This window comes from Oncorhynchus masou, chromosome 17, assembly GCF_036934945.1.
Source record: "Oncorhynchus masou masou isolate Uvic2021 chromosome 17, UVic_Omas_1.1, whole genome shotgun sequence".
Classification (NCBI taxonomy): Eukaryota; Metazoa; Chordata; class Actinopteri; order Salmoniformes; family Salmonidae; genus Oncorhynchus; species Oncorhynchus masou.
Window position 1 is genome coordinate 41293797 of NC_088228.1, and position 280000 is coordinate 41573796.

Consider the following 280000-nt stretch of genomic DNA (forward strand, 5'->3'; position numbering starts at 1 on the left):
CAAACCTGGTCAAGAACTACAGGATCTCTGTAATTGCAAAAAAAGGTTACTGTACCAAATATTAAGTTCTGCTTTTCTGATGTTCAAATACTAATGTCATGCAATAAAATGCAAATGAATTACTTAAAAATCATAAAATGTGATTTTCTGGATTTTTGTTTTAGATTCTGTCTCTCACCTTTGAAGTATGTACCTACAGTGCCTTGCGAAAGAATTCGGCCCCCTTGAACTTTGCGACCTTTTGCCTCATTTCAGGCTTCAAACATAAAGATATAAAATTGTATTTTTTTGTATAGAATCAACAACAAGTGGGACACAATCATGAAGTGGAATGACATTTATTGGATATTTCAAACTTTTTTAACAAATCAAAAACTGAAAAATTGGGCGTGCAAAATTATTCAGCCCCCTTAAGTTAATACTTTGTAGCTCCACCTTTTGTTGCGATTACAGCTGTAAGTCGCTTGGGGTATGTCTATCAGTTTTGCACATCGAGAGACTGAAATTTTTTCCCATTCCTCCTTGCAAAACAGCTCGAGCTCAGTGAGGTTGGATGGAGAGCATTTGTGAACAGCAGTTTTCAGTTCTTTCCACAGATTCTCAATTGGATTCAGGTCTGGACTTTGACTTGGCCATTCTAACACCTGGATATGTTTATTTTTGAACCATTCCATTGTAGATTTTGCTTTATGTTTTGGATCATTGTCTTGTTGGAAGACAAATCTCCGTCCCAGTCTCAGGTCTTTTGCAGACTCCATCAGGTTTTCTTCCAGAATGGTCCTGTATTTGGCTCCATCCATCTTCCCATCAATTTGAACCATCTTCCCTGTCCCTGCTGAAGAAAAGCAGGCCCAAACCATGATGCTGCCACCACCATGTTTGACAGTGGAGATGTTGTGTTCAGTGTGATGAGCTGTGTTGCTTTTACGCCAAACATAACGTTTTGCATTGTTGCCAAAAAGTTCAATTTTGGTTTCATCTGACCAGAGCACCTTCTTCCACATGTTTGGTGTGTCTCCCAGGTGGCTTGTGGCAAACTTTAAACGACACTTTTTATGGATATCTTTAAGAAATGGCTTTCTTCTTGCCACTCTTCCATAAAGGCCAGATTTGTGCAATATACGACTGATTGTTGTCCTATGGACAGAGTCTCACACCTCAGCTGTAGATCTCTGCAGTTCATCCAGAGTGATCATGGGCCTCTTGGCTGCATCTCTGATCAGTCTTCTCCTTGTATGAGCTGAAAGTTTAGAGGGACGGCCAGGTCTTGGTAGATTTGCAGTGGTCTGGTACTCCTTCCATTTCAATATTATCGCTTGCACAGTGCTCCTTGGGATGTTTAAAGCTTGGGAAATCTTTTTGTATCCAAATCCAGCTTTAAACTTCTTCACAACCTTGTTCTTCATGATGCTCCCTGCGCTTTTAACGGACCTCTGAGACTATCACAGTGCAGGTGCATTTATACAGAGACTTGATTACACACAGGTGGATTGTATTTATTATCATTAGTCATTTAGGTCAACATTGGATCATTCAGAGATCCTCACTGAACTTCTGGAGAGAGTTTGCTGCACTGAAAGTAAAGGGGCTGAATCATTTTGCAAGCCCAATTTTTCAGTTTTTGATTTGTTAAAAAAGTTTGAAATATCCAATAAATGTCGTTCCACTTCATGATTGTGTCCCACTTGTTGTTGATTCTTCACAAAAAAATACAGTTTTATATCTTTATGTTGCCTGAAATGTGGCAAAAGGTCGCAAAGTTCAAGGGGGCCGAATACTTTCGCAAGGCACTGTATGTACCTATGATAAAAAATACAGACCTCTAAAATCGTCAGTGTATCAAATACTTGTTCTTCCCACTGTAAATATGTGTGTGTGTATATATATATATATGTGTGTGTTTTTTATATATGTATATGTGTGTGAGTGTGTGTATATATATGTATGTGTGTATATATGTGTACATATGTACACTATATGCAGTTGAAGTCGGAAGTTAACATGCACCTTAGCCAAATACATTTGAACTCAGTTTTTCACAATTCCTGACATTTAATCCTCGTAAACATTGCCTGTTTTAGGTCAGTTAAAATCACAACTTTATTTTAAGAATGTGAAATGTCAGAATAATAGTAGAGAGAATTATTTATATCAGCTTTTACTTCTTTCATCACATCCCCAGTGGGTCAGAAGTTTACATACACTCAATTAGTATTTGGTAGCTTTACCTTCAAATTGTTTAACTTGGGTCAAACATTTCGGTTAGCCTTCCACAAGCTTCCCACAATAAACTGGTGTAACTGAGTCAGGTTTGTAGGCCTCCTTGCTCGCACACGCTTTTTCACTTCTGCCCACAAATTTTCAATAGGATTGAAGTCAGGGCTTTGTGATGGCCACTCCAATACTTTGTTGTCCTCAACACAATTTGCCACAACTTTGGAAGTATGCTTGGGGTCATTGTGCATGTGGAAGACCCATTCGCAACCAAGCTTTAACTTCCTGACTGATGTCTTGAGATCTTGCTTCAATATATCCACATAATTTTCCTGCCTCATGATGCCATCTATTTGGTGAAGTGCACCAGTCCCTCCTGAAGCAAAGCACCCCCACAACATGATGCTGCCACCCCCTTGCTCCACGGTTTGGATGGTGTTCTTCAGCTTGCAAGCCTCCCCCTTTGTCCTCCAAACATAACGATGGTCATTATGGCCAAAAACCAGAGGACATTTCTCCAAAAAAAGTATGATCTTTGTCCCCATGTGCAGTTGCAAACCGTAGTCTGGATTTTTATGGCGGTTTTGGGGCAGTGGCTTCTTCCTTACAAAGCGGCCTTTCAGATTTTGTTGATTATAGGACTCGTTTCACTGTGGATATAGATAATTTTGTACCTGTTTCCTCCAACATCTTCACAAGGTCCTTTGCTGTTGTTCTGGGATTGATTTGCACTTTTCACACCAAAGTGACAGAATGTGACAGAAAGTGACAGAACCTGTCTCCTTCCTGAGCAGTATGGTGGCTGCCTGGTCCCATGGTGTTTCTACTTGCATACTATTGTTTGTACAGATGAACATGGTACATTCAGGCGTTTGAAAATTGCTCCCAAGGATGAACCAGACTTGTGGAGGTCTACAAAAAAAATTATTTTGATATTCCCTTGATTTCAAGATAGGCCTTGAAATACATCCACAGGTACACCTCCAATTGACTCAAATGATGTCAATCAGCCTATCAGAAGCTTCTAAAGCCATGACATCATTTTCTGGAATTTTCCAAGCTGTTTAAATGCACAGCCAACTTAGTGTATGTAAACTTCTGACCCACTAGAATTGTGATACCGTGAATTATAAGTGAAATAATCTGTCTGTAAACAATTGTTGGAAAAATGACTTGTGTCATGCACAAAGTAGATGTCTTAACCGACTTGCCAAAACTATAGTTTGTTAACAAGAAATTTGTGGAGTGGTTGAAATGCGAGTTTTAATGACTCCAACCTAAGTGTATGTAAACTTCTGACTTCAAATGTATATTCTTACACACAGTAGATGACTTAAACGACTTTCCAAAACGATTGTTTGTTAACAAGACATTTGTGGAGTGGTTGAAAAACGAGTTTTAATGACTCCAACCTGAGCATATGTAAACTTCCGACTTCAACTCAACATTAGAACACCTACTCATTCAAGGACACCTACTCATTCATTTTCTTTATTTTTTACTATTTTCTACATTGTAGATTAATAGTGAAGACGGCAAAACTATAAATAACACACATGGAATCATGTAGTTAACCAAAATGTGTTGAACCAATCAAAAATATATTGTGTTAAACCAATCAAAATAGCCACCTTTTGACTTGATGACAACTTTGCACACTCTTGGCATTCTCTCATCACCTGGAATGCATTTCAATTAACAGGTGTGAATTCTTAAGTTAATTTGCGGAATTTCTTTTCTTCTTATTGTGTTTGAGCCAATCAGTTGTGTTGTGACAAGGTGGGAGGGGGGGGGGGGAGGTTTATACAAAAGCGCTATTTGGTAAATGACCAAGTCCATATTATGGCAAGAACAGCCCAAATAAGCAAAGAGAAACGACAGTCCATCGATACTTTAAGACATGAAGATCAGTCATTACAGAAAATGTCGAGAACTTTGAAAGTTTCTTCAAGTGCAGTTGCAAAAACCATCAAGCGCTATGATGAAACTGGCTCTCATGAGGACCACCACAGGAATGGAAGACCCAGAGATACCTCTGCTGCAGAGAATAAGTTCATAAGAGTTACCAGCCTCAGAAATTACAGCCCAAATAAATGCTTCACAGAGTTCAAGTAAGAGACACATCTCAAAATCAACTGTTCAGAAGAGACTACAGGAAGCAGGCCTCCGTGGTCAAATTGCTTCAGGGAAACCACTACTAAAGGACACCAGTAGGAAGAAGAGACTTGCTTGGGCCAAGAAACACAAGCAGTGGACATTAGACTGGTGGAAATTTGTCCTTTGGTCTGGAGTCCAAATTGGAGATTTCTGGTTCCAACCGCGGTGTCTTTGTGAGGTGATTAACGGATGATCTCCGCATGAGTATTTCCCACCATGAAGCATGGAAGAAGAGGTATTATGGTGTGGGGTTGCTTTGCTGGTGACACTGTCAGTGATTTATTTTGAATTCAAGGCACACTTTCCCAGCATGGCTACCACAGCATTCTGCAGCAATACGCCAAACCATCTGGATTTTCCTTAGTGGGACGATCATTTATTTTTCAACAGGACAATGACCCAACACACCTCCAGGTTTTTTAAGGGATATTTAAGCAAGAAGGAGAGTGATGAAGGGCCGCATCAGATGCCCTGGCCTCCACAATCACCCGACCTCAACCAAATTGAGATGGTTTAGGATGAGTTGGACCGCAGAGTGAAGGAAAAGCAGCCAACAAGTGCTCAGCATACGTGGAAACTCCTTCAAGACTGTTGGAAAAGCAAGTGAGGCCAAATGCTCGCTGGCTTCTCTTGCATTCAATGTTACGGGCGGCAACAATGTCAGCCTCATGCGAATTGAAGGAAAATATAAAACACAAAGAGAGAATCCGGGCCTCCCTTGGCATCCATGAATGCATGCCACTAAGCTAATGTCTAATTACAAAGCACTAGCTACTGTCATCTTGGTAAACTAGTCTTGCTAAACGGGCTAACACAGCATAATGAAGCAATTGCTAAGCTGTGGCTAATGCACCTCTAACCAGCACAGTGACTTAATGACTAATTATATGGAAGTTCTAGTGAGTGCTTGGTAAGTGTAAAAAAGTGTATTTTGTTCTTCAGGCTAGAGACTGTAGAGGAAGAGAGGAAGGGATGAAGGGAAGAGAGAGAGAGAGACTGCACTGCTATCAAGCATGTCAGTTGTATCAGAAGCAGCAGTCACATTTTGCTTGCAGAAGAGGTTGATGGGTTTCACAGTAAACATGGAAAATGGTCTCATTATACTTCATAATAGGACAAGTTTTGTTCAAATGTCATTTTACATTGAGGATGTAGAACACACACACACACACTCAGATCGTGTTAATTTATGCAGGTCTGAAAGGCAGTATAGTAGTGTAAGAACACACACACACTCAGATCGTGTTAATTTATGCAGGTCTGAAAGGCAGTATAGTAGTGTAAGAAGACACACGCACAACACACACACCTAGAGGTGCTAGTGTATGTGTGAAAGTTGGTGTGTGTTAGCGGGTGGGATTGGGTGTATAAAGTGTGTGTCACTGCTACTGTCATTTTGAAAAGGAATTCAGTAATTAAAACAAACCACTTCTCCCTTCCCCCTGCTGAGAGACAGCACCAAGAAAGAGCGAGCGAGAGAAAAGAGGGAGGGCGAGTTATTTTTTATCAAAAAGAAAGGAAGGGGTTTAAATTTAGCTGTGTGTGTCGGGTTGCCATGAGGGGAGAATGTGCTAGCTAATACCGGAGATGCTAACTGGTTAGACAGCGAGGGAGCGCACACGCAAACCGTGGCTTCCTCCACAGCACATGCAGCCCGCTGTTGTGGCCTCGAGGCAGCAAGTCCAAATGGACTTCACATAGAAATGAACACAGAGGATCGCCACAGCTTTTCATCCCTGACCCAAAAGCTTTTAACGTTTCATTTAAACCTACAAAAAAACATAAACCTTAACCTGGACCTTTGGTTTTTCTGGGGGAATTATTTATTATAGCTAAAAGCCAGTGGGTCTTCTAACGCTCCATTTTGGGGACACAGACTGGTTCCTCATGTCATCCCACAGTTATACACTTCCTAAAAAAAATGTTAATCTGTATTCTACTGTACAGTAGGTGATGTATGGAGGTAATTTTGTCAGACAATGGCAACAATGCATCACCCAAGAGTGTGCAGAGAATAGGATGAAATATATCAACAGTGGAAACTGCAGTGAGATTAAAGATGTGGTACATAAACACAATCTCATGTATTACTGAGTCAGATCCTTGTCATTACTCAAGTATTTCCCTTCTGTTTCCTCTGTCAACATTGCAGCAGTCAGCTAAACGGATAAAATGACCACATCGACGGAGAGTGAACATTTCTGAACTTTCTGCTGCGTGCTGTTTTTGTTTGGAGAGGTGTCGCATCGTGACCTAGATATGCTACTTTGGATGCTTCGAAACTTTCGTCTCCATGGTAACTCCCAATGTGAGAGCGAGTGAGCGGTACGATGTGCTGCGTGCTGAATGCTGGAGGTTGTCTGCTGAGCCATCTGAGGTATACAGACAAGCACAACGAGCTAACTAACCCCCCTGCCACTTACTGCTGCCTGCCATGGAACACCCTATGTAAAAGACGAGTCATATGCTAGAAATGCACAGTCCACTCCTGTTAAATGCAGTGGCTTGGGGCTGTCATGAGAGCACTTATCATGCAAATATCCGAAGTAAGCAAAGTGAAAAGCGAAAATAATTTTGGGGATAATTGGAACTGGTGAACTGCATTGCCGTTTTGAAGAGATTGCAGAAGTCCACTGTACTCAGTAAGATGATTCTATTCTGATTCTATACTGAGAACACCTTCCTGATATTGAGTTGCACCCCCTTTAGCCCTCAGAACAGCCTCAGTTCGTCGGGCATGTACTCAACAAGGTGCTGAAAGCGTTCCACAGGGATGCTGGCCCATGTTGACTCCAATGCTTCCTACAGTTGTGTCAAGTTGCCTGGATGTCCTTTAGGTGGTGTACCATTTGTGATACACACAGGAAACTGTTGAGCGTGAAAAACCCACCACCATTGCAGTTCTTGTCACACTCAAACCAGTGTGCCTGGCACCTATTACCATACCTCGTTCAAAGGCACTTAAATATTTTGTTTGCCCATTCAACCTTTGAATGCCACAAATACACAATCCATGTTTCAGTTGTCTCAAGACTTAAAAATCCTTCTTTAACCCGTCTCCTCCCCTTCATCTACACTGATTGAAGTGGATTTAATAGGTGCGACATCAATAAGGGATCATAGCTTTCACCTGGGTTTGCCTGATCTGTCCATGTAATGCTAAGATGTGTTGTACACTCAGTGCATATATTGTATGTTTTTACTGCTTCTGCTATAGCTAGCCTATCCCTTTCCTCTACCTGACCAAAGGGACAGATACACACATTTATAAACACCCACCCTATATCTTTGTCGAATGCATAATAATGTAGACCCACACCTGGTGCTTGGGAGGCACACATGGAAGAGAGGAGAAAGGAGCCGTCTGCAATATATCATTCAGGTGTGTGGCTGGTGGCCAGAGAAAGGGATGAGTGGGGGGTGTTGGTAGCCCCCCTCGAAACACACGCACAAACACACACTGCCCTGGGCCCTTTATCTCTTTCTCACACTCCCTGTGAGATGGGCAGGGTGTACTGTGGCCAGGTTGAGGACTGGGGAATGTAGGACAAATAGTAACGGGTGGGCAAGGCTGCTAACAACTACTGTAGGTATTTCTGTACCGGCTTCCAAACAAGCCAATTAGACTGTACAGTAGGTGTGTTGTCATTATTGTTATGTTGTTATCAGCCTGCACACAAACACAAAGGGCCCAGACCTTTCAGGGTGCAGGTGCTCAAAATTTTAAAAACAGGTCACCCCCTCTCCCCGCTTGAAAAAAAATGATGCTTTCATAATTCATATCTCAGAATTCATAACATACCAAATGCCTCTGTAGGGAAAATTGAGCGTAGGCCCATTTATTTCTACAACACACTCACTCATCATCACAAATTGTAAGCAAGCTAGTTACAGTGCCTCCTAAAGACATGATGGGAAAAGAGGACTATCAGCTGATCAGTGTTGATGATAGTGTTTTGATGATAGATGTACAGTACTCGTCAACAGTTTTTCTTTTCATTTGACTATGTTCTACATTGTAGAATGATAGTGAAGACATCAAAACTATGAAATAACACATATGGAATCATGTAGTAATCAATTTTTTAAAAACAAATCTAAATATATTTTACTATATTTTACTACGAGTGGCACAGCGGTCTATGGCATTACTACAGCCTGTGGTTCGATCCCAGGCTGTGTCATTACCGGCTGTGACCGGGAGTCCCATAGGGCAGCGCACAATTGGCCCAGCGTCGTCTGGGTTAGGTTGAGGGTTTGGCCGGGGGGAATTACCTGGTTCATTGCACTTTATTGACTCCTTGTGGCGGGCCAGGCACTTGCAGGCTGACCTCGGTTGTCAGTTGGACGCTGTTTCCTCTGACATTGGTGCAGCTTCCAGATTAAGCCAGTGGGCGTCAAGAAGCGTAGTTTTGCGGGTCATGATTCAGAGGATGCATGACTCCACCTTCACCTCTCGGGAGATGCAGTGATCATGAAATTGAGAAGAAAAAGGGGGTAACAATTATGGAGAGAAGATATGATCCAAATAACATTTTACAACATCCTTCTCCTATTACTCTATGCCCCAGTGTTTATATATATGTGTGTGTGTGTGTGTGTGTGTGTGTGTGTGTGTGTGTGTGTGTGTGTGTGTGTGTGTGTGTGTGTGTGTGTGTGTGTGTGTGTGTGTGTGTGTGTGTGTGCATTCGGAAAGTATTCAGACCCCTTCCCTTTTTCCACATTTTGTTATGTTACAGCCTTATTCTAAAATTGACAACAGTTTCCCTCATCAATCTACACACAATATCCCATAATGATGAAGCGAAAACAGGTTTTTAGAAATGTTTGCAAACGTATATATTTTTTAGATACAGAAATAACTTATTTACATAAGTATTCAGACACTTTGCTATGAGAATGAAAATTGAGCTCAGGTGCATCCTGTTTCCATTGATCATGCTTGAGATGTTTCTACAACTTGATAGGAGTCCACCTGTGGAAAATCAAATTGATTGGACATGATTTGGAAAGGCACACACTTGTGTTTATAAGGTCCCACAGTTGACAGTGCATGTCAGAGCAAAAACCAATTCATGAGATCGAAGGAATTGACCGTAGAGCTCCGAGACAGGATTGTGTCGAGGCACAGATCTGGGGAAGAGTACCAAAAAATGTCTGCAGCATTGAAGGTCCCAAAGAACACAGTGGCCTCCATCATTCTTCAGTGGAAGAATTTGGAATCACCAAGACTCTTCCTAGAGATGGCTGCCCGGCCAAACTGAGTAATCGGGGGAGAAAACCTGCTACAGAGCGCTCAGGACCTCAGACTGGGCTCAGACAAGGCAATGACCCTAAGCACACAGACAACGCAGGAGTGGCTTCGGGACAAGTACGCAGCCTGTTGTCAAAAATTGATGGGGTTGGGATTTGGGCTAAATCAACTGATGCTGATGTAATTGTGTTTTCTGAAACCTGGCTCAGCAAGTCTGTTTTTGATAAGGATATTTGTATAAGTGGTTACAATGTTTATCGCACTGATCGGGTTAATAAAGGTGTGGGTGTGGCTATATATGTAAAAACTAAATTCCCTGTAAGTGTGGCAAAGTCTGAAACTATTTGTAAACAGTTGGAGTTTCTTGCTTCGAATATTGAGGTTTCAAAGGGTCTCTCTATAACTGTGATTGGCGGTTGTAGACCCTCCTCTGCTCTCGGGTGATGCATTTTCTTATTTGAAACACCTTATGTCTAAACTTCTGTACAGTGAAATGATCTTGATTGGTGATCTCAACTGGTGTTGGCTAAAGCCGGTGTCTGATGACTTAAAATGTTTTGTAACTCTATGAATCTTACCCAGTTGATTAACTCACCCACTCGCCCAAATCTTAAATGCCCAGATGAATCTACCCTGAATGATTTGATATTGACAAATGTTCCACCTAAATATTCTGTGGTTGGTGTTTTTTGTACTGATTTAAGTGACCATTGTGCTGTTGTTGCTGTTAGAAACACTAAGGTTCCTAAAACAACCCCACGTTTTATTTGTAAGACATTTTAAGTGTTTTAATGAGCAGGCTTTCTTTCGTGATTTGTTTTATTTTGACTGGTGCAAGAATGAGCTTATCCCTGATGTGGAAACTGCCTGGATATTCTATCGTGATAGTTTTTTCCAAATAGTAAACAAACATGCCCGCAGGTTCAGGGTTATTAAAGGGCGGGATAATCCATGGTTTTCTTCTGAGCTGTCTTGTATTATTCACAACTGTAATCTAGTCTGGGCTAAAGCAAGGAAATCATGTTCTGATGCTGATTGGCTTATTTTTAGGCAATTACGAAACAAGTGTTCTTTTCTTCTCAGGAAGGCCAAGTCTGAATATTTACTGTCTGTTACCACTGATAACCTGAATGACCCTAGAAAGTTTTGGAAGGCTATTAAATCTGTCTGGTAACAGTAATGTTAATGAATTACCGTCATGTGTTTTGAAGGACTCTGTTGCTGTATATGACAAAACCGAAATGCTGAATTATTTCAATGAGCACTTTGTATCATCTGGTAGGCTCTTTGATTCAGTGTCCACTGTCTCTGTACAACCCTGTGTGGATGATCCAGTGAGAGCTGGTCAAACTTTTAGCTTTTTGCCAATCTCAGTGCAGGTGGTACATAAAGCCCTGAAATCCTTAGATCAGAGAAAGCCTGCAGGTCCTGATGTTTTGGATCCCTGCTTTTTAAATCTGGCAGCTGATTTCATAGCTGAACCACTTACATATCTGTTCAATCTAACCCTGGAATGTAATGAAATTCCGAAAATCTGGAAATCAGCATTTGTCCTACCACTTTTAAAAGGGGGAGATCCAACTCTTTTAAATAATTATAGGCCAATCTCAAAGCTGTCACCCCTGGTGAAAATACTTGAATGCTTGCAATTGCATGGTTTGCTAACTATCTGTCTGATAGAACTCAGTGCACTCAATTTGACGGGCTTATGTCTGTTAAATTGTCTGTCTTTAATGGTGTGCCCCAAGGCTCTGTACTTGGTCCTCTCTTATTCACTATTTATATAAATGATTTAGACGAAAATGTCCAAAATGCGCAACTTCATTTTTATGGTGATGGTACTGTTATTTACTGTTGTGCCTCGTCTCTTACAAAAGCTTTCCAGAACCTCCAGTAACCATGAGCACAACCGTTCTTTGATTGGCGGCTTTATTCTGTAGATTTAGTCAGAATTATCACCTTCCGTGAGAACTATAAAGTAAATGAAAATACAGTTAAGCACACTGTTACAACCCTCTTGTCTTATGAGTGACTTATTAGCTTGGTATAACTCTGAAGTGCTTGCATACATAAACAGATTAGCCGGAGCTATACCAGTATCAGATTAAACACATTAATAAAGGAAGAATACCAAAGTGGCTGCTTATTACAGAAGGGAGGAAATCAAACTTCACACTTATTATTCCTGGCATGAATTCAGGCTTCCTCCTTAATTATTATAACGTTACCATCCTAACATACACACTTCAACCTTTACGAACTACACCCGATGACATGAAAACTTAGCTAACACAGCGCGGGATTGCCTTCACTCCAAAAGTGTGTTGCTACAATAAGGATCCCCGTTACAACAGTTATAAGCTACGTAGTTCCGCCTGTCTTATCATTACCCCCGCACAGAGAACATGTCAACAATTCAAACAAAAAACAACAACATAGACTTACTGTCACGGGTTACTAGGAGTGGAAGGTAGGAGTCAGGCACAGAGAGCAGAGGGTTCAATGATTCGTAATAATTTAATTCTACGGAGAAAACGGTCACGCCAAACACAGGGAGCATACACACTGACCAACCCAAAACACAGAGCAAACGATCCAAGGAACAAAACCACATCCACAGTCGACAGAGAACACAAAATAATCCCGCACAAACCTAGGCGGGCCTAACAGGCTTAAATCGCCCAAAAATCAAGAAACACAGAAAAGGATAAAGGAATCGGTGGCGGCTAGTAGACCGGCGACGACCACCACCGAGCACCGCCTGAACAGGCAGTAGAAAGGGATCAGTGGTGGCTAGTAGACCGGCGACGACCACCACCGAGCACCACCAGAACAGGCAGGGAAAAGGGATCGGTGGCGGCTAGTAGACCGGCGACGACCACCACTGAGCACCACACGAACAGGCAGTAGAAAGGGATCAATGGTGGCTAGTAGACCGGCGACGACCACCACCGAGCACCGCCCGAACAGGCAGTAGAAAGGGATCAATGGTGGCTAGTAGACCGGCGACGACCACCACCGAGCACCGCCCGAACAGGCAGTAGAAAGGGATCAATGGTGGCTAGTAGACCGGCGACGACCACCACCGAGCACCGCCCGAACAGGCAGTAGAAAGGGATCAATGGTGGCTAGTAGACCGGCGACGATGACTGCCGAGCACCGCCCGAACAGGCAGGGAAAAGGGATCGGTGGTGGCTAGTAGACTGGCGACGACCACCACCGAGCACCGCCTGAACAGGCAGGGAAAAGGGATCGGTGGTGGCTAGTAGACCGGCGACGATGACGGCCGAGCACCGCCCGAACAGGCAGGGAAAAGGGATCGGTGGTGGCTAGTAGACCGGCGACGACCACCACCGAGCACCGCCCGAACAGGCAGGGAAAAGGGATCGGTGGTGGCTAGTAGACCGGCGACGACCACCACCGAGCACCGCCCGAACAGGCAGGGAAAAGGGATCGGTGGTGGCTAGTAGACCGGCGACGACCACCACCGAGCACCGCCCGAACAGGCAGGGAAAAGGGATCGGTGGTGGCTAGTAGACCGGCGACGACCACCACCGAGCACCACCAGAACAGGCAGGGGAGCCACCTTCGGTGGGAGTCGTGACACTTACAGGTTAACTGTCAGTTACAGAACTTGCAAACTGCTTTTTATACTGTTTAACGAACCTTGTGTCAATTGAAGCTTATACTCAATACTGACAACTAAACTAATGGTGTTTTCTAAAGCAAGAAATAGACCTCTGAACCATTCACCTATTGCTACCTGTCAGGGCAAGGAGATTGAGGTTGTAACCTCATATAAATGTCTTGGAATTTTAATTGATGACGTCCTCTCTTTTAAATTGCATATTCAACAATTTACAAAACAATTGAAGCTGAAATTGGGATTTTATTTTAAGAATAAGGCCTGTTTTTCTTTTGAAAACAGAAGGAGGATAGTATCAGCTACATTTATGCCTTTACTAGACTATGGGGATATTTTATATATGAATGCTTCTGCTCAGTGTTTGAGATTAATTGACACCCTTTACCATGGCACTTTGAGATTTATTTTAAACTGCAAAACCCTTACGCACCACTGCCCTTTGTATACCAGGGTTGGCTGGCCTTCTCTAGTCACTCGTAGGCTCAGTCACTGCTATACTTTTATTTGTAAAGCCACTTGGGGTTTACTACCTTTTTATTTGGGCATTTTTATTGTTCAGAAATGTGGTGGGTCGTCTTTTCGTTCGCTGGACTTTATCCTGCTAACTGTCCCAAATGTCCGTACTGAATTTGGTAAAAGGGCTTTTATGTACTCTGCGCCATCGTCTTGGAACGCCTTACAAAATACTTTTAAACTGGAAGATCTTGTCCCGATTGGTATTTTTAAATCACTGATGAATGATCTTGAGACAGATTCCCTGACCTGTCAATGGTTTTAATTTGCTGTTTTTAATTTTGTTATACTCGTGTGAATTATATGGTTATTACTAGATTACTTTTTTTATGTTGTTGGTCTGTAATTTTTGTAATGACTTGGTCTCTGAATGTCCTTGAGTGGCCCAGCCAGAACCCGGACTTGAACCCGAACTAGCATCTCTGGAGAGACCTGAAAATAGCTGTGCAGCGATGCTCCCCATCCAAAATGACAGAGCTTGAGAGGATCTGCAGAGAACAATGGGAGAAACTCCCCAAATGCAGGTGTGCCAGGCTTGTACCGTCATACCCAAGAAGACTCGAGGCTGTAATCACTGAAAAGGTGCTTCAACAAAGATCTGAGTAAAGGATCTGAAAACTTACGTAGATTTGATATTTACGGTTTTATTTTTAATACATTTGTGGAAAATTTGTTAAACCTGTTTTCGCTTTGTTATTAAGGGGTATTGTGTGTAGATTGTTTAGGAAACAAAGCAATTTAATACATTTAATATATGGCTGCAATGTAACGAAATATGGACACACATGTGTGGGTGTGTGTACATGCATGTGTGCTTCTGTGCATGTTTACATCTGTGTGTGTGTGCTGTGTGTGTGTGTGTCTGTGTGTAAACCAGCCCCCTGAAGCAGACCGTGAGCTGTGGTCCGTCCGAGCCTGTTTTCCAGAGATAGCTTTGGGCTGTTTTGTTGCTACCTACCAATCAGCCCCGCGCTCACACCGAGAGGAGGGAGAGACCTGGCACAGCCCCCCGCCTACATGCACACACACACTCTCTCTGTTAGATACACACACTCACGCACACACACACACACACTCCTCCATCTTCTGCTCACTAAATCCTACACACACTACAGCTCCTCCATTAGTTTAGAACAGAATACACATGGATTTCAGGGTTAATCTCAATACGGTGGTAGAAAGTGGCTTCCTCTCCTTTTCTCCTTCATCTGATCTCAGCCGAAGGAAAGATAGAGGAATTCCTGGTGGCCATCCAACATATTGGTTTACCTGTCCTGAATGATCAATGTGTCAAAGGTGAGAGAGAGATCCACATCCACTCTTCCCTCCAGAGAGACATCAGGGACTGTAACATACTCTGTTTCATGGAATCATGGCTCTCTCCAGATATTCTGTCATCGTCCATACAGTCAGCTGGGTTCGCAGTACATCGTGCAGATAGGAATAAAGAACTCTACTGGAAGAAGAAAGGCGGCTGTGTATGTTTCATGATTAACGGTGGTGTGAATGTGGTAACGTCCAGAAACTCAAGTATTTTTGTTCACCAGACCTAGAATACCTCACAATCAAATGCCGACCGTATTACCTCCCAAGATAATTCTCTTCAGTTATGGTGATAGCCGTCTATATTGCCACTCAAGCCGATACCACGACGGCCGTCAAGGAACTACACTGGACTTTGTGCAAACTGGAAACCATATATCCTGAGGCTGCATTTAATATAGCAGGGGATTTGAACAAAGCAAATTTGAGGAAAATGCAACACATTACCCATAGTTCTCGCGCTGCCAAAATTCTCAACCATTGTTACTCCCCGTTCCGGGATGGCTACAAGGCCACCCCCCACCCTCCCTTTGGCAAATCAATTCACAACTCCATTTTGCTCCTCCCTTCCTATAGGCAGAAACTCAAACAGGATGTACCTGTGCTAAGGTCTATTCAATGCTGGTCTGACCAATTGGAATCCATGCTTCAAGATTATGTTGATCCCGCGGACTGGGATATGTTCCGGGTAGCCTCTGAGAATAACATTGACGTATACACGGACACAGTGACTGACTTCATCAGGAAGTGTATAGGGGATGTTGTTCCAACTATGACTATTGAAACCTACCCAATATAAAAACCGTGGATAGATGGCAGCATTTGAGCAAAACTTCCCTCTGTAAGGAAATCAAATAGGCAAAACGCCAGTACAGAGACAAAGTGGAGTCGCAATTCAATGGCTCAGACACGAGACATATGTGGCAGGGTCTACAGACAATCATGGATTATAAAGGGAAAACCAGTCACGTCTTGCTCCCAAACAAGCTAAACACCTTCTTCACCCGCTTTGACGATAAAACAGTGACACCGACACGGCCTGCTCCCAAGGACTGGATGGTTCTCCGTGTCCAACGTGAGTAAGACATTTAAGCGAGTCAACCCTCGCAAGGCTGCCCAACTCACGCCCTGACCAACCTAAAACAGAGACATAAAAAAGGAACTAAGGTCAGGATGTGACAGCATTGTTGTGAATTTTTAGATATGAATTCACTGTTGGGGCTAGGAACACAAGTATTTAGCTGTACCCTCAATAACATCTGCTAAGTATGTGTATGTATCAGGACTGAGGGTAAGACCCAGATGCAGACAGTTCGAATCATAGATTTTTATTTACAAAACAGGGTGCAGGTAAATGACAAGTCAAGGGCAAGCAGAGGTCAGTAATCCAGGGCAGTGTCAGTGAGGTACAGAACGGCAGGCAGGCTCAGGGTCAGGGCAGGCAGAATGGTCAAAACAAAACAAAAAACTAGAGCCCAGGAAACACAGGATCACGCTGGTAAGACTTGACGGGACAAGATGAACTGCCAACAGACAAACAGAGAACGCAGGTATAAATACACAGGCTCTCTTCCAGGTCCGGTGACAGCAGCATACGAACATCTGGGCTGAGGGTATGCTGACTTCTTCCTCTTGCTCAGAGAAGAACAGGGGCTGATATCCCATGGAACACACGAAAGGTAAGAGACCAGTGGCTGAGCAGGGAAGGGTGTTGCCGGAGTATTCCACCCACATGAGTTGCTAGCTCCAGGTGGTGTGGTTGGTGGAGACGAGGCAACAAAGAGTCGTCTCCAGGTCCTGATTGGCTCGCTCCGACTGGCCATTGGACTGGGGTTGGAATCCGGGGGACAAGCTGGCAGACAACCCACGAGGGTGCAGAATGCCTTCCAGAGCCGGGACGAGAACTGAGGACCATGATCGGAGACCATTTCCACCGGAAGTCCATGGTTTCGGAAGACGAGAGCTAGGCCGTCTCATTGGCTGAGGGTAACATGGGAAGTGGAATAAAATGGACGGCTTTGGAAAACATGTCCACCACTAAGGATAGTGGTGTTTCCATCTGATGGCGGTAGACCGGTAACAAAGTCCAGGGATATATGAGACCAGGGGCGGTGAGGCCAGCCGGAGCTTGCCGCAGAGTATTATTCTGAGCAAACACAGTGCAGGCGGTAACAAATTCGGAGATGTCAGGACCCATGGTGGGCCACCAAAAGCATTGTCGTACAAAGGGTCTGACTGGATGGCAGGTGTCCTAACCTACTTGCCAAAACTATAGTTCATTAATTAACAAGAAATTTGTGGAGTGGTTGAAAAACGAGTTTTATTGACTCTAACCTACGTGTATGTAAACTACTGACTTCAACTGTAAGTGTATTTTTTTTGTACCTTTATTTAACTAGGCACGTCAGTTAATTAAGAACACATTTTTATTTACAATGATGGCCTACCCCGGCCAACCCTAACCCGGACGAAGCTGGGCCAGTTGTGCGCCGCCTTATGGGACTCCCGATCACAGACGGTTGTGATACAGCCCGGGATCAATCCAGGTTCTGTAGTGACTCCTCTAGCACTGCGATGCAGTGTATTAGACCGCTGCTCCACTCGGGACACCGTAAGTAATCCATACCCAACCCTCCAGTAAGTTGTACCGAACTAACTTACAAAACTCAGTTTAGGATGAGACTGACTTTATGACCAAAATCATCCATTTTTTGTGTGCCAATTTTGACTATAAAATGACTGTTTTTGACTCAAATCTATTCCACTGTTTAAAGCCAGACAAAGGGGCAGTTGACCTTTAATATATTTTCTGCAAAGTAGAGAGGAAATGGGCAGGTTATGTGCAGGTAATGGGGAGACTGAATTTAAACTGTCCCATTATGGTGTGACAGCTGGAGTAACTAAAGCCACTGAATTATTAAGAGGTAGAAAAGCCATCACCTGAACCCGGGGGTGGGGGGACGACGACATTGCCTGAGCCAGGGGGGGAATCAAAGAAACAAGGGAGGTAGGTTGAAAGAGAGATGTGGTGGAACAGGGGGGATCAAATGAGTTGGTTTCCTAGTTAACACTTTGCTCCAGCTAGTTGCCCTGTAGATACCTCATCTAGGTACCCCTGTAGATACCTCATCTAGGATCTGGTTACTATCCTCAAATCCTAACCTTTTACTGGGGAAGTAATATTGATCTTGAATCTGTTTATAAGGGCAACTTCATCCTATACTGACTAGAACAGGTTGGGTGTGGAGGACTAATTCCCAAGGCCTAATGAGTCTAAACCAGAAGCATCGGTTTAATTTGTGTCCCAAATGGCATCCTATTCCCTATTACTTTTAACCAAAGCCCTGGTCAAAAATAGTGCCGTTTGGGATGGAGGCTTAGATAATGGTTCAAATGTATATTCTGTGAATGGGGTTACCCCTGTTAGTCTGTGATTTAACCTCTGTGTGTGTTAAGTACGTAGGCCCAGTTATTTGACCCAGATTCAGAGGAAAACGCTCTGGCAAGCTTGTTTCATTGTTAATTTGAAATGAGTAACTATTCCTTGTATTTCAAAGCAACAAGTGGGTGAAAACAGTTGACACAGTGAGTCTCTCCTCCAGGATCAGATCACTATATCACAAGAGTTTTGTTCCTGTCTATGATCTCAGCCTAGCGGGGTGGGGGCGGAGGCAGCAAGTAGCAAAGCAGGTAGAGCGTTGGGCAAGTAACCAAAAGGTCTCAGGGGAGTTGGGATATGCAACAACAACACAAAAATCACACATTTAGTCCATATTCTCTCATGTTCACAGCCATGTTTAACTGTCAGTATCTATGCATGGAATTATGTTTGATCCGTTTTGTTTTTAGACCACCATGATAAAACATTGAAGGAATGTTTGAAGGAAACATTGGAGTGCATTTTTACAAATAGCTTGAGGAAGAAAAAAAACACCGGTCTTCCTCGCTTCCTTCCCCCCTCTCTCTCTCTCTTGCAGTGCATGCTGGGAGTTTTTTGGAGTTTGAGTGTTTGGTGTGGAGGGCTCTGTCCTACCTTATTTTCTTGATTATCTCCTTGGTCTTTTCTTTCTGTTTTTCTTTTCTATGGTAGAGGGTTAATGCACTGTTTGTTTTAACAGTGTCTCCTCTAGCTCGGAGGAGACGCTGTCGTTACAGCATGGATTCTGGTGTATTTCTGAGAATGGAGTTAAGGTGGAGGAGGTTCTGCTCGCGGTCAGTGATCAGTGAACTTAAATTTATACATTCTGCTTTCAGAATGAACAAAGCTGGTGTTGTGTTCATGAAAAGAGCAAATTTGGTGGGTAGGTTCATTGCTATTGGAATATTTGTAAGGGGTGTGTTGGTGCCAATTTCTCCTCTTTCTACACCTTCGACCAGGGTGGTAGTTGCAAATTTGCCTCAATTTATTACTGATGATCAAATCAGGAAAGATCTGAGTCATTTTGGTAAGTTTGCTAGAGGGTTTCATGTACTGTCGGCAGGTTTTCAGGCAGATGTCGTTGTTTCGTTCCGGAGGCAATGAGACACAGGCAGCAGAGGCTGGGCCTAGTCATTCCAGGGTTGGTGGTGTAGATGAGGCTGGGCCTAGTCATTCCAGGGTTGGTGGTGTAGATGAGGCAGGGCCTAGTCATGCTACGGAGGGTGGTGTAGATGAGACTGGGTCTAGTCAGGCTACAGATGGTGGTGTAGATGAGGCTAAGCCTAGTCAGGCTACAGATGGTGGTCTAGATGAGGCTAGGCCTAGTCAGGCTACAGATGGTGGTGTAAATGAGCCTAGTCAGGTTATGTTAACTGGATGAGGAGAGTGTAGTGGGGAAGTAGGGGGAGGAGGACGGTGTCTAGTAGAAGAGGAAAAAGGGGGGAAGAACGGAGTTGGGAAAGGAGAGGCTGGGGTGGACAAAGCCACCAAGGAACCTTTGCCTGGTGTTGGGGTGAGAGGCCCTGACCAGAGAGGAATGGCAGGTGGTCAGGATGGGAGATGGAGAAGTAAGGTGAGTCTGAGGAAGAGGATGTAGAGGCCTTTTTTTCAGACTCCTCCTCAATGGGTCAAGAGCTGACAGCCAGTCAAGCAGAAGGGTCAAAGTACAAGGTGAGGGAACTGACAAGGTTCCTGAATGAGACCAACAGGAAAAAAGTGAATCTTGAGGCTTTTTTTCTGATCCGAGAAAGTTTGTAAGATCAGTACAACATGCAATGAAAAATTAGGGGCATGGTGTCCTCTCACCCAGGAAATGGTTGAGGAAGTGGGTCACAACTGTTCGTAAGGGTCTACCTTCAGACGCTGTTTAGATTAGTAGTTTTTCTCTGGCACTGGGGCTTTTCGAGCTTTGTTATTGGTCTCTTTGTTGGCTTTTCTCCCACTTCCTTTGGAGACTCTTCGCTCGCTAATATAAATGATGCCAGTTGCGGGAAAGAGGAGTGTGTTGGGTGAACATGTAAAACAAAAAAAAGTACAGGTGTTGTTTCTGCAGGAGACACATAGTGATGTGGTGAATGAAGACGATTGGGGGCTCTGGTGGAAAGGGGCAAGTGTATTGAGCCATGGGACAAATGTTAGTGCAACGGTGGAAATCCTTTTCTTACCGGGTCTGTCTGTAAAAATGTTCTCCTCAAAGGAGGTGTGTAGGCTGCTTGAAGTTAAAACAGAAATTAACAACATGGGTTTTGTCTTTATAAATGTGTATGCGCCTAACACAGGGAGAGAGGGGGGTTCTTTTTGGGTGTCTAAGACAGGAACTCTCACCTGAGGAGACGCTGGTGGTCAGCGGGGACTGGAACTGTACAATGGATTTGACGAAAGACAAATGGGGAAGAGCCTCATGCAGGGTCAGTGGGAGTGTTTATTTATTTATTATTCTTTTCACCGGTTGGGTTTTTCGGCTCACCACTTTACCATGGCTCCGCTGTCTACTTCACCAGGGCATTGGCATGCATACTATGGGAAGTTTAATGTAACGCTCTTACAAGATGCCACTTTTTGCTCAGGTTTCAATTTTTGGGGGGAAAAGGTGGGGGCAGCAAAGTGAGGGGTATGAGTCTCTGAGTCAATAGTGGGATGTGGGAAAGTCCAAATGCGTCTTTTCTGTCAACAGTATACAGTTCTCTCATCCTCAGAGGATAGGAGGGTATTGGGGGAACTCGAGCGTAGGATTAGTGAGATGGAGGTAGAGATGGTGGGGCAAAGGGGCAGTTTTTTCCAGGATAAAGCAAAGGGAGCACTTGTAAGAGCTCGGTTCTCCATGCTCAAGGAGATTGGCCCTGCCAGCTCCTCCTCCTATGGTTTGGAAAGACAGTGGTGAAGACAAGGGTATGTCTACGGCTTTCTGATGGGAGGGTGGGGGAGATGCGGGAGCGGACTGTGGAGTTTTATACTGAGTAGTATAGGGCAGAATTGTTTGATCCTATGTGTGCTCAGGTCTTGTTTGCAGAACTCCCTCAGCTCTCTCTGGCACAGAGGGATGAAATGGACGTTCCTCTGTTTTCCCATGAACTGGAAAAGGCCATAACCCAGATGTCCCCTGGCCGTGCACCCGGGGTCCATGTACACCCAGTGGAGATTTATAAAAGATTCTGGGGAATGATTAGACTGGACTTCCTTTCCTTTTAGTGTGAACGCGTCGGGGTAGGAGAGTTTGCGATGAGCTGCCATCGGGCGGTTCTGACTCCCCTGCCCAAAAAAGGGGACTTACGAACTGGAGGCCTGTGGCATTGCTTTGTGCAGACTACAAGATATTTGCCAAGATCCTCTAACAGACTGAAGTCTCATCTGGACTCTATAATACACAAGTACCAGACATTCCGGGATGCTCAATCATGGACAACTTGTTCTTAATCTAGGAACATGTTGGACTTGTTGAGAGGTTCTAATGTGAAGTTTGGACTGGTCAGTCTGATAGCCTTGAGCTAACAGTCTGATAGCCTTGAGATAGAAGCTGTTTTCCAGTCTCTCGGCCCCAGCTTTGAATCACCTGTACTGAACTCACCTTCTGGATGATAGCGGCGTGAACATGCAGTGGCTCGGGTGGTTGTTGACCTTGATGATCTTGTTGGCCTTCCTGTGAGTCAGGAAGAACTGAGAGGGGCTGCCACAGGCAGTGGTGTCAAGAATGGCCAGGTGGGGGTAGCTTCTGGCCCAAGTGTCGTATAGAGGGAGGGTGCTGATAATCAACAGCCTTGTGGCATCTTCCCTGTGGCATAAACTGGCTGTCCTCAACAATACCCCCCCCAGTCTGTTCGCTGACCTGCAACGCAAGCCTGTGGACTTTTTCTGGTCGGCCATCACTGGCTGAGGGCGGCAGTGTTGTACATGTCCGTCCACGAAGGAGGACAGGGCCTGATGGAACTGGAGAGCAGGGTGGCTGCTTTCCAACTAAAGGTGGTGCAGACACCTCTGTACCAAACTGATGTCGGCTGGAGGGAACCAGCATGCGCACTGCTGAGGAGAGCTGGCGGATTAGGTTTGGACCTGCAGCTGTTCCTCGTGAACCTGGAGAGGCTGAGTACAGCAGGTCTCTCAGAGTTTTACTCTGCGGTGCTGAGGGCCTGGCAGCTGCTAAGACCCACACGAGAAGGGGGTGTGGAGCCTGGGCAGTGGGTGTGGGAGGAGCCTATCTTCCACAACCCAGCCATCCCTTTGAGATCGGTTCAGTCAGCCACCCTGCAGAGGCAACTGATGGCAGGGGGTTTACTAAGGCTGGGTGACCTGAGACTGTTGGGAGAGGAGGGGTGGAAAACCCTGGAGAGATTGCTGGAGAAATTCCTGGAGGAGGTCCAAGAGGCACTGTCTGAGCCGGTAAGGGGTTGTTTGAGTGGCCAAGGGGGGAGGGGCCACCAATGTTTCCGCCACTGCTGGTGACTGCAGAGACTTGGAGACTGGCAAGGGGGTCTGGAGGACTTGGTAGATTTTAACACTCTGAGCCTGGGGAAGTTTGAGGGGGTGGGAGGTAAAGCCCTCTACAACCTCTGCATTAAGGTGAGGAACATTAGGAGCCTAACAGGAGTGAAGGCACATCAGTGGTATGGAGGGGGATCTACAAACTCCCAGTACCAAAGAGGTCAGGGGACCTCCAGTGAAGGGTTCTACATGGAGCCTTGGCCACTAACAGCTGGTTGGCATGGGTTGAACCGGGAGTCGGACAGGGGTGTCCTTTCTGTGTTATGAGTGAAACTGTGACTCTGTGTGCGCCAGGTTAATGCCATTAATGTCTCTGTTGGAATGTCTGTGTGAGAGTTTGGGGGTGGAGTTTACTGTTGGGATGTTTATAATGGGGTGTTAATGCCATTGATGTCTCTGTTGGAATGTCTGTGTGAGAGTTTGGGGTGGAGTTTACTGTTGGGATGTTCATAATGGGGTGTTAATGCCTTTAATGTCTCTGTTGGAATGTCTGTGTGAGAGTTTGGGGGTGGAGTTTACTGTTGGGATGTTTATAATGGGGTACAGATATTCAAATAAGAAGGCCTTACTATTATTTAATGGAATGGTCTCTGCGTGCCTTAGGGTGGAATTTGAGTTCTTTAAAATTATAAAAAGTGTGGCGATGTTTTAGGAGATGGAGTGTTGGGCGGGCTGTCTGTACAGCTGGGGGAGATGGGTTGGATATACGGTTGTAGAAGTGGTGAGGTTTTGGTTATTGCGGTGTTTTTGTATCGTGGTGTAGAGAGCAAGGTGAGTATGGTACATGCATGCAGTACTGCAGTAGGGTAGATTATTTGGTGTTTTGTTTTAAGGGGTGAGGTGGTGAGGTTTAAATGAAATGAGAATGTTTCATGAAAGAAAGTCAACGTCTCTCTAGATAGATAGATAAATGTGCACAGAGTGTTAATAATTCATGTGTATCCTGGTGGAAATGGATCATGTGAGAATCATGTGTATCCTGGTGGAAATGGATCATGTGAGAATCATGTGTATCCTGGTGGAAATGGATCATGTGAGAATCATGTGTGTCCTGGTGGAAATGGATCATGTGAGAATCATGTGTATCCTGGTGGAAATGGATCATGTGAGAATCATGTGTATCCTGGTGGAAATGGATCATGTGAGAATCATGTGTATCCTGGTGGAAATGGATCATGTGAGAATCATGTGTATCCTGGTGGAAATGGATCATGTGAGAATCATTTCCTCTATTCTTCTCTCCTCTCATCGTCTTTTCTCACCTTTACTGTTGTTTTCTTCACTTCTTCTCCTCTTCTTCCCCAGTGACCTGCTCTCTGCACAGATGTACCTGTGTACCTATTGTTAATTTCATGTTTTAAGTAGCCCCATACTTCTGTATTTACAGTCCCCCCTGATATAGGTGCGCATGAGTAGAAGTTACCGTCGAACTGGGCCTGAGTGTGATGGCCGCAATCTACTCTGCTAATACTTTAAAGTAAACGTTGTTAACTGGAGCCTGGTCATTGTTCCATTTGCCAGAAATGTCTTATCATTAGTAGCAGAGGATGCAATGTCCCGCCTCGCTTCAACGAGAAGGACAAGAAAAAGCAAGCATGTATGGGGGGGGGGGCATTAGAGCGAAAGATACAGCACTGGAAATATCCATGGAGGATTTGAACCAGGATGACGGTATGGGTACTTTGGACTATGTGTTTCTAAAAGAAGAGAAATGCCTACCAGGCATATTCAAACTTTGACAGTACTACGAGAAACATTTTGGAGTGGCAGATGACATCATCGATTTCGAACAGAGGTACAATCGGATGCAGTGCCAGCTATCAAGACGCTAGATACTGTCTGTATGGATGGAAGGGAGAAACAGTTGGCTTTGGCTGCTTGTACTGTGCTGACTTTTGTGTCGGTGAAGAAGGCACTACAAAAGACAGCTGTCATGCTAATAACAGATCTACTATTGTACATCCCAATAACAGACATACCAGACATACCAATAGAATACTACACTTTGCAAAGAAGAGGCAGCAACAAGTCACGTTTTCAAGACAACCAGACGAGGGTGCCTGGCACAAATCCACTGGACCTGTATGGAAGGAGTTCAAAATGTGCTATATGTCAAAGAACTTACCATTGGGTTAAAGACTGCCCTTTGCTTAGATTTCCATCTTAGTTTTTGTAGAGAGATGGAACAGTGTAACATTAATTTGCTTCTGGTACTGAGATCTTAATAGTTGAATCCTTAGGATCTCCTGTGATTGATATTGCATGTACACGCACGGTATGGTGCAAAAGGGTTTGATAACTACAGTATGTCAGTAAACAAAATCTGAAATATGTACAAAATATGAGGGTCACACCAAAGCAACCAAGCTTTTACATTTGGAGATCGGAGAGTCGTTCACTCTACCAAGAGATTCAAGATGCTAGCAAAGGCTGGTCAGACTAAGTGTCACATTGAAGCAGAGGATGTCCCCTTACCATTGTGCAAGGATTCCCTCAAGAAGGCAGGGGCTGTACTGGACATAAAAAATGACAAGGCAGAGATGTTTAAACAACCAGTGACCCTTAACTTACTACTTCAGGCCGCTATTGTGTAAACATTTTAGACAAAGACATCACATAGAGTCCATGTAAAAAAAAATATTCTGACAGTCCCAGAGAACATGACTAGAGAGTAAAAACACATTCTTCACAAACCGTTTGGACATACTATAGTTGACAAACTTCAGAAATGACTGAGCAGTTCTAGGAATAATGATGATGAGAAGTACTAGACTACCAATTAGTTGACTCAGTGTCTAGAGTGGAAAGGACTCGGAGTCGTCATTGGCCAAGATGGTGTGGTGATATTTGTGAGGCACAGAATCACCATTGTCCGGGTACATCACTCAAGATTGAGCAAAGTAAATTATCAACAAGCGGAGAATCAGCCTCCTACTGAAAAGGACAGTGAAACAGACACAAACCTTCCAGATGTCTCATCCACTGTTGTATATACACACACACTGAAACTGACAGGATGGCTGCCGGTTTATTGGCTCCTAACCAACTGTGCCATTTAGTTTGTTTTTTCACATTGTTTGTAACTTATTTTGTACATAATGTTGCTGCCACCGTCTCTTATGACTGAAAAGAGCATCAGCGATTGTCATTGGACAAATAATTATTCTTTAATGAGTCGGACAAGAGGGATTTACTTCAGACAGCCCCTCATCCCCAGGAGAAAGAGACTGAGATTTTGCAGAAGGCGATCGGGGTGCCTTGTGAGGATCAGGCGATGAGTGGTTAATCTGCCTTTGCCATCTGTAAAGGCAACATCTGTACATCCACACTAAGCTCGGGATCGAACCCAGAATCTCTGGTGGCACAACGAGCACTGAGATGCAGTGCCTAAGACCCCTGCGCCACCCGGGAGGCCCTATTAGACAACAAAGGGAAGCACAGCCGAGAGCTGCCCAGTGACACGAGCCTACCAGAAGAGATACATAACTTCTATGCTCGCTTCGAGGCAATATGCATGAGAGCATCAGCTATTCCGGACGACTGTATGATCACGTTCTCTGCAGCCGATTTAAGTAAGACCTTTTTAAACAGGTAAACAGTCACAAGGCCGCAGGGCCAGACGGATTACCAGGACGTGTACTGCAAGCATGCGCTGACCAACTGGCAAGTGTCTTCACTGACATTTTCAACCTCTCCCTGTCTGAGTCTGTAATACCAACATGTTTCAGGCAGACCACCATAGTCCTTCTGCCCAAGAACATTAAGGTAACCTGCCTAAATGACTACCGACCCATAGCACTCACGTCTGAGCCATGAAGTGATTTGAAACGCTGGTCATGGCTCACATCAACACCATTATCCCAGAAATCCTAGACCCACTCCAATTTGCATACCACCCAAACAGATCCACAGATGATGCAATCTCTATTGCACTCCACACTGCCCTTTCCCACCTGGACAAAAGGAACACCTATGTGAGAATGCTATTCACTGACTACAGCTCAGTGTTCAACACCATAGTGCCCTCAAAGCTCATCTCTAAACTAAGGACCCTGGGACTAAACACCTCCCTCTGCAGCTGGATCCTGGACTTCCTGATGGGCAACTCCCAGGTGGTAAGGGTAGGGACTTCACTCAACTCTATGTAAACTGGAAACTATATACCCAGAGGCTGCATTTATCGGAGCTGAGGATTTTAACAACGCAAATATGAGATCAATGCTACCTAAATTTTATCAGCATATTGATTGCACAACACGTAGGCCTAATACTCTCGACCACTGCTACTCTAACTTCCGCGATGCATACAAAGCCCTCCCCCGCCCTCCCTTCGGCAAATCTGACCACGACGCCATCTTGCTCGTGCCGGCTTATAGGCAGAAACTCAAACAGGATGTTCCAGTGATGAGAACCATTCATTGCGGGACTCACCAATCAGAAGCCACGCTGCAAGGTTGTTTTCATCACGCGGACTGCAACAAACACTCTAAATGGACAGTATAATCTCAATCTCTTCATTAAGACTCAAACACTCCTACTGACAGTTGTGGCTGCTTTGCGTGATGTATGGTTGTCTCTACCTTCTTGCCCTTTGTGCTGTTGTCTGTGCCAAATCATGTTTGTACCATGTTTTGTGCTGCTGTGTGCGTATGGTCTAGCAGATGCATCACTCTACTGGTAAAACAAAGTCAAGGCAACAATGCTGAGTACAGGAGGAAAAATGTCAAGTGGATCCTGCCGTCTTCTACTGATCAAGACTGAAATGTGGCTGGATTACTATGATTTCACACCTTAAAGGCGTTCCGTACTTGATGCTGTCAAGTCAACCAAGTCTGTCATCTTGAGATTAACAGCATCAAGGAATTTGAGGCTCAAAAAATTCTGCGGATTCTGTGGTCAGCTACAAAGGAACAGTTGGTTGGCTATCTGACTAAAAAGGAAGGTCCTCTGTTGCACTCCTAAAAAACTTTGTCACGTGACATATGGGGCGGCAGGTAGCCTAGTGGTTAGAGCGTTGGGCCAGTAACCGAAAGGTTGCTGGATTGAATCCCCCAGCCGACAAGGTACAAATCTGCAGTTCTGCCCCAGAACAAGGCAGTTAACCCACTGTTCCCCGATAGGCCATCATTGTAAATAAGAATGTGTTCTTAACTGACTTGCCTAGTAAATAAAAGTTACATGTAAAAAAAAATGTAAATGGTGGACTTAAATTATTCTTCGACATTTGATTTAATTCTGCGTTGATGTTGTCCTTGGATATTTCATTGTTTTACTTTCTGTGGGAGATCGTTAAGTTCAAGTATTAAGTAGTCCTATACTCTGATATTAGTGCATCTGCTCAGAGGTTAGTCACTGTTGGACCAGGCCTGGGTGTGATGGATGCTATGTACCGGGCTGATACTGCAAAGTATATGTTGTTCAACTGGAACTGTAGTCATTGTGTAATTTTGGAGTTAACACCTATCAATTACCTTCTTGCAGGTGAGCTCTCTGGAGGCTCCTCTGATCTTCAAGCCCTGCCATACCATAACCTACACTACACCGTGTTGCATTGTCATGTTTTATCTTCGCACATGAGCAAAGCTGGAGCTTGTGTGGTCCCTAGAGCCCTGTCACTGAACTGCTTTGCCATCCCATACGGACATGACACTAAAATGTATGTATTTATACTGTAAGTTGCATCCACACACATGAGCACAGCGTAGGGTCATGAATAGGGCGAAATAGCATCTGCTAGGACTGTACATCACCCATTCTGCACAATGTATTCAATTCTCTACTGACGTTTGGATTACCTTTTCTCCCTTAACCTTGGATAACCTTGTTCCCTATTGTCCCACTGTATACAGTGTAGACTGAACTTCACACAAACACTTCAATGTGTTTGTGCACATGCTCACGTGTGTGTGTGTGTGTTCTTGCATTTTTGCGTTGGTGTTTAATGCGTGTGCATTTGTGTCATGCGTGCACGCATATGCACTTCTGTTTGTGTGTATGTGTAATGGTGCTAAAGGCTCCATGTTCTACAACAGGCCACAAGTGACTTAACTCTCACTTTCTTACATTATGCCTTCAAGACTGTTTTTATCCACAGTGGCTTTGAACCAATCGTTATATTGGGATTAATTTTGTATGGTTTCCTAATTTATTGTATTTTTTTAGGTGAAAAAACCTTTGATTAAAATGACTTAAAGGCTGGTCATTTTGGCATCATTGATGCTCCATCAAGTCGTCGTCATTGTATTGTTTACCTAATCATCCACCATTGTAATATTAGACCCCACACTATAAGCTTCTCTGAGCAGTCTGTACAACTCCATTAACACGACACCCAGTACCCAGCACCCCTCCCTGTGGTACAGTTTTCATCTCTCATGTCTCCTTTCGGCTGGAGACAAAAATTAGATGCACTTTTAAGACAAGCAAGATATGCACATACACTATACTATACTGTATATCAAAAGAAGTTTGTGGACACCCCTTCAAATGAGTGGATTTGGCTATTTCAGCCACACCTGATGCTGACACGTGTATAGAATCGAGCACACCACCATGCAATCTCCATAGACCAAAATTGGCAGTAGAACGGCCTCACTGAAGAACTTTCAACGTGGCATTGTCATAGGATGCCAACTTTCCAACAAGTCAGTTTGTGACATTATTACCCTGCTAGAGCGGTCAACTGTAAGTGCTGTTATTGTGAAGTGGACACGATTAGGAGCAACAGCAGTTCACCCGTGAAGTGTTAGGCCACACAAACTCACAGAACGGGACCTCTGAGTGCTGAAGCGTGTAGCACGTAAAAAGAGTCTGTAGTCAGCTGCAACGCTCACTACCGATTTCCAAATTACCTCTAGAAGCAACGTCAGCTCAAGAACTGTTCGTCGGGAGCTTCATGAAATGAGTTTCCATGGCCGAGCAGCCGCACACAAGCCTAAGAGCACTATGCGCAATGCCAAGCGATGGCTGGAGTGGTGTAAAGCTCACTACCTTTGGACTCTGGAGCAGTGGAGTTGCGTTCTCTGGAGTGCTGAATCACGCTTCACCATCTGGCAGTCCGACGGACGAATCTGGGTATGGCGGATGCCAGAAGAACGCCACCTGCCCGAATGCATGGTGCCAACTGTAAAGTTTGGTGGAGGAGGAATAATGGTCTGGGTCTGTTTTTCATGGTTAAGTTCCAGTGAAGGGAAATCTTAACGCCTTTCATACAATGACATTCTAGACGATTACGTGCTTCCAACTTTGTGGCAACAGTCTGGGAAAGGCCCTTTCCTGTTTCAGCCCCCGTGCACAAAACGAGTTCCCTACAGAAATGGTTTGTCAAGATCAGTGTGGAAGAAGTTGACTGGCCTGCACAGAGCCCTGATCTAAGCCTCATCGAACACCTTTAGGATGAATTGGAGAGCCGCCTGCATGCTGAATGTGCTACACATCACTATTGCTCTTGTAGCTGAATGGAAACAAGACCCCGCAGCATGTTCCAACAGCGAGTGGAAAATCTTCCCAGAAGAGTTGAGCAGCAAAGGGGGGACCAACTCCATATTGATGCCCATGATTTTGGAGTAAGTTGTTTGGCGAGCAGGTATCCACATACTTTGTCATGTACTGTACTTTTACTCTCTCTCTGACAAAGACACAGATTCTAACACACACACACACACAGCCAACTCTATCAGCTAGCGTCCCAGGCCTTCAAACCTCTGATATTTGAAACATCATATCTGATGAAGCTATGAGTTTCTGCTGCAGCTTAAATATAGAACACAGAGCCATGCAGGGATATAGGGAGCGACGGCTGACTGGGGGCCCCATTAATAAAGTAGAAATCATTTATTTTTAATTCTCTGCTAAAATGTAATTACCGTCTATTTTTAATACCTGAAAAAAGGTCAATAATTTCTCAGCAGACAGGCTCCTGTGTGTGGGGCCGAATTATAACGATTTGGTTTAAAAAAAAAATATTTATGGAAGTGTTAGAATGCAATGTAAAAAAAAAGACAAATTGCAATTTACTGTAGTGTGGAAGTTTTGATAATTGGTTGAAGTAATATCACAGAAGGTTAGGCAGGCAAATAATGTTGATGGCAGATACAGTACCTATTGGGTGTACCCCTACTATTGTTGTGCAGCTAGGATCTACCTTAATGCATTAGCAGGATGTTGTGCCTCAACACTCAATACTGCTCAATAGTGTTAGTGTACAAAGCACTCAGTAGACCTCATTGTGAAAGACACATTTGAACCCTCTGGAGTCTAAGCCTTGGTGGGGGGAGGGGGGGGGGTTCTACTAGGGTGGTCATACCAAAGATCATTTAGCTATTTGATTTTAGGTATAACAAAAAATATATATATTTGAAGAAACATTTGGCCTTACTGCTATTAGCCAATTGAAATGCATTAAATAACAGATTCATACATACAGTAGTCAGAAAATAAATCAAAAGGAAGTTGGTTTTGAAGTGTCTGTCCAATATCTGAGAGAGATAAGAAAGATCAGGATTTATTTGTTTTTATCCATATTTAACACCTTTTTGGCACTTAAATACTTCCATATACGGTGCCTTTGAAAAATATTCAGACCCCTTGACATTGTTAGGTTACAGCCTTATTCTAAAATTGATTAAATTGTTTTTTTCTTCATCAATCTACTCACAATATTGCATAATGACAAAGAAAAAACAGAAATCACAATTACATAACAATTCAGACCCTTTACTCAGTAATTTCTTGAAGCACCTTTGGCAGCGATTACGGCTTTGAATCTTCTTGAGTATGACACTACAAGCTTGGCACACCTGTATTTGGGGACTTTTCCCATTCTCTGCAGATCCTCTCAAGCTCTGTCAGGATGGATGGGGAGTATTGCTGTACAGCTATGTTCAGGTCTCTCCAGAGATGTTTGATCAGGTTCAAGTCTGGGCTCTGGCTGGGCCCCTCAAGGACATTCAGAGACTTGTCCCGAAGCCACTCCTGTATTGTCTTGGCTGTGTGCTTAGGTTCGTTGTCCTGTTGGAAGGCGAACCTTCGCCCCAGTCTGAGGTCCTGAGCGCTTTTGGAGCAGGTTTTCATCAAGGATCTACCTGTAATTTGCTCTGTGCATCTTTGTCTCTATCCTGACTAGTCTCCCAGTCCCTGCCGCTGAAAAAACATCCCCACAGCATGATGCTGCCACCACCATGCTTCACCGTAGGGATGGTGCCAGGTTTCCTCCAGACGTGATGCATGGCATTCAGGCCAAAGAGTTCAATCTTGTTTTCATCAGACCAGACAATCTTGTTTCTCATGGTCAGTCTTTAGGTGCCTTTTGGCAAACTCCAAGCGGGCTGTCACGTGCCTTTTACTGAGGAGTGGCTTCCGTCTGGTCACTCTACCATAAAAGCCTGATTAGTGGAGTGCTGCAAAAATGATTGTCCTTCTGGAAGGTTCTCCCATCTCCACAGAGGAACACTAGAGCTCTGTCAGAGTGAGCAAGGTCCTTCTCCCCCAAATGCTCAGTTTGGCAGGGTGGACAGCTCTAGGAAGAGTCTTGGGGGTTCCAAACGTCTTCCATTTAAGAATGATGGAGACTACTGTGTTCTTTGGGACATTCAATGCTGCAGACCTTTTTTTGTAACCTTACCCAGATCTGTGCCTCAACACAATCCTGTCTCAAAGCTCTACGGACAATTCCTTCCACCTCATGGATTGTTTTTTGCTCTGACTCTGTGGGACCTTATATAGACAGGTGTGTGCCTTTCCAAATCATGTCCAATCAATGGAATTTACCACAGGTGGACTCCAATCAAGTTGTAGAAACATCTCAAGCATGATCAATGGAAACGGGATGCACCTGAGCACAATTTCGAGTCTGGTAGCAAAGGGTTTGAATACTTATGTAAATAAGGGATTTCTGTTTTATGTTTTAATACGTTTGCAAAAAAAAATTATTTTTTTTGTCATTATGGGGTATTGTGTGTAGATTGCTGAGCATTTTAATTTATTTAATCAATTTTAGAATAAGGCTGTAAAATAACCAAATGTGGAAAAAGTCGAGGTCTGGATACTTTCCGAATGCACTGTACACTGTACATACATACATTTTTTAAACTGGTATCGTGTTGTGTGACTTGTGGGCTTCCTAGAGCAAAGCTGGTATGTTTGTGAGAGTCTTACATAGATGTGTCATATTAGTGTTTAGTCCAAACAGTTGGGATGCTGCAGACAGAAGTTGGCAGGCAGGCGAAACCAACTTTAGTTATATTAGCCAAACCGTTCATACACTACAGAAGTTTGCTTGAGAAGACTGATCTCCTGGTCTGACAAAAACCATTTGTAGCTCTGCGACCTTCCACCACAGATGTGGAAGGCAGATATCAGCGGATGTAGTGTATTGAGATGCAGCAAAAAACCCTCTAAAATAGACCGATTTTGATGGGGATTTGTTTTATTATGCTAATTTGATTCCCGCTGAGTCGATGATTTCCATGGAGTCAATGTCCGGGGCACGGACATCGACTCCAGGGTGTTTTAACAACCTTTCAGTGCCAATACACAAAGTGTACACACACACACACTCGAAAACTCGATGTATCAGACAGATGTATGTAGTTTTACCCCCCACTCTGTTTGGCTGGTCTGGGTGTTATTGGGTTTCCAGGGTGATGGAGCGGGGAGGTAAGCTGCAGCGTTGTGAACAGGATAGTTCAAGAGACTGGCACCCAGCTGGTTATGCAACTGTAAGTGGCAGGGGGTTCAATATTGATAACGGATGCTTTAGCCTTGGCTGGGTACCAGGCTATCAGCAAGGCTGCAGGGAGGAGGAGGATCATGGGATAGTGTGTGTGGGGGGGTGTAGTGTGTTTTGTAAAAATAAATAATACAAAAACGGAGATATATTGTATGCAAACAAATAAGAATTATATTTTTTACTAGTACAATTGCTCAGTGAAATACATTTGGTCTAATAAGTTGTTTTTTATATATAATCTAAAGATAGGGGTCCAAATGAATGGCATCCCTGTTTTGAATATTCTGGCACCCTCCCCTTACGACCATAATGGCACTGAGCCTTTTTCTAAAATGTTTTATGAGATTGGAGAACACATTGGGAGGGATTTCAGACCTAATTATTTTAGACCATTCCAGATCCCTGATATCCTTCGTCTGCGCTATTGGACTGCCCTCTTCAATTCAAACCACAGGTTTTCAGTGGGGTTCAAGTCCACTGACTGACGTTGATTTTTGTGGTCCATTAACCATTGATTTTGGGATTTTGATGTGTGCTTGTGGTTATGGTCTTGCTGGAACATCCACTTGCGGCCAAGTTTCAGCCTTTTTGAAATCTGACATGTTGCTGGATTCACAACGAGTGTATTTTTAATTTGGTATCATACATGTGTGAATCAATGAAAGTTTGAATTTTATAGTATTTTATTTGAATCTGGCGCTCTGCATTTTCCCTGGCAATTGGCCAAGTGGGACATTTGCGTCCCCCCCTATCCCAGAGAGGTTTTAACAAAGGCCCCAGAACCAGAGGAAGCAAAATAGCCACATAACATCAAAGATATTTTACAGTAAGTATTAAGTACTTTTCTGCATCGTTCTTTTGACTCCAAACCCACCACTGGTGTGCGAGGCCAAAGAGCTCTATGTCCTCCAACCTTAGCACCGGTTCTAAACCAAACCTTTCCTGCAGTTAAATGACCTAGTGGCCTCATTGCTGGAATAGTATTCATATTTTTAATAATTTAATAAATAATAAACATTATTTCAAAAACCTGCCAAAAATCCAATGTTTCTATGTCAAAAGTGTTGTTATATTTCAGACTTCTATGATGTGTGTGTATGTACTGTAAAGTGCAATATAGGGATGCAAACTGCAAATTGAATACATTTCAACTCTGTCTGACATGGTACAGCCCACAATCATGTTTGTAAGGTGTATACCTTTATTTGAAAATAGATTTGCTTAAGACTACCAAGAAGCACAGTGTGACCCTGATTTAGCCCACTGCAGTCAAATTAAGCAAACTCCAGGTATTCACATTTGTTGCATGACATGAAAATAATACACTTTTGACCATGCACACCAGTGGTGGGTTATAATAATTTTGGAGGTGACAGTACGCATGTGTCGGGACTTGACTTTCATTCATGTGAATGTTATTTATCTGATCAACCTAAATATGTTTAATTGTTACCCGATTTTAAATTAATCATGTAACAATTAACTCATTAGGATCTGGGGCACCACGAGAGCGGTTCTTTACAGAGTTATCATCTCCCTAATTAAACTCTAAACGTCTTTCCCTATTCAACTTATTAATCATAACCTCGTATCATATCATTCTGAAAAGTCGTAACCTCCTTGGATCTGCAAAATCCAGAGCCTTACTTTTGATTCAGTACTGCACAAATAGGTTTAATAATTTATTTACTAGCTAACTAAATGGTGACCCAGGATAAACATACACACTTAATACATTATAAACAGGTCCCTAGAGGACTGACAACAATATGGCTGCTTGTTACAAAAGACATGGAGGGCGAGTTAGAGATTGGGACAGAGACACTTAGTGTTGGTACATTTAGAAACACTCTCGGTTCTAGCACTCCTATACTTTACAAACAAACTGCCACCCGCTTGGAGTAAGAAATCATGAATGTATTTATGTGAAAATCCTTGGTTTCCCTCGGTAGACATGGCCTTCTTGGAAAGGGGGTTGGGCCTTTTCGCAGAATGCTTGTAAGGCTCTGTTTGTCCAAAAGGGGTTTCTCTGTTGCTCCCCTAACCAGTCATCCAGTATCCGGTGACTTCAGTCTGGAAGATGCTTCTTTGAAGATAGGCTAGCCAGCCGTGTCGATGGTTCCCCAGTGGGGTGATGAGAGTAGCGTTCTATAGTGGTTTGAGAAGAGTAGTAGAATGGTTCCACTTTAATTCACTTTTCTAGATACTTTACTTGGGACAGCTAATCAGCCGTACCAGTGATTGTCCAGGAGGTGACTTTATCTTCTCTACCTCGTGCTGCGATTCACTTTAAACGTGAGCTGCAGCTCTACGTCTCTGGTGTAATATGTTAATCCTGAACCAATAATTGGATACAGTTCATTCAAAAGGAGTGGTTCCGTCAGGCTGGCACTCTCTGACCTCACTGAAGGGGGAGGTGACGACTTACTGTGGACAGTTATAGAAACAATTTCATCCTATAGTTTCTAAAATCACACCTCTCTCTTAACAAAAATACTTTCATAGTTGTTCATGTAGCATGCAAACGCAGAGGATGGACATTTCATACATGTAGTGTGTGTGCTTTTCAAGTCACAGTATTTCCTTTAACGTGTTTAATATGTCACCAAATAACTGTCCAAACGACATTAGTCTTCTTTAAGGTCGCATCTGACCATTCCCCATGTTCTATGGTAGAAATATTTTTCCAGTAGTTGCTTTTGAAAGTGTTAGTTTCGGCAGACTGGATCAACAACATTGTAGTTACTCTAATACTCTATAATACTAACCTAATTGACAGAGTGAAAAGCAGGAAGAATCTACAGAATAAAACAGAATAAAACATATTCCAAAACATGCATCCTGCATGGCACTAAAGCAATACTGCAAAAAAATGTGGCAAAGCAATTCACTTTTTTGTCTTGAATACAAAGTGTTATGTTTGTGGCAAATCCAATACAACACATTACCATTCTCCATATTTTCATTCTTATTTGTGTCACACCCTGATCTGTTTCACTTGTCTTTGTGCTTGTCTCCACCCCCCTCCAGGTGTGGCCCATGTTCCCCATTATTCCCAGTGTATTTATACCTGTTTTCTCGATTTCTGTTGCCAGTTTTTCTTTCATCAAGCCTCCCAGCGTTTTTTTCCCTTGCTCCTGTCAATCTCTTGTTCCTGTTTCTAGTTTTCCCGGTTTTGACCATTCAGCCTGCCCTGACCCTGAGCCTGCTTGCCGTTCTGTACCTTTCAGACTCTGATCTGGACTACTGAACTCTGCCTGCCCTTGACTTGTCGTTTGCCTGCCCCCTGTTTTTGTAATAAACTTTTGTTACTTCAAAACAGACTGCATCTGGGTCTTCTCCTGAGCCTTGATAGTACGAACTTGCAATGAAGGACCCAGCAGACTCAGACCAGCTCCGAAAAGCCGTCTCCTCCCAAGGCGCCACGAGCAGTTGCTTCGTAGTCTTATGGAAGGGTTCCAGACCTTGGCCGAACACCATGACTGCGCGTTGAACACATTGCTGGAGCAATTCCCTGGGTTGTCTGTCAGGCAGCCTACCACAACAGTAACCTCCCAGCAACCTGGCTGTTAGCAGCGCTGCCTCCCCGGTTTACCGAGAAACCTACTTATCTCCTCCTGAATGCTTTGCTGGAGAGTCGTGCACCTGTTGTGCGTTTCTCATGCAGTATTCTCTCGTCAACGAGTTGCAGCCCTCCTCCTTCGAAAGATAGCTTACCTCATCACATTGATATCCGGGAGGGCTCTCGCCTGGGCTGAGGCCATGTGGGAACAACAGTCAGCCGTATAATTCAGTCTGGAGGAGAGGCTGCCTGGAAGTTGCTTCGGCAAGACTCCTGCAGTGTGGCAGACTGAACGATGGATTTCTGCACGTTGGCAGGTGAGAGTGCCTGGAACCCGGAATTGCTGTTCGACACATACCTGCACAGATTTTCGAAGGAAGTTAAGGATGAGCTAGCAGCCCGGGAACTACCAACGGATGTCGACTCGCTCATTGCCTTGACAATCTGGATCGACGGGCGGCTACGGAAATGTAGGAAGGAGAGGAAGTCCGATTCCAATCGCCCGCCAAAGGATTCCATCTCGCCTCCGAGGCTTCCCGGAAGTCCCCGACGACTCCATAGCCGAGAGGACCCAAGACTACCAGAGTTCCCCCAAGTGTCTCCAAAGTCTGACAATTCACCACTTCCCGAGCCAATGCAACTTGGCCGAGCTAGGCTGTCCCTATCTGAACATCTACACTGGCTTCACACGAAAAGTTGCATGTGTTGTGGGACTACTGGTAATTTCATGTCCTCCTGTTCACTAAAAGACTAGTTTCACCGGTAGGGGCGAGTACTCTTTTGGGCCATACGGAGAACGTTTCCTCTCCCATTAGTCGCACCCCTTTCCATGCCATCCTGCTGTGGGGGAACCAGTAGAAATCTCTCCGGGTACTCATTGACTCTGCGGCCTATTTAGAGATTTATGGACACTACCCTGGCGTCCGAGCTGGGCATCGCCACTCAGCCCCTTTCCATTTCCATGGATGTTAGTGCACTGGACGTGCACTCTATAGGCCAGGTCACCCACAATACCACTTCCATCAACCTACGAGTGTCAGGGAACCACAGCGAGGCAATCCATGCTAATTAAGTCTCCTCAGGCTATGTGGTATTGCGATTCTCTTGGCCCGTTCTGCCACACCCATTACTTGAAGTCAGCGCAGCCTGCCCTGGGATGTCATCCTGTGGGCTCGGATGTTGCCCCGGACCTCTCCGCCATTCCCGTGGAGTACCAGGACCTCCGGGAGGTTGTAAATAAGGCCCGGGCCACTTCACTTCCGCTGCACCCACCCAATGACTGCGGGATTGACATTCCCCCAGGCACCACATTGCCCCGGGGATGACTGTACTCCCTGTCGGGTCTGGAGACCAAGGCTATGGAAAACTACATAGAGGACTCCCTAGCTGCAGGGCATATCCGTCCTTCTGCCTCCCACCCGGTGCAGGGTTCTTCTTTGTGGAGAAAACCATGCACCTGTGCATCAACTACCGGGGCCTCAATGACATCATGGTGAAGAACCGCTACCTACTACCACTCATCGTCTCAGCCTTCAAGCCGCTCCAGGGGGCCACTGTTTTCTCCAAATTGGACCTGCGGAAGGACTACCACCTGGGGCGGATACGAGAAGGGGACGAGTGGAAGACGGCCAGCGGTCACTACAAATATCATGTAATTTGGCCTTACCAACACCCCAGCTGTGTTCCAGGCCCTGGTTAATGACGTTCTTGGTGACATGTTGAACTGGTTCATTTTCGTCTACCTCGACGACTTCCTCGTTTTCTCCCACTAAGACCAAGGACTCGTGCTCCATGTCCGATAGGTCCTCCAGCGCCTCCTGGAGAACCAGCGTTTTGTGAAAGCGGAGAAATGCAAATCCCGGGAAGGTGAGAGTGGTGGTGGACTGGTCCCATCCTACGTCCAGAGTGCGCAGGCAATGTTTCCTGGGATTTGCCAACTTTTATCTGGGGTTACAGCACCATGGCTTCCCCCCTGTCTGCACTCGCCTCTCTCAAGGTCCCGTTCATGTGGTCCCCAACTGCTGACCAGGCGTTCTGGGACCTCAAGCATCGCCTCACCATAGCTCCCATATTGGTCCGTCCTGACCCGTCCTGTCAGTTTGGGGTGGAGGCCGATGCTTCGAATGTCAGAGTGGGGGTTGTCCCAGCTTTCTGCCCTGGACCTCAAGTTACATCCCTGCGTCGCCTTAACGCCACAGAGAGGAATTACGATGTGGGGAATCGTGAGCTTCTCACTGTGAAGATGGCGTTGGAGGAGTGGAGGCACTGGCTGGAGGGAACGGAACATCCGTTCATTGTGTGGGCCGAACACAAGAACATGGAATATCAATTCCAGGCAATTTAGGTGGGACCTGCTTTTCACCCAGTTCAACTTTTCCCTCTCATACCGCACGGGATCCACACTGCCATCCTGACAGTAGTGGACCGGTTTTCCAAAGCCGCACACTTCATTCCTCTTCCCAAACTACCCTCTGCCAAGAGACGGCCCAGCTCATGATGCAGCAGGTCTTCCGGATCCATGGACTCCCAGTGGACATGGTCTCTGACCGGGTCCTCAGTTCTCTCCCCAGTTCAGTCGGAGCGAGCCAGCCAAGACCTGGAGATGACTCTTCACTGCCTGGTCTCCACCAACCCCACCAGCAACTAGTGTGGGTCGAATATGCCCGCAACACCCTTCCTTGCTCTGCCACGCATCTCTCACTCTTTGAGTGTTCCCTAGGTTATCAGCCCCCTCTCTTCCCTGAGCAAGAGGAAGAGGTCAACTTACCTTCGGCCCAGATGTTTGTCCGCTGCTGTCGTTGTACCTGGAAGAAAGCCCGGTCTGTCCTTCTCAAGACCACCTCCAGGTTTCAACAACAAACGGAACGCCACCCGACCCTGGCTCCCTGGTGTCGTCTCGGGCAGAAGGTATGGCTGTGAACTTGGGATCTACCCCTCCAGGTGTAGCCCTGCAAACTCCCCCCCCCCCCGGTTTATCAGCCCTTTTCCCATCTCCAAGATCATTAGCCCCTCTGCTGTTCATCTTCTGTTGCCCCGTACCCTCCGTATACATCCCACTTTTCATGTGTCTAAATCAATCAAACCTATGTCCCACAGCCCTTTATCTACTCTTTCCTGTTGACCATTCTGCCTGCCCTGATCCTGAGCCTGCCAGCCGTTCTGTACCTTTTGGATTCTCATATTTTGGAATCCCGACCGCTGCCTGCCCTTGAATTGTCATTTTGCCTGCCCCCTGTTCTAGTAATATACTTTTGTTACTTCGACACTGTCTGCTGCTGGGTCTTCTCTAAAACGTGATAATAACAATGGGGTTGAATATTGACTTTTATTCATTTGTAAATATTTCAAAAAACATTATTCCACTGACATTATGGGGTATTGTGTGTAGGCCAGTGACACAAGATCTCTATTTGATCAAATTTAAATTGAGGCTGTAACAAAATGTGGAACAGGTCATGGGGTGTGAGTAGGCACTGTATGTACAGTACATATAACTAGGAAAAAAGTGACAGATTTGTATTTGTTTTTCCTGGGGTCCAGCAAAATCAAGGCAGTTTTTTAATACAATTTCTTAAAACATTACAAAACATTCACAGATTTCACAACACACTGTGTGACCTCAGGCCCCTACTCCACCACTACCACATATCTACAGTACAAAATCCATGTGTACGAGTATCGTGTTTATGTTATTGTGTGTGTGTGTGTATGCATGTGTCTGTGCCTATATTTGTGTTGCTTCACAGTCCCCGCTGTTCAATGAAGTATATTTTTTACCTGTATCTTAAACCTAATTTTACTGCTTGCATCAGTTACTTGATGTGGAATATGTGATAATGTCAATCTCTCCTTCACCTCGAGTCAGGAGAGATTGACGTTAATATTATGAATGTTAGCTTTGTGTACATCCAAGGACCAGCCATGCTGCCCTTTTCTGAGCCAATTGCAATTTCCCTTTTTGTGGCACCTGACCACACAACTGAAGAGTAGTCCAGGTGTGACAAAACTAGGGCCTGTAGGACCTGCCTTGTGCTGTTAAGAAGGTAGAGCAACACTTTATTATAGACAGACTTCTCCCCATCTTAGCTACTGTTGTATCAATATGTTTTAACCATTACAGTTTTACAATCCAGGGTTACTCCAAGCAGTTTAGTCATCTCAACTTGCTCAATTTCCACATTATTTATTACAAGATTTATTTGAGGTTTAGGGTTAAGTGAATGATTTGTCCCAAATACAATGCTTTCACTTTTAGAAATATTTAGGACTAATATTTAGGACTAATTTATTCCACCCACTCTAAAACTAACGGCAGCTCTTTGTTAAGTTTTGCAGTCATTTCAGTCACTGTAGTAGCAGACATGTATAGTGCTGAGTCATCCTCATAAATACTTTACTCAAAGCCAGTGTCATTACATACCTTAAGGGAACATTTCGACAATCACCGTATAGTTAGTGAGAAAGTCCCTATTGGAACTGTACGGTCCCTTACTAGACGTCCGAAAACATTTTAGAAATTCGGGGACGGCGTCGGGCCGAGCGGTAGGGCCAGACCTACCGGGAAGTCATCAAATGAACTTTGTCGGACATTCGGTTTTCGTTTAATAAAATAAACAAATTTTAGCCCATTTTTGCGCAATGCCGAAATATCCCACAAGAGGGCATAAGCAATCATATTGCTATTGGACAAAACATCACGAATCACGACGTGCCATATCTCGGAAACCGAAAATATTTCGAAGCCGAAACTTGGTGAGCGTAGGTTTGGCATTATGGGAAGATGGCCCCGAACAAGATGGCGTCTAGGCCTCAACGGTTTTTGAGTTATGGCCATATTTCTGGGATTAAAGGTCCAAAATGAAAATAGAGAAAAGATTTTTTCACTTCACGTCAAAGTCAAGGAGCCTCCGGTGTCAATAAAAAAAAAATCGGCCATTTATCTATCGTCATTTACGAGAAATCGTACGTTGACCAGATCGTGATGTTCAGATATAGGTGTTTTTTTTTCAACGGTTACAGATCCAGTTGCAGGGTGTTCATACGAGTATTTTTAAAATGTGCTGCGGAGCTCTGCGACATTTCTGTGATTTTCTATGATTTTCTGAAATAACACACACTCACTAAACCCTCCGTAAATAACTCAGTTCTTAACGTAAAGACTTAAAACTCAGGATTCTGTAAAGGCATACCCCAATGAGGATATGAGTTTATTTATAGCTTCCTGTGCCAACCGGAAGTGCCATAATTGGTGTCTCAGGGGCTGTTTGGAAGGGTTAAAAAAATCAGATCTGTCCAAAACTTCATATGTGTGATTAGACAACCCCCATGAACTGTAAATCAGTCATTTTTCCCAACAGATGTCAAAGAAAAGCTCTCACACACACACACACAGCAAGGATGGAGTGACAAAGCGTGGTGTTTAAAGACACAGAGAGCAGGCAATGGCATAAACATAATCCCAAGGCAGGGCCGAGTCCAACGAGGTGCCCCGCTTGACCGTAGCTCACTCGGTCTGAGCGCAGCGACCATGAGAAAAATAGGCCCACAATGAAGCCTGCACCACAATGTCATTTGATTTTGGGTGACAGCGGCGGAACCGTTAGGTTTAGAAGGACAATTCAAACACAGGACTGTTCCTAAGGTCCTCCCGATCTGTGCAAGCCTAACCTTGACTGTGTGGCATTAACCTTTCACAGTTAAAAGAAGGTGTTTACAAAAAAACTGTGTGCATTGACTTCTCTCCCCATAGGAATACATTGCCTGCTCCCCTAAATACAACCTGGGGTCTTTATGGGTTATGAATGCTGTATGAACCTGTCTTCTATGACATTCCATCAGACCACTATGAGGTCTACCTGTGTCGATTCTAAGCTTCCTGGAGCAACCGGAAGTGGTTAAATTGACCCAAAAGGTATTTGGATGTACATCACCTCGAAAGGTGCCGAGGCCTCTGCATTATTCAACCCTGTGTAGATCAGTCAATTCTCAACTTAAAGACTTAAAACTCAGGATTCCCTAGGTTTCTATGTCAGTCAAGACATGTGTGTATTTATAGCTTCCTGTGCCAACCGGAAGTGCCATAATTGGTGACTCAGGGGCTGTTTGGAAGGGTTAAAAAAATCAGATCTGTCCAAAACTTCATATGTGTGATTAGACAACCCCCATGAACTGTAAATCAGTCATTTTTCCCAACAGATGTCAAAGAAAAGCTCTCACACACACACACAGCAAGGATGGAGTGACAAAGCGTGGTGTTTAAAGACACAGAGAGCAGGCAATGGCATAAACATAATCCCAAGGCCGTGCCGAGTCCAACGAGGTGCCCCTCTTGACCGTAGCTCGTTCGGTCTGAGCGCAGCGACCATGAGAAAAATAGGCCCACAATGATGCCTGCACCACAATGTCATTGGATTTTGGGTGACAGCGGCGGAACCGTTAGGTTTAGAAGGACAATTCAAACACAGGACTGTTCCTAAGGTCCTCCCGATCTGTGCAAGCCTAACCTTGACTGTGTGGCATTAACCTTTCACAGTTAAAAGAAGGTGTTTACAAAAAAACAGTGTGCATTGACTTCTCTCCCCATAGGAATACATTGCCTGCTCCCCTAAATACAACCTGGGGTCTTTATGGGTTATGAATGCTGTATGAACCTGTCTTCTATGACATTCCATCAGACCACTATGAGGTCTACCTGTGTCGATTCTAAGCTTCCTGGAGCAACCGGAAGTGGTTAAATTGACCCAAAAGGTATTTGGATGTACATCACCTCGAAAGGTGCCGAGGCCTCTGCATTATTCAACCCTGTGTAGATCAGTCAATTCTCAACTTAAAGGCTTAAAACTCAGGATTCCCTAGGTTTCTATGTCAGTCAAGACATGTGTGTATTTATAGCTTCCTGTGCCAACCGGAAGTGCCATAATTGGTGACTCAGGGGCTGTTTGGAAGGGTTAAAAAAATCAGATCTGTCCAAAACTTCATCTGTGTGATTAGACAACCCCCATGAACTGTAAATCAGTCATTTTTCCCAACAGATGTCAAAGAAAAGCTCTCACACACACACACAGCAAGGATGGAGTGACAAAGCGTGGTGTTTAAAGACACAGAGAGCAGGCAATGGCATAAACATAATCCCAAGGCCGTGCCGAGTCCAATGAGGTGCCCCGCTTGACCGTAGCTCGCTCGGTCTGAGCGCAGCGACCATGAGAAAAATAGGCCCACAATGAAGCCTGCACCACAATGTTATTTGATTTTGGGTGACAGCGGCGGAACCGTTAGGTTTAGAAGGACAATTCAAACACAGGACTGTTCCTAAGGTCCTCCCGATCTGTGCAAGCCTAACCTTGACTGTGTGGCATTAACCTTTCACAGTTAAAAGAAGGTGTTTACAAAAAAACAGTGTGCATTGACTTCTCTCCCCATAGGAATACATTGCCTTCTCCCCTAAATACAACCTGGGGTCTTTATGGGTTATGAATGCTGTATGAACCTGTCTTCTATGACATTCCATCAGACCACTATGAGGTCTACCTGTGTCGATTCTAAGCTTCCTGGAGCAACCGGAAGTGGTTAAATTGACCCAAAAGGTATTTGGATGTACATCACCTCGAAAGGTGCCAAGGCCTCTGCATTATTCAACCCTGTGTAGATCAGTCAATTCTCAACTTAAAGACTTAAAACTCAGGATTCCCTAGGTTTCTATGTCAGTCAAGACATGTGTGTATTTATAGCTTCCTGTGCCAACCGGAAGTGCCATAATTGGTGACTCAGGGGCTGTTTGGAAGGGTTAAAAAAATCAGATCTGTCCAAAACTTCATATGTGTGATTAGACAACCCCCATGAACTGTAAATCAGTCATTTTTCCCATAAAAATTCAAAGGAAAAATAAATCACACAGATACACAACTTGGATGGAGGGACGTATTGGGGTGTGTAGAGACTGACAGTGCCTCCAATAGTTAGCTTTGTTCGAGCTAAAAAAGAACCGTCAGACCTAGAGTTCCGAAACTTTAGAATCCTGTTCTAGACCTCAGGTAGATAGTGCGTGGTGAGTTACGGCGCTCTAGGATGTTCTCGGACCGAGAAACAGCGTCGAACATTTGCAATGACTTCAATTCATTTTGACCATTACGAAAATGGCGACATTTAGAAATGTCCCAGAGACACAAGACTAGGTGCATTGTGACCGTCTCGGCCCATAGAGACAGAACCCAACATCTCGGTCCGATAGCTCATTCAAGGACCCCGTAGCAAGGCATTGAAAAAAGTGGATTTTCAGCACCAATTAGGCTTTTACTCGGACACCAAATGACCTATCGGGCCGAAACTCGGGATTCGGGGTCGCCTCACATAGGACTACACATAATGTCCGAACTGGCCCCGCAGCTAGAAAGTAACTATGTGTTTTATGGTTTTTTAATGTTTTGTACCGAAGGCCTTGTGAATTTTGGGCCAGCTCTGAAGTATGTTATACTTGGCTCCTAAATGAGTTGGGAAAAGTGGGTTTGGTGTCAGTTTGTATCAGTTTGGTGTCAGAATGATATCAAATTGACTGATGGACGGTGACTTGCAGGTGACTCTTGTCCATTAGCAATATGTTTAAGCGGTGAGGTACCATCACCAAAAGCGACATTTTGAAATCAACCCAAACGAGCGATGGAGAGGTACCAGTATCACTGCCCAGACATCCCTATGTCATCGGGCCAGTCAATTTGGCATTCCTGCATGATTTTTATGGCATGACAAATTGGTGATGGTGACTGCCCAGTTAACCATATGGCAAATGCACAGTGACTTTGCAAAAGTGAGAAAACATGACCAAATGGACATTCTGAAATCAACCCTAACGAGTGATGGAGAGGTACCAGAATCACTGCCAAGCCATCCCGAGTTCATCGGGCCAGTCAATTTGGCATTCCTGCAAAAATTTTCAGTGACTTTGCAAAAGTAAGGAACATTTGCAATATGTTTTAACAGTGAGGTACCATCACCAAAAGCGACATTCTGAAATCAACCCAAACGAGCCATGGAGAGGTACCAGTATCACTGCCCAGCCATCCCGAGGTCATCGGGCCAGTCAATTTGGCATTCCTGCAAAAATTTTCAGTGACTTTGCAAAAGTAAGGAACATTTGCAATATGTTTTAACAGTGAGGTACCATCACCAAAAGCGACATTCTGAAATCAACCCAAACGAGCCATGGAGAGGTACCAGTATCACTGCCCAGACATCCCTATGTCATCGGGCCAGTCAATTTGGCATTCCTGCATGATTTTTATAGCATGACAAATTGGTGATGGTGACTGCCCAGTTAACCATATGGCAAATGCACAGTGACTTTGAAAGAGTGAGAAAAATCACCAAATGGACATTCTGAAATCAGCCCAAACGAGCGATGGAGAGGTACCAGTATCACTGCCCAGCCATCCCGAGGTCATCGGGCCAGTCAATTTGGCATTCCTGCAAGAATTTTTGTGACTTTGCAAAAGTAAGGAACATTTGCAATATGTTTAAGCGGTGAGTTACCATCACCAAAAGCGACATTCTGAAATCAACCCAAACGAGCCATGGAGAGGTACCAGTATCACTGCCCAGCCATCCCGAGGTCATCGGGCCAGTCAATTTGGCATTCCTGCAAAAATTTTCAGTGACTTTGCAAAAGTAAGGAACATTTGCAATATGTTTTAACAGTGAGGTACCATCACCAAAAGCGACATTCTGAAATCAACCCAAACGAGCGATGGAGAGGTACCAAAATCACTGCCCAGCCATCCTGAGGTCATCGGGCCAGTCAATTTGGCATTCCTGCATGATTTTTATGGCATGACAAATTGGTGATGGTGACTGCCCAGTTAACCATATGGCAAATGCACAGTGACTTTGCAAAAGTGAGAAAACATGACCAAATGGACATTCTGAAATCAACACAAACAATGGCATGACCATAGTGTCCAGACTATGCCGAGTCCAACGAGGTGCCCCGCTTGACCGTAGCTCGCTCGGTCTGAGCGCGGCGACCATGAGAAAAATAGGCCCAATATGAAGCCTTCACCAGTACGTCATTTGATTTTGGGTGACAGCGGCGGAACCGTTAGGTTTAGAAAGACAATTCAACCACAGGACTGTTCCTAAGGTCCTCCTGATCTGTCCAAGCCTATCCTTGACCGTGTGACATTAACCCTTCACAGTCAAAAGAAGGTGTTTACATAAAAACAGTGTTCATTGACTTCTCTCCCCATAGGAATATATTGGCTGCTCCACTAAATACAACCTGGAGTCTATATGGGTTATGAATGTTGTATGAACCTGTCTTTGGTACCAGTCCATCAGACCACTATAAGGTCTACCTGTGTCGATTCTAAGCTTCCTGGACCAACCGGAAGTGGTTCAAATCGCCCTAAAAGTGTATACCCATACACTGCCTGCAATTTGATGGACATAGTGCATTGAACCCTGTGTAAATCAGTCAGTTTTCATGGTAAAGACTTAAAACTCAGGATTCTCTAATGGAATAGCCCAATGAGGATGTATGTTGAGTTACAGCTTCCTGTGCCAACCGGAAGTGCCATAATTGGTGTCTCATGGGCTGTTTGGAGGGGTTAAAAATATCAGATCTGTCCAAAACTTCATATGTGTGATTAGACAACCCCCATGAACTGTAAGTCAGTCATTTTTCCCAACAGATGTCAAAGAAAAGCTCTCACACACACACACAGCAAGGATGGAGTGACAAAGCGTGGTGTTTAAAGACACAGAGAGCAGGCAATGGCATAAACATAATCCCAAGGCCGTGCCGAGTCCAACGAGGTGCCCCTCTTGACCGTAGCTCGCTCGGTCTGAGCGCAGCGACCATGAGAAAAATAGGCCCACAATGATGCCTGCACCACAATGTCATTGGATTTTGGGTGACAGCGGCGGAACCGTTAGGTTTAGAAGGACAATTCAAACACAGGACTGTTCCTAAGGTCCTCCCGATCTGTGCAAGCCTAACCTTGACTGTGTGGCATTAACCTTTCACAGTTAAAAGAAGGTGTTTACAAAAAAACAGTGTGCATTGACTTCTCTCCCCATAGGAATACATTGCCTGCTCCCCTAAATACAACCTGGGGTCTTTATGGGTTATGAATGCTGTATGAACCTGTCTTCTATGACATTCCATCAGACCACTATGAGGTCTACCTGTGTCGATTCTAAGCTTCCTGGAGCAACCGGAAGTGGTTAGATTGACCCAAAAGGTATTTGGATGTACATCACCTCGAAAGGTGCCGAGGCCTCTGCATTATTCAACCCTGTGTAGATCAGTCAATTCTCAACTTAAAGACTTAAAACTCAGGATTCCCTAGGTTTCTATGTCAGTCAAGACATGTGTGTATTTATAGCTTCCTGTGCCAACCGGAAGTGCCATAATTGGTGACTCAGGGGCTGTTTGGAAGGGTTAAAAAAATCAGATCTGTCCAAAACTTCATATGTGTGATTAGACAACCCCCATGAACTGTAAATCAGTCATTTTTCCCAACAGATGTCAAAGAAAAGCTCTCACACACACACACAGCAAGGATGGAGTGACAAAGCGTGGTGTTTAAAGACACAGAGAGCAGGCAATGGCATAAACATAATCCCAAGGCCGTGCCGAGTCCAACGAGGTGCCCCGCTTGACCGTAGCTCGCTCGGTCTGAGCGCAGCGACCATGAGAAAAATAGGCCCACAATGAAGCCTGCACCACAATGTTATTTGATTTTGGGTGACAGCGGCGGAACCGTTAGGTTTAGAAGGACAATTCAAACACAGGACTGTTCCTAAGGTCCTCCCGATCTGTGCAAGCCTAACCTTGACTGTGTGGCATTAACCTTTCACAGTTAAAAGAAGGTGTTTACAAAAAAACAGTGTGCATTGACTTCTCTCCCCATAGGAATACATTGCCTGCTCCCCTAAATACAACCTGGGGTCTTTATGGGTTATGAATGCTGTATGAACCTGTCTTCTATGACATTCCATCAGACCACTATGAGGTCTACCTGTGTCGATTCTAAGCTTCCTGGAGCAACCGGAAGTGGTTAGATTGACCCAAAAGGTATTTGGATGTACATCACCTCGAAAGGTGCCGAGGCCTCTGCATTATTCAACCCTGTGTAGATCAGTCAATTCTCAACTTAAAGACTTAAAACTCAGGATTCCCTAGGTTTCTATGTCAGTCAAGACATGTGTGTATTTATAGCTTCCTGTGCCAACCGGAAGTGCCATAATTGGTGACTCAGGGGCTGTTTGGAAGGGTTAAAAAAATCAGATCTGTCCAAAACTTCATATGTGTGATTAGACAACCCCCATGAACTGTAAATCAGTCATTTTTCCCAACAGATGTCAAAGAAAAGCTCTCACACACACACACAGCAAGGATGGAGTGACAAAGCGTGGTGTTTAAAGACACAGAGAGCAGGCAATGGCATAAACATAATCCCAAGGCCGTGCCGAGTCCAACGAGGTGCCCCGCTTGACCGTAGCTCGCTCGGTCTGAGCGCAGCGACCATGAGAAAAATAGGCCCACAATGAAGCCTGCACCACAATGTTATTTGATTTTGGGTGACAGCGGCGGAACCGTTAGGTTTAGAAGGACAATTCAAACACAGGACTGTTCCTAAGGTCCTCCCGATCTGTGCAAGCCTAACCTTGACTGTGTGGCATTAACCTTTCACAGTTAAAAGAAGGTGTTTACAAAAAAACAGTGTGCATTGACTTCTTTCCCCATAGGAATACATTGCCTGCTCCCCTAAATACAACCTGGGGTCTTTATGGGTTATGAATGCTGTATGAACCTGTCTTCTATGACATTCCATCAGACCACTATGAGGTCTACCTGTGTCGATTCTAAGCTTCCTGGAGCAACCGGAAGTGGTTAAATTGACCCAAAAGGTATTTGGATGTACATCACCTCGAAAGGTGCCGAGGCCTCTGCATTTTTCAACCCTGTGTAGATCAGTCAATTCTCAACTTAAAGACTTAAAACTCAGGATTCCCTAGGTTTCTATGTCAGTCAAGACATGTGTGTATTTATAGCTTCCTGTGCCAACCGGAAGTGCCATAATTGGTGACTCAGGGGCTGTTTGGAAGGGTTAAAAAAATCAGATCTGTCCAAAACTTCATATGTGTGATTAGACAACCCCCATGAACTGTAAATCAGTCATTTTTCCCATAAAAATTCAAAGGAAAAATAAATCACACAGATACACAACTTGGATGGAGGGACGTATTGGGGTGTGTAGAGACTGACAGTGCCTCCAATAGTTAGCTTTGTTCGAGCTAAAAAAGAACCGTCAGACCTAGAGTTCCGAAACTTTAGAATCCTGTTCTAGACCTCAGGTAGATAGTGCGTGGTGAGTTACGGCGCTCTAGAATGTTCTCGGACCGAGAAACAGCGTCGAACATTTGCAATGACTTCAATTCATTTTGACCATTACGAAAATGGCGACATTTAGAAATGTCCCAGAGACACAAGACTAGGTGCATTGTGACCGTCTCGGCCCATAGAGACAGAACCCAACATCTCGGTCCGATAGCTCATTCAAGGACCCCGTAGCAAGGCATTGAAAAAAGTGGATTTTCAGCACCAATTAGGCTTTTACTCGGACACCAAATGACCTATCGGGCCGAAACTCGGGATTCGGGGTCGCCTCACATAGGACTACACATAATGTCCGAACTGGCCCCGCAGCTAGAAAGTAACTATGTGTTTTATGGTTTTTTAATGTTTTGTACCGAAGGCCTTGTGAATTTTGGGCCAGCTCTGAAGTATGTTATACTTGGCTCCTAAATGAGTTGGGAAAAGTGGGTGGTGTCAGTTTGTATCCGTTTGGTGTCAGAATGATATCAAATTGACTGATGGACGGTGACTTGCAGGTGACTCTTGTCCATTAGCAATATGTTTAAGCGGTGAGGTACCATCACCAAAAGCGACATTCTGAAATCAACCCAAACGAGCGATGGAGAGGTACCAGTATCACTGCCCAGACATCCCTATGTCATCGGGCCAGTCAATTTGGCATTCCTGCATGATTTTTATGGCATGACAAATTGGTAATGGTGACTGCCCAGTTAACCATATGGCAAATGCACAGTGACTTTGAAAGAGTGAGAAAAATCACCAAATGGACATTCTGGAATCAACCCTAACGAGTGATGGAGAGGTACCAGAATCACTGCCAAGCCATCCCGAGTTCATCGGGCCAGTCAATTTGGCATTCCTGCAAGAATTTTTAGTGACTTTGCAAAAGTAAGGAACATTTGCAATATGTTTAAGCGGTGAGGTACCATCACCAAAAGCGACATTCTGAAATCAACCCAAACGAGCGATGGAGAGGTACCAGTATCACTGCCCAGACATCCCTATGTCATCGGGCCAGTCAATTTGGCATTCCTGCATGATTTTTATGGCATGACAAATTGGTGATGGTGACTGCCCAGTTAACCATATGGCAAATGCACAGTGACTTTGCAAAAGTGAGAAAACATGACCAAATGGACATTCTGAAATCAACCCTAACGAGTGATGGAGAGGTACCAGAATCACTGCCAAGCCATCCCGAGTTCATCGGGCCAGTCAATTTGGCATTCCTGCAAAAATTTTCAGTGACTTTGCAAAAGTAAGGAACATTTGCAATATGTTTTAACAGTGAGGTACCATCACCAAAAGCGACATTCTGAAATCAACCCAAACGAGCCATGGAGAGGTACCAGTATCACTGCCCAGCCATCCCGAGGTCATCGGGCCAGTCAATTTGGCATTCCTGCAAGAATTTTTGTGACTTTGCAAAAGTAAGGAACATTTGCAATATGTTTAAGCGGTGAGGTACCATCACCAAAAGCGACATTCTGAAATCAGCCCAAACGAGCCATGAAGAGGTACCAGTATCACTGCCCAGCCATCCCGAGGTCATCGGGCCAGTCAATTTGGCATTCCTGCATGATTTTTATAGCATGACAAATTGGTGATGGTGACTGCCCAGTTAACCATATGGCAAATGCACAGTGACTTTGAAAGAGTGAGAAAAATCACCAAATGGACATTCTGAAATCAGCCCAAACGAGCGATGGAGAGGTACCAGTATCACTGCCCAGCCATCCCGAGTTCATCGGGCCAGTCAATTTGGCATTCCTGCACAAATTTTCAGTGACTTTGCAAAAGTAAGGAACATTTGCAATATGTTTTAACAGTGAGGTACCATCACCAAAAGCGACATTCTGAAATCAACCCAAACGAGCGATGGAGAGGTACCAGTATCACTGCCCAGACATCCCTATGTCATCGGGCCAGTCAATTTGGCATTCCTGCATGATTTTTATGGCATGACAAATTGGTGATGGTGACTGCCCAGTTAACCATATGGCAAATGCACAGTGACTTTGCAAAAGTGAGAAAACATGACCAAATGGACATTCTGAAATCAACCCAAACGAGTGATGGAGAGGTACCAGAATCACTGCCAAGCCATCCCGAGGTCATCGGGCCAGTCAATTTGGCATTCCTGCAAAAATTTTCAGTGACTTTGCAAAAGTAAGGAACATTTGCAATATGTTTTAACAGTGAGGTACCATCACCAAAAGCGACATTCTGAAATCAACCCAAACGAGCCATGGAGAGGTACCAGTATCACTGCCCAGCCATCCCGAGTTCATCGGGCCAGTCAATTTGGCATTCCTGCACAAATTTTCAGTGACTTTGCAAAAGTAAGGAACATTTGCAATATGTTTTAACAGTGAGGTACCATCACCAAAAGCGACATTCTGAAATCAACCCAAACGAGCGATGGAGAGGTACCAGTATCACTGCCCAGACATCCCTATGTCATCGGGCCAGTCAATTTGGCATTCCTGCATGATTTTTATGGCATGACAAATTGGTGATGGTGACTGCCCAGTTAACCATATGGCAAATGCACAGTGACTTTGCAAAAGTGAGAAAACATGACCAAATGGACATTCTGAAATCAACCCAAACGAGTGATGGAGAGGTACCAGAATCACTGCCAAGCCATCCCGAGGTCATCGGGCCAGTCAATTTGGCATTCCTGCAAAAATTTTCAGTGACTTTGCAAAAGTAAGGAACATTTGCAATATGTTTTAACAGTGAGGTACCATCACCAAAAGCGACATTCTGAAATCAACCCAAACGAGCCATGGAGAGGTACCAGTATCACTGCCCAGCCATCCCGAGGTCATCGGGCCAGTCAATTTGGCATTCCTGCAAAAATTTTCAGTGACTTTGAAAAAGTAAGGAACATTTGCAATATGTTTTAACAGTGAGGTACCATCACCAAAAGCGACATTCTGAAATCAACCCAAACGAGCCATGGAGAGGTACCAGTATCACTGCCCAGCCATCCCGAGGTCATCGGGCCAGTCAATTTGGCATTCCTGCAAAAATTTTCAGTGACTTTGCAAAAGTAAGGAACATTTGCAATATGTTTTAACAGTGAGGTACCATCACCAAAAGCGACATTCTGAAATCAACCCAAACGAGCCATGGAGAGGTACCAGTATCACTGCCCAGACATCCCTATGTCATCGGGCCAGTCAATTTGGCATTCCTGCATGATTTTTATGGCATGACAAATTGGTGATGGTGACTGCCCAGTTAACCATATGGCAAATGCACAGTGACTTTGCAAAAGTGAGAAAACATGACCAAATGGACATTCTGAAATCAACCCTAACGAGTGATGGAGAGGTACCAGAATCACTGCCAAGCCATCCCGAGTTCATCGGGCCAGTCAATTTGGCATTCCTGCACAAATTTTCAGTGACTTTGCAAAAGTAAGGAACATTTGCAATATGTTTTAACAGTGAGGTACCATCACCAAATGCGACATTCTGAAATCAACCCAAACGAGCGATGGAGAGGTACCAGTATCACTGCCCAGCCATCCTGAGGTCATCGGGCCAGTCAATTTGGCATTCCTGCATGATTTTTATGGCATGACAAATTGGTGATGGTGAATGCCCAGTTAACCATATGGCAAATGCACAGTGACTTTGAAAGAGTGAGAAAAATCACCAAATGGACATTCTGGAATCGACCATAACGAGTGATGGAGAGGTACCAGAATCACTGCCAAGCCATCCCGAGGTCATCGGGCCAGTCAATTTGGCATTCCTGCAAAAATTTTCAGTGACTTTGCAAAAGTAAGGAACATTTGCAATATGTTTTAACAGTGAGGTACCATCACCAAAAGCGACATTCTGAAATCAACCCAAACGAGCCATGGAGAGGTACCAGTATCACTGCCCAGACATCCCTATGTCATCGGGCCAGTCAATTTGGCATTCCTGCATGATTTTTATGGCATGACAAATTGGTGATGGTGACTGCCCAGTTAACCATATGGCAAATGCACAGTGACTTTGCAAAAGTGAGAAAACATGACCAAATGGACATTCTGAAATCAACCCAAACGAGTGATGGAGAGGTACCAGAATCACTGCCAAGCCATCCCGACTTCATCGGGCCAGTCAATTTGGCATTCCTGCAAAAATTTTCAGTGACTTTGCAAAAGTAAGGAACATTTGCAATATGTTTTAACAGTGAGGTACCATCACCAAAAGCGACATTCTGAAATCAACCCAAACGAGCCATGGAGAGGAACCAGTATCACTGCCCAGACATCCCTATGTCATCGGGCCAGTCAATTTGGCATTCCTGCATGATTTTTATGGCATGACAAATTGGTGATGGTGACTGCCCAGTTAACCATATGGCAAATGCACAGTGACTTTGAAAGAGTGAGAAAAATCACCAAATGGACATTCTGGAATCAACCCTAACGAGTGATGGAGAGGTACCAGAATCACTGCCAAGCCATCCCGAGTTCATCGGGCCAGTCAATTTGGCATTCCTGCACAAATTTTCAGTGACTTTGCAAAAGTAAGGAACATTTGCAATATGTTTTAACAGTGAGGTACCATCACCAAAAGCGACATTCTGAAATCAGCCCAAACGAGCGATGGAGAGGTACCAGTATCACTGCCCAGCCATTCCGAGGTCATCGGGCCAGTCAATTTGGCATTCCTGCAAAAAAAATTTGTGACTTTGCAAAAGTAAGGAACATTTGCAATATGTTTAAGCGGTGAGGTACCATCACCAAAAGCGACATTCTGAAATCAACCCAAACGAGCCATGGAGAGGTACCAGTATCACTGCCCAGCCATCCCGAGGTCATCGGGCCAGTCAATTTGGCATTCCTGCAAAAATTTTCAGTGACTTTGAAAAAGTAAGGAACATTTGCAATATGTTTTAACAGTGAGGTACCATCACCAAAAGCGACATTCTGAAATCAACCCAAACGAGCCATGGAGAGGTACCAGTATCACTGCCCAGCCATCCCGAGGTCATCGGGCCAGTCAATTTGGCATTCCTGCATGATTTTTATAGCATGACAAATTGGTGATGGTGACTGCCCAGTTAACCATATGGCAAATGCACAGTGACTTTGAAAGAGTGAGAAAAATCACCAAATGGACATTCTGGAATCAACCCTAACGAGCGATGGAGAGGTACCAGAATCACTGCCAAGCCATCCCGACTTCATCGGGCCAGTCAATTTGGCATTCCTGCAAAAATTTTCAGTGACTTTGCAAAAGTAAGGAACATTTGCAATATGTTTTAACAGTGAGGTACCATCACCAAAAGCGACATTCTGAAATCAACCCAAACGAGCCATGGAGAGGTACCAGTATCACTGCCCAGCCATCCCGAGGTCATCGGGCCAGTCAATTTGGCATTCCTGCAAAAATTTTCAGTGACTTTGCAAAAGTAAGGAACATTTGCAATATGTTTTAACAGTGAGGTACCATCACCAAAAGCGACATTCTGAAATCAACCCAAACGAGCGATGGAGAGGTACCAGAATCACTGCCCAGCCATCCCGAGTTCATCGGGCCAGTCAATTTGGCATTCCTGCATGATTTTTATGGCATGACAAATTGGTGATGGTGAATGCCCAGTTAACCATATGGCAAATGCACAGTGACTTTGCAAAAGTGAGAAAACATAAACAAATGGACATGATGAAATCAACACCACGAGTGATTGAAAGGAACAACAATCACTGCCCGGCCATCCCGAGTTCATCAGGCCAGTCAATTTTGCATTTCTGAAGGATTTTTGAGCATGTCAAATTTCTTATGACATTTGGCCCCCACAAAACATATGCCTTATGCACAAGCAAAAAAACCAAAAACATTATAATAATAAAATATGACTAAAGTATGTTGATACAGTTCTTATACGTGTGTAACTGACACAAAATTCGAAAAAATTTCGAAAAACGGTCCAGAAAGCACTTTTTTAGGGGTGTGTGAAGTTTTTTATGAAATTTAATAATTTTTGACTTTTGACTTCCTATGAAATCATATTGCAGATGGACAAAACACATGCAATATGCGCAAGTAAAAAAAAAAAAAAAATTATGATAATAAAATATGACTAAAGTATGTTGATACAGTTCTTATACGTGTGTAACTGACACAAAATGCGAAAAAATTTCGAAAAACGGTCCAGAAAGCACTTTTTTAGGGGTGTGTGAAGTTTTTTATGAAATTTAAGAATTTTTGACTTTTGACTTCTGACTTCCTATGAAATCATATTGCAAATGGACAAAACATATGCAATATGCGCAAGTAAAAAAATTTAAAAAATTATGTTAATAAAATTGGACAAAAGTATTTTCATACAGTTCTTATACATGTGTAATTGTCAAAAAAAGCGAAAGAATTTCGAAAAACGGTCCAGAAAGCACTTTTTTAAGGGGTGATACGTTTTTTTCAAAAAATTCGTTTTTTCAAAATTTGGCTTTTGGATGTTGACTTGGAGTCCAATACCAATATGAAAAACCATGGTGGAGTGCAATCGCCACCTGTTGGATTTTTGAAGTGTTACAACTGGCAATACCCATATGGCAATAGCAGTAAACTTTGCATGAATCAACGCCGCTTTGGGTGGTATTGGCCAATGTGTGCATGGTTTGGCCAATGCCAATAACTTGCCATTCATTTTTGTCCACTACGGGGGTGAAATCCCTTACATTAGTAAAGATTGAAAAAAGTAAGGGGCCTGGACAGCTGCCCTGGGGAATTCCTGATTCTACCTGGATTATGTTGGAGAGGCTTTCATTAATAAAGACACCATCTGTGTTATGTTAGACAGGTAACTCTTTATCCACAATATAACAGGGGGTGTAAAGCCATAACACAAGTTTTTCAGCAGCAGACTATGATAAAGTAAAAGGCCGCACTGAAGTCTAACAAATCATTCCCCACAATTATTTAATCATCAATTTCTCTCAGCCAATCATCAGTCATTTGTGAAAGTGCTTAATTGAATGTCATTCCCTATAACCATGCTGAAAGTTTGTCAATTTGGAAATAACATTGTATCTGGTTAAACACAATTTTCTCGTAGTTTACTAAGGCTTGGTAACAGGCTGATTGGTCAGCTATTTGAGCCAGTAAAAGGGGCTTTACTATTCTTAGGTACCAGAATGACTTTTGCATCCCTCCAAGCTTGGGGGCACACACTTTCTAATAGGCTTAAATTGAAAATATGACAAATAGGAGTAGCAATATCATTATTATCCTCGGTAATTTTCCATCCAAGTTGGCTTGTCACTGTTGATAGACAACAATCTTTTTTGTCACCTCTTACAATGCTTGTCTTTCATAATTTGTGACCTGTTTCAGGAAACTAGTTCACAGGAACTGTTTGAACTGTTTCACTTTTCTTTTGAATCAAAATAGGTTTTTGGGCAGAAATGTCTTCGAACTTGAACTTTTACATTTTTGCCTTAATAACAAATGTGTATGCCATCTGTAAATACGAATAAAACATGTAAATTACCAGCCTGGTTGGGTGGAAACAGAAAAAGAAAAAGTAAAGAAAAAGTTAGCAACCTTCCCGCTATCCATGATTGGCTGAGATCATGAGTGGGCTGGACATGCCATTGGTATGCCATATAGCACACTTCTGTCTATTTGAGCTGGTCAGTATGTGTAGGTAATCCTGTTTTACGTCACTTTTTTTTCAATGTATCGCATTGTAAAACTTAGCCAAAGACTCCCCTATGCAAGTATCCATTTCAATAGAATGTCACTGAAACAATTGTTTCAGAGCACTCTCGTCTGTGTACCAGAGCGCAGAATAACTGATGAATTTACAAACGCTAAACAAAAAAAAGCGGAAAAAAAGCGTCATTAAATTCTTGCCAGGAGGACAGTTACAGTCACCAACGCTCTGGATAACATGAAAACAGACTAACAAGCTCTACTAGGGTGAGTAAAATGGTCAGAGTTTGGGTGGGGGTTAAAGCTTAAGATGATTCTGATGGCATTGCACACGGGCAGCGTGACCCAGAGTAACTTGACACAATGGGCCAATCTGTACGAACAAAACGGAAACGACACAGGACGTCTTATTTAATTAAAGGGGTTGCAGTCTGCCGTGACGCCTTCATCCATGTATACTGGTAAAAGTCTAGATACAGTTTCAGATATTACATGTTTTTAATTTTGTCAAAGTTATTTTCATTACAAGTTCAAGCTTACTGTTAGCTAACGTTAGCTAGCTGATGTTAGATGGCTGGCTCACTAGCTAGCATGACATTTATGATCTCTGTGTAGTAATGCTATCTCAGAATGCCATTTCGCATTGCTTGTTATAGCCTAATGTTAACTAGCTAACATTGCACCTATTTGGTTAACTTTAGCTAGCTATGATAATTGCTTTGTATTGCTAGTACTCTATGGATTGGGATAATGGTTCATTGTTTAGCTAGCGAGCTAGCTACATGTCTAAACAAAATAACCCAAGTTAAATATTACTGTAAGCTAGCTAGCTGACTTTAGATGGCTGGCTCGCTAGCTAACATTACATTTATGATCTGTGTGTAGTAATGTTATCTCAGAATGCCATTTCACATTGCTAGTTATAGCCTAATGTAACCTATTTGGTTAACTTTAGCGATGACAATATGATAAATGAGCCATCATTCAATGAATCATGGAGCTGAGTTTGCTATTTTTACCAAAATGGCATTTAAGGTGCTCTAATGATTTTTTTCCCTTCATTGTTTATTATGTATCTTTGTTTCATAGTATAGTTTCTTCTTCCTTTTATTCATTTTAGTCACATGGTTTTTCAATTTGCAATACGTTTGCCAATCGGTTGTGCAGCCAGACTTATTTGGCATTCCTTTTCCCTCATCCCTCTCAACCATTTTTCAATTCCTCATCAATCCACAGGGAAATATATACCCAGAAAATACACCTCTCTGTTGACATACATTACCAAGCATTTCATACACGTCATCCAGATACGGACTGTTAGCACTTGGTGGTGTATAGCAGCTTCCCACCAGAATGGGCTTTAGGTGAGGCAGTAGTCATATTACTTCAACGGTATTTAACATGAGATCATCTCTACTCTTTACGGGAATATGGTTCGACATACATATCAACAGCAACACCTCCACCATTGGCATTTCTATCTTTTCTGTAGATGTTATAACCTTGTAATGCTACCACCATATCATCAAAGGTATTATCCAAGTGAGTTGCAGAGATTGTCCAAATATGAATGTCACCTGTTACTATCAGAATGATTGATTTCATGAACCTTGTTACTTAAGCTACATATGTTAACGTGGACTATTTTGAGCACTTTTCTTCCGGGATGCTTACTTGTTTCCGTTGCTTTACTGGGAAGCTTAGCAGAAGTAATTATGCTCATGTTATTTATATTAGTGCAGGGTGATCTGCACACAGTGGACTTCATCTTAGGGCACACGGCATCAGTGCTACAGTATAAATCTGGTTCATAGGCACATGATTACTGCATACAATAGCTGTAGGATCAGCAGAGGCATTCCGGGCAGTTAGAGAGACATACTTTTGGTTACTTACATTGTGTCTACCAATGCCCTGGTGTAATTTACATTTGCTGAAGCATTATGACAACTCTGCATTACAATGGTAGGGATTAGCTGAGCTGGGCTTAGGTCATTGATAAGTCATTGTCTCAACAAAGCCTTAGAACGCGGTGAAAGGATCCAGGAACCCAAATTATTTGGGTGGATCCCATCCTTATAAAATGTGTTTTGTTTCCAAAAGTTATACCCATTGAGCTGAAATAATCACGAGCCAGTTGTGAAGAGAGGAAATCCTGCTAAAGCGTTCAATGCCATGATTCAGAGAGGGCACAGGGCCAGATATGATGGGTCTGTTGTTAGTGTTTAGCAGAGTCAATCAGCTTTAAAATCCAGTTTCAACTGTTCAGAGCTGCCCTTCGTAACATAGTACATTTGGGAGCAACTTTGTAATGTCATTTACTCAAGCTGAAGGGATAAGACATTGTTTTTGCACCAGAAACGGTCTCATTTCTTACAATGGAGCTGCCCAAATTCACAGCTGGTGAGGACGAGGAAATCCGCCCACTCCCACACTTCACAGGATTCTGAGAACCCTTTATGTCAAGGCTCAGTAGAAGAGCCAGAAGCAGACAGTTTCGAAGTAACAAAAGTTTATTACAAAAACAGGGGGGCAGGCAAACGACAGGTCAAGGGCAGGCAGAGGTCAGTAGTCCAGAGCAGAGTCCAAAAGGTACAGAAATGCAGGCTCAGGATCAGAGCAGGCAGAGGTCAGTAATCCAGGGTGGTGTGACAAGGTACAGAACGACAGGCAGTCTCAGGGTCAGGGCAGGCAGAGGTCAGTAATCCAGGGTGGTGTGACAAGGTACAGAACGACAGGCAGTCTCAGGGTCAGGGCAGGCAGAGGTCAGTAATCCAGGGTGGTCTGACAAGCTACAGAACGACAGGCAGGCTCAGGGTCAGGGCAGGCAGAATGGTCAAAACCAGGAAAACTAGAAACAGGAACTAGAGACAGAAAGGAGCACAGGAATAAACGCTGGTAGGCTCAATGAAACAAAACGAACTGACAACAGAAATAGAGAACACAGGTATAAATATACTGGGGATAATGAGGAAGATGGGTGACACCTGGAGGGGGTGGAGACAAGCACAAAGACAGGTAAAACAGATCATGGTGTGACACTCTATGGACGGGCGAGGGGCAGATTAACTAGAGCTGTTGCTCCCGGTGCCTGGTGCAGGCTTCCGACAGATGGAGAAGCCCCGCTCGTTCCAGAGCAGTGATGGGAGGTTGTCAACGTCAACTTTGAAATCGTAGTAGTAGGCACTGACCCCGCAGATACAGGTACCCCCAGCAGCGAAGGTGCAGGAAGATCATGCTCCAGGATGGCGAAACTTCGTTGTTTGTATCCTCTACAGTCCTCTCATTGCGAGTGTAGACTGCTACACTCCCCTATCAGATGGGGGAGCTCCGGGTAACACCGACCAGTCAGATAGCGACAAACGACAAGGCAGTGATGCATCCAACAAGCACGAATGTCGTCGAGCCACGGCATAGAAAATGTAAACCTCACTGCTGCTTGACCCAATGCCCACTTAACCCGGAAGCCAGCCGCACCAAGGTGTTGGAGGAAACACTGTGCACATTGGCGACGTTGTCAGTGTGCCCGGCCAGCCACAGGAGTCGCTAGTGCGCGATGGGACAAGAACATCCCTGCCGGCCAAACCCTCCCCTAACCCGGATCAATTGTGCACCGCTCCAAGGGTCTCCCAGTCAAGGCCGGCTGAAACAAAGCCTGGACTCGAACCAGGATCTCTAGTGGCACAGCTAGAACTGTGATGCAGTGCCTCAGACCACTGCGCCACTCGGAAGGCGACTCTGCGTTTTACCCAGTTTCTTATGTAGACAGGCGACTTGCGTTATCAAGGAAGTCACCTTAAGCCTCTAATCCTTGGCAAGCCAACACGTACTGCATTGGAACTGAGTGATCCGCTTTGTCCTGAATTAAAGTATAGTAGATACAGCTCTTACAGCTGGCACCGTTCACTTATCTCGGCTAGAGGTTTACCTCTGAACTATTCGTCCGTAATGGTGACCTCCACGGGAGGTCTGCATTTGTATAAGTGGCAGGCGTCAGAGCTTTGATGCCAAAGTAAAGGTAATTGTCCCCCAGAGCACTCTGAAAATGAATATTGCAATGTCCCTACAGGAGCTTTTCGACCAGGTTCGTTCATTCTCCACTTTGAGAAGGACTAGTGCCCTGGCGGTACAGTTACTAAAATGTGTGCGCCATCTCAGACCGGTTTCTAAACCTATTGCGCCCACTTGGGATTTAGATTTGGTTTTGGATGCTCTGAGTGAGGCCCCCTTTAGAACCACTGAAGTCTATGGATCTGAAGATCATTTCGCCACTGGCGACTCTAATGTGACTTTGTTCCCTAATGAGGCCATTACCCCAAAGGTCATGACTATCTATGCCCTACAGGTCTCTAGCTTTCAGCTACTTCCCTTTTCGCCTCCTCCATTTGCTTCTGAGAAGCAACGGAGGTTACATGCCCTGTGTCCAGTACAACAGAGGTTACATGCCCTGTGTCCAGTACAACAGAGGTTACATGCCCTGTGTCCAGTACAACGGAGGTTACATGCCCTGTGTCCAGTACAACGGAGGTTACATGCCCTGTGTCCAGTACAACGGAGGTTACATGCCCTGTGTCCAGTACAACGGAGGTTACATGCCCTGTGTCCAGTACAACGGAGGTTACATGCCCTGTGTCCAGTACAACGGAGGTTACATGCCCTGTGTCCAGTACAACGGAGGTTACATGCCCTGTGTCCAGTACAACGGAGGTTACATGCCCTGTGTCCAGTACAACGGAGATAACATGCCCTGTGTCCAGTACAACGGAGGTTACATGCCCTGTGTCCAGTACAACGGAGGTTACATGCCCTGTGTCCAGTACAACGGAGGTTACATGTCCTGTGTCCAGTACAACGGAAGTTACATGCCCTGTGTCCAGTACAACGGAGATAACATGCCCAGTGTCCAGTACAACGGAGGTTACATGCCCTGTGTCCAGTACAACGGAGGTTACATGCCCTGTGTCCAGTACAACGGAGGTTACATGCCCTGTGTCCAGTACATTTACATTTACATTTAAGTCATTTAGCAGACGCTCTTATCCAGAGCGACTTACAAATTGGTGAATTCACCTTCTGACATCCAGTGGAACAGCCACTTTACAATAGTGCATCTAAATCATTAAGGGGGGTGGTGAGAAGGATTACTTATCTTATCCTAGGGATTCCTTGAAGAGGTGGGGTTTCAGGTGTCTCCGGAAGGTGGTGATTGACTCCGCTGTCCTGGCGTCGTGAGGGAGTTTGTTCCACCATTGGGGGGCCAGAGCAGCGAACAGTTTTGACTGGGCTGAGCGGGAACTGTACTTCCTCAATGGTAGGGAGGCGAGCAGGCCAGAGGTGGATGAACGCAGTGCCCTTGCTTGGGTGTAGGGCCTGATCAGAGCCTGGAGGTACTGCGGTGCCGTTCCCCTCACAGCTCCGTAGGCAAGCACCATGGTCTTGTAGCGGATGCGAGCTTCAACTGGAAGCCAGTGGAGAGAGCGGAGGAGCGGGGTGACGTGAGAGAACTTGGGAAGGTTGAACACCAGACGGGCTGCGGCGTTCTGGATGAGTTGTAGGGGTTTAATGGCACAGGCAGGGAGCCCAGCCAACAGCGAGTTGCAGTAATCCAGACGGGAGATGACAAGTGCCTGGATTAGGACCTGCGCCGCTTCCTGTGTGAGGCAGGGTCGTACTCTGCGGATGTTGTAGAGCATGAACCTACAGGAACGGGCCACCGCCATGATGTTGGTTGAGAACGACAGGGTGTTGTCCAGGATCACGCCAAGGTTCTTAGCGCTCTGGGAGGAGGACACAATGGAGTTGTCAACCGTGATGGCGAGATCATGGAACGGGCAGTCCTTCCCCGGGAGGAAGAGCAGCTCCGTCTTGCCGAGGTTCAGCTTGAGGTGGTGATCCGTCATCCACACTGATATGTCTGCCAGACATGCAGAGATGCGATTCGCCACCTGGTCATCAGAAGGGGGAAAGGAGAAGATTAATTGTGTGTCGTCTGCATAGCAATGATAGGAGAGACCATGTGAGGTTATGACAGAGCCAAGTGACTTGGTGTATAGCGAGAATAGGAGAGGGCCTAGAACAGAGCCCTGGGGGACACCAGTGGTGAGAGCGCGTGGCGAGGAGACAGATTCTCGCCACGCCACCTGGTAGGAGCGACCTGTCAGGTAGGACGCAATCCAAGCGTGGGCCGCGCCGGAGATGCCCAACTCGGAGAGGGTGGAGAGGAGGATCTGATGGTTCACAGTATCGAAGGCAGCCGATAGGTCTAGAAGGATGAGAGCAGAGGAGAGAGAGTTAGCTTTAGCAGTGCGGAGCGCCTCCGTGATACAGAGAAGAGCAGTCTCAGTTGAATGACTAGTCTTGAAACCTGACTGATTTGGATCAAGAAGGTCATTCTGAGAGAGATAGCGGGAGAGCTGGCCAAGGACGTCACGTTCAAGAGTTTTGGAGAGAAAAGAAAGAAGGGATACTGGTCTGTAGTTGTTGACATCGGAGGGATCGAGTGTAGGTTTTTTCAGAAGGGGTGCAACTCTCGCTCTCTTGAAGACGGAAGGGACGTAGCCAGCGGTCAGGGATGAGTTGATGAGCGAGGTGAGGTAAGGGAGAAGGTCCCCGGAAATGGTCTGGAGAAGAGAGGAGGGGATAGGGTCAAGCGGGCAGGTTGTTGGGCGGCCGGCCGTCACAAGAAGCGAGATTTCATCTGGAGAGAGAGGGGAGAAAGAGGTCAGAGCACAGGGTAGGGCAGTGTGAGCAGAACCAGCGGTGTCGTTTGACTTAGCAAACGAGGATCGGATGTCGTCGACCTTCTTTTCAAAATGGTTGACGAAGTCATCTGCAGAGAGGGAGGAGGGGGGGGAGGGGGAGGAGGATTCAGGAGGGAGGAGAAGGTGGCAAAGAGCTTCCTAGGGTTAGAGGCAGATGCTTGGAATTCAGAGTGGTAGAAAGTGGCTTTAGCAGCAGAGACAGAGGAGGAAAATGTAGAGAGGAGGGAGTGAAAGGATGCCAGGTCCGCAGGGAGGCGAGTTTTCCTCCATTTCCGCTCGGCTGCCCGGAGCTCTGTTCTGTGAGCTCGCAATGAGTCATCGAGCCACGGAGCGGGAGGGGAGGACCGAGCCGGCCTGGAGGATAGGGGACATAGAGAGTCAAAGGATGCAGAAAGGGAAGAGAGGAGGGTTGAGGAGGCAGACTCAGGAGAAAGGTTGGAGAAGGTATGAGCAGAGGGAAGAGATGATAGGATGGAAGAGGAGAGAGTAGCGGGGGAGAGAGAGCGAAGGTTGGGACGGCGCGATACCATCCGAGTAGGGGCAGTGTGGGAAGTGTTGGATGAGAGCGAGAGGGAAAAGGATACAAGGTAGTGGTCGGAGACTTGGAGGGGAGTTGCAATGAGGTTAGTGGAAGAACAGCATCTAGTAAAGATGAGGTCGAGCGTATTGCCTGCCTTGTGAGTAGGGGGAAGGTGAGAGGGTGAGGTCAAAAGAGGAGAGGAGTGGAAAGAAGGAGGCAGAGAGGAATGAGTCAAAGGTAGACGTGGGGAGGTTAAAGTCGCCCAGGACTGTGAGAGGTGAGCCGTCCTCAGGAAAGGAGCTTATCAAGGCATCAAGCTCATTGATGAACTCTCCGAGGAACCTGGAGGGCGATAAATGATAAGGATGTTAAGCTTGAAAGGGCTGGTAACTGTGACAGCATGGAATTCAAAGGAGGCGATAGATAGATGGGTAAGGGGAGAGAGAGAGAATGACCACGGGAGAGATGAGGATCCCGGTGCCACCACCCCGCTGACCAGAAGCTCTCGGGGTGTGCGAGAACACGTGGGCGGACGAAGAGAGAGCAGTAGGAGTAGCAGTGTTATCTGTGGTGATCCATGTTTCCGTCAGTGCCAGGAAGTCGAGGGACTGGAGGGAGGCATAGGCTGAGATGAACTCTGCCTTGTTGGCCGCAGATCGGCAGTTCCAGAGGCTACCGGAGACCAGGAACTCCACGTGGGTCGTGCGCGCTGGGACCACCAGATTAGGGTGGCCGCGGCCACGCGGTGTGGAGCGTTTGTATGGTCTGTGCAGAGAGGAGAGAACAGGGATAGATAGACACATAGTTGACAGGGTACAGAACAGGCTACGCTAATGCAAAGGAGATTGGAATGACAAGTGGACTACACGTCTCGAATGTTCAGAAAGTTAAGCTTACGTAGCAAGAATCTTATAGACTAAAATGATTGAAATGATACAGTACTGCTGGAGTAGGCTAGCTGGTAGTGGCTGCGATGTAGCTAACCTAGAAAATCGCTCTAGGCTAAACAATTGACTTAGATACAAAGACGGCTATGTAGCTACGATCAAACAAAACAAACCGTTGTACTGTAATAGTTACTACAGTGCTGCTATTCGGGGGCTAGCTGGCTAGCTACGTTAAGAGAACGACAATAGCTGGCCAGCTAACCTAGAAAATCGCTCTGGGCTACACAATTGTCTTAGATACAAAGACGGCTATGTAGCTAGCTAGCTACGATCAAACAAAACAAACCGTTGTACTGTAATAGTTACTACAGTGCTGCTATTCGGGGGCTAGCTGGCTAGCTACGTTGAAAGACCGACAATAGCTGGCCAGCTAACCTAGAAAATCGCTCTAGACTACACAATTGTCTTAGATACAAAGACGGCTATGTAGCTGGCTAGCTACGATCAAACAAATCAAACCGTTGTACTGTAATGAAGTGAAATGAAAAATGTGATACTACCTGTGGAGCGACGCGGAATGTTGACCGGGTAGTTGGAGTTCAATTCGGTAGAGGTTGGCTAGCTGTTTAGCTAGCTAGCTAGCAGCATTTCCTACGTTAAGGACGACAAATAGCTGGCTAGCTAACCTCGGTAAATTAAGATAATCACTCTAAGTCTACACACTCTAAACTGCACAATTATCTTGGATACGAAGACAGCGAAGACAACTATGTAGCTAGCTGACACTACGCTAATCGAGTCGTTCAGTTGAGTGTAATAGTTTCTACAGTGCTAGTGGACAGTGGATGTTAGCTAGCTGCTTAGCTAGCTGCTGGGCAGATACGTTAGGACGACGAAATACGATAATATGCAATTGTCGTTGATACAAAGACGGCTATGTAGCTAGCTAAGAAGAAATTGCTAAGATAAGACAAATCAAACCGTTGTACTATAACGAAATGTAATGAAATGTAATGAAAAGTTATACTACCTGCGGACCGAAGTGTAGATGCGACCGCTCGCTCCAATAGTTTGCATAGGAAAGTACAACGGAGATAACATGCCCTGTGTCCAGTAGAACGGAGGTTACATGCCCTGTGTCCAGTACAACGGAAGTTACATGCCCTGTGTCCAGTACAACGGAGATAACATGCCCTGTGTCCAGTAGAACGGAGGTTACATGCCCTGTGTCCAGTACAACGGAGGTTACATGCCCTGTGTCCAGTACAACGGAGGTTACATGCCCTGTGTCCAGTACAACGGAGGTTACATGCCCTGTGTCCAGTACAACGGAGGTTACATGCCCTGTGTCCAGTACAACGGAGGTTACATGCCCTGTGTCCAGTACAACGGAGGTTACATGTCCTGTGTCCAGTACAATGGAAGTTACATGCCCTGTGTCCAGTACAACGGAGATAACATGCCCTGTGTCCAGTACAACGGAGGTTACATGCCCTGTGTCCAGTAGAACGGAGGTTACATGCCCTGTGTCCAGTACAACGGAGGTTACATGCCCTGTGTCCAGTACAACGGAGGTTACATGCCCTGTGTCCAGTACAACGGAGGTTACATGCCCTGTGTCCAGTACAACGGAGGTTACATGCCCTGTGTCCAGTACAACGGAGGTTACATGTCCTGTGTCCAGTACAGGCGTATCTGGGATATCCGGTTATGTGATCAGCTTTTTGTTTTGCTATTCCAGCTGGTGGCAGGGCGGTCTCTAAGCATCATCTCTCCCACTGGATTTGTTGAAGTTTCAGCCTTATTCTAAAATTGATGAGGACAAACATGTATTTAATCAATCTACACACAATACCCAATTATGAAAAAAACAACAGGTTTTTAGAAATGTTTGCACAAATAAAAGTATTCAGACCCTTTGCTGTGAGTCTCAAAACTGAGCTCAGGTGCATCCTGTTTCCATTGATCATCCTTGAGATGTTACTACAACTTGACTGGAGTCCACCTGTGGTAAATTCAATTGATTGGACATGATTTGGAAAGGCACACACCTGTCTATATAAGGTCCCACAGTTGACAGTGCATGTCAGAGCAAAAACCAAACCAAACGGTTGAGGAAATTGTCCGTAGAGCTCTGAGACAGGATTGTGTAAAATAATAGATCTGAGGAAGGGTGCCAAAACATTTATGCAGCATTGAAGGACTCCAAGAACAAAGTGGCCTCCATCATTCTTAAATGGAAGAAGTTTGGAACCACCGGGACTCTTCCTAGAGCTGGCCGCCCGGGCCAAATAGAGCAATAAGGCGAGAAGGGCCTTGGTCAGGGAGGTGACCAAGAATGTGATGGTCACTCTGACAGAACTCCAGAGTTCCTCTGTGGAGATGGTTGTCCTTCTGGAAGGTTCTCCCATCTCTGCAGCACTGCAGCAAACTCCCCAAATACAGGTGTGCCAACTTGTAGCGTCATACCCAAGAAGACTCGAGGCTGTAATCACAGCCAAAGTACTGAGCAAAGGGTCTGAATATTTACGTAAATGTGATATTTCAGTTTTATATTTTAATACACTTGAAAACATTTCTAAAAATCTGTTTTTGCTTTGTCATTATTGGGTATTGTGTGTAGATTGAGGATTGTTTTTGCTTATCAATTTCAGACTAAGGCTGTAACGTAACAAAATGTGTAAAAAGTCAAGGGGTCTGAATACTTTCCCAATGCTCTGTAGCAGAAAGTGGCAAGGGTTACCAGGTGGTGTATGCTCCCACTTCACCAGAGGTCTGGCAGCGTTTTGGCCATTCTATTAAAGGGCTTGACTGTAGGGGATATTTGTGCTGTGGCAAGTTGGGCATCACCACACACTTTAGTGAGGTTTTATTGCCTGGTTGTCACTGCTCCCAATGTAGCCCACAGTGTGATTACAGCTGGTACAGGAGAGAGTTATTAAGCAGCGTGTAGTGTACCCAATAACCAGACTACCGCATCTTGGGAGGTGGAGGACTGTGTGGTCTACCACGGGCCGTTTCATTTTATATCCATTGAGGTCGACTTGGGGCGTGATCTCCCCATGGTTGTGTTATACCGAGAGTACTGACTGAAAGGGAACGTAACGTTATGACTATAACTACTGTTCCTTGAAGTAGGGAAACAAGGTTCAACACCTCTTTGGCCCACGCCGATCGGTTCTGGGCACGGTGAAGAGGGGTACTGGGATGAAGGAATGAATCCGAGCCTGAGGCTTTTCACCTGTGTAAGGCGGGGCTTCCAGCGAGGCGTGGATTTCATCGGCTCTTGTCAGGTGTGATTTTAGTTCTTCAGTCAAAGTTGTGTGAGTGTGACTCTCCATAGTTGTGTTGTTCCTTGTTTCCCATCCTTCAGAGAACAGTAGTTATAGTCATAACGTTGTGTTTTCCCATGCATGCCAATAGTTCCAGTGGTAAACAATCAATAGAAACAATGTGACAGGGTTCAAACACACACACACTCACAAAGTGCAACAAAGTGGTCAGTAGTGATTGGTGGTCATGCCCATCCAACTTAGTAATGAACATCAAAGTTGAACATGTATCAGGCTATGAACACACACACATTGCCCACAACACAACAAAGGTTGATAGTAATGTGTGTCCATGCAGTCCAGAGACTGCAACAGAAAAGACTATAACCAGGAGTGTGTGAGTAGTGAGAATGGAGAGGCTTGTTTTGTTATTGTCTGTAGCATTACAGAGTGATACTACTCTGGGGTAGACTACAAGCAGATTCAAATTCAAACACATATCAAAGTTTAGCTTTCTTAATGAACCAGAAAAAAACAGTTATTTCTGTTGTTTTCTCAAAGTTAGCTGACTAACTAAATGCACCTGGGGAGTATACTACATAGCTGGCTAACTCATTGATCCTGCTAACTTGGGGCCTAGAACCATGTTTACATTCATACACCTTGTAGCTCAGGTTATGATAGGGACTTTGATAGCTGATTGAGTGGTGTAATATACCAGAGGGCCCTTGTTCCAATAGAATCCCCAGCCTACTATTGTAGGAAAATCTCAACCTGCACTGTGTTGTCCACCGTGTTGCCCACAGTGTCGCCCATCGTGTTGCCCATCGTGTTGCCCACAGTGTTGCCCACCGTGTTGCCCACAGTGTTGCCCACAGCGTTGCCCACCGTGTTGTCCACCGTGTTGTCCACCGTGTTGCCCACAGTGTTGCCCACAGTTTTGCCCACCGTGTTGCCCATCATGTTGCCCACAGTGTTGCCCACAGTTTTGCCCACCGTGTTGCCCACAGTGTTGCCCATCGTGTTGCCCATCGTGTTGCCCACCGTGTTGCCCACAGTGCTGCCCACCGTGTTGCCCACCGTGTTGCCCATCGTGTTGCCCACCGTGTTGCCCACCGTGTTGCCCATCGTGTTGCCCACCGTGTTGCCCACCGTGTTGCCCATCGTGTTGCCCACCGTGTTGCCCATCGTGTTGCCCATCGTGTTGCCCATCGTGTTGTCCACCGTGTTGCCCATTGTGTTGTCCACCGTGTTGCCCATCGTGTTGCCCACAGTGTTGCCCACAGTTTTGCCCACCGTGTTGCCCACAGTGTTGCCCATCGTGTTGCCCACCGTGTTGCCCATCGTGTTGCCCACCGTGTTGCCCATTGTGTTGCCCACAGTGCTGCCCATCGTGTTGCCCACCGTGTTGCCCACCGTGTTGCCCATCGTGTTGCCCACTGTTGCCCACCGTGTTGCCCATCGTGTTGCCCATCGTGTTGCCCATCGTGTTGCCCACCGTGTTGCCCATTGTGTTGCCCACAGTGTTGTCCACCGTGTTGCCAATCGTGTTGCCCATCGTGTTGTCCACCGTGTTGCCCATTGTGTTGTCCACCGTGTTGCCCATCGTGTTGCCCACAGTGTTGCCCACAGTTTTGCCCACCGTGTTGCCCACAGTGTTGCCCATCGTGTTGCCCACCGTGTTGCCCATCGTGTTGCCCACCGTGTTGCCCATTGTGTTGCCCACAGTGCTGCCCACCGTGTTGCCCACCGTGTTGCCCATCGTGTTGCCCATCGTGTTGCCCACAGTGTTGCCCACAGTGTTGCCCACCGTGTTGCCCACCGTGTTGCCCATCGTGTTGCCCACCGTGTTGCCCATTGTGTTGCCCACTGTTGCCCACCGTGTTGCCCACCGTGTCGCCCATCGTGTTGCCCATCGTGTTGCCCACCGTGTTGCCCATTGTGTTGCCCACAGTGTTGCCCACCGTGTTGCCCATCGTGTTGTCCACCGTGTTGCCCATTGTGTTGCCCACCGTGTCGCCCACCGTGTCGCCCACCGTGTCGCCCACCGTGTCGCCCACCGTGTCGCCCACCGTGTCGCCCACCGTGTCGTCCACAGTGTCGCCCACAGTGTTGCCCACCGTGTCGCCCACCGTGTTGTCCACAGTGTCGCCCACAGTGTTGCCCACAGTGTTGCGGTGCACTACATTTGACCAGAACCATCTGGTCATCAGGTATACAGTAGCCTATAGTTGTGTCATCAAAGACTATGCACTATAGCTTGGAGATCTACTGCAATCCATTGACCATTGATCCACTTTATGTCCAACAATGTGGTTGTAATCCAAAGCCAAACCAGCAGTCATTACGTATTAACTGCCATGTGTTAATGTTTTTACTCTGTGATGATGGAGAGATCTTGGAAAATGAATACCATTGGACCACATTTGACATGTTCTTTCACCATTTATTTGTTCACCAAATACAGTGAAAATGGCATCATAATATTCAATGACTCATTCTTAGAATGTCATGACACTGTTGCTTTTTTTGCTTCGTAAAACAATGTTTCATTAATGGAAATATTAAGGTTTCATGCACAACAAACCATATTGAGTTTCCTTAGAAGAATGGTGCAAGATAAACTAAATAAAAAAACAACTTTGATGTCCAAAATCTGTCAAAATCCAACGTGTTATTTGAGGATCCTCGTAAACAGTGCAATATACAAAAAAAAAATGGCTATTTTCTAACAAATTCATCAACGAAGCTCAAGTCACAGGATACAATTTCTCAATAATAGTTTAACATTGATGTGTGCAAAACCCCAAACACATTCAGTTAGTCTTTAAAAAATGATATTGAATGAGAAAAGTCAAAACCCAATCTCTTCGATTCTCCGTTAGGCCTATATGGTCTCCATCTGCATATCCTCTCTATAATACACACAATTGTGTTGATGAATTGTAAGATGGTAGACTAGCACATAATTTCTCAATAACAATTGTTTAGATATAAAAATACAAATATGAATTTTGTTAAAAAGAAGCGTGCCAGGGTAAGAGTGGTGGCACCTGTGTTGGCACCAGAGCGAAAGTTCATGCAAATAGATGGAGAAAATAGAATTACTTTTTAATTATAGAAGACAAAAAAACACGAATAATTGCAAAATATAAATAAATAAAACATTTCCCCATCAATGTCATGACTATTTTTCCAAACATAATTTGCCGATCTCGCCTCCTTCGATATTTGGAGTCTGTAAAAAGTGAAACAGCTATGTATTGGTGTCGGTAGGTTTCGTGAAGGCGCCGACCTGCATCGTTAACCATGGGGGGTAATGAAACACCCTGTATCATTTTAATTCATTTGAACCTGGGGACTATGCATTACTAGCTTATTCTTTACAGAAGGAGCCTAGATGAATATAGGCCTAGGAAAGGAAATATTAACATTGCACCATCCTTGTGTGTGTGTGTGTGTGTGTGTGTGTGTGTGTGTGTGTGTGTGTGTGTGTGTGTGTGTGTGTGTGTGTGTGTGTGTGTGTGTGTGTGTGTGTGTGTGTGTAGTTATATATATATTTTTTGTACATACAATGGGTCTATACTAGTTACTGGACAGTGTTTGTTTGGTCAGTATTTAAAAGCTTTAGCAGCAATCGGAATGCATTCACTACGTTCGACCAGTGCTGAAAAGGACAGCTCCCTTGAATGCGATGTTGCCGATTTGTTATCAACAATGCCAAGCGTGTAAGGGGACTATGGTCTTCGAGCTTAGGAAGGCTATTGTATACAACTATAGAAATAGAGCTTGAAATGAGATTCAGCCACCACTTGTCGTTTTGTGTTGCTTACGGCGCTTTTGGAAGATGGTTGTGAAGTAATGGCAAGTTCATCCATCAGAGCCAGGGTCCGCCATCTCAACATCACGCCGCACAGCACAAGTTAAAATGGCTTTTCGTTTGGAGAATTGCCAGCAACCCCATGATAAAATCTCTCTTTTCTGGTGTCTTCCTCTGCTTTCTCGTCCAATCTTCCCATACGTCTTTCCATTCCTGTCCTTCCCCTTGTCTTCGCTTCGTGCCATCGTTTCTCCTACAATCCTCGAACATGCACAACCGACAGGTGCTTTAAATCGCTGATCAAAATAAAAAGTTTGCAAGGCGTTGTTCACCTTTAAACGCCAGGTGACGACTTGTCTGCCATCCCCTTTAGGACGTCGTCTATTCGGTCATCTTCGATGACCACTGCGGAGGGAAGAAGAAATTATTTTGTTTATTACAGACATAGCATATAACTGTTTCATAAAAATGTTTTACAGACACCAAATCAACTCATTGAAAAGGCTTTGAGTGAATAGGATGGGGACTGGTGCAACACAAAGGAATACATGTTGTTATGTCAAACCTCTGACCTTGGTCCTGAAATACTGCAAACAATGCCTTGTCCATAATGGCACATAGCCACGCATGCAATGAGGACAACTTTGTTATTTAAAAGAGACAGGGCATATCTAATGAATAAATGTAGTAGCCTATAGCTACTGAAATACATTTTGATAGCACATCAGTAGTCTATTATTCTCATGCATCACTTTCAACTGGGCTCAGCTGCTGACCTTTGTTATATCAACAAATGTTTGCCTCATAATTTAGAGGTCAGATGCCAGATGCATATCTGTGTTTTATCTTTTTGTTTTATAACAAGTAGGCTAGGTAACTGTAGCATAGGTTAGAGTTAAAGTTCACACAAGCATGGCCAAGCGTTTGTTTTTGATGACCAAAACAAAATCTCTATTCAACAATCCATTCCAATAACCAGCTCTTACCTCTCTTGGCTCTGCCGATCTGTCCCAGCTTTGGGGGTCTTTTCGCTTGCGACGCCCCAAAGAACGAATTGGTGTCCTGGAGCCCGCAGCTAAAGGATATCTGACTGGCCTCGGTGTCCCCATAGCCGTTCATTTTCCCCTCGCTATAAGGCAGCACCTCGGACATTATGGCACGGCTGAGACGGACGGATCAACAGCGGTGGAAAAAAACAAAACGTTTTGAAGTCGGCGGCTTTAGTCGATATAGCCCAGAAATCCTTGTCTTGGTACTTGCACTTGTCGAGCTTTTCGGTGGAAATCCGTTTGGAAAATCACTCGATTACTTCGTCGTGCGTAGCCAGTCTGCGAAGGATGAAGGTGAAGAGTCCTGGTTGAGGTGTCGTGGTGCGGGGTGGTAGCAGGCTGCTGTGTCGCTGGTAGAAAGGAGAGCAGAGGAGCGGTCTGGTCGCATGTGTTGCTAGATGAAGTCTGATGAGGAAAGTGGGAGATCCCGGGATCATAAAGGAAACCCAGGAGGAACGGCGAAGTTATCCATCTGCGTGTGTGTGTGTGCTGGGGGACTCCGAATGCTGGAGGAGTAGGCTAAGGGTGACATCAACAGGCGAAATATATAATATGTGCTGTGGAGGTAACAGAAATGTAGGCTATCAATTCATGACCACGGAGCTAGAGCTACTGGAGCAATTGTGAGGTACACCTTTTATTTGGGGAGTAATCTTTTCTATGCTGAACAAATTTCTAGCCTAAATAAGTTATTACAATGTGATGATATTTACGCATATGCTATGCCTACGTAGGCTAATTATATTTAATCTGAGCATTATGAATATAACCTACTCGTGCATTTGCGCGTATTGCTAGTTATTGGGAGTCTCCTTTTTTTGTTTACCTATTACGCTTGACATTGTAATGTGTTTCTCTCCTCGTATTCAGTATATTTCCTTCCTGTAAACCAGCCTCCTTGGTGGCTCTTGCTTGACATTGGCTCTGGTGACACGGGGTTCTCACAGGAAATCATTACCTGCTCCTTTGAGAGTCTGTATGCGCACAGAAGTCGGAAGTGCCTTACTCACGCACGTCTTTTCCCGTAGCTACAAAGCAAAATCACACAGCAGCAGCGGGTGAACGAGGATCACAAATGCCACTTTTAAGCAAATTCTCCGTTGATGGGATAGTTACACTGTAGGCTTCATGGATAATTTACTAATTCATCGCTGACATGTTATTTTATAATGCAGGGAGTAGGCCTACCTCTTTTCCAGAGGTTAAAAGCAGTCTACACACACCATTATACAATTGTATGCCTTTAACAAAGCCTATTTCTATACAGTGATAAAGTATCAACCAATAACATTGTGGCCTAGTTATTTCATAGAGAGGTGTTTGAAAACATGCAGTTTAATATCGATGTAGGCATATGGTTTTGCAGGATGCTCTCTTGTTAGGCGAGGGAGGGCTGTCTCTAAACGCACAAGATAAATCAACTTCAGCACGATGGACAGTACCCGCGCACATTTGCGTCTTTCGCGATTTCTGCTATGTTTTGTTTTGAACATAGAAATATAACCGAGGTAAAGTTGGTTTTATATTCAACATTCAACAGACATTCGCCAAATAATATAAAATGCATTTAATTACCTTATCCACAATAACCTTTTGAATTGCATAACAACTTGAAATACATCAAATCATGAACATTATATTTAATAAAGGCCCTTAGTCTGTTTTTCCGAGCAATTGCATAGCCTATAGAAATGTTGTGCAACATGAGCTCATGGGTTCTCATGAAGTGTTTGATTAGATTTTCAATTACATTTGCATTTGTAGATCTTTTTGAGGATCTGGGGACCCATGCCAAATATTTTCAGTTTACATCTTGGGCACTGTTCAAAAGCATCTTTCTCTTTACAAGATATTTGCGATGCGGCATCTTGCTACTTCTCATACGTTTTACTGACTGGATGTCACTGCACCTTCTTTGGCGCATACTGTCCTCTGTGTTGGAGCCTCTGAGGGATGATACTGTTGGGACTGCCCCGGCTTCGGAGAGCATGTCAGCCACATCCCATTGTGAGACATCGAAACGAATATTAGAAAAAAACTCAAGGTTATTTTCATAACCACAGCTCTATGATACTACTGAGATGTCTCACCACATGTTCCTGCTTGCAGAGCACAAGGAAGAGAGACATGCTTTGGATTGACCAGAGGCCAGGACAGACGTTGTGCAATTGGTCCTTCCTCTTCCAGCAAATCCCATTGAGAGAAATGTCATTCATATTATCAGAGCTTAGTGTTGATAGTATACATATGTCGATTTGTGTCAATTATAAATTATATATTTTCCTGTATATTCTCTATATTTTGTTTATTGTTGCAGCACAATTTCATAGAGTCAAATTCTTGTACTTGCAAATATAATTGGCAAATAAAGGTGATTAGTTCTCCAAATGTCCCATAACTCATATCAGGAGCTCTGACCTGATGTTCCCTGCAGGTTAAACTTGTCATAGTTCAGGCGAAAATGTAATTATTATTATTGTATTATATGAACGGCAATATCATAAACTCACAGCGGGTAACTTGTCGTTGTTAGTATAATGAAACAGATGCAAGTAGGCCCTCTGGTGGCCACTTTACTAATCACATGTATCATGGTAGAATGTGCATTGGTTTGAAACTGGTTTGGTGAGGGATCACTCTTGTAAGTTCAGCGTGTACTGCAAACCTGAAGAAATTCCTGTCTTTAGCGTCATGACATGTTGAGGTTTAAGTTACCCCCAAGCGCCACAGCTGTTATTCTGCCAGGGGAACTCATGAAGGATTCTGACTGCCCCCTCCCCCCAGGAAGATTTACGAACACCCTAATCCCCCACCTGCTCCTCACTCACTCACCCCTCACCCAACCCACGCATGCCAGTTAGTTTCTCAACTTTTCCATTTCCTTAGTGCCCCAAAACTCTGTAGGTGGCTTTCTATCTATTCCTCCCCTGTGCTTGTTAGAGATGACAGAAATAGCAGGATAGTTGACTCGAGACAGCAAACTTTTCAGAGTACATTGGTGTTCCTGGAAAAAGAGCAGTGTCTCACAGGGGGGGGGGGGGGGGGTTACTGTCGGTTTAAGCAGGTTAAACCTTTGTCTTATGCAATCAATACTTTTTTTGACAATATTCAACATTGGGTTATCACAAATTCAGTGTGATCAGGTGATTTATACAGTCAATGAGAAATTAGTGCCTTTGACATGTTAAAGTACACATATAGAACTGTTAAAGCCTGTTATGATAAATTAATTGCCCTTTTAATATTTTAGACCAAATGGAGAATTCAATACATCTTTCAATATGGAACATTTAGTAGTAATTTCATAGTGTAAATACCAGGTGAGCTGGTACTACTCTTTGTTTTCTTTGCACCTTTTCTGGTATTTTGTGCTGGAAAACAGAGTGGGTCGAGCATAAAACACCAACCCTGTTACCCATAGATAGGCTAGAAATGTTAACAATTTCAGAAATGTTCAAGCTCACATTCAATTGCCCCACTCCCTGTTGGAAACAAGCTTTCACCCTGTCAAAGCACTTTGAAAGGTATCTTTACAACAAAAATCAAATTGGTGGAACGACCAACCCCCCTCCTTACACCAGGAGTGAAAATAAGGCACAAAGCAAGCGATAGTACTACAAACGTAAACACCTCTCTATCCATATGCACACTTTAATTATGAGAGAACTGCATTCCCAGTATCTATACTGAACAAAAATATAAACTTAACATGTTAAGTGTTTCTCCCATGTTGCATGAGCTGAAATAAAAGCTCAGAGAAATGTTCCATATGCACAAAAAGCTTATTTCTCTCTCAAATGCACAAATTTGCTTTACATCCCTGTTAAGAGAAGCAGCATGATGATTACACAGATGCACCTTGTGCCGGGCACAATAAAAAGGCCACTAAAATATGCAGTTGTCACACAACAGATGTTTCAAGTTGAGGTAGGGCGTGCAATTGGCATTCTGACTTCAGGAATGCCCACCAGAGGTGTTACCCGAGAATTGAATGTTCATCTTTCTACCATAAGCCACCTCCAACGTACTTTTTGAGAATTTGAGAGCATTTCCAACCGGCCTCAACTACAGACCACGTGCCCAGGAGCTCCAAACCCAGCTTCTTCACTTGGGGGATCGTCTGGGGGTGTGCTGAGGAATATGTCTGTAATAAAGCCATTGTGTGTGTGTGTGTGTGTGTGTGTGTGTGTGTGTGTGTGTGGGGGGGGGGGGGGGGTAATTCTGAAGGGCTGGCAACCAAGTGCATATGTCCAGGCCCACCCATGGCTGCACCCCTGCTCAGTCATGTGAAATCCATAGATTAGGGCCTAATAAATTCACTTCAATTGACTGATTTCCATATGAACTGTGACTCAGTAAAAATCAGTGTATTTATATTTTTGTTCAGTATATAAACAAGTATGTACTATTCAAAACCAAACTCAACAGCTGTTAGCTTTATAATACATATGTATTTAAGTGTGTCAAATCTCAAAGTTTCACATTTTGTTAATACAGTAGCGGCACCTAGCCTATTTGTGTTGAGAATGCCAACAAGCATTCAGGTGATTATTACAGTGTAATAAGTACAGTGATGGTTTGCCTGGTCTATCAAGAGTTGGTCTCTCTCTGACATTGTGAGGGGTTTAAGGACTAGTGTCTGCATGTCCTGCTCTGTCTTGCTAGCTTAGGCCTCTCCTTGGCTCTCCAAAGTTGTATTTTCAGGGTGACTGTTATCATCACAGCAGAGTTCGTTCCTTCTGCCTCTATGTGGAGAGTCAGCCAAAATGTCAATTATAAAATGTCTCCATTCTATCACCTTGACCTTGTCTTTCTAGGAGTACAGGTAACAACACCCCAGGGGATACATACATAGACCAACCATGAGAACACACATCTGTTCTACTCCCAGGCTGGGCATCAGGCCTGGTAGAGGGGCACCACCCTCTTGATGGCCTGCCGGCATATGGGGCAGGTGGGCTGGGGCAAGGCCTGGTAGCAGCTGTAGCAGCAGCACACGTGCCCACACTCCAGCAGCACACAGCTACGCGGCTGGGTCAGGCAGATCACACAGGCGTTTTCCAAGGGTGCCTGCTCCCCAGACCCCTCTTGTGTATCCCCAGCCGTAGACCCTTCCCCCGTCCCACCAGCACCCAACCTCTCAAACTCCCTCCTCAGCCGTTCTTGGTCCCAGCGGACCCTCAGGCTGCGGTAGTAGCGGTGGCCCAACCAGAAGAGGATGGTGGACCCGGCCAGGGCGAACACCGAGGCCAGGACCTGCCAGACCACCGCTTGGCCCTCCTGCTCCAGCCGCAGGGACTCAAAGTCTGCCGTGGTGAGGAAGTACTCCGAGCCATCAGTGGGCGGACGGAGCTTCAGCACCCGGTCCGTGTCCAGGATGAGCTCGCCTACACCTGTCAGAGTAGCGCCAACCTAGAAATCCAGAAAGACTAACTGGATTATGGAGCAACACACTCACTATTTAGGGGCAATAGTTACCTCCCTCACCCTAAACACAATAGAACATTTTGGGATCTTATTGTGGAATTCTGGGAATGAATACACGGTTTTATCATAAGTAATCTATCAGTGATATTGCTACATAAAAAAATGTACTCAAAGCTCACCTTGAGCATCTCCTCAGTCTCCAGCTGGCCTTTGGGCTTCTCTCCACTGAGGTACTGCCCGATGATGTCGGTAAAACCATAGGAGGCCTGGTGGAACTTCTCATGGATGATCTCCATCTCTAGACCCGAGGCCTCCAGGGGACACAGCACCCTCACGTTGGCCTGGTTCGGCCCGACCAGGCTGAAGGGCACCGCGTTCATCCTCTGGTGCAGCACACGCTCACTGTCCGTCCTACACAGGAAGGGGGGGGTTAGAGGAACAAAGATGATTCACAATTCATTCATGATTATCCATAACCATGGTAGCATCCATATTTATGTAGTAGACTTCAGAAACATCTTATTTACAATAAAAAGGGACTCTAAAATTACAAAATACATTATTCACCATTTAGTTCCTATTGGTCAAAACAGTCTTTAACACAATCAAAACAAACTGCAAATGCATCCAACAAGTTCGTAACCATTGCGTGGAATATGGGACCAATTACTTTTTACCTTTTGACTACTTTAATAAACTATAAGTGAATTTGTGTGGGGGGGGGGTATACATCAAGTGATTTCATTTCTAAATGGTAAAACAGATATGAAAATCCCTTCAAATACCGTTGCATCATATGAAACATTTAAATCCAAAATACTGGAGTACAGAGCCAAACGTGCACATGTTAACTTCACTGAGGAGTGTATGTTTGATGTCAGATGGTCCTAGTCATATTAAAGTTTATCATTCAAAGTGGTAATACAGATGATACTAGTCTTTCACATTACATTTGGAGTGTCAATCAGGAGTGTTTCTACCAGGTGCGAGACAGGCTATTCCACACCAGCTTGTGTTCCCTCAGCATGAGTTTCTGCACCACCCCCACAGTGCCTTCCTGGAACTGACTCCTCAAAGGCTCCCCCAGAGGCTGCACTGCCCCTACACACACACCATGGATAGAGATAGAGACATTAATTATACTAAGAACTGCCCCATCACACCAATAAGTGAGAGAACAGGGTCGAGTCAATATCATAATACAATGATCTTCGTGATACACTCCAATGTTTCCCATTGACACAGATAACCATCTGCCTACCTTCAATGACAACATACTGCAGACACTTTCCCGGTGTCACGTTCAAAAGGTCTGCCAGTTTCCCATCCAGAGTCAACTGTGGTGCATCCTGAAACAACAAGCAAATAGTCTTTTCTAGTTAAAAAATCCCTTTCGTACTTGATTTACAATGTGTAAAGACTACGGCCGAGACTCAATTCGTGGTGCGGAAAATCTGCGGGACAGCGCATTTTAAATGTAAAAGGGCATTTCCATTTGAGACGACATATGGAGCATGCAGTCACTGAATGTGGGAACGTTGCCTTAAATTTCAATCGCGCTATAATGTGGATCTTCAGCAATACGGATTGAATCTAGGCCGTAGTCTGAAGGAATAGATACAGGGCAGACTACTGACATTACGGATTGAATCTAGGCCGTAGTCTGAAGGAATAGATACAGGGCAGACTACTGACATTACGGATTGAATCTAGGCCGTAGTCTGAAGGAATAGATACAGGGCAGACTACTGACATTACGGATTGAATCTAGGCCGTAGTCTGAAGGAATAGATACAGGGCAGACTACTGACATTACGGATTGAATCTAGGCCGTAGTCTGAAGGTATAGATACAGGGCAGACTACTGACATTACGGATTGAATCTAGGCCGTAGTCTGAAGGAATAGATACAGGGCAGACTACTGACATTACGGATTGAATCTAGGCCGTAGTCTGAAGGTATAGATACAGGGCAGACTACTGACATTACGGATTGAATCTAGGCCGTAGTCTGAAGGAATAGATACAGGGCAGACTACTGACATTACGGATTGAATCTAGGCCGTAGTCTGAAGGAATAGATACAGGGCAGACTACTGACATTACGGATTGAATCTAGGCCGTAGTCTGAAGGAATAGATACAGGGCAGACTACTAACATTGAGCTTGTCCACCGTTTTCCTCTTTTTCCTGTAGACGTAGTAGAAGAAAGCAGATACAGCCAAGCTGGTGCCTAGACACAGCCCTTCCACCGTCCTCACTGGAAACTCCTCCATTCCCCCCAACACGCTCCACACCGTCTCTGCCCCTGCTAACAGGCCTACAGTTCAGAAACAGACAGACAAGTTATACCAAGGATGTTCTTCAGCATGAAAGCTAGGGGGCCATGCGTCACTTAGACGAGCTGCAATTAAATCTTCAGCTGCACGATTCTCTTTGAAATGTCAGTGAAATGCTTGAAAATGTCTATAATTGTATTTTGACAGCACAGTGTCAGAGAACGCTGGTTGCTCTTTATTTTCAGCACTTTGACAGTAAACTGGATTAGGCTACTCAGAATGCAAAGATGCACAAAAATATGTTGGGTATTCATTCACATTTGATTGGGTTAGGTTATACTACGTTATAATCTAAGAAAATACATTTCAAATACATCCTAATCCAATACTATAGTATTACACAGATAATTATGACTATTTGCATATTCAGTGCCTTCACTCACAAGCACAACAAAGTTGGAAATGTTTTTCATTTCATTGATGACTTACAATCTGTGTAGGTGGCATTATAGCTACCTTTTTGAAAGGGGTACCTACATCAGTCTTTCTAGAGGTCATATGATGAAGGCGCTTGGGTTCAAATACCATTTATTGACTTTCAGGTGATTGACACATTCGTTACATTCCTTGGCTAACTAGAACTGGTTTAGCTAGATAATACCAAATTAACGCCTATTGATGAAGGCATTTTCTTCCCATGGGACCTTGGTAAAGAACACAGACAGTCTGTCTGAATGTGAGCACGGATCACTTGCGGTACGGTTTTTCATATGAGTGAGAAATACTTTTCTAAAAACAAAAGGTTAAATGACTACACACCTTTATAGGGTCAGTGTTCCCATACAGCCATCTCTCTATGTTACTGCAGAAGACAGATGGAAAACAGTGGCAACCACCGCTGCTGATTAGCCATCTAACACGCGCCAAACACCTGTATATAACAGAAGGGTCAGTGTTCCCATACAGCCATCTCTCTATGTTACTGCAGAAGACAGATGGAAAACAGTGGCAACCACCGCTGCTGATTAGCCATCTAACACGCACCAAACACCTGTATATAACAGAAGGGTCAGTGTTCCCATACAGCCATCTCTCTATGTTACCGCAGAAGACAGACAGAAAACAGTGGCAACCACCGCTGCTGATTAGCCATCTAACACACGCCAAACACCTGTATATAACAGAAGGGTCAGTGTTCCCATACAGCCATCTCTCTATGTTACTGCAGAAGACAGATGGAAAACAGTGGCAACCACCGCTGCTGATTAGCCATCTAACACGCGCCAAACACCTGTATATAACAGAAGGAGGCCACCAGAAATGTGTTGTAACTAGGGTTGCACATTTTGGGGAATATTCAGAGGTGGAAACTTTCCGTGGGGATTAACTGGAATATATGCAAATTAATATTAAAACCATTTAAATGTAGATGATTTTTGGATATATTTACCATATCATATGGAGACAGAAACAAACATTTTACCTTATAAGTAGACATAATTGCAAATGATTAAATCTTTCCACAAATTTAACTTTAATTAAATGAGTTGACTCTTCACATGGGATGATTTCACTCAACAACAAAAGGGAATATTGAATGATCCATCGCATCTCCCCAAAACGTTCTCAACATCTGTAAAATGATAGTCTCGAAAATAAAGCTTTGGTTGTCTTCCTCTCCGGCTTCCATGTCTTCTCCTTGGATCTCCTCAAAGTGAAGACACTTGCCAGCTGGTCAGCGCATGCTCTGAGTACGCATCATGGTAATCCGTCTGGCCCCGCGGCCTTGTGAATGTTAACCTGTGTAAAGGTCTTAATCACATCGGCTACAGAGAGCGAGATTACACCGTTTTCTGGAACAGCTAGTGCTCTCATGCATGGTTCAGTGTTGTCTGTCTCGAAGACAGCATAGAAGGAATTTGGCTCGTCTGGTAGGCTCGCGTCACTGGGCAGCTCCCGGCTGGGTTTCCCCTTTATAATCCATGATAGTTTGCAAGCCTTGCCACATGCATCAGAGCCGGCCTAGTAGGATTCAATCTTAGTCCTGTATTGACATTTTGACTGTTTGATGGGTCGTCAAGAGGTCATAGCTGGATTTCTTATAAGCGCCCAAATTAGTGTCCCGCTCCTTGAAAGCGGCAGCTCTTGCCTTAAACTCAGTGTGGATGTTGCTTGTAATCCATGGCTTCTGGTTGGAATATGTACGTATGGTCTCTGTGGGGACGACGTCGTCAATGCACTTATTAATGAAGCCGTGCCTGATGTGGTCATTTTCTCAATGTTAAATCGGATGAATCCCAGAACATATTCCAGTCTGTGCTAAGCGAAACAGTCCTGTAGCTTAGCATCCGCTTCATGGGACCACTTCCATATTGAGTGCGTCACTGGTACTTCCGGTTTGAGTTTTTGCTTGTAAGCAGGAATCAGAAGGATAGAGTTATGGTCACATTTGCCAAATGGAGGGCAAGGGAGAGCTTTGTATGCGTCTCTGTGTGTGGAGTAAAGGTGATATGGTGTTTTTTCACATCTAGTTGCACATGACATTTTTACCAGCATGTCACGAGACGGATTTCAGTTTCCCTGCATTAAAATCACTGGCTACTAGGAGCCTCTGGATGTGCAATTTCTTGTTTGCTTACGGCCCTATAACGTTTGAGTGCAGTTTTAGTGCCAGCATCGGTTTGTGGTGGTAAATAGACAACTACGAAAAGTATAGATTAAAACTCTTTTTGTAAATAGTATGGTATACTAATTCAGGCGAGCAAAACCTTGAGACTTCCGTAACATTAGAGATCAGGCACCACCAGTTGTTAACAAAGAGACACACACCTCCCCCTTAACTTTACCCAAAGCTGCCGTTCGGTCTTGACGATGCATAGAAAAACCATTGAGATGTACAGTACCAGTCAAAAGTTTGGACATTCAAGGGTTTTTCTTTATTTTACTATTTCTACATTTGTGAATAATAGTGAAGACATCCAAACTATGAAATAACACATATGGAATCATCTAGTAACCAAAAAAAAAAAAAAAGTGTTAAACAAATCAAAATATATTTCATGAGATTCTTCAAAGTAGCCACCCTAAGCCTTGATGACAGCTTTTCTCAAACAGCTTCATGAAGTAGTCACTTGGAATGCATTCCAATTAACAGGTGTGCCTTGTTAAAAGTTAAATTGTGGAATTTCTTTCTTAATGAGTTTGAGCCAATCAATTGTGTTGTGACAAGGTCGGGGTGGTATACAGAAGATAACCCTATTTGGTAAGACCAAGTCCATATTATGGCAAGAACAGCTCAAATAAGCAAAGAGAAATGACAGTCCATCATTACTTTAAGACATGAAGGTCAGTCAATGCGGAACATTTCAAGAACATTGTTTTTGTGACTGCACTTTAAGAAATGTTCAATCAAGCACTATGATGAAACTGGCTCTCATGAGGACCACCACAAAAAAAGGAAGACCCAGCGTTACCTCTGCGACAGAGGATAAGTTCAGTAGAGTTAACTGCACCTCAGATTGCAGCCCAAATAAATGCTTCACAGAGTTCAAGTAACAGATACATCTCAACATCAACTGTTCAGAAGAGACTGCGTGAAATCAGGCCTTCATGCTCGAATGGCTGCAAAGAAACCACTACTAATGAACACCAATAAGAAGACGAGACTTGCTTGGACCAAGAAACACATTAGACCGTTGGACATCTATCCTTCGGCATAATGAGTCCAAATGTGAGATTTTTGTTTCCAACCGCAGTGTCTATGTGAGAAGCAGAGTAGGTGAATGGATGATCTCTGAATATGTGGTTCCCACTGTGAAGCATGGATGTGTGATGGTGTGGGGGGTGCTTTGCTGGTGACACAATCAGTGATTTATTTAGAATTCAAGGCACACTTAACCAGCATGGCTACCACAGCATTCTAATCGATATGTCATCCCATCCCATCTGATTTGCGCTTAGTGGGACTATCATTTGTTTTTCAAAAGGACAATGACCCAAAACACACCTCCAGTCTGTATGGACTATTTTACCAAGGAGAGTGATGGAGAGCTGCATCAGATGACCTGGCCTCCACAACCTAAACCCAATTGAGATGGTTTGGGATGAGTTGGACAGCAGAGTGAGGGAAAAGCAGCCAACAAGTGCTCAGCATATGTGGGAACTCCTTCAAGACTGTTAGAAAAGCATTCCTCATGAAGCTAGTTGTCAAGAGTGTGTGAAACTGTCATCAAGGCAAAGGTTGGCTACTTTGAAGAACCTCAAAATATATTTTGATTAACACCTTTGGTTACTACATGATTCCAAATGTGTAATTTCATAGTTTTAAATGTCTTCACTGTTATTCTACAATGTAGAAAACAGTCCAAATAAAGAAAAACCCTTGAAGGTGTGACTTTTGACTGGTACTGTATATTATCCAATTCTTCCAGTTGATAGGATAGACTCCAATGGAGCTCGTCTAGTTAGTTCTCTAGTGATTGTAAGCTCGTTTGCCTCTCTTGCGCAGTCCCTTCCTTTTTGAGTCCGGGTGATTCGAGCCTGGTCCAGACTCTTTGATTAATAAATATTAATCTAAATCGAGGATAGTGATTGCTGTTCCCGATGTCCAGAAGCGGTTTCAGTCATTGGTCAGGAGCCCGTAAAATGGCAGCTCGCCACTGCAGCGCCATCTCCCCCATTGCACAACCATGCAGAACCATTAAAGCCAGTTCTAAGATGTAGCCGGCCCAGAACTACATTTAACAAAATATCACGTTCAACATTGACATTATGCTATCTCAGATACCTACTTCGATAAACATCCAAGTTGCTGGCCCACAGAGTGGATATAAACAATAATTACAGTTGGTTAGCTAGCAAGCAAATGTTTTGTTAGCGAATTGAAATATTTTGCTAGCTGGAAGACCTGCCATTGACCTCTAAAACATCGTCTTAAATGTCCGCAAAGGTTAGACCATAACATGACAACAGTATTTGTGCACTCTTTTGCTACAGCCAAAGGGTCAAATCTGACTTAATCAATCAGTATTGTACATTTTTACCTTTCAAAATCACTAGTTGTCTTCGCCGGAAGAATGGTCTTTTTGTTTTGATCACATGACATGTTCTCCTTCCTGGAAACTACGCATCTTCGGGTGAAGCCAATGGTTCTGTTCCCTGGGTATTTCACTTAAAGATGCACTGTAAAGAAATTGCTCCGCCTTCCTGGACTCAGAAATTCGAATCCTTTGTCTAATTTCAGTTTGTGACCAAACAAGCAAGTATTATACCATTTAAACCGCTGTGAAACATATTTTCCATAAAAAATATTGTATTTTCAGCTATTTGAAGCTGGTGTATAAAACCAAAAGTAAAATACGCAAAAACGAAATTTAAGGGAAGTTTAGAAATAGCGCACAGAAAGCACATCTGCCGCGTCTTTGGCTTGCTTTCAGTGAGAATGAAAGATCAATAACAAACATTTTTCTCGGTGGCATCTTTAATGACCAATGGAATGGTGTAAAATGTACCAACTCTTCCCACCCGGGACACCGGGTCATGCAAAACGAACTCCCCAACGACTGGTTGACGCTATACTGAATCATGTGACGGGGTACTAATGTACTGTTGCTGCCGCGCCACGTAGCTAGCGTAAGCCGAAATGGCAGGAGGTGTGAAGAAAAAGTCATCACCTGGTCCACTGTCTCGAGTGTGGGCGACACTTCGAAAACTATGGCAGGAGAAACATTTGATATTATTCCAGGCGGAGTACACAATACTGGTCTCCTCTGTTCTGTGGTTCCTGGAGATCGGAATAAACATATGGGTCATACAAAAAGTAGCATGTAAGTAGCTAGCGGTTTAGCTTGAGCATGCGGCTAGCCTTAAAAGGGTATATACGTCGATGTTGGCAATGAGGTCCTTAACATTGAGGGCCTTTATCTACCTCCCCAGAGTCAGATGAACTCATGGATATGGATTTGTATGTCTATGTCCAGTATGAAGGAAGGTAGTGGTAGTTTCGCGATTTTAACTGACCTTAGCACAGCGACTGCAAGTCTATGGTATCTACTAGCATGCCTAATATTCAACTCTTAAACCCTTATTATTCGTATGGTTTTCAGTCGTTAACTTCGCCACGTTTGGCTGTACTACAATTCCGAAGCTGTGTTTTAACATTTAGAAACGTCAACAATCATTTGCGAACCCGTTTTTGTAATCTATGCCCCTTTCGTATCGGCAATAAACTCTTAAAAAATATACACTTACTGCAGCAGTCCTGCGCTGATCCATAAGCTGTGTGTGCCTCCAGTTGGCGAACTACAGTACACTTTCTCCCTACCCAGTTACAGTTACACTGGTGTTCAGAGCATGCTAGTGTAACCGGTGTGAAATGGAGAGCTAGTTGTGTTTCAAACGTCACTCGCTCTGAGACTTGGAGTAGCGGTTCCACTTGCTCTTTTGTGGCGCGATGGGTAACGATGCTTTGAGGTTGTCTGTGTGCAGAGGGTCCCCGGTTCGAGCCCAGGTAGGGGCGAGGAGAGGGACGGAAGCTATACTGTTACACTAATTACAGGTGGATTTCCATCTGTCTTGCGTAAACGAGCGATGTAACATGGAAATATGGCTGTGCGAGAACAGTAACCCAAACTCTGTCGTGTTATAATTAAACCATTTGGTTTTTTTAAAGTATATTTGTCGCTGATATGAAGATGGCAACGCTCCTTGTTTCCAAAACCGTACCGCAAGTGATGCGTGTTAACATTCAGAATGCGCATACGGGCCATTAATGTTCCCCCGACCAGAATATACATGCTTCTTCTGGCAACAACACTTAAACTTGCCACAGCTATTGAGAGCTACATATTTCGTCCATACTAGGCAACATCACAAGGGACCATGACCACGTCTGTAAATTCACTTTGACAGTTGGCACTACAGAGGCTAACCCATTCATAGACACGCCTAACTGCTTTGGCCCCTATTGACTGTAGTATCTTCTGCTGGGGGACTTTTGTTAAGATCCCAGACACTCGTTCTGACGTTAAAATACATCGCTTGCGGTATGGTTTGGCAACATATCTGTTAAATTACTGCACACCTTTGCTTTATGGAGTTATGGTTTGTTTTCCCACATGGACATATCTCCATGTTACAGTGCTTATTACAGACGACACCAGTGCTATCTAGCGTGCTCAACACCTATGTAAGTGTAACTGTGGAGGAAGTGTAGTTCATTGGCTCGAGGTAAACAGCGGTATGGAACTGTGCAAACCTGCTACAGTAAGTTAATCTCTTTTTATTCTAAATATTCTTTATTGCTGAAATGAAAGATACGGTTTTCCAAACATATGGAACTTATCACAAGCAATTACAGAGTGTCAGGATTGTAGTTCACATGGTCCCACCAGTGCTTATAGCTGAGAACTGTTGGTATAAAGTAGAATCCCTTGGGTTTTTGAGAGCAAGTAGGAAGGGTCAGAAGTAATTTAAGTAACTTGTTCTTGTAGATGCTTCGTTCTCTCGATTCGGAAGAAAAGTCTATCTTATAAGTGTCTGTGTTCAGCTGCAGGTGGTTCTCCAAAAAAGAGTATTCATTAAGATAGTAAAGTCCACGTTTTTCACAGTGAGGCGTTCCATCGCCATTTTAGCTACCAGACATCTTGCATTTCCCAACATCTTTGCAGGAACTAGTCATTTCTATGCACCATCGCCACTTGTAGAAGCAGATGATAGTGCATCACACAGTGCGACCAAAACAAAGATCGACACCCAGTCCAGGCATTTCTCACTCGATACAAAATGTTGATTTTACTACCTTTCAAAATATTCTCTGGTTTTTGGAGAACCACCTGTAACTCAACATAGACATTTATAAGATACGTTTCTTCCGATTTGAGAACGAAGGAAGTATCAGCAAGAACAGGCACATTGAAAAACCCTTTCTACTAGCCAAGGTATAACCACATATGGGACAACTCACATATCACCATTTTTAATGTATAGCTACAGTTTCTCTTTCTTAGATTGTTTTGTTCTTTGCTGCTGACCTGTTCTTGCTGTCACCTGATTCTTTAGGTACCTTCATCCACATCTTTACCCCATTTGTTGAATGTATATGACAAGTTCATTGGTGAATGTCTTCTCCTGCAGACACAGAGATCGACTGGAAGGCGTATATGGATGAGGTAGAGGGAGTCATCAACGGCACCTACGACTACACCCAGCTCAAAGGAGACACAGGCCCTCTGGTGTAAGTTCCACTACCCTATACGTGGCACTCTACAAGTTAAGGAACCAGGTTCCAATACCCGGATTCCGTTGCAAAACGTGTCTGTTGCAAAACCTTTTGCAACGGAAATGGTTTCCTGTTTTCTCTAGGAAGCAAACGAAACGGAGGGACCTACCTGAATTTGCACATACATTTGAATCTTCACCAGACCCACGACAAAGCATTGCTCTTTTCCCTGTGCGTGCCTGCAGTCTGACGTGTCTTGACGCGAACAAGATCACGGTCTTGAAACTGATTTCTGAACCTACCTTTCCAGGTACCCAGCAGGGTTTGTGTACATCTTCACAGCGTTGTATTACGTTACCAACCATGGGGTGAATATCCGCCTGGCCCAGTATTTGTTCGCTGTCTTCTACCTGCTCACTCTGCTACTCGTCTTCAGGATATACCACCGCACCAAGAAGGTGAGATGCAACACTTATTCCTTTGTTTTCCAAGGTGACGTTGTTTCTTTGGTACTTAGCTAGTTGTCATTAGCCAAAATATATTTAGTTTTTATTGTAACTTGGAATTCACCACTTTATAATACTGTAATCTATTCCATGATTTTAAAAAAGGACATTTTGACTCTCCTCCTCTCCAGGTTCCTCCCTATGTGTTCTTCTTTGTGTGCTGTGCCTCCTACCGGATCCACTCCATCTTTGTCCTGCGTCTTTTCAACGACCCTGTGGCCATGATGATGCTGTTTGGGGCCATCAATTTTTTCTTGGACGGCCGCTGGACTTTGGGCTGCGGGCTCTACAGGCAAGTGTAAACCCTGGTTCTGCACAGCTGGAGCCCAGCTCAGTTAAACTGAAATGATCAAACCGAAGTTGAACTTGGTTCAGTGTGCGGGCCAATATGGGACACCTTTCATGATAACGCTCTAATTTAGATTGGCAGAACTGAGTTGTTGAACTCAACATCTGACTGTGGTAGCCCCTATCACATGGTCTGAATGACTACTTCCTCTACCTCTGCTGTGGACAGTTTAGCAGTGTCTGTGAAGATGAACGTGCTCCTGTTCGCCCCGGGCCTTCTCTTCTTGCTGCTGTCTGAATTTGGCCTGATGAGGACCATACCCAAGCTTTCTCTCTGTGCTGCCATCCAGGTTTGGACCTCCTTCATCTGCTTCAACTGTTACGTTTACATTTTACTCACAGATGCCTCTTGTCCCCAGCGTTCCATCCACTTTCCACACTGTGTGGACAATTAGGATTTGCGTACTCTATTTCCATTCTGTTGATTGTCCATCTCTACTCCAACTCACCTCTCTCTCTCTCGCATCACAGTTGTTGCTGGGCCTACCCTTCCTGATGGAGAATCCAATTGGTTATATGACCCGGGCCTTTGACCTGGGTCGTCAGTTCATGTTCACATGGACAGTGAACTGGCGCTTCCTGCCTGAGTGGCTGTTCCTAAGTCGCTACTTCCACCTGGTGCTACTGGCCGCCCACCTGCTAGCCCTGCTGCTATTTGTCCTGCGTCGCTGGAAGAGGTGAGAGCGGGGGCTACTGGGGTTATCTCTAGAACCAGAGATGTTCATGGTCAGGCCAAAACTCTTGGCCCTAGTGGAGCCTAAAAGTAGATACCGCCTAAATTATATTTGTACACCAATGCTTTAGTCTGGCCATCTCTGCTTTTTGTTGTTAACCAGGTGCGCTCTCTGTTGAATTAAACCAACACATGTTTCTCCTCAGGCCTGAAGAGAGCATCATGGAACTGCTGAAGGAGCCAGGCAAGAGAGTCCTCCTTGCACAGAAACTCACCTCAGATCATATCCTTTCCTCTGTCTGTCTCTGGAGCCATGACTAGAAACAGTACCGGTGTGTTCTGTATCTCTCTTGTTCTTTTTGATTTGTTTAACCTTTATTTAATTAGGTCTGTCTATGGCCATAAAGTACCAGTGTATATCTTAAGAGCTGTAACTAAAGCTGGCTATTAGTGGATATGGGTAGAAAACCCAATTACTTTGTGTTTATATTTTTTCCATGTTTTTTTTACACCAAATACGAACATACAAACAACTGTGCCTGTTATATAGTTATTAGAAAGTTTTCACACCCCTTCACTTTTTCAAGATTGTTGTTCCAAAGTGGGATTAAAAAGTTGTAATTATTTTGTCAATGATCTATACGCAATACTCTAATGTCAAAGTGGAAGAAAAAGGTATTAAGGAAAATAAGACATTAACATATCTTCATTAGATACGTTTTCAACTCCCTGAGTCAATACATGTTAGAATCACCTTTGGCAGTGATTACATCTGTGTCTTTCTGGGTAAGTATTTTTATGACTTTTGCACACCTGGATTGTACAATATTTGCCCTTTTTTTTTCAATTATTATTCAAGCTCTGTCAAGTTGGTTGTTGCTAGACAGCAATTTTGAAGTCTCGCCATAGATTTAAGTGGTGCAGCAGTCTAAGGCACATTGCAGTGCTTGAGGCATCACTACAGCCCCGGCTTCGATCCCAGGCTGTTTCACAGCTGGCCGTGACCGGGAGACTCATGAGGCGGCGCACAATGGTTCATCCAAGATGGCATAGCAGTTCAGACGTTTTTTGTCCTCGTCTTGTCGTGTCCCATATATATATATATATATATATATTTACAACTTTTTTCACATGCATTTTTTTTTCATAAACTCATCTTCAAAACACTCTCCTGCAACCCGCCTCACCAATTTATATTTATAAAAAAGTATTATTTACCTCAAATCTGTAATCCTCCAAGAAGCTAGCCAGAAACTAGCCAGGAGCTAGCCAGAAGCTAATCAGAAGCTAGTTCAGAAGCTAGTTAGCTTCTTTACTGGCAAATCGTTAGTAGTCAGCTAACCACGGTTTGTGGTCATCAGCTATCCTTTAGCTCGAAAATCTATCAACAGTTTTGTGCGGCTCGGGATGGAACATACCGGACCAATTTTTCTCTCCATGTCCCTGGATTTCAACCGCTAACTCTGGACATTCATACTTGGATCTCACAGCTAGCTAGCTGCTATCCGTGTGACTATCGGCTTTCCTCCTTGTGGTGGTCCGAGCACCTGCAGGCTGACTTCAGTTGCCAGTTGGACAGGGTTTCCTCTGACACATTGGTGCCGCTGGCTTCCGGGTTAAGTGGGCAATGTATCAAGAAGCATTGCGGCTTGCCTGGGTCGTGTTTCAGAGGATGCATGGCTCTCGACCTTCGCCTCTCCCGAGTCCGTAGGGGAGTTGCAGAGATGGGACAAGACTGTAATTGGATATTGGGGAGAAAAAGGGGTAGAAGGTCGAGAGCCATGCGTTCTCTGAAACACAACCCTGCTTCTTAATTAAAAAATATATGAAACAAGTTAATTCCTTTGCCACATTTTCTGCAGTATTACTTTCGTGCCTTATTGCAAACAGGGTGCATGTTTTGGAATATTCTGTACAGGCTTCCTTTTCACAGTATTGTGGAGAAACTACAATGTTGTTGATTCATCCGCAATTGTCTCCAGAGCCATTTAAGTCTGTTTTAAAATTACCATTGGCCTCATGGTGATATGCCTGAGCGGTTTCCTTCCCCTCCGGCAGCTGAGTTAGGAAGAACGTGTGTTTTTTATTTTTACCCATCTACCAATAGGTGCCCTTTCTTGCGAGTCATTGGAAAACCTCCCTGGTTTTTGTGGTTGAATCTGTGCTTGAAATTCACTGCTCGCCTAAGGGACCTCAGACAAAATTGTGTGTGTGGTGTACCGAGATGGGGTAGTCATTCAAAAGTCATGTTAGACACTTACTGCACGCAGTGTGTCCATGCAACTTATAATGTGACTTGTTAAGCACATTTTTACTCCTGAACTTATTTAGGCTCAACATAACCAAGGGTTGAATACTTACCGACTCAAGACATTTCTGCTTTTCATTTTTTATTCATTTGCAAAAACTAAAAAATAAGAATCCACTTTGACATTCTGGGGTAGATCAGTGACCCAAAATCTCAACTTAATCCATTTTAAATTCAGGCTGTAACACAACAACATTTGGAAGAAGTTAAGGGGTGTGTATACTTTCTGAAGGCTCTGTATATTAGACCTTAACAGCTGATCACAGATGGTGCTGATCCTCTTCACGTCTAACTTCATCGGCATGTGCTTCAGCCGCTCGCTGCACTACCAGTTTTATGTCTGGTACTTCCACACCCTACCCTTCCTGCTCTGGAGTGGAGGGGTCAAGAAGCTGGCTCACCTACTCCGGTAAGGGGGGGCTTTTGGCCGTGGTGTGTAGAAATGGGAAGGGTCCTAACTTCCAACGTACATTTTCACAAATCTTAATTGACATCCATGTAGTTTTCAGGATTGGGAACATTTGCTAATTTTGGTCTACTATAAATTCTGAGCCTTGATGGTTCAAAAGGCCTGTTATTGTCACTCATTGTCCTCTCACGTTATGTCTTATCTGGTCTTTCTGTGGACAGGGTTTTGATCCTGGGTCTGGTGGAGCTGTCGTGGAACACCTACCCGTCTACCATATACAGCTCAGCAGCCCTCCACCTGTGTCACCTCATCATGCTGCTCTCCTTGTGGTTTGTCCGGCCCCCAGCCCGCCAGGGAGAGAATGCCAAGAGCCAGTAAGATTAGCCCCTAGAGGACCCTCCCGTCCACCCTAGGCTGGTTCTCACCCCTCGCCTCACCGTGTCCTGCCTATTTCCTCATGACGTACAGGGGGTTATTGAGGTGGAGTGGGGTCTGTCTTTAAACGCATCGGTTTGTTGCTATCCACCTCGCTGTAGCTCTGCTAGCGTACAGCGGTACATACAGGTGAGAGAAGGGACTGAGTGGGACTGCATGTGGGGTGTATTACGATTTGGCAGTCGTGCAGGTTTGTGGTGTGGGAGGAAGCTGAAAACAATTAGGATTCTCAGGTTAAAGAATGAAATAATACAAATCTAAGAGTGGGAGTCTAGTGGTGTGGAGAAACACTGAATGTGGGTGGCAGGGTAGCCTAGTGGTTAGAGTGTTGGACTAGTAACAGAAAGGTTGCAAGTTCAAATCCCCGAGCTGACAAGGTACAAATCTGTCATTCTGCCCCTGAACAGGCAGTTAACCCACTGTTCCTAGGCTGTCATTGAAAATAAGATTTTTTTTAAATAAAGGTACAAAAAAAAACATGTTTTGCTGTGTCGTCTAGAACATCTTAAGGAAGGATCTCTTGCTTACAGTATGTTTTGTGTCAACTACCTTTAAGCCCGTGACTTTTCTTGTGGAGTACTATCTGGTCTTGACGATAATCGAGTGAGAAACTCTTAGGTCCCCATGCTGGCAACCAGCTGTTCTGAACCTCTGATACTGGACCATTTGTTGTTGTAAAGATGGTTTCTATGTGCGTTTGTCTTAACTCCGTATCAGGGAATTTTTACTTTGCTACTACTTATTGACAAAGCTTTGAATTGAACTGTCCTCTGCAATAGATTCTAGTCCTCTTAACTCAGTTGGTAGAGCATGGCGCTTGCAACGCCAGGATAGTGAGTTTGATTCCAGGGACCACCCATACGTTAAAAAAAATGATGCACGTTTGACTAAGTTGTTTTGGTGAAAAGCTTCTGGTAGATTGCATATATTATTATATTAAATATTTCTGTTTGTCCTCAACTCCATACCTGGGAATTTTTACTTTACTACTTATTAATGAACGCTTTAAATTGAACCGTTCTCTGCAATAACCTTTTGGTGCCGCCCATTGGGCACAATAGGAATGACGCTGCCTAGCTAGCACAAGGCTTATCATAGGCAAATACGTAATAATATATGTAATTTCATATACGAATGTGACCATGCAGAACTAAGCTGTTGACTGTCATGAATATCTGTCTGTTGTTTTTATTTTCTAATAGTTTCTTTCAGAGAATGTGGATCAGTGTGTGACTAAATAGATGAGGCCCATTTCCCACGCCCAGATTAAGCCTACACCTGGACGAAACACTCACCAAGGTTATTTTAGTCCAAGAAATGGCTTAAATGGGTAGTTCCGCGTGACAACATATTCACCTAATTTAGCTGAACTTTCCTTTTAATCCGAGTAGGAAACAGTCCCTTTTTAAGTATTAATGTTCTTTAATGAGCTGCCACAGGTGATATTTAGTGCTCATATTTGTTTGCTGATGTTTGTGTGTTTTGATTTGCATGACTGTTTTGTGTTACACATGAAGACAGAGATTGATTCCAAAGGTGTGTTTTATTCTGTTGATAAAGATGTGAAAATAAAAGGCATATCTCTAAAGAAATTTGAATTAAATTTCATTCATTCACAAGCATACATTTGAGTAATTAAATTCTACACTAATGCAAGTTAGACATACTACCCAGTTAATGGGCCAAGAAAAAATAGAGCAGTGACAAAATCTACTAAATCAAAGTAATGTAAGCTTTACATGATCAAGTCAATATTGTAGTTTCATATGGTGTACTTAAAGGCCTCTTGGGTTAGTCAAGTAGTGTTTACACCGTCAAGTCTCAATTGACCTAAGTCAATGGCTTTTAAATGATCTAGGCACTGGGGGAAATGGAATCTGTTTCTTTCATGTAGACCGGGCACAGACTCATTCACATTAGCAACCAGAGGTGCAAATGCCATTTTTCAACTGAACCTGATTTTCAAAACAAATGACTCAAGGTATGAGGCAACTGCACCAAAGTTCTATTAGGAGAAAACACTGGTAACTATCACATGTTGTCGTGACGGTAATAAGTCATTTCGCATGTTGTGGTGGTTTTAACATGGTGGCTATGTGGTCACATGTTGTTGGGATTGTAGCAGAGCATGTTGAGGTGGTTTTAACATGGTGGCTATGTGGTCACATGTTGTTGGGATTGTAGCAGAGCATGTTGAGGTGGTTTTAACATGGTGGCTATGTGGTCACATGTTGTTGGGATTGTAGCAGAGCATGTTGTGGTGGTTTTAACATGGTGGCTATGTGGTCACATGTTGTTGGGATTGTAGCAGAGCATGTTGTGGTGGTTTTAACATGGTGGCTATGTGGTCACATGTTGTTGGGATTGTAGCAGAGCATGTTGTGGTGGTTTTAACATGGTGGCTATGTGGTCACATGTTGGGATTGTAGCAGAGCATGTTGTGGTGGTTTTAACATGGTGGCTATGTGGTCAGATGTTTTTGGGATTGTAGCAGAGCATGTTGTGGTGGTTTTAACATGGTGGCTATGTGGTCACATGTTGTTGGGATTGTAGCAGAGCATGTTGTGGTGGTTTTAACATGGTGGCTATGTGGTCACATGTTGGGATTGTAGCAGAGCATGTTGTGGTGGTTTTAACATGGTGGCTATGTGGTCAGATGTTTTTGGGATTGTAGCAGAGCATGTTGTGGTGGTTTTAACATGGTGGCTATGTGGTCAGATGTTTTTGGGATTGTAGCAGAGCATGTTGTGGTGGTTTTAACATGGTGGCTATGTGGTCACATGTTGTTGGGATTGTAGCAGAGCATGTTGTGGTGGTTTTAACATGGTGGCTATGTGGTCACATGTTGTTGGGATTGTAGCAGAGCATGTTGTGGTGGTTTTAACATGGTGGCTATGTGGTCAGATGTTGTTGGGATTGTAGCAGAGCATGTTGTGGTGGTTTTAACATGGTGGCTATGTGGTCACATGTTGTTGGGATGGTAATAAGTCATTTCGCATATTGTGGTGGTTTTAACATGGTGGCTATGTGGTCACATGTTGTTGGGATTGTAGCAGAGCATGTTGTGGTGGTTTTAACATGGTGGCTATGTGGTCACATGTTGTTGGGATTGTAGCAGAGCATGTTGAGGTGGTTTTAACATGGTGGCTATGTGGTCAGATGTTGTTGGGATTGTAGCAGAGCATATTGTGGTGGTTTTAACATGGTGGCTATGTGGTCACATGTTGTTGGGATTGTAGCAGAGCATGTTGAGCTGGATGTTCTCGTCCCAGTGACGGAGCAGCATGAACAGTTGCCTGGCAGCCCCCTTCAGCCCGGCCAGGTCCACCCCCTCCGGCAGCTCCTGGCCCCGCAGCCAGAAGTCCGCCTTGGCTGCCACCAGCTCCCACTCCATGAAAAACCCTGCACAGCGGTGCTCTAGCCAGGCCAGAGCCACGGCCGTGGCCCAGCTCGAGCCCTCCAGGTCCCCCAGAGCTAGCTGATCGCACACCTGAGGGTCTGGAGCTGCTGGATCCAACAGAGAACCCTCACAGACATCAGTCTCTGAGCCGCGCCCGCTGTCTGCTTGGGTGGTCTGGGGGATAGGGCCACCTGTCGTGTCAGGAGAGCCTTCCTCGGAGCTTGGGGGGTCGGGAAGGGTCGTCAGGGGCTCTTGGCACCGGTCGGAGAAGTGTCTCCTGCAGAGTCGGGGTCCAGGATTAGGGGAGGGTCGTCAGGGGTATGGGGGCCACTCAAGGGCTTGGTACCAGTAGAGGTGTGGTGATGGGGGAGACTAGGAGGCTTGGTAGAGGTGGTGGTGTGGTGGAGGGGGGTACCAGTTGGGCGCGTGGTAGTGGTGGAGGAGGGGATTGTTGGGGCGTTGGGGGAGGTGCAGCGGAAGGGGGGGCTGAGGCTGCTGCGGTGGAGGCTGTAGGGGGATGCCCTCTTCAGACGGTCCAGGGGGATCTGGATACAGTCAGAGTAGACCTCTGTCAGGAGGAAGGCCCCAGAGGCCAACTGGAGACGCACCTGTGGAGGAGATACCAACTCTTAAATCCACCTCTAAATACTTCTTGTAGATTCGTTATCGGTCGAGTACTTGAAGGGCATTTCCACCACTTTTCAATCTCATATTCATTATATCCAGCACCATACTATGACCTGCATATGTATAATTGACACACTTCTATGCTTTGTAGTACAAATATCAAATTAGAAAGTGCAATTTTGTTGTCATCAAAAGTAAAAACATTAAACAGTGATTTTGAAACACAGATCGCAGAGAACAGGAAAATGCTCTCCACCTAACTAGAAACTCGATGCAGGTTAATCATTTTTTATCCTTCTCAAGGATGTCACAGAGTAGGACTTTAATTTTTATTCACAGAACACATCTTCAGACTTTCCCCACGTTGTTACGCTACAGGCTTATTATAAAATTTATTAAATCGTTTCGCCCCCTCATCTACACACAATACCCCTTAATGACAACTCAAAACCAGGTTTTTATCAATTTCTGCAAATGTATTAAAAATAAAAAAACTTACCACAAGTATTCAGACTCTTTACTCAGTACTTTGTGGAAGCACCTTTGGCAGCAATTACACCCTCTAGTTTTCTTGGGTATGACGCTACAAGCTTGGTACACCTGTATTTGGGGAGTTTCTCCCATTTTTTGCAGATCCTCTCAAGCTCTGTCAGGCTGGATGGGGAGCGTCGTTGCACAGCTATTTTCAGGTCTCTCCAGAGATGTTTGATCGGGTTCAAGTCCGGGCTCTTGCTGGGCAACTCAAGGAGATTCAGAGACTTGTCACGAAGCCACACCTGCGTTGTCTTGGCTGTGTGCTTAGAGTCGTTGTCCTGTTGGAAGGTGAACCTTCGCCCCAGTATGAGGTCCTGAGTGCTCTGGAGCAGGTTTTCATCAAGGATCTCCACGCACGCCTCCAACTCAATCATCAAGTTTGCAGATGATACAACAGAAGTAGGCTTGATTACCAACAACGACGAGACGGCCTACAGGGAGGAGGTGAGTGTGGTGTCAGGAAAACAACCTCTCACTCAACAAAAGAAAGCAGATGATCGTGGACTTCAGGAAACATCAGAGGGAGCACACCCCTATCCATCAACTTCCAAGATGGCATAGCAGTTCAGACGTCTTTTGTCCTCGTCTTGTCGTGTCCCGTATATATATATATTTATTTACAACTTTTTTCACATACATTTTTATTTTAATTTTCCATAAACTCATCTTCAAAACACTCCTGCACACTCCTGCAACCCGCCTCACCAATTTATATTTATAAAAAAGTATTATTTACCTCAAATCTGTAATCTTCCAAGAAGCTAGCCAGAAACTCCAAAAAGCTAGCCAGAAGCCAACCAGGAGCTAGCCAGAAGCTAATCCAGAAGCTAATCAGAAGCTAGTTCAGAAGCTAGTTAGCTTCTTTACTGGCAAATCGTTAGTATTCAGCTAACCACGGTTTGTGGTCATCAGCTATCCTTTAGCTCGAAAATCTATCGCCAGTTTTGTACAGCGCGGCTCGGAACGGAACATACCGGACCAATTTTTCTCTCAATGTCCCTGGAATTCAACCGCTAACTCTGGACATTCATACCTGGATCTGACAGCTAGCTAGCTGCTATCCATGTGACTATCGGCTTTCATCGACTCCAGAGCAAACATCAATTATTATTCTAGCCAGCTGAAGAGTTCCATCAATCACTCCTGGGCTGCAGTCACCTACCTGGACCCGTTCTACTGCCTACGCGGAGCCCCACCGGGCCTTCACAACTGGACTGCCGACGTTATCTACCCGAGAGAGTTTTCCGGCTGGCTCCTCCAGTCGCGACGTTACCTGAACGCCCATCTGCGGCCTGCTAACCGTTAGCTGTCTTATCGGCTGCTATCTGAATAGACAATCGGACAATTTATTTATTTTTATTATTGTTTTTTTTTCTTCTTCTTGGGCCTCTATAACTATATCTATTGTTTTTATTTTTTGTTGTTGTTGTGTGATTTGGATTAATCCCCTCTACCACACGGAACCCCACTAATCTACTGCCGGAACGCAAGAGGTGGCTAATAACAGACCTCCATCCTATGCTAGCTTGCTACCGATGGCCTGGCTAGCTGTCTAAAACGCCGTGACCCCCAACCAACCTCTCCACTCTCCGGACCCTTTTGATCACTCGACTAAGCATGCCTCTCCTTAATGTCAATATGCCTTGTCCATTGCTGTTCTTTATTGGCTTATTTCACTGTAGAGCCTCTAGTCCTGCTCACTATACCTTATCCAACTTATTAGTTCCACCACCCACACATGCAATGACATCTCCTGGTTTCAATGATGTTTCTAGAGACAATATCTCTCTCTTCATCACTCAATACCTAGGTTTACCTCCACTGTATTCACATCCTACCATACCTTTGTCTGTACATTATAACTTGATGCTATTTTATCGCCCCCAGAAACCGCCTTTTACTCTCTGTCCCAGCCGTTCTAGACGACCAATTCTTATTGCTTTTAGCCGCACCCTTATTCTACTCCTCCTCTGTTCCTCTGGCGATGTAGAGGTGAATCCAGGCCCTGCAGTGCCTAGCTCCACTCCTATTCCCCAGGCGCTCTCTTTTGACGACTTCTTTCACCGTAATAGCCTTGGTTTCATGCATGTTAACATTAGAAACCTCCTCCCTAAGTTTGTTCTATTCACTGCTTTAGCACACTCTGCCAACCCAGATGTTCTAGCTGTGTCTGAATCCTGGCTTAGGAAGACCACCAAAAATTCAGAAATTTTAATTCCAAACTACAACATTTTCAGACAAGATAGAACTGCCAAAGGTGGCGGTGTTGCAATCTACTGCAAAGACAGCCTGCAGAGTTCTGTCCTACTATCCAGGTCTGTACCCAAACAATTTGAACTTCTACTTTTAAAAATCCACCTCTCTAAAAACAAGTCTCTCACCATTGCCGCCTGCTATAGACCACCCTCTGCCCCCAGCTGTGCTCTGGACACCATATGTGAACTGATTGCCCCGCATCTATCTTCAGAGCTCGTGCTGCTAGGCGACCTAAACTGGAACATGCTTAACACCCCAGCCATCCTACAATCTAAACTTGATGCCCTCAATCTCACACAAATTATCAATGAACCTACCAGGTACCTCCCCAAAGCCTTAAACACGGGCACCCTCATAGATATCATCCTAACCAACTTCCCCTCTAAATACACCTCTGCTGTCTTCAACCAAGATCTCAGCGATCACTGCCTCATTGCCTGCATCCGTAATGGGTCAGCGGTCAAACGACCTCCACTCATCACTGTCAAACGCTCCCTGAAACACTTCAGCGAGCAGGCCATTCTAATCGACCTGGCCGGGGTATCCTGGAAGGATATTGATCTCATCCCGTCAGTAGAGGATGCCTGGATATTTTTCAAAAATACCTTCCTAACCATCTTAAATAAACATGCCCCATTCAAGAAATTTAGAACCAGGAACAGATATAGCCCTTGGTTCTCCCCAGACCTGACTGCCCTTAACCAACACAAAAACATCCTATGGCGTTCTGCATTAGCATCGAACAGCCCCCGTGATATGCAGCTGTTCAGGGAAGCTAGAAACCATTATACACAGGCAGTTAGAAAAGCCAAGGCTAGCTTTTTCAAGCAGAAATTTGCTTCCTGAAACACTGGGACACTGTAAAGTCCATGGAGAATAAGAACACCTCCTCCCAGCTGCCCACTGTACTGAAGATAGGAAACACTGTCACCACTGATAAATCCACCATAATTGAGAATTTCAATAAGCATTTTTCTACGTCTGGTCATGCTTTCCACCTGACTACTCCTACCCCGGTCAACAGCACTGCACCCCCCACAGCAACTCGCTCAAGCCTTCCACATTTCTCCTTCTCCCAAATCCGTTCAGCTGATGTTCTGAAAGAGCTGCAAAATCTGGACCCCTACGAATCAGCCGGGCTAGACAATCTGGACCCTTTCTTTCTAAAATTATCTGCCGAAATTGTTACCACCCCTATTACTAGCCTGTTCAACCTCTCTTTCGTGTCATCTGAGATTCCCAAAGATTGGAAAGCAGCTGCGGTCATCCCCCTCTTCAGAGGGGGGGACATTCTTGACCCAAACTGTTACAGACCTATATCTATCCTACCATGCCTTTCTAAGGTCTTCGAAAGCCAAGTCAACAAACAGATTACCGACCATTTCGAATCTCACCATACCTTCTCTGCTATGCAATCTGGTTTCAGAGCTGGTCATGGGTACACCTCAGCCACGCTCAAGGTCCTAAACGATATCTTAACCGCCATCGATAAGAAACATTACTGTGCAGCCGTATTCATTGATCTGGCCAAGGCTTTCGACTCTGTCAATCACCACATCCTCATCGGCAGACTCGACAGCCTTGGTTTCTCAAATGATTGCCTCGCCTGTTTCACCAACTACTTCTCTGATAGAGTTCAGTGTGTCAAATCGGAGGGCCTGCTGTCCGGACCTCTGGCAGTCTCTATGGGGGTGCCACAGGGTTCAATTCTTGGACCAACTCTCTTCTCTGTATACATCAATGAGGTCGCTCTTGCTGCTGGTGAGTCTCTTATCCACCTCTACGCAGACGACACCATTCTGTATACTTCTGGCCCTTCTTTGGACACTGTGTTAACAACCCTCCAGGCAAGCTTCAATGCCATACAACTCTCCTTCCGTGGCCTCCAATTGCTCTTAAATACAAGTAAAACTAAATGCATGCTCTTCAACCGATCGCTACCTGCCCGCCTGTCCAACATCACTACTCTGGACGGCTCTGACTTACATTTACATTTAAGTCATTTAGCAGACGCTCTTATCCAGAGCGACTTACAAATTGGTGAATTCACCTTCTGACATCAGTGGAACAGCCACTTTACAATAGGGCATCTAAATCATTTAAGGGGGGTGAGAAGGATTGCTTTATCCTATCCTAGGTATTCCTTGAAGAGGTGGGGTTTCAGGTGTCTCCGGAAGGTGGTGATTGACTCCGCTGTCCTGGCGTCGTGAGGGAGTTTGTTCCACCATTGGGGGGCCAGAGCAGCGAACAGTTTTGACTGGGCTGAGCGGGAACTGTACTTCCTCAGTGGTAGGGAGGCGAGCAGGCCAGAGGTGGATGAACGCAGTGCCCTTGTTTGGGTGTAGGGCCTGATCAGAGCCTGGAGGTACTGCGGTGCCGTTCCCCTCACAGCTCCGTAGGCAAGCACCATGGTCTTGTAGCGGATGCGAGCTTCAACTGGAAGCCAGTGGAGAGAGCGGAGGAGCGGGGTGACGTGAGAGAACTTGGGAAGGTTGAACACCAGACGGGCTGCGGCGTTCTGGATGAGTTGTAGGGGTTTAATGGCACAGGCAGGGAGCCCAGCCAACAGCGAGTTGCAGTAATCCAGACGGGAGATGACAAGTGCCTGGATTAGGACCTGCGAATACGTGGACAACTACAAATACCTAGGTGTCTGGTTAGACTGTAAACTCTCCTTCCAGACCCATATCAAACATCTCCAATCCAAAGTTAAATCTAGAATTGGCTTCCTATTTCGCAACAAAGCATCCTTCACTCATGCTGCCAAACATACCCTTGTAAAACTGACCATCCTACCAATCCTCGACTTTGGCAATGTCATTTAGAAAATAGCCTCCAATACCCTACTCAACAAATTGGATGCAGTCTATCACAGTGCAATCCGTTTTGTCACCAAAGCCCCATATACTACCCACCATTGCGACCTGTACGCTCTCGTTGGCTGGCCCTCGCTTCATACTCGTCGCCAAACCCACTGGCTCCATGTCATCTACAAGACCCTGCTAGGTAAAGTCCCCCCTTATCTCAGCTCGCTGTTCACCATAGCATCTCCCACCTGTAGCACACGCTCCAACAGGTATATCTCTCTGGTCACCCCCAAAACCAATTCTTTCTTTGGCCGCCTCTACTTCCAGTTCTCTGCTGCCAATGACTGGAACGAACTACAAACATCTCTGAAACTGGAAACACTTATCTCCCTCACTAGCTTTAAGCACCAACTGTCAGAGCAGCTCACAGATTACTGCACCTGTACATAGCCCACCTATAATTTAGCCCAAACAACTACCTCTTTCCCTACTGTATTTAATGAATTTATTTATTTTGCTCCTTTGCACCCCATTATTTTTATTTCTACTTTGCACATTCTTCCATTGCTAATCTACCATTCCAGTGTTTTACTTGCTATATTGTATTTACTTTGCCACCATGGCCTTTTTTTGCCTTCACCTCCCTTATCTCACCTCATTTGCTCACATCGTATATAGATTTGTTTATACTGTATTATTGACTGTATGTTTGTTTTACTCCATGTGTAACTCTGTGTTGTTGTATGTGTCGAACTGCTTTGCTTTGCCAGGTTGCAGTTGTAAATGAGAACTTGTTCTCAACTTGCCTACCTGGTTAAATAAAGGTGAAATAAATAAATAAAAAAATCCACATCGATGGGACAGTAGTGGAGAAGGTGGAAAGTTTTAAGTTCCTCGGCGTACACATCACGGACAAACTGAAATGGTCCACCCACACAGACAGTGTGGTGAAGAAGGCACAACAGCGCCTCTTCAACCTCAAAACCCTGACCAACCTTTACAGATGCGCAATCGAGAGCATCCTATCGGGCTGTATCATAGCCTGGTACAGCAACTGCACCGCCCTCAACCGCAAGGCTCTCCAGAGGGTGGTGGGGTCTGCACAACGCATCACTGGGGGCAAACTACCTGCCCTCCATGACACCTACAGCACCCAATGTCACAGGAAGGCCAAAAAGATCATCAAGGACAACAACCACCCGAGCCACTGCCTGTTCACACCGCTACCATCCAGAAGGCGAGGTCAGTACAGGTGCATCAAAGCTGGGACCGAGAGATTCAAAAACAGCTTCTATCTCAAGGATATCTGACTGCTAAATAGCCATCACTAACTCAGAGAGGCTGCTGCCTACATTGAGACCCAATCACTGGCCACTTTAACAAATGAATCACTAGTCAGTTTAATAATGCCACTTTAATCATGTTTCCATATCTTACATTACTCATCCCATATGTTTGTATATACTGTACCTTATACCATCTATTGCACCTTGCCTATGCCGCTCGTCCATCGCTCATCCATATACTTGTATACATATTCTCATTCACCCCTTTAGATTTGTGTGTATAAGGTCGTTGTTGTAGAATTGTTAGATTACTTGTTAGATATTGCTGCACTGTCGGAACTAGAAACACAAGCATTTCCCTACACTCACATTAACATCTGCTAACCATGTGTATGTGACCAATAAAATTTGATTTGATTTAAACCGACATTTCGCTTGTTTGACTGTCTTGCGGAGTGAATAACTAGTGAATAACTAGTGAATAACTATTATAACTAGTGAATAATTGCCCTTTGTCAGATCCACTTTAGCCACATCCACATAGTATGATGCTGGAGATAATGACTATTAGGTTAAAAGGGGTGGAATTGCCCTTTGTCAGATCCACTTTAGCCACATCCACATAGTATGATGCTGGAGATAATGACTATTAGGTTAAAAGGGGTGGAATTGCCCTTTGTCAGATCCACTTTAGCCACATCCACATAGTATGATGCTGGAGATAATGACTATTTGGTTAAAAGGGGTGGAATTGCCCTTTGCCAGATCCACTTTAGCCACATCCACATAGTATGATGCTGGAGATAATGACTATTAGGTTAAAAGGGGTGGGATTGCCCTTTGTCAGATCCACTTTAGCCACATCCAAATAGTATGATGCTGGAGATAATGACTATTAGGTTAAAAGGGGTGGAATTGCCCTTTGTCAGATCCACTTTAGCCACATCCACATAGTATGATGCTGGAGATAATGACTATTAGGTTAAAAGGGGTGGAATTGCCCTTTGTCAGATCCACTTTAGCCACATCCACATAGTATGATGCTGGAGATAATGACTATTAGGTTAAAAGGGGTGGAATTGCCCTTTGTCAGATCCACTTTAGCCACATCCACATAGTATGATGCTGGAGATAATGACTATTTGGTTAAAAGGGGTGGAATTGCCCTTTGCCAGATCCACTTTAGCCACATCCACATAGTATGATGCTGCAGATAATGACTATTAGGTTAAAAGGGGTGGGATTGCCCTTTGTCAGATCCACTTTAGCCACATCCAAATAGTATGATGCTGGAGATAATGACTATTAGGTTAAAAGGGGTGGAATTGCCCTTTGTCAGATCCACTTTAGCCACATCCACATAGTATGATGCTGGAGATAATGACTATTAGGTTAAAAGGGGTGGAATTGCCCTTTGTCAGATCCACTTTAGCCACATCCAAATAGTATGATGCTGGAGATAATGACTATTAGGTTAAAAGGGGTGGAATTGCCCTTTGTCAGATCCACTTTAGCCACATCCACATAGTATGATGCTGGAGATAATGACTATTAGGTTAAAAGGGGTGGAATTGCCCTTTGTCAGATCCACTTTAGCCACATCCACATAGTATGATGCTGGAGATAATGACTATTAGGTTAAAAGGGGTGGAATTGCCCTTTGTCAGATCCACTTTAGCCACATCCACATAGTATGATGCTGGAGATAATGACTATTAGGTTAAAAGGGGTGGGATTGCCCTTTGTCAGATCCACTTTAGCCACCACCAAATAGTATGATGCTGGAGATAATGACTATTAGGTTAAAAGGGGTGGAATTGCCCTTTGTCAGATCCACTTTAGCCACATCCACATAGTATGATGCTGGAGATAATGACTATTAGGTTAAAAGGGGTGGGATTGCCCTTTGTCAGATCCACTTTAGCCACATCCAAATAGTATGATGCTGGAGATAATGACTATTAGGTTAAAAGGGGTGGAATTGCCCTTTGTCAGATCCACTTTAGCCACATCCACATAGTATGATGCTGGAGATAATGACTATTTGGTTAAAAGGGGTGGGATTGCCCTTTGTCAGATCCACTTTAGCCACATCCACATAGCGGTTGTTTTGACAGTGTCAGAAGGGGTACTGCGTTAGAACTGTCAAATCCACAAGTGGCTCCTGGGATTAGACCTAAAGTGGACATTGCCATTGGCTGCATGGAGTCAATCCCATGTAAACTTGTTTACAAGTTCAAAAACTGCAATGTGAGATATTATTTATTATGTTTCCATTTCAGTGTCATTATTTCTATAGAGTCTATACTTTCTCCTTCTGAACTACTAACACGAGTGGGACAGGTGTGGCTTTGTGACAATGACCGCAAGAACAGCTGCTCACCGATCTGACGGCTCCAATTCCGACCACCACTACGCGGGTGTCTGCTATCGGCGGTTAACGATCTGATTGAATCGAGGCCTAAGACCTTTCAGGCACAGACCGGATCTATAGTAATGATCGTATGATGTGGCGAGAGGACAGTGGTCTCACCAGAGGGAGGTAGTCTGGAGAGTCTGTGTTTTTCTCTGCCTCAGCAGACAGACAGTGGCCCTTCAGAGGGGCCTGCTTCCCAGAGGAGTTAGTTGACCTTAGTCTGCCCAGAGGGAATCTGGAGCCAAAGAACCTCTCCACAGACTTGCTCTCCACTGAGCGTTGGGAGCGGGTGGAGGAGGTGCCGGACACGGCTGAGGGACTGGCAGGGTAGGGATTTCCCCCTGCACCTGAGAGAGAGGCAGACAGGTGTGATCAACAGTAATGAATGGCTTTATTACAACAGGTTGTAAGAGGGGTTATAAGTGAAACAAATCGTGAACTCGGATATTGAGTAAACGAGTGGTCGGTTTGAGATTCAGCCACTGTAATGGTACTTACTGCTGTCCCAAGACTTCAGGCTGCATGGGGAGGCAGGAGTATCGTCCCTGTCTGGGAAACAACCAAACAACATGTCTACGACAAGACCTGGAGTTCATTACTGTATGGAAATGTGTTACCCGCCAGGAAGCTCAAATGTCTGTAATGTCTACTTATGTCTATTTAAAAATATATATATATAATGTCTTTAATGTAAATGTTAATTGTTTGTCATGTCTTTTTAGTTCTGTATCGGAACCCAGGTAGACTAGCTGACATCATGGCACATACATACCATTTGACCTCTGCAGGTTGACTAATGACTAGGATTATTGCGTTGTAGGTTTACCTGTGGAGTTGCAGGTGTCCTCAAATTCCTCACTGTCTCTGCTGGAGGGGCGTCGACCCAGTCCCACAGAGTAGGCCCTCTGTCTGCAACTGCCTGCCTGGGAGCTCCGTCTTTTGCCCAAACGCAACCCTACACATGACGGGATAACAGTCACCACACACCACTGCTCTCCAAACCATACTCCTCTGAGCCTGGTTCCTGTCTCTCTTTCTTCCTAGGTTCCTGCCTTGTAGAGAGTTTTCCCCATCCACTGTGCTTCTACATCTGCATCACCTGCTCTTTGGGGTTTTAGGCTGGGTATCTGTAAAACACTTCATGACAACTGCTGATGTAAGAAGGGCTGTATGAAATACATTTAGTTGTTTGAAATTTGATGGATACCGTTCAACAGACTTCAGTTGCATATTGTCAAATTAGGCCATGTGTTTTCAGGTTTGCTGTGACTGTGGAACTGTCAGAAGTGTTACCGGTGTTTCTCACTCCCACAGTGTCTGATGGACCCTTGCTGGTGTTGGTGGCCGTAAAGGCTGTGTACGTACAGATGATGTTGCAGCTCTTACTGGTCTGGATGGCTTTCATTCGGTACCGCTGAGCAGGCCCTGCAAAACAAGTATACGGCAGTCAACCATACACTTAGAGACAGGTATACTGCAAAGCAGGATCTATTAGTTAGACATCTAACAACAGGAAATAACTATAAAAGAAAAAGACAAAATAAATAATAAAAATACTGAGCTATATTGGCAGCCCAATTCTGATATTTTCCCCAAATATTGTGGAAAGAGCTGATCTTTATTTAACTAGTCAAGTCAGTTAAGAACAAATTATTTTTTTCAATGACGGCCTAGGAACAGTGGGTTAACTGCCTGTTCAGGGGCAGAACGACAGATTTTTACCTTGTCAGCTCAGGGATTCAATCTTGCAACCTTTCGGTTACTAGTCCAACGCTCTAACCACGAGGCTACCTGCCACCTCTACACTCTAACCACTAGACTACCTGCCACCTCTACACTCTAACCACGAGGCTACCTGCCACCTCTACACTCTAACCACTAGACTACCTGCCACCTCTACACTCTAACCACGAGACTACCTGCCACTTCTACACTCTAACCATGAGACTACCTGCCACCTCTACACTCTAACCACGAGGCTACCTGCCACCTCTACACTCTAACCACGAGGCTACCTGCCACCTCTACACTCTAACCAATAGACTACCCTGCCACCTCTACACTCTAACCACGAGGCTGCCTGCCACCTCTACACTCTAACCACGAGGCTACCTGCCACCTCTACACTCTAACCACGAGGCTACCTGCCACCTCTACACTCTAACCACTAGGCCACCCTGCCACCTCTACACTCTAACCACTAGGCTACCCTGCCACCTCTACACTCTAACCACTAGACTACCTGCCTCCTCTACACTCTAACCACGAGACTACCTGCCACTTCTACACTCTAACCCCTAGACTACCTGCCACCTCTACACTCTAACCACGAGGCTACCTGCCACCTCTACACTCTAACCACTAGACAACCCTGCCACCTCTACACTCTAACCACTAGACTACCTGCCACCTCTACACTCTAACCACGAGGCTAGCTGCCACCTCTACACTCTAACCACGAGGCTACCTGCCACCTCTACACTCTAACCACGAGGCTACCTGCCACCTCTACACTCTAACCACGAGGCTACCTGCCACCTCTACACTCTAACCACGAGGCTACCTGCCACCTCTACACTCTAACCCCTAGACTACCTGCCACCTCTACACTCTAACCACGAGGCTACCTGCCACCTCTACACTCTAACCACGAGGCTACCTGCCACCTCTACACTCTAACCCCTAGACTACCCTGCCACTTCTACACTCTAACCCCTAGACTACCTGCCACCTCTACACTCTAACCACGAGGCTACCTGCCACCTCTACACTCTAACCACTAGACAACCCTGCCACCTCTACACTCTAACCACTAGACTACCTGCCACCTCTACACTCTAACCACGAGGCTAGCTGCCACCTCTACACTCTAACCACGAGGCTACCTGCCACCTCTACACTCTAACCACGAGGCTAGCTGCCACCTCTACACTCTAACCACGAGGCTACCTGCCACCTCTACACTCTAACCACGAGGCTACCTGCCACCTCTACACTCTAACCCCTAGACTACCTGCCACCTCTACACTCTAACCACGAGGCTACCTGCCACCTCTACACTCTAACCACTAGACTGCCTGCCACCTCTACACTCTAACCACGAGGCTACCTGCCACCTCTACACTCTAACCACGAGGCTACCTGCCACCTCTACACTCTAACCCCTAGACTACCCTGCCACCTCTACACTCTAGCCACTAGACTACCCTGCCACCTCTACACTCTAACCACGAGGCTGCCTGCCACCTCTACACTCTAACCACTAGACTGCCTGCCACCTCTACACTCTAACCACGAGGCTACCTGCCACCTCTACACTCTAACCACGAGGCTACCTGCCACCTCTACACTCTAACCACGAGGCTACCTGCCACCTCTACACTCTAACCACTAGGCTACCTGCCACCTCTACACTCTAACCACGAGGCTACCTGCCACCTCTACACTCTAACCACGAGGCTACCTGCCACCTCTACACTCTAACCATGAGGCAACCTGCCACCTCTACACTCTAACCACTAGACTACCCTGCCATCTCTACACTCTAACCAATAGACTACCCTGCCACCTCTACACTCTAACCACGAGGCTGCCTGCCACCTCTACACTCTAACCACGAGGCTACCTGCCACCTCTACACTCTAACCACGAGGCAACCTGCCACCTCTACACTCTAACCACTAGACTACCCTGCCACCTCTACACTCTAACCACTAGACTGCCTGCCACCTCTACACTCTAACCACGAGGCTACCTGCCACCTCTACACTCTAACCACTAGACTACCTGCCACCTCTACACTCTAACCACTAGACTGCCTGCCACCTCTACACTCTAACCACGAGGCTACCTGCCACCTCTACACTCTAACCCCTAGACTACCTGCCACCTCTACACTCTAACCACTAGACTACCTGCCACCTCTACACTCTAACCACGAGGCTACCTGCCACCTTTACACTCTAACCCCTAGACTACCTGCCACCTCTACACTCTAACCACAAGACTACCTGCCTGTGGCAAGAGACCTAGTGGTAAAAGATCAGAATTCAGCTGCCTGTGTAAACGCAGCCATTGCGTGCTCAAATAATAGGAAAATTATATTATTTTATACTACTACAATTGCTCAGAGAAAGAGATTGTGTACTTTTGTTCTCTCAAAAAGATAGGGGTCAAAATGATTGGCACCCCTGTTTTCAAGACCATTGAAATAGTGTTGCATCCCTCCAACAGAGTTCCAGACACTCCCGGTTGTGCTGAAGCAGTTCTGGCTCCTGGTGCCAAATTCCCCGTGTTGGTGTTTCCTTTATTTTGGCAGTTACCTGTAGCTTGCTATTTGTACCATTTATTTTACACAGTCTTTTTTTCTCACCTTTATCAAGTGTGCCAATAATTTCGGACCTGACTGCGTTTTCCTTTGTTGAATCAATTACACCATATCCATTTCAAGCTTATGTTTCAAAGAAATTAAGTTACATCAGAATATTTAGGCAAGTTAGCTGGCTACCTCTTTGATCCTGCTTTGTAGTATACCCCTTTGTACTATGACCTCCTCAATCCCAAAATGGAGGAACACTGGTGGAAACCCTCACCGTGCTCGATGTCACTCTCCTTCTCCGCCATCTTCTCAAAGTCCCTGATTGCAGAGCGAGCTGTCAGCTGGTGGATAATTTCCTCCCAGAGGTCTCCTCCCCCTTCTCCTCCTCCCCCGGATGTCCCTTGGTCCTCAGGGGCCCAGAGTTGTGTCAGGTCCACAGTGACCTCCCAGGATACAGGCTTGCTTCCTAGGAGGCCGTGGATGAGGGAGCGGCACTGGGCAGGGGGCGTGGGGGGGTCGTCCGGGGGGGCGGCGGTAAACAGGTACTCCGGGTCAGTGAAGCTGTCCCAGTCCAGAGGAGAGACAGGGAACAGCAGGCCGTCTAGGGGGAGAGAAAGAGGGACAGAAGGAGAGGGTTAGTGGATGGATGGAAAATAGAGAGTGCGAGGGAGTTTAGTTTCAGACATCCGTCTAGCGGTGAGGAAGTTAACCTACTGGAGTCAGTGAGGCTCCTGCGGGACAGCCCTCCTCTGGGCGTAGGCTGGTTCTCCCCATCGCTCTCCTCCAGCCTCCCCCCCACCGCCTGATCAAACGAGACTCTCTCTAGTGCCCTCCGCAGGCGGTGCATGTCCAGCTCACCCTGGGGGGAGGAGAAACTCCTTGCAGACATGGCTGAACGGGCCAATGCCCTCTGTCTCCTTCGAGACTCCTCCCCTCCACACAGATGCCCTGCCTGGATTGTGAAAACGAGTACACTGGGTGGAAAAATATTTACAGCAGTAACGTCTAATGACTACAGTATTGAGGTGGTTCAGTGCTACCTTTTCTGACACGGAATCTGTATTCTCTGAGGAGGGGGGCTGTTGCCATGGCGACTCGCCCCAGCGCGACAGGGTGCTTCTCTGTTCGGGTGGAGCCATCTTCTCGAGGCCCTGCGGCAGGGAGCCCGTGTCCAGGCACAGGATGGGGAGCAGATCAGTGGGGTAAGGGCCTCCCATAGAGTCGGAGGTGGAGGGGGTGTGGGTGTAGGGCAGCCCCCTCTCACTGCTCAGAGAGCAGCGGGTCAGAACATACTGCTCCTGGATGTAAGAACTCTCCTGAATCCTACCACGAACATCACTGGACCATTCCACCGCTCCACCTGTGGATGAGATATCAGAGGAACACAGTTATAATCATTGTGCTTCAGGTGTAATATGCACAAAGGAACTTTACAGGTATTGGATTGAGGGAACTGAGTGACCGTGTCATTTCTTGAGTGTCAGTGTTTCACCTGTACTAGTCCCAGTGTCGGTGTCTTTGGCACAGGAGAACTCTGAGGAGATTTCCCGGGAGATTTCCCTCAGCGCCTCCTCTAGGTCTGCGCCTTCTGATGATGTAACCAGAGGGAGGAGCTCAGACACGGAGGGAGGGGACAGCTCGTCGTTGGATAGGCCGAACACAGAGCCCACCGAGCCCCGAGACAAGCCTTTATAGCCCCGACCACGCCCCTACAGAACACACAAGGCAAGAGAAGGGACTGAGTTTACTTGCTGTCCACAAGACAGGACACTTGAAAGCCTTTCCAGAGTGGATAGTTGGACACTCACCTCAGTCTTCTTGCCTCTGAAGCTAGACACATCATACAGGGTACAGTAGCCAATCAGGCGATTCCCCGGGTAAAGCGGAGGGATCTCATTGGGTGACAGGAGAGCCTCCATGTTATCAGGCAGGTACCAGTCTATACGTACATCTGTGAGGACTGGCTCAAAGGCCTTCTTCAGGGACTTTATCAGCTGAGGGATCAGTGATTAGTTAAACATTGGGGGTTAAAGGTTGATTCAAATGTGTTTTAATTTTTAGGTTGAGGAGGGAAGCAATAATCTTTGAATATTAGAGTAGAGTGTTTGTCCCCAGTAGCCTACTACAGTATTTCCCCAAAGTTAAATTATTTTAATAGTTTACTTTCCCCACTAGGGGACAGTGATGTCGCTTCTCACCTTGGGCTGCAGCCTCTCCTCATCACCCAAGAACTCTGTGGTTCCACCTGTCACCTTGGCAACGCCCTGTAGGAGCCTCCTGCAGGCTCTGGGGCCCAGGCCAAGACCAAAGCACCTTGGATAATAATACAGTTTTTCTCAGTTGCTAGAACACTAAAACCCATTGGCTGAACAAAGTTCTCAGTTGCCTGGGCTCATTTAGCTAATTATGCAGTCTGTTGTCAATATCTTAAACCATTTCACATGATAAAACACAATTTGCAGATCTCACTTAGACTTTTCAGCAAAACTCTAAACACATTCTCATTCTCAAAACACATTCTGCACTCTAATGCACATGTCCTCCACACAAGTGGCAACAATCAAATAGAGAACATATGTCATTGATTCAACACAACCAATCAAAATTGATTTAACCTGTTTCAAATGATGCGGCGCAACCAATATAAGCCAGTTCAGAGAGCAAACAGGGTGTTGAAGGTGGGAAGGAGAAGGTCTGAGAATGGATACTGTAGTACATTGTAGGCTGTATACTGTACAATGGACAAATTGTATGTCCGTGAACATTGTGCTTTCCATTTATTAACAGTACTGACTGCTCAATAGATTTTGACTGGTTGCAGGTTCATATCAACAAAGAACAAGAATTACAGTATCACGGAGACAAAGGACAAGTTTGTGAGATACAGGGTACAGTACTGTAAAAATAGGGGTACAAGGAGGAGGAAGAACAAAAAACAAAAGAGCAAAGCAGAGTAGTAATTTCTGATCAATTTTGAGCTACTATGATAGAACATGTTGTCGTTCATAAAAGGACAATGACGGAAATATAGGAATATTTATTTTGATTAAAAATGTACTTCTCCCTGAGAATTGTATGTTTTGAACGATGTGTTTTCTATTTTTTGGTGTATTGTTTACTGACTGCTTGAGAGTGTATATCATTTTGATCACTTTGTTTATGATTTGAGAGCAGTGTTTGATTTTGAACACAGGTCAAACTGTTTTGAGGCGAATGTTTCATTTTGTAAGAGGAGTCAGAGGTTTATGTAAATAGTGCTTGAAGATGAGGTTTTGATGAAGATGAGGTTTTGTGTTTAATGTTTTCAGGAAATGGAGCAAGGTTTCAGAAATTGTGTTTTAGCAATTGAGAAAAACTGTAAAATAACCTCTTATTCAGTTGAGAGAGAGAGACTGTCGCAAATTTAGACAGATTTATTAGTTAGGGACTTTAAAACCAGGAGATCTATGATGGACTTACTGTGTCCTTCGCATCTAAACCTGAGTTATTAGCTACACACAGCAGTGTTGAACACAACACTGAGAGGAATCAAATGGCATTTCACTAATTGAATGGCTGAAAGGGCCACAGACTAATTGAAAAAGCCAAGTGACGGACAGTGTGTTGCTCTGCTCTGAATTCAGCTACGTCTGTCTGTCTGGCAGGGCAGACTCATCGTCCCACATGAATATCAATACACACACACACACACACAAACACACACACACACACACACACACACACACACACACACACACACACACACACACACACACACACACACACACACACACACACACACACACACACACACACACACACACGTGGGCTAGGGTTAGAGGTTGGAATCACATTTGTAATTTGACCGCTCCCTACGTACCTCCATCATCTTCTCTAACAAAACCAGTGTGCTGTCGGGGATAGCTGGGCTAACAGTAGAATACTAATGAAGGATAAATGGAGTTATTGTTGCACAATGCCCAGGGAGCTGGAAAGGGGGGGGGGGGGTGCAGACTAGACCAGAGTGGCGTGGCAGTAACTGCAGAGGGAAGCAATTAGTGGGATTAATGGGTGTGGCTTATATCTGATACTTCATACTGCATCAGCCACTCTCTTTCTGACTCTCTCTTTTCTAACCTTCTTATATCTGATACTTCATACTGCATCAGCCACTCTCTTTCTAACTCTCTCTTTTCTAACCTTCTTATCTCTGATACTTCATACTGCATCAGCCACTCTCTTTCTCTCTCTTTTCTAACCTTCTTATATCTGATACTTCATACTGCATCAGCCACTCTCTTTCTCTCTCTTTTCTAACCGTCTTATATCTGATACTTCATACTGCATCAGCCACTCTCTTTCTAACTCTCTCTTTTCTAACCTTCTTATATCTGATACTTCATACTGCATCAGCCACTCTCTTTCTGACTCTCTCTTTTCTAACCTTCTTATATCTGATACTTCATACTGCATCAGCCACTCTCTTTCTCTCTCTTTTCTAACCTTCTTATCTCTGATACTTCATACTGCATCAGCCACTCTCTTTCTCTCTCTTTTCTAACCGTCTTATATCTGATACTTCATACTGCATCAGCCACTCTCTTTCTGACTCTCTCTTTTCTAACCTTCTTATATCTGATACTTCATACTGCATCAGCCACTCTCTTTCTGACTCTCTCTTTTCTAACCTTCTTATATCTGATACTTCATACTGCATCAGCCACTCTCTTTCTCTCTCTTTTCTAACCTTCTTATATCTGATACTTCATACTGCATCAGCCACTCTCTTTCTCTCTCTTTTCTAACCTTCTTATATCTGATACTTCATACTGCATCAGCCACTCTCTTTCTCTCTCTTTTCTAACCGTCTTATATCTGATACTTCATACTGCATCAGCCACTCTCTTTTCTCTCTCTTTTCTAACCGTCTTATATCTGATACTTCATACTGCATCAGCCACTCTCTTTCTAACTCTCTCTTTTCTAACCTTCTTATATCTGATACTTCATACTGCATCAGCCACTCTCTTTCTGACTCTCTCTTTTCTAACCTTCTTATATCTGATACTTCATACTGCATCAGCCACTCTCTTTCTCTCTCTTTTCTAACCTTCTTATCTCTGATACTTCATACTGCATCAGCCACTCTCTTTCTCTCTCTTTTCTAACCGTCTTATATCTGATACTTCATACTGCATCAGCCACTCTCTTTCTGACTCTCTCTTTTCTAACCTTCTTATATCTGATACTTCATACTGCATCAGCCACTCTCTTTCTGACTCTCTCTTTTCTAACCTTCTTATATCTGATACTTCATACTGCATCAGCCACTCTCTTTCTCTCTCTTTTCTAACCTTCTTATCTCTGATACTTCATACTGCATCAGCCACTCTCTTTCTCTCTCTTTTCTAACCTTCTTATCTCTGATACTTCATACTGCATCAGCCACTCTCTTTCTCTCTCTTTTCTAACCGTCTTATATCTGATACTTCATACTGCATCAGCCACTCTCTTTCTAACTCTCTCTTTTCTAACCTTCTTATATCTGATACTTCATACTGCATCAGCCACTCTCTTTCTCTCTCTTTTCTAACCTTCTTATATCTGATACTTCATACTGCATCAGCCACTCTCTTTCTCTCTCTTTTCTAACCTTCTTATATCTGATACTTCATACTGCATCAGCCACTCTCTTTCTGACTCTCTCTTTTCTAACCTTCTTATATCTGATACTTCATACTGCATCAGCCACTCTCTTTCTGACTCTCTTTTCTAACCTTCTTATATCTGATACTTCATACTGCATCAGCCACTCTCTTTCTGACTCTCTCTTTTCTAACCTTCTTATATCTGATACTTCATACTGCATCAGCCACTCTCTTTCTCTCTCTTTTCTAACCTTCTTATATCTGATACTTCATACTGCATCAGCGACTCTCTTTCTCTCTCTTTTCTAACCGTCTTATATCTGATACTTCATACTGCATCAGCCACTCTCTTTCTGACTCTCTCTTTTCTAACCTTCTTATATCTGATACTTCATACTGCATCAGCCACTCTCTCTCTCTCTCTTTTCTAACCTTCTTATATCTGATACTTCATACTGCATCAGCCACTCACTTTCTAACTCTCTCTTTTCTAACCTTCTTATATCTGATACTTCATACTGCATCAGCCACTCTCTTTCTCTCTCTTTTCTAACCTTCTTATATCTGATACTTCATACTGCATCAGCCACTCTCTTTCTCTCTCTTTTCTAACCTTCTTATATCTGATACTTCATACTGCATCAGCCACTCTCTTTCTCTCTCTCTCTTTTCTAACCTTCTTATATCTGATACTTCATACTGCATCAGCCACTCTCTTTCTCTCTCTTTTCTAACCTTCTTATATCTGATACTTCATACTGCATCAGCCACTCTCTTTCTGACTCTCTCTTTTCTAACCTTCTTATATCTGATACTTCATACTGCATCAGCCACTCTCTTTCTCTCTCTTTTCTAACCTTCTTATATCTGATACTTCATACTGCATCAGCCACTCTCTTTCTCTCTCTTTTCTAACCTTCTTATCTCTGATACTTCATACTGCATCAGCCACTCTCTTTCTCTCTCTTTTCTAACCTTATATCTGATACTTCATACTGCATCAGCCACTCTCTTTCTCTCTCTTTTCTAACCTTCTTATATCTGATACTTCATACTGCATCAGCCACTCTCTTTCTGACTCTCTTTTCTAACCTTCTTATATCTGATACTTCATACTGCATCAGCCACTCTCTTTCTGACTCTCTCTTTTCTAACCTTCTTATATCTGATACTTCATACTGCATCAGCCACTCTCTTTCTAATTTTTTTCTAACCTTCTTATATCTGATACTTCATACTGCATCAGCCACTCTCTTTCTGACTCTCTCTTTTCTAACCTTCTTATATCTGATACTTCATACTGCATCAGCCACTCTCTTTCTAACTCTCTCTTTTCTAACCTTCTTATATCTGATACTTCATACTGCATCAGCCACTCTCTTTCTAACTCTCTCTCTTTCTTGCTCTCTCTCCTTCCAAACACACAGACTTACAGCGACACACTTTATTACCACAATATTCAGGGTTGAACCTACAGTACCACTTTTGATCACCACAGTAGGTTTTAAAGGCTAAATGATCCCATTCCTACTCATTCTACCAGCAAACAATACCTGGCAGCACAAGTGTTCCTGCGGACCAGCTCCAGCACCTTGCCCACACTGCTGACGCTGCCGTCGGTGATGATGAACACCTGGCGGGGGCAGGAGCGCTGCGCAGGCTGCTGATACACCCAGGACAGCGCCCCCAGCAGGTTGGTTTCCCGCATGTCAGCCCTCATCTTGTGGATGTACTCACAGGACTGTGCCAAGGTCACCTGGGGAGAGGGGAGCAGAGCGGAGAGTAAGGGATAGGGGAAGGGAGGGACAGGTAGGATTACAGCCTATTGGTTCATATTGATGGACACGTTAGATAAGCAGTGTATGATCACCAAACTATTCTTCTAATTAATTTCATCAATGAGGGGGCATAACAACTTAAGGGTAGCATACATCTACTGTACACTAAATAATTGACAGAGGGATAGTATGATATGCATCAGATTGGGCGAGGAGAAATGAGGGGCACTTACGAGTTTGAATAAATCTCTTGTTATCTGTCTGGTAGAACGGGGTAAATACCTTCCTATTGTTTGATATGTAAACATTGGAAGAGCTCAATTGATTTGAATTGGAATAAAACAGACATAATCCTATATTTCTATTGACGTTAGAATGTAATCAAGCCCTGTCCAATCTGTAAGGGAATACAAACGTAACAAAGCCCATAGTAGACCATCATTGAACAACATGAACAGTGTAGGTCACCCACCTTCAGCACCTGCACCTGCCTAAACCCACATCACAAAGGGGACACAAACACCCATGACAATCTGTGATTAATTAAACCAGACAGAGGGAGAGGGAGAGAGAACAGGTTAGGTGGCTATTGCTCATCCTCGTTTTTCTCATTGTAATGTGCATGAAAGGTCACCATGTGTCGTTTAACTGCTGTTTGTCCTTGCACAGCCCTGGTCTGGCTAAAACCTGATACTCAGCTGCTAGGGCAACCCTGGTGTGAGCTGACCTGGACTCTGAATGAGGTGGAACAGAGAGGGGGACAGGACAGAAGGTCCACAAGTGATTTCTTTTTTAAAGTTCATCACAGTCCTGCTGAGAACACCTTGTCTGACTGAGCATGTTAAGCTCTTCACTTTAACATGGTTTGTAGATCTTCATACATGTAAGGTTGGATGGAAGCTCATGGTTGCTCGGCAAATGGAGACCCATTGTCAAGGTTACACAGTATACTTCACATTCATTTGGCGATTGAGCCCTGCAGATTTCTCTTAATGCATAATTGACTTTTTAGGGTGAACTATTCCTTTGAGCTCTGACGTAGTACTTACATCTGTGCAGAGCTTGCTGGTGGTGAACAGGGCTTTGATGGTGGTGCCGAAGCCTATGATGTTGAGCATGGTACCTGGAGGAAGACTCTTCAGAGCTACCACCATTGGTTCCTTGGGACAGGAAGTAGACATGGGTTTAGTATACCATCTATTGCACCTTGCCTATGTCGCTCGGCCATCGCTCATCCATATATTTACATGTACATATTCTCATTCACCCCTTTAGATTTGTGTGTATTAGGTAGTTGTTGGATTACTTGTTAGATATTACTGCACTGTCGTAACCAGAAGCACAGCTTGGCACAGCTTGGAAAAGTCCAGAAAATTATGTCATGGCTTTAGACGCTTCTGATAGGCTAATTGACATCATTTGAGTCAACTGGAGGTGTACCTGTGGATGTATTTCATGGCCTACCTTCAAACTCAGTGCCTCTTTGCTTGACATCATGGGAATATCAAAAGAAATCAGCCAAGACCTCATAAAAAAAATGTAGACCTCCACAAGTCTGGTTCATCCTTGGGAGCAATTTACAAACGCCTGAAGGTACCACGTTCATCTGTACAAACAATAGTACGCAAGTATAAACACCTAGGGACCACACAGCCGTCATACCGCTCAGAAAGGAGACGCGTTCTGTCTCCTAGAGATGAACGTACTTTGGTGAGAGAAGTGCAAATCAATCACAGAACAACAGCAAAGGACCTTGTGAAGATACTGGAGGAAACAGGTACAAAAGTATCTATATCTGTCAGGATTTGGCCAGGGTTGTTCCGGGTTTTGGTCACTAGATGCCCCCATTGTGCTTTTTGACCTTATGTTTTTTCCCTTGATCCCCATTATTATTTGCACCTGTGCCTCTTTTTCCCCTGATTGTATTTAAACCCTTAGTTTCCCTCAGTTCTGTGCTCTGTGTTTGTATGTTAGCACCCAGCCCTAGTGTTCTGTGTTTTCTTGTCGATTCCGGTGGATGCTCTTGTGGAATTCTGTTTTTGTTTTTGAGTATCTCTTGAGGCTTTTTTGTGCTATTCCTACCACCTTTTGGATTTGCCATTTTTTGTATTGAAGGACTTCTCCTTTTTACTTTATTAAATACACCGTCTTAAGTACTGCTGTGTCTGCCTCATTTTCTGGGTTTTGCTGACTATTCGTGGCTCAGTTGGTTAAGTGACTGTTTCTCACTCCGGAGACCCAGGTTCGTAACCGGGTCCTGACAGAAACACAGAGCCAAAAATGAACCCAGAGGCAGCCAGTTCCCAGGACCGTTTTGCCATGCTGTCCCACCACCAGGAGACTGTCCAACGCCACGAAGCCGCCCTGGTTCAGCAAGAGGCCTTAATGGCTAGACATTCTCATCTTCTGTCGGAGATGCTGACTTCCATTAAGCAAATATCTGATCGTCTTACCCCGGCAACAGTTCCCGTTCCAGTACCTCAGATTCACGTACCCATGGCAGTTAACCCCCTGGCTGAACCTCGTCTTCCACCTCGCCAACGGTTCTCAGGTGATCCAAGTGCTTGTAAAGGTTTTCTCACCCAATGTTCTCTCTCCTTTGAGCTACAACCCTCGTCGTTTCCCACCGACCGGTCTAAGATCGCTTATATCATCACCCTGCTGTCGGAAAAAGCCCTGGCCTGGGCTACTGCTGTGTGGGATGCCCATAGTTCCTGCTGTGCCAGCTACTCTGCCTTTGAGGAATTCAAACGAGTGTTTCAAGGCCCAAGCAGTGGTTCTGACTCAGCCAAACAGCTCCTGACTCTCCATCAAGGTTGGCGCAGCGTGACGGACTATGCCATCCAGTTCCGCACGGTGGCAGCAGCGAGTGGCTGGAACAACGAGGCGCTCACGGTGTGCTTTCTGAAAGGCCTTTCCGACACTATCCAAGATGAACTGGCCACTCGGGAACCACCGGACAATCTCGAGTCCCTGATCAAGTTGGCCTCACGCATTGACCAGCGTCTGAGAGAGAGAGAACTCAACCGTAGACCTCTAGCCCCTATCAGTTCCAGCTCCGAGTCCCCACCTTTATCCTCGCTGGCTCCATCGGAACCCATGCAGATTGGACGCATCTCCCAGGCTGAGAGAGACCGCCGGATGAGGGAGCGACGCTGTCTATATTGCGGCAAACCGGGCCATTTCCGTTCCACGTGTCCCGGGCTCCAGGGAAACGCTCTGTCCCGTACAGACCGGGGGAACTGTAACGGGAAACATAACCTCCTCCCATCCGTCCAACTCCCGTCTGCTCATTCCAGTCACCCTCTCCTGGGACAACCACAAGCTTCACCTTCAAGCCTTGGTAGACTCTGGAGCCGCAGGTAACTTCATGGATGGTGTCTGGGCGAAGGAGAATGGCGTTCCCTCTGAACCTCTAAGTGAACCCATTAGGGTCACTACATTGGATGGAAGCACTTTGGGATCTGGACTTGTCACTCATGTCACTACATCCTTGCGACTTTCAGTTTCACAACACCAGGAATTGATGAACTTTCATTTGATCTCCTGTTCCGAGTTCCCTCTCGTCCTTGGATACCCCTGGCTTCACAGCCATAACCCTCACATCGACTGGTCTGTGGGCACTATCAAGCAGTGGGGTCCTACGTGCCAAGCTACTTGTATTTTCCAGAATTCCCAGAGTTCTACTCCCGAGTCTTTAGAATCCATCGACCTGACCCGAGTTCCCGAGTGTTACCATGACCTCAAACTGGTGTTTAGCAAACAGAGGGCCACCATGCTACCACCCCATAGACCTTACGATTGCCCCATCGACCTGTTTCCGGGCACTTGCCCCCAGGGGTCGGATCTTTTCCCCATCTCCACCCGAACGAGCTGCTATGGATACCTACATCAAGGACGCTCTGGAAGCAGGCCTCATGCGTCCATCCACCTCCCGGCGGGAGCAGGGTTTTTTCTTTGTGGCCAAGAAAGACGGTGGATTACGTCCTTGCATCGACTACCGGGGACTCAATGCCATAACCGTCCGTAACCGTTACCCGCTACCCCTTATGGCCACAGCCTTCGAGCTGCTCCAGGAAGCAGTTGTTTTCACTAAGCTTGACCTGCGGAACGCATACCATCTTGTGCGGATCAGACCTGGTGACGAGTGGAAGACCGCTTTCAACACGCCTACTGGTCACTATGAATACTTGGTGATGCCCTTCGGCCTGACCAACGCCCCAGCGGTGTTCCAAGCGCTCATAAACGATGTGCTTAGGGATATGCTTAACATATTTGTGTTCGTTTACTTGGATGACATCCTCATCTTTTCGAGCTCCCTTCAAGAACACACTAAGCATGTCAGACAAGTACTCAAACGCCTCCTGGACAGCCATCTGTACGTTAAGCCGGAAAAATGTGAATTCCATTCATCCCGAGTACAATTCCTGGGATTTGTAGTGGAACCCGGTCGAGTCCAAATGGACCCCAGGAAGATAGGGGCGGTAGCGGATTGGCCCACCCCCAAATCTGTTAAGGAAGTTCAGCGTTTCCTGGGCTTCACAAACTTTTACCGCAAGTTCATCAAGAACTTCAGCTTGGTGGCAGCCCCTCTCTCAGCTTTAACCAAGGGTGGCAATGCAAGGTTTTTGTGGGGAAGAGAAGCTGAGACGGCCTTCCAAGGACTCAAGCAGCGCGTTCTCTCTCTCCCATCCTGATACTACCGACTACGGATGAACCATTTGTGGTGGAGGTAGACGCATCAGAGGTTGGTGTTGGAGCTGTCCTGTCTCAGAGGGGTGAAGACAAGAAGCTTCATCCGTGCGCTTTCTTCTCACACCGGCTTACCCCGACTGAGAGGAACTACGATGTGGGGGATCGTGAACTCCTAGCGGTTAAGATGGCATTGAAGGAATGGAGACACTGGCTCGAGGGGGCTTCTCACCCGTTTCAAGTGCTTACGGACCACAAAAATCTGGAGTATATCCAGCAGGCGAAGCGGTTGAACTCTAGACAAGCTAGATGGTATCTTTTCTTCAATCGATTCCAGTTTATCCTCACCTATCGGCCCGGGTCGAAGAATCTCAAACCGGTTGCCCTGTCCCGAGTCTACGCTCCTGCCATTCGAGATGACACGGACATGCCTGTCCTTCCTGCTGCTAAGATTGTGGCTCCGATCTCGTGGCAAGTTGAGGATACCGTGAGACGTGCTCAAGCTAGCGAACTGGACCCGAAAGGAGGTCCTGCCAATCGGTTGTTTGTCCCCAAGGCAGTGAGGACTCAGGTCCTTCTGTGGGGGCACTCCTCTCGCCTCACCTGTCATCCGGGCGTAGGTCGCACCTTGGAGTTCATCCAGCGTAAGTTCTGGTGGCCTACCATAAGAGAAGACGTTGCCACTTTCGTCAATGCCTGTCCTGTGTGCTGCCAGGGCAAATCTTCTCACCTCCGCCCTCAAGGACTCCTTCACCCTTTACCTGTTCCCCACAGACCCTGGTCCCATATCTCATTGGACATTATTACTGGACTTCCTCCATCCCATGGCAATACTACTATCCTAGTCATAATCGACAGGTTTTCAAAGGCGGCCAGGTTCCTCCCTCTGACTAAGTTACCTTCTGCCAAGGAAACGGCTGAGTTGGTAATTAATCATGTGTTCCGAGTCTTCGGCATTCCTCAAGATATGGTTTCTGACAGAGGTCCCCAGTTCGCCTCAAGGTTTTGGAAGGCCTTCTGCCAACTTATGGGGGCTTCTGCCAGTCTATCTTCAGGGTACCATCCGGAGTCCAACGGCCAAACAGAGAGGATGAATCAAGAGCTGGAAACCACCCTCCGATGTATGACTCGTGACAACCCGTCCACATGGTCATCCTTTATTGTTTGGGCAGAATACGCGCACAACACCTTGCGCTCCTCCTCCACTGGTATGTCCCCGCACGAGTGTCAGTTTGGCTATGCTCCTCCATTGTTCCCGGACCAGGAGGCAGAAGTCAGAGTGCCTTCAGCCTTGAAGTTCGTCAGACGCTGGAGGAAGACCCGTCTTAATCTTATGCGTTCCTCACAGAGGTACCAACAACAAGCCAACAGACGTCGCCGTCCCGGGCCTACCCTGCGCCCCGGCCAGAGAGTCTGGCTCTCCACAAGAGACTTACCTCTACGGGTGGAGTCTCGCAAGCTGTCCCAAAAATACATCGGTCCCTTCAGTGTTGCCAGGAGAGTTAACCCAGTTTCTTATCGCCTACACATTTACATTACATTTACATTTAAGTCATTTAGCAGACGCTCTTATCCAGAGCGACTTACAAATTGGTGAATTCACCCCAGATCCCTTAAGATTAATCCCACATTTCACATTTCATTGTTAAAACCTGTTGTTTTTTCTCCCCTTGTCCCGGCAGACAGACCTCCCCCTCCGCCTCGTGTCATTGGAGGCCAGCCGGCTTATACCGTCCATCGGATACTGGATTCCCGCCGGGTGCAGCGGTCCTGGCAGTATCTGGTGGACTGGGAAGGCTACGGTCCCGAGGAGCGCTCCTGGGTTCCTGCCAAAGACATCCTGGACCCTGACCTCATTCGTCAGTTCAGGGCCCTCCACCCTGAGAGAGCTGGTAGGAACGTCAGGAGCCGTTCCTAGGGGGGGGATTCTGTCAGGATTTGGCCAGGGTTGTTCCGGGTTTTGGTCACTAGATGCCCCCATTGTGCTTTTTGACCTTATGTTTTTTCCCTTGTTCCCCATTATTATTTGCACCTGTGCCTCGTTTCCCCTGATTGTATTTAAACCCTTAGTTTCCCTCAGTTCTGTGCTCTGTGTTTGTATGTTAGCACCCAGCCCTAGTGTTCTGTGTTTTCTTGTCGATTCCGGTGGATGCTCTTGTGGAATTCTGTTTTTGTTTTTGAGTATCTCTTGAGGCTTTTTTGTGCTATTCCTACCACCTTTTGGATTTGCCATTTTTTGTATTGAAGGACTTCTCCTTTTTACTTTATTAAATACACCGTCTTAAGTACTGCTGTGTCTGCCTCATCTTCTGGGTTCTGCTGACTATTCGTGGCTCAGTTGGTTAAGTGACTGTTTCTCACTCCGGAGACCCAGGTTCGTAACCGGGTCCTGACAATATCCACAGTAAAACGAGTCCTATATAAGCATAACCTGAAAGGCCGGTCAGCAAGGAAGAAGCCACTGCTCCAAAACCACCATAAAAAAGCCAGACTACGGTTTACAACTGCACATGGGGGAAAAGATTGTAGGCTTGCAAGGGGGAGGCTTACAAACCCGAAGAACATCATCCCAACAGTGAAGCACGGGGGTGGCAGCATCATGTTGTGGGGTTGCTTTGCTGCAAGAGGGACCGGTGCACTTCACAAAATAGATGGCATCATGAGGTAGGAAAATGATGTGGATATATTGATACAACATCTCAAGACATCAGTCAGGAATTTACAGCTTGGTCGCAAATGGGTCTTCCAAATGGACAATGACCCCAAGCATACTTCCAAAGTTGTGGCAAAATGGCTTAAGGACAACAAAGTCAAGGTATTGGAGTGGCCATCACAAAGCCCTAACCTTAATCGTATAGAAAATTTGTGGTCAGAAGCGTGTGCGAGAAAGGAGGCCTACAAACCTGACTCAGTTACACCAGCTCTGTCAGGAAGAATGGGCCAAAATTTACCCAATTTATTGTTGGAAGCTTGTGGAAGGCTACCCAAATTGTTTGACCCAAGTTGAACAATTTAAAGGCAATGCTACCAAATACTAATTGAGTGCATGTAAACGTATGACCCACTGGGAATGTGATGAAAGAAATAAAAGCTTAAATAAGTCATTTTCTCTACTTTTATTCTGACATTTCACATTCTTAAAACAAATTGGTGATCCTAACTGACCTGAGACAGGGCATTTTTAAGTTTAATTAAATGTATTTGTCTACGATGCATGTTATCCTCTTCACTATGTGTTTTCTCCATCATCACCTTGATGCGGTGGATGTTGCTGCCGCTCATGCTGCCGCTGCGGTCAATGAGGAAGACCAGTTCCCTGGTGGCACGGTGCAGCTCTGGAGGCTCAGACAGCAGGTCAGGACAGAAGTTGAGCATCAGGACCGGGCTGCTCAGGATGTCCTTGTGGTACCGCTTTCTCACAAACTCCAACTGTACAGGAGGATTGAATGATAGAATTTATTAGACAATAAAAACATATACAGACAGAATATAACTGTGTGTTCGTCCAAATAAGGTATAGATGTATTATAAGGACATGAAAGGCTATTTGCTGGGTACTGGGTAAATAGTTTAAAGGAAATATAATGAAGACACACACTGTCGTTTGCGCCCACTGATTGTTTCGCTTTCAGTCCAGCTCACCTTCTTCTCTGGTTCCAGCTCTTTGCGAGCACAGCGAATGAAGTCGCGGCGGGAACAGATCTGCTGCTCGTATTGGCTGAAGGTGAGCCGACCCCTCTCCAGGATGACCAATGGGCTGTGAGGCTCTGGAGTAGAGAGTTTGGGGACAGAACTCATGATCAGTGAGATAAGGAAGGAGGCCATCAGAGACAATTGTGACACACACACACACACACACACACACACAACCACACACACAGACAGTCTCTCTCACCGCTGAGGTGCAGTATGACCTCTATGTGTCTGTCATAGGGGTGTTCCTGTGCCAGGGTGATGTAGGTGGAGGAAGCACTCTGGGCGCTGGGGTCTGCATCTGCCCTGAGTGCATGGGTAGGGCTTTCCAGACCTGGAGAAAGGGACAAGAGAAGCCCAGTTCAACAACAACACTTAGGTGAAGGGGATAGGGGTAGGGCTTTCCAGACCTGGAGAAAGGGACAAGAGAAGCCCAGTTCAACAACAACACTTAGGTGAAGGGGATAGGGGTAGGGCTTTCCAGACCTGGAGAAAGGGACAAGAGAAGCCCAGTTCAACAACAACACTTAGGTGAAGGGGATAGGGGATAGGGGTAGGGGCCAGCTAGAGGAAGGGGCTGGGGAAAGGGACAAGAGAAGCCCAGTTCAACAACAACACTTAGGTGAAGGGGATAGGGGTAGGGGCCAGCTAGAGGAAGGGGCTGGGGAAAGGGACAAGAGAAGCCCAGTTCAACAACAACACTTAGGTGAAGGGGATAGGGGAGAGGGGTAGGGGCCAGCTAGAGGAAGGGGCTGGAGAAAGGGACAAGAGAAGCCCAGTTCAACAACAACACTTAGGTGAAGGGGATAGGGGATAGGGGTAGGGCTTTCCAGACCTGGAGAAAGGGACAAGAGAAGCCCAGTTCAACAACAACACTTAGGTGAAGGGGATAGGGGAGAGGGGTAGGGGCCAGCTAGAGGAAGGGGCTGGGGAAAGGGACAAGAGAAGCCCAGTTCAACAACAACACTTAGGTGAAGGGGATAGGGGTAGGGCTTTCCAGACCTGGAGAAAGGGACAAGAGAAGCCCAGTTCAACAACAACACTTAGGTGAAGGGGATAGGGGTAGGGCTTTCCAGACCTGGAGAAAGGGACAAGAGAAGCCCAGTTCAACAACAACACTTAGGTGAAGGGGATAGGGGATAGGGGTAGGGGCCAGCTAGAGGAAGGGGCTGGGGAAAAGGACAAGAGAAGCCCAGTTCAACAACAACACTTAGGTGAAGGGGATAGGGGATAGGGGTAGGGCTTTCCAGACCTGGAGAAAGGGACAAGAGAAGCCCAGTTCAACAACAACACTTAGGTGAAGGGGATAGGGGATAGGGGTAGGGGCCAGCTAGAGGAAAGGGCTGGGGAAAGGGACAAGAGAAGCCCAGTTCAACAACAACACTTAGGTGAAGGGGATAGGGGTAGGGGCCAGCTAGAGGAAGGGGCTGGGGAAAGGGACAAGAGAAGCCCAGTTCAACAACAACACTTAGGTGAAGGGGATAGGGGATAGGGGTAGGGGCCAGCTAGAGGAAGGAGCTGGGGAAAAGGACAAGAGAAGCCCAGTTCAACAACAACACTTAGGTGAAGGGGATAGGGGATAGGAGTAGGGGCCAGCTAGAGGAAGGGGCTGGGGAAAGGGACAAGAGAAGCCCAGTTCAACAACAACACTTAGGTGAAGGGGATAGGGGATAGGGGTAGGGGCCAGCTAGAGGAAGGGGCTGGGGAAAAGGACAAGAGAAGCCCAGTTCAACAACAACACTTAGGTGAAGGGGATAGGGGATAGGGGTAGGGGCCAGCTAGAGGAAGGAGCTGGGGAAAGGGACAAGAGAAGCCCAGTTCAACAACAACACTTAGGTGAAGGGGATAGGGGATAGGGGTAGGGGCCAGTTAGAAGAAGGGGCTGGGGAAAGGGACAAGAGAAGCCCAGTTCAACAACAACACTTAGGTGAAGGGGATAGGGGATAGGGGTAGGGCTTTCCAGACCTGGAGAAAGGGACAAGAGAAGCCCAGTTCAACAACAACACTTAGGTGAAGGGGATAGGGGATAGGGGTAGGGGCCAGCTAGAGGAAGGGGCTGGGGAAAGGGACAAGAGAAGCCCAGTTCAACAACAACACTTAGGTGAAGGGGATAGGGGATAGGGGTAGGGGCCAGCTAGAGGAAGGAGCTGGGGAAAGGGACAAGAGAAGCCCAGTTCAACAACAACACTTAGGTGAAGGGGATAGGGGATAGGGGTAGGGGCCAGCTAGAGGAAGGGGCTGGGGAAAGGGACAAGAGAAGCCCAGTTCAACAACAACACTTAGGTGAAGGGGATAGGGGCTAGGGGTAGGGGCCAGCTAGAGGAAGGAGCTGGGGAAAGGGACAAGAGAAGCCCAGTTCAACAACAACACTTAGGTGAAGGGGATAGGGGATAGGGGTAGGGGCCAGCTAGAGGAAGGAGCTGGGGAAAGGGACAAGAGAAGCCCAGTTCAACAACAACACTTAGGTGAAGGGGATAGGGGATAGGGGTAGGGGCCAGCTAGAGGAAGGAGCTGGGGAAAGGGACAAGAGAAGCCCAGTTCAACAACAACACTTAGGTGAAGGGGATAGGGGATAGGGGTAGGGGCCAGCTAGAGGAAGGGGCTGGGGAAAAGGGACAAGAGAAGCCCAGTTCAACAACAACACTTAGGTGAAGGGGATAGGGGATAGGGGTAGGGGCCAGTTAGAAGAAGGGGCTGGGGAAAGGGACAAGAGAAGCCCAGTTCAACAACAACACTTAGGTGAAGGGGATAGGGGATAGGGGTAGGGGCCAGCTAGAGGAAGGAGCTGGGGAAAAGGACAAGAGAAGCCCAGTTCAACAACAACACTTAGGTGAAGGGGATAGGGGATAGGAGTAGGGGCCAGCTAGAGGAAGTGGCTGGGGAAAGGGACAAGAGAAGCCCAGTTCAACAACAACACTTAGGTGAAGGGGATAGGGGATAGGGGTAGGGGCCAGCTAGAGGAAGGGGCTGGGGAAAAGGACAAGAGAAGCCCAGTTCAACAACAACACTTAGGTGAAGGGGATAGGGGATAGGGGTAGGGGCCAGCTAGAGGAAGGAGCTGGGGAAAGGGACAAGAGAAGCCCAGTTCAACAACAACACTTAGGTGAAGGGGATAGGGGATAGGGGTAGGGGCCAGTTAGAAGAAGGGGCTGGGGAAAGGGACAAGAGAAGCCCAGTTCAACAACAACACTTAGGTGAAGGGGATAGGGGATAGGGGTAGGGCTTTCCAGACCTGGAGAAAGGGACAAGAGAAGCCCAGTTCAACAACAACACTTAGGTGAAGGGGATAGGGGATAGGGGTAGGGGCCAGCTAGAGGAAGGAGCTGGGGAAAAGGACAAGAGAAGCCCAGTTCAACAACAACACTTAGGTGAAGGGGATAGGGGATAGGGGTAGGGGCCAGCTAGAGGAAGGGGCTGGGGAAAGGGACAAGAGAAGCCCAGTTCAACAACAACACTTAGGTGAAGGGGATAGGGGCTAGGGGTAGGGGCCAGCTAGAGGAAGGGGCTGGGGAAAAGGACAAGAGAAGCCCAGTTCAACAACAACACTTAGGTGAAGGGGATAGGGGATAGGGGTAGGGGCCAGCTAGAGGAAGGAGCTGGGGAAAGGGACAAGAGAAGCCCAGTTCAACAACAACACTTAGGTGAAGGGGATAGGGGCTAGGGGTAGGGGCCAGCTAGAGGAAGGAGCTGGGGAAAGGGACAAGAGAAGCCCAGTTCAACAACAACACTTAGGTGAAGGGGATAGGGGATAGGGGTAGGGGCCAGCTAGAGGAAGGGGCTGGGGAAAAGGACAAGAGAAGCCCAGTTCAACAACAACACTTAGGTGAAGGGGATAGGGGATAGGGGTAGGGGCCAGCTAGAGGAAGGGGCTGGGGAAAAGCACAAGAGAAGCCCAGTTCAACAACAACACTTAGGTGAAGGGGATAGGGGATAGGGGTAGGGGCCAGCTAGAGGAAGGAGCTGGGATAAGGGACAAGAGAAGCCCAGTTCAACAACAACACTTAGGTGAAGGGGATAGGGGTAGGGGCCAGCTAGAAGAAGGGGCTGGGGAAAGGGTACGCTCCCTCTCAGACAGGCCGGAGTGATTCCACTCCCATACAGGCCCTCCGAGTGCCCAATCTGATTGAGTAGCCTAATTTCCCCTCCACCTAATATCTTGACTGCTGCACAGTGCAGTTACAGTAGCCTGGCCCTGTTCCAAACACACCCACCACCTCCTTCATTCCTCAGCTCCCTTACTCTGTCCCCGTCCCTGGGCTGCCTCACTCTGAGCTCATTGTCCCGCCTCCCTAGACCCATTTCATATATCACTATGGGATATAAGAGCCAGGGCCACTTGTATCTGTCACTATATCATTACAGGAGACAGGCTAAAGATAGAAAGAGCTGTTTCTCCCACCCACTCAAGTGTTTGCTGTACACAAAGAACTCTGCGTCACCAAACCAGGAGGAGATAGGGATGATATTGTAGTGATCCTCGCTATATGAGCCAAGTGGCACGATGCCTAGGGTGTTTGCCTTTCACACCAGCGACCCAGGTTTGCTTCCTTGCCCTTCCGTTTGCTACACTGGTGTCAAAAGTGGGATGGCGGCGGTAAGGCCATCGGAATTGCACGGCCCAGAAGTGTGAGGGGGCTGTGAGGGGCCGAAGCACGGGAATGTGCTTTTCTGTTCTAAGGGGGCAGTGTATCAAGCCTATATGAACCAAGTTACAATTACCACCAAATGGGTTAACCTTATTGGCATGATGCGTGGGCCTTTCATGCCAGTGACCCTGGTTCACTTCCCTGCCCTGCTGTTTGCTACAATAGCAAAGCTACTTCGTGGGAAAGAGGTATGTTGACATCAATGGAACTTCCTGGGTAAATAAATGTGGGGCGATAGATGGGTATATAATATGGGTATACCAGCCAGCAGGCATGCCCCTCGGACCAGCAGCTGGAAGTTGAGCTCATAGGGTGCCAGGTTGGTGGCAGGGCTGGTGAAGATGGCATGGGCACACTGTTGCTCCGAACCCAAAACCCTCTCCTGTTTCCCAGAGGTGGCTCCAAAACAACTGGTGGGTCTGGGGGGAGGGGAATATGAAGCACCAGAGTTTGAATTACACATGACCTTTTGGTTGTTTTTTCAGCACTTGTGGAAATGAATTTTATTGACATCAAACTACCAAACATTTAGATCATTTTCAAGGAGGGAAATACCCTGTTTCATCTGATTTCGCCCCATTTTCGCTTTTGCTTGCAGTCACCCGCCCTGTGGCGATGGGAGTGAGTACTGTGGGGTAGACCAGGCGGATCGCGCCACTCTTCAAGGTGGGGAGTTCCACGGTCGTACTTATGATGACAGATACTATGTCCATCGAGCCAATGACCCCGGTGCCTACGACGAAGGTGGTTCGCTCCAAGTCTTCATCTAGGATGAGATGGCCTAAAAGACAGAGATTCAGATAAAAATGCATGGTTCCATGGATTGAATAGAATCCTAACATTCACTTCAAGTCAATACATTTTTTACACTAAGTGAAAGCCATTTCACGAAGAGGCAAGACGACAAATCCTTTTAGCTTCAGTCCTCTGCCCCATCCTACAAGATTATACCATTATGTTAAATGAATCAAATGAATGAGATAAAGGGCATTTCTATTCTGGTAGAGATTCTTTACTCTTCTAAAGTTCTAAGCATCTAAATGTATAGCCTACAAAGTGATTTATAAAGAGAGTTCCAGGATTCATAATAGGAATGCATGCCTGGGTGTTGTGATACGTTCAGAGATAGGTAGGAGGTCTCTCTGAACGAGAGGAAGACTAATGGCATGTCTCCGGGTGGGCGGTCTCACTAAATGGATTAGCTTGAGACTCTTTAATAAAAGCCTAACTGATTTCTTTTAGTGGCTGGTTTGGATGAGCAGGGTATTAGGTACAATTTTACATTTCTGTCGTTTAGCAGACACTTATCCAGAGCTACTTACAGTTAGTGCCTTCATCTTACAATGCAGTAGATAGGTGAAACAACCACATGTCACAGGGGATGGGGGGAGGGGGGTAAGACAGCTTTATTATGGTGATAGATGCTGAAGATGCTGAAGAGTTAGAGTTTGACACTTTCAGAAGATTGGCAGGGACTCTGCTGTCCTAACAGGGACTCTGCTGTCCTAACAGGGACTCTGCTGTCCTAACAGGGACTCTGCTGTCCTAACAGGGACTCTGCTGTCCTAACAGGGACTCTGCTGTCCTAGCAGGGACTCTGCTGTCCTAACAGGGACTCTGCTGTCCTAACAGGGACTCTGCTGTCCTAACAGAGACTCTGCTGTCCTAACAGGGACTCTGCTGTCCTAACAGAGACTCTGCTGTCCTAACAGGGACTCTGCTGTCCTAGCAGGGACTCTGCTGTCCTAACAGGGACTCTGCTGTCCTAACAGGGACTCTGCTGTCCTAACAGAGACTCTGCTATCCTAACAGGGACTCTGCTGTCCTAACAGGGACTCTGCTGTCCTAACAGAGACTCTGCTGTCCTAACAGGGACTCTGCTGTCCTAGCAGAGACTCTGCTGTCCTAACAGGGACTCTGCTGTCCTAGCAGGGACTCTGCTGTCCTAACAGGGACTCTGCTGTCCTAGCAGGGACTCTGCTGTCCTAGCAGAGACTCTGCTGTCCTAACAGGGACTCTGCTGTCCTAGCAGAGACTCTGCTGTCCTAACAGGGACTCTGCTGTCCTAGCAGGGACTCTGCTGTCCTAACAGGGACTCTGCTGTCCTAGCAGGGACTCTGCTGTCCTAACAGGGACTCTGCTGTCCTAACAGGGACTCTGCTGTCCTAGCAGGGACTCTGCTGTCCTAACAGGGACTCTGCTGTCCTAGCAGAGACTCTGCTGTCCTAACAGGGACTCTGCTGTCCTAGCAGAGACTCTGCTGTCCTAACAGGGACTCTGCTGTCCTAGCAGGGACTCTGCTGTCCTAACAGGGACTCTGCTGTCCTAACAGGGACTCTGCTGTCCTAGCAGGGACTCTTCTGTCCTAGCAGGGACTCTGCTGTCCTAACAGGGACTCTGCTGTCCTAGCATCAAAATGTTTCCTGTCACACACCAAATAGGTGCAGTGAAATGTGTTGTTCTACAGGGTCAGCCATAGTAGTATGGTAGGTGTAGTTCTACAGGGTCAGTCATAGTAGTACGATAGGTGTTGTTTTACAGGGTCAGTCATAGTAGTATGATAGGTGTTGTTTTACAGGGTCAGTCATAGTAGTATGATAGGTGTTGTTTTACAGGGTCAGTCATAGTAGTATGATAGGTGTTGTTTTACAGGGTCAGTCATAGTAGTATGATAGGTGTTGTTTTACAGGGTCAGTCATAGTAGTATGATAGGTGTTGTTTTACAGGGTCAGTCATAGTAGTATGGTAGGTGTTGTTTACAGGGTCAGTCATAGTAGTATGGTAGGTGTTGTTTTACAGGGTCAGTCATAGTAGTATGATAGGTGTTGTTTTACAGGGTCAGTCATAGTAGTATGATAGGTGTTGTTTTACAGGGTCAGTCATAGTAGTACGATAGGTGTTGTTTTACAGGGTCAGTCATAGTAGTATGGTAGGTGTTGTTTTACAGGGTCATAGTAGTATGATAGGTGTTGTTTTACAGAGTCAGTCATAGTAGTATGGTAGGTGTTGTTTACAGGGTCAGTCATAGTAGTATGATAGGTGTTGTTCTACAGGGTCAGTCATGGTAGTATGATAGGTGTTGTCTTACAGGGTCAGTCATAGTAGTATGATAGGTGTTGTTTTACAGGGTCAGTCATAGTAGTATGATAGGTGTTGTTGTACAGGGTCAGCCAGTAGTATGATAGGTGTTGTTTTACAGAGTCAGTCATAGTAGTATGATAGGTGTTGTTTTACAAGGTCAGTCATAGTAGTATGATAGGTGTTGTTTTACAGGGTCATAGTAGTATGATAGGTGTTGTTTTACAGGGTCAGTCATAGTAGTATGGTAGGTGTTGTTTTACAGGGTCATAGTAGTATGATAGGTGTTGTTTTACAGAGTCAGTCATAGTAGTATGATAGGTGTTGTTTTACAAGGTCAGTCATAGTAGTATGATAGGTGTTGTTTTACAGGGTCAGTCATAGTAGTATGGTAGGTGTTGTTTTACAGGGTCAGTCATAGTAGTATGATAGGTGTAGTGTAATGTGTTGTTTTACAGGGTCAGACATAGTAGTATGGCGCCCCTGGAGCACATTAGGGTCAACATCTACCGATGTTACACCTTGTCGGCTCGGTATTCAAACCAGCGGCCTTTCTTTTATTATCCCAACACCCAAGCGCTACCTGCCGCCCAATAAAACTATCAATAAAACAATCACATAGAATGGCAGCTGAGGGAGACTTGGGAGGCAGAGGGGAAGCAAAGGGGTGGGGAACAGGAATGAGACTGATGTGGTATTTGAAAACTCCCAATCAGGTCAGACACACAGAGGAGACCTGGTGTGCCTTAGTCCCTGGTGTGCTTTAGTCCCTGGTGTGCCTTAGTCCCTGGTGTGCCTGAGTCCCTGGTGTGCCTTAGTCCCTGGTGTGCTTTAGTCCCTGGTGTGCCTTAGTCCCTGGTGTGCCTTAGTCCCTGGTGTGCCTTAGTCCCTGGTGTGCTTTAGTCCCTGGTGTGCCTTAGTCCCTGGTGTGCCTTAGTCCCTGGTGTGCCTTAGTCCCTGGTGTGCCTTAGTCCCTGGTGTGCCTTAGTCCCTGTTGTGCCTTAGTCCCTGGTGTGCCTTAGTCTCTGGTTTTGCCTGAGTCCCTGGTGTGCTTTAGTCCCTGGTGTGCCTTAGTCCCTGGTGTGCCTTAGTCCCTGGTGTGCTTTAGTCCCTGGTGTGCCTTAGTCCCTGGTGTGCCTTAGTCCCTGGTGTGCCTTAGTCCCTGGTGTGCCTTAGTCCCTGGTGTGCCTTAGTCCCTGGTGTGCATGAGTTCCTGTGTTGTCTCTCTACTGATTAAAGATTACTTCGTGAAAGTTAGAGAAAGGAAAACATGAAATAGGACCAAACAGAATCTGTGGGCAGTGGTGAAAAGTACATAAGTAAAAAATACTTTAAAGTACAACTTAAGTACTTTTATGGGATAGCTGTACTTTACTTTTATATTTTTGACAACTTTTACTTTTACTCCACTACATTGCTGAAGAAAATAATGTACTTTTTTGTCAGGATTTGGCCAGGGTTGTTCCGGGTTTTGGTCACTAGATGCCCCCATTGTGCTTTTTGACCTTGTGTTTTTTCCCTTGTTCCCCATTATTATTTGCACCTGTGCCTCGTTTCCCCTGATTGTATTTAAACCCTTAGTTTCCCTCAGTTCTGGGCTCTGTGTTTGTATGTTAGCACCCAGCCCTAGTGTTCTGTGTATTCTTGTCGATTCCGGTGGATGCTCTTGTGGAATTCTGTTTTTGTTTTTGAGTATCTCTTGAGGCTTTTTTGTGCTATTCCTACCACCTTTTGGATTTGCCATTTTTTGTATTGAAGGACTTCTCCTTTTTACTTTATTAAATACACCGTCTTAAGTACTGCTGTGTCTGCCTCATCTTCTGGGTTCTGCTGACTATTCGTGGCTCAGTTGGTTAAGTGACTGTTTCTCACTCCGGAGACCCAGGTTCGTAACCGGGTCCTGACACTTTTTACTCCTTACATTTCAATGATACCCAAAAGTACTAAGTACATTTTGAATGCTTAGCAGGACAGGAAAATGGTCTGATTCACACACTTATCAGGTGAGCGTCCCCAGTCATCTATACTGACTCTGATCTGGCAGATTCACTAAACACAAATGCTTTGCTTGTAGATGATGTGTTGTAGTGTGCCCCTGGCTATCCATAAATCAAAAAATAAAGAAAATCGTTCCGTCTGGTTTGCTTAATATGAGGAATTTGAAATGATTTATACTTTTACTTTGATACTTAAGGATATTTTAGCGATTACATTTCCTTTTGACACTAAAGTACATTTAAAACCAAATACTTTTACTAAAGTATTTATTGGGTGATTTTCACTTTCACTTGAGTCGTTATCTTTTATGGTATCTTTACTTTTACTCAAGTATGACAAATAGGTACTTTTTCCACCGCTGTCTGTGGGTTATGCCCCCAGCTTTTAGAAATGAAAAATACCTTCTGATACACTCCTTCCCTCCTTCTATCCATCCAGCCCTATCTCTACCTCCCTCCTTCCATCCCTACCTTCCTTCCTTCCTCCTTCCCTCCCTCTTCATCCTTTCCCTCCATCTATCCCTCCCTCCTTCCCTTCTGCCGTACATCTCTCCTTCCCCCCTTTGTTCACCGTTGGTACACTGCATGTCCAGGCTGGATCCCCCGCAGCAGCCCCACTCCCATCTATCCCTCCCTCCTTCCCCCCTTTGTTCACCGTTGGTACACTGCATGTCCAGGCTGGATCCCCGCAGCAGCCCCACTCCCATCTATCCCTCCCTCCTTCCCCCCTTTGTTCACCGTTGGTACACTGCATGTCCAGGCTGGATCCCCCACAGCAGCCCCACTCCCATCTATCCCTCTCTCCTTCCCCCCTTTGTTCACCGTTGGTACACTGCATGTCCAGGCTGGATCCCCCGCAGCAGCCCCACTCCCATCTATCCCTCCCTCCTTCCCCCTTTGTTCACCGTTGGTACACTGCATGTCCAGGCTGGATCCCCGGCAGCAGCCCCACTCCCATCTATCCCTCCCTCCTTCCCCCTTTGTTCACCGTTGGTACACTGCATGTCCAGGCTGGATCCCCCGCAGCAGCCCCACTCCCATCTATCCCTCCCTCCTTCCCCCTTTGTTCACCGTTGGTACACTGCATGTCCAGGCTGGATCCCCCGCAGCAGCCCCACTCCCATCTATCCCTCCCTCCTTCCCCCTTTGTTCACCGTTGGTACACTGCATGTCCAGGCTGGATGCCCCGCAGCAGCCCCACTCCCATCTATCCCTCCCTCCTTCCCCCTTTGTTCACCGTTGGTACACTGCATGTCCAGGCTGGATCCCCCACAGCAGCCCCACTCCCATCTATCCCTCCCTCCTTCCCCCTTTGTTCACCGTTGGTACACTGCATGTCCAGGCTGGATCCCCCACAGCAGCCCCACTCCCATCTATCCCTCCCTCCTTCCCCCTTTGTTCACCGTTGGTACACTGCATGTCCAGGCTGGATGCCCCGCAGCAGCCCCACTCCCATCTATCCCTCCCTCCTTCCCCCTTTGTTCACCGTTGGTACACTGCATGTCCAGGCTGGATCCCCGCAGCAGCCCCACTCCCATCTATCCCTCCCTCCTTCCCCCTTTGTTCACCGTTGGTACACTGCATGTCCAGGCTGGATCCCCCACAGCAGCCCCACTCCCATCTATCCCTCCCTCCTTCCCCCTTTGTTCACCGTTGGTACACTGCATGTCCAGGCTGGATCCCCCGCAGTAGCCCCACTCCCATCTATCCCTCCCTCCTTCCCCCTTTGTTCACCGTTGGTACACTGCATGTCCAGGCTGGATCCCCGGCAGCAGCCCCACTCCCATCTATCCCTCCCTCCTTCCCCCCTTTGTTCACCGTTGGTACACTGCATGTCCAGGCTGGATCCCCGCAGCAGCCCCACTCCCATCTATCCCTCTCTCCTTCCCCCTTTGTTCACCGTTGGTACACTGCATGTCCAGGCTGGATCCCCCGCAGCAGCCCCACTCCCATCTATCCCTCCCTCCTTCCCCCTTTGTTCACCGTTGGTACACTGCATGTCCAGGCTGGATCCCCGGCAGCAGCCCCACTCCCATCTATCCCTCCCTCCTTCCCCCTTTGTTCACCGTTGGTACACTGCATGTCCAGGCTGGATCCCCGCAGCAGCCCCACTCCCATCTATCCCTCCCTCCTTCCCCCCTTTGTTCACCGTTGGTACACTGCATGTCCAGGCTGGATCCCCCGCAGCAGCCCCACTCCCATCTATCCCTCCCTCCTTCCCCCCTTTGTTCACCGTTGGTACACTGCATGTCCAGGCTGGATCCCCCGCAGCAGCCCCACTCCCATCTATCCCTCCCTCCTTCCCCCTTTGTTCACCGTTGGTACACTGCATGTCCAGGCTGGATCCCCCGCAGCAGCCCCACTCCCATCTATCCCTCCCTCCTTCCCCCTTTGTTCACCGTTGGTACACTGCATGTCCAGGCTGGATCCCCCGCAGCAGCCCCACTCCCATCTATCCCTCCCTCCTTCCCCCTTTGTTCACCGTTGGTACACTGCATGTCCAGGCTGGATCCCCCACAGCAGCCCCACTCCCATCTATCCCTCCCTCCTTCCCCCTTTGTTCACCGTTGGTACACTGCATGTCCAGGCTGGATCCCCGGCAGCAGCCCCACTCCCATCTATCCCTCCCTCCTTCCCCCTTTGTTCACCGTTGGTACACTGCATGTCCAGGCTGGATCCCCCGCAGCAGCCCCACTCCCATCTATCCCTCCCTCCTTCCCCCCTTTGTTCACCGTTGGTACACTGCATGTCCAGGCTGGATCCCCGGCAGCAGCCCCACTCCCATCTATCCCTCCCTCCTTCCCCCCTTTGTTCACCGTTGGTACACTGCATGTCCAGGCTGGATCCCCCGCAGCAGCCCCACTCCCATCTATCCCTCCCTCCTTCCCCCCTTTGTTCACCGTTGGTACACTGCATGTCCAGGCTGGATCCCCGGCAGCAGCCCCACTCCCATCTATCCCTCCCTCCTTCCCCCCTTTGTTCACCGTTGGTACACTGCATGTCCAGGCTGGATGCCCCGCAGCAGCCCCACTCCCGTCCGTTGCCACATTGGCCGTGGAGCCCCGATCCTGGGCAGCAGTCCAGACAACAATCCTCCAGCTTCCCCCGACTCTGGATCTGAACTCCCACCATGCGGCCGGCGATGACCGCCTCAAAGCCCACCACCACCTCCTTCTCCCCCAGCGGGTACACAAACACACCTAGGGGGAGAGGGGTGAGGGGAAGGTGCAGGGGGCATTGAATAAAGGACAACAGACACAAGACCAAGACTAGATCTGGCTATAGATGTTGTGGCTTGATATGTGACTAACCGATTGCTAAGGCCCAAAATCCCCCCCCCCCCCCCATGACATCAGTGTGTGACCTCACCCTCCACAGGTTCGGTGTCTGTGTTGGCGTAGGTGAGATGCGCGGTGATGCCAAGGGAGCAGCCGTTGGCACAGGACTTGATGCAGGAGGCCTTGAGGAGAAGTGGGGCCCACGTGGACCGGTTTCTCAGGCCAACCATCGTCTCTGGATGTGAGGAAGAGAGAAAATCCTTGAGTTCAATGTGTGTGTGTGTGTTTGCGTGTGTGTGTTTGCGTGTGTGTAATGTGTGTGTGTGCGCATTCAAATGGCCTCAGTTTCCAACCTTATCAAGGGGAAGGATCAGAAGCACAGTATGGAAAGTTCTTCGACCAATTATGTGCTTCTAAATTAGGCTTTCTCTCAATTGATGGAAAGAACATTGGTCTCAAATCAGCTCTGATAATTATTTCAGAATGTCAGCTAAAGGTCCCCATATTTAATGAACCTTGTTGCAGGGCAATTGTGCCAGGTTGGTCTAATAAAGAAAAGGTAAATATGTACCTTTTTCACATGAATTACCTGTGTAACTGTGAGATATATGTATTTACAGCAGCCCCATCTTGCCTTGGGCTTCTACTCTGGCAACCGAGCTATCCCCTCTCTCCACCTGCATAGCAACCGGTTGCAGCAGTGCTGAAGGCCAACTCAATCATTAACAGATTGGTCAACACTCCATGGGCTCCTGGGCAGCATCTCCTCAACGGCTACCTGATGCAAATCCATACTATACAGCTTCACAAGTCTTACCTGACCACAGAGGAGATAAGAGTGGGTGGGTGGTATGATGGACCTTTAGGTTGTGTTAGTGGCACAATACGGGAGCTCAGGTAAGAGATCAGGTAAGAGCTCAGGTAAGAGATCAGGTAAGCTTGTTGGGTTACTGGAACCTCTTAGAAAACCTACGAAACAGGTGCTCCTCAAAAGAACGTTAGTGTAAATAAGAGATCTAGTAACAAATAGAAACTATTCTCATCTTGAAAAGACTTACATCTTGTTGTTTAGGACTTTAAACTCACAGGGACGTCCTTCCAGTATAACATCACCCTGTTGCTTGCTCTAACCCTGCTGCTTGCTCTAACCCTGCTGCTTGCTCTAACCCTGTTGCTTGCTCTAACCCTGTTGCTTGCTCTAACCCTGTTGCTTGCTCTAACCCTGCTGCTTGCTCTAACCCTGTTGCTTGCTCTAACCCTGTTGCTTGCTCTAACCCTGTTGCTTGCTCTAACCCTGTGGCTTGCATCAGCACCAAACACAACACAACATGAAATAGATGAATCAAACTAGGCAGCCATGTTCTTTACGAAAGAAACACAGCTGCTGCAATTAAGCCCAGCAGGTCAAAGAAGAACATAAAACACACTTCTTAGTGATTGACCTTTTTAGCGCTCCTTGAATAAAACAATGTTCTGTGAATCTGGGCTATAACCTGCAGGTGTAATGGTTTCTAATGGTTTAGTGTTAGCGGACTCACAGCTCAGTGAGCAGCAAACTGCGGAGTGCAGACTGTGACTGTTTGCTTTGGTCTGGGTAATGGTCTCTACATCCACCTCTGACTAAGTAGATCAACAGCTTCCATCTGGCTACTGTGCTTTGGAGGGATGGAGGGGGAGCCGCAAATACATGTCTGTTTGGGAGAAGGGTAGGGCACAAATAAGCCAGACCAGCATTCAACCACAAACACGCGGTCAGAGTAAAACACACAGATACTGGGATACGAACCAGTAACCCTTATGAATCAGGTTTTTTCCCACCTTGCCATCTCTGGGATACGAACCAGTAAACTTTATGAATCAGGTTTTTTCCCACCTTGCCATCTCTGGGATACGAACCAGTAACCCTTATGAATCAGGTTTTTTCCCACCTTGCCATCTCTGGGATACGAACCAGTAACCCTTATGAATCAGGTTTTTTCCCACCTTGCCATCTCTGGGATACGAACCAGTAACCCTTATGAATCAGGTTTTTCCCACCTTGCCATCTCTGGGATACGAACCAGTAACCCTTATGAATCAGGTTTTTTCCCACCTTGCCATCTCTGGGATACGAACCAGTAACCCTTATGAATCAGGTTTTTTCCCACCTTGCCATCTCTGGGATACGAACCAGTAACCCTTATGAATCAGGTTTTCTCCCACCTTGCCATCTCTGGGATACGAACCAGTAACCCTTATGAATCAGGTTTTCTCCCACCTTGCCATCTCTGGGATACGAACCAGTAACCCTTATGAATCAGGTTTTCTCCCACCTTGCCATCTCTGGGATACGAACCAGTAACCCTTATGAATCAGGTTTTTTCCCACCTTGCCATCTCTGGGATACGAACCAGTAACCCTTATGAATCAGGTTTTCTCCCACCTTGCCATCTCTGGGATACGAACCAGTAACCCTTATGAATCAGGTTTTTTCCCACCTTGCCATCTCTGGGATACGAACCAGTAACCCTTATGAATCAGGTTTTTTCCCACCTTGCCATCTCTGGGATACGAACCAGTAACCCTTATGAATCAGGTTTTTTCCCACCTTGCCATCTCTGGGATACGAACCAGTAACCCTTATGAATCAGGTTTTTTCCCACCTTGCCATCTCTGGGATACGAACCAGTAACCCTTATGAATCAGGTTTTTTTCCACCTTGCCATCTCTGGGATACGAACCAGTAACCCTTCTGAATCAGGTTTTTTCCCACCTTGCCATCTCTGGGATACGAACCAGTAACCCTTATGAATCAGGTTTTTTCCCACCTTGCCATCTCTGGGATACGAACCAGTAACCCTTATGAATCAGGTTTTTTCCCACCTTGCCATCTCTGGGATACGAACCAGTAACCCTTATGAATCAGGTTTTTTCCCACCTTGCCATCTCTGGGATACGAACCAGTAACCCTTATGAATCAGGTTTTTTCCCACCTTGCCATCTCTGGGATACGAACCAGTAACCCTTATGAATCAGGTTTTTTCCCACCTTGCCATCTCTGGGATACGAACCAGTAACCCTTATGAATCAGGTTTTTTCCCACCTTGCCATCTCTGGGATACGAACCAGTAACCCTTATGAATCAGGTTTTTTCCCACCTTGCCATCTCTGGGATACGAACCAGTAACCCTTATGAATCAGATTTTTTCCCACCTTGCCATCTCTGGGATACGAACCAGTAACCCTTATGAATCAGGTTTTTTCCCACCTTGCCATCTCTGGGATACGAACCAGTAACCCTTATGAATCAGGTTTTTTCCCACCTTGCCATCTCTGGGATACGAACCAGTAACCCTTATGAATCAGGTTTTTTCCCACCTTGCCATCTCTGGGATACGAACCAGTAACCTTTATGAATCAGATTTTTTCCCACCTTGCCATCTCTGGGATACGAACCAGTAACCCTTATGAATCAGGTTTTTTCCCACCTTGCCATCTCTGGGATACGAACCAGTAACCCTTATGAATCAGGTTTTTCCCACCTTGCCATCTCTGGGATACGAACCAGTAACCTTTATGAATCAGGTTTTTTCCCACCTTGCCATCTCTGGGATACGAACCAGTAACCCTTATGAATCAGGTTTTTTCCCACCTTGCCATCTCTGGGATACGAACCAGTAACCTTTATGAATCAGGTTTTTTCCCACCTTGCCATCTCTGGGATACGAACCAGTAACCTTTATGAATCAGGTTTTTTCCCACCTTGCCATCTCTGGGATACGAACCAGTAACCTTTATGAATCAGGTTTTTTCCCACCTTGCCATCTCTGGGATACGAACCAGTAACCTTTATGAATCAGGTTTTTACCCACCTTGCCATCTCTGGGATACGAACCAGTAACCCTTATGAATCAGGTTTTTTCCCACCTTGCCATCTCTGGGATACGAACCAGTAACCTTTATGAATCAGGTTTTTTCCCACCTTGCCATCTCTGGGATACGAACCAGTAACCCTTATGAATCAGGTTTTTTCCCACCTTGCCATCTCTGGGATACGAACCAGTAACCCTTATGAATCAGGTTTTTTCCCACCTTGCCATCTCTGGGATACGAACCAGTAACCCTTATGAATCAGGTTTTTTCCCACCTTGCCATCTCTGGGATACGAACCAGTAACCCTTATGAATCAGGTTTTTTCCCACCTTGCCATCTCTGGGATACGAACCAGTAACCCTTATGAATCAGGTTTTTTCCCACCTTGCCATCTCTGGGATACGAACCAGAAACCCTTATGAATCAGGTTTTTTCCCACCTTGCCATCTCTGGGATACGAACCAGTAACCTTTATGAATCAGGTTTTCCCACCTTGCCATCTCTGGGATACGAACCAGTAACCCTTATGAATCAGGTTTTTTCCCACCTTGCCATCTCTGGGATACGAACCAGAAACCCTTATGAATCAGGTTTTTTCCCACCTTGCCATCTCTGGGATACGAACCAGTAACCCTTATGAATCAGGTTTTTTCCCACCTTGCCATCTCTGGGATACGAACCAGTAACCCTTATGAATCAGGTTTTTCCCACCTTGCCATCTCTGGGATACGAACCAGTAACCCTTATGAATCAGGTTTTTTCCCACCTTGCCATCTCTGGGATACGAACCAGTAACCTTTATGAATCAGGTTTTTTCCCACCTTGCCATCTCTGGGATACGAACCAGTAACCCTTATGAATCAGGTTTTTTCCCACCTTGCCATCTCTGGGATACGAACCAGTAACCCTTATGAATCAGGTTTTTTCCCACCTTGCCATCTCTGGGATACGAACCAGTAACCCTTATGAATCAGGTTTTTTCCCACCTTGCCATCTCTGGGATACGAACCAGTAACCTTTATGAATCAGGTTTTTTCCCACCTTGCCATCTCTGGGATACGAACCAGTAACCCTTATGAATCAGGTTTTTTCCCACCTTGCCATCTCTGGGATACGAACCAGTAACCTTTATGAATCAGGTTTTTTCCCACCTTGCCATCTCTGGGATACGAACCAGTAACCCTTATGAATCAGGTTTTTTCCCACCTTGCCATCTCTGGGATACGAACCAGTAACCCTTATGAATCAGGTTTTTTCCCACCTTGCCATCTCTGGGATACGAACCAGAAACCCTTATGAATCAGGTTTTTTCCCACCTTGCCATCTCTGGGATACGAACCAGTAACCCTTATGAATCAGGTTTTTTCCCACCTTGCCATCTCTGGGATACGAACCAGTAACCCTTATGAATCAGGTTTTTTCCCACCTTGCCATCTCTGGGATACGAACCAGTAACCTTTATGAATCAGGTTTTTTCCCACCTTGCCATCTCTGGGATACGAACCAGTAACCCTTATGAATCAGGTTTTTTCCCACCTTGCCATCTCTGGGATACGAACCAGTAACCCTTATGAATCAGGTTTTTTCCCACCTTGCCATCTCTGGGATACGAACCAGTAACCCTTATGAATCAGGTTTTTTCCCACCTTGCCATCTCTGGGATACGAACCAGTAACCCTTATGAATCAGGTTTTTTCCCACCTTGCCATCTCTGGGATACGAACCAGTAACCTTTATGAATCAGGTTTTTTCCCACCTTGCCATCTCTGGGATACGAACCAGTAACCCTTATGAATCAGGTTTTTCCCACCTTGCCATCTCTGGGATACGAACCAGTAACCCTTATGAATCAGGTTTTTTCCCACCTTGCCATCTCTGGGATACGAACCAGTAACCTTTATGAATCAGGTTTTTTCCCACCTTGCCATCTCTGGGATACGAACCAGTAACCCTTATGAATCAGGTTTTTTCCCACCTTGCCATCTCTGGGATACGAACCAGTAACCCTTATGAATCAGGTTTTCTCCCACCTTGCCATCTCTGGGATACGAACCAGTAACCCTTATGAATCAGGTTTTTCCCACCTTGCCATCTCTGGGATACGAACCAGTAACCCTTATGAATCAGGTTTTTTCCCACCTTGCCATCTCTGGGATACGAACCAGTAACCCTTATGAATCAGGTTTTTTCCCACCTTGCCATCTCTGGGATACGAACCAGTAACCTTTATGAATCAGGTTTTTTCCCAACTTGCCATCTCTGGGATACGAACCAGTAAACTTTTGATTCCTGCCCAACACCCTACAAGGTAGCCAAATAGTCTAATTTAAATCAAAGAATCTTCCCACAACTCATTCTCTGACATTCTCCAACCATAATAAAAAAAAATGTGGGGGGGGGGGTAGATCAGCTTTAATATTGCAGATTGATTGTAGCTTCCATCATATACATATACATACAGTGCCTTTGGAAAGTATTCAGACCCCTTCACTTTTTCCACATTTTGTTCCGTTACAACCTTATTCTAAAATGGATTACATAGTTTAATAAGGGGACAAATCTACACACAATAACCCATAATGACAAAGCAAACAATGATTTTTAGAAATGTTTACAAATATATAAACATTTACATAATTATTCAGATCCTTTACTCAGTCCTTTGTTGAAGCACCTTTGGGAGAGGTTACAGCCGACTCTTCTTGGGTATGACGCTACAAGTTTGGCACGCCTACAGTGAGGCAATGTATTTAGTCAGCCACCAATTGTGCAAGTTCTCCACTAAAAAAGATGAGAGAGGCCTGTAATTTTCATCATAGGTACACTTAAACTATGACAGACAAAATGAGAAAAAAAAATCTGAAAATCACATTGTAGGATTTTGAATTAATTTATTTGCAAATTATGGTGGAAAATAAGTATTTGGTCAATAACAAACAAGCAAGATTTCTGGCTCTCGCAGACCTGTAACTTCTTCTTTAAGAGGCTCCTCTGTCCTCCACTCGTTACCTGTATTAATGGCACCTGTTTGAACTTGTTATCAATATAAAAGAAACCTGTCCACAACCTCAAACAGTCACACTCCAAACTCCACTATGGCCAAGACCAAAGAGCTGTTAAAGGACACCAGAAACAAAATTGCAGACCTGCACCAGGCTGGGAAGACTGAATCTGCAATAGGTAAGCAGCTTGGTTTGAACAAATCAACTGTGGGAGCAATAATTAGGAAATGGAAGACATACAAGACCACTCCATGCAAGATCTCACCCCATGGGGTCAAAATGATCACAAGAACGGTGAGCAAAAATCCCAGAACCACACAGGGGGACCTAGTGAATGACCTGCAGAGAGCTGGGACCAAAGTAACAAAGCCTACCACACACTACGCCGCCAGGGACACAAATCCTGCAGTGCCAGACGTGTCCCCCTGCTTAAGCCAGTACATGTCCAGGCCCGTCTGAAGTTTGCGAGAGAGCATTTGGATGATCCAGAAGAAGATTGGGAGAATATCATATGGTCAGTTAAAAACTCAACACGTCGTGTTTGGAGGACAAAGAATGCTGAGTTGCATCCAAAGAACACCATACCTACTGTGAAGCATGGGGGTGGAAACATCATGCTTTGGGGCTGTTTTTCTGCAAAGGGACCAGGACGACTGATCCGGGTAAAGGAAAGAATGAATGGGGCCATGTATCGTGAGATTTTGAGTGAAAACCTTCCATCAGCAAGGGCATTGAAGATGAAACGTGGCTGGGTCTTTCAGCATGACAATGATCCCAAACATACCGCCCGGGAAACGAAGGAGTGGCTTCGCAAGAAGAATTTCAAGGTCCTGGAGTGGCCTAGCCAGAAGCATTTCAAGGTCCTGGAGTGGCCTAGCAAGTCTCCAGATCTCAACCCCATAGAAAATCTTTGGAGGGAGTTGAAAGTCCGTGTTGCCCAGCAACAGCCCCAAAACATCACTGCTCTAGGGGAGATCTTCATGGAGGAATGGGCCAAAATACCAGCAACAGTTTGTGAAAACCTTGTGAAACTTACAGAAAACATTTGACCTCTGTCATTACCAACAAAGGGTATATAACAAAGTATTGAGATAAACTTTTGTTATTGACCAAATACTAATTTTCCACCATAATTTGCAAATAAATTCATTAAAAATCCTACAATGTGATTTTCTGAAGAAAAAAATTCTCATTTTGTCTGTCATAGTTGAAGTGTACCTATGATGAAAATTACAGGCCTCTCTCACCTTTTTAAGTGGGAGAACTTGCACAATTGGTGGCTGACTAAATACTTTTTTGCCCCACTGTATATTAGGGTAGTTTCTTTCATTCTTCTCTGCAGATCCTCTCAAGAACTGTCAGGTTGGATGGGGAGCGTCGCTCCACAGCTATTTTCAAGTCTCTCCAGAGATGTTTGATCAGTTTCAAGTCCGGGCTGTGGCTGGGCCACTCAAGGACATTCAGAGACTTGCCCCGAAGCCACTCTTGCGCTGTCTTGGCTGTGTGCTTAGGGTCGTGGTCCTGTTAGAAGGTGCACCTTTGTGCCAGACTGAGGTCCTGAGCCCTCTCTCGCAGGTTTTCAACAAAGAACTCTCTGTACCTTTCTCAGTTTATCTTTCCTTCGAACCTGACTAGTCTCCCAGTCCCTACCACTGAAAAACAGTGTGATGCTGCCACCACCATGCTTCGCCGCAGGGATGGTGCCAGGTTTCCTCCAGATGTGACACTTGGCATTCAGGACAAAGAGTTCTTGGTTTCATCAGACCAGAGAATCTAGTTTCTCATGGTCTGAGAGTCTTAAGGTGCCTTTTGATAAACTCCAAGAGGGCTGTCATGTGCCTTTTAGTGAGGAGTGGCTTCCGTCTGGCCACTATACCATAAAGGCTTGATTGGTGGAGTGATGAAGAGATGGTTGTCCTTCTGAAAGGCTCGACCATCTCCACAGATTGATCAATTTGGCCGGGAGGCCAACTCTAGTAAGAGTCTTGGTGGTTCCAAATGTCATTAATTTAAGAATGATGGAGGCCACTGTGTTCTTGGGGACCTTCAATGCTGCAGAAATGTTTTGGTACCCTTTCCCAGATCTGTGCCTCAACACAATCCTGTTTCGGAGCTCTATGGACAATTCCTTTGACCTGATGGCTTGGTTTTTGCTCTGACATGCACTGTCAACTGTGAGACCTTATATAGCCAAGTTTGTGCCTTTCTAAATCATGCCCCAATAAATTGAATTTACCACAGGTAGACTCCAATCAAATTGTAGAAACATCTCAAGGATGATCAATGGAAACAGGATGCAACTGAGCTCAATTTTGAGTTTCATAACAAAGGGTCTGAATACTTATTTACATAAGGTATTTATTTATTCTAAAAACCTGTTTTTGCTTTGTCAGTATGGGTTATTGTGGGTAGATTGATGAGGGGAAAAAATGATTTACTTCATTTTAGAACAAGGCTGTAATGTAACAAAATGTGGAAAAGCCGAAGGGGTCTGAATACTTTCTGAATGCTCTGTACATAAATATATATATACACACATATATATTCCAGTGGGTCAGTAGTTTACATGCACTAAGTTGACTGTGCCTTTAAACAGCTTGGAAAAGTCCAGAAAATTATGTCATGGCTTTAGAAGCTTCTGATAGGCTAATGGATATAATTTGAGTCAATTGGAGGTGTACCTGTGGATGTATTTCAAGGCCTACCTTCAAGCTCTGTGCCTCTTTGCTTAACATCATGGGAAAATCATAAGAAATCAGCCAAGACCTCAGAAAAAAAAATTGTCGACCTCCACAAGTCTGGTTCATCATTGGGAGCAATTTCCAAATGCCTGAAGGTATCACATTCATCTGTACAAACAATAGTACACAAGTATAAAGACCATGGGACCACGCAGCTGTCATACCGCTCAGGAAGGAGACGCATTCTGTCTACTTGAGATGAATGTACTTTGGTGCGAAAAGTGAAAATAAATCCCAAATTTAGGACCTTGTGAAGGACCTTGTGAAGATGTTGGAGGGGAAACAGGTACAAAAGTGTCAATATCCACAGTAAAACGAGTCCTATATCGACATAACCTGAAAGGCCGGTCAGCAAGGAAGAAGCCACTGCTCCAAAACCACCATAAAAATCTAGACTACGGTTTGCAACTGTGCAAGGGGACAAAGATCCTACTTTTTGGAGAAATGTCCTCTGGTCTGCTGAGGCAAAAAAAGAACGGTTTGGCCATATATTGAAGCAACATATCAAAACATCAGTCAGGAAGTTAAAGCTGGGTTGCAAATGGGTCTTCCAAATGGACAATGACCCCAAGCATACTTCCAAAGTTGTGGCAAAATGGCTTAAGGACAACAAAGTCAAGGTATTGGAGTGGCCATCACAAAGCCCTGACCTCAATCCTATAGAAAATGTGTGGGCAGAACTGAAAAAGAGTGTGTGAGCAAGGAGGCCTACAAACCTGACTCTGGCAGATTCACTATACACAAATACTTATTTGTAAATCATGTCAGAGTGTTGGAGTGGCCCCTTGCTATCCGTCAATTAAAAAAAACAAGAAAATTGTGCCGTCTGGTTTAATATAAGGAATTTGAAATTATTTATACTTTTAATACTTCAGTATATTTTAGCAATTCCATTTCATTTTTATTTAACTAGGCAAGTCAGTTAAGAACAGATTCGTATTTACGATAGCGTACCCTGACACCCCAAAGCACTTGTTACATTCAAAATTCTTAGCAGGAGAGAAAAATTGTCCAAATCACACACTTTTCAAGAGAACATCCCTGGTCCTCCCTACTGCCTTTGATCTGAAGGAGTCACTAAACAGAGAACATCCCTGGTCCTCCCTACTGCCTTTGATCTGAAGGACTCACTAAACAGAGAACATCCCTGGTCCTCGCTACTGCCTTTGATCTGAAGGACTCACTAAACAGAGAACATCCCTGGTCCTCCCTACTGCCTCTGATCTGAAGGACTCACTAAACAGAGAACATCCCTGGTCCTCCCTACTGCCTTTGATCTGAAGGACTCACTAAACAGAGAACATCCCTGGTCCTCCCTACTGCCTTTGATATGAAGGACTCACAAAATAGAGAACATTCTTGGTCCTCCCTACTGCCTCTGATCTGGTGGACTCACTAAACAGAGAACATCCCTGGTCATCCCTACTGCCTTTGATCTGAAGGACTCACTAAACAGAGAACATCCCTGGTCCTCCCTACTGCCTCTGATCTGAAGGACTCACTAAACAGAGAACATCCCTGGTCCTCCCTACTGCCTTTGATCTGAAGGACTCACTAAATAGAGAACATCCCTGGTCCTCCCTACTGCCTCTGATCTGAAGGACTCACTAAACAGAGAACACCCCTGGTCATCCCTACTGCCTCTGATCTGGTGCTCACTAAACAGAGAACATCCCTGGTCCTCCCTACTGCCTTTGATCTGAAGGACTCACAAAACAGAGAACATCCCTGGTCCTCCGTACTGCCTCTGATCTGAAGGACTCACTAAACACAAATGCTGCATTTGTAAATTATTGTCTCAGTGTTGGAGTGTGCCTCTGGCTATCCATAAATAAATAAAAATCAAGAAAATCAATTACATTTACTTTTGATACTTAAGTTTACTTAATTAAAAACAAATACTTTTAGACTTTTACTCAAGTAGTATTTTTAATGTACTGGATACTATTTAACACCACTGTATCACCTGAATGTTTTGGCATTTAGATAAAAAAGAATCACTTTCTGACCACTTCTACAATGGACAAACATGTATGGAAGGTTTCGTTCAAATCAAAAGGGGTGCAGTCAGAAAGTGGTTGAAATCATATGGAATGACAGGAGTGTGTGTGGGGGGGGGGACAACAACTTTGTTGTCCTTCAAATACCTTAAATTGAAGATCATTGTAAGCCTACATAAGAATACATAAGTGCATAAGCCCCTAACAAAACTCAATGCAGACAGGCTATACATGACACGGCATTGGGCTGCCCGTTATTTTTACTGTGGAAAGTGGCTGCAAGAGATATACACAGCGAGTACAGGTCTACTGCAGGCTATTTGCGTTAATAAAACCCCTTTGATAAAATGCTAAATCACTACATTGCTATGCATTTACTTACCGGTCTTTCTGCTTCTCTGTGGTCACCGCGGTCCCGTTGTTTCTCTCCGGGTCCTCTTGCTGGTCAGCATCACTCCATCCCACTTCTGTCTCCTTCTTCCGTTGTTAACCCCGCTCGGGTTTTTACCGTTAAAGGACGGACCCTGTTCTCCTCAGTGCCTATTTACCCACGCGCGCACGCGCAATACGGACGGTGCAGAGCGTGCGCGTGCGTTAACACACACACGCACACACACACACACACACACACACACACACACACACACACACACACACACACACACACACACACACACACACACACACACACACACACACACACACACACACTGTTGCTCATCTCTGATTGAATCGTTCCCTTTTACTGTAAGAACGATAATGACTGAGGAGGATTCATTGACAGGGAAGACATTATGCCAATAAATAATACTATTCTTATTCATCCAGAATAATGCTTAATTATTCAGTATTAGCGAATTACATGGATTACATTGTGGCTTTGAAGTTATACAGGTATAGTCCTCAGTAAATTGTGCAAAGATTAACATACTGTGTGTGTCTGTTACTGATCTAGAATCAATCCTACATATCCATCCCTACATGTCACCATTGTAAACCATACTGCCCCTGGACCAGTTGCTGTGGTGGACATAATTTGCTGTCTGTTCTGTGTCCAGGCAATTGGCTCTGACCATAGCCCATAACTCAAGATAATGGCTGATTGAGCCAGGAGAGAGCAGATCATCTGAGTCTGTCTGTCTGCCTCTCCTCAACAGGTCAGAGTCAGACACAGGGGGAGAATATTCACTTCCTTAATTTCTCATGTCCTCTCTCCTTGCCTCCTCAAATCCCATTGGATGAGAAGGTTAGAGGGAAGGGATATTTGACCTTCTCATCCAATGGTTTTTGAGAGGGAGGCGAGCAGGGAAGATTTGAGGAATCAATGAAATGCTATTCTCCCATGTACATTCGTACATCAGTTTCAACACTGGCAAAAGGAAAGCAGTGGCTACATCACAGTCTAAAACAGCTCCCTCTTCTTTAACTGCACTTGCTACAGGTCTATTCGGTATGGAACATGGCTGCCTGGAACGTGCTCTCACTGACCTTTACTAAGTCTGGGCAGTCTGAGTTACTGTGAAGGAACCATGGTAACAGGTACAGTATGTAGTTATATTGGCACTGGCAGGTGTTGCACCTGTGATGATTGTTATGATTGCAGTGATGTAACTTTGAGTATTAACCAGTAGTATTAACCAGTAGTATTAACCAGTAGTATTAACTAGTAGTATTAACCAGTAGTATTAACTAGTAGTATTAACCAGTAGTATTAACCAGTAGTATTAACCAGTAGTATTAACCAGTAGTATTAACCAGTAGTATTAACCAGTAGTATTAACTAGCCTCGTGGCATTTCGTTAGATTTGGGACATACATTTGTATCCCTCCATTTAGTGTCATATGTTACATTACATTACGAGACCTTACGAATGGAATAGCGGTTGAAATGAATGTGGTCAGGCTGTGAGTATAGATCATGTGTATAAGGCATTATTCATCATTTAGTAACAGATAATAACACACAGACAACAGGTCACTTCAAAATATAGCACATTGAATCAAAGTTTATACACAAACTGATTAATGTGAGCAAAATACATATCATGGCTAAGATAATTACATTGATTATACATTGTTTACATTGATTATAGATTTCTATCCCCATTGATTGGGTTTGTCTTGAAGGAAAAAATATTGATTGCAGAATTGAGGACAGCATGCTTGTACCTTGATACAAACAAGGCAAAGCCTTTTGCCAAATAATCAGAAACAACTTATTTGTTCTTCCTGACTTTCCTCTACTTGTTGAATTCAAAAATGCAACATGTAGGCCTACTTCACTTTTTATTCATCTTTGTCACCATCTAGAGACAAAGTCAGGTATTGCTGAGGTGTTCTCTCACTACCGACTACAGCACGTGACAGACCAAATTCACCTTCATTTCATTTACTATAATTCATTTCCCCACAAATAAGCAGTATCATTCAATAACTCAGTTCCCTCCTATACACATAGCATACAACAACACAAATATTTGTTTGTTAAAAATAAAAATAAATAAAGGTCTATAAATCCATGTTAATAAGGTGAGGCTACTGGTCCGTCTTCTTTGAAAGACTCTCAGCATCTGTCTTTCTGATGGAGGGCAACACACTGTACTTGTTGAGGGAGCTGCAGGATACTCGAGGTACAAGGAGGGGATGTGTAGACAAGGAGTATGACTGCATCCTATTTGTATTGGACTCCACCATATCTGTGGCTGCTTGATTAGAGATAAACAGGACTGCCTGGCCGCTCTATACTCTTTGCGTCTGGAGCATGGTCCTCCTGACTTTGAGTTAGTACTGGGTACCGATGGTGTCCCTGTCCTTGAGTGTCGTGTGTGTTCCAAGGTTGGTCCTCCTGACTTTGAGGTTGTGGTTGTACTGGGTATCGCTGCCGTCCCTTCGATGACTTGGGGCTGATTCTCTGACCTTTCACCTCTGGGTCGTCTTGGTCAAAGGAACTGCTACTCTTCCCTCTGTTCAGGTCATCCTGAGACACATAGGGGGTCTCAGCCCCAGCTCCAGACCAGTTGACAGAGGCTATCTTCAATGCTTGGTTCATGCGAGGTTGACTCGGAGTCAGGTCATGTGGACGATGGGTTTCCATTTGAGATTGGTTCCTCTCTGCACCTGGTGTGGGATGGGCGGGTTGTTGTTGTCGTCGAAACCCCCTGGTGGACATGGGCCTACCTACAGATTTCAACCACTTTCTGGCTGCACCCCTTTTGATTTGAACGAAACCTTCCATACATGTTTGTCCATTGTAGAAGTGAAAGTGATTATTTTTTATCTAAATGCCAAAACATTCAGGTGATACAGTGGTGTTAAATAGTATCCAGTACATTAAAAATACTACTTGAGTAAAAGTCTAAAAGTATTTGTTTTTAATTAAGTATACTTAAGTATCAAAAGTAAATGTACCTGAGTTGTATCTTCGTCAGGTCATCTCTACTCAGCCACTGTCTCCTGTATTCCTGACCCTGAGTTGTATCTTCGTCAGGTCATCTCTACTCAGCCACTGTCTCCTGTATTCCTGACCCTGAGTTGTATCTTCGTCAGGTCATCTCTACTCAGCCACTGTCTCCTGTATTCCTGACCCAGAGTTGTATCTTCGTCAGGTCATCTCTACTCAGCCACTGTCTCCTGTATTCCTGACCCTGAGTTGTATCTTCGTCAGGTCATCTCTACTCAGCCACTGTCTCCTGTATTCCTGACCCAGAGTTGTATCTTCGTCAGGTCATCTCTACTCAGCCACTGTCTCCTGTATTCCTGACCCTGAGTTGTATCTTCGTCAGGTCATCTCTACTCAGGCTGTACTCTGATTTAGCCACTATCTCCTGTATTCCTGACCCTGGGTGGCTCTAGAACATTTCTAAACACACCTATTTTAAACAATTCAGAGTCAAAGATAAATCTAGCACTTGGTCTTCTTCAGCGCTATCTGAGCTCATTCAGATGAGAAATCAGGCCTGGGCCAGAGCAAGGAAAAACAGACTCTGTAGAGGACTGGCAATCTTTCAGCCAAATGAAAAACAGATGTACTATCTCAATTAAGAAAGCTAAATCATTTAGGAAAACAGTCAATGCACTGAAGCGTACAAATTCCTCTTCTTCCCTGCCGAAGCAAGTTCTGTCTGATTCTGGCATCAAAACTGAGAAGAATGGAACAAATGATGCTCTTAATCATAATTGTATCTCAGCAGGCTTTTTATTTGAGAGAAACAGTGGTTTAATTGACCCTGGTCAGTCAATCGACTGCTCTTCCCTCTGCCAACCTCGAGGTGACTCTATGGTTAATCCGTTAACTTCTGCTCAATCTGTTTTCATCTCAACAATTTCCTGTCTGTGATGGACTCCTTGCTTAAGATTGATGTACAAATAAAAAATAAATCCACTGGGGATGATATGCTTTATCCATTTTTGCTGCCCTCTCTGTCCCACTGATTGCTGAATCACTTACACCTATTTTTAGCCTGCCGATTATATCTGGTACTGTCCCCAAGGTTTGGACAGTGGCCCACGTACTCCCCCTTCACAAAGGTGGTGACCCTTGTGACCTAAATAATTAACGCCCTATTTCTACACTTTCTTGCACAGGTAAAATATTAGAATCCTCGATTCAGATAAAAAAAATCAAATAAATGATCAGCTAAGATCATTCTTATCTTTGAAATCTATTCTAAATGTACATCAGTCAGGTTTTAGACCAGGTAATAGCACTCTCTCTCTCTCTCTCTCTCTCTCTCTGCTGATAAAAAGCAACGTGCTGCCCTCTTCATTGACCTGTCAAAGGTTTTCAATACTGTTGATCACTCACTGCTAATTCAGAGGATTTCCTCAATTGGCCTGGACCAGGCTGCATGTAACTGGTTGAAACCTGACTTGACATATTTACTGATGGTGTTAAATCAGGTTTCCTGGATATTACGGCCGGTCTCCTGCATGGGGCGATTCGGGGTCCTGTTTACATTAACAAAATCGACTTGTCTGTAAACAACTGTAACCTGCACGCCGATGATACTGTTTTGTTTTCTATTGCCCTCATGGTTGACCGGCTCTATCTAAACTACAGTCTTTATCTTATTACAGAAAAACGTTATTGACCTGAAATTAGTACTGAATGCAGATAAAACAGAGCGTTTCTAGAGCGTATACAAATAACTGATTTCAGTACTTCGGATGGTGTCCATATTGAACTGATCCCGCTTACAAATATCTGGGCATCTGGATGAAAAGCTGTCTCTTAAAAAGCATATTGATAAGTTAGTGACAATGGTCTTCTTCTATAGAAATTGGTCCTGCCTCTCGCTACATAGTAGATAGCAGGTTATTCAGTCGACGTTCCTATGGTGATGTCATTTCCTGTACATGAAGCTGCCACTTCATTAAAGCCATTAGATGCAGTTGATCATGACACACTGTGGTTGATTATTTAACCTTTATCCAACTCGGCAAGTCAGTTAAGCACACGTTCTTATTTACAGTGGCGGCCTATTCTGGCAAAACCTGGACGACGCTGGGCTCATTGTGCGCCGCCCTATGGGACTCCCAATCACGGCCGGTTGTGACACAGCCTGGAATCAAGCCAGGGTCTGTAGTGACACCTCTAGCACTAAGATGCAGTGGCCTAGACTGCTGCGCCACGCTGGATATATTTTACATTTGAGATTCTTCAAAGTAGCCACTTTATGGGGGACAATTTCAGTACTCATCACTGTATTCTCCTGCAGAAAGTTGGTCGTCCCTCTGATGTCACATAGCTTGATAAAATGCTATGTTTTCATTTATAAAGCCCTTTCACAAAAGGTCCCACTGTACCTAACACATTTAGGAACAAAAGTGTGCAAAGCTGTCATCAAGGCATAACGTGGCTACTTTAAATATAAAATATACACTTTTTTGCTTACGACATGATTCCATGTGTTATTTCATAGTTTTGATGTCTGCTGAATGTAGAACATAGAGAATTGTCTGCTAATTGAATGATTAGAATATTCCGCCCTGAAACATATAATTGTATGGAATTGATTAGAGTGTATAAAATCATAAACAATAAATGTGTAGTCCGAGTCAGAATTAGGGTAAAACAATTTGTCTTTATGGTATTTTAAACACTGTCTGAGCTTGGTGCCGACCTGACTAGAGATTTGGGAGAGAACGGGGAGTCTCAAGGACAAGGTCACTATCTCTGTCGGCTGGGTAGTGAGACAGACAGTGTGTGTGTAGCAGGACATGTGTGTGCGTCTGTTTGTGTGTGTGTGTGAGTATGGTTGTGTGTATGTGTGGGCGTGTGGGCGTGAGAAGTCAGTATAAAATGAATTGATTTGTATTCTTGATTTCAGAACGTCACGTGAATAAACCTTTTTGACCATTTAGCTGGGCCTCCGTCTGTTTCATTCGACCACTACAAATTCTGGTTTGCAGACTGAGAGTAATACAATTAAATTGGGTGATGTACCTGGAGAACATAATTATCTTATCAGCCAATGAGCTATGGATTGTTTTCAGCACACAATTTGGGCAGCGCATGGCTAATAGCCTACCATGGCTAATAGCCTACCATGGCTAATAGCCTACCATGGATAATAGCCTACCATGGCTAATAGCCTACCATGGATAATAGCCTACCATGGCTAATAGCCTACCATGGCTAATAGCCTACCATGGATAATAGTCTACCATGGCTAATAGCCTACCATGGCTAATAGCCTACCATGGCTAATAGCCTACCATGGATAATAGCCTACCATGGCTAATAGCCTACCATGGCTAATAGCCTACCATGGATAATAGTCTACCATGGATAATAGCCTACCATGGCTAATAGCCTACCATGGCTAATAGCCTACCATGGATAATAGTCTACCATGGCTAATAGCCTACCATGGCTAATAGCCTACCATGGCTAATAGCCTACCATGGATAATAGCCTACCATGGCTAATAGCCTACCATGGCTAATAGCCTACCATGGCTAATAGCCTACCATGGATAATAGTCTACCATGGATAATAGCCTACCATGGCTAATAGCCTACCATGGCTAATAGCCTACCATGGCTAATAGCCTACCATGGATAATAGCCTACCATGGCTAATAGCCTACCATGGCTAATAGCCTACCATGGATAATAGCCTACCATGGCTAATAGCCTACCATGGCTAATAGCCTACCATGGATAATAGCCTACCATGGCTAATAGCCTACCATGGATAATAGCCTACCATGGCTAATAGCCTACCATGGCTAATAGCCTACCATGGCTAATAGCCTACCATGGCTAATAGCCTACCATGGATAATAGCCTACCATGGCTAATAGCCTACCATGGCTAATAGCCTACCATGGATAATAGCCTACCATGGCTAATAACCTACCATGGCTAATAGTCTACCATGGATAATAGTCTACCATGGCTAATAGCCTACCATGGATAATAGCCTACCATGGCTAATAGTCTACCATGGCTAATAGTCTACCATGGCTAATAGCCTACCATGGATAATAGCCTACCAAATAGCTGATTGTTCTGTCGCAGCAGTCAGTGAAAGCAGTTAAATCTCAATTAAAACATTTTAAAAAGTTAGTTTCTCAAAAAATATATATATATATTTTATTAGAAAAACATAGTTTAGAAAGCAAATGGCTGAGAAGAGAAGACAAAGAAAATACTCGAATCTGTCATATCGTGGATGAGTGTGCTCATATTCACTCTTTATCATTGGATCAGTACCACTGTAAAGTTTTCTGGGGACAATCATTTCCTCCTCCAGGCTCGATGGATGCCATATTGTACACAACTCCCCTTTTCACAGGACTAAATTAGATGGTTGCAGACAAGGCAGTGTCAGCAGAGTAGGCTACTAATTTGTGTCGTATTAAACATGTTGCTTATGTTTTCAGTCATATAAAGTGTACTAGAATTGCATGAAATGATTTTATAAATGCCCCCCCCCCCCCACCTTGTTACTGTTGCCATCTCACACCGACTAGCTCAAAACGGTGCCACGAAAAGTTAAAGACGTCCTCCAGCAATTTTTGAACAATTCCTGTTGGAAAGTGATATCCCAAATATACAAATACAGTAAAGAACAATGGAATATGTTCCGGCCGCAACTGTGGATAACATCAATGAATACACCGATTCAGTCACCGGATTAAAAAATAAATAAATGTATAGATGACGTGATGGTGATGGTGTCTTTCAAAATATGCCCAAATCAAAATCATATCTCTCTCTGGCTCAGGCCATTATCCCCACCTGCTTCAATATGTCCACTATCATCCCTGTGCCGAAGAAAGGGAAAGTAACTGTACTGAATATACTACCGACCAGTAGCACTCACTTACATCATCATCAAGTGCTTGGAGAGGCAAGTCAAAGACCACATCACCTCCTCCCTCTCCGACACACTCGACCCTCTCCAATTCGCCTACTGCCCCGACACATCCATGGACGACGCAATCGTCATTGCCTTCCCCCACCTGGAGAAAAGGAATGACCTCATTTTCACTAGAGGCTGTTGGCTTATTAATCTCACTGCAACCCCCTCTCCGTGTCTCTGGTCACTACTTGGTTTCCCTTTCTATCCATCTCCCCTCCAACCCTACCCACTCAGCCCCAAGCCAGATTGTAATGCGCCACCGCAAACTTCGCTCTCTCCTGCTACTCTCCTCTCTTCTGTCACATCCTCTCTTTCTTCTGCTAAATCCTTCTCCCTTCTGCCTACTGACTCTGCCTCTTCGACCCTACTCTTCTACCTTTCTGCATCATTTGACTCTCACTTTCCCTATTCCTCCTGTCTGGTCTGACCTTCCCCTTCGGTAACCCTTCTTTCTCTGCTTTCTAAAACACTTGAGCATACCGTCTCGGAACCAACTCTCTCGTTATCTCTCTCAGAACAATCTTCTTGACCCTAGCCAGTAGGGCTTCAAGGCAGCTCACTCAACTTATACTGCTCTTCTCTGTGTCACGGAGGCTCCCCGCTCTTCCAAAGCTGAATCTCTCTCCTCTGTTCTCATCCTCCTAGATCTATCTGCTGCCTTCGACACCGTGAACCATCAGACCCTCCTCTCCACCTCTCAGGGCTGGGCGTCTCAGGCTCTGCCTTCTCTCCACCTCTCAGGGCTGGGTGTCTCAGGCTCTGCCTCCTCTCCACCCTCTCGGGGCTGGGTGTCTCGGGGCTCTATCAGACCCTCCTCTCCACCTCTCAGGGCTGGGCGTCTCAAGCTCTGCCTTCTCTCCACCTCTCAGGGCTGGGCGTCTCAGGCTCTGCCTCCTCTCCACCTCTCAGGGCTGGGCGTCTCAGGCTCTGCCTCCTCTCCACCCTCTCAGGGCTGGGTGTCTCAGGCTCTGCCTCCTCTCCACCCTCTCGGGGCTGGGTGTCTCAGGCTCTATCAGACCCTCCTCTCCACCTCTCGGGGCTGGGTGTCTCAGGCTCTATCAGACCCTCCTCTGCACCTCAGGCTCTATCAGACCCTCCTCTCCACCTCTCAGGGCTGGGTGTCTCAGGCTCTGCCTCCTCTCCACCCTCTCAGGGCTGGGTGTCTCAGGCTCTGCCTCCTCTCCACCTCTCAGGGCTGGGTGTCTCAGGCTCTGCCTCCTCTCCACCTCTCAGGGCTGGGTGTCTCAGGCTCTGCCTCCTCTCCACCTCTCAGGGCTGGGTGTCTCAGGCTCTGCCTCCTCTCCACCTCTCAGGGCTGGGTGTCTCAGGCTCTATCAGATCCTCCTCTCCACCTCTCAGGGCTGGGTGTCTCAGGCTCTGCCTCCTCTCCACCTCTCAGGGCTGGGTGTCTCAGGCTCTGCCTCCTCTCCACCCTCTCAGGGCTGGGTGTCTCAGGCTCTGCCTCCTCTCCACCTCTCAGGGCTGGGTGTCTCAGGCTCTATCAGATCCTCCTCTCCACCTCTCAGGGCTGGGTGTCTCAGGCTCTGCCTCCTCTCCACCTCTCAGGGCTGGGTGTCTCAGGCTCTATCAGACCCTCCTCTCCACCTCTCAGGGCTGGGTGTCTCAGGCTCTGCCTCCTCTCCACCTCTCAGGGCTGGGTGTCTCAGGCTCTGCCTCCTCTCCACCCTCTCAGGGCTGGGTGTCTCAGGCTCCGCCTCCTCTCCACCTCTCAGGGCTGGCTGTCTCAGGCTCTGCCTCCTCTCCACCCTCTCAGGGCTGGGTGTCTCAGGCTCCGCCTCCTCTCCACCTCTCAGGGCTGGGTGTCTCAGGCTCTGCCTCCTCTCCACCCTCTCAGGGCTGGGTGTCTCAGGCTCTGCCTCCTCTCCACCTCTCAGGGCTGGGCGTCTCAGGCTCTGCCTCCTCTCCACCCTCTCAGGGCTGGGTGTCTCAGGCTCTGCCTCCTCTCCACCCTCTCAGGGCTGGGTGTCTCAGGCTCTGCCTCCTCTCCACCCTCTCAGGGCTGGGCGTCTCAGGCTCTGCCTTCTCTCCACCTCTCAGGGCTGGGTGTCTCAGGCTCTGCCTCCTCTCCACCCTCTCGGGGCTGGGTGTCTCAGGCTCTGCCTCCTCTCCACCCTCTCAGGGCTGGGTGTCTCAGGCTCTATCAGATCCTCCTCTCCACCTCTCAGGGCTGGGTGTCTCAGGCTCTGCCTCCTCTCCACCTCTCAGGGCTGGGTGTCTCAGGCTCTGCCTCCTCTCCACCCTCTCAGGGCTGGGTGTCTCAGGCTCTATCAGACCCTCCTCTCCACCTCTCAGGGCTGGGTGTCTCAGGCTCTGCCTCCTCTCCACCTCTCAGGGCTGGGTGTCTCAGGCTCTGCCTCCTCTCCACCCTCTCAGGGCTGGGTGTCTCAGGCTCTATCAGACCCTCCTCTCCACCTCTCGGGGCTGGGTGTCTCAGGCTCTATCAGACCCTCCTCTGCACCTCCCAGGGCTGGGCGTCTCAGGCTCTATCAGACCCTCCTCTCCACCTCTCAGGGCTGGGTGTCTCAGGCTCTGCCTCCTCTCCACCTCTCAGGGCTGGGTGTCTCAGGCTCTGCCTCCTCTCCACCTCTCAGGGCTGGGTGTCTCAGGCTCTGCTTCCTCTCCACCTCTCAGGGCTGGGTGTCTCAGGCTCTGCTTCCTCTCCACCTCTCGGGGCTGGGTGTCTCAGGCTCTGCCTCCTCTCCACCTCTCAGGGCTGGGTGTCTCAGGCTCTGCCTCCTCTCCACCCTCTCAGGGCTGGGTGTCTCAGGCTCTATCAGATCCTCCTCTCCACCTCTCGGGGCTGGGTGTCTCAGGCTCTGCCTCCTCTCCACCTCTCAGGGCTGGGAGTCTCAGGCTCTGCACACTCCTGAATTGCATCCTACCTGGCATATCACTCCTACCAGGTGGCGTGGAGAGGATCTGTGTCTGCACTTGACTCTGTCGGCTCTGTCATATCCTCACATGGTCTCTCCTATTATTGCTATGTGGATGACACTCTTCTACTGTTGTCCTTCCTCCCTTCTGACACTCAGGTGGCGACATAAATCAAGCACAACCTCAAACAAAACGGAGATGCTCTTCCTCCCGGGAAAGGCTTGCCCGCTCCAAGATCTCTCCACCACGGGTGACAACTCCAACTCATTCCTACAATAACATGACCTGGCTCATTCAATTGGCTCATTCAACCACCCTCCTCTCCCCTGTAACTATTCCACAGCTGTAAATAAGAATGTGTTCTCAGTCAACTTACCTTGTAAAATATGTGGAAAATAAAAAATTGGGTGCCTTTTCTGTTCCAAGGAAATATCACCTCATATTTAGTGTAAAATGTGGGTTCAAAAGGGCTTTACATGTAAAGTTAGGTGTCCATTTACCTCATATTTAGTGTAAAATGTGGGTTCAAAAGGGCTTTACATGTAATGTTAGGTGTCCATTTACCTCATATTTAGTGTAAAATGTGGGTTCAAAAGGGCTTTACATGTAATGTTAGGTGTCCATTTACCTCATATTTAGTGTAAAATGTGGATTCAAAAGGGCTTTATATATAAAGTTAGGTGTCCCTTTACCTCATATTTAGTGTAAAATGTGGGTTCAAAAGGGCTTTACATGTGAAGTTAGGTGTCCCTTTACCATAAAACCCACAAAGATGTGGATCTCAAAGGTCAAATATGAGCCATTAAGTAAAGAGAAAAGGCCCTGAACACTTATGTAAATGTGATATTTCAGTTTATTCTTTTGATATACATATACATTTGCAAAATGTTTTTTTTTTAAATCAGTTTTTGCTTTGTCATTATGGGTATTGTGTGCAGATTAATGAGGGGGAAAAAATATTTAATCCATTTTAGAATAGGCTCTAACGTACCAAAATGCGGAAAAAGTCAAGGGGTCTTAATGGCTTATATTTGATGAATATAACCGGGGTACATGGCAAAAACGCCTACATCCACTAAAAACAAAATGCCTAAAATGACCTTTAAAACTTTGTTCCTTAAGATATTTTTTCCACTGTCCTTTTTCCCATGTATGAATGTGTTATTGTGTCCCCCAATGTCTTAGACTCTAAAGAATTAACATGGCATAAGTCATGGCAAACTGTGTAGAATTTAGGGCTGTCCCCGACTAAAAACTATCTTGGTGTCCGAAAATCTTCTGTTCTTTCGATCAATCTGGAAATGTTAAACGTGTATTTTTCCATATATAGACACACCCTATGTGTTTTAGTAAAATTAACTATATGCATTGAGCTTGTCTGATTCTTAAAGCTTATGGTGTGATGAAATAAGACAATTGCCTCCGGATGGCGCCAGAGATCTAGATAACCAGAAACATTGTATCAACTCTTAAATTGGGTCCAGCACCGAGCTTGCACTAGCGAACTTGCAACATTGTATAAAATGTTCTGGACACACTGAGTTTCCACGCCAGTGAGGGCCAGACAGACACAGCTGTAGCCTATTTGTGCAAGGGATAAGAAGCAGTGTTTGACTTAGTAGCTCACTGGAGCTGAGTGCCGGTCCTTCAAATGTTCTACTGCTTGAGTTCCTGTTCCTCTTGAGTGATGGAAAGATTTTTCAGGTTGCTTATTATATAGGCTTACTTCTATGCGTGCTCCTCCCTTCTCAACATTGACAGGAGAGCTCCACACAAAAGACAATGACATAATTGACAAAACTCGTAAATGCAATGAAATAAATTAAAACTTGTTTCTCACAAGTGTAGCATAGGTTGTGCACTCTGGCAACAATGTGTCCACTCAGACAATGAGAACGGGAAGACAGGAATGAGAATATTGAATGCATTAAAATAATTACAACAACTAAACGTTAGAATATAGAAAGTATAGGAATTAACGGTAAATGTAGTCTACTACTGGTGATGTATGCAATGGGAAATTGATATACACTAACAATATACACTATGAAGTTATGAAACAATGAATGTGCACAAATTGGTGGGAGAGAGCACATTCTGGAGAAAGAAGTGCATTAAGCATCTGGGAAATGGTCTATCCGACTTCTGCATTCGTCATGCAGCGTTTACGGTGATACGAGAAGTCAGGTTATTCATACTCTTTTGCGCTTCACGGAGCAGTGCAGCGCTGTTGTCAAGGAAGTGTTTGCGTTTATACAGGATGTACCGCCCCACCTACCGTCAACCAATCATGCCAATGAAGAGCCCACCGCATTGTTACAACATTTGGGAGGCGCATGGCGATATAGTAGAGCTCGATTTGGCCTCTGGAGGCTCCGCAATAGCTTCACCCCCATCATATGGAGACTCCGACCACATTTTCGGATCAAGCATAAATGGTCTTTTAGTCTAGGCCTCCGCAATGGATTAATTAGTTCACTGAGATGGGCTCAAATATACACAGTACCAGTCAAACGTTTGGACACGCCTACTCATTCAAGGATTTTTTTAAATAAAAAACAACAACAATTTTCTACATTGTAGAATAATAGTGAAGACATCAAAACTATGAAATAACACATGGAATCATTTGTCCAAGGAGAGTGATGGAGTGTGCATCAGATCACCTGGCCTCCACAATCACCTGACCTCAACCCAATTGAGATGGTTTGGGATGAGAGAGATGGACCGCAGAGTGAAGGAAAAGCAGCCAACAAGTGTTCACCATATGTGGGAACTCCTTCAAGACGGTTAGAAAAGCATTCCAGCTGAAGCTGTGTGAGAGAAGGCCAAATCTGTCATCAAGGCCAAGGGTGGCTACTTTGAAGAATATAAAATATATGATTCCATATTTGTTATTTCATAGTGTTGATATTTTCACTATTATTCTACAATATAGAAAATAGTAAAAATAAAGAAAAACCCTTGAATGTGTAGGTGTGTCCAAACGTTTGACTGGTACTGTATATATATTTGTACCTGCTTGACTAAAACAATCTTGGTCGACCAACAGCCTAACGACCAAACAATCCACCAGTTGACGAATTGGGGTCTGTTTCTCAAACTAGACACTCTAATGTACTTGTCCTCTTGCTCAGTTGTGCACCGGGACCTCCCACTCCTCTTTCTATTCTGGTTCGAGACAGTTTGCGCTGTTATGTGAAGGGAGTAGTACACAGAATTGTACCAGATCTTCACTTTCTTACAATTTCTCGCATGGAATAGCCTTCATTCCTCAGAACATGAATAGACTGACAAGTTTCAGAAGAAAGTTCTTTGTTTCAAGCCATTTTGAGCCTGTAATCGAACCCACAAATGCTGATGCTACAGATACTCAACTAGTCTAAAGAAGGACAGTTAGATTGCTTCTTTAAATCAGCACAACTGTTTTCAGCTGCGCTAACATAATTGCAAAAGGGTTTTCTAGTGATTAATTCGCCTTTTAAAATGATAAACTTGGATTAGCTAACACAACGTGCCATTGGTACACAGGAGGGATGGTTGCTGATAATGGGCATCTGTATGTGTATGTAGATATTCCATAAATAATTTGCCATTTCCAGCTACAATAGTCATTTACAACATTAACAATGTCTACACTGTATTTCGGATCAATATCATGTTATTTTAATGGACAAAAAAAAATGTTATTTTCTTTCAAAAACAAGGACATTTTCAAGTCACCCCAAACTTTTGAACTGCCCCATGGCAATATGAGTAGAATTGCATGAAACGTGTTAGAAAATTGCCACATTTTCTCTCCCCCCAAGGCAAAGTGTGTAGATTTGCAGACAACGGCTTTAAAACTACAACATTTTCTCTAAGCTCCATGGCAAAATGTGTAGAATTGCAGGAAATGTACTTAAAAACTCTCTACCATCAAGAGGGGACCACTAAAATGTTTTGCCTGCGAGGTGCTTAGGGCCCCCAAAAGGCTAGGACCGGCCCTGATTTAAGTGCCTGAACTTGACCAATATTTTCTTCTGAATGTCAGTCATGTCATTATTCTGATAGAATAAAAAAATATATATATAATTTTCCTCTAAAAATGTATGATGTCCAAAAGGCCCCACATTGTAGGAATGACCCAGATGGTCGGCCAACGGTGCAAGTGGCGCCACTTCAGGCTGAGGAGTAAATTGCACACTTCCCGATGACCATAGACTGCTGACAGAGTAAGGAAACCAACACATAATTTTGTAATGTTGATGAAATATCCCTTTAATGTCTCCTGTAAAAGCGTGTGTCATTTGCCTAGACACGCCCCCACATCTTTCTCCTGAAAACAAGTTGGCATTTAGTCAAGCAGCTCGAAACAATATTTATGACAAGATAAACAAAACCAATGTGAGTACTTACAGTAGCAAACTTCGGTAACTGCCTGGGAGCAAAATAAACTTGCTAGTCAACTTTATTGCCTTGCTGTGGTTTAATATATAAGCCAGTTTTCTAGTCAGCTAAAATGACATCGCTAACGTTAGCTAGCTAGCTCTGGCTAGCTCCTCTCCGTTTTTCCTCAGATGGCTGGAGAGCCGAAACACAGCAACCAGCTGGAGCAGTTCATGTTGCTGGCCAAAAATACGAAAGGACCCGCTTTAATTACCCTCATAAAACAATTACTGGAAGCTCCGGGGGTATATGTCTTCGGAGAGTTCCTTGAACTGCCCTGCATTCAACAGGTAACCTAGCGAACCAGCTTATTTTCCTTCTCAAGTGGAGTGACTTGTGTATGAATGGGGAGGGCATTCATTTTTCCACTCAAATGTAGTGGCTAACCCCACAACACTAGATGTCACTGGTTTCAAGGTATGTGATTGCGTACAATGTTGTCAATTTTTCCCCAACTCACTGCTCTCTCTTTGTAGATGTCAAAAGGTCCCGATGAAGGCTACAGTCAACTGCTCAACATGTTTGCCTATGGCACATACCATGATTATAAAGGTAGTTGATCCTTTCATGCTTTTTTCTGCAGTATCCACGGGTTGGTTTATTTACCTTTGTACATTTTAGTCAATTTAGCAGACACTTCTCCAGAGCGAATAACAATTAGTGCATTCATCATAAAAATCCTTAAAGCTGCAATATGTAACTTTTTGGGTGAAATGTAGAAATGTTTTGAACAGTCTATAGATCTGTCATTCTCATTGAAATCATGTCAAATAAGAGGTAGATCTGTATAATGTGTGCTATTTCTATGCTTCCTGTTCTTAAGTTTGGGTTTTGTATCTATTTAATTTCTGTTTTGTGTGCCAGCTTAAAACAGCTGAAAATGAAATATTTTTGATTATGAAAAATATTTCACAGCGGTTTAGATGGTACAGTTATTATCTACACCAGGGGTCTCCAACCTTTTCTAGCAAGAGAACTACATTTTTAAGCTGCTCATTTTTGAGCTACTCATTTTTTTTCTAGCTTTCCAATAGACACAATCTTCTCTGCCCTGCGACTCTTCCCCAGGCCCTTAGTGTACAATAGAAAGTAGTGCACAATATTTTCAATCTTCTCTTCCCCAGGCCCTTAGTGTACAATAGAAAGTAGTGCACAATATTTTCAATCTTCTCTTCCCCAGGCCCTTAGTGTACAATAGAAAGTAGTGCACAATATTTTCAATCTTCTCTTCCCCAGGTCCTTAGTGTACAATAGAAAGTAGTGCACAATATTTTCAATCTTCTCTTCCCCATGTCCTTAGTGTACAATAGAAAGTAGAGCACAATATTTTCGGGATTATATTTTTCCAGATTGTTTTCTCAGTAAAAAAAAATATTTTCAGTCTCAATTACAATTGTTCATAGAGAAAAAATGTAATTGGATGTTCTGAGTACATGTTTAAACATAATAATAGTTCAGGTCTGGTAGAAAACATTTTGTTGCCTTACCATTTAATTGAGAAGATTTTGGGGGAAGTATTTCTGTCAACCCACAAGATGGTTATTGCATCAACTGGCTACAACACGGAGTGATAGAAAAACGCATGCACCACACAGACAGACGGGCAATATTGCTGGAATTTAATCGGCAGATAGTGTGTTAGGTTTGGCTTTGTGAGCCAATAGTGGCTAACCAGGGGTGGGATAATGTCCATGTTGCATCAATTAGATCGTATCTTGGAGCTTGCGGTATCTAATACGTGTCAAATTGCATGTACATTCAGAATTGTTTAGCGATTTACTGATTTGATTTACAAAATCAATCAGAACCTCTACAGGATCGGTGTGCCCCCCCCAACGCGGGACGGTTGAGCTAACATAGGCTAGGTTGTAAGGATCAAAAACAAAATCCCAGGACGGAGACATATCTGATATGGGCAGAAAACGTACATTTTAAATCTAACTGCGCCGTCCAATTTACAGTAGCTGTTACAGTAGAAGAATACCATGCTATTGTTTGAGGAGAGAGCACAGTTATGAACTTGAAAATGTATTAATAAACCAATTATGAATGTGGTATTCAATGTGTTTCTATGGGCTATAGTAGTATAGGCCAAATTCAATATTTTTTTAAATGTTTTATATTTGCTTTTTTTTAAATGATACCTAATGGGGTCTTACAATTCACAGTCGTAGCAAGTACATCATCCCTCAATAATTATTTATCAGCTAAATCTATGCTAGTAGGAAAATACAATTATTTTTGGTCCTATTTGTCTTTTCAGCATTCAAGGATACTCTACCCCCCTTGACTGAGACCCAGAAGAACAAACTAAGGCATCTGACCATTGTCAACCTGGCTGCAAACATGCAGGTCCGTACAGGACTGTCTACTACAGCAGACCCGAAGCAACCCTAAATACTGTTTGTGTATTGTATTTGTGCAGTCAGTTTGATCAAAGAAACAGAGAGCAGTAGGCCTTCTTCTCATTCATGCTGTTGGTCCAGCATCACTCTCACACACTTCTGTTCATTATCATGGTGAGTGCAGGTGATCCCGTACTCAGTGCTGCTGAAGGACCTGGAGGTGGGCAGTGTGCGTGAGCTAGAGGACTTGGTGATAGAGGCTGTGTATGCTGACGTGATCCGGGGGAAGCTGGACCAGTGCAGGCAGCAACTGGAGGTGGACGCCTGCATCGGCCGGGACATCCGCTCCCAGGGCATGGGCCGCATCGCCAGCATACTGACACAGTGGTGAGGGGGGGTCCACATATAGAAGAGTTCTGCATATTCATGTTTGAGATTATAGACCCGGTTGGTTATGAGTAGTTTTTTCCCCAACAAAAGCCATGTTAGAATGTCATTGTCTGTATCTGATGAATCATTATATTGTATTATTAGTCCTGCTTTTCTACTGTTTGTTTTATGCCTGTTTCTCTGTCCACATATAGATTCTGCTGATCTTTATGTGTGTCCACAGGTGTAGTGACTGTGAGAGCATCTCTGCGTCCATAGAGCAGGAGGTGGGCAGGGTGAGCCACTGCAGAGAGAGCCACCTCAAAGCTCTGCAGCACATCGAGACCGAGGTGAGGGAAACATTCAGAGAGGGTTGAGGTGGATGGTAAGAAAGAATAAGTGCTCCATTTTCAAGTGTGCTCTGTGGTGCATGCTTTTTGTTGTTGTCTCCCTGTTACTTTTCTGTCCTTCCTCCTCTCTTTCAGTTTAAAGGGCTTTATTGGCATGGGAAACATGCTTACATTGCAAAGCAAGTGAAATAGATAGACATAACATTTGTGAGTAAAAAAAATAAATATATATATATATGTCCTATTATGTCTGTATACAGTGTTGTGAAAATGGTTAAAGTACAAAAGGGAAAATAAATATTGGTTGTATTTACAGTGGTTGCCCTTGTGGCAACAGGTCCCACATCTTGCTGCTGTGATTGTGGGTGTTTCACCCAATAGATATGGGAGTTCATCAAAATTGGATTTGTTTTTCGAATTCTTTGTGGGTCTGTATAATCTGAGGAGAATATGTGTCTCTAATATGGTCTCTGTCTCCTGTCTCGGGCAGGTGGGTAACATCCGCAGGATGATGTCAGCAACCACGTCTACGTCCACTCAGGACATGGACCCTCTGGGGGAGCAGGAGGGGGAAGGGGCCATGGCAGGCTCCGGGGCCGAGCGCAGGCAGACCCCCCTACAGATCATCTCCAAGGCCAAGAGCCTCAACAACCAGAGACACTGACCACTGTAGCCTGAGACGGGCATGTACTGTTTTATTAAGACATAGGCTGCTCAATGGTCTGAAGGTGCTTCCACGCCTTGTCTCCTTCCCTCAGTCTGCACTGCCTTTAAACAACTGAAAGGCGCGTTTGAGATTTATTCCATGGGTTTGTGGCCTGGACTAGGAATCTTTTGTTTAAGGCACTATCCTTTCCCCTGTTTATAAAAAGGTTGTTTCTAATTTGTCTTTAAAAAAAATTGGGATAAAGAGAGAATGTTGAATTCCTGTTGAATGTGCCGATTTTTGTCATTTTATTTGTTAATAGCCAATATTAAAAAAGCTATGTTTTCAGATTTTGAACTGAACTTCATTATCACAAATGGAACATCACTTGAATAAGCACACAAGTTTCATCAGCATACTGCTATGTAGTTTAGGAAATATTACTAGTCTTATCAGTGGTATCCTGTCCCCCATCTCAATCTGCCATTATTCAAATGGAAACATTTTCCGATTATGTTGAAGAATGAAAGACCCGCTCCAGCCCTACACAGACGAGATGCTTTAGAGTTATTGTCTGGGGGCTGAAGTGCATCTTTTCAGGTCTGTCTGCTGCCTTGTTGGGAACCGCTTCTCTCCCCTGCCCAGCCCTGCGTACCCCGCTGACCTAGTTTTCAATTGTTTTCTGCCTGAGACAATGGGAGAAAAGGGTTTCATAACCACACACAATACCTGGGTGTTATTCAACAGGATTGTTGTTAATGGTTCTCATTGTGGCGTGATTGTGTGCAGAGCGTTGTGCGCTTCCTTTATGTAACCAACTCATGCAGCCCCCCCCCCCCCCCGCAGCGAGCAGTTTCAGTACCCAACGCCCTTTCCACATACACACACTTTGTCCTCACCCTGGGGTCTCAAAGTAATTCTTATAAAGAGATCTCAAATGTCCTTGTTGACAGCCTTTACAAAACCTTTCCTTTCTCACGCCACTTACTAACTCATTCACGTTGCTCCACTTACTAACTCATTCACGTTGCTCCACTTACTAACTCATTCACGTTGCTCCACTTACTAACTCATCCACGTTGCTCCACTTACTAACTCATTCACGTTGCTCCACTTACTAACTCATTCACGTTGCTCCACTTACTAACTCATCCACGTTGCTCCACTTACTAACTCATCCACGTTGCTCCACTTACTAACTCATTCACGTTGCTCCACTTACTAACTCATTCACGTTGCTCCACTTACTAACTCATCCACGTTGCTCCACTTACTAACTCATTCACGTTGCTCCACTTACTAACTCATTCACGTTGCTCCACTTACTAACTCATTCACGTTGCTCCACTTACTAACTCATTCACGTTGCTCCACTTACTAACTCATTCACGTTGCTCCACTTACTAACTCATTCACGTTGCTCCACTTACTAACTCATTCACGTTGCTCCACTTACTAACTCATTCACGTTGCTCCACTTACTAACTCATTCACGTTGCTCCACTTACTAACTCATTCACGTTGCTCCACTTACTAACTCATTCACGTTGCTCCACTTACTAACTCATTCACGTTGCTCCACTTACTAACTCATTCACGTTGCTCCACTTACTAACTCATCCACGTTGCTCCACTTACTAACTCATTCACGTTGCTCCACTTACTAACTCATCCACGTTGCTCCACTTACTAACTCATTCACGTTGCTCCACTTACTAACTCATTCACGTTGCTCCACTTACTAACTCATTCACGTTGCTCCACTTACTAACTCATCCACGTTGCTCCACTTACTAACTCATTCACGTTGCTCCACTTACTAACTCATTCACGTTGCTCCACTTACTAACTCATTCACGTTGCTCCACTTACTAACTCATCCACGTTGCTCCACTTACTAACTCATTCACGTTGCTCCACTTACTAACTCATTCACGTTGCTCCACTTACTAACTCATTCACGTTGCTCCACTTACTAACTCATTCACGTTGCTCCACTTACTAACTCATTCACGTTGCTCCACTTACTAACTCATTCACGTTGCTCCACTTACTAACTCATTCACGTTGCTCCACTTACTAACTCATTCACGTTGCTCCACTTACTAACTCATTCACGTTGCTCCACTTACTAACTCATTCACGTTGCTCCACTTACTAACTCATTCACGTTGCTCCACTTACTAACTCATTCACGTTGCTCCACTTACTAACTCATTCACGTTGCTCCACTTACTAACTCATCCACGTTGCTCCACTTACTAACTCATTCACGTTGCTCCACTTACTAACTCATTCACGTTGCTCCACTTACTAACTCATTCACGTTGCTCCACTTACTAACTCATTCACGTTGCTCCACTTACTAACTCATTCACGTTGCTCCACTTACTAACTCATTCACGTTGTTGGTCTTTTTTCCAAAATCCAGCATGCGTTTAGCAGAAAGGTTATGACCGTTATTAGACCCTTGCCCACTGTAGTGTCTTTGTAGGGCTTGTGTGTGTTATGTCAGCACCATGTGTAACCTCCGTTGATCCCTAGGGCAGGAACCACCACACACACACACCCTAAACCCAATTCTCCAAATACTGGGTTTCTTGTCTCAATTGAGATATGGACTGGCAAAAGCAAATCCGGTCTAGGCTTCTGCAATGCACTTCTTGTGGCAGTGAGATGTAACCCTTGTAGCCATTTGAGGCTGCTGAACTGGCCGGCTTGAGGAGATGGCTCTGGTAAGTACGCCTCCAAAACCTCTCCATGCGATGTGATGTCAGTCATGCCATGATTTAGCAGTACATTAATGCACTTTCATGTTAAGCTTTCTATGGATTTGTGTGTGTTTTAAGCTTTGGCCTGATTTAATGTTCTCTGATGTATTTCAGGTCTAGAGCAGCGGGTGTGCTGTCACAGCAAGATGAGGCGAGAGAGGTGAGATGCCTGAACCACTTGTTTGTCTAGCTGTCCTCTCTCATTTTCCATTTAGTATCTCTCACTTTCCCTTCTAAGACTGCTCACCTCTCCATTCTTCAACCTTGCTGGTCTAGCTCTGTGTGTTCAGTGCCACTGGTAAGAGGTGTAATACTGAGCGATAGACTGTCAAAAAGAAAGGGGGGGCTTCAGTACACTATGCCCACTCGAGGGGGAGGGATGGGAGGAGCGAGTGAGCGGAGGCCAGATTAATCAAAGGACATCAAAGGGGATGGAGGGATAGGATGAAAGTGTGCCGACCGTTTGTCCCATGCCATCCCGCTCTGCCTGAGCTGGCTTACAGATCTCAGGGCCATTGTGCCACGCGGGTGCATGGAGGGGGCTGGGACACGACACACATGCACACTACAGCACCAACACAACACTACAAACTTAGAAACAACACAGACTCACACCATACCAGGGCTGCTAATTAGCAGGGACCTCACGACACGATATTAGATTTGTGTGTGTTGGGTATATGTTGGGAAATTGTTAGATAGAAACAAGCATTTTGCTACACCCGTAATAACATCTGCTTAACACGTGTATGTGACCAATACAATTTGATTTGTCACGATACTTAGGTGCCAATATTATATTTATTGCGATTCTCACGATTCTATTTGATATTGCGGTTTGATGTTCCAAATATATTGCTCACTATGCGTCTGCTCCAGAGAGGGAGACGAGAGAGAATGAGTTTCGATCAGTCAGAATATCATCCAAAATAATATTGCGATATTCCCTCCACACGCACACACACACAAAGTACTGAGTACTGAGAGCGGAAATTAGCGCTTTCTCCTCTTACACTTATTTACTGTCGGTCTCCTTTTTTCCTCCTTTCTCTCTTTCCATCCCCCAATGTGTGTCTCTCTCACACACCCGTTCTCTCTGTTATGCCGCAACTTCAAAGCACAGCCCTCTGATGTTGCCAAAGTCGGCCACTCACTCAAACTGCGGCACAGCCACTCATACACACAGTCACACACACTTCACACAGCCAAATCCACAAATGTGTATATATAGTCTATTTCAGACACACCTGTTGCTGACAGGTATAAAATCGAGCACACAGCCATGCAATCTCCATAGCAAAACATTGCCAGTAGAATGGCCTCACTGAAAAGCTCAATGACTCTCAACGTGGCACCGACATAGGATGCCACCTTTCCAACAAGTCAGTTTGTCAAATGTCTGCCCTGCTAGAGCTGCCCCGGTCAACTGTAAGAGCTGTTATTGTCAAGTGGAAAAGTCTAGGAGCAAAAACAGCTCAGCCACGAAGTGGTAGGCCACACAAGCTCACAGAACAGGACCGCTGAAGCTGGTAGCGCCTAAAAATCATATGTCCTCGGTTGCAACACTCACTACCAAGTTCTAAACTGCCTCTGGAAGCAACATCAGCACAAGAACTGTTCGTCGGGAGCTTCATGAAATGGGTTTCTATGGCCGAGCAGCCGCACACAAGATCACCATGCCATACATCGACTGGAGTGGTGTATAGCTTGCCGCCATTGGACTCTGGAGCAGTGGAAACGCGTTCTCTGGAGTGATGAATCACTTTTCGCCATCTGACAGTCCGACGGACGGATCTGGGTTTGGCGGATGCCAGGAGAACGCTACATGCCCGATTACATAGTGCTAACTGTAAAGTTTGGTGGATAAAGAATAATGGTCTGGTGCTGTTTTTCATGGTTCGGGCTATGCCCCTTAGTTCCAGTGAAGGGAATTCTTAATGCTACAGCATACAATGACATTAGATGATTCTGTGCTTCCAATGTTGTGGCAACAGTTTAGGGAAGGCCCTTTCCTGTTTCATCATGATAATGCCCCTGTGCACAAAGCGAGGCCCATACAGAAATGGTTGTCTCGATCTGTGTGGAATAACTTGACTGGCCTGCACAGAGCCCTGACGTCATCCGCATCGAACACCTTTGGGATGAATTGGAATGCCGACTGCAAGCCAGGCCTAATCGCCCAACATCAGTGCCGACCTCACTAATGCTCTTGTGGCAGAATTGGAAGCAAGTTCCAACATCTAGTGGAAAGCCTTCCCAGACGAGTGGAGGCTGTTATAGAAACAAAGGGGAACCAACTCCATATTAATGCCCATGATTTTGGAATGAGATGTTCAATGAGCAGCTGTCCACAGACAGTTCTTTTGGAAAATATTCAGACCCCTTGACATTTTCCACATTTGGTTTACGTTACAGCCTTATTAAAAAATATATATAAATGTATATATGTTTTATCCCCCAGTCTACACACAATACCCCATGATGACAAAGCGAAAACAGGTTTCTAGAATTTTTTTGCATGATGACAAAAAATAAGACCATAATATCACATTTATATACGTTTTCAGACCCTTTACTCAGTACTTTGTTGAAGCACCTTTGGCAGCGATTACAGGCTCGGGTCTTGGGTATGATGCTACAAGCTTGGCACACCTGTATTTGTGGAGTTTCTCCCATTCTTCTCTGCAGATCCTCTCACGCTCTGGCAGGTCTTCAGAGATGTTTCAAGTCTGGACTCTGATTGGGCCACTCAAGGACATTCAGAGACTTGTCCCGAAGCCACTCCTGCGTGGTCTTGGTTGTGTGTTTAGGGTCGTGGTCCATCGCCCCAGTCGGAGGTCCTGAGCGCTCTGGAGAAGATTTTTATCAATTATATCTCTGTACTTTGCTCCGTTCATCTTTCCCTCGATCCTGACTAGTCTCCCAGTCCTTGCTGCAGAAAAACATCCCCACGGCATGATGCTGCCACCACCATGCTACAACGTAGGGATTGTGCCAAGTTTCCTCCAGACGTGATGCTTGGCATTCAGGCCAAAGAGTTCAATCTTGGTTTCATCAGACCAGAGAATCTTGTTTCTCATGGTCTGAGTCCTTTAGGTGCATTTTGGCAAACTCCAAGTGGGCTGTTGTGCCTTTTTTACTGAGGAGTGGCTTCCATCTGGCCGCTGTACTATGAAGGCCTGATTGGTGGAGGACTGCAGAGATGGCTGTCCTTCTGGAAGTTTCTCCCATCTTCACAGAGGAACTCTGGAGTTCTGTCAGAGTGACCATTGTGTTTTTGGTCATCTCCCTGACCAAGGCCCTTCTCCCCTGATTGCTCAGTTTGGCCAGGCGGCCAGCCCCAGGAAGAGTCTTGGTGGTTCCAAACTTCTTCCATTTGAAGATTGATGGAGGCCACTGTGTTCTTGAACCTTCAATGCTGCAGACATTTTTGGTCCTTGTCCGCAGATCTGTGCCTCGACACAATCCTGCCTCGAAGTTATATCCTAACCAAATTCAATTGCTTTGTTTTCGCTTTGTCATTATGGGGTTTAGATCGATGAGGAAGAAAATACATTTGATCCATATTAGAATAAGGCTGTAACGTAACAATGTGGATAAAGGGAAGGGTTTGTTGTTGGCAGTGTGAACCGTCAGCATTGGCCTGTGGGGAGGGTTGCAGCGGCACACTTTGATGCTGTCCTGCTACTGTTGGAGCCGCGCTGCGTTTCAACGTTCAGCCGCTCACTTGGCTTAAAGATGACTCCAATTTGCGTCCCTCTTTTGGCTTACTGGCGCTTTGTATCGAGACCTCGTTTTATGTGGACGTCTAGCTAGTGACCATAGACCACGTTCTCTCCACTAACAGTCTGTGTATGGGTGTACAGAACATTGTGTCTGTGTTGGTGGTATGGTCTTCTGTGGTCGCCGTTAGTGTCACATTTTGTTGTCGGTTCTACAGAAGTCTCAAGAACCTGGGTGATGGGTGTCTGAACTACTTCTGGTTTTCAGAGGAAAATTGAAACTTAACACTGAGTTCCAACTTGGAAGTCGCTTTGTCTAGGATCAAGGTCTGTGTTCTCCTCTTGACCTCTATTTGACTTATTTGTAAAACCTTATAGATTGGGTTAGGAGTCTTTCCTGGCCATGTGACCTGCGCAGGAAAAACCCCTGGTTCTTCTATTACAATATGCGGTAGTTCCTCTAGAAAATAACAGGTGCAAACATTTTGTCAAGTACAAATTAAGCCTGGTTGCCCTGAAGTTGGGGTTCAGGTCAAACCCACATTGAAAATGAAGCTGCATACACCTTTTCCTGTTCCTGTGTGTGTGTGTGTGTGTGTGTGTGTGTGTGTGTGTGTGTGTGTGTGTGTGTGTGTGTGTGTGTGTGTGTGTGTGTGTGTGTGTGTGTGTGTGTGTGTGTGTGTGTGTGTGTGTGTGTGTGTGTGGACACAGGTAGTAGTTATGTTAGAAACAAAGATTTGGTTTGATTTAAATCTGGTCTTAATTACATACCGACAACACATCAAAGAAGAGTCTTCATAACGATCAATGCTGTTTTGGCTACTCATGCTGGAGCTGCAATGCATAGACATACAGCAAAAAGTTACCAAGATTGAAAAGGTTTCAATTGAAACCTACTGGTTTGCTACTATAAGACACAACATATGATGACCACCATCCTTATAATGTATCTTTATATAACGATTGGTGAGTTCATCTGAGAAAGACAAAAGTGATGTGAACTGACAATATTTTAATGGGGGGGATAAAGGGCTGTAAGTGATCAATGGGGGCGGTGTCCGAGTGATTCCCGGGGGACGGCTTTGAAGTGGGCATCCTCTGAGAGACATCGAGCACAATGCCCTCTTTGACGGGCAGGGAGAATGGCAGACGCTCCTCTCTCTCTTCTCTCTGTCCCTCCCCCATCTCTCTGTCCTCTGCTCTGTCCCTCCCCGCTTTCTCTCATCTCTCTGTCCATGTTCTCTCTCTCTCTCTTTCTTCCTCTCATCTCTCCGTCCCCGTCTCCCTGTCTTCCCTATCTCTCTGTCACTGATACCCTGCTTTGCTCAGCCCTTTCACAACATTAACTCTCTCACACAGCTCCACAACTAACTCTCTCCCTCCAATGTTAATGAATTCAAACACCCCCTCCTTGCCTCCAAGCCCCATCACTCTACCCCCTCCCTCCTGGCTCCCTGTCCCCCCTTTTCACAGAACCAAACCTCTTTGTAATTTCCAGCCTTGGCAAGTTGTACTCAGATTTGCTGTCACAGTTTTAATGAATTCAGCTGTTTGTGCATTGGCCATGGGAGCATCTCTCCTCCCTCCCCCTCCCTCACTCTCGCCCCTCCTCCACCTCTCTGCTGTTTCCCGAGGGACTCTATATATACCGCAGACCCCTCTACTCCTTCCTATTGTTCCTCTAAGGAAACTTGCAGACAGATGCCCCGCGGCAGCACAGTGTGTGTGGGAGAGTGCAGAGAGACAGCCACGATAGAGACAAGTCTCAAGACAATAGCTGGTGCTGCTGGACAGACACTTTTACTACTACTGCTGCTACTACTACTAGCCCATTTCTTCTTCTCTGAGTTTTTTTGTTGTGATTTGTTTTTCTTCTCCACCGCTGAGTGGTGATCTGATGATCTGACGGCATGTTGCTGGTGTCACTGCTGCTGATGGCGATGGACTGCTGCCTTGGAGCGCCAGCCGGGAGAGAGGTATACAGGATGCCTCCGAGTGCTCTGAAAGGTAGAAGGCCTTGTCTGTGTGTCATTTTAAACCGGGTCTCTTTGTGTCATACCTTTGCACACTGCGAGGGTTAAGTTTCTCATGTCAATTTCTTGGCTATTCACTGAATAATATGTCACCTAGTGTGGATGATCTAGAGCGGGATTTCCTAAACACAGTCCTAGGGTCCCCCCTGGGTGCACGGTTTGGGTTTCGCCCAAGCACTACACAGCTGATTCAAATAACCAACTCATCATTAAGCGTTGATCATTTCAATCAGCTGGACAAATTTTGGGAAACACTGATGTAGAGAGTACATGTACTGTATATATGCTGTGGGAGACTTTTTCACTTTAATGATGCTTGGTTTGTCATTCACACTCTGCACATGGAGTCTGCAGCACTATCCAAGTCTACTGTTTCCACAGTTCAGAGGAGCTGGCCTTTATCTGTCTGATCTTGAGCTTGTCACTTGAAATAAAGCAAGATTTTCCTGGTAGTGCGAGGATGATCTATTCTATTTAGTGTTTTGATCGGAAATTCTCTCTGTCCTTGTGAAGGCATGATAAACTGCTGTACTACATAGTGACATGTTCCAGACATTAGTGACAGCAGTAAGTCGTTTGGTGTCGGTGTTTTAAAACAATAAATAGCATATGCCATTTAGCAGACACTTTACAATTACCGGGACCAGTAAGCATTTGATAGCAGAATAAGCATAGGATAGATCGGAGTGTCTGCTAGAACAGTTTGTCGGAGCAGGCTTCTCTAATCCTGCTCACTGCAGAGGTCATCTTGACATCTACATACCGGTGAGTGAATTAGGGGTTTATTGTTGTATCACAGTCAAATGGACCTTGCACATGCAGGCACATATCCAGACAAATCTCACATTGGTGAGTACAATCGCTTACCGTACCTCCTTATAAAAGGAATGGATTGGTAACCTTGCTCACTTCCCTGAGCTTTCCCAGGGCTGTTACAGCAGCTACCCTGATCGGCATGAATCCTAAGAGTAGAGATCCCCAGATCTCTTTGGAGGCTGAGTACAGCAAAGTGATGAAGATGGCGGCGCACAGTGCTTGTAGCGGTTTGAACCAAGGGTTCCAAGAGTGCAGGGTTTCTGTCCTGCCAGCCCGTGTCCCCTTCCTCCATGCTTCGGGCCGTCTCTGCCATCTAATTAAGTCTTCTAATCAGCATTGTCGTTGTTTGCTAGCGGCCTGCCTTGTGATGTGGAGCACACAGAGGAGGGGCGCGGGGGTGGCGGCACAATTGAAGTGCGTCCGCACAGCCCTCGCCAGCGTGTTTGTGCGTGAGCTCGCTCCCCTATCGCGCTGCCAAAGGGCTCAAGAGCATCATGAGAAAAATGGGGCTCCACACAGTGACACACACACACACACATAAACACTCACCGTACTCGCTCTTACAAGCACAAACACAGAGTGCGGTCAACTACTGCGACTTTCCCACACTTAAGGAATGTGTCAGTCGTGTGCTTCTTATAATTATATCTCCCCCGAGAGTACAAACCAATGCCCTAACAGTATAAGACCATGTCAATGCAGTCTCAACTGTTCTGAGTAGTCTAAAGATTTGCATTTATGTGCCCTAGTGCTGAGAGTCGCATGGCTGACTTTCTACTGTTCATTTCTGCACTGGCCACTTGCTGTTGGTCATACTGTTCTTCAAGTTGACATATCCCTTTCTCACTCCATCTCTCTTCTCTTGTCGCTCACTCTCTGTAGCTCTATCGGACCGGGGTACTGTGGTTCTGGAGGCGGCGTTGACCAGTGCTCTGTCGGCTCTGGAGCTGGCAACGTCGGAGCGGAGTCAGGCCGAGGCAGTCTGTAGAGACTGTGTACCCTGTCTATTTCAGGACTGCGGACAGCGCTCCGCACCCTGCTGTAAGGAAACGCCCATAGCTTTTATCTCTCCCCATCACCCATGTGACAACATGAGGCTAGGTCTTAAGAGTGGTTTAATGTCTTGTTGTACTGATTTTGTGTAATTGGAAACAGAATTTTTGATGGAGTTAAAGAAGTTCATAACCAATCACACAAGATGAGAATAAGTGTTCGTGCCATTTAATCATTGTGGTTATAATCGTGGCCTCATCTCTACTTCCTCTTCCTCTTCACAGCCTCTCTGGATGGCATATTGGCTGAGCCCAGCTGTGACGTCATTACCAAGGCTCAGAAAGTTCCGGAGGAGGGCGAGCGGAGCTGGGCGCTGAGCCAGGCATGTGGGTATTACCGCCGGCGGTGCCCGCCGGGTGAAAAGGAGAGGGAGGCTTGTGTGAGGATCATGGGTGAGAGCTGCAGTGCCCGCGTGCTCCAGTGTAGCCTCCTGAACACCATGCAGAACCTGGAGCCTGCCACACAGACACGCACACAGGGTGGGTGAGCAACACACACAATTCGCACTATATTTGGTTGTTATTCATTAGGGCACACCAAAATGTTTTGCAATGTAAAATGAAAAATAAGTGCCCCCCCCCCCCTCTCTTTCCCAGCAGCAGTGTGTGGCCAGAGGCTGTCGGCGGTGCAGAACGTGACTCAGCCCCGCTCCCGTATTGTGGGGGGTTCCCCGGCCCTCCCTGGCAGCTGGCCCTGGCTGGTCAACCTGCAGCTGGACGGAGGGCTGATGTGTGGAGGGGTGCTGGTGGACAGCACCTGGGTGGTGACCGCCGCTCACTGCTTCGCTGGGTAAGTGTGTAAGTGTGGGTCCTTTTGTACTGGTTGTTTGGTACTGGTTGTTAAACCGAGAGAGTGTGACACTTCTAATTTTGTCTCTCTGAATGTTTTCCCTCAGAGTACAAAGCTCAGCATAATTGACCTTTTTTCTGCTCTCTCTCTCTGTGTTTCTCTACTGTAGCAGCCGCAGTGATAGCTACTGGACGGCTGTGGTGGGAGAGTTTGATATCACCAAGACCGACCCTGACGAGCAGGTGCTCAAGGTCAACCGCATCATCTCCCATCCCAAGGTGTGTTTCTCATACGTGTTTTCTTACTGTGCCTTCAGAGCTGAAGGTCACATGTTCCCGGCTAGAGCAATGCATGAATGAATCAATTAACTGCTATATCAGTCAATCACGTCAATCAACTCCTCCCTCCCTCTCTGTGCAGTTCAACCCCAAGACGTTTAACAACGACATAGCGCTGGTGGAGCTGACCTCTCCGGTGGTCCTGTCGGACCGCGTGACCCCTGTGTGTCTGCCATCAGGTCTGGAACCGCCTACTGGCAGCCCCTGTCTGGTGGCTGGCTGGGGCTCCCTCTACGAAGGTACTTCTATTATTTTAGCCATCATTAATATATGATTCATTCACCAAAGACGTGTGGCGCTATGCACTAACTGTAAGTCACTCTGGATAAGTAAATGTGAGCTACAATACTCTATATTTCATGTGTTACAAAGTTGTCAGTTTCTCAAGTAACATTTTTGGGCCAGGTTATAGACCTCATTTGTATAGAAAAGCTAATGCATTGACATAAGGAAGTGACTAAATGTAAGTTTGTTTGAAGCCATCACACACAGTATGATATGTACTCATTAAACTACTTCCTGTCTATCACCTCAGATGGGCCTTCAGCTGACGTGGTGATGGAGGCTAAGGTTCCTCTGCTGCCCCAAAGCACCTGCAAGAGCTCCCTGGGCAAGGAGCTGGTCACCAACACCATGCTGTGTGCCGGGTACCTCTCTGGAGGCATCGACTCCTGCCAGGTGGGTGGTACTGCCATGTCAATGGACTGAGATTATGTCATTCCCAGGTCATTTGATTAAATGTATTCAAAATGTAATCCAGAGCTTTGCTCCTGTGCATTTATATTGTGATGAGTGAGGTCCTCTGGTGTTCAGTTGGTAGAGAGCATAGCGCTTACAATGGCAGGATAGTGGGTTCGATTCCCGGGGCCACCCACATGTATACACCACATGTATGACTGTTAAGGTGTCAGCATGAACCAAACGAGTGGGCCTTAAATTATATTTATTTATTATTTGCATACTCCCTTAAATTCTGTTTTCAGGAAGTGTATTTTCTAAGAAATCTGACATTCATTTTCATCGAGGAGATCTGGGTTGTGCAATTTTACATCTAACTAAGATGTTTGGTGCAAAAAAAAAAAAATTGCATGAAAATCAGGTGTCTGACTTGGGCTACTGTCTCCGGCTTGCTTCCCCAAAAAAATGTTGTGTGCACAAACAGCCAGAAAAGTACAAAACGAACAAAAACATCACAAAATGTTGTCATAATATATGCACCAACTCTTCCTAACTGTTTTGTCTGGGAAGCATGCGGACGCCTTAAATTGCTTTGGATTAAAATGCCTGCTGAATGGCATATATATGAGTTCATAGCAGAGTACTTCATAGCTGTAATACTGTCTGTGTCCTGTAGGGGGACTCTGGAGGCCCTCTGATCTACCAGGACCGTATATCAGGTCGCTTCCAGCTGCATGGCATCACGTCCTGGGGAGACGGCTGTGGGGAAAAGGGCAAACCTGGGGTCTACACACGGGTCAGCGCCTTCTCCGATTGGATACTCGCTGAGATACAGAGTAACTCATTTTTTGAAGCCACTATTATTTGCCATGCATTTACATTATTGGTTCTAAAGCTTTTGAAGTGAAACATTTAAAACATATTACATACCCTGATGTGAATCATGACACAGTACCGAACCAGCATTCTAACACTCACTCCCTGGTTTACCCAGAGTCCTTTGGGAGTCGGGAGCCGACGTGCCCTGAGCTGCTGAAGACATCGGAGCTGTCGGAAGAGCAGCAGAGGTCGGAGTTCGTCTCTCTGTGTCGCTTCTACGCCCAGACCTGTCCCCCCAGCCAGGGGACCGCTGCCTGCGACCGCCTCGTAGAGGAGAAATGTCGCAGTCGCTTCAAGAAGTGTCGTAAGTGTTTGACTTGTAACATTTACGGCCATTTTTTGCTGTGAAGTGAGCACGAGGACCATGAACTCTCAACTGCCCTACGTTTAGTGCATTAAAAATGAACCATATTGCAGGGTTATTCAACCGGGGATCTGTGTAAATACGGTACTGTGTAAAAGTTTTAGGCAGGTGTGGAAAAAATGCTAAAAAAAAAATCAATATTTGGTGTGACCACCCTTTGCCTTCAAACCAGCATCAATTCTTCTAGGTACAGTTTTTGAAGGTACTCTGCAGGTAGTGTGGATTTAGGCAGCCTCAGGTGCTTCTCTCTCTATGTAATCCCAGGCAGACTTGATGATGTTGAGATCAGGGCTCTGTGGGGGCCATACCATCACTTCCAGGACTCCTTGTTCTTCTTCACACTGAAGATGGTTCTTAATGACTTTCGCTGTATGTTTGGGGTTGTTGTCATGCTGCAGAATACATGTGGGGCCAATCAGATGCCTCCCTGATGGTATTGCATGATGGATACCTATCTGCCTGTATTTCTCAGCATTGAATTGATGATCATTTCTTAATTCTGACCAAAACCCATATGCAGAAATATAGCTCCAAACTTGCAAGGAACCTCCCCCCATGCTTCACTGTTGCCTGCAGACACTCATTCGTGTACCCCTCTCCAGCCCTTCGGTGAACAAACTGCCTTCTGCTGCAGCCAAATATTGGACTCATCAGTCCAGAGCACCTGCTGCCATTTCTCTGCACCCCAGTTCCTGTGTTTTCGTGCCAACAAAGTCGCTTGGCTTTGTTTCCACGTCGGAGGCTTTTTGGCCGCAAGTCTTCCATGAAGGCCACTTCTGACCAGACTTCTCCGGACAGTAGATGGGTGTACCAGGGTCCCACTGCTTTCTGCCAATTCTGAGCTGATGGCTGGACATCTTCCGGTTGTGAAGAGAAGTAAGCTGTCTCATCTGCTGCAGTACGTTTCCTTGGCCGACCACTGTGCCTACGGTCCTCAGCGTTGCCCGTTTCTTTGTGCTTCTTCAAAAGAGCTTGGAGAGCACATCTGGAAACCCCTGTCTGCCTGGGAGAGGCCTTGCCGATGCAGTATGTCTCCCGTGTGTCTTGTTGCTGTACTCAGTCTTGCCATGGTGTATGACTTTTGACAGTAAACTGTCTTCAGCAACCTTACCTTGTTAGATGAGTTTGGCTGTTCCTCACCCAGTTTATTCCTCCTACACAGCTGTTTCAGGTAATGATTGTGTTTCAACCTACACATTGAATTGATGATCATTAGGACCTGTTTGGTATAATTGTCTTATCATACACCTGACTATATGCCGACCAATCCCTGCCTTTGTGCAAGTAGAGGAATTGATGCTGTTTTGAAGGCCAAGGTTGGTCACACAATATGGATTTGATTTTTCTTCTGTTCAATCACTTTGCATTTAGTTAATTGATCAATCTACTCTATTACCATGTCTATTTTTGAAAGCATTCTTACTTTACAGCATTTTCCCCACACCTGCCTAAAACCTTTGCACAGTACTGTGTGTACACGGTACCTTTCCCCAGATCTTTGCCTCAATACCTGTCCTTCGATCTCTACGGAAAAGTCCTTCGAACTCATGGCTTGGTTTTTGCACTGACATGCACTGTCAACTGTGGGACCTTATATAGACAGGTGTGTGCCTTTCCAAATCATATCCAATCAATTGAATTTCTCACAAGTGGACTCCAAACAAGTTGTAGAAACTTCTCAAGGATGAACAATGGAAACAGGATGCACCTGAGCTCAATTTCGAGTCTCATAGCAAAGGGTCTGAATACTAGAAACCTGTTTTCGCTTCGTCATCATGGGGTATTGTGGGTATTTATTTTTTAAATCAATTTTAGAATTAATGTATGTGCAGTACCAGTCATGTTTGGACACACCTACTCATTCAAGTTTTTCTTTATTTTTACTCATTTCTACATTGTAGAATAATAGTGAAGACATCAAAACAATGAAATAACACATAAGGAATCATGTAGTAACCTAAAATGTTTAAATTTGAGATTCTTCAAAGTAGCCACCCTTTGCACCCTAGGCATTCTCTCAACCAGCTTCACCTGTAATGCTTTTCCAACAGTCTTGAAGGACTTCCCACATATGCTGAGCACTTGTTGGCTGCTTTTTCTTTACTCTGCTGTCAAACTCATCCCGAACCATCTCAATTGGGTTGTGGTCACGTAATTGTGGAGGCCAGGTCATCTGATGCATCGCTCTCCTTCTTGGTCTAATAGCCCTTACCCAACCGGAGGTGTTTTGGGTCATTGTCCTGTTGAAAAACAAATGATAGTCCCACTAAGCGCAAATCAGGTGGGATTGCATATCGCTGCAGAATGCTGTGGTAGATATGCTGGTTAAGTGTGCCTTGAATTCTAAATAAATCACTGACAGTGTCACCAGCAAAGCACCCCCACACCATCACGCGTCCTCCTCCATTCTTCACGTGGGAACCACACATGCGGAGATCATCTGTTAACCTACTCTGCGTCTCACAAAGACACGGCGGTTGGAATAAAAAACATTTCTAATCTGGACTAATAAGACCAAAGGATGGAATTCCACCTGTCTAATGTCCATTGCTCGTGTTTCTTGGCACAAGCAAGTCTTCTTCTTATTGGTGTCCTACCAGGAAGGTCTGATTCACGCAATCTTCTCAGAACAGTTGCTGTTGAGATGTGTCTGTTCCTTGAACTCTGTGAAGCATTTATTTGGGCTGCAATTTCTGAGGCTGGTAACTCTACTGAACTTATCCTCTGCAGCAGAGGTAACTCTGGGTCTTCCTTTCCTGTGGTGGTCCTCATGAGAGCCAGTTTCATCATAGCACTTGATGGTTTTTGAGACTGCACTTGAAGAAACATTCAAAGTTCTTGAATGTTCCGCATTGACTGACCTCCATGTCTTAAAGTAATGATGGACTGTCATTTCTCTTTGCCTATATGACCTGTTGTTGCCATAATATGGACTTGGTATTTTACCAAATAGGGCTATTTTCTGTACACCACCACTACCTTGTCACAACACAACTGATTGGCTCAAACACATTAAGAAGGAAAGAAATTCCACAAATGAACTTTTAACAAGACACCTGTTATTTGAATAGCATTCCAGGTGACTACCTCCATGATTCTAGTTGAGACAATGCCAAGAGTGTGCAAAGCTGTCAAGGCAAAGGGTGGCTACTTTGAAGAATCTCAAATATAAAATGTTTTTGTTTTGACACTTTTTTTTGGTTACTACATGATTCGATGTGTGTTATTTAATAGTTTTGATGTCTTCACTATTATTCTACAATGTAGAAAACCATTTCTGACATAAGGCTTTAAAAAGCACCCGCGAATAGGCTACCAGTGTGCTGAAAAGCTTTGAAAATAATTAGAATTTCAGTATACATCCTGAATTGGCTGGAATTTAAATTGAATTGTCCCCAACCCTGTGGCAAACCTTTGTTAACAGCTGCTCTTAGCGATACAATTTAGAGTTACCTTTCTAGCTAATAGGCTATGTTAGAGTTTACTCTTCCTCTACCAACTGTAATGTTGGGATGTCAAAATAATATCTAACAAATCTATTAATTTGTAAATGTTGCTCCTCGTTCCCCTGGGAAGACGAGATGTGAGATGTATTTTTTTTGCTAACGTATGATGGTGGGTTGCCAGTTTGCCTGGGATGGGGTCCGTGGGCAAGAACAGCTTGAAGACTATCGTATAATACGATGATGATGCTATTGTTGTAGTGAAGATGGATATTGTAATGATTACTCAGATGAATCAAGTCTCTCTCTGTTCTTTATATAAAGTATCCTTGATTTCTCCTCTTCAGAGTTGCGTTCGTTCCTGCAGACCCTGCTGGACTTGCTCCAGAGAGCAGAGGACTATATCAGAGACAAGGTGGACCTGACCTTCTTCACCCAGACCCTGCCTCAACTGGTGGAACACATCTACAGTACAGCCTTCACCGCCAAGGAGAGGGAGAGGAGGGGGATCCCACAGGAAACAGGTACAACACAGGCAGCCCACTACTGTACCCTTTCTAGCCCACTCGTACTCTCCATCCCTCCCTGTTCTGTTACCTTTGCTTTTTTTCTATAGGTAGTATGTATGTATTATATTATGCATCCAGAAGTGTGTGTCACATGGCCATTGTATGTGTGTAACAGGGGTATTATTTATTAAAGAACAGGCATGGGGTGCTGTCCGGTCAGGGTCAGAGGAAACTGGTCCTGGGTTGTTCCAGAAGGTAGGCCCCCTGGTGGCTGACTGGGAGAACTACCTCAGGGGCATCGCTGTGGAGTTGGACACACAGACACACGGCTCCAAACCCCTGAGCCAAGAAGAGAGCCTTTTCCTTCAGGTAGGCCATAGTCAACTCTTCCAACACTCTGGAAAGGTCATTTTCAGTCACTTTGTTTATCTTGGGAACTATCTTTATGATCCTCTCCCATGTTGACCACTGGCTTATATGAGACTGTGTTGTACTCTTTCTTTATATTCAGTAGCTATATCAACACTACAGTTTGCTATGCTGTTGCTGTACGTTAATGTTAGTCTGTGTTTTACTATACCCTTCTTTTAACCCTCTTTATGATGTCATTTCCAGGCAGAGGACCCCTCTCTGCATCAGCTAGAGGGGAGGTACCAGATCATCATCTCAGCCTTACACTCCAAACTGGACTCCAGACCTGCTCCTCCGATCTTGCACCTGAATACAGACCTCCTCCAGGAAAACTCTCCCAACATTCATGCTGTTCCCACTGAAGAGTCGCCCTCCTCCTTCCCCCTTCAGGGGTCAGAGTCGCTCACAGCCCTCATCAGTGAAATCCGTAAATTTGGGACACAGAATGAAATGGCGACAGAAGATGCAGAAATTAGCGTTGAAGTGGACACGTTTTCTGATCCAACACCAGTCAGTTCAATAGAGACTACTGATTGGCTTAACGAAGCTGTGACCGAACAGACAACCTTACAGCGCCTGTTCCCGTCTCTGTCCACCATCGGCAGCACCATGTCTCCCATAGCAACGACCTTTGACTCCAGACAGACTCTACTTCCTGGTTCCCCCTCCCTCGACCACCGGAGACGCAGGAGTCTCCGCAAGAGGCAGATCCCTGGGGTTAAAGGTACGTGTCGCATCTAGTACTGCATGTCTGTACTGTACGTGTCTGTGATGGAACAGCTCTGTCATCAACAACATTATTTCAACCCTGATTTTGTTTTTTATTTTTCTGACCATGTGACATGACTAGGAAACACTCTGGGCCCTAGATAAACTAAACATAAGGCTTGGAGTTTTTCCTGGTCAGGTGAAACCTCTAGCCTCACTCATAGCATGTGTATATGTTAACATTATCGGTATTGGATACTAGCAACATAATAATTGATTGTGGGTGTTTAACAGCTTGTCCAGGAGTAGCAGAGTCCACCCAGCAAGTGAGTGGTATCAGAGACACATACAAGTGGATCCTGGGCATCCCCACCAAGAACCTCCACATGAACTTCCAGGAGGTGAGGTTTTCTCTGCACAGCAATATTTACAAGGTCTATTTATGCGGGAAATAATTAGGTATTGAGATTGTGCATATGATGTCAAACCAATCAGGCTTTTCTCCAACACCTTTTCTTCATTCAAGTACTTTGCTACTGTCATCATGTCCTGTGTTGTTGACCAATGTCCCTCTCTCTTTCTCCACCTCCTCCTCAGTTGCTGGTGGACCTGAGCTCTAAGAACGATCGGGGTCTGTACGAGGCTCGGGTCAGGGCGGTGGTGGGGGGTCGACCTCTGACCTTCTACAGCCTGGTGGGTCTGGAGAATGAGTCCTTCTACCGTAGCATGCCGCGCATCATTGCTCTGGCTCTGGACGCTCTCAAAACGTAAACAGTATCAACTTCAACAAAACGAACACACGTCAAAGACTCAGTGGCTCAGTGAAGGCATGGTCTAGTCAGCTTGTGGTGCCAGAGACCAGAGAGGGGGAACGAACCCCGTGGGACCTAGAAACTGGCGACTACTCATTCAGATGGGAGGCGAGAGGACAGGCACTGGGCATTCTAGGAGACCTAAACATTAGGAATGTAACAATTCACCAATGCACATCAGGTCCGGTTCAAATGCTTAAGATGCTCAGTGCGTCCATGTTATCGGTGGGCGGGGAGCCCTAACTGATCCAGATGACATATGCATCAGTCAGAAAACCCTTTTAAAATGTTCCAAACTGACAGTTAACTGTTTTTTACTTTATATAGTGTTATTCCGGGGAAAAACTGCTGCGTCCTCCTTTAGTTCAGTGGCCTATCAGACTTATCACGTAACTGCGTATGAGTGTGAGACAGCAACTGTGCGTACCATGCTGGAGACAGCTGCTCGCGCCAACGAGAGGTTGCTCTAGTTGTTCTAATGGCTAGTCCTACATCTGCATTCAGATGCTTGTGATGGCTTTCACAATGTCAAATCATAGGCTTTATTAGTTGAGTGACAACAGATGTAATTTGGGTCATTTCGGGTCATTGTTACCAAATGAGCTGTAGAAAGTGGTTTTTACTCTCGTTGTGTAGCCAACCGGAATGGATACAACCCACATCCAACTGTTGGGCTTTTCAATCATTCACTTTTCATTTAGTTGTTCAGGTTCACTATAAGAAATAGTTTTGGTAGTTTTGCTTTAAACAGTCAGTGTATTTGGTCATTTCAACATGAACAGGGTATGTTCATTAAGGACAGCAATAAGTTTGCCAGCTGCGCATGGTCGCATTCATTCATTGGTCGGAATGGAGAAGCTTAAAAAACTCCAAACGGTCTAAACCATTCCCTTTTGAGACGGGGTAAAATACAAAGCTGCATTATATAAATTGGCTAAATGCCATGCTAATTTCTAAAAATAAATATTGACATAGTACTAGCTGGAAACATGTTTAATCTGCAAAAATGACAAGTTAATCACTGGGGGATGGTGATGTCAGATACAAGTGGTGGGAGAAAAAGCATACATTTCTCCACCCCTAATCTGATAGTGGAGTGGTAGATGTTCAGTCAGCTCAGGTGTCGACACACCATTGACACACACACACACTGAGGGCCACTCAGTTTAGAGAAGTCATCTCAGACAGATCCAGCACAGAGAGGCCCAGCTTCTGAGCTCCAATCAGCAGCAGTTATTAATTAAAAATGGAAAATGAATGTGTTCAATGCAACAACAAAGAAGTGCATTGAACCGAATTGCATCAATTAGTTTCCCTAATCAAACCAAATCGCACCGACTCGTTTCAAATTAAAAATGTATCGTTCCTGTATTGTACCAATGTGTCCAAATGCGCATGAAATCGCCCGCGCAAATGGACGCAAGTGCACACGTGCACACACACACTGCCTGACTTTGCTGGCCCACGCTGAAGGACAGACAGGAGAGTGACATTACAATATGACATGTCAACCCACCTGAGAGCCTGACCTCTATGTACACACAGCCCTGAATGTATTGGACCATCCTGCCTAGCAACCATTCATGGAGATGAGTTGTTTTTTTTACATGGCTGGCGTAACGCAGTGAGACAGCCATAGAAATAGATAGAGAACTCTTTTTTGTATCTGTGCCATTAAAATGGTGGAAGCCCTAAATGGCCATGCTAAAACGGGTCATATCCATGTATCTATCTCTATGGACGCAACCCATTCTAATTTATGAGCCTGTATAAATAAGTTATTCAAAATGTCTGTATTTCTGCAGAAGGTTGAGCCTCTTGTGAAGCAAGCAGACTGTAGGCCCCTTCATACTGTACATTGGCATATTATTTTTCGTTGCTATATTTATTTGTATAGAGAACTGCTTTGTATTTTTCTAATAAAATATCAGTAAAATTGTTATTATTCTATCTGTAGTGCTTGGTTATATATTCTATGTCTGGTGAAGTACACAGAGAATCCTTGGATTCATTCATTTGTAAAATATATATATATATATATATACGTTAAGGTCCTATTGGTCAGATAATAGGTTGAATTATATTATGTAAAGGGTACACACTCACTTATTTTGTCCATCTACACTAAAGCGGAATAAGTAATGACCCTTGACCTCAATCTTCTCTGTTGGACTCCGACTCATTAACATTAGCTTTCCTGTCAACACAGCAGCTGCTCTGGTCCATGGTGGGGGGGGTTGGGTCTTAGGGTAACAATCAACCCCACTCCTCTCCACTCTGAGTCTCCTAATTCCTCACCTCTCTCTCTCTCTCACACCGTTATCCCTATTCCCAGACATTGGTCATAGAACTGAGATTGTCTTTCAGGTCTGACATGATGATTTGAGGATTCTGTATGCACACGATCTACAATCATTTACATTACATTTAAGTCATTTAGCAGACGCTCTTATCCAGAGCGACTTACAAATTGGTGAATTCACCTTCTGACATCAGTGGAACAGCCACTTTACAATAGTGCATCTAAATCATTTAAGGGGGGGGGGTGAGAAGGATTGCTTTATCCTATCCTAGGTATTCCTTGAAGAGGTGGGGTTTCAGGTGTCTCCGGAAGGTGGTGATTGACTCCGCTGTCCTGGCGTCGTGAGGGAGTTTGTTCCACCATTGGGGGGCCAGAGCAGCGAACAGTTTTGACTGGGCTGAGCGGGAACTGTACTTCCTCAGTGGTAGGGAGGCGAGCAGGCCAGAGGTGGATGAACGCAGTGCCCTTGTTTGGGTGTAGGGCCTGATCAGAGCCTGGAGGTACTGCGGTGCCGTTCCCCTCACAGCTCCGTAGGCAAGCACCATGGTCTTGTAGCGGATGCGAGCTTCAACTGGAAGCCAGTGGAGAGAGCGGACGAGCGGGGTGACGTGAGAGAACTTGGGACGGTAGAACACCAGACTGGCTGTGGCGTTCTGGATGAGTTGTAGGGGTTTAATGGCACAGGCAGGGAGCCCAGCCAACAGCGAGTTGCAGTAATCCAGACGGGAGATGACAAGTGCCTGGATTAGGACCTGCGCCGCTTCCTGTGTGAGGCAGGGGCGTACTCTGCGGATGTTGTAGAGCATGAACCTACAGGAACGGGCCACCGCCTTGATGTTAGTTGAGAACGACAGGGTGTTGTCCAGGATCACGCCAAGGTTCTTAGCGCTCTGGGAGGAGGAAACAATGGAGTTGTCAACCGTGATGGCGAGATCATGGAACGGGCAGTCCTTCCCCGGGAGGAAGAGCAGCTCCGTCTTGCCGAGGTTCAGCTTGAGGTGGTGATCCGTCATCCACACTGATATGTCTGCCAGACATGCAGAGATGCGATTCGCCACCTGGTCATCAGAAGGGGGAAAGGAGAAGATTAATTGTGTGTCGTCTGCATAGCAATGATAGGAGAGACCATGTGAGGTTATGACAGAGCCAAGTGACTTGGTGTATAGCGAGAATAGGAGAGGGCCTAGAACAGAGCCCTGGGGGACACCAGTGGTGAGAGCGCGTGGCGAGGAGACAGATTCTCGCCACGCCACCTGGTAGGAGCGACCTGTCAGGTAGGACGCAATCCAAGCGTGGGCCGCACCGGAGATGCCCAACTCGGAGAGGGTGGAGAGGAGGATCTGATGGTTCACAGTGTCGAAGGCAGCCGATAGGTCTAGAAGGATGAGAGCAGAGGAGAGAGAGTTAGCTTTAGCAGTGCGGAGCGCCTCCGTGATACAGAGAAGAGCAGTCTCAGTTGAATGACTAGTCTTGAAACCTGACTGATTTGGATCAAGAAGGTCATTCTGAGAGAGATAGCGGGAGAGCTGGCCAAGGACAGCACGTTCAAGAGTTTTGGAGAGAAAAGAAAGAAGGGATACTGGTCTGTAGTTGTTGACATCGGAGGGATCGAGTGTAGGTTTTTTCAGAAGGGGTGCAACTCTCGCTCTCTTGAAGACGGAAGGGACGTAGCCAGCGGTCAGGGATGAGTTGATGAGCGAGGTGAGGTAAGGGAGAAGGTCTCCGGAAATGGTCTGGAGAAGAGAGGAGGGGATAGGGTCAAGCGGGCAGGTTGTTGGGCGGCCGGCCGTCACAAGAAGCGAGATTTCATCTGGAGAGAGAGGGGAGAAAGAGGTCAGAGCACAGGGTAGGGCAGTGTGAGCAGAACCAGCGGTGTCGTTTGACTTAGCAAACGAGGATCGGATGTCGTCGACCTTCTTTTCAAAATGGTTGACGAAGTCATCTGCAGAGAGGGAGGTAGGGGGGAGGGGGAGGAGGATTCAGAAGGGAGGAGAAGGTGGCAAAGAGCTTCCTAGGGTTAGAGGCAGATGCTTGGAATTTAGAGTGGAAGAAAGTGGCTTTAGCAGCAGAGACAGAGGAGGAAAATGTAGAGAGGAGGGAGTGAAAGGATGCCAGGTCCGCAGGGAGGCGAGTTTTCCTCCATTTCCGCTCGGCTGCCCGGAGCACTGTTCTGTGAGCTCGCAATGAGTCGTCGAGCCACGGAGCGGGAGGGGAGGACCGAGCCGGCCTGGAGGATAGAGGACATAGAGTGTCAAAGGATGCAGAAAGGGAAGAGAGGAGGGTTGAGGAGGCAGAATCAGGAGATAGGTTGGAGAAGGTATGAGCAGAGGGAAGAGATGATAGGATGGAAGAGGAGAGAGTAGCGGGGGAGAGAGAGCGAAGGTTGGGACGGCGCGATACCATCCGAGTAGGGGCAGTGTGGGAAGCGTTGGATGAGAGCGAGAGGGAAAAGGATACAAGGTAGTGGTCGGAGACTTGGAGGGGAGTTGCAATGAGGTTAGTGGAAGAACAGCATCTAGTAAAGATGATGTTGAGCGTATTGCCTGCCTTGTGAGTAGGGGGAAGGTGAGAGGGTGAGGTCAAAAGAGGAGAGGAGTGGAAAGAAGGAGGCAGAGAGGAATGAGTCAAAGGTAGACGTGGGGAGGTTAAAGTCGCCCAGGACTGTGAGAGGTGAGCCGTCCTCAGGAAAGGAGCTTATCAAGGCATCAAGCTCATTGATGAACTCTCCGAGGGAACCTGGAGGGCGATAAATGATAAGGATGTTAAGCTTGAAAGGGCTGGTAACTGTGGCAGCATGGAATTCAAAGGAGGCGATAGACAGATGGGTAAGGGGAGAAAGAGAGAATGACCACTTGGGAGAGATGAGGATCCCGGTGCCACCACCCCGCTGACCAGAAGCTCTCGGGGTGTGCGAGAACACGTGGGCGGACGAAGAGAGAGCAGTAGGAGTAGCAGTGTTGTCTGTGGTGATCCATGTTTCCGTCAGTGCCAAGAAGTCGAGGGACTGGAGGGAGGCATAGGCTGAGATGAACTCTGCCTTGTTGGCCGCAGATCGGCAGTTCCAGAGGCTACCGGAGACCTGGAACTCCACGTGGGTCGTGCGCGCTGGGACCACCAGATTAGGGTGGCCGCGGCCACGCGGTGTGGAGCGTTTGTATGGTCTGTGCAGAGAGGAGAGAACAGGGATAGATAGACACATAGTTGACAGGCTACAGAAGAGGCAATCAATTGTTTATGAATGACCAGAAGACTAACGTTAACTGTTTCCAGACTCACTGTTTACGGATTAGATGTTACCCTGATGGGAGACATTGTGGTTGGGGAAAGGAATGGCTCAGACTGGCTTTTGTGAGGACGTTGCCTCGAGTCAAAATGGATGTTGAGCCATTCAAGATTCAACTACTAATCTATTGTGAACACCATAACTAGTTGATGGGTTGAAACAAAAGCCTGCACAGAGGGAGAGCAAAAGAGGTTTGGGGCTCCTAAACCAAATCAGGGTTATTTGTCATGTGCACAGGATACACAAGGTGTACGCAGTACAATGAAATGCCTACTTACAGGAACACCTCTCAACCATGTGACAGCTAAAACAGCTGGCCAGGCACGGAGCACAGCCACGTCAACATACTGTAGGCCTATAGAGCTCTCTACCACCACAGGAAGGTATAAACGCGGGTAAGAATGTTAGCGTCTCATTTTTAATGTTAGCATGGCTGTTAATTGGAGGAAATTCAGTTGGTATTTGGGAGGAATGTCAAGGTGTGGATCAGTAGCCTATAGATTTTCAGAGAGTGTAGCAGACGTGTTGTGTAATAACAATGAGTTAAACGAAGCTTCAGAAATATTGCTATCAGACACGCTTTGCTCGATTCAAAGTGAATGAATAGACAAATACAATGTGAGCTACAGTGTGTTGCCCTCAGGGAATCTGTATTTTGAGATGAATAATGTTTTTGTTTTTCATGGGGGAGGGGGGATACAGTATACATTAATTTTAGTTCCGTGTATATTTCTATACCATTGGGGGGGATACAGTATACATTAATTGTAGTTCCGTGTATATTTCTATACCATTGGGGGGGGGATACAGTATACATTAATTTTAGTTCCGTGTATATTTCTATACCATTGGGGGGGATACAGTGTACATTAATTGTAGTTCCGTGTATATTTCTATACCATTGGGGGGGGGGGGATACAGTATACATTAATTTTAGTTCCGTGTATATTTATATACCATGGGGGGGATACAGTATACATTAATTTTAGTTCCGTGTATATTTCTATACCATTGGGGGGGGTACAGTATACATTAATTTTAGTTCCGTGTATATTTCTATACCATTGGGGGGATACAGTATACATTAATTTTAGTTCCGTGTATATTTCTATACCATTGGGGGGGATACAGTATACATTAATTTTAGTTCTGTGTATATTTCTATACCATTGGGGGGATACAGTATACATTAATTTTAGTTCTGTGTATATTTCTATACCATGGGGGGATACAGTATACATTCATTTTAGTTCTGTGTATATTTCTATACCATTGGGGGGGGGGGGGATACAGTATACATTAATTGTAGTTCCGTGTATATTTCTATACCATGGGGGGGGGGATACAGTATACATTAATTTTAGTTCTGTGTATATTTCTATACCATTGGGGGGGGTACAGTATACATTAATTTTAGTTCTGTGTATATTTCTATACCATTGGGGGGATACAGTATACATTCATTTTAGTTCTGTGTATATTTCTATACCATTGGGGGGGGATACAGTATATATTAATTGTAGTTCCGTGTATATTTCTATACCATTGGGGGGGGGGATACAGTATACATTAGTTTTAGTTCCGTGTATATTTCTATACCATTTCGGAAAGTATCCAAAGTATTTTTTGCTTTAGCTGACAAATCAACGCCAGTGTGTTTACCTATTGGAAGTGTGAAAGGTTCAATATCAAATCATTTCTGGCTCACATTTCTGTATCTTACTGTGATTGTTTTCAATTAAAATACCATTTACCGAAGCGCCCGCTCCATCATGGCCAACTACTGCCTCTTCGACTGGCAGAACTTCACCATGTTCTTCCGGTGTGGTCATCATACACACTCCCAATCAGAAAAGCATCCCCTTAGCCAAGACATACCCCCAACCTCTTCAGTGATTTGAGGCCTCGGGGTCGATCACCACCCACTCCACAAGCTGGTTGTCCTCCTCTGTGAGAACTAGTTCGATCTCGTTAACGTTGTAGGTCTGGGAACTGAACGCGGGGGAGACGCGGACATCCGTAGACACAGTCACGGTCATCCATTACTGTTTACAAGACAGCATGCTGAAAGGAGACATTAGCATGTTTGTTAGGAGTATTGTCCCTGGCCTGGCTGACAGGGAGAGATTGAAGAAGACAGCATGCTGACAGGAGACATTAGCATGTTTGTTAGGAGTATTGTCCCTGGCCTGGCTGACAGGGAGAGATTGAAGAAGACAGCATGCTGACAGGAGACATTAGCATGTTTGTTAGGAGTATTGTCCCTGGCCTGGCTGACAGGGAGAGATTGAAGAAGACAGCATGCTGACAGGAGACATTAGTATGTTTGTTAGGAGTATTGTCCCTTGCCTGGCTGACAGGGAGAGATTGAAGAAGACAGCATGCTGACAGGAGACATTAGCATGTTTGTTAGGAGTATTGTCCCTGGCCTGGCTGACAGGGAGAGATTGAAGAAGACAGCATGCTGACAGGAGACATTAGCATGTTTGTTAGGAGTATTGTCCCTGGCCCGGCTGACAGGGAGAGATTGAAGAAGACAGCATGCTGACAGGAGACATTAGCATGTTTGTTAGGAGTATTGTCCCTGGCCTGGCTGACAGGGAGAGATTGAAGAAGACAGCATGCTGACAGGAGACATTAGCATGTTTGTTAGGAGTATTGTCCCTGGCCTGGCTGACAGGGAGAGATTGAAGAAGACAGCATGCTGACAGGAGACATTAGCATGTTTGTTAGGAGTATTGTCCCTGGCCTGGCTGACAGGGAGAGATTGAAGAAGACAGCATGCTGACAGGAGACATTAGTATGTTTGTTAGGAGTATTGTCCCTGGCCTGGCTGACAGGGAGAGATTGAAGAAGACAGCATGCTGACAGGAGACATTAGCATGTTTGTTAGGAGTATTGTCCCTGGCCTGGCTGACAGGGAGAGATTGAAGAAGACAGCATGCTGACAGGAGACATTAGCATGTTTGTTAGGAGTATTGTCCCTGGCCTGGCTGACAGGGAGAGATTGAAGAAGACAGCATGCTGACAGGAGACATTAGCATGTTTGTTAGGAGTATTGTCCCTGGCCTGGCTGACAGGGAGAGATTGAAGAAGACAGCATGCTGACAGGAGACATTAGCATGTTTGTTAGGAGTATTGTCCCTGGCCTGGCTGACAGGGAGAGATTGAAGAAGACAGCATGCTGACAGGAGACATTAGCATGTTTGTTAGGAGTATTGTCCCTGGCCTGGCTGACAGGGAGAGATTGAAGAAGACAGCATGCTGACAGGAGACATTAGTATGTTTGTTAGGAGTATTGTCCCTGGCCTGGCTGACAGGGAGAGATTGAAGAAGACAACATGCTGACAGGAGACATTAGCATGTTTGTTAGGAGTATTGTCCCTGGCCTGGCTGACAGGGAGAGATTGAAGAAGACAGCATGCTGACAGGAGACATTAGCATGTTTGTTAGGAGTATTGTCCCTGGCCTGGCTGACAGGGAGAGATTGAAGAAGACAGCATGCTGACAGGAGACATTAGCATGTTTGTTAGGAGTATTGTCCCTGGCCTGGCTGACAGGGAGAGATTGAAGAAGACAGCATGCTGACAGGAGACATTAGCATGTTTGTTAGGAGTATTGTCCCTGGCCTGGCTGACAGGGAGAGATTGAAGAAGACAGCATGCTGACAGGAGACATTAGCATGTTTGTTAGGAGTATTGTCCCTGGCCTGGCTGACAGGGAGAGATTGAAGAAGACAGCATGCTGACAGGAGACATTAGCATGTTTGTTAGGAGTATTGTCCCTGGCCTGGCTGACAGGGAGAGATTGAAGAAGACAGCATGCTGACAGGAGACATTAGCATGTTTGTTAGGAGTATTGTCCCTGGCCTGGCTGACAGGGAGAGATTGAAGAAGTGAATAAATCTGAATATTGAAGTACCTTCCTTTCTTAAACTGTTGTTATTTTCTGTTTAAAACAAATTAGGATCAGATGGGCGAATGCAAAAACACAGACCTTTGCAAATCAGTAAGCTGTCTATCATGTTGACCAACTTGGTCTTCCTCATACATGCTGTTTAAATTACTGTGTAATACATCCTCTATATATGCCCTAAAAAACAAATACAATGTTCTCTCAACATCCATCGCTCTCTCGTTCTCTCTCTTTTTCTCTCTCTTTCTAGCCAGAATTGTTCTAAGCAGCATATGCGGAAGTCATGACACTATTCACATGAACTCCAGCTCTCTACTGTTGCCAGACAATGGGGAGTGGATCATCAAACACAGGCCTGCTAAGAAGCTGATTAACCAGCTCTACACTAAAGATAAGTTAGAGTACCAGGAAGGGGTGTTGACTCTCTCTGTGGTTGTGGGGTTCCAGAAGGGCACCGTGTCCGTCATGATCCTCCTGGCCCAGGCTGTCTTCCTCATCCTCAGAGCCAAGAAGGTTCTAGAAACCTTGCAGGCTCTTATAGGAAAGTAAGGCCAACCAAAGAGATCCTATTAAATTAGTTATTATGGGAAGTATTATTGACATTGTGAACCTGTATTGTCTCAATGGCGTCTGATAATATAAAGGTGAATATGTCTTTGCAGGTACCTGCTGTTTGTGATGTCGGTCAACACCATCGTAGAAATGAACTGAGTCGTGTGCAAAAGTGTCTCTATTGACCCCCAATACCAACCTTGTCTCAGAGCGTTTCATCTCATCCTGTACGTAAATCGGAGACAAGCAATTTAGTATGATATGACACATTTCGTATGGTATGTATTCATTTGTGAATGTCCATCAGGCATTCATATGATATGTTACTAATTACAACTCATATTATATGTTATGAATTTGCCAAACGTACAATATGTTGTGAATTTACAAAACGTACAATATGTTACAAATTCTAGATAGATGGCTAATATTAGTTCGCTGGCTAACGTTAGCTAGGTTAGGGGTTAAGGTTAATGTCAGGATTTAGTTTAGGAGTTAGTTTAAAGGGTTAGGGTTAGGGGAAAGGTTAGCTAAAAGGGTTACGGTTAGGGGAAAGGGAAGCTAACATGCTAAGTTGTTGCAAAGTAGCTAAAAAGTATTAAGTAGTTGAATTGTTGCTAATTATTTAAAATGCTTTAAAAAAAAATCGAACTCACAACCTTTGGGTTTCTAGACATTCACATTGTACGCACACCATTCACCCCGACCAACCACCTTAAGTAACCATCTGTCTTATCTACGGTAATCATACTAAACGTAACATATCATACTAATTAGAGTGTCACGAATTGACTTTACTATGTTAAATCTAGTCTATGAGACCAGGCTGAGACCAGTCAGGAAGGTAAGACTGTAAGACCGTGAGCAAGTTTGTCAAAAGCTTTCATGCCTCAAATACATCTCATAATACATGGGCATTATGCGATGGCTTGTTGTTAGGCCATAAAGGAAAGTTTGGCTGCTCTGGTGGTGTTGACCTTTGACCCTTGACCTTGTTGACTTCATGTCCTGCTAAACCTCCTGCCGTGGCTTCTGAGGATGCAGATCTGACCGGATGCAGATCCAGTAATGGTCACAGTACCAACGGAGGGCGTAACATATTTCTAGTCCCCTGCCAGAGCTGCAGCTCCCTGGGACTCATCCCCAAGGCAGAGGAATACACCATGAATACAGCCAGGTTGGAACTCGTCCCCAAGGCAGAGGAATACACCATGAATACAGCCCGGTTGGAACTCGTCCCCCATACGGAGGAATACACCATGAATACAGCCCGGTTGGAACTCGTCCCCAAGGCGGAGGAATACACCATGAATACAGCCCGGTTGGAACTCGTCCCCAAAGCGGAGGAATACACCATGAATACAGCCCGGTTGGAACTTGTCCCCAAGGCGGAGGAATACACCATGAATACAGCCCGGATGGAACTCGTCCCCAAGGCGGAGGAATACACCATGAATACAGCCCGGTTGGAACTCGTCCCCAAGGCGGAGGAATACACCATGAATACAGCCCGGATGGAACTCGTCCCCAAGGCGGAGGAATACACCATGAATACAGCCCGGTTGGAACTCGTCCCCAAGGCGGAGGAATACACCATGAATACAGCCCGGTTGGAACTCGTCCCCAAGGCGGAGGAATGCACCATGAATACAGCCCGGTTGGAACTCGTCCCCCATACGGAGGAATACACCATGAATACAGCCCGGTTGGAACTCGTCCCCAAGGCGGAGGAATACACCATGAATACAGCCCGGTTGGAACTCGTCCCCAAGGCGGAGGAATGCACCATGAATACAGCCCGGTTGGAACTCGTCCCCCATACGGAGGAATACACCATGAATACAGCCAGGTTGGAACTCGTCCCCAAGGCGGAGGAATACACCATGAATACAGCCCGGTTGGAACTCGTCCCCCATACGGAGGAATACACCATGAATACAGCCCGGTTGGAACTCGTCCCCAAGGCGGAGGAATACACCATGAATACAGCCCGGTTGGAACTCGTCCCCAAGGCGGAGGAATACACCATGAATACAGCCAGGTTGGAACTCGTCCCCAAGGTGGAGGAATACACCATGAATACAGCCCGGTTGGAACTCGTCCCCAAGGCGGAGGAATACACCATGAATACAGCCCGGTTGGAACTCGTCCCCAAGGCGGAGGAATACACCATGAATACAGCCCGGTTGGAACTCGTCCCCAAGGCGGAGGAATACACAATGAATACAGCCCGGTTGGAACTCGTCCCCAAGGCGGAGGAATACACCATGAATACAGCCCGGTTGGAACTCGTCCCCAAGGCGAAGGAATACACCATGAATACAGCCCGGTTGTGACTCGTCCCCAAGGCGGAGGAATACACCATGAATACAGCCCGGTTGGAACTCGTCCCCAAGGCGGAGGAATACACCATGAATACAGCCCGGTTGTGACTCGTCCCCAAGGCGGAGGAATACACCATGAATACAGCCCGGTTGGAACTCGTCCCCAAGGCGGAGGAATACACCATGAATACAGCCCGGTTGGAACTCGTCCCCAAGGCGAAGGAATACACCATGAATACAGCCCGGTTGGAACTCGTCCCCAAGGCGGAGGAATACACCATGAATACAGCCCGGTTGGAACTCGTCCCCAAGGCGGAGGAATACACCATGAATACAGCCAGGTTGGAACTCGTCCCCAAGGCGGAGGAATACACCATGAATACAGCCCGGTTGGAACTCGTCCCCAAGGCGGAGGAATACACCATGAATACAGCCCGGTTGGAACTCGTCCCCAAGGCGGAGGAATACACCATGAATACAGCCCGGTTGGAACTCGTCCCCAAGGCGGAGGAATACACCATGAATACAGCCCGGTTGGAACTCGTCCCCAAGGCGGAGGAATACACCATGAATACAGCCCGGTTGGAACTCGTCCCCAAGGCGGAGGAATACACCATGAATACAGCCCGGTTGGAACTCGTCCCCAAGGCGGAGGAATACACCATGAATACAGCCCGGTTGGAACTCGTCCCCAAGGCGGAGGAATACACCATGAATACAGCCCGGTTGGAACTCGTCCCCAAGGCGGAGGAATACACCATGAATACAGCCCGGTTGGAACTCGTCCCCAAGGCGGAGGAATACACCATGAATACAGCCCGGTTGGAACTCGTCCCCAAGGCGGAGGAATACACAATGAATACAGCCCGGTTGGAACTCGTCCCCAAGGCGGAGGAATACACCATGAATACAGCCCGGTTGGAACTCGTCCCCAAGGCGAAGGAATACACCATGAATACAGCCCGGTTGTGACTCGTCCCCAAGGCGGAGGAATACACCATGAATACAGCCCGGTTGGAACTCGTCCCCAAGGCGGAGGAATACACCATGAATACAGCCCGGTTGTGACTCGTCCCCAAGGCGGAGGAATACACCATGAATACAGCCCGGTTGGAACTCGTCCCCAAGGCGGAGGAATACACCATGAATACAGCCCGGTTGGAACTCGTCCCCAAGGCGAAGGAATACACCATGAATACAGCCCGGTTGGAACTCGTCCCCAAGGCGGAGGAATACACCATGAATACAGCCCGGTTGGAACTCGTCCCCAAGGCGGAGGAATACACCATGAATACAGCCAGGTTGGAACTCGTCCCCAAGGCGGAGGAATACACCATGAATACAGCCCGGTTGGAACTCGTCCCCAAGGCGGAGGAATACACCATGAATACAGCCCGGTTGGAACTCGTCCCCAAGGCGGAGGAATACACCATGAATACAGCCCGGTTGGAACTCGTCCCCAAGGCGGAGGAATACACCATGAATACAGCCCGGTTGGAACTCGTCCCCAAGGCGGAGGAATACACCATGAATACAGCCCGGTTGGAACTCGTCCCCAAGGCGGAGGAATACACCATGAATACAGCCCGGTTGGAACTCGTCCCCAAGGCGGAGGAATACACCATGAATACAGCCCGGTTGGAACTCATCCCGAAGGTGGAGGAATACACCATGAATACAGCCCGGTTGGAACTCGTCCCCAAGGCGGAGGAATACACCATGAATACAGCCCGGTTGGAACTCGTCCCCAAGGCGGAGGAATACACCATGAATACAGCCCGGTTGGAACTCGTCCCCAAGGCGGAGGAATACACCATGAATACAGCCCGGTTGGAACTCGTCCCCAAGGCGGAGGAATACACCATGAATACAGCCCGGTTGGAACTCGTCCCCAAGGAGGAGGAATACACCATGAATACAGCCCGGTTGGAACTCGTCCCCAAGGCGAAGGAATACACCATGAATACAGCCCGGATGGAACTCGTCCCCAAGGCGGAGGAATACACCATGAATACAGCCCGGATGGAACTCGTCCCCAAGGCGGAGGAATACACCATGAATACAGCCCGGTTGGAACTCGTCCCCAAGGCGGAGGAATACACCATGAATACAGCCCGGTTGGAACTCGTCCCGAAGGCGGAGGAATACACCATGAATACAGCCCGGTTGTGACTCGTCCCCAAGGCGAAGGAATACACCATGAATACAGCCCGGATGGAACTCGTCCCCAAGGCAGAAGAATACACCATGAATACAGCCCGGTTGGAACAGCCTGATGAAATCTGCACTGGAGAAGACCAGTGAGTAGGGTTACTAGGATATTTTCCAGGGGAATATGGGGAATTAATGGGAATCTTTGGTTCCACTGTACCTACCCTGCATTTACAGTTAAGGGTTGAACCAGGATGTTGACATGAAGCTAAGGTTAGGGTTAAGGTTAGAGCTAGGGTTAGGGTTAAGGTTAGAGCTAGGGTTGGGGTTAAGGTTAGAGCTAGGGTTAGGGTTAAGGTTAGAGCTAGGGTTAAGGTTAAGGTTAGAGCTAGGGTTAGGGTTAAGGTTAGAGCTAGGGTTAGGGTTAAGGTTAGAGCTAGGGTTAAGGTTAGAGTTAGGGTTAAGGTTAGAGCTAGGGTTAGGGTTAAGGTTAGAGCTAGGGTTAAGGTTAGAGCTAGGGTTAAGGTTAGAGCTAGGGTTAGGGTTAAGGTTAGGGTTAAGGTTAGAGCTAGGGTTGGGGTTAAGGTTAGAGCTAGGGTTGGGGTTAAGGTTGGAGCTAGGGTTAGGGTTAAGGTTAGAGCTAGGGTTAGGGTTAAGGTTAGAGCTAGAGCTAGGGTTAGGGTTAAGGTTAGAGCTAGGGTTAGGGTTAAGGTTAGAGCTAGGGTTAGGGTTAAGGTTAGAGCTAGGGTTAGGGTTAAGGTTAGAGCTAGGGTTAGGGTTAAGGTTAGAGCTAGGGTTAGGGTTAAGGTTAGAGCTAGGGTTAGGGTTAAGGTTAGAGCTAGGGTTAGGGTTAAGGTTAGAGCTAGGGTTAGGGTTAAGGTTAGAGCTAGGGTTAGGGTTAAGGTTAGAGCTAGGGTTAGGGTTAAGGTTAGAGCTAGGGTTAGGGTTAAGGTTAGAGCTAGGGTTAAGGTTAGAGCTAGGGTTAGGGTTAAGGTTAGAGCTAGGGTTAGGGTTAAGGTTAGAGCTAGGGTTAGGGTCAAGGTTAGAGCTAGGGTTAGGGTCAAGGTTAGAGCTAGGGTTAGGGTTAAGGTTAGAGCTAGGGTTGGGGTTAAGGTTAGAGCTAGGGTTGGGGTTAAGGTTAGAGCTAGGGTTGGGGTTAAGGTTAGAGCTAGGGTTAGGGTTAAGGTTAGAGCTAGGGTTAGGGTTGGGGTTAAGGTTAGAGCTAGGGTTAGGGTTAAGGTTAGAGCTAGGGTTAAGGTTAGAGTTAGGGTTAAGGTTAGAGCTAGGGTTAGGGTTAAGGTTAGAGCTAGGGTTAGGGTTAAGGTTAGAGCTAGGGTTAAGGTTAGAGCTAGGGTTAAGGTTAGAGTTAGGGTTAAGGTTAGAGCTAGGGTTAGGGTTAAGGTTAGGGTTAGGGTTAAGGTTAGAGCTAGGGTTAGGGTTAAGGTTAGAGCTAGGGTTAAGGTTAAGGTTAGAGCTAGGGTTAGGGTTAAGGTTAGAGCTAGGGTTAGGGTTAAGGTTAGAGCTAGGGTTAAGGTTAGAGTTAGGGTTAAGGTTAGAGCTAGGGTTAGGGTTAAGGTTAGAGCTAGGGTTAGGGTTAAGGTTAGAGCTAGGGTTAAGGTTAGAGCTAGGGTTAGGGTTAAGGTTAGGGTTAGGGTTAAGGTTAGAGCTAGGGTTAGGGTTAAGGTTAGAGTTAGGGTTAAGGTTAGAGCTAGGGTTAGGGTTAAGGTTAGGGTTAGGGTTACGGTTAGAGCTAGGGTTAGGGTTAAGGTTAGAGCTAGGGTTAAGGTTAAGGTTAGAGCTAGGGTTAGGGTTAAGGTTAGAGCTAGGGTTAAGGTTAGAGTTAGGGTTAAGGTTAGAGCTAGGGTTAGGGTTAAGGTTAGAGCTAGGGTTAGGGTTAAGGTTAGAGCTAGGGTTAAGGTTAGAGCTAGGGTTAGGGTTAAGGTTAGAGCTAGGGTTAGGGTTAAGGTTAGAGCTAGGGTTAGGGTTAAGGTTAGAGCTAGGGTTAGGGTTAAGGTTAGAGCTAGGGTTGGGGTTAAGGTTAGAGCTAGGGTTGGGGTTAAGGTTAGAGCTAGGGTTAGGGTCAAGGTTAGAGCTAGGGTTGGGGTTAAGGTTAGAGCTAGGGTTAGGGTCAAGGTTAGAGCTAGGGTTGGGGTCAAGGTTAGAGCTAGGGTTAGGGTCAAGGTTAGAGCTAGGGTTGGGGTTCCTGCTGTCAGTACAGTGTTCCAATGAGCAGTGGCGGACTGGCTGCTGGGAGCACTGGCCTGAGGGTCGTTTTGGCCTGCCATGAATAGTCAACTTGACCAGCGATAATATAGCAAGCAGGAATGAGTTGACAGAGATTCCACGCATCAGGCGCGACTCTCACTCTCTTGCTGCAGTGTCCCCGCGCCAAACAGGACATCAGGTCTCTCCGTGACGCACATAGCAACCGTCTACCTGCTTCTCTACCTTTTAGACAAGCTGCACGGTCAGAAAAGCAAAGATGGAGCAGAGAGGGAGAGAATAAAACAGAGAAAGGCCCTTGCCACAGACGCAGCTAAATGCTGAAAAATAAGCGACATGTTCGCCAGTAAGGGACCAGGTCAGTCAAAAACAGATACACTGATACACACACACACGACACCCACTATGGCTTGCTAAGTAGCCTAGCTAATAATAGTGACGCAGCGGCCGGTAGGCTAAACAGTTCATACATCATAGCAATGAGTGCATTTTCCACCATAATTTGCAAATAAATTCATTAAAAATAGATGTGTACCTATGATGAAAATTACAGGCCTCATCTTTTTAAGTGGGAGAACTTGCACCATTGGTGGCTGACTAAATACGTTTTTTTGCCCCACTGTATAACTGAAGAGCACAAACCTAAACATGTAGGCTATGATTTTAGAATAAAACTTCTTTTTTTTAATGAGAAGTCCCCATCTCTCAATAATACTTGCAAACAAGTGGCATGGTTATCGTAACAGCACAACACTCGGTGACGAGAACAGAGGATAACCTGAGAAAGTGTCCCCGAGACATCGAGGGTGTGAAGAGGGCAGCAGATGACTTTGTTGAGTGGGCCAATGGCACTCCGGAGGAGCAGCAGGACTGTCGAAGCTCATCTCTCTCAGAGAAGAGAACAACAACAGGAAAGAGAAGAGAAAACCAGGTGAGTTGGCAGAAGACGAGCCCATTGCTAATGCAGACATGGACTACAACATCAAGATCCACAATGTGGTACTGGACACTGTTGTTGAATGTATTCACCACCAATATGCAGCAGATGCAGCGCTGTGTGCAGATGTCTCCTGCATGAATCCCAATCCATTTCCTGAGATCAGAGGCCTTCCAAAGACAGCCATGAAGGAGCTCAGCAAATGCGTCCTGTTATTTGATGAACACGCCCCTGTTGAGGCATTGCAGGCTGAACTGATCAGCACAACAGTGGGAAAGACTGAAACAGTCAGAAAGGAGGAGTACAACATCAGGGGAAGGCTTTGAGGATCCTGATGAAAGTGTGGAGTTGGTGAGCAGAAGTTGTTCCACATGTAAAAACTTGTACATTTGTATGTGCTATGATTGGTGTATTCCTCGTGAGTTTATGAGGGTGCAGCCATAGCCATAGCATACCTTGAGAACTCAGTGTTCAGATAGGCTACATGTTGGTCAGTCCCAAATGTTTGTATTTTGTCATGTGGATAACTTTCTTCCCAATGAGTACCTACAATACCTGTTGCACTGTTCTGACAGGAATAATTACACATGAATAAGGACAGTGTCATGTAAAATGTTCCATTTTAGCAGCAAGAAAATTGAAAAAAATATGTATCGGATGATTCCTTATCACTATAGCTCTGTTTGACATTTGGCCCTAGACATTGGTCTGGAGGGGGGTATGACCCAAGAATTGGGGGCCAGCCTGGCCTAGGCTTCACCGGAGGTGCGCCAGTGATTGACATCCTACAAAAATACCGCTGAGAGTGCCCAGCAACAAAATTACTTAGAGAGTGTGAGTCTCCCCAAAGTGTTGCACCCACCTGGGTGATGCACGGCTACTATTTTGTTCCAGAAGATGTGGTTCCTGGTTGGACGGGTGATTGACAGGGTGTGCTTCGTCACCATGGCGCTGTCGTTCCTCATGGGTACCATTGGAAGTGCCTTCCTCCTTTAGGGAATAACATCACCAATCCCTCTAGGAATGAAACTGGAGCAAATCTACTGGGGTATCCATGACATATCCATAAACATATCCATAAACAAGAAGGCATGTAATGAGTGGGGTTTAGCACCGGTTTTTGTGGCTAGAGAATGCTCTGAAAGATCTATGGTTATGTGCACTGGGGGTCTGAGACTGAAACTAAACCATGTGGGTCTGTCGCAGGTTCTGCAGTTTGCTCATTCACTGAGATGAGAAGGGTTTTGGCAGTAGATACCTGTGCTGTGTACAGAGGGCTTGATCATAGGCACTGATGACTTATATGCTAGAAGCATGATATGTGTGATTCAGAGCAATGGTTGAAGGTGTTTTTTAACAGAGATATTACCACGGAGTAATATGCAACATTTTTATCACACTGTCAACAATTCCAAGATGGCGCAGCAGTCGGACATGTGTTTGTCTTGTCCCATGTAAATAGTCTGTTTCTTCTGGGGGTTTTCCCGTATATATCTTCATCTCACTTTCCATCTACAAACTAAATATACTTTCCTGTAACCCGCCTCACCCAACGTGGTACTGATCTGCTATTTTTATACTTTATTACCAGAACCTCCATCAGCAGCTAGCCAGCTAACTAGCTACTAGCTATAAGTCATTGTTAGCCACTGCTAGCGGTCTTCACCTTTAGCTCGGACACCAGCCAGCCTTAGTTTGGGTCAATTCCTGCCAGTTTGCACAGCGCGATATCAACCCAGAGCATATCGGACTGCTTTTCTCTACCACATCGCCGGATTCCTGCCACATGCTCTGGACCATTACACTGGATCATCGCAGCTAGCTAGCTGCAACCGAGTGGCTATTGTTGGCTAATGGCTCTGTCCCGAAGCAAGCACCAGTTAGCCTCGAGCTTGGCCCATCTCCCCGCTAGCCGACAAAGTATACCAGCTAATTCTTGAGCTACAAAACCCCTTTAGCCAATTGGCCTGAACCCTATTGCCGACACGGAGCCCCGCTGATCCATCATGACTGGTCTGCCGACCGTCTGATGTGGTTTCAACAGGCTTTTCCATTGCCACCGAAGCCCGGGCCCACTAGCTTTCTGAACGCCGTGTCTCCCGCTCACCTAGCATAGTAGTGACTACCGAATGGCTCCCTGACTCACCCATTGCTGCTCATTGGACCCTATGATCCCTCAGCTACACAGCTGATGCCTACTGGACTGTTCACTAACAAGGTACCTCATTTTGTTTAACTGTCGAACCTCGAACTCAGGTCCTGTGTGTAGCTAACTGACCCTCTGCCCATTCATCGCCATTTACCCGTTGTTGTCTTAGCTCTCCTGATCAACTCCTGTGATTGCTTTATTCCCCTCGAACTCAGGTCCTGTGAGTAGCTAACTGACCCTCTGCCCATTCATCGCCATTTACCCGTTGCTGTCTTAGCTCTCCTGATCAACTCCTGTGATTGCTTTATTCCCCTCGAACTCAGGTCCTGTGTGTAGCTAACTGACCCTCTGCCCATTCATCGCCATTTACCCGTTGTTGTCTTAGCTCTTGTCTTAGCTCTCCTGATCAACTCCTGTGATTGCTTTATTCCCCTCGAACTCAGGTCAATATGCCTTGCCTCCTGATGGTTCAGTTAGTTCTTAATGTTTTATCTCAGTGTAAAGCACTGCTTTGTTTTATCTTGGCCAGGTCGAGTTGTAAATGAGAACTTGTTCTCAACTGGCCTACCTGGTTTAAAAAAAATAATAATATGTACTTACTTTAAGGCAACCATCATTCTTCATGTTTTTTGTAAAATGGTTGACTTCATGATTTTTATTTTACTTGAAATCTAGTGTGTTGAACATAGTGTTTTTTGTTCAAATATGAACTTTTTCTTATTAAAGGTCATGGTATAACAACTTTATGTTCACACATTCTACAACATAATTTCTAGAAATCAGCCAAACCTCAATGTAAGGATCAATGCCATTCATCATAACCAAATGCCAACCAATCACATTCCGGAGGCATGGAGAGAGATGGGGGGTGTCTCCCTATATGCCCTCTCTCACACAGCCATCCCCCGATTCTCTCCTGCCCCCCTCACCCCCACCACCTCTCCCAGAAGCAGGATCTCAATTACATGGGTGAGTGGTGCCTTTCTGGCCCAACAAAAGAAAAATCCGGCTGGTTGGGATGGAAACTGGACGGGGCGAGACAGAGTCAGAGAGACCAGTGGGTTGAGAACCCACCCCCCCCCCTTCCCCCTCCATAACACTCCTCGCAAACACACACACACCCACACACACTAGAATGGTAGAAGCCTACTTCACCCAACCCTTTTTCAAAAACCCAGATGCTTGCCTGCTAGACACTTACTTCAGTCAAGAGATACCAGGGAGTGGACCTTAGACGGTAAGAGCTTGACAAATGGCAACATTTGTTTAAAAAACATACTTACTTCCATCTATATTCATTGTTACCCACCAACACTGTACATACTTTGCTGTTATGTAACTTATCATGAAAATAATGTTGTGGAGGATTTGACATTTATTTTTCACCATATGAGGAGAAAGACAGACAGAGAGGTAGATCTCACTCCATTGAACAGCGTTGAACACTTGTTGCTTCTGGTGCGGAATACACAGGGCTTTCAAACAGAGTGTCACCATGACTGTTAAAGGAACAACTGTGCAATGTGCTACACTTTGCTGTGAGTCCATGGAGTCAGACTATATGCAGTAGGTTTCAGACATGGGCTAGATACATGCTAAATGGCTCTAATACCTCTGTATTACTCAAGTAGCAACAGAAGCAATACCTTAATAAAATGTTGTTACTAGAGTAACTACAGTGTAACTCCATAGGTTTGAGAAACACGAAGTGTAAAGAGCAAATTAAGGTGTCACCAAATACGAATCAGTGGTATATTACCATAGAGTTGAGTGTCTGAACCAGAGGTGTTGTAGATTGTGACAGGTTTTCAATAGGAGATGGATGTAGTGGTTTCAGTGATGCTGTGACGTGAATATGAAATAGCCAGGAGCTGGCCACTGTGTTGCTTCCCCACTCCGTCTTCAGAGAGGTGAGATTGTTCTAGTGTCACGGATGTGTTGATTGTGGAGGCATACACATGTTTAGAGACATTTGTTTTTTTGTTAATTTTGGGGTCTAATCCTTTGGATTGTTCTGATCTAATTTGCAGATTATTGGGGTTAATATTGTGATGATATTGGGATAAAGTGAGTGATAGACAATTCCATCTCAATTCCAGTCAATTCTGAAAGTAAACCCAATTCCAATATTTCCTCATTGAAGAGCATTGATGACAATTGGATTTTCAGTGTACTTCCTGAATTGAGAATAGACTGGAATTCAAATGTAATTGACCCATAGAGAATGATAGAGGACTCTTTTTTACTTTGTATCTGTCCCATTTTGGCGCCTGTGTGCGCAGTCCTCTATTTGTATCTATAAATTATCCCCAACCTTGAACAGTACTTCCTGTCATTACTTCCTGCATCCTGTCCCAGACTATGTCAGCAGTGACCACCCAGCCCCTCCCCTTCGGCCGTCTGGAGAGAGAGAAGCACATCGAGAGGCTCTTCAGAGCCTTCCACAGTCAAAGGAGGCTCTCCACCAATCCCCAGGGTTTGCCTGGCTCCGTACCCCACCACGGGGCACCTGACCTGGGCTCAGAGGACCAGCAGCTGGGCCTAGGCCCTGGAGGTCCGGGGGGTAAAGGGGAGAATGGCCACATGAGGCCCAGGGCTTCTGGAGGGCCAGAGATAGCAGGGGAGCAGTGGTTGAATGGTGTGGGTGGACAGGAGGGTCTGGCTCTCCTGGACGCAGTCAGCCAACTACGTATCACAGCCAGGCCAGAGCTGCAAGGTTAGTGCAACTTCATGTGTGAAATATACAGTTACATCAGATTAAAGAATGATTTTCTGCTAACAATTTGCCTATGGATTCTATCAGACACGGTATGATGTGTGTATTAGTGATAGTCCCTCTGACCTGGTCATGTCATGCTGCTGTGTTCCAGGTCCACAATGTGTGTCCCGCAGGACCTACAGCATTGCCACCGGGGACAGCAGTGAGCAGCTCTTTGTGGCTGTAGAAGGTACAATACTAACAGTAACATACAGCCATTACACGTATAGCTCCTGAATGTGTCTGCAGACAGACAGAGCTGTGGTCATAGAATGGTATCTATAGAATAGAATTTTATTGCCCACCTGGGATGGACAATTTTCTAGTTACCATTTCATTATTCAAACTGGGCCCTTTGTGTTTCTCCTTCTCAGAGAGTTCCTGTATGTGTCTGCAGTGCTGCGGTCCGGCCCGGTCCTGCTCCCTACAAGGTTTTGACCGCCAGGCCCGCCAGGTCTTCCTGTTTGAAAGACCCCTCAGGGTGGACGCGTGCTGCCTTGGCTGCTGCTTGATGGAAATGAGGGTCTACACCCCCCAACGGCAGCTCATAGGGAGCGTACGACAGCGGTAGGTCTGAAATCAACCTCTAACTTCTCTCCCAGAATATTTCTCACATTTATCCCTACCCCCACTCACTCCAGAATCAAAACGCTGTGCAACGGACAACGAAAAGAGTGTTTGTTAATGTTCAGATAGTCCCTCCATTTCAGACAGTTTCTTCTTTTTGGGGCTTAATGAATATGACCCAGGACTGTAAATAGAATGGGTGGTTCTCCTCTCTCATGCCCAGTCTCCAGGGAGGCTAAACTGGGGTTAGCACATAGCACAGCTGTCTGGATGGATAACCTGGGTTGCTGGTGTCCTGGGTGGGGCGGAATGTGGCTTCATTCTGTCACGACTCCCGCCGAAGTCGGTCCCTCTCCTTGTTCGGGCGGTGTTCGACGATCGACGTCACCGGTCTTCTAGCCATCGCCATTTCATTGTCCATTTGTTTTGTCTTGTTTTCCAGCACACCTGGTTTACATCCCCTCATTACTATGTGTATATTATTATTCACTCATCTCTGCTCTCCTGCACCCGACTTCCTTCAACCAGTTGCATCTGGCTGTTGTCCTCTGCCTGATTAAAGTGTTCACTCATCTCTGCTCTCCTGCACCTGACTTCCTTTAACCAGTTGCGCCCACTCTGACACATTCCTACTCGGAAAAACAGCGGCTGCGCCTCGTTTTCCCTCATTACATCACCGTTTCCACACCACTCAATCAAAATGGTGGAAAAAAATGGAAAAAAATAGACTAGGCCTAGTTATTTTTGACCAAATGCCCACCACCTCTCCATCGTTTCCTCTATTTCTCTCTCTCGCTCTCTATGAAATGCCCAACCCCTCTCTTTCCCTCTCTCTCCCAAGTATTTCTCTAGGGTTAGAAGAGGTCTCCTTTGTGTGTTCATTTAGTAGAGCTTGCAGACAAGGCCACCAGAATCACTGTATCTAATTAACAGAGCTCAGAGCAAAGTAGAAGTTTAAATTAGATCTGTGTTGTATCTCTATTCTACAGTATGGAGGGGTCACCCCGGTAGACCTCTTATGACACCAAGTGGAAAATGGTCTCAGTGGTGCAATGCAATAGAAAACTGACCAGCTGAAACCTTAAACATCCAACCAACCATGCAACCAATCAACCCACGCTAGGAAATACAAAACAACAAGAACAATCACCACCCAGGATTGGTCTCTTCTCAGCGTCTGTGAGTGGGTGCAGGAGGAGTTGTGTGTATGGAGGGAGGAGTGTGTGTTCACCAGTTGTACCTGTTAACAGATGGAGTATGTTCACCCCTCTCCTGGAAGTGTGTGATTCCGATGGAACCTCCACTATAAGAATCCAGGGATCATGCTGCCCCTACCGATGCCTCTCTAACCAAGAATTCCAGGTCATTACCAGCCATTATCTGATTGACTTTGATTGGTCGGATATTTGGTTGATTATCATATTATTTAATTCATTTAAATTATTTCTTTAGGTAATTTATGCCATATTCAAATATCTGTTTCATCATTTCCGTTCTACTGTATGCATTTTTATCTCTTTGTCAAACATCAGGTGGTCTCAGCCATCGGTGAGAAAATTGGCTCCATATGGAAGAAATGGCCTGGGTTTAACGAAGAGTGCAACATGGATCATGAATACTTTGGGTTAGAGGGTGAGTTATCCTTCGTTTACACCCGAAGCCATATAGTTAAACCTTGACTTAATAGCTTTACCTTCAAAACAAATAGAAGTATCTACTGTTCAAGAACACGGCAAAACCCCCTCTCCTCCTAAAATGTCTGAATCATGCAGTTCCACAGGATATGACATCACAGACCAAACTTCTTCTGCTGGCGGCCACGTTCCTACTGGTAAGCACGAAGAAACAACGCTCCCACGAAAACCCCCCCAGATAAAATACTGTGGGAGTCAATGAATACAACGTGAACCTGACAAACTCTGTACTCCCTACATTGACCCTTCCATCTCTCTCTCTCTCTTTAGAATTATATGTTCTTTGAGATGAGCTGAACCGGCACTAGACAATCAGAGATGAGAAAATGTAGGTAATCAAAAGTGGACCATGAGAACTGCAGAAGCCAAATGACCATCGGCGAGTGTCACAGCTTCGCCCGATGCCACACCGCGGCATCATCAGAGATAGAACACATGGACAGTTGTTTGGGGGAGGGTGCAAATGTTAGCGACACCAAAGATGTACTAGCCTGCATAGCATGACCTCCTCCTTTCCTTTATTTAGTTCTCATTTAGTTGTCCTAATAGAAGAGATAAACCCAATACATCTTAATAGATACCTGGCATTGGCTTATGCTCCCATCGCAACAAGTTGACTGACTGACAATCAGTTCAAACTATCTTTGTTTGGAAAGATACGTTTTCCTCATCCAACGTACGCCACCGGTGACATCACAGAATAGAACACTGAAGCCATTGGTTAGCAGCAGATGCATAATCAACATTTATTGCTATAATCCATCAGGTGTATATCCATCAGACAGTACTTTCCTCGTTTTGACAAGACACCCTTTTTCCAGCACCACCCACCCAATCCTGGGCAGTATTTCATCAAGGGGGAGAAGATAGAAGGAGCCCCAAGCTCTGGCCTGGGACCAGTTTCTGTTCTGTAGCACTAAATGGTGAGGGGGTCAGATGAGCTGATTCCAGGTCAGTGTTCAGGGACTCCTTCTACCCCGGGGAAAATATCACAGCAGGGCCACCATTCTAGCCTGGTCCCAGATCTGTTGGTGATTTTGACTAACTCCATGTCAAGCCAAACTGTTTTGCATGAGGAGTTGGCAAGAGAGCAGAAACAGACTGACACCCAGGCTACCACCATTCCACACGGGAGAGATTATTTTACAACATTATTACATTGTTATTAAAGTTGTATTGTTACGTCCCTCTTCACTGTGGGATCTTGAAAGGCATGTTGAATGTTTCATCTGGGTTGGGTCCGTCTCGAGGCCAGGCACAGTGTTATAGGCAGCTGGGCAGTCCATCCTAAAGAGGCCGCTTCACGTTACCCACGGTCCCTCTTTAGGATGGGCCCCATCCTTTGGCTTGAAAACTTTCTGGACAAAGGTAAAGAATCAAGTTCTCGATTCTCGTTAAGTAAATAGATTTTCTCAAAAGGACATAGCTTTTTCTAGAAATATATTTTTGTACGCCATAATATTTCTAGTTTAAATGACTAGAGGCATTGTAGTTAAAATACTGCACTATAATAAAATAACTTCCACCTGCAACCCTGTTAAGTTTCAGAGTTAAAAAAAAACAGATACATCTCTGCTGTACATTTAAAACTCTACCAGAGGGAACTGTGATTGTGCTACACAATGATGAATATACTGCCTATACCTATTTATGGGAAGGGTTTGGTTTAATATTCTGTTAGAAGAAGATTCCGTCAACAGTCATTGGCCAAATCACCAAATGCTTGTCGCACAGTCTCCCTCTGTTGGCAGATCAGGGACAGTGTCACTTGAAAAAATACATCCACTGAGGTTTCATTCATCTCTGACTGACAGGCAGATAAAAAGCTCCAACCAACCGACAGCTTGGTTCCGTGTTCCGTACAGTAGATTCCATGAGCCATAGAAAGGAAGGCCACTGTCCCCCCTCTCTTTATCTCTCCCTCGCTGTCGCCATGTAAAACAGATCCTTAAAGGTATTATTCCTCCGGATTTCATCCAAAAGACACACAAATCTAGAGATATGAGAGAGAGACAAACATAAACAGAGACAGTTAGGTTATTGAAACACTCAGTTCCTATAATCGACTACTAGCGTACTAATGCAGCAGTACTAATAATAGTACCAGTGATGGATGTATGGATGTATGGATGGATGTATGGATGGATGTATGGATGGATGGATGGATGGATGGATGGATGTATGTATGTATGTATGGATGGATGTATGGATGAATGTATGGATGTATGGATGTATGGATGGATGGATGGATGGATGTTTTTTTTTTTCACCTTTATTTAACCAGGTAGGCTAGTTGAGAACAAGTTCTCATTTGCAACTGCGACCTGGCCAAGATAAAGCTTAGCAGTGTGAGCAGACAACACAGAGTTACACATGGAGTAAACAATTAACAAGTCAATAACACAGTACAAAAAAGGCGAGTCTATATACATTGTGTGCAAAAGGCATGAGGAGGTAGGCGAATAATTACAACCTTGCAGATTAGCACTGGAGTGATAAATGATCAGATGGTCATGTACAGGTAGAGATACTGGTGTGCAAAAGATCAGAAAAGTAAATAAATAAAAACAGTGTGGGGATGAGGTAGGTGAAAATGGGTGGGTTATTTACCAATAGGCTATGTACAGCTGCAGCGATCGGGTAGCTGCTCAGATAGCACATGTTTGAAGTTGGTGAGGGAGATAAAAGTCTCCAACTTCAGGGATTTTTTGCAATTCGTTCCAGTCACAGGCAGCAGAGTACTGGAACGAAAGGCGGCCAAATGAGGTGTTGGCTTTAGGGATGATCAGTGAGATACACCTGCTGGAGCGCGTGCTACGGATGGGTGTTGCCATCGTGACCAGTGAACTGAGATAAGGCGGAGCTTTACCTAGCATGGACTTGTAGATGACCTGGAGCCAGTGAGTCTGGCGACGAATATGTAGCGAGGGCCAGCCGACTAGAGCATACAAGTCACAGTGGTGGGTGGTATAAGGTGCTTTAGTGACAAAACGGATGGCACTGTGATAAACTGCATCCAGTTTGCTGAGTAGAGTGTTGGAGGCAATTTTGTAGATGACATCGCCGAAGTCGAGGATCGGTAGGATAGTCAGTTTTACTAGGGTAAGTTTGGCGGCGTGAGTGAAGGAGGCTTTGTTGCGGAATAGAAAGCTGACTCTTGATTTGATTTTCGATTGGAGATGTTTGATATGAGTCTGGAAGGAGAGTTTACAGTCTAGCCAGACACCTAGGTACTTATAGGTGTCCACATATTCAAGGTCGGAACCATCCAGGGTGGTGATGCTCGTCAGGCATGTGGGTGCAGGCAGCGATCGGTTGAAAAGCATGCATTTGGTTTTACTAGCGTTTTAGAGCAGTTGGTGGCCACGGAAGGAGTGTTGTATGGCATTGAAGCTCGTTTGGAGGTTGGATAGCACAGTGTCCAAGGACGGGCCGGAAGTATATAGAATGGTGACGTCTGCGTAGAGGTGGATCAGGGAATCGCCCGCAGCAAGAGCAACATCATTGGTATATACGGAGAAAAGAGTCGGCCTGAGAATTGAACCCTGTGGTACCCCCATAGAGACTGTCAGAGGACCGGACAGCATGCCCTCCGATTTGACACACTGAACTCTGTCTGCAAAGTAGTTGGTGAACCAGGCAAGGCAGTCATCCGAAAAACCGAGGCTACTGAGTCTGACGATAAGAATATGGTGATTGACAGAGTCGAAAGCCTTGGCAAGGTCGATGAAGACGGCTGCACAGTACTGTCTTTTATCGATGGCGGTTATGATATCGTTTAGTACCTTGAGTGTGGCTGAGGTGCACCCGTGACCGGCTCGGAAACCAGATTGCACAGCGGAGAAGGTACGGTGGGATTCGAGATGGTCAGTGACCTGTTTGTTGACTTGGCTTTCGAAGACTTTAGATGGGCAGGATGGATATAGGTCTGTAACAGTTTGGGTCCAGGGTGTCTCCCCCTTTGAAGAGGGGGATGACTGCGGCAGCTTTCCAATCCTTGGGGATCTCAGACGATATGAGAGAGAGGTTGAACAGGCTGGTAATAGGGGTTGCGACAATGGCGGCGGATAGTTTCAGAAATAGAGGGTCCAGATTGTCAAGCCCAGCTGATTTGTACGGGTCCAGGTTTTGCAGCTCTTTCAGAACATCAGCTATCTGGATTTGGGTAAAGGAGAACCTGGAAGGGCTTGGGCGAGAAGCTGCGGTGGGGGCGGAGCTGTTGGCCGATGTTAGAGTAGCCAGGCGGAAGGCATGGCCAGCCGTTGAGAAATGCTTGTTGAAGTTTTCGATAATCATGGATTTATCGGTTGTGACCGTGTTACCTAGCCTCAGTGCAGTGGGCAGCTGGGAGGAGGTGCTCTTGTTCTCCATGGACTTCACAGTGTCCCAGAACTTTTTGGAGTTGGAGCTACAGGATGCAAACTTCTGCCTGAAGAAGCTGGCCTTAGCTTTCCTGACTGACTGCGTGTATTGGTTCCTGACTTCCCTGAACAGTTGCATATCACGGGGACTATTCGATGCTATTGCAGTCCGCCACAGGATGTTTTTGTGCTGGTCGAGGGCAGTCAGGTCTGGAGTGAACCAAGGGCTGTATCTGTTCTTGGTTCTGCATTTTTGAACGGAGCATGCTTATCTAAAATGGTGAGGAAGTTACTTTTAAAGAATGACCAGGCATCCTCAACTGACGGGATGAGGTCAATGTCCTTCCAGGATACCCGGGCCAGGTCGATTAGGAAGGCCTGCTCACAGAAGTGTTTTAGGGAGCGTTTGACAGTGATGAGGGGTGGTCTTTTGACTGCGGCTCCGTAGCGGATACAGGCAATGAGGCAGTGATCGCTGAGATCCTGGTTGAAGACAGCGGAGGTGTATCTGGAGGGCCAGTTGGTCAGGATGACGTCTATGAGGGTGCCCTTGTTTACAGAGTTAGGGTTGTACCTGGTGGGTTCCTTGATGATTTGTGTGAGATTGAGGGCATCTAGCTTAGATTGTAGGACTGCCGGGGTGTTAAGCATATCCCAGTTTAGGTCACCTAAAAGAACAAACTCTGAAGCTAGATGGGGGCGATCAATTCACAAATGGTGTCCAGGGCACAGCTGGGAGCTGAGGGGGTCGGTAGCAGGCGGCAACAGTGAGAGACTTATTTCTGGAGAGAGTAATTTTCAAAATTAGTAGTTCGAACTGTTTGGGTATGGACCTGGAAAGTATGACATTACTTTGCAGGCTATCTCTGCAGTAGACTGCAACTCCTCCCCTTTGGCAGTTCTATCTTGACGGAAGATGTTATAGTTGGGTATGGAAATCTCAGAATTTTTGGTGGCCTTCCTGAGCCAGGATTCAGACACGGCAAGGACATCAGGGTTAGCAGAGTGTGCTAAAGCGGTGAGTAAAACAAACTTAGGGAGGAGGCTTCTGATGTTGACATGCATGAAACCAAGGCTTTTTCGATTACAGAAGTCAACAAATGAGGGTGCCTGGGGACATGCAGGGCCTGGGTTTACCTCCACATCACCCGCGGAACAGAGAAGGAGTAGTATGAGGGTGCGGCTAAAGGCTATCAAAACTGGTCGCCTAGAGCATTGGGGACAGAGAATAAGAGGAGCAGGTTTCTGGGCATGGTAGAATATATTCAGGGCATAATGCGCAGACAGGGGTATGGTGGGGTGCGGGTACAGCGGAGGTAAGCCCAGGCACTGGGTGATGATGAGAGAGGTTGTATCTCTGGACATGCTGGTTGTAATGGGTGAGGTCACCGTATGTGTGGGAGGTGGGACAAAGGAGGTATCAGGGGTATGAAGAGTGGAACTAGGGCTCCATTGTGAACTAAAACAATGATAACTAACCTGAACAACAGTATACAAGGCATATTGACATTTGAGAGAGACATACAGCGAGGCATGTATGTATGTATGTATGTATGTATGTATGTATGTATGTATGTATGTATGTATGGATGGATGGATGGATGGATGGATGGATGGATGGATGGATGGATGGATGGATGGATGGATGGATGGATGGATGGATGGATGGATGGATGGATGGATGGATGGATGGATGGATGGATGTATGTATGTAGGAATATGAATTAAGACCGCTCCTACCCAGAAACTCACAGCTTTAGAGACTAGCTAGCTAGCTAGCGACCACCAACAGCGTTCACCAGACCATGGAAGTCCTCCCAGGCCCTGAGAACAGACAGAACCCCCCAGGTGTTAGCCTTCTGAGCTCAGGCATTAGCTCTGTGTTTGTCTGTGTGTGTGTGTTTTTACTTGATGCTGTCGGTGTGTGTCTTGTACTCCATAATGGTGTTGGGGGGTAGGTTGAGGACCCTACGTAGAGTGTCTCTGATCCGGGTAATGGTGGCCTGGTCACTGGCTGTCTTGTTCCAGATGGAGATGATGTCCTCCTGGAGGAAAGACATGAGGGAAGCATGGTGTTGGCAACAATAGACACTGGAACAGTGCATGTGTGTCTGTGCGTGCGTGCGTGCGTGTGTGTGTTTGCACGTGTGGCTCTATGTACGTGTGTACCTGGAAGCGTACAGACACCACAGCGCCACAGATCTCCCCCCCCACCATGAACTGTTCCCCCAGCATGGCCAGAATCAGATTCTCCCAGCAACGAGACGCCAGGCCCTTCCTCAGCCGGATGATCCACTTCCCACCTAGCTTATTAGCATCGTCCTAGAGACACAGAGAGAAGATTCACAAGGCCATTGGGCAGGAAACAAATGTGTCATATTCATTAGGGCACACCGAAACAAAATGTTCTGCAATTGAAAAGGAAAATGAGCATTCCTTATTAGTTTAGGCAGTCCCTTCCTGATCCCATCTGTTTTCTTCTATTTGCTTCCTAATGAATACAACCCTGGTAATGGTATAACAGTATCAACAGGTGAAGACTGATCTAAGGTCAGCTGAGTGAGCTCATAAAGGTAAGGATAGATCAAAAGAATACAGGAAGTGAGACATCCCACTCCCCCAATGAAAAGTAGACAAGACCCAGCTGCTATCGCATTGGTGTCTATGGGAGAGCCACCCACTTAAGTAGACAGAAACTGAAAAATATGTTCAATGGTAAATGGCCTGAGTGAACTATCTCCATTTATCCACCATCTTTGCTACCCACCTCCCACATGGGTTTGATACCTTCCTTGAAAAGGTGGAAGTCGCTGTGGCCCGTCAGGTCGCCCGGGCGGATCATGTGACTGTAGAAACGCCAGAACTGCTCCACCTGGTGGACCGGAGGACAGATTTAGTCTAGAACCCAAGAAATATACTAAACTAGATCAGCTGAGTCAAACTGCAAAGGTGAAAGGCAAAGAACAATGGTTCCCAAAAGGGACTGACCGAGGCGAAGCTGCCGATCTGTTTGATGTTGGACTCGTAGCTCTGGGTGCTGGCAGGCCGGCCGGGGGTGCGTCTGGAGTACCAGAAGGAGTAGTTATACTGGAGGGGGTGCTCCCCTACCCCTGGAACTGCAATCTGAACAACAGAGCAGACACAGACAAGATATGGTCATTTAGCAGGCACTTTTATACTAAAGTAATTTATCCTTTATTTAACTAGGCAAGTCAGTTAAGAACAAATTCTTATTTACAATGAAGGCCTACCACGACCAAACCTGGACGACACTGGGACAATTGTGCACCGCTCTATGGGACTCCCAATCACGGCCGGATGTGATACAGCCTGGATTCGAACCATGGACTGTAGAGACGCCTCTTGCACTGAGATGCAGAGCCTTGTGCCACTTATTCACACTTACAGCCTTCAGAAAGTATTCAGCCCTTAACTTTTTCTATTTTGTTGTGTTAGAGCCTGAATTTAGAATGGATTAAATATATATATATATATATTTACATACACACACACAGTGGGGCAAAAAAGTATTTAGTCAGCCACCAATTGTGCAAGTTCTCCCACTTAAAGATGAGAGGCCTGTAATTTTCATCATAGGTTCTCATTTTGTCTGTCATAGTTGAAGTGAAAGAAAATCCAGAAAATCACATTGCAGGATTTTTAATGAATTTATTTGCAAATGATGGTGGAAAATAAGTATTTGGTCACCTACAAACAAGCAAGATTTCTGGCTTTCACAGACCTGTAACGTCTTCTTTAAGAGGCTCCTCTGTCCTCCACTCGTTACCTGTATTAATGGCACCTGTTTGAACTTGTTATCAGTATAAAAGACACCTGTCCACAACCTCAAACAGTCACACTCCAAACTCCACTATGGCCAAGACCAAAGAGCTGTCAAAGGACACCAGAAACAAAATTGTAGACCTGCACCAGGCTGGGAAGACTGAATCTGCAATAGGTAAGCAGCTTGGTTTGAAGAAATCAACTGTGGGAGCAATTATTAGGAAATGGAAGACATACAAGACCACTGATAATCTCCCTCGATCTGGGGCTCCACGCAAGATCTCCCCCCGTGGGGTCAAAATGATCACAAGAATGGTGAGCAAAAATCCCAGAACCACATGGGGGAACCTAGTGAATGACCTGCAAGGAAGCTGGCATGACAATGATCCCAAACACACCGCCCGGGCAACGAAGAAGTGGCTTCGTAAGAAGCATTTCTAGGTCCTGGAGTGGCCTAGCCAGTCTCCAGATCTCAACCCCATAGAAAATCTTTGGAGGGAGTTGAAAGTCCGTGTTGCCCAGCAACAGCCCTAAAACATCACTGCTCTAGAGGAGATCTGCATGGAGGAATGGGCCAAAATACCAGCAACAGTGTGTGAAAACCTTGTGAAGACTTACAGAAAACGTTTGACCTCTGTCATTGCCAACAAAGGCTATATAACAAAGTATTGAGATAAACTTTTGTTATTGACCAAATAAATTCATAAAAAATCCTACGGTGATTTTCTGGATTTTTTACTTCTCATTTTGTCTGTCATAGTTGAAGTGTACCTATGATGAAAATTACAGGCCTCTCATCTTTTTAAGTGGGAGAACTTGCACAATTGGTGGCTGACTAAATACTTTTTTGCCCCACTGTGTGTGTGTATATATATATATATATATATCACTGACCTACAAACAATATCTCCTTATTGTCAAAGTGGAATAATCTTTTTCAAAAAGTTTGCTAATTAATGAAAAAGGAAAAGCTGATATGTCTTGAGTCAATAAGTATTAAACCCCTTGGTTATGGCAAGCCTAAATAAGTAAAAATGTCCTTAACAAGTCACAGAATAAGTTGCATGGATTCACTCTGTGTGCAATAATATCGTTTAACATTCTTTTTGATGACTACCTCATCTCTGTACCCCACACATACACATAAATACAGATTCAACCACAAAGACCAGGGAGGTTTTCCAATGCCTCGCAAAGAAGGGCACCTATTGGTAGATGGAGATGAAAAATGAACAGACATTGAATATCCCTTGCACATGACGCATGGTGAAGTTATTAATTACACTTTGGATGGTGTATCAGTACATCCAGTCACTATAAAGATACTGGCGTCCTTCCTAACTCAGTTGCTGGAGAGGAAGGAGTAACAGGTGTCTTCCAACTCCTCCTCTGACGAAGAGGTGGAACAAGGATCGGACCAAAATGCAGCGTGGTTCGTTAGATACATCTTTAATGTTGAAGAAAACACGAACAATACAAAACAACAAACGTCGAAAACCGAAACAGCCCTGACTGGTGCAACAAACACAGAGACAGGAACAATCACCCACAAACACACAGTGAAACCCAGGCTACCTAAATATGGTTCCCAATCAGAGACAACGATAATCACCTGACTCTGATTGAGAACCGCCTCAGGCAGCCATAGACTAATCTATACACCCCACACAACCCAAAGACGAAACACACTACAAATAAACCCATGTCACACCCTGGCCTGACCCAATAAATGAAGCTAACATAAATAAATATAGACCAGGGCGTGACAGAAGGAAACCGCTCAGGGATTTCACTATGAGGCCAATGGTGACTTTAGATAGGAGAAAGCTGAGACTGGATCAACAACATTTTAGTTACTCTACAATACTAACCTACTTGGCAGAGTGAAAAGAAGGAAGCATGTAAATGTAACAGTATAGCTTCCATCCCTCTCCTCGCCCCAACCTGGGCTCCGCTGCACACATCAACCACAGTCACTCACGACGCATCGTTACCCATCGCGCCACAAAATCCGCGGGGAACAACTACTTCTAGGTCTCAGAGCGAGTGACGTCACCGATTGAAACACTATTAGCGCCCACCCCGCTAACTAGCTAGCCATTTCACATTGGCCACAAAGAATAAACATATTCCAAAACATGCTTCTTGTTTGCAACAAGGCACTAAAGGAATCCGGCAAAAAAAATGGGGCAAATTCAATACAACACATTACTGAGTACCACTCTCCGTATTTTCAAGAATAGTGGTGGCTGCATCATGTTATGGGTATGGTTGGAGTAAAAAAAGAAACAGAATGGAGCCAAGCACAGGCAAAATCCTAGAGGAAAACCAGGTTCAGTCTGCTTTCCACCAGACACTGGGAGACTAACTCACCTTTCAGCAGGACTATAACCTAAAACACAAGGCCAAATCTACACTGGAGTTGCTTAACAAGAAGACAGTGAATGTTTCTAAATGGCTGAGTTACAGTTTTGTCTTAAATCAACTTGAAAATCTTTGGCAAGACCGGAAAATTGTTGTTTAGCAATGAACAACAACCATTTTAACAGAGCTTGAAGAATTTAAAAAAGAATAAAGGGCAAATGTTGCACAATCCAGGTGTGGATAAAAAAAATAATAATAATAATGTTTCAGGAAACCAAAATTGTTTTTGTGGCAGACATTCCTTCTGGAACATGTAAACTTTCATGTGCCTTAATAACAAATGTGTATGCCATTTGTAAACATGAATACAATTGCAAAGTTACGAGCTTAGTTGGTTTAGCCACAGAAAAAGTCAGGAACCTTCCAGCTAGCCATCATTGGCTGAGATAATGGGTAGGCTGGACATGCCGAGAGATGAGTTCGGATTGGTCTGCCATGTAGCACGTTTCTGTCTATAACATGAGCTGCTCAGCTTTTAAAAAATCAATCATGAAGAACTGCATAAGTGTTGCTAACGCTCTCCACTTTCTGCAGGACCGAGTTTTGAAATCAGTGGAATACCCGGTGGAAGCAGAGTATGATAGCTAAGGAGATGGAGAAAATATAATATTATATATAATAATATACTGACTGGCAAGTTCGATGTATTACTAGCCAACTAACGTAAACTCACTCACTTTTGTACATCGCCTTGGTCCGTACAATTGACCTTATTTTAGCACCCCAAAAACGTAATACTTCCAGATCAACTGTAATGTCAATACCATTGTAAAGCACAATTTCTCCCCTTTCCAACAGAATCAATTACATGACCCCCACGCTGCCCGTTTCTGCATAATTCAACAAGGAAATGAGCTCCGTCGGGTCTTTTTAAAAATGGCGGGTGGGGAAGCGAAACTAATGCGTGATAGTGAGAAGGACAGATGTTGTGTGTCCAACTTATCACCTTATCGCCTCTAAAATGTAAATAAAACACTATAAAGAGTTTATATAATGTGTCATTACATACCTATTTGAAGGTTTGTGTCGAATTTGAATCGGGTTTTTAGGGCGGCGCTAAAGTGATCTTAGAAGTAAAACAGAGGCTTTGAGAATGATGATCGCAAAGAAAACTAATGGCACTGTAGCGACTGTGTTGACTTCAAAACCGGGGACGTTTCTATTCAATTATATTAATTGATTAATTTAAGTTAATTCAAATTAAATATTCAAAACATGATTGACATGGTAATGAATCTATAGTTTTGGAGAAAAGTTGAAAAAAACTGACATCGTTACATCGTGACGTGTCAAACCAAAAAAAAAGCAGATTAATCGGACAATTTTTATTAATTTATTTGTAATAATGACAATTACAACAAAACTGAATGAACACTTATTTTAACTTAATATAATACATCAATAAAAATCCATTTAGCCTCAAATAAATAATGAAACATGTTCAATTTGGTTTAAATAATGCAAAAACCAAATGTTGGAGAAGTAAAAGTGCAATATGTGCCATGTAAGAAAGCTAACGTTTAAGTTCCTTGCTCAGAACATGAGAACATATGAAAGCTGGTGGTTCCTTTTAACGTTACCTAACGCAGGACACGCTAGATAAACTAGTAATATCATCAACCATGTGTAGTTATAACTAGCGATTATGATTGATTGATTGTTTTTTATAAGATAAGTTTAATGCTAGTTAGCAACTTAGCTTGGCTTCTACTGCATTTGCGTAACAGGCAGGCTCCTCGTGGAGTGCAATGAGAGGCAGGTGGTAAGAGCGTTGGACTCGTTAACTGTAAGGTTGCAAGATTGGATCACTCGAGCTGACAAGGTGGAAATCTGTCGTTCTGCCCCTGAACAAGGCAGTTAACCCACCGTTCCTAGGCCGTCATTGAAAATAAGAATGTGTTCTTAACTGACTTGCCGAGTTAAATAACGGTATACAATTTTTCTTTTTTAAATAGGCAAAATTGGCACCCAAAAAAATACAGATTTCCGATTGTTATGAAAACTTGAAATCGATCCTAATTAAACGGCCATTCCGATTTAATCGGTCGATCTCTAGTCACATATGTATATATATTTTATTTTTTGGGTTGTGGGGTGGTGCCCCATGGCCCCAAATGCAGTAGTCCGACCATGGCTCTAACAAACTGAGCCGTCACATCTATAATGTATCTAATTTAGAAAGCATAACAAACAATACATACTGTAGCATTATATTTGGGCGACACACACACCTTCTTCTTGGCAGTGTTCTGATCATTGTCCTCATCATTGTCATTTTTTTCCTTCTCACAGTCTTTCTGTGAGCCTTGATCCTGGTCGTGGTCCCCACTGTCATCATCTTTCAGACTGAACACACAGAAGCAAAATCAGAATTGCCTTTATTCGCTAGGTGCACTTACATATACCAGGAATTTGAACTTGTGAGATAATAAGCTGAATGCAGACAGAATATATGGAGGATAAACAGGATAGATAGAATATATGGAGGATAAACAGGATAGACAGAATATATGGAGGATAAACAGGATAGACAGAATATATGGAGGATAAACAGGATAGACAGAATATATGGAGGATAAACAGGATAGACAGAATATATGGAGGATAAACAGGATAGATAGAATATATGGAGGATAAACAGGATAGATAGAATATATGGAGGATAAACAGGATAGATAGAATATATGGAGGATAAACAGGATGGACAGAATATATGGAGGATAAACAGGATAGACAGAATATATGGAGGATAAACAGGATAGATAGAATATATGGAGGATAAACAGTACACAGACAGAATATATGGAGGATAAACAGGATAGATAGAATATATGGAGGATAAACAGGATAGACAGAATATATGGAGGATAAACAGGATAGACAGAATATATGGAGGATAAACAGGATAGACAGAATATATGGAGGATAAACAGGATAGACAGAATATATGGAGGATAAACAGGATAGATAGAATATATGGAGGATAAACAGGATAGACAGAATATATGGAGGATAAACAGTACACAGACAGAACATATGGAGGATAAACAGGATAGACAGAATATATGGAGGATAAACAGGATAGACAGAATATATGGAGGATAAACAGGATAGATAGAATATATGGAGGATAAACAGGATAGATAGAATATATGGAGGATAAACAGGATAGACAGAATATATGGAGGATAAACAGGATAGATAGAATATATGGAGGATAAACAGGATAGATAGAATATATGGAGGATAAACAGTACAGAGACAGAACATATGGAGGATAAACAGGATAGACAGAATATATGGAGGATAAACAGGATAGATAGAATATATGGAGGATAAACAGGATAGATAGAATATATGGAGGATAAACAGGATAGATAGAATATATGGAGGATAAACAGGATAGACAGAATATATGGAGGATAAACAGGATAGATAGAATATATGGAGGATAAACAGGATAGATAGAATATATGGAGGATAAACAGGATAGATAGAATATATGGAGGATAAACAGGATAGACAGAATATATGGAGGATAAACAGGATAGATAGAATATATGGAGGATAAACAGGATAGATAGAATATATGGAGGATAAACAGGATAGATAGAATATATGGAGGATAAACAGGATAGACAGAATATATGGAGGATAAACAGGATAGATAGAATATATGGAGGATAAACAGGATAGATAGAATATATGGAGGATAAACAGGATAGATAGAATATATGGAGGATAAACAGGATAGACAGAATATATGGAGGATAAACAGGATAGACAGAATATATGGAGGATAAACAGGATAGACAGAATATATGGAGGATAAACAGGATAGACAGAATATATGGAGGATAAACAGGATAGACAGAATATATGGAGGATAAACAGGATAGATAGAATATATGGAGGATAAACAGGATAGACAGAATATATGGAGGATAAACAGTACACAGACAGAACATATGGAGGATAAACAGGATAGACAGAATATATGGAGGATAAACAGGATAGACAGAATATATGGAGGATAAACAGGATAGACAGAATATATGGAGGATAAACAGAATATATGGAGGATAAACAGGATAGACAGAATATATGGAGGATAAACAGGATAGACAGAATATATGGAGGATAAACAGGATAGACAGAATATATGGAGGATAAACAGGATAGATAGAATATATGGAGGATAAACAGGATAGACAGAATATATGGAGGATAAACAGGATAGATAGAATATATGGAGGATAAACAGGATAGACAGAATATATGGAGGATAAACAGGATAGATAGAATATATGGAGGATAAACAGTACACAGACAGAATATATGGAGGATAAACAGGATAGACAGAATATATGGAGGATAAACAGGATAGATAGAATATATGGAGGATAAACAGGATAGACAGAATATATGGAGGATAAACAGGATAGACAGAATATATGGAGGATAAACAGGATAGACAGAATATATGGAGGATAAACAGGATAGACAGAATATATGGAGGATAAACAGGATAGATAGAATATATGGAGGATAAACAGGATAGACAGAATATATGGAGGATAAACAGGATAGACAGAATATATGGAGGATAAACAGGACAGACAGAATATATGGAGGATAAACAGGATAGATAGAATATATGGAGGATAAACAGGATAGATAGAATATATAGAGGATAAACAGGATAGACAGAATATATGGAGGATAAACAGGATAGACAGAATATATGGAGGATAAACAGGATAGACAGAATATATGGAGGATAAACAGGATAGATAGAATATATGGAGGATAAACAGGATAGACAGAATATATGGAGGATAAACAGGATAGACAGAATATATGGAGGATAAACAGGATAGATAGAATATTGGAGGATAAACAGGATAGACAGAATATATGGAGGATAAACAGGATAGACAGAATATATGGAGGATAAACAGGATAGACAGAATATATGGAGGATAAACAGGATAGACAGAATATATGGAGGATAAACAGGATAGACAGAATATATGGAGGATAAACAGGATAGATAGAATATATGGAGGATAAACAGGATAGATAGAATATATGGAGGATAAACAGGATAGACAGAATATATGGAGGATAAACAGGATAGACAGAATATATGGAGGATAAACAGGATAGACAGAATATATGGAGGATAAACAGGATAGACAGAATATATGGAGGATAAACAGGATAGACAGAATATATGGAGGATAAACAGGATAGACAGAATATATGGAGGATAAACAGGATAGACAGAATATATGGAGGATAAACAGGATAGACAGAATATATGGAGGATAAACAGGATAGATAGAATATATGGAGGATAAACAGGATAGACAGAATATATGGAGGATAAACAGGATAGATAGAATATATGGAGGATAAACAGGATAGATAGAATATATGGAGGATAAACAGGATAGATAGAATATATGGAGGATAAACAGGATAGACAGAATATATGGAGGATAAACAGGATAGACAGAATATATGGAGGATAAACAGGATAGACAGAATATATGGAGGATAAACAGGATAGATAGAATATATGGAGGATAAACAGGATAGATAGAATATATGGAGGATAAACAGGATAGATAGAATATATGGAGGATAAACAGGATAGATAGAATATATGGAGGATAAACAGTACAGAGACAGAACATATGGAGGATAAACAGGATAGACAGAATATATAGGGGAGAGGAAATGGGATATCTAGTCAGTGAGGAAAACAAGACCACAAGATACTGTACAGAACCTTATCAAAAATACAATGGGACATCATGACAAGACTAATCCATCCATCCACAGATATTCTGTACTCATACACATAAGCAAAGCATGATATTGAACTGTAATTACTTACAACAATGAAGGTCCTTGTTGAGTACACACTTTGAATAGTCTTATCTAACTAGGTTATTGTAAAATATTAGTTACTACACTGAACAAAAATATAAATACAACATGTAAAGTGTTGGTCACATGTTTCATGAGCTGAAATAAAAGATCCCAGACATTTTCCATACTCAGAAAAAGCTTTTTTCTCTAAAATGTTTGATTACAAATTTGTTTACATCCCTGTTAGTGAGCATTTCTCCTTTTCCAAGATAATCCATCCACCTGACAGTTGTGGCATATCAAGAAGCTGATTAAACAGCATGGTCATAACACTGATGCACCTTGTGCTGGGGACAATATAAGGCCACTCTAAATTGTGCAGTTTTGTCACGCAATACAATGCCACAGATGTCTCAAGTTTTGAGGGAGCGTACAATTGGCATGCTGACTGCAGGAATGTCCACCAGAGCTGTTGCCAGAGAATTTAAGGTCAATTACTCTACGATAATTACTCAACTCTACGGTTGTTGTAGAAAATGTTGCAGTACGTTCAACCGGCCTCACAACTGCAAACCACGTGTTACCACGCCAGCCCAGGACCTCCACATCTGGCTTCTTCAACTGAGAGCCACCTGGACAGCTGATGAAACTGTGGGTTTGCACAACTGAAAAAGATTCTGCACAAACTGTCAGAAACCGTCTCAGGGAAGCTCATCTTAGTGCTCATCGTCCTCACCAGGGTCTTGACCTGACTGCAGTTCGGCATCATAACCGACTTCAGTGGGCAAATGCTCCCCTTTGATGGCCACTGGCACGCTGGAGAAGTGTGCTCTTCGTGGATGAATGGCGGTGTCAAACCGGACAGACATCATGTACTGTATGGTGTCGTGTGGGCGAGCGGTTTAATGATGTCAACGTGTGCCCCATGGTGGAGGTGTGGTTATGCTATGAAGACTTAAGCTACGTACAACGAACACAATTGCATTTTATCGATGGCAATTTGAATGCATAGATCCTGAGGCCTGCATACTCACCAGACACGTCATCCATCCAATTTGAATGCATAGATCCTGAGGCCTGCATACTCACCAGACACGTCATCCATCCAATTTGAATGCATAGATCCTGAGGCCTGCATACTCACCAGACATGTCATCCATCCAATTTGAATGCATAGATCCTGAGGCCTGCATACTCACCAGACATGTCATCCATCCAATTTGAATGCATAGATCCTGAGGCCTGCATACTCACCAGACATGTCATCCATCCAATTTGAATGCATAGATCCTACGGCCTGCATACTCACCAGACACGTCATCCATCCAATTTGAATGCATAGATCCTGAGGCCTGCATACTCACCAGACACGTCATCCATCCAATTTGAATGCATAGATCCTGAGGCCTGCATACTCACCAGACATGTCATCCATCCAATTTGAATACATAGGTCCTGAGGCCTGCATACTCACCAGACATGTCATCCATCCAATTTGAATGCATAGATCCTGAGGCCTGCATACTCACCAGACATGTCATCCATCCAATTTGAATGCATAGATCCTGAGGCCTGCATACTCACCAGACATGTCATCCATCCAATTTGAATGCATAGATCCTGAGGCCTGCATACTCACCAGACATGTCATCCATCCAATTTGAATGCATAGATCCTACGGCCTGCATACTCACCAGACACGTCATCCATCCAATTTGAATGCATAGATCCTGAGGCCTGCATACTCACCAGACATGTCATCCATCCAATTTGAATGCATAGATCCTGAGGCCTGCATACTCACCAGACATGTCATCCATCCAATTTGAATGCATAGATCCTGAGGCCTGCATACTCACCAGACATGTCATCCATCCAATTTGAATGCATAGATCCTGAGGCCTGCATACTCACCAGACATGTCATCCATCCAATTTGAATGCATAGATCCTACGGCCTGCATACTCACCAGACATGTCATCCATCCAATTTGAATGCATAGATCCTACGGCCTGCATACTCACCAGACATGTCATCCATTCAATTTGAATGCATAGATCCTGAGGCCTGCATACTCACCAGACATGTCATCCATCCAATTTGAATGCATAGATCCTGAGGCCTGCATACTCACCAGACATGTCATCCATCCAATTTGAATGCATAGATCCTGAGGCCTGCATACTCACCAGACATGTCATCCATCCAATTTGAATGCATAGATCCTGAGGCCTGCATACTCACCAGACATGTCATCCATCCAATTTGAATGCATAGATCCTGAGGCCTACATACTCACCAGACATGTCATCCATCCAATTTGAATGCATAGATCCTGAGGCCTGCATACTCACCAGACATGTCATCCATCCAATTTGAATGCATAGATCCTGAGGCCTGCATACTCACCAGACATGTCATCCATCCAATTTGAATGCATAGATCCTGAGGCCTGCATACTCACCAGACATGTCATCCATCCTATTTGAATGCATAGATCCTGAGGCCCATTATCGTGCCGTTCATCTGCCGCCATCACCTCATGTTTCAACATGACAATACACAGCCCCCATGTAGCAAGGATCTGGACACAATTCCTGGAAGCTGAAAATGTCCCAGTCCGTCTACGGCATGTCATCCGTTGAGCATGTTCGGGATGCTCTGGATCAATGTGTACAACAGTGTGTTCCAGATCCTGAAAATATCCAGCAACTTCTAACAGTCATTGAAAAGGAGCGGGACAACATTCCACAGGCCACAACCAACAGCCTGATCAACTCTATGCGAAGGAGAGGTGTGGCGCTGCATGAGGCAAATGGTGGTGTTCTGATTCACGCCCCTAAAAATGTTTAAGGTATCTGTGACCAACATATGCATTCCCAAATCCATAGACTAGGGCCCAATGCATTTATTTAAATTGACTGATTTCCTTATATCAACTGTAACTCAGTAAAATCGTTGCAACTGTTGCATGTTGCATTTATATTTTTGTTCAGTGTACATGTACTAATTTATTACATTGTAATAATCACTATATACATGTGAATACTATAGGTCACAGCTGACAGTGATTAGCTTTTCATTGCTTCGTATTTGTGTATAGTAACAGGGTCTTGTCAACATCTCTCACTAGCAATGTGGTCGAATGTGCAGTGCTGACATTTATAAGCATGTGCAACATTGTAGCACTGGTGAGTGGTTTCAATATACACATAACACACGGCTGCTTGTCGCTGTCAACGTTTCCAAGCGGAATAGCGAATTAACATTTGCTAAATAAAAACCTTTCCCCATCTGTCCCTCCTAAAATAACTAAATGTGATCAGGGGCATGGGGGATAGTTTTAGCCGACTCTGCGCGCACCTGCCCCTGACTTTCAACCACTTGCAAGCCGAGGATTCATCCACGGCCCGCGGGGCCTCAACGCTAAAAGGGCTATCGCAAGAAGAGGCAAGCATTCCCTATTAAACGATTGATTCGTTGTCACCATGAATCTTGTTATGTGAAATGCATAACTACGATGAGACATGACAAGCACTCGCGTGTCCCCCAGTCCCTGCAAGGCATGCAAACCAGACACACCTCTTTCTCTCCAAGCAACCCACGAGCAAGGCATAGGCCTAATTGCTCAACGAATTTGCATTCACAGCGGGGCGCCCATTGTCCACCAAATATTCAAAATAGCTTTGATTACTCACGCATCAAATTTGTTGTTCATTATTCTCTAGGTGGGGTGGGAGTCTTCAGAGTCCGACCACAGCTCCCTGAATTCCGCAGGAACGGCGGCGCGCACGACCGAAGCGGGGCACGCGCGCGTAGGCTACAGTATCGTGCGATGTTGACGTGCCCCAGAAAGCATATCGCCTTCAGATTAATGAGTAGATAGCCCCACAGTAGCAGAATACAGTTTGGTGTGTTGCAGAAAACGTACTGTCCCTCATCTGTGGACACTAGAGTATATGGAGTAGTTATTGTGATCCTCAAGACATGTTGTGTGTAAAGCATTGTGTGGCATTTTGATATGGTCCAAAAATCATCATTAACACAAATAGTTCAATCATGATGGTCACAGCTGAAGTGTAGTGTGCAGGATACAACTTTATTATAGTTCCATCAACAACTGCATCTTCTGTATATTTAAACACACAAACACACTGACAACAAAAGTACAACAACACAGTAATACTCTCAGATAATAAAACCATTGTAATCAGTCAACAGTTGGAGTGGCAGTGGTACCCAAGTTAGTTACCACACCAGCAACACACACACACACACACACACACCCTGCCTTTTCAAGTTAGTTACCACACCAGCAACACACACACACACACACCCTGCCTTTTCAAGTTAGTTACCACACCAGCAACACACACACACACACACACCCTGCCTTTTCAAGTTAGTTACCACACCAGCAACACACACACACACACACACACCCTGCCTTTTCAAGTTAGTTACCACACCAGCAACACACACACACACACACCCTGCCTTTTCAAGTTAGTTACCACACCAGCAACACACACCCTGCCTTTTCAAGTTAGTTACCACACCAGCAACACACACCCTGCCTTTTCAAGTTAGTTACCACACCAGCACACACACACACACACACACACCCTTTTCAGCCACTGCGTGCAGAGCCAAAACACTGGCGGCTTCTTCCAAAGAATCTGTTGCCTAAGTAGTGCCGCTTCGCCCCATATCGCCCCCTGTACTGTTCATCATGCAGCCACTTCAAACAGCAGTCCCGGGTCCAGTTCTAAGGGTGTGAGGGTGATAGGGACGGGGGCTGCAGCAGAGTCTCAGGTGTGGGGGTTGTGGGGTGAGGGGGCTACTCTGTTTGTGGTCAGAGGACAAGGGCTTGATGTTAAAGCTATCCTTAGCCACATATTTATAATCACATTCACCACACCCTTAATCCTAAACTCAAACATTAAGGGGATGACAAAATATCACTGGTTAGGGGAAACTTCTATCTACTCTGGGGGCATGGATGAAGGCAAAGTTCAGTCACAGGCAGCCCTGGGGTTTGGGTCTGAGGCTGGGTGGGTGCACTGCAGTGTGGTGAGGTCCGACCCCTTGCTTCTGCCCTCTCTGCCCCAGCAAGGAGCTCCATGAGTGGGCCCTTTGTCTCAGGCCGACGGGCCAGCGAGTGAGCATAGTGAGCGGGCCTCTTCAATGGCGGCTGTTTGTTTACACCGGCCAGCCCCGTCAGCTCCCATTAGCGCCTGGCCCAACGACAACCTGTGATGTGCTAATCGCAGCCGGGAGAGAGAGAGACAGAAAGAAGAGATGCCGATCGGCTCCCTGAGCCTCGCCAGGCTGGGGATAAAGGCCCTGAGCCCAGGCCGTGCGTGTTCGGCATGGGGGGGGGGGGGGACCCGCTCCTTTCATGTGTGGCCAAGGGCCGAAGTGATGTGAGCCCACGTCAGCACAGCGGCAGCACAGCTCCCAGAGCTAACTACGCATCACAGATATGTGAGAGACCTGTCGCCAGAGAGAGAGAGAGAGACCTTATAAAATCCATAAATGTATCATTCTTGTGCAATATATATCTACATTGAGGTTTTTCTTTAATTATTTGAGGTCATCTGGTATTAGTATGTTATAATAAGCTTTAGAGCCGAACTGCACACCCGCAAAATAGCCTCCACGCCAATCGCAAAATGCCTTTGGGGACGAGCAAAAAGGAAACGTCTGAGTTTAATTCAATAAGAGAAAATCTGCTAAATGGAGAGTTGCAAATAAAGAGAAGGGTATGTCTTGGTGATGTGGTAAAAGAGGATGATAGCAGTGTTGTGTGTGATGATTGTGAAGCGCAGTCACAAGATGGGGACTTCATATAGGCCTGACTGGGGAACAGAAGTGGAGAAATATGGTTACTTTCTTTCAGCATCTTGAGAGAATGCGAATGCGCAGTTGCCACCTCTACAGATGATATACATCTTTATCTGCATCATAAAATAGCATTTCAACCACATAAAATATGCACCCAACTCGAATTGAAATCTCATCAGAAACATGTCGGGTTGTTTTCACAGATTTCTATTTCCCCACAACAGCTCAAACTGATGTCATTTGGACATTTTGCTCTGCGAAAGAAGCAGAGACTTTAGATTCTATCAATTATTCTGGTGACCAAGGGTTTATTTTGTCTTCTAGGGCAGCATATAATGACAGAAGAGAAGCTGCATGTATCTAATTATAGTTGAATAACAAATAGCCTACCAAAATGTAGTAAATTAAAAACACAAACATTTCCAATCAGGCTAAATAAATCCTGCACCCCCTGTCAAAACATCGTTCTGCCGTCTCTAAATGTAGCCTACAGCGCATTTTCTATATTAGCGGGTTAGGGGGGTGGGTGCGGGCCTCAGATGTTCACCTTATCATATAGTCGGGCAGTTGCTGATGGGTTAGGGGTGGGTGCGGGCCTCAGATGTTCACCTTATCATATAGTCGGGCGGGTGCGGATGGGTTAGGGGCGGGTGCGGGCCTCAGATGTTCACCTTATCATATAGTCGGGCGGTTGCGGATGGGTTAGAGGCGGGTGCGGGCCTCAGATGTTCACCTTATCATATAGTCGGGCGGTTGCTGATGGGTTAGGGGTGGGTGCGGATGTGTTAGGGGTGGGTGCGGGCCTCAGATGTTCACCTTATCATATAGTCGGGCGGTTGCGGATGGGTTAGAGGCGGGTGCGGGCCTCAGATGTTCACCTTATCATATAGTCGGGCGGGTGCGGATAGGTTAGGGGTGGGTGCGGGCCACAGATGTTCACCTTATCATATAGTCGGGCAGTTGCGGATGGGTTAGGGGCGGTTGCGGATGGGTTAGGGGCGGTTGCTGATGGGTTAGGGGTGGGTGCGGATGGGTTAGGGGCGGTTGCGGATGGGTTAGGGGCGGGTGCGGGCCTCAGATGTTCACCTTATCATATAGTCGGGCGGTTGCGGATGGGTTAGCGGCGGGTGCGGGCCTCAGATGTTTACCTTATCATATAGTCGGGCGGTTGCGGATGGGTTAGGGGTGGTTGCTGATGGGTTAGGGGCGGTTGCGGATGGGTTAGGGGCGGTTGCGGATGGGTTAGGGCGGTTGCGGATGGGTTAGGGCGGGTGCGGATGGGTTAGGGCGGGTGCGGATGGGTTAGGGCGGGTGCGGGCCTCAGATGTTCACCTTATCATATAGTCGGGCGGTTGCGGATGGGTTAGGGGCGGTTGCTGATGGGTTAGGGGCGGTTGCGGATGGGTTAGGGGCGGTGGCTGATGGGTTAGGGGCGGTTGCTGATGGGTTAGGGGCGGTTGCTGATGGGTTAGGGGCGGTTGCTGATGGGTTAGGGGCGGTTGCTGATGGGTTAGGGGCGGTTGCTGATGGGTTAGGGGCGGTGGCTGATGGGTTAGGGGCGGGTGCGGATGGGTTAGGGGCGGGTGCGGATGGGTTAGGGGTGGGTGCGGGCCTCAGATGTTCACCTTATCATATAGTCGGGCGGTTGCGGATGGGTTAGGGGTGGTTGCTGATGGGTTAGGGGCGGTTGCGGATGGGTTAGGGGCGGTTGCTGATGGGTTAGGGGCGGGTGCGGATGGGTTAGGGGTGGGTGCGGGCCTCAGATGTTCACCTTATCATATAGTCGGGCGGGTGCGGATGGGTTAGGGGCGGGTGCGGATGGGTTAGGGGCGGGTGCGGGCCTCAGATGTTCACCTTATCATATAGTCGGGCGGTTGCGGATGGGTTAGGGGCGGTTGCGGATGGGTTAGGGGCGGTTGCGGATGAGTTAGGGGCGGGTGCGGATGGGTTAGGGGCGGGTGCGGGCCTCAGATGTATAACATAACTGACCCACACACCACTAACAGACAGTGAATAAATACTGCCATTCAACACAGTTGAAAAGTGTTTGTGCACTATGGTACACTAAATTGGTTTAGGAAGTGTGTTTGTTGCAAAGTATAGGTCTTGTACACATAGCCCAACACTCACTCACCTCTTGAATGGCTCTCCCCAGTCTTTCCTGACTCTTTACCACTCTCCTGAAACACAAGTACAACACACCATCATATTATTATTAAAAATGAACACAATCACAAGGGCATAGGGGCTAGGAGAAGGTATTAAGGGAGTGGAATAGAAGCAGGTCTACCTGTGTATTTTGCGAGCCACAGTGAGGGTGAACTGGCCTGGGGAGTCAGGCTGGTAGGTGGAGGGCACTATGACATAGGCTCCTGGAGGAAGGCAGCAGGCCAGACTGACATAGGGGCTAGGAGAAGGTATTAAGGGAGTAGGGAGTGGAATAGAAGCAGGTCTACCTGTGTATTTTGCGAGCCACAGTGAGGGTGAACTGGCCTGGGGAGTCAGGCTGGTAGGTGGAGGGCACTATGACATAGGCTCCTGGAGGAAGGCAGCAGGCCAGACTGACATAGGGGCTAGGAGAAGGTATTAAGGGAGTAGGGAGTGGAATAGAAGCAGGTCTACCTGTGTATTTTGCGAGCCACAGTGAGGGTGAACTGGCCTGGGGAGTCAGGCTGGTAGGTGGGTGGGCACTATGACATAGGCTCCTGGAGGAAGGCAGCAGGCCAGACTGACATAGGGGCTAGGAGAAGGTATTAAGGGAGTAGGGAGTGGAATAGAAGCAGGTCTACCTGTGTATTTTGCGAGCCACAGTGAGGGTGAACTGGCCTGTGGAGTCAGGCTGGTAGGTGGAGGGCACTATGACATAGGCTCCTGGAGGAAGGCAGCAGGCCAGACTGACATAGGGGCTAGGAGAAGGTATTAAGGGAGTAGGGAGTGGAATAGAAGCAGGTCTACCTGTGTATTTTGCGAGCCACAGTGAGGGTGAACTGGCCTGGGGAGTCAGGCTGGTAGGTGGAGGGCACTATGACATAGGCTCCTGGAGGAAGGCAGCAGGCCAGACTGACATAGGGGCTAGGAGAAGGTATTAAGGGAGTAGGGAGTGGAATAGAAGCAGGTCTACCTGTGTATTTTGCGAGCCACAGTGAGGGTGAACTGGCCTGGGGAGTCAGGCTGGTAGGTGGAGGGCACTATGACATAGGCTCCTGGAGGAAGGCAGCAGGCCAGACTGACAGCCTGGGTGTAGCAGTGAGGAATGCAGCTGGCCACCGGTTCCTCCTCCCTGGGTACTGTCGACTCGGCCTGCTCCTGTCCCTCTGGAGTCTGGATACACAGAGGTTCACATGTCACAACATAATCATCTTCATATAGACAGATTTTAAAGGAGGATTAAAACAACATATCAACAGGCTAAACCATAGATTCTACATTAAGGACATATTTTAGATAGGCTAACCACATACTGTTAATAAACCAGGGTTTTATTAGGCACCAAGCAGAAGAAAAAGGACGAAAACAAGGACGGACTACTTAGACTTCAATAATAAACTCATTGCAAAACGTTTTGCTCCCTAATGAATACAACTCAGCTCACCTTGTACAGGTGAAAGCCGATGGCCTGGAGGTCAGTGTCAGGGCAGTTCTGGTGGAGGGTGACCCTAACATTGACCCCTGTTGACCCCGCTATGTTGTCACCCATGGTGACCGGGAACCTTGGATTCTGCCAGTGAGACAGGAAGTTCCTGCTCCCCCCGGCCGATGACCCTGTGACCCATGCGCCCCGTAAGTAGTTTGTCTCCCACTCCCCCTCTGTTACCAATGGCAAAGAGGGCCCCGGGGTCTTCACAGCACTGCAGGAGGATGGGGGAACATATAGATAGAGTTCCCTAGACTTGTAAGACAACATGATCTACAAAACAAATGGAATGATATATAAACCACTTTTTATGTATGAAAAGCAAAACTTCTGATACATTTTGATTCAGTATTTGGTTCCCTATTTGACCCATCTCTTTATGGTCACAGTCTTCTGCTAAATGTTAGTCCCACTGACCTGAGTGAGGTGGGGGAAGAGGAGAAGACCCTGAGCAGGAAGCTGCCTTCACCCCCCTGGAGGAAGGTACTGGGGATGAGCAGGTGGCAGCCAGGGTCCAGGTGTGTGTGTAGTACCACCTCACGCTCGTAGGCGTGGCAGTGTGTGGAGGCACAGGGAGGGCTGTTCAGAGTCCCAGACAGGTTCAAACACTTCTTCTCTACCTGGGGATTGACAGACAGACAGATGTACGTATTACACACACACACACACTCTTATTTTAACATCTATCAGCTACAAGGTTACAGTGCAGTACCAACCTTCCACATGTGCAAAGCGATGGCCTGGTAGTGTTGGTGTTGTGTGGTGCTGCCCTCTTCTGGTGACTGTGTGTAGTGGTGTGCTGTGTTCCTGCTATACCTTCTGTGCTGTAGCAGAGACACCAGCACCTCTCCCCTCTCAAACACCCGCAGCCAGAACTGAGGGTTGCTGCCAAAGCTACTGTTGTTACGGCAACCACCTGCTGAGTGACCTTTGACCCAGCGATCGCTGGTCTGGTGGCTATGAGTCAGCAGCTTGCCTATTGGACAGATAGGGGCTGTGAATCACACAATCACAACAACACTGGCTTTGCTTTTATGAAGGGATAGTTCACCCCCAAACCAAAGATCGTCAGACGTTCTCATACATTCAAAACTATTCAACTTTGTCTAATGCTTATATAATGAGGAAGTATTGAGTGAGCATACCAGAATAGATGCTCTGCAGGTGTCCCTCCTCATTGATAGGATACCCCACTGTGACATCATCAAACTGCAACAGGAATTCAGTCTCGTCCACCCAGAACTCTGCCTCCTGGGCCCGGCCCAGCAAGTTCAGAGTACAGGCCGGGTCCAGAGAGTTCCAGCCTTCTCCACTGCCAGGTGAGAGTGGCCAGTTTATTACTGAGACAGAGGTTCTTAAGAAAATAATTACAGATGGATTCAGGCTCAAAATGACACACACACACGCGAGCCCTGCAAGGGAATTAATTTTAAGCCCTACCCATGTCCACGGTGCCCAAATGTAATAATATCTAGTGAGTTTTTTCAGACCCTTGCAGCAACTTTAAATCGTTAATTCTAGCTACACATTTCCCAATAAATTCTGCTGCAAACCAGAGTGGGAGAAGCTGTCTGTGCAACAGAAGTCACAGCAATGGCGCACACACAGGCAGAAAAGCAGAAGGGGGGGGGGGGGTCTGGTGGGAGAGGGGGAACATTACCCCTGGGACCGCAGCTGTGCGGGCACAAACACCCTACCTCTCTCTCCATGCTCCCTCCCAGCAGCGTCTGCCCCAGGGGTTTCTGATCCTGATTAGACGTACTCCACCCCGTTCCACCGTCCTCACGTCCACCCACTCCATCACACTCAGGGCGTGGAACTGCCCCAACTCACTGGCACCTAGGGTAGAAGGGGGCAGTTGGGGTAAATATAGCCCTAAACAATATTTTAGCTACTTGCCTATTAGCAGACTTGGGGGTGTGCCAGTACCTTACTTTGAAAGGTCAGTCACAAGATTTCAATAGAAGGCTTTCAGTAAGATTCTTAGAAAACTGCATTCCTTCTCCATTGGAGAACAATGGTCTGCACAGCCCAGAGCTATTTTTGTGTTTCAAATGTGAAAACAGCAGAATATTCCCAGACCAGTCATTTTCCTCCTTACCTCCGGGGGCGCTGTGTACAGAGCAGCTGACTGAACAGCCCTCTCTGACCGCATGCAGCAGGTCCAGATCCAGCCTCCTCCTCCTGACCCAGTCAATGTCAGATGACCCCTGACCCTGGTCCTCCTCTGTGCCACAATCCCCCAGGCTCCAGCGCTCCGCCAGCCCCCCTGTCAGGTCTACCAGGGCCTCAGAGACCTGCCCCGCCCATAGGCGCTCATATGACCCCTGCAGCCTGGGGGAGGAGTAGGGACAGGAGACAACATGGGTGTATCAGAGAAAGTCACAAAACCTAACTACAGTATTGTATGGTATGGAATGGTATGTGATTGGAACAGTATAGAATATTTGGAGACCCAATATTAATGACTAGATGCAGAAACGCTGTTAGTCAATTTCAACCTTCCACCTGTCACTCACTTGGCGTAGGCCTTCTCCAGCAGAGCAACCCAAAAAGCAGTGGGGGATTGGCAGCGCGAGAAGCAGAGCTTTCCGTTGAGGCAGGGCAGCCGGTCGTCAACGGTTACCTCTGTCCAGCAGCCATGCTGCCAGAGACGGAAGAGGAAGGAGCCCCGGTACCCCCTCTCCCCCCACAGGGGCTGGGCAGGGGGCACCACCTAGGGGACAGGGCACTGGGTTTATCACAGTGTTTTGGTATTGATAAAAGTCACCAATCAACAACATGTGACTCGTTTCAGGAAACTAGGCGTATGTCGCTACTTCACAGGAGCACCATTTGAACTGAACATAAAAACAGCCTAACCAGCTCTGCTAGGGCGAGTAAAATGGTCAGAGTGAGCTGTTCTCTCATTTGTGTCTGGAAGTAGCTAGCAAGCTAGCCAACGTTAGCCAGTTAGCTTGGGTGCTTGACTGCTGTTGTTAGGACAGAATGTTCGGATCAACCCTACTTTTCGGCCAGAACGTCCAGCGTACACTTCGAGAGCGAAACGCTCTGAATTTACGAGCGAATCTTACAAAGCTCTGAGATTACGAATGCCAGAGCACACTCTGGCACCACTCCAGATAAAATGTACGAACACACCCGTAGTATAAACCAGCCTTAGTATTGACATCTTTGGTTGTTTAGTACATAGCCTCACATGTGGGGCTAAAGCTTAAAAGGGTGTGAACAATGCTGTCCAGTAGGTACCAAAACATTCAAGGGCCATTTTCTCAAAAGTGTTCGTTAAAAACCATTTCAAATTTTGCTACATATGACAGAATCGAGCCGGTCGGTCACACATACGTTACAAATTTGTGCAGCTTTACCTTGTTCATCAAATGCTGGTACTTCAGTAAGATTGTGCAGGCACAGAGGAACCAGCAGTCTCCCAGGAGGCCTTGCTTTGCATGGCCGTCATTGGTGTTGTCAGGGAAGAGTGCAGGAGACGGGCAGATCTCCTGTAAGGACAGAGAGAGAAATATGTCACCATTAACAGACATACAGAATCATTGTGAGCAGATTGGACATGCTTGTTTCCATTATGTGATCAAGTGTTCACACGGTGTTGAGGAAAAACGAACATGAATGGAAGGAACACAGAATATAAATCGCATATACTGTGCATTCGGGAAAGTGTTCAGAACCCTTTTCACTAACGACAAAGTACAAATAAAAAACAGAAATACCTTATTTACATAAGTATTCTGCCCCTATTCTATGAGACTCGAAATTGAGCTCAGGTGCATCCTGCTTCCATTGACCATCCTTGATGTTTCTACAACTTGATTGGAGTCCACCTGCGGTAAATTCAATTGATTGGGCATGTTTTGGAAAGGCACACACCTGTCTATATAAAGGTCCCACAGTTGACAGTGCATGTCAGAGCAAAAACCAAGCCATGAGGTCGAAAGAATTGTCCGTAGAGCTCTGAGACAGGATTGTGTTGAGGCACAGATCTGGGGAAGTGTACTAAAAAATGTCTGAAGCATTGAATGTCCCAAAGAACACAGTGGCCTCAATCATTCTTAAATGGAAGAAGTTTGGAACCACCAAGACTCTTCCTAGAGCTGGCCGCCCCGCCAAACTGAGCAATCGGGGGAGAGAGAAGGACCTTGGTCAGGGAGGTGACCAAGAACGTGATGGTCACTCTGACAGAGCTCTCGTCCTCTGTGGAGATGGGATAAACTTCCAGAAGGACAACAATCTCTGCAGTACTCCATCAATCTGGCCTTTATGTTACAGTGGCCAGACGGAAGCCCCTCCTCAGTAAAAGGCACATGACAGCATGCTTAGGGGTTTGCCAAAAGGCACCTAAAGACTCTCAGACCATGAGAAACAAGATTCTCTGGTCTGATGACACCAAGATTGAACTCTTTGGTATGAATGCCAAGCGTCAGGTCTGGAGGAAACCTGGCACCATCCCTACGGTGAAGCATGGTGGTGGCAACATCATGCTGTGGGGATGTTTTTCAGCGGCAGGGACTGGGAGACTAGTCAGGATGGAGGCAAAGATGAACGGAGCAAAGTACAGAGAGATCCTTGATGGAAACCTGCTCCAGAGCACTCAGGACCTCAGACTGGGGGCGAAGGTTCCCCTTCAAACATGACAATGACCCTAAGCACACAGCCAAGACAACGCAGGAATGGCTTTGGGACAAGTCTCTGAATGTCCTTGAGTGGCACAGCCAGAGTCTGGACTTGAACCCGATCGAACATCTCTGGAAAGACCTGGAAATAGCTGTGCAGCAGCGCTCCCCATCCAACGTGACTGAGCTTGAGAGGATCTGCAGAGAAGAATGGGAGAAAATCCCCAAATACAGGTGTGCCAAGCTTGTTGTGTCATACCCAAGAAGAGTTGATGTTGTAATCACTGCCAAAGGCGCTTCAACAAAGAACTGAGTAAAGGGTCAGCATACTTATGTAAATGTCCATTTTTTATTTTTTATAAATCAGTAAATTATGGGGTATTGTGTGTATATTGATGAGGGGAGGAAAAACTATTTAATCATTTTCAGAATAAGACTGTAAAGTAGCAAAATAAATGTTAAAGTCAAGGGGTCTGAATACTTTCAGAAGGTATATTTTGACATACCTAAGGGCAATTCTGATTGGATAAGTTGTAGGCCCGGGTCTCACCTGTGGGCGGAGCCATGTGATGTCATCCTGGAACCTGGCGATAGGGGTGGAGTAGTCTGAGAACAGGGAGTCCTCACAGATGAAGGCAGGGTCCTCAAACAGACCCTTGAATTCTACAGCTAAAACAGTGATGGAGGAGCATGTTATCAACACTAGAAGGGATATTCAATTCTATTTTATAAAATGTAATTTCCTGCAAAATATACAGTTGAAGTCGGAAGTTTACATACACTTAGGTTTGAGCCATTAAAAGTCATTTTTCAACCACTCCACAAATGTCTTGGTAACAAACTATAGTTTTGGCAAGTCGGTTAGGACATCTACTTCGTGCATGACACAAGTCATTTTTCCAACAATTGTTTACAGACAGATTATTTCACTCTATCACAATTCCAGTGGGTCAGAAGTTTACAAACACTAAATTGACTGTGCCTTTAAACGGCATGGAAAATTCCAGAAAATTATGTCATGGCTTCTGACATCATTTGAGTCAATTGGAAGTGTACCTGTGGATGTATTTCAAGGCCTACCTTCAAACTCAGTGGCTCTTTGCTTGACATCATGGGAAAATCAACAGAAATCAGCCAAGACCTCAGAAGAAAAGTCTGGTTCATCTTTGGGAGCAATTTCCAAACGCCAGAAGGTACCATGTTCATCTGTACAAACAATAGTACACAAGTATAAACACCATGGGACCACGCAGTTGTCATACCGCTCAGGAAGGAAATGAATTCCGTCTCCTTTGGTGCAAAAATTGCAAATCCCAGAATAACAGCAAAGGACCTTGTGAAGATTCTGGAGGAAACAGGTACAAAAGTATCTATATCCACAGTAAAACGAGTCCTATATCAACATAACCTGAAAGGCCGCTCAGCAAGGAAGAAGCCACTGCTCCAAAACCGCCATAAAAAAGCCAGACTACGGTTTGCAACTGCACATTGGGACAATGATTGTATTTTTTGGAGAAATGTCCTCTGGTCTGATGAAACAAAAATAGAACTGTTTGGCCATAATGACCATCATTATGTTTGGAGGAAAAAGGGTGAGGCTTGCAAGCCGAAGAACCCCATCCCAACCGTGAAGCACGGGGGTGGCAGCATCATGTTGTGGGGGGTGCTATGCAGCAGGAGAGACTGGTGCACTTCACAAAATAGATGGCATCATGAGGATGGAAAATGATGTGGATATATTGTGGATATATGTAAACTTCTGACCCACTGGGAATGTGATGAATGAAATAAAAGCTGACATTTCACATTCTTAAAATAAAGTGGTGATCTTAACTGACCGAGACAGGAATTTCTTACTAGGATTAAATGTCAGGAATTGTGAAAAACTGAGTTTAAACGTATTTGGCTAAGGTGTATGTAAACTTCCGACTTCAACTGTAATTGATCCTTCAACATAACAGTAAAGCGAAATAAATTCATAGGCTAATAACAGCAGTACACAGGTATAGGGGTATACAGGTATATACGTAATGTCAAGTTACCAACAGTTGTTTACTAAAAAGAGACTGTCACCCTCAAACTTACCCCGCTCATCTTCCTCCATCGCCTCCCTGTCTTGTCTGTGAATCACCCACGATGCACTACTTCTCCTCTACTCCACAACCAAGGAGCTGGGTTTTTCATGACCCCACCATTCTTGAAGATACAGCATTATGTTTTCTTCAAAATAATCAGAACAGACTGTAATGGCAAGATAAATTGGTAGCCAGCATTTGCATATCAAAACAAACAGCCAGATGAACAGATGAGCTTTGATGCAAATATAGACTACAGTTGTGGCAAAAAGTTTTGAGAATGACACAAATATTAATTTTCAAAGTCTGCTGCCTCAGTTTGTATGATGGCAATTTGCATATACTCGAGAATGTTATGAAGAGTGATCAGATGAATTGCAAAGTCCCTCTTTGCTATGCAAATGAACTGAATCCTAAAAAAAAAAACATTTCCACTGCATTTCAGCCCTGCCACAAAAGGACCAGCTAACATCATGCCAGTGATACTCTCGTTAACACAGGTGTGAGTGTTGACAAGGACAAGGCATTTGTTTTATTAATACATTTTTTATTTTTTTTATCTTTATTTAACTAGGCAAGTCAGTTAGTCCTATAGTGATTCCCCTTTTCATTGGTTATGGCCATAGCTAAAGGGGTCTACACAGAATATGCAAACGGAGCCGATGGAGCGTTTTATTTATTTAACGTAACCCTTATATGGTGGTTAGAGGAAGCCCAGTGGCCGGTAGTGGGAGAAGATGGAGCGAGACATTCGGCAACTTTTCTCATTGATTAAACATTTGAGCTCAATACAGTTTTCTGTTTCCAAAACTAGAACTGTTCTGAACAGAGTGGACTAAGTTTTGTAGACTTTTCTACCATTTCTATCAGCAACCATGTGCAACCAGAGAAAAAAAGAGAAGACCACCTTTACAATCACACATAGAGACACATACAAAGCTCTCCTTTGCCCTCCATTTGGCTAATCTGACCATAATTCTATTCTCCTGATTCCGGCTTACAAGCAGAAACTAAAGCAGGTAGTACCAGTGACTCTCTCAATACAGTAGTGGCCAGATGATATTTAATACCTAAGTGGTCAGATGATGCGGATGCTACGCTACAGGACTGTTTTGCTAGCACAGTCTGGGATATGTTCCGGGATTCATCCAATGGCATTGAGGAGTATGCCAACTCAGTCACAGGCTTCATCAATAAGTGAATCTACAACTTTGTCCCAACAGCGACAGTACATACATATTCCAACCAGAAGCCATGGATTACGGGTAACATCCTCACTGAGATAAAGGCCAGAGCTGCCACTTTCAAGGAGCGGGACACTAATCTGGACGCTTATAAGAAATCCCGCTATGCCCTCAGATGAAACATCAAACAGGCAAAGCGGCAATACAGGACTAAGATCGAATCCTACTATACAGGCTCTGATGCTTGTCGGATGTTGCAGGGCTTGAAATGCCTTTAATGCTCGCTTTGAGGCAAGCAACACTGAAGCAAGCATGAAAGCACCAGCTGTTTCGGTCGACTGTGTGATCACGGTCTCGGTAGCCGATGTGAGCAAACAGGTCAACATTTACAAAATCCCCGGGGCCAGACGGATTACCAGGATGTATACTCAAAGCATGTGCGCACCAACTGTCAAGTGTCTTCACTGACATTTTCAACCTCTCCCTGCCCGAGTCTGTAATACCTACATGTTTCAAGCAGACCACCATAATCCCTGTGCCAAAGAAAGCAAATGTAACCTGCCTAAATGATTACCGCCCTGTAGCACTCACGTCAATAGCCATGAAGTGCTTTGAAAGGCTGGTCATGGCTCACATCAACACCATCATCCCAGAAACCCTAGACCCACTCCAATTTGCATAGCGCCCCAATAGATCCACAGATGACGCAATCTCAAATCGCACTCCACACTGCCCTTTCTCACCTGGACAAAAGGAACACCTATGTGAGAATGCTGTTCATTGACTACAGCTCAGCGTTCAACACCATAGTGCCCACAAAGCTCATCACTAAGCTAAAGACCCTGGGACTAAACACCTCCCTCTGCAACTGGATCTTGGACTTCCTGATGGGCCGCCCCAAGTGGTAAGGGTAAGCAACAACACATCTACCTCGCTGATCCTCAACACAGAGGCCCCTCAAGGGTGCGTGCTTGTCCCCTCCTGTACTCCCTGTTCACCCACGACTGTGTGGCCAAGCATGACTCAAATACCATCATTAAGTTTGCTGACGACACAAAGGTGGTAGGCCTGATCAATAAAAACGATGAGACAGCCTATAGGGAGGAGCGCAGAGACCTGGCAGTGTGGTGCCAAGACAACAACCTCTCCCTCAATGTGAGCAAGACAAAGGAGCTGATTGTGGTCTACAGGAAAGGGAGGGCCGAACAGGCCCCCATTAACAACAACAGGGCTGTAGTGGAGCGGGTCGAGAGTTTCAAGTTCCTTGATGTCCACATCACCAACAAACTATCTTGGTCCAAACATACCAAGATAGTCGTGAAGAGGCCATGACAAAAACCTTTTCCCTCTCAGGAGATTTGGCAGGTATCCCCAGATCCGTATTCGGTATTGTGTGTAGGTATTGTGTGTAGATTACTGAGGATGTTATTTAATTAAAACCATTTTAGAATAAGGCTGTAACATAACAAAATGTGGGAAAAATCAAGGGGTCTGAATACTTTCCGAAGGCCCTGTATATGGCCAATATACTGCGGCTAAGGGCTGTGTCCAGGCACTGTCCAGGCCGTTCATAAGGACAACCTTAGCCGTTGTATATTGGCCATATACCACACCCCCTCTGGCCTTATTGCTTAAATAACCTAGGCTACACTTTTACATGTAGACTAATTATTTATGTATATTTATGCACAATATATGTAAATATTATTGTTGGCCATTTTAGAGGCAATTTTATGTGAATTTCTGGTTCAGTTGACAGTTCCATGTATTTATTTTAGTAGTAGGCTACTCTTATTAGTCGTTTAAGAATGACTGACCTATATGTTCTAGAGTAGACCCATGTTGGCATATCAAAAAACATCAACACGTATTTGAATTTGGGAAGTTCATGTTCAGTTTGGGACAATTTAAATTGCACTTCAGGACAATTATGGGACAGTGATTAAAAAAGTTAGTCTTAAGCCCTGTATGTAGCAAGCTAGCTAGCTAACATTGGCTAGAAAGTTGAAGTCAGAGAGAGAGAGAGCAGCGTGCAGCAGTGCGGAGCACAGCGGAGGTGAGGACAGAGAGGAGCCAATTAACTTAATTACTGACTAAGTAGTCAGGAGTGACAGGTAGCTTAGTGGTTAGAGCTTTGGGCCAGTAACCGCAAGGTTGCAAGATTGAATCCCCGAGCTGACATTCTGCCCCTGTTCCTAGGCTGTCATTGAAAATAAGAATTTGTTTTTAACTGACTTGCTTGCGGTAAAGGTAAAATACAAATGATAATAGTTGTGATTGATTAATAGTAGAATACAACTCTTGATGTACTGGACTCGTGAAGGATCTCCTTTCGCGCTTTCCTTTCCATCTTGCTCCAGAGGGATGGATAATTGAGGTATGTGGCAGGGTCTACAGTCAATCTTGGATTACAAAAGGAAAGCCAGCCCCGTCACGGACCAGAATGTCTTACTCCCAGGCAGACTAAATAACCTTTTGCCCGCTTTGAGGACAATACAGTGGCACTGACACGGCCTGCAACCAAAACATGCGGACTCTCCTTCACTGCTGCCGAGGTGAGTAAAACATTTAAACGTGTTAACCCTCGCAAGGCTGCAGGCCCAGACGGCATCCCCAGCCGCGTCCTCAGAGCATGCGCAGACCAGCTGGCTGGTGTGTTTACGGACATATTCAATCAATCCCTATCCCAGTCTGCTGTTCCCACATGCTTCAAGAGGGCCACCATTGTTCGACTACCGCCCCGTAGCACTCACTTCCGTCATCATGAAGTGCTTTGAGAGACTAGTCAAGGACCATATCACCTCCACCCTACCTGACACCCTAGACCCACTCCAATTTGCTTACCGCCCAAATAGGTCCACAGACGATGCAATCTCAACCACACTGCACACTGCCCTAACCCATCTGGACAAGAGGAATACCTGTGAGAATGCTGTTCATCGACTACAGCTCGGCATTTAACACCATAGTACCCTCCAAGCTCGTCATCAAGCTCGAGACCCTGGGTCTCGACCCCGCCCTGTGCAACTGGGTACTGGACTTCCTGACGGGCCGCCCCCAGGTGGTGAGGGTAGGCAACAACATCTCCACCCCGCTGATCCTCAACACTGGGGCCCCACAAGGGTGCGTTCTGAGCCCTCTCCTAAAATCCCTGTTCACCCACGACTGCATGGCCACACACGCCTCCAACTCAATCATCAAGTTTGCGGACGACACAACAGTGGTAGGCTTGATTACCAACATCGACGAGACGGCCTACAAGGAGGAGGTGAGGGCCCTCGGAGTGTGGTGTCAGGAAAATAACCTCACACTCAACGTCAACAAAACTAAGGAGGGGATTGTGGACTTCAGGAAACAGCAGAGGGAACACCCCCCCTATCCACATCGATGGAACAGTAGTGGAGAGGGTAGTAAGTTTTAAGTTCCTCGGCATACACATCACAGACAAACTGAATTGGTCCACTCACACAGACAGCATCGTGAAGAAGGCGCAGCAGCGCCTCTTCAACCTCAGGAAGCTGAAGAAATTTGGCTTGTCACCAAAAGCACTCACAAACGTCTACAGATGCACAATCGAGAGCATCCTGGTGGGCTGTATCACCGCCTGGTACGGCAACTGCTCCGCCCACAACCGTAAGGCTCTCCAGAGGGTAGTGAGGTCTGCACAACGCATCACCGGGGGCAAACTACCTGCCCTCCAGGACACCTACACCACCCGATGTTACAGGTAGGCCATAAAGATCATCAAGGACAACAACCACACGAGCCACTGCCTGTTCACCCCGCTATCATCCAGAAGGCGAGGTCAGTACAGGTGCATCAAAGCTGGGACCGAGAGACTGAAAAACAGCTTCTATCTCAAGGTCATCAGACTGTTAAACAGCCACCACTAACATTGAATGGCTGCTGCCAACACACTGACTCAACTCCAGCCACTTTACTAATGGGAATTGATGGGAAATTATGTAAAATATATCACTCGCCACTTTAAACAATGCTACCTAATATGTTTACATACCCTACATTATTCATCTCATATGTATACGTATATACTGTACTCTGTATCATCTACTGCATCTTTATGTAATACATGTATCACTAGCCACTTTAACTATGCCACTTTGTTTACATACTCAACTCATATGTATATACTGTACTCGATACCATCTACTGTATCTTGCCTATGCTGCTCTGTACCATCACTCATTCATATATCTTTATGTACATATTCTTTATCTCCTTACACTTGTGTGTATAAGACAGTAGTTTTGGAATTGTTAGTTAGATTACTTGTTGGTTATTACTGCATTGTCGGAACTAGAAGCACAAGCATTTCGCTACACTCGCATTAACATCTGCTAACCATGTGTATGTGACAAATAAATTTTGATTTGAACTGGTACGTCAAGCTGCCTGCAGCCACACATTAATTTACATTGTTTATTAAATAAAAGACAAATAGCAAAATGTTGGGGCTTTTCGGTTTTTCCCTTCTATAGTTCATATTAAATAATTTGGTGTAAACCAATAACAAAAGGAGATATGAAGAGAACAATTTAAAGTTAGAGCAATTTTACCAGTTGTATTTACATAGATTGTCATTATAGAGACACCTATTGGAAACATGTGCCAACTCCACATTCTTCGTAAAAAAATTTGGTGCTAGTTTTCAAGCTTTGTGGGGGGGTTGAGTTGTCATTGCGTCATAAATTATAGCTTGATTTGGCAACCCTGCTGCTACTCCAAAAATCACAAGTGTACGCACACACACACAGGAGCACAGTAGTAACACTGATAGTACAAAGAGACAGATTTCACCGGATGTATTAAATGTAAAGCATTTAGTTTGCGTTTCCACTCAATAACAAATACGGTGACGAGAGGAAGCCCAGTTGCCACAGTTTTACATTACCAAAACTAGAATGTGTAACAAGTAGGGTGGACTATGATTTGTAGACTTTACCCCTTACCAAAGTTTCAAAAAATGGCGTTGTTTAGGAGTGCAAGCACAGAGGGGGTAACCGGGGCACGTCACATGGGGCTATAAAGATGAAGCATTGTTCAGAAGGTTTTCTAACCACCGAATGTGTGGTCGTGGGAGGAAGTCCACTCGAGGGTATTGGAAGAGGATAGAACTAGGTGAAACTGCCCGACATTCTGCAAATTTTCTCATCGATGAAACATATAATCAAAAGAAATTCGGTTCCCCAAACTACAAATATAGTACCAACACACTGCACTACGTTTTTATAGACTTGGCACTTTGCCAAAGTTTAGTTATATTTTTAATTGCGTTGTTTAGGAGTGCAGGGTTAAATTAAGTGTGTGCACACACACGCATTTCACAAGTGGGGCGTTGCCTAACGGATATATGCAAATCAATGATAGAATGCGCCAATAGTATCTCACTAGCTCACGCTTGGCTCTGCCCACCTCCTTGTTTGTTCTGGCCACTACTATGATTCATCTGCTCCCATGGGAAACGACAGGCTCTGGTCTATCTTGGGTTGGTTATAAACATCTTTGGTAGTAGGCTAGCTATAAAGGTAATCCCAAGCAGAGACAATAGAGAAGAAACACAATGAATATCAGACGAGTCATTAAAGAACCCTGGGTTACAGCCTCAGAGTGAGAGGTCTAGCTAGCTCCTTGCCACAATCGTGCATCGTTCACTGCAGTCAGCATTTTTTAAATAATGTGGATGATGGCTAGCTGGCTAACGTTAGCTGGCGAACGCTAAATAACTAGCTAACTAACGTTAGTAAACTAGGCATGTTAGCTAACTACGTTTTACATCGCTATTAGACAATGATAAAAACTACTTTAAACGCTGAAATCACATATTTTTACCATAGGAGTGCATACATACAATTGAGAAAACTGAAAAGAAACATAGCAGGCAAATACCTGAATATAGTCCTGCCAAATCTCTCCCGGAAGGACAGTGACAGCAAGCGGCCCATTTATTATGCGAATCCTTCCAGTTTGCGAGTTTTTGGTATTATGGTCCCACCCCGTGGCTATACATTGCATTACACAAGGTTTATCTGGAATAGACAGGCATCACATCACATGACATAGCAACATTCGCTTGCTTGGATGGACGTTTGGAAATAAGAAAACAGGTTGAGGTTAAGAGGGTTACTGTTGTAGGCTACTTCGAATAATATTTAGCCAACGTTTAGCAGACGCTCTTATCCAAACCGAATTACAGGAGCTCAATGCCCTCTCCTGTTTCTTAATATGTGTTTGCACACAATCCGGCTACTGCCCTACACAGGATATTTCGTTCTGATTTGTATTCTGAATCTGATTTGGACTTGTCCTTTTGTTTTTGTGTTTTCACTGAAGGAACCTGTCTTAAGTGCCCTAGACAAGACATGCTCAACAGAGACCAACTACTGCTTGCTCACACCAAAGGTACTCTAACACCCTTTACCAGAGACCAGAACAAAGAAAACATGGGTCAATCAAAGAGTACAGAATAAAAGATAAAGGAAGAAAGGCAAATGATATCAGATGAACTCAATAATCAGATGAGCTCAAAATACTTTCCAGGTGTGGGCATAGACAAAGCTCTGCTGCAATTCTCAGGTCCTTGGTCCTTGGAGAAGCTGCTCAAACACTACAAACAAAGAGAGATGGAACCGAATGAAAATGCTGCAGCATGGATACGTCCCTGGTTATTTCTATAGTAATAGACAGATCTGTAGCTGCCATAGAGCCCCCAGAGGATAGCACAGATTATCTGCTGCGTTGTGTCTTTGCAGAGGCCTCCGCTGTGAGAGACCAAATGGATGAGTACCCCAAGAGACACCTCATGCACATACGCAACAAGGCAGAGTTTAAGAGTGACATCCAGCACGTGGAGCGTAACCCGAGCTTTGCCCTGACTCAGTTGAAGAACTCCATGCTGCTGGACGGACAGATGAGCTTGTGGGCTCTGAGGATGTGGGTCAACGGAGCGTCCCTCCATGTCCAGATGCTGATTCACCTGGCCAGACTGGATGGGGCCAAAGGAGTATAGTTCAGTACAGTTTAAATCAGTATAGAAAAGTAGAGTACCGTACTGTACTGAACTATACTGTACTGATCTGTACTATACTTGAGTTTACTGTAAAGTACAATGCAGTACATTATAGACATCTATGTTTTGGCCACATTAGAATATACTAATTTGTCATTTGACATACCTTGATTAGATTATAATTGAATGAAAACAGATTTGCCAGTATTAGCTCAATCATAATTGTCTTCAATAAGTTACCAATTTTAGATGTAGACAATACAGGAATACTTTATTTTTCCCTTTTGATAAGAAATGACCATACTGTATTAAGGTTTTATTCATGGGTTAAATTATTTGAAAATTACAAGTAAGTATACCAACATAAGCTTTACATTAATAAAATGTGTAGAGTACATTGTCACAGTAGATTCTCTCTGGTAAATGAGGAAATACCTTATTTCACTTGTATGAAATGATGTGAAATACTTAGTCTGCTCAAATATTAGGTTTCATTTATACCGAACATATTACCCACCAGAGGCATAAATAGTCTTGAAAAATGTTGGCAGCAACCAGGACTTAAAGTTAAACACCGACATCAACTGCAGGGAGCGATAATATGGTGGCCAATAATGGCTGCAATCGAGATCAGCTGTGCGGGTGATTTTTGAGCATATTGATGTTTTAACGAGATATTACCTTGTGTTGAGCTGGTGCTCTGTGTTGGTTTCAATTGACCTGTAGTGTTCAGTGAACCACACCATGATTAAAAAAATATAGCTACATTATAACTTCTTGTACTGAACATTTACATCTTGACATTGAAGTACTTTTTCCAGGCATAACTACACATTCAATAACAAATTAAACGTAATTCAAATGTTGTTCTTAACAGTGGACAGACAGACACCGTAACTGGGAAAGGGTGTGTCACGTCTGTCATCACCCAACAGATTATGTTTGTGTGGATGCCATCACGTTCAGGCTGCAGTCCTTCTGGTCCTTGGGAAGAAAAAAGAGTGTTTGGTCATTTACAACATCTTATACAATTCAAACATTTTTGTGTTACTGTTTAATAAAATGGAAAAGTGTTGCTACTGTGATCAATAAAATAAAAAACAAAGTTTATCTTACGTATGTGCTAAATGTCGTCCTGTACCCATTTGCTGTCCGGGTCAGCACAGACATGTCTGTCCTTCACAGTGGTAGACCTTTATAAAAGAGAGGAGGGATGGATTTAGAAACGTTACATCAGATTCAACAATCAATCCAATAATGTCACTTAAACATAAAACAATTTAAAAAACTCTATGTACTGAAACTGTTGAAAGACAAATAATATAGCTATATGCTTACATCAAAGCATTGATGTCGCAGATCCCAGTCTCATTCTGCACTCTTTCAGCTTTTGTCACAGGGATAGCCTTCTCTGTGTATTCTGACAGACAGCATCACAGATATTTAGACTTATTTGTAGAAAAGACAACATAAAAATAGATTATCATTTTCAAAGTAAAAAGAAAAAACAAAGCATAGCTCAAAACAGAAGCAATGCACAACCTTTTCTCTACTAAAATATGACTAAACGCACAATAAATTACCGTTCATGTCCTACTTACTACTTTCACACAGTCTTCAGTACCACCAGCAGCACATGCAGAGTAGAGAGAGTCACCAGAAGCTTTGTCATCTTGTCAGGTTCAGAGTTCTAGGCAGGCAGTAAAGTTGGATAGATACATGTAACTCTATTGTCTGAATAAGATACGAAGATAATCTGATATAATGATCTGGCATTGTAATGTATTTTAAATACTTACATAGTTGGAAATATGCTGCCTTTTCTGGACCGCAGACTCAGTGGTTGAAGACCAAGGTGGAAAGTTCTCAGATGGGAAGAATTAAACCCCCTTCCTCTCTGTCTGCATCAAGAATTTACAGCAACTATACGTTGATGCGTGTCAGATCAAATTTAAGGAAGAAGTTATTCTTGTACTAGATGATTACATAATGTTAGGATTGTGTTACATAATGTGATGTACAGTTACCTTAAAATGAGCTGGAGTGTTCAATTCATACAGAAAGCCTGTGTGAGTCACTTCTCCGTGATGGGTAGTCCTATTTAAGCACCTGTCATTTTCATTTAGGGAGAGAAAGAAACAGAGACAAGTCAGCATGCTGCTGGATTTTGTTTGAAGGACGCTATTTAATCCAGTTAATTTTTTTTGTAAATACTTGTACATTTCGCTGGCTATCATCTTCACCTTTGCTAATAAAAATCCCTCACCCTGGGCAGAAAGTCAGCTCTACCTTGTTGCCTTCCACGCATGAGAGCACCAGCTGTTTTAGATGACTGTGCGCTCTTCTGTGAAGGGAGTAGTACACAGAGTTGTACGAGATCTTCAGTTTCTTGGAAATTTCTTGCATGGAATAGCCTTAATTTCTCAGAACAAGAATAGACTGATGAGTTTCAGAAGAAAGTCCTTTGTTTCTAGCCATTTTGAGCCTGTAATCAAACCCACAAATGCTGATGTTCCAGATACTCAACTAGTCGGAAGAAGGCCAGTTATATTGCTTCTTTAACGTGTTCACGCTACACATTCCCCAAGGGCACCACCCCCCCTCATCTCAACTCAAAAAGTGGCGCACAGAATGCAAAAATATTCTTAGAAATATTTAACCTCCACACATTAATAAGTCCAATAGCTCAATTGAAAGATAAACACCTTGTTCATCTACCCAGCGAGTCAGATTTCTAAAATGTGTTACGGCGAAAACATATGTCAAACCACCACAAAGACACAGACGATATGTAGCCATTTTGTCGAACAAAAGATGCAATCACAAACGCAGGATTAAAAGAAAAATAATTCACTAACCGTTTGAAAATCTTCCTCAGATGACAGTAATAGGACATGTTACACAGTACATTTATGTTTTTTTCAATAATATGCAATTTATATCCATAAATCTCCGTTTACATTGACGCCATGTTCAGAAAATGCTAAAAAATGTCCGGAGAAATTATAGATAGCTCCGCCAGATAACGCCAGATAACAGCAATACACATCATAAACTTTGACTAAATATACATGTTCTACATATAGTTAGAAAGATACACTGCCTCTTAATGCAACCGCTTTATCACATTTCTTTTTTACGTTACAGAAATCGTTCACTATTCAATAATCTGAGACGGCGCTCAGACATAAGCAATATTTCTCCGCTATGTTGGAGTCAATAGAAACACAAAATTACAACATAAATATTCCCTTACCTTTGATGGTCTTCGATCAGAATGTAGTGGAAGGAGTCATACTTACCCAATACATCGTTTGGTTTCAAGTCGTGTGTCTTTGTATTAGCATATGCTACAAGTTCCAGCTGAAATGCATCCAAAATGACATCTGGTCCCGAACAGTTGCGCATCAAAACTTCAAAATGACATATTATATGTCGACTAAACTGGTCAAACTAAGTGCAGAATCAAGCTTTAGGATGTTATAAACGTACAAAACGATTGGCAATTCAACCGGACAATCGTACTCCATCTCAGGCAAGCTAGAACAAAGGAAGCTCTGTGCCCAATGCGCGCCCGAACGCGCATGTATTTTCTCGCAACACTCACTATTTTGCCTGCCAAAGGGTAAAAGCTCGTGGGATTTGCACAATTAAACGCTCTACTGATAGAGGACATCTCGCGGAAGACATAGAAACTGTTACCAGATCCATAGCTGGTTGGGAAGGGTGGGGGCGATGACGTCAAAGTTGCCCCAACTTTCTGGATGCCAAAGCTAGTTTGGGAGATTGGCTGCCCTGTGAGTTCTGCTATACTTACAGACAATTCAAACGGTTTTAGAAGCTTTAGAGTGTTTTCTATTCAATAATTATTATTATATGCCTATATTAGCAATTTTGGACAGATTTTTTTCAGTTTACTATGGGCACGCAATTCATCCAAAGGGGGCACTATTGTCCCAAGCCTTAACAGGACGACCTGACATGATGACTCCAATCTTTCCCCAGTCCACCTGGCCGTGCTGCTGCTCCAGTTTCAACTGTTCTGCCTGCGGCTATGGAACCCTGACCTGTTCACCGGACATGCTACCTGTCCCAGACCTGCTGTTATCAACTCTCTAGAGACAGCAGGAGTGGTAGAGATACTCCTAATGATCGGCTATGAAAAGCCAACTGACATTTACTCCTGAGGTGCTGACTTGCTGCACCCTCAACAACTACTGTGATTATTATTATTTGACCATGTTGGTCATTTATGAACATTTGAACATCTTGGCCATGTTTTGTTATAATCTCCACCTGGCACAGCCAGAAGAGGATTGGCCACCCCTCATAGCCTGGTTCCTCTCTCGGTTTCTTCCTAGGTTTTGGCCTTTCTAGGGAGTTTTTCCTAGCCACCATGCTTCTACACCTGCATTGCTTGCTGTTTGGGGTTTTAGGCTGGGTTTCTGTACAGCACTTTGAGATATCAGTTGATGTAAGAAGGGCTCTATAAATACATTTGATTTTATTTGATTCTGATAACGTGGTCAGATCAGGGTTGTTGTGGCTTCCTTTCCTCTCTACCATAGCCACTGCCAAGGCCTGAAGCGGGGTTGTGTGGTACGCATACAGTTCACACTCAAGGTTTCCAAACGGTCAAACATTCAAAGACATCCAGGGATATGGTGCAACAAAAATGTTTATTCTTCTTATATCTAACAAAGAAATGATTCTCCAATCAACTTAAAGCATAGATTACTTGATATGGAAAAATACATAATATGACCTGTATGTATGTCTGTATGGTCAAAAAACTATATCGCACCTGCTTCTAGCAAGGACTCCCTCCCTCGAAGTCCCAACTTCCTGCCTTTATCCTAACACACTTACCACAATACAATGAATGGGCAAGAGGGGGGGCCAAAAATTGAGTTACACTGACAACAAATGAATGTATCTCAATCAGGTAAATATAAATCATAAAGGTACGTACCTAATATTTCATCATGTACATTAATATTTAATATATTTACACAAATGTACATGGAGCTCGGTATGTTCAGTCTTTTATACAAATATGTCCAAATCGGCTCTAACAAGGGTTGACGTTTATGCTGCATCAGCATGGACGAATTGATAGCTCAGTTAGCCCAACAAGCACAACAGGCGGTTCAGGAACGAACATTGGAGGAACAGGGACTACAACACATCCACCTCGTTGAGGAAATCAGGAATCTCCAAGGATGAGCGCCTACTGAATCACATCTAAACCATTTTAAATCAAGCAAACGGAAGACGACAACATCGAAACATACCACTGTACGTTTGAACGGACAGTTCTACGGGAAGGATGGCCAAGGCCTCTCCGGGACTGCCTAAAAGGCGTGTTGGGACCTTAACGACGAACAGGTGGCTAACTATGATAGATTCAAATGGGAGATACTCAGCCACCACGGGTATAGCCTGGCCCATCGGGCCCAACTCTTCCACAACTGGAGGTTCGTGGCTGACACATCCCGCCGAGACCAGATGAGAGGCCTACTGAGCGTAACCAGGGCATGGCTCCTAACCAACGTATTCACCCTCTCCATCCTAGACAAAGTGGTCCTGGATCGCGTCTTACGGGCGCTACCCCACAACATGAAAAGAGCAGTGAGTCTATACACTCCCCAGACCTTGGAGGGCCTGCTGGGAGCAGTGGAGACGCATCAGAACACTGAGGCCGATTTGGGGACCCGTCCGAGGGGACGGAAGGAAAGCCCCACCTCTGTATACCCAGAACCGACAGCCGGTAGGGCCAAAGGGCTGCAGACCTGTGGAGAGATGGCTGGGGGAGAACTGACCCGCCCCCGACGAACCCAGGTAGTTGGAGACCAAAGGACGTGTTTTGAGTGTGGCCTGGAATTGTCCGGCTCGAGAAGAGTCGATGCTGTCAGCAAGCCCCGGAGGCGAGGTGGGTCCCGCAGTGAACTACGTCACCTCCTGTTGGGCGCACCACATATCACCCATGGACCCGGTGAAGGTTGATGGACACGACACAGAAGCTCTATTAGACTACGGAAGTGTGGTTACGCTCGTGACCACGAGCCTGCTGAACCAAGGGACCATTTCCTGTGTCCACTGTGACACAAAGCGGTATCCAACCGTACGAGCTAATATCGTGACACCACAAGGGAGCTGCAAGATGATGGTGGGTGCTGTACCGGTGGTACCCCTCCTCGTGGGACGAGATTGTCCGCTGTTCGCGGAACTGTGGAGGGACGAGCTGAGGAAAAAGGTACGAGCCGGCCGAAGACAAGAGCGAGGACAGCAAGAGGTTGACAAACGCAGATCTACGTGTCTGGGGTCGGAGTTGGAAGGGGGCGCCAGAGCCCGACCCCCCTGGTGAACCACTGGAGGAGGAGCCCATTCTCCCGCTCCTCGATTTCGAGGGACCAGTCGAGACCCATTGGGAGGATACAAACTTGAAAGCCGCCGCAGCCCAAGTGATAGCGGTGGATGGACAGCTACTTCTGGGGGTGAGTGACTGGCGATACCCCCGTTTCCAAATCAAGAATAACCTTTTGTATCAGCTGTTGCGCCAACAGGGTGAACTTCGAGAGGTACTGTTGCTTCCCCGACGGTACGTGGGAACCGTTCTTCAGCTGGCCCACAGCCTGACAGGATACTCTCGATTGTGCATCTGCAGAATTGTGCATCTGTAGAATTTCTTCAGCCTCCTGAGGTTGAAGAGGTGCTGCTGCGCCTTCTGAACAACGCTGTCTGTGTGGGTGAACAGGGAGTACAGGAGAGGGCTCAGAACGCACCCTTGACTAGTCGCTCAAAGCACTTCATGATGACGGAAGTGAGTGCTACGTGGCGGTAGTCATTTAGCTCAGTTACCTTAGCTTTCTTGGGAACAGGAACAATGGTGACCCTCTTGAAGCATGTGGGAACAGCAGACTGGGATAAGGATTGATTGAATATATCCGTAAACACACCAGCCAGCTGGTCTGCGCATGCTCTGACGACGCGGCTGGGGATGCCGTCTGGGCCTGCAGCCTTGCGAGGATTAACACGTTTAAATGTTTTACTCACGTCTGCTGCAGTGAAGGAGAGTCCGTAGGTTTTGGTAGCGGGCCGAGTCAGTGCACTGTATTGTCCTCCAATCGAGCAAAGAAGTTATTTAGTCTGCCTGGGAGCAGGACATCCTGGTCCGGGGCTGGTTTTCTTTTTGTAATCGGTGATTGACTGTAGACCCTGCCACATACCTCTTGTGTCTGAGCCGTTGAATTGCAACTCTACTTTGTCTCTATACTGACGCTTAGCTTGTTTGATTGCCTTGCGGGGGGAATAGCTACACTGTTTGTATTCGGTCATGTTTCCGGTCACCTTGCCCTGGTTAAAAGCAGTGGTTCGCGCTTTCAGTTTCGCGTGAATACTGCCATCAATCCAGAAATTTGGGAATGTTTTAATAGACGCTGTGGGTACGACATCGCCGATGCACTTTCTAATGAACTCGCTCACTGAATCAGCGTATTCGTCAATGTTGTTGTTGGACGCAATGCGGAACATATCCCAATCCACGTGATCGAAGCAGTCTTGAAGCGTGGAATCAGATTGGTCGGACCAGCGTTGAACAGACCTGAGCGCGGGAGCTTCTTGTTTTAGTCTGGAAGCAACATAATGGAGTCGTGGTCAGCTTTTCCAAAAGGAGGGCAGGGTGATCCAAGGTTTTACCAGCCCTGGTTGCACAATCGATATGCTGATAGAATTCAGGGAGTCAGCCTTGTTAAAAAATTTGCCTTGTTAGATTAGCCTTGTTAAAATCCCCAGCTACAATGAACACAGCCTCAGGATATGTTGTTTCCAGTTTACATAGAGTCAGATAAAGTTTGTTCAGGGCCATCGATGTGTCTGTTTGGGGGGGAATATATACAGCTGTGATTATAATCGAAAATAATTATCTTGGTAGATAATGCAGTCGGCATTTGGTTGTGAGGAAGTCAGGTGAACAGAAGGACTTGAGTTCCTGTATGTTGATCACACCACATCTCGTTAATCATAAGGCATACCCCCCCCCTTCCCCGCCCCTCTTCTTACCAGAAAGATGCTTGTTTCTGTCGGGGCGATGCGTGAAGAAACCAGCTGGCTGCACCGACTCCGATAGAGTCTCTCGAGTGAGCCATGTTTCCGTGAAGCAGAGAATGTTACAGTATCTGATATCTCTCTGGAATGCTACTCTTGCTCGGATTTGACAAGAAGAGTAGTATGGTAAGAAGACCGCTTCGTTTGCCCCTTTTACAGCGACGTTGTTTAGGTTCGCCTGCTGGGAACCGATCCATTGTCCTGGGTGGAAGGCAAAACACAGGATCCACTTCGGGAGAGTCATATTCCTGGTCGTACTGATGGTGAGTTGACGTTGCTCTTATATTCAGTAGTTCCTCCCGTCTGTATGTAATGAAACCTAAGATTACCTGGGGTACCTGGGGTACCAATGTAAGAAATAACACGTAAAAAAACAAAATACTGCATAGTTTCCTATGAACGCGAAGCGTGGCGGCCATCTCTGTCGGCGCCGGAAGTCACATTATTACCAGCCAACATCTTTACACCTGCGCCTTATGAGACTCACCTGGACTCCATCACCATCCTGATTACCTCCCCTATATATGACACTCCCCTTGGTTCTGTCCTGAGGCGTTATTGTTTCTGTTTCATGTCTGTACGCTACTCGTGTTTCTTGTTTTGTTCCATGTTTGTTTATTTATAAAATTCGCTCCCTGTACATGCTTCCCGATTATTAGCGTACACGCTACAGAATAACGGCTCCCCAGGAACAGAATTTTTTAATTTTTTTACTGGTGACATCGGGTCCAAGGGCAGCTGCCGAAGCAATCGGGGATGTCTCAGTTGGCTCGTTTGGTTCAGAAGCCTCGGTTGGCTCGTCAGGCTCCCTCGCCTCAGCCGGGTCTACAGGTTCCCGCGCCTCAGCCGGCTCTACATGTTCCCGTGCCTCAGCCGGGTCTACAGGTTCCCGTGCCTCAGCCGGGTCTACAGGTTCCCGTGCCTCAACCGGCTCTACAGGTTCCCGCACCTCAGCCGGCTCTACATGTTCCCGTGCCTCAGCCGGGTCTACAGGTTCCCGTGCCTCAGCCGGGTCTACAGGTTCCCGCACCTCAGCCGGCTCTACAGGTTCCCTCGCCGCAGCCGGGTCTACAGGTTCCCGCGCCTCAACCGGCTCTACAGGTTCCCTCGCCTCAGCCGGGTCTACAGGTTCCCGCACCTCAGCCGGCTCTACAGGTTCCCGCACCTCAGCCGGGTCTACAGGTTCACGCGCCTCAGCCGGGTCTACAGGTTCCCGCACCTCAGCCGGGTCTACAGGTTCCCTCGCCTCAGCCGGGTCTACAGGTTCCCGCACCTCAACCGGCTCTACAGGTTCCCTCGCCTCAACCGGCTCTACAGGTTCACGCGCCTCAGCCGGGTCTACAGGTTCCCTCGCCTCAGCCGGGTCTACAGGTTCACGCGCCTCAGCCGGGTCTACAGGTTCCCTCGCCTCAGCCGGGTCTACAGGTTCCCTCGCCTCAGCCGGCTCTACAGGTTCCCTCGCCTCAACAGGCTCTACAGGTTCCCTCGCCTCAACCGGCTCTACAGGTTCCCTCGCCTCAGCCGGCTCTACAGGTTCCCTCGCCTCAACCGGCTCTACAGGTTCCCTCGCCTCAACCGGCTCTACAGGTTCCCTCGCCTCAGCCGGGTCTACAGGCTAATGTTAGCCAGCTAGCTGATCCTTTGAACGCGTTGGATGGGGGCGATGAAAGAAAGGATCCCCATTCAATGAAGGGAAGCGAAGTGGGCAGAGGGGCAATTTGCGCTTGGAGCTTGGCAAAAGGGAGCATGATTTGTTGACACAACTGTAATCCAAACCCAACCTTAATTTACTTGTTGTGACACACTTAGGTTCCAAACTCCATTTTAGACAATACTGACTTTATGACTATAATTATCCTATTTAAATTTTGTAGTCAATTTTGACTCGTGAATCAATGTTTCTGACTCATATCGATTTCACATAGGCTGTTTCAAAAGGATTAATTGATTTATAGGGGCAGTCGCACCTAAACATTGGTGGCATCTCAGTTGCCACTATTTCCATTTCAGTCTGTCAACTTCATTACAACTTACTATGGGGAGTTGCACTCTTGCGACTTCGGTCGAAAGATCTACAATCACCCAGGTGATAAGCGTAAGGCTCAGATTCATTCCTTCAATTATTCTGCTCTTCACCTCGGTGCAAACAGGAACGATTCACACTACTAAAACAAACAATTAGTTATTATTCAATTTGCTGGTGCAATGAGTAAGATGGCTAAGAAAGCGCCCGAGACGGTGTTGCCTAAGACGGGTTTGGGGTTAAGCACATGCCCCCAGTCATGTGGTTATAGCATTTCTCTGAAAGATACTCCCAATCTATGAGCAGTTTGTCTTGGCTTGGATCACTCTCAGGTGGTCCTCGCTCGAACCAGTCCTGTGCACCAGTCCATGTGCCCATTGCCACGCACTACGTGCAAACTCCCTGGAAAGATGTGTAGCATTCTTGAGGAAGCTTGTAAATACCAATGGCCACTTTTTTTTCCGCCTGGGATCGAGGCACAGGAAGCGGAGATGGATTGGGTGGTCGGAGCAAATATCTGGCCTGCTTGGACGTGGGGTTGTTTGGCCCCGCACCCCCCTTTCCTGTGCTTGGTGAAGAGCGATAATAAATTGAAGGAATGAATTGGAGCCTCAAGCTTATCACCTGTGGAAGGCAGGGCTTTCTGCGAGGCACGGATTTCATTGTCCTTGTCATGTGTGATAGTTGATCCTTCAACCAACACTACATATGTTGTTTCTGTCTTTCAGGGCAAAGTAATTATAGTCATAACGTTACGTTTTAGTGTTACAAAGCAATTCATTTTAACAGTGTGGCATACATTATATTCAGTTTATATCAGTCAATATACATACAAATCCTACATTTTTTAATGTACATTGAAATCTACATTGATCTGGTCTTGATGGTTATATATTACTTATACCTGGCCAACTAGAGAAGGATGGGACCCCTCAAAATATTCCTTTTTGAGGAGTTTTTCCTTGAAGTCTTCTTTGCTTGCTGCTTTGGGTGTTTGGGCCAGAGTTGCTTATAAGCATGTTGTTATAGATGCATTTGAAATGGAAACATTTAGATACAGTATATTGTCATTTACAATAGCTATCTAAAGATTGCAAAATGAAGAGCAGCAAACAACAACAGCATTGAGATATAGGGCCCTGCGCGAGCACAAATTTTAATGCCCCTGACACCCCAAGCCCTACCCTACCCAGCCACGAATGCTTCTGACAAATTTAAGGCCCGACCTGAAGCCCAAAATCAAAAAGTTAGTAAATCTATTAACTGCTCCTCTATGTCTGTCACTTGCTCCCTGCACTCAGCTCGCTCTGCATGTGCTCTGCTCTTGTCGGCTCTGAGTATATAAGTATCCATAGCAACGGCTGCACTTAGGCTGCTCAATTAAAAGACGTGAGACAACAGTAAACAGCTAGCTACATTTCGTCACTCTAAAGTCCGACAAAACTCAAGGAACCATATTATTTTCGGTGAAATAATTTCTCCTGTCTTATTTTTGACGAGGTTGAAGCACTTCTGACACCATGTTATGATCTTAGCATCAGGAATCAAGGTAAGACCCAGACATGTCGAATTGACAATGGTTTAATATTCCAGCAGGGGCAGGCAATAGACAGGTCAAGGCAGGCAGGGGTCAGTAAACCAGAGGTGGGGCAACGGTACTGGATGGCAGGCGGGGTCAGAGTCAGGTTAGGCAGAGTGGTCAGGCAGGCGGGCTCAGAGTCATGTTAGGCAGAGTGGTCAGGCAGGTGGGCTCAGAGTCAGGACAGGCAGAGTGGTCAGGCAGGTGGGCTCAGAGTCATGTTAGGCAGAGTGGTCAGGCAGGTGGGCTCAGAGTCAGGACAGGCAGAGTGGTCAGGCAGGCGGGCTCAGAGTCATGTTAGGCAGAGTGGTCAGGCAGGTGGGCTCAGAGTCAGGACAGGCAGAGTGGTCAGGCAGGCGGGCTCAGAGTCAGGACAGGCAGAGTGGTCAGGCAGGCGGGCTCAGAGTCAGGACAGGCAAGGGTCAAAACCAGGAGTGCAAGAAAAAGAGAGACTGGGAAAAGAAGGAGCTGAGAACAAAAACACTGGTTGACTTTTCAAACGAGAAGAGCTGGCAATGAACAAACAGAGAACACAGGTATAAATACACTGGGGATAATGGGGAAGATGGGCGACATCTGGAGGGGGGTGGAGACAATCACAAGGACAGGTGAAACAGATCAGGGTGTGACACTTAGTCAGCTATGACTGTACTGCGCAGCAGAGCACACGTAAATAGCTCAGGTTCAAAATGTTAGTGATCAATTTAGTGATCTCTGAGCCCTGCGTGTACCCCAATTATTGATGAAAAACAGGCCCAACACGGCCCTAACCCGATGTACAATGTCTTGGATAGCAGAGCGCTACTGAGCTGTCAATCACTGGTTAATTCCCAACTGTCACAACACCGACTATTATTTCTATAATCGAAGCTGTAAAATTTAAGTTTGTGCAGGACCATGGAATTCCCTCACTAAAGATATTTTTTTTGTTGTTGTCATGCCTAAGAGGTGCTAAGTTTATTTGAAGGTTTTACTAAAATAATAGACGTCAAGAGAAGACTGCTTAAGGGAGGTGAAGGTGGACACTGGAAAGAGACAGTATAAATTATTATTATCTCGCCTTCTTTACTGACTGCTAAGATTTTTCAAGTGGATATAAATGACTCTGCCATATTGATTTATCCCCACGTTTCATTATTGTAATTTAACCAGACTACTGCAGGACTGTGCAGGGAATAGCTGTAGTACAGGCCACCAACGCTAGATGGCGGTATAATACCATTGCATTAGGCCTGATAGGTTGGCCATGTTGGGTTCAGTACTAACCCTCAGTCATTTTTTGTATCAAGTACCAACTTCACAAAATGGACTGTATTCTATTCATGCCCTGGTTTCCTTCTAGCAGTCCCCAATGTTATAAAATAATATGTGAATGACTGTGGATAAAGGATCAGTCTGATGAATAGGGAGCTGCTCAACACATTTTTTAAATGTATTTATTTAACCAGGCAAGTCAGTTAAGAATAAATTATTATTTACAATGACAGCCTACCTCTGCCAAACCCTAACGACGCTGGGCCAATTGTGTGCCTCCCTATTGGACTCCCAATCACAGCCAGTTGTGATACAGCCCATAATTGAACAATGGTCTGCAGTGACGCCTCTGGCTCTGAGATGCAGTGCCTTAGACTGCTGTGCCACCCAGGAGCTCCAAATCACTTCCATCTTCATCTTTGGACACATGTTTGATGCCTGGCTGGTGAATAATTTGATGACTGCCAAGGAGTTTGGACAAGTTTTCGACCTTCTCAAACTAGATACTTTAGTATTCGGCTGTAAATGTTAGCCAATAATTGGAGAGGGGCCTAACTACACTAGCCACCATCATTGTAAGAAAGGGACCATCTCTACAGTGGCCACATTCCTCCAATCATGTGAAGCCTTCCCAACTGATGCTCTCCACCCACACACAGCCATTATTACATCATCATGATCACCATTTCTGCACGACTTAGCAGAGTGCTTCTCCATGAATAATACAGGGGACTGGGGACAGGGATGAGAAGGGGCCAAGAGAGAGAAAGACACAGAGAGAGTGAGAGCTGAGAGAGCAAAAAAGAGAGAGAAATAAAGAGATAGATAGAGAGAAAGAGCTAGAGCAGAGAGAGAGAAAAAGCGAGATTCCCTGCAGGGACAAAGGACACACATTCCTTCAGTAACCCATCATGCTGTCACTGCTCTCTGCCATTCAAAAGTTTGGGGTCACTTAGAAATGTCCTCGTTTTTGAAGGAAAAGCACATTTTCTGTCCATTAAAATAACATCAAATTGATCGGAAATACAGAGCAGACAATCTCATATTTTTTTTAGTGAAGAACAAATTCTTATTTTCAATGACGGCCTAGGAGCAGTGGGTTAACTGCCTGTTCAGGGGCAGAACGACAGATTTGTATCTTGTCAGCTCGGGGATTTGAACTTGCAACTGGTTACTAGTCCAACGCTCTAACCACTAGGCTACCCTGCCGTCCCAATGTTGCAATGACTATTGTAGCTGGAAACAGCTGGTTATTAATGGAATATCTACATAGGCATACAGAGGCCCATTATCAGCAACCATCACTCCTGTGTTCCAATGGCACGTTGTGTTAGCTAATCCAAATCATTTTAAAAGGCTAATTGATCATTAAAAGACCCTTTTGCAATTATGTTAACACAGCTGAAAACTATTCTGATTTAGGATGCAATGAAACTGGCCTTCTTCAGACTGGTTGAGTATCTGGAGCATCAGCACTTGTGGGTTTGAGTACAGGCTCAAAATGGCTAGAAACAAAGGACTTTCTTCTGAAATTCATTGGTCTATTCTTGTTCTGAGAAATGAAGGCTACTCCATGTGAGAAATTGCCAAGAAACTGAAGATCTCGTACAAAGATATGAACTACTCCCTTCACAGAACAGTGCAAACTGGCTCTAACCAGAATAAAAAGAGGAGTGGGAGGCCCCGGTGCACAACTGAGCAAGAGAACAAGTACAAACATACAGCAATTTCTCACATGGAATAGCCTTAACTTCTCAGAACAAGAATAGACTGACAAGTATCTGAAGAAACTGCTTCCGGGGAGGCAGGTAGCCGAGTGGTTGACTCTTTGCAAACTGGAATCCATATATCCTGAGGTTGCATTCATTGTAGCTGGGGATTTTAACAAGGCTAATCTGAAAATAAGACTCCCTAAATTGTATCAGCATATCGATTGTGCAACCAGGGCTGGCAAAACCTTGGATCATTGCTATTCTATCTTCCGCGACGCATATAATGCCCTGCCCCGCTCTCCTTTTGGAAAAGCTGACCACGACTCCATTTTGTTGATCGCTGCCTACAGACAGAAACTAAAACAAGAAGCTCCCGCGCTGAGGTCTGTTCAACAGTGGTCCGACCAATCTGATTCCACACTCCAAGACTGCTTCCATCACGTGGACTGGGATATATTTCGTATTGCATCAAACAACAACATTGACGAATACGCTGATTCAGTGAGCGAGTTCATTAGAACGTGCGTTGAAGATGTCGTTCCCATAGAAACGATTAAAACATTCCCAAACCAGAAACCGTGGATTGATGGCAGCATTCCCGTGAAACTGAAAGTGCGAACCACTGCTTTTAATCAGGGCAAGGTGACCGGAAACATGACCGAATAGAAACAGTGTAGCTATTCCCTCCGCAAGGCAATCAAACAAGCTAAGCGTCAGTATAGAGACACAAGAGGTATGTGGCAGGGTCTACAGTCAATCACGGATTACAAAAAGAAAACCAGCCCCGTCACGGCCCAGGATGTCTTGCTCCCAGGCAGACTAAATAACTTTTTTGCCCGCTTTGAGTACAATACAGTGCCACTGACACGGCCCGCAACCAAAACATGCGGACTCTCCTTCACTGCAGCTGACGTGAGGAAAACATTTAAACGTGTTAACCCTCGCAAGGCTGCAGGCCCAGGCGGCATCCCCAGCCGCGCCCTCAGAGCATGCGCAGACCCGCTGGCTGGTGTATTTACGGACATATTCAATCAATCCCTATCCCAGTCTGTTGTCCCGACATGCTTCAAGACGGCCACCATTGTTCCTGTTCCCAAGAAAGCTAAGGTAACTGAGCTAAACGACTACCGCCCCGTAGCACTCACTTCCGTCATCATGAAGTGCTTTGAGAGACTAGTCAAGGACCATATCACCTCCACCCTACCTGACACCCTAGACCCACTCCAATTTGCTTACCGCCCAAATAGGTCCACAGACGATGCAATCTCAACCACACTGCACACTGCCCTAACCCATCTGGACAAGAGGAATACCTATGTGAGAATGCTGTTCATCGACTACAGCTCGGCATTTAACACCATAGTGCCCTCCAAGCTCGTCATGAAGCTCGAGACCCTGGGTCTCGACCCCGCCCTGTGCAACTTGGTACTGGACTTCCTGATGGGCCGCCCCCAGGTGGTGAGGGTAGGCAACAACATCTCCACCCCGCTGATCCTCAACACTGGTGCCTCACAAGGGTGCGTTCTGAGCCCTCTCCTGTACTCCCTGATCACCCACGACTGCGTGGCCACGCACGCCTCCAAATCAATCATCAAGTTTGCGGACGACACAACAGTGGTAGGCTTGATTACCAACAACGACGAGACGGCCTACAGGGAGGAGGTGAGGGCCCTCGGAGTGTGGTGTCAGGAAAATAACCTCACACTCAACGTCAACAAAACTAAGGAGATGATTGTGGACTTCAGGAAACAGCAGAGGGAACACCCCCCTATCCACATTGATGAAACAGTAGTGGAGAGGGTAGTAAGTTTTAAGTTCCTCGGCATACACATCACAGACAAACTGAATTGGTCCACCCACACAGACAGCATTGTGAAGAAGGCGCAGCAGCGCCTCTTCAACCTCAGGAGGCTGAAGAAATTCGGCTTGTCACCAAAAGCACTCACAAACTTCTACAGATGCACAATCGAGAGCATCCTGTCGGGCTGTATCACCGCCTGGTACGGCAACTGCTCTGCCCACAACCGTAAGGCTCTCCAGAGGGTAGTGAGGTCTGCACAACGCACTACCGGGGGCAAACTACCTGCCCTCCAGGACACCTACACCACCCGATGTCACAGGAAGGCCATAAAGATCATCAAGGACAACAACCACCCGAGCCACTGCCTGTTCACCCCGCTATCATCCAGAAGGCGAGGTCAGTACAGGTGCATCAAAGCTGGGACCGAGAGACTGAAAAACAGCTTCTATCTCAAGGCCATCAGACTGTTAAACAGCCACCACTAACATTGAATGGCTGCTGCCAACACACTGACTCAACTCCAGCCACTTTACTAATGGGAATTGATGGGAAATTATGTAAAATATATCACTCGCCACTTTAAACAATGCTACCTAATATAATGTTTACATACCCTACATTATTCATCTCATATGTATACGTATATACTGTACTCTATATCATCTACTGCATCTTTATGTAATACATGTATCACTAGCCGCTTTAAACTATACCACTTTGTTTACATACTCATCTCATATGTATATACTGTACTCGATACCATCTACTGTATCTTGCCTATGCCGCTCTGAGCCATCACTCATTTATATATCTTTATGTACATATTCTTTATCCCCTTACACTAGTGTCTATAAGGTAGTAGTTTTGGAATTGTTAGCTAGATTACTTGTTGGTTATTACTGCATTGTCGGAACTAGAAGCACAAGCATTTCGCTACACTCGCATTAACATCTGCAAACCATGTGTAAGTGACAAATAAAATTTGTTGGACTGGTAACCGAAAGGTTGCAAGATCAAAGTTCTGAGCTGACAATGTAAAAATCTGTTATTCTGACCCTGACCAAGGCAGTTAACCCTAGGCTGTCATTGAAAATAAGAAGTTGTTCTTAACTGACTTGCCTAGTTAAATAGAATTAAAAGTGTAGTTCTGGCCATTTTGAGCCTGTCATCGAACCCACAAATGCTGATGCTCCAGATACTCAACTAGAAAAATGCCAGTTGTATTGCTTCTTTAATCAGGACAGTTTTCAGCTGTGTTAACATAATTGCAAAAGGGTTTTCTAATGATCAACTAGCCTTTTAAAATAATACATTTGGATTAGCTAACACAACTTGCCACTGGAACACAGGAGTGATGGTTGCTGATAATGGGCCTCTGTATGCCTATGTAGATATTCCATTAATAACCAGCTGTTTCCAGCTACAATAGTCATTGCAACATTGGGGCGGCAGGCTAGCCTAGTGGTTAGAGCGTTGGACTAGTAAACAGTTGCAAGTTCAAATCCCCGAGCTGACAAGGTACAAATGGGCATCTGTATGTGTATGTAGATATTCCAGTAAAAATCTCCTGTTGGCATTTACAACATTAACAATGTCTCCACTGTATTTCTGATCAATTATCTTAATGGACAAAAAATGTGCTTTTCTTTCAAAAACAAGGACATTTCTAAGTGACCCCAAACCTTTGAACAGTAGTGTACATAGTCTACTTGTTTAGTTAAACAGTTTAGTTTAGTTTATAAAGCAAGTTTATAGAGATATTGGATGGATGTGGAAGTTTACAGAGGTAATGGATGGATGTGGAAGTTTATAGAGACCCTGGATGGATGTGGAAGTTTATAAAGGTATTGGATTGATGTGGAAGTTTATAGAGGTATTGGATGGTTGTGGAAGTTTATACAGGTATTGGATGGATGTGGAAGTTTATAGAGGTATTGGATGGATGTGGAAGTTTACAGAGGTAATGGATGGATGTGGAAGTTTATAGAGACCCTGGATGGATGTGGATGTTTATAAAGGTATTGGATGGATGTGGAAGTTTATAGAGGTATTGGATGGATTCGGAAGTTTATAGAGGTACTTGATGGATGTGGAAGTTTATAGAGGTATTGGATGGATGTGGAAGATGATAGAGGTATTGGATGGATGTGGAAGTTTATAGAGGTATTGGATGGATTCGGAAGTTTATAGAGGTACTTGATGGATGTGGAAGTTTATAGAGGTATTGGATGGATGTGGAAGATGATAGAGGTATTGGATGGATGTGGAAGTTTATAGAGGTATTGGATGGATGTGGAAGTTTATAGAGGTATTGGAAGGATGTAGAAGTTTATAGGGGTATTGGAAGGATGTGGAAGTTTATAGAGGTATTGGATGGATGTGGAAGTTTATAGAGGTATTGGATGGATGTGGAAGTTTATAGAGGTATTGGATGGATGTGGAAGTTTATAGAGGTATTGGATGGATGTGGAAGTTTATAGAGGTATTGGAAGAATGTGGAAGTTTATAGAGGTATTGGATGGATGTGGAAGATGAGAGAGTTATTGGGTGGATGTGGAAGTTTATAGAGGTATTGGATGGATGTGGAAGATGATAGAGGTATTGGATGGATCTCGACTTTTATAGAGGTATTGGATGGATGTGGAAGTTTATAGAGGTATTGAATGGATGTGGACGTTTATAGAGGTATTGGAAGGATGTGGACATTTATAGAGGTATTGGAAGGATGTGGAAGTTTATAGAGGTATTGGATGGATGTGGAAGTTTATAGAGGTATTGGATGGATGTAGAAGTTTATAGAGGTATTGGATGGATGTGGAAGTTTATAGAGGTATTGAATGGATGTGGACGTTTATAGAGGTATTGGAAGGATGTGGAAGTTTATAGAGGTATTGGATGGATGTGGAAGTTTACAGAGGTAATGGATGGATGTGGAAGTTTATAGAGGTACTGGATGGATGTGGAAGTTTATAGAGGTATTGGATGGATGTGGAAGATGATAGAGGTATTGGATGGATGTGGAAGTTTATAGATGTATTGGATGGATGTGGAAGATGAGAGAGGTATTGGATGGATGTGGAAGTTTATAGAGGTATTGGATGGATGTGGAAGTTTACAGAGGTATTGGATGGATGTGGTAGTTTATAGAGGTACTGGATGGATGTGGAAGTTTATAGAGGTATTGGATGGATGTGGAAGATGATAGAGGTATTGGATGGATGTGGAAGTTTATAGAGGTATTGGATGGATGTGGAAGTTTACAGAGGTAATGGATGGATGTGGAAGTTTATAGAGGTACTGGATGGATGTGCAAGTTTATAGAGGTACTGGATGGATTCTGAAGTTTATAGAGGTATTGGATGGATGTGGAAGTTTATAGAGGTATTGGATGGATGTGGTAGTTTATAAAGGTACTGGATGGATGTGGAAGTTTATAGAGGTATTGGATGGATGTGGAAGTTTATAGAGGTACTGGATGGATGTGGAAGTTTATAGAGGTATTGGATGGATGTGGAAGTTTATAGAGGTACTGGATGGATGTGGAAGTTTATAGAGGTATTGGATGGATGTGGAAGTTTATAGAGGTATTGGATGGATTCTGAAGTTTATAGAGGTATTGGATGGATGTGGAAGTTTATAGAGGTATTGGATGTGGAAGTTTATAGAGGTATTGGATGGATGTGGAAGTTTATAGAGGTATTGTATGTGGAAGTTTATAGAGGTATTGGATGTGGAAGTTTATAGAGGTATTGGATGTGGAAGTTTATAGAGGTATTGGATGTGGAAGTTTATAGAGGTACTGGATGGATTCGGAAGTTTATAGAGGTATTGGATGTGGAAGTTTATAGAGGTATTGGATGGATGTGGAAGTTTATAGAGGTATTGGATGTGGAAGTTTATAGAGGTATTGGATGTGGAAGTTTATAGAGGTATTGGATGTGGAAGTTTATAGAGGTATTGGATGTGGAAATTTATAGAGGTATTGGATGTGGAAGTTTATAGAGCTTTGGATGGATTCGGAAGTTTATAGAGGTACTGGATGGATGTGGAAGTTTATAGAGGTACTGGATGGATGTGCAAGTTTATAGAGGTATTGGATGGATGTGGAAGTTTATAGAGGTATTGGATGGATGTGGAAGTTTATAGAGGTATTGGATGGATGTGGAAGTTTATAGAGGTACTGGATGGATGTGGAAGTTTATAGAGGTACTGGATGGATGTGGAAGTTTATAGAGGTATTGGAATGATGTAGAAGTTTATCGAGGTATTGGGTGGATGTAGAAGTTTATAGAGGTATTGGATGGATGTGGAAGTTTATAGAGGTATTGAATGGATGTGGACGTTTATAGAGGTATTGGAAGGATGTGGAAGTTTATAGAGGTATTGGATGGATGTGGAAGTTTATAGAGGTATTGGATGGATGTAGAAGTTTATAGAGGTATTGGATGGATGTGGAAGTTTATAGAGGTATTGAATGGATGTGGACGTTTATAGAGGTATTGGAAGGATGTGGAAGTTTATAGAGGTATTGGATGGATGTGGAAGTTTACAGAGGTAATGGATGGATGTGGAAGTTTATAGAGGTACTGGATGGATGTGGAAGTTTATAGAGGTATTGGATGGATGTGGAAGTTTATAGAGGTACTGGATGGATGTGGAAGTTTATAGAGGTATTGGATGGATGTAGAAGTTTATAGAGGTATTGGATGGATGTGGAAGTTTATAGAGGTATTGGAAGGATGTGGAAGTTTATAGAGGTATTGGATGGATGTGGAAGTTTATAGAGGTATTGGATGGATGTGGAAGTTTATAGAGGTATTGGATGGATGTGGAAGTTTATAGAGGTATTGGATGGATGTAGAAGTTTATAGAGGTATTGGATGGATGTGGAAGTTTATAGAGGTATTGAATGGATGTGGACGTTTATAGAGGTATTGGAAGGATGTGGAAGTTTATAGAGGTATTGGATGGATGTGGAAGTTTACAGAGGTAATGGATGGATGTGGAAGTTTATAGAGGTACTGGATGGATGTGGAAGTTTATAGAGGTATTGGATGGATGTGGAAGTTTATAGAGGTACTGGATGGATGTGGAAGTTTATAGAGGTACTGGATGGATGTGGAAGTTTATAGAGGTACTGGATGGATGTGGAAGTTTATAGAGGTATTGGATGGATGTGGAAGATGATAGAGGTATTGGATGGATGTGGAAGTTTATAGATGTATTGGATGGATGTGGAAGATGAGAGAGGTATTGGATGGATGTGGAAGTTTATAGAGGTATTGGATGGATGTGGAAGTTTACAGAGGTATTGGATGGATGTGGTAGTTTATAGAAGTACTGGATGGATGTGGAAGTTTATAGAGGTATTGGATGGATGTGGAAGATGATAGAGGTATTGGATGGATGTGGAAGTTTATAGAGGTATTGGATGGATGTGGAAGTTTACAGAGGTAATGGATGGATGTGGAAGTTTATAGAGGTATTGGATGGATGTGGAAGTTTATAGAGGTACTGGATGGATGTGGAAGTTTATAGAGGTATTGGATGGATGTGGAAGTTTATAGAGGTACTGGATGGATTCTGAAGTTTATAGAGGTATTGGATGGATGTGGAAGTTTATAGAGGTATTGGATGGATGTGGTAGTTTATAGAGGTACTGGATGGATGTGGAAGTTTATAGAGGTATTGGATGGATGTGGAAGTTTATAGAGGTACTGGATGGATGTGGAAGTTTATAGAGGTATTGGATGGATGTGGAAGTTTATAGAGGTACTGGATGGATGTGGAAGTTTATAGAGGTATTGGATGGATTCTGAAGTT

At 45.3% G+C, this 280000-nt stretch overlaps 10 protein-coding genes across 22 annotated transcripts; 5 read left to right on the forward strand and 5 right to left on the reverse strand.

Annotated features, from left to right (window-relative positions):
• Nucleotides 1-72199: 72199 nt before the first annotated feature.
• On the reverse strand, nt 72200-75185 carry LOC135559051 (calcium/calmodulin-dependent protein kinase II inhibitor 2-like). Its single transcript, XM_064993387.1, has 2 exons — nt 74581-75185; nt 72200-73999 (listed from the first exon to the last, which is right to left on the reverse strand). The coding sequence occupies exons 1-2, from the start codon at nt 74744-74746 to the stop codon at nt 73929-73931; spliced, it is 237 nt and encodes a 78-aa protein (XP_064849459.1). The 5' UTR covers nt 74747-75185; the 3' UTR covers nt 72200-73928.
• Nucleotides 75186-77859: 2674 nt separating this feature from the next.
• On the reverse strand, nt 77860-90490 carry LOC135559054 (mitochondrial ubiquitin ligase activator of nfkb 1-A-like). 3 transcript variants are annotated; one of them, XM_064993392.1, is made up of 7 exons: nt 87392-87483; nt 83169-83640; nt 82230-82390; nt 81332-81419; nt 81051-81171; nt 80250-80481; nt 77860-80055 (listed from the first exon to the last, which is right to left on the reverse strand). In XM_064993392.1, exons 3-7 carry the CDS (start codon nt 82344-82346, stop codon nt 79543-79545), a joined length of 1071 nt encoding a protein of 356 aa, XP_064849464.1. In that variant the 5' UTR covers nt 82347-82390; nt 83169-83640; nt 87392-87483; the 3' UTR covers nt 77860-79542. The 3 variants fall into 3 exon arrangements, with proteins under 3 accessions (XP_064849464.1, XP_064849465.1, XP_064849463.1); XM_064993393.1 differs by lacking the exons at nt 83169-83640; nt 87392-87483 and adding an exon at nt 90380-90490; XM_064993391.1 differs by lacking the exon at nt 83169-83640 and having other exon boundaries at nt 87392-87493.
• Nucleotides 87936-96876, forward strand: LOC135559053 (dol-P-Man:Man(5)GlcNAc(2)-PP-Dol alpha-1,3-mannosyltransferase-like). The gene is made up of 9 exons (XM_064993390.1): nt 87936-88174; nt 90483-90582; nt 90878-91025; nt 91205-91365; nt 91591-91711; nt 91893-92098; nt 92301-92376; nt 94666-94811; nt 95033-96876. Exons 1-9 carry the CDS (start codon nt 87991-87993, stop codon nt 95187-95189), a joined length of 1299 nt encoding a protein of 432 aa, XP_064849462.1. The 5' UTR covers nt 87936-87990; the 3' UTR covers nt 95190-96876.
• vwa5b2 (von Willebrand factor A domain containing 5B2) lies at nt 96771-153776 on the reverse strand. The gene is given in 22 exon segments (XM_064993389.1): nt 96771-98936; nt 98939-99254; nt 108690-108919; nt 109071-109121; nt 109399-109527; nt 109866-109997; nt 113165-113491; nt 113605-113842; nt 113931-114250; nt 114383-114599; nt 114699-114884; nt 115089-115203; nt 120071-120273; nt 121345-121455; nt 128240-128416; nt 128630-128754; nt 128883-129014; nt 133588-133745; nt 133882-134107; nt 141386-141601; nt 141771-141914; nt 153657-153776. Coding segments are annotated over 21 exon segments (4221 nt in total). The 5' UTR covers nt 141910-141914; nt 153657-153776; the 3' UTR covers nt 96771-98463.
• Nucleotides 153777-168844: 15068 nt separating this feature from the next.
• LOC135558226 (COP9 signalosome complex subunit 7b-like) lies at nt 168845-173026 on the forward strand. Of its 4 annotated transcripts, none has more exons than XM_064991952.1 (7): nt 168845-168926; nt 169100-169258; nt 169445-169520; nt 171232-171320; nt 171498-171700; nt 171927-172032; nt 172523-173026. In XM_064991952.1, the coding sequence occupies exons 2-7, from the start codon at nt 169100-169102 to the stop codon at nt 172694-172696; spliced, it is 807 nt and encodes a 268-aa protein (XP_064848024.1). In that variant the 5' UTR covers nt 168845-168926; the 3' UTR covers nt 172697-173026. The 4 variants fall into 4 exon arrangements, with proteins under 4 accessions (XP_064848024.1, XP_064848028.1, XP_064848025.1 ...); XM_064991956.1 differs by having other exon boundaries at nt 171927-172067; nt 172523-172586; XM_064991953.1 differs by having other exon boundaries at nt 168853-168926; nt 169069-169258.
• A 10085-nt stretch (nt 173027-183111) lies between these two features.
• On the forward strand, nt 183112-185785 carry prss56 (serine protease 56). Its single transcript, XM_064991990.1, has 7 exons — nt 183112-183121; nt 183298-183552; nt 183670-183862; nt 184032-184140; nt 184283-184439; nt 184736-184878; nt 185555-185785. Exons 1-7 carry the CDS (start codon nt 183112-183114, stop codon nt 185783-185785), a joined length of 1098 nt encoding a protein of 365 aa, XP_064848062.1.
• Nucleotides 185786-190235: 4450 nt separating this feature from the next.
• LOC135558274 (uncharacterized) lies at nt 190236-193904 on the forward strand. The gene is made up of 4 exons (XM_064991991.1): nt 190236-190442; nt 190689-191208; nt 191487-191593; nt 191790-193904. The coding sequence occupies exons 1-4, from the start codon at nt 190236-190238 to the stop codon at nt 191961-191963; spliced, it is 1008 nt and encodes a 335-aa protein (XP_064848063.1). The 3' UTR covers nt 191964-193904.
• A 19109-nt stretch (nt 193905-213013) lies between these two features.
• On the forward strand, nt 213014-217593 carry LOC135559055 (phospholipid scramblase family member 5). Its single transcript, XM_064993394.1, has 8 exons — nt 213014-213077; nt 214199-214556; nt 214711-214788; nt 214973-215165; nt 216416-216527; nt 216698-216797; nt 216938-216996; nt 217130-217593. Exons 2-8 carry the CDS (start codon nt 214202-214204, stop codon nt 217154-217156), a joined length of 924 nt encoding a protein of 307 aa, XP_064849466.1. The 5' UTR covers nt 213014-213077; nt 214199-214201; the 3' UTR covers nt 217157-217593.
• eif4e2 (eukaryotic translation initiation factor 4E family member 2) lies at nt 217550-237095 on the reverse strand. Of its 5 annotated transcripts, none has more exons than XM_064993398.1 (8): nt 237006-237095; nt 229629-229773; nt 224209-224343; nt 223988-224092; nt 223390-223542; nt 223193-223265; nt 222973-223044; nt 217550-218852 (listed from the first exon to the last, which is right to left on the reverse strand). In XM_064993398.1, exons 1-7 carry the CDS (start codon nt 237023-237025, stop codon nt 223016-223018), a joined length of 660 nt encoding a protein of 219 aa, XP_064849470.1. In that variant the 5' UTR covers nt 237026-237095; the 3' UTR covers nt 217550-218852; nt 222973-223015. The 5 variants fall into 5 exon arrangements, 4 of the variants coding, with proteins under 4 accessions (XP_064849470.1, XP_064849469.1, XP_064849468.1 ...); XR_010458427.1 differs by having other exon boundaries at nt 217560-218852; nt 222961-223044; XM_064993397.1 differs by having other exon boundaries at nt 217560-218852; nt 222961-223044; nt 223129-223265; nt 229659-229773.
• Nucleotides 237096-237387: 292 nt separating this feature from the next.
• Nucleotides 237388-256667, reverse strand: capn10 (calpain 10). 4 transcript variants are annotated; one of them, XM_064993403.1, is made up of 13 exons: nt 249502-253633; nt 247967-248085; nt 246157-246288; nt 245308-245504; nt 244890-245122; nt 244486-244627; nt 243934-244100; nt 243505-243764; nt 243206-243408; nt 242747-243002; nt 242276-242475; nt 241289-241334; nt 237388-238803 (listed from the first exon to the last, which is right to left on the reverse strand). In XM_064993403.1, the coding sequence occupies exons 1-13, from the start codon at nt 249518-249520 to the stop codon at nt 238774-238776; spliced, it is 2004 nt and encodes a 667-aa protein (XP_064849475.1). In that variant the 5' UTR covers nt 249521-253633; the 3' UTR covers nt 237388-238773. The 4 variants fall into 4 exon arrangements, with proteins under 4 accessions (XP_064849475.1, XP_064849471.1, XP_064849474.1 ...); XM_064993399.1 differs by lacking the exons at nt 237388-238803; nt 241289-241334 and adding an exon at nt 256583-256667 and having other exon boundaries at nt 241851-242475; nt 249502-249636; XM_064993402.1 differs by lacking the exons at nt 237388-238803; nt 241289-241334 and adding an exon at nt 256583-256663 and having other exon boundaries at nt 241851-242475; nt 249502-249612.
• Nucleotides 256668-280000: the final 23333 nt, after the last annotated feature.

What these genes read in the sequence shown, in the direction of transcription:
- LOC135559051 (XM_064993387.1), bottom strand. Translation starts at nt 74,746, where the DNA reads ATGTCCGAGGTGCTGCCTTATAGCGAGGGGAAAATGAACGGCTATGGG. An exon ending in GATCGGCAGAGCCAAGAGAG is followed by an intron (nt 74,000 to 74,580) that starts GTAAGAGCTGGT and finishes TTCCCTCCGCAG; the next exon opens with TGGTCATCGAAGATGACCGA.
- LOC135559054 (XM_064993393.1), bottom strand. Translation starts at nt 82,346, where the DNA reads ATGGAGGAGTTTCCAGTGAGGACGGTGGAAGGGCTGTGTCTAGGCACC. An exon ending in AATAGCCTGTCTCGCACCTG is followed by an intron (nt 80,482 to 81,050) that starts GTAGAAACACTC and finishes CTTCCTGTGTAG; the next exon opens with GACGGACAGTGAGCGTGTGC. An exon ending in AGACTGAGGAGATGCTCAAG is followed by an intron (nt 80,056 to 80,249) that starts GTGAGCTTTGAG and finishes CTGGATTTCTAG; the next exon opens with GTTGGCGCTACTCTGACAGG.
- LOC135559053 (XM_064993390.1), top strand. Translation starts at nt 87,991, where the DNA reads ATGGCAGGAGGTGTGAAGAAAAAGTCATCACCTGGTCCACTGTCTCGA. An exon ending in GGAGACACAGGCCCTCTGGT is followed by an intron (nt 90,583 to 90,877) that starts GTAAGTTCCACT and finishes CTACCTTTCCAG; the next exon opens with GTACCCAGCAGGGTTTGTGT. An exon ending in CTCTCTGTGCTGCCATCCAG is followed by an intron (nt 91,712 to 91,892) that starts GTTTGGACCTCC and finishes CTCGCATCACAG; the next exon opens with TTGTTGCTGGGCCTACCCTT.
- LOC135558226 (XM_064991952.1), top strand. Translation starts at nt 169,100, where the DNA reads ATGGCTGGAGAGCCGAAACACAGCAACCAGCTGGAGCAGTTCATGTTG. An exon ending in CACATACCATGATTATAAAG is followed by an intron (nt 169,521 to 171,231) that starts GTAGTTGATCCT and finishes TTGTCTTTTCAG; the next exon opens with CATTCAAGGATACTCTACCC. An exon ending in TGCAGCACATCGAGACCGAG is followed by an intron (nt 172,033 to 172,522) that starts GTGAGGGAAACA and finishes TGTCTCGGGCAG; the next exon opens with GTGGGTAACATCCGCAGGAT.
- prss56 (XM_064991990.1), top strand. An exon ending in CACACAGACACGCACACAGG is followed by an intron (nt 183,553 to 183,669) that starts GTGGGTGAGCAA and finishes TCTCTTTCCCAG; the next exon opens with CAGCAGTGTGTGGCCAGAGG. An exon ending in GCATCATCTCCCATCCCAAG is followed by an intron (nt 184,141 to 184,282) that starts GTGTGTTTCTCA and finishes CTCTCTGTGCAG; the next exon opens with TTCAACCCCAAGACGTTTAA.
- LOC135558274 (XM_064991991.1), top strand. Translation starts at nt 190,236, where the DNA reads ATGTGTGTAACAGGGGTATTATTTATTAAAGAACAGGCATGGGGTGCT. An exon ending in AAGAGAGCCTTTTCCTTCAG is followed by an intron (nt 190,443 to 190,688) that starts GTAGGCCATAGT and finishes TGTCATTTCCAG; the next exon opens with GCAGAGGACCCCTCTCTGCA. An exon ending in GCAGATCCCTGGGGTTAAAG is followed by an intron (nt 191,209 to 191,486) that starts GTACGTGTCGCA and finishes GGTGTTTAACAG; the next exon opens with CTTGTCCAGGAGTAGCAGAG.
- LOC135559055 (XM_064993394.1), top strand. Translation starts at nt 214,202, where the DNA reads ATGTCAGCAGTGACCACCCAGCCCCTCCCCTTCGGCCGTCTGGAGAGA. An exon ending in TGAATACTTTGGGTTAGAGG is followed by an intron (nt 216,798 to 216,937) that starts GTGAGTTATCCT and finishes TGAATCATGCAG; the next exon opens with TTCCACAGGATATGACATCA. An exon ending in TGGCGGCCACGTTCCTACTG is followed by an intron (nt 216,997 to 217,129) that starts GTAAGCACGAAG and finishes CTCTCTCTTTAG; the next exon opens with AATTATATGTTCTTTGAGAT.
- eif4e2 (XM_064993396.1), bottom strand. Translation starts at nt 237,025, where the DNA reads ATGAACAACAAATTTGATGC. An exon ending in AGATCGGCAGCTTCGCCTCG is followed by an intron (nt 224,093 to 224,208) that starts GTCAGTCCCTTT and finishes CCGGTCCACCAG; the next exon opens with GTGGAGCAGTTCTGGCGTTT. An exon ending in GTATCAAACCCATGTGGGAG is followed by an intron (nt 223,543 to 223,987) that starts GTGGGTAGCAAA and finishes CTGTGTCTCTAG; the next exon opens with GACGATGCTAATAAGCTAGG.
- capn10 (XM_064993403.1), bottom strand. An exon ending in GAGGGAGCATGGAGAGAGAG is followed by an intron (nt 244,101 to 244,485) that starts GTAGGGTGTTTG and finishes CTCACCTGGCAG; the next exon opens with TGGAGAAGGCTGGAACTCTC. An exon ending in TGGGGAGAGCCATTCAAGAG is followed by an intron (nt 238,804 to 241,288) that starts GTGAGTGAGTGT and finishes CTCTGGCGACAG; the next exon opens with GTCTCTCACATATCTGTGAT.